The sequence below is a fragment of the Ranitomeya imitator genome, chromosome 3 (genome assembly GCF_032444005.1).
Source record: "Ranitomeya imitator isolate aRanImi1 chromosome 3, aRanImi1.pri, whole genome shotgun sequence".
NCBI classification, from domain to species: Eukaryota; Metazoa; Chordata; class Amphibia; order Anura; family Dendrobatidae; genus Ranitomeya; species Ranitomeya imitator.
In genome coordinates, this window is record NC_091284.1 from 721,206,266 (window position 1) to 721,494,623 (window position 288,358).

The following is a 288,358-nucleotide window of genomic DNA, read 5'->3' on the forward strand; positions in this document are numbered from 1 at the left end:
AGAGACAGATATCAGGGGGCTAGCAGCTAGCAACCAAAGACCACAGGCCATACCCCCAATTAGTGGACTAAATAGAGACAGATATCAGGGGCGGGTAGTTAGGAACCAGCGACCACAGGCCATACTACCAATTAGCGGACTAAATAGAGATAGATATCAGGGGGCGGGTAATTAGGAACCAGCAACCACAGGCCATACCACCAATTAGCGGACTAAGTAGAGACAGATATCAGGGGGCGGGTAGTTAGGAACCAGCGACCACAGGCCATACCACCAATTAGCGGACTAAATAGAGATAGATATCAGGGGGGCGGGTAGTTAGGAACCAGCGACCACAGGCCATACCACCAATTAGCGGACTAAATAGAGATAGATATCAGGGGGGCGGGTAATTAGGAACCAGCGACCACAGGCCATACCACCAATTAGCGGACTAAATAGAGATAGATATCAGGGGGGCGGGTAATTAGGAACCAGCAACCACAGGCCATACCACCAATTAGCGGACTAAGTAGAGACAGATATCAGGGGGCGGGCAGCTAGGAACCAGCGACCACAGGCCATACCACCAATTAGCGGACTAAGTAGAGACAGATATCAGGGGGCGGGCAGCTAGGAACCAGCGACCACAGGCCATACCCCCAATTAGCGGACTAAATAGAGACAGATATCAGAGGGCGAGCAGCTGGGAACCAGCGACCACAGGCTATACCCCCAATTAGCGGACTAAATAGAGACATCAGGGGGCAGGCAGCTAGGAACCAGCGACTACAGGACATACCACCAATTAGCGGACTAAATAGTGATAGATATCAGGGGGGCTGGCATCTAGGAACCAGTGACCACAGGCCATACCCCCAATTAGCGAACCAAATAAACAAATATCATGGGCAGGGAGCTAGGAAACAACGACCACAGGCCATACCCCCAATTAGTAGACGAAGTAGAGACAGATATCGGGGCAGGCAGCTAGGAACCAGTGACCACAGGTCATATGTTGTGAATTCTGTGGCTGAGTTCACTTCTGTGGTCACAAGTGGTATTGCAGTCTCTGGGCTTCCTCCCTCAGGTGTTTTGGTGAGCTCGTTGGCTGCCTTGCTATTTAGCTCCACCTGAGTCTGTCTTCCTTGCTCCTTGTCAATGTTCCAGTGTTGGATCTGAGCTACTGCATCTTTCCTTGGGCCTGCTGCTCTGCTAGATAAGTGCTTCTAGTTTGTTTTCTGTTTTTTCTGTCCAGCTTGCTATTAACTTTTGCTGGAAGCTCTGAGAAGCAAAGGGGTGCACCGCCGTGCTGTTAGTTCGGCACGGTGGGTCTTTTTGCCCCTTTGCGTGGTTTTCGTTTTAGGGTTTTTTGTAGACTGCATAGTTCTCTTTGCTATCCTCGCTCTGTCTAGAATATCGGGCCTCACTTTGCTGAATCTATTTCATTCCTACGTTTGTCTTTTCATCTTGCTAACAGTCATTATATGTGGGGGGCTGCCTATTCCTTTGGGGTATTTCTCTGAGGTAAGTCAGGCTTGTATTTCTATCTTCAGGCTAGTCAGCTCCTCAGGCAGTGCCGAGTTGCATAGGTAGTGATAGGCGCAATCCACTGCTGCTTATAGTTGTGTGAGGATAGATCAGGTACTGCAGTCTACAGAGATTCCACGTCTCAGAGCTCGTCCTATTGTTTTTGGTTATTGCCAGATCTCTGTATGTGCGCTGATTACTGCACGCTGTGTTGCCTGATTGCCAGCCATAACAGTCATACCCCCAATTAGCAGACTAAATAGAGACAGATATCAGGGGCGGACAGCTAGGAACTAGCGACCACAGGCCATACCCCCAATTAGCGGACTAAATAGAGACATCAGGGGCGGGCAGCTAGGAACCAGCGACTACAGGACATACCACCAATTAGCGGACTAAATAGTGATAGATATCAGGGGGGCTGGCAGCTAGGAACCAGTGACCACAGGCCATACCACCAATTAGCGGACCAAATAAACAGATATCAGGGGCAGGCAGCTAGGAACCAGCGACCACAGGCCATACCCCCAATTAGTATAGACGAAGTAGAGACGGATATTAGGGGGCAGGCAGCTAGGAACCAGTGACCACAGGTCATACCCCCAATTAGCGGACTAAATAGAGACAGATATCGGGGGGACAGCTAGGAACCAGCGACCACAGGCCATACCCCCAATTAGCGGACTAAATAGAGACATCAGGGGGCGGGCAGCTAGGAACCAGCGACTACAGGACATACCACCAATTAGCGGACTAAATAGTGATAGATATCAGGGGGGCTGGCAGCTAGGAACCAGTGACCACAGGCCATACCCCCAATTAGTATAGACGAAGTAGAGACGGATGTTAGGGGGCAGGCAGCTAGGAACCAGTGACACAGGCCATACCCCCAATTAACAGACTGAATAGAGACATATCAGAGGGTGAGCAGTTAGGAACAATGTTCTAAAGTTAATAGAAGTGCACTGGACATCTCATATTTATAGTGTATGAGTGAAGGAACAGTATAAGAATTTTTTCCCCCCAGAGTACCCTTTTAAGGCTGGCGTCACACTGGCGTTTAAAACGGCTGAGTGCAATGCGATAAAAAATCGCAGTGCACTCGGACCAATGTTAACATATGGGGCCGCTCCCAGCAGCCGACTTTTTGTCGGCCGTTTTCCTCCGTCTGAGACAATCGCAGCATGCTGCGATTGTCTCGGACAGAGGAAAACTCTCGGCTCACTCGCACCCATATAAGCCTATGGGTGCGAGTGAGACAGCGCACACCAATAGGATATCATCCGAGTGATGTGCGCTATAAGCGGACCCCAGCAATGGAGGAGATGGAGAAATTCATTTCTCCGCCTCCTCCGCAGCTGTGCTCTGATCTTCCCTGTGCGAGAGAATCGGAGCACAGACGCATGACACTCGGCTCCTGCTCTGCTGCGGGCAGGAGCCGAGTGTCATTAGCATATCGCATCCGATGATCTCGCATCGGATGCAATACGCTAATGTGACGCCGGCCTAAGAGGAAAACAATTTTGATGGGAGTGTTTCATTAACTCCTTAACACCACTGACGTACATTTTCATCATAGGTCACTAAGGACAGTAATGATTCAGGCTCAGGAGGTGAGCAGACGCCTGTCGGATGCTGGCTATGTTACATTGCTAGCATCAATCTCTCGCTGCAGCGCCCGTAACTAGTTCTGATCACCGCAGTTTAGCCATTTAAAGACTGACATCCGTTTTTAAATTATGTCACTGATGCTCCGAACCTTATCAGTTGTAATTTTATATAATAATTAAAGTTTCCTAAGAAAGCTAAAAAATAAAGTAAAAATGAAAAAGTTTTAAAAAAGATAGAAAAGTATAAATCACTCCTCTTTCAAAAAAAATTAAAAATGTATGTATATAATTAGGTAGCAACGTGTCTGAAAGAATCGTCAGATCCATGGCAATAAAAAATGGCAATAAAAATTATTTAAACTAGATGTTAACACTAAAAGGAAAAAGAAAGTGGAAACCCAAAGTTTCCCCCCAAAATGCAATAAAAAGCGATCAAAATTTCACATGTCAAAATTGTATAAACACTCAGCGCAGAGAACAATAAACAGCATTCACAAAGCTCCATGAACATAAAAATAAATAACTTGACAAGATAATGGCGGCAAACAAGATAATTTATTTTAAATTTCAGAATTCTTTTCACATTTAAATTAATTTTTAAAAAATCTTGACAAGTTTGAGACCTGAGAATCACATTGCCAGGTCATTTTTACCATGCTAAGAATACCGTTAAATGAAAAACCCCAAAAGAATGGCAGAATTGGGTTTTTTGTTTTGTTTTTTTTACAATGTCACTGCTCCTGGAATTTTTTGTACTGGTTTCCAGTACATTGCATAGTAAAATTAATATCATTCAAAACTGCCACTCCTGAAAAAAGTAAACAAACAAGTCTTCATGGGTATCATCTATGGAAAATAAGAAAGTTATGGCTGTTGGAACAAGGGGAAGAAAAATTACAGGAAGGAAAGGAGGCACCTGACCTGATCTTTTGGGTAGTCGTATCATTTTCTGCAGTTCTGCTGATGGTTATCGGTGGCCGCTTACTTACCGTTTCTTAAATGAAATTATATGGAAATTCATTCGGTGGCGTTAATTCAAATTTTGGAAATTGGTTTCATAATTATGATACTGAACCGATACTGATCAATGAAATCGTCAGAGCTAGATTAGATTCTTGGCTGTCGCTCATCCTGCCTTCATCGCGGATCTCAAATTCTAAACATTACGTAAAATGAAAAAGGGGAATTTTGCTTTCGATATTCTTACAGTTAATTTGTGCTTTTTTGTTTTTGTCCCACACCAGACTATTCAATTACCGATGCATTAAATCTTGGACCTGCGCTTATTTAGAGAACGTTCCTTCACGAGTTCTGACCAGCGGCCATTCAGTCAATAGATCGCACTAATAACCTTCCTTTACTGTGCATATATTATTTAGACTTAGAAAACTCCCCCTTGGTGGCAGCTTACGGGAAGCGAGGCTTTTATGGCACATTTTAACTCTAGTATCTCTGGTGAGAGTGTGGTTCGTAAGTGCAATGAGTGAGAGAACTGTTGGATAGTCATCGTGCATTTGTGAAACCTCTCCATGATTAGTACATGTGGGGCTACATGAGAATATTCCCAGCAATAGACGTGTGGGTATGGTAGCGGCACGAGTTGTGATGTCAGGATGGAAAAAGTGATGGATGACTCGCCTAGAAAATTGACATGGTCGCCACCTAGTAAACTGCACCATAATTATAGGTAAAGAGTGGTGTGGTGAAATGTGAATCCAAAATATATGTAACATCTTTCCTTAAAAGTCTTCTCCACAATCTGAAAATGTCATCCATGTCTTAAACAGACCCTTTTTATTTTTCATCACTATTGAGGGCACGATAGCCTGTCAACCTCAACCCAGCTAAGATCAGGAACGTAATGTAGATGCAGAGACACTGTTTCCAGTGATGTGTCACTGACTGGGCTGCTTGCTTTAGTTTTGATTGAATCACTGTTTTATCAGCAAGAGGTTATCATTAAGAGGACTAGTAAACCTGCTTCCAGGTAGTCCTCTATAATCATAAGCTCTGTATAACCACTCCCCTACCACTCATGGCAGCTTTCTGCCTATGCACAGTGTACACAGCTGCCAATCACTAATGTGGGCAGGGTTATACAGGGCTCAGCATTAGAGAACTGCTAGATCTGCAGCAGATAAAACTGTTATTTTATGAAAACAGCAGGAAGCAGCCCAGTAAGTGATACATCACTGGAATCGGGGTCTCTGACTCTACAGCTCTCAAATGGGGTAGCAAAAACCTGGTGCCAGATCCTCTTTTACAGGGGTGAAAAACAATATTGTTTGCCATCCCAGGAACTTGAGAAATAAAAACCAGGTTGCCAGAGATCTTCTGCCCCATGAAGAAAACTGCGTTTTTGATCTGTACCGCAATCTTTGCAACTACGAAGTGTAAATAAACAGCTTGATAAAAGCCACATGCGATAGTAATCAGTAACTTTTAAAGCTATATATATAAAGCTGGAGATGTAACCTTCATTATACATATGCCTGTGCTTTTTAGAGAGGTTCTCTTCTATCCCTAGAATATTATTTCAGAAGGCTGAGGGACCATCCAGATATTTTGTAAAAAATATATTTTACAAATGAGAATTGCCATTTCATTCTTGGAGTAAGTAAGATGCCATTTCTGTCAATATTCACTATTGTCCCGTTTTCTAATGTGGAGACAGTAGCCCTTACTGTGCTCGAAAGTCCCAAAAGGAGAATTTAAACATTGTAGCAATGCCAGATAGGCTAGGGTTAAATCTTAGCTCTGCAGGCTTTGGTTAGCGCACCTGGCTAGCTCTGCATATAAACGGGCTAGGTGTTCACCTAAGGCTTTCTGCTAGGGAAGCTGAGCAGACTGGAGGTGTTGTGGAGCTGACGAGAGAGACTGGCAGAATCCCTCTCTGAGAACAGTGCACAGGCCGTGTGCAGAGAACCACAAGTATCAGTGTTTGTTATGGAGAATAGCTGTTTTGTGTGACCAAGTTGGGGCTGGCTCAGCGGTGTAGGGAGTTATATTTATGATTTTGTTCTTTTTGTGCTGTGCAATTTGTCAAAAGCAATAAAAACTGCACGTGTAGGACAATGCTGTATTGCCTGTGTGAACGCTACCTAAAGTCTTCCAGGGAGAGTGAACCCCTACAACATTTATAGCATACCAACAGGATATGACATGGATGCTGAATGGTAGGGATGCTATTCACTCCACCAATAGGAACACCGGGAGCCTGTTTAGTTGTAAAACTGGTAAAGCAGGGCAGATCTGGTTCCAATGTACACAGCTTTATCCATTTTATCCATCCATCTATGAAAACAGCCAAACTAAGAACTTTTGTTCTTCTGATGGACATTTTAATTGTCTGATGTTCACCGACCAGACAAACATAGCTGTTACCTTTTTAAGCATACAAAATTTTACCCAGATTCTGACCAATTAAACCAGGGGTGGGGAACCTTTTTTCTGCCAAGGGCCATTTGGAATTTTATAATAGCGTTCAGGGGCCGTATAATATAAGATTGATTTCTTTTTACTGTATAATCAGGTTACGTAGTTCTGTCTGTGCATAAATATGAAATCACTATTATACTTTATTTCTATTTTTTATGTACAGGTTTATTTTTGCATACAATCGTTGCTCTTTCCACCACCTCTATCATTGCCTTCTCCACCAACCCCATCATTGTCCATTCCACCACCTCCATCATTGCCTTCTTCCCCACTACCCCATCATTGCCCTTTCCACCTCCATCATTGCCTTCTCCCCCACCACCCCATCATTGCCCTTTCCATCTCCATCATTGCCTTTACCCCCATCATTGCTCTTTCCATATCATCATTGCCTTCTCCCCCAGCACCCGTATCATTGCTCTTTCCATCACCTCCATCCTGACCTTCTCCCCTACCACTCCATCCTTGACTTCTCCCCCACCAACCCCATCATTGCCCTTTCCACCTCCATCATTGCCTTCTCCCCCACCACCCCATCATTGCCCTTTCCACCTCCATCATTGCCTTCTCCCCCACTACCCCTATCATTACTCTTTCCACCACCTCTATCCTTGCCTTCTCCCCTACCACTCCATCCTTGCCTTCTCCCCCACCTAAACCCTATTGAGCGTCTGTGGGGCATCCTCAAACAGAAAGTGCAGGAGCACATCCACCAGCTCCGTGATGTCGTCATGGAAAAGTGGAAGAGGATGCCAGTGGCAACCTGTGAAGCTCTAGTGACCTCCATGCTCAAGAGAGTTAAGGCAGTGCTTATAAATAATGGTGACCACACAAAATATTGACACTTTGAGCACAATTTGGCCATTTTCACTTAGGGGTGTACTCACTTTTGTTGCCAGCAGTTTAGACACTAAAGGCTGTGTGTTGAGTTACTGAGAGGGAGCACCAAATTTACACTGTTATACAAGCTGTACACTGACTACATTACATTTTATTAGCGTCAGACCTTCAGTGTCCCGTAAAAAGATGTAATAAAATATCTAAAAAAAATGTGAGGGGCGTACTAACTTTTATGATATACTGTATGCAATAATAAAGAACATTTAGACAAATGTAAATACTTCCATAGTTTCAGTAGCTTTAGTCAAAATTAAAGGAAATTATTATTATTATTATTTATTTATATAGCACCATTGATTCCATGGTGCTGTACATGAGAAGGGGTACATACAAGTTACAAATATCACATACAGTAAACAAACTAACAATGACGGACTCATACAGAGGGGCGAGGACCCTGCCCTTGCGGACTTACATTCTACAGGATTATGGGGAAGGAGACAGTAGGTTGAGGGTTGCAGGAGCTCCGGTGTTGGTGAGGCGGTAGCTCCGGTGTTGGTGAGGCGGTAGTTCCGGTGTTGTTGAGGCGGTAGCTCCGGTGTTGGTGAGGCGGTAGCTCCGGTGTTGGTGAGGCGGTAGCTCCGGTGTTGGTGAGGCGGTAGCTCCGGTGTTGGTGAGGCGGTAGCTCTGTCAACATGTTTTTTGCTATTTAATCTGAGCGCAGCATAAGGTAGGTGTAGAGACCCTAATTACAGGGATGTATCACTCATACGCCTGTGTGCTGTAATTTCAATACAATAATAAAATAAGTGTTTTATCAGCTGAAGATTATCACTAGAGGACTAGGACTCACGTGGACGACATACCAGCTAACCTGTATAACCCTGCCCCTACCATTCATTTCTAAGAATGAATGTACAGTGTACACAGAAAGCTGCTAATCAGTGGTGTGGGCGGGGTTATACAGAGCTCAGCATTCTGAGCACTGCTACAGTAGACAAAACAGGAATTCTATCCAAACTATAGCAAACAGCCCAGTAAGTGATATATCGCTGGAATCAGGGTCTCTGCTCCTACACCATGCTGCTTTCATATTACGTAGCAGACACCTGCTGACAGATTCCCTTTGCAACTGTACCTACGTGTAAAATAGAAGCAGAATTTTCTGTATTATTTTTCCATATGTTAAATAAAATAAGATGTGTAGACTTTTTCTTTATATCCAATATGTAATTTGAAAACAGCACAATACTGAATGCTAGTAAAATCCAATGAAAGCATGATAGTAGCGAGGTATTAGGATTGTTTTCTTAGGGACATGCAGATTAATATTGAATGGCTTCCTGCAAGCAGTAAAGGAAAATGGATGATACCGGGAGCAGGGAAAGATCTAAATGGAACATGCAAGCAGAAAGGACAGCAGGCAGAAGAGCTCCTCTCCCGAATGCATTGTCTCCGTGCATTTTCCATCTCATCCATAACTGCATCAAAATGCAGAGCTCAGCGGAATGGATCTGTGATTCATGCAAATTAGAAGGAATGGCAGCTTCAAGTAATATGCAAAGTTAGTTTTATTAGATGATTTGGCAGTAGGTCTCATTTGTCACCAGTTTCTGCCCATCCCCCCATCGTCTGCAAGAAAATAACTATAAACAAAATCCTATTCTGTTCCAGGGCACAGGGTCAAGGAATGATATTACTGCCCATCAGGTGTTCTGCCTGCCTGCGCGGCTGGAGGAGCGCTGTCATATACCCATAGTTATGCTGTAGATGAATAAAAATAACCGGAAGGAAGACAAGTAAAAAGAATTAATCCCAGAAAAAGGGACAACTAATGTCTTCTCTATGCAGCAAATGTATTAGTGTGGAATTGCAATTACTGTAACTTCCATCAGTCCAAGCTTCATTCAAGTTTGGCCCAACTGGACCAAGCAGAATTGTACTGGAGCAGATGAGCAAAGATGGACGCAGATGGCAGGCAGTGGTTGACTTTTTTATTCTGTAGAAAAGATTTTAATAATTTTGGAAAATGGTTCAATAGATTTGGGTAAAAATGGATTAAAAGCTAGGGCAGCACAGAGGCTCAGTGGTTAGCACTGTCATTGGGCAGCACGGAGCCTTGGTGGTTAGGACTGTCTTTGGGCAGCACAGAGGCTCAGTGTTTAGCTCTGTTATTGGACAGCATGGAGGCTCAGTAGTTAGCACTGTCTTTGGGCCGCACGGAGGCTCAGTGTTTAGCTCTGTCATTGGACAGCATGGAGGCTCAGTAGTTAACACTGTCTTTGGGCCGCACGGAGGCTCAGTAGTTAGCACTGTCTTTGGGCCGCACGGGGGCTCCGTGGTTAGCACTGTCATTGGGCAGCACAGAGGCTCAGTGTTTAGCTCTGTTATTGGACAGCATGGAGGCTCAGTAGTTAACACTGTCTTTGGGCCGCATGGAGGTTCAGTAGTTAGCACTGTCTTTGGGCCGCACGGAGGCTCAGTGGTTAGCACTGTCATTGGGCAGCACATAGGATCAGTTGTTAGCACTGTCATTGGCCAGCACGGATGCTCAGTAGTTAGCACTGTCATTGGGCAGCACGAAGGCTCAGTGGTTAGCACTGTCATTGGGCAGCATGGGGTCTCCGTGGTTCGCACTGTCATTGGGCAGCATGGAAGCTCAGTGGTTAGCACTGTCATTGGGCAGCACGGAGGCTCAGTGGTTAGCACTGTCATTGGGTGGCACGGATGCTCAGTGGTTAGCACTGTCATTGGGCAGCATGGAAGCTCAGTGGTTAGCACTGTCATTGGGCAGCACAGAGGCTCAGTGGTTAGCACTGTCATTGGCAGCATGGAGGCTCAGTGGTTAGCACAGTCATTGGGCAGTATGGAGGCTCAGTGGTTAGCACAGTCATTGGGCAGTATGGAGGCTCAGTGGTTAGCACAGTCATTGGGCAGTATGGAGGCTCAGTGGTTAGCACTGTCATTGGCAGCATGGAGGCTCAGTGGTTAGCACTGTCATTGGGCAGCACGGAGGCTCAGTGGTTAGCACAGTCATTGGGCAGTATGGAGGCTCAGTGGTTAGCACTGTCATTGGGCAGCACGGAGGCTCAGTGGTTAGCACTGTCATTGGCAGCATGGAGGCTCAGTGGTTAGCACTGTCATTGGGCAGCACGGAGGCTCCGTGGTTAGCACAGTCATTGGGCAGTATGGAGGCTCAGTGGTTAGCACTGTCATTGGGCAGCACGGAGGCTCAGTGGTTAGCACTGTCATTGGCAGCATGGAGGCTCAGTGGTTAGCACAGTCATTGGGCAGTATGGAGGCTCAGTGGTTAGCACAGTCATTGGGCAGTATGGAGGCTCAGTGGTTAGCACAGTCATTGGGCAGTGTAGAGTCTCAGTGGTTAGCACAGTCATTGGGCAGTATGGAGGCTCAGTGGTTAGCACTGTCATTGGCAGCATGGAGGCTCAGTGGTTAGCACTATCATTGGGCAGCACGGAGGCTCAGTGGTTAGCACAGTCATTGGGCAGTATGGAGGCTCAGTGGTTAGCACAGTCATTGGGCAGTATGGAGGCTCAGTGGTTAGCACTGCAGCCTTGCAGCGATGGGGTCCTGGGTTCAAATCCCACCAAGGACAACATCTGCAAGGAGTTCTTCCCGTATTTGTGTGGATTTCCTCCAGGTTCTCCAGTTTCTTCCCACACTCCAAAGACATACAGACAGGGAAACTAGATTGTGTGCCCCAATGGGGACAGTGCCGATACTGGAATTGTCATTTATTTTCCTTGTTGTGAAATCAGGCTGTTCGCAAAAAAGGACACATTCTTTATGGTGCAGTTTTCTTAAGAGGGATTGTCTCAAAGATGCAGACCCTCACCTATCTCCAGAACAAGGGTCTCATGATCCACTGTTCAGGCCGGCGTGCAGCCACCAGTGAGTAGAAAGACATGACTTTTCTTTCCATTTATTGTGATGGGAATTACGAATACAGACAATCAAATGCACTTGTGGTTCAATAAAACAAAATGAGTATTTATGGTGCTACCTTGTATCAAATGAAATCTTCCTGTGTTTGACTGTTTAAAGCTTCTATATGACCACACGCATTTTTGATCCTAAACCTGAAGAAGATCTTGCTACAGGATCGAAAACGTGTTGGTGCATATAGACTTTTACACCAATACTCGTTTTTATTTGATCTATAAATAAAGTGGTTTTAAAACAGCTGAGCGTAGAAAAGTTTGTACTATACAAGGCAGCTCCAATTTTTTTTTTCATTGAACCCCATATGCACGACGGACTCCTCTGGTGATCTGGCAAGGAGACATCATCCATCCCATTATTGCTATGCTCTAGATCACAAGGTGAGCATACAGGCATTTACATACCCGGCTATACTATATAGTAGCTACTATTCATGGGAGCACCCACGTTCCTCTGATTTTCACTCCAGTCACTATGAAATACTTTTGGCTCTCCTACAGTAATGAATGGAGAGAGCCGCCACATGGGCCACCACCTCTCTGCTCACCAGTGGTCATGTGCTGGCATGACAGAGGAATTTGGCTACCCCCTTTCTGGAAATAGGTGTGGGTCCCCACATATATCAAACATTTCAAGCATGTACGCCTCTCTTGAGATAATCCCTTTAATGACATCTCATGTGAAAATTGTTGAGGGTGGCTGGAAATTGCCAATGTAGAGAACCAAACTGTGGGAGTCTTATCACGATCGTTAGCGACCCTTTAACCCTTGCATTAAATGTGGCTATATATTTCCAAAGTGTAGTCACTGTAACTAATGGCTTCCACTTTGCTCTTGATTTTCCTGTCTCTGAGATCAGTGTTCCATCTCCTTCTGGTTCAAAATGGCCACCACCTCTAAGGCATGTATAGTTTGAACCCTGCTTCCGCTGCCTTCGCAATGGTGGGGGATGCTTGGTGTTCTCCTTTCCAGCTAATTAAACGAGAGCCCTTCTGTCATGTGTACTGTATATGCCCTAACATATGTTCACAGCTTTGTTCAAGATGTTTCCATGACTGTTTTATGCATCTGAATGGGGCTTACAGAAATCATGCGCATGCTGCAAAAACAAGTCCAGATCACTGGGCAAAAGAAACTTTTCCGAGACACCAAACCATAACAGGACAATGAAAAATCGACCACTGTTTTACTTTATCTAAAGTAAAGATTTTTTTTTCTTCTTATAGCTTTCTTGGGAGCATGTCCATTTTTAGGAAACCTCCAGCTATCAAGTTCCATATTTTTACTCTGGTTCCTCCAGCAGGACTACACTGACAACTAATGAATTATAAGAACAATTGTGTTTTTTTTCCATTCTGCAATTGGCTTATTTGCCATATGGCCTCAGTGAGGCAAGAAATATTGTCCAAATATATTTACCATATTGTTAATATTATCTCTGGATAACAGAAGGAGGTTGTAATTGTGCAGCAAAGTTTACAAAGGGAGTGTTCTCGTGTGATGTGGAAATGACAAAACTGTGCGGTCCGAAACACAAATTAATTTTAATTCTAAATGCATATCTATCTAATGCCATAATCAAATATATTTTTTAATATACAAAACCCGAGAAACAAAATGAGCAAATACCTTGCTTTAAGTACGGTAAGTAAAAAGTAATAGTCCATATGAATAACATAGGGTGCTTAGTAAACACTGTTTTTGATTTAAAAAAAAAAGTAAAAGTCATCACACCGCAACACGGTGTACCCAAATCGGGACAGTACAATACTATGGGCAGCACGGTGGCGCAGTGGTTAGCACAGCAGCCTTGCAGCGCTGGGGTCCTGGGTTCTAATCCCACCCAGGACAACATCTGCAAAGAGTTTGTATGTTCTCTCCGTGTTTGCGTGGGTTTCCTCCGGGCACTCCGGTTTCCTCCCACATTCCAAAGACATACTGATAGGAATTCTAGATTGTGAGCCCAATCGGGGACAGTGATGATAATGTGATGTAAAGCGCTGCGGAATATGTTAGCGCTATATAAAAATAAAGATTATTATTATTACTATCTCTAATATTAACACCTTACCATGTATCAAAAAGGACCTCAATGTGAATAAGGGCAGAGCAGGACCGGAGCCCGACTGTGGACACCCAGCCATGGGAAGCTATATAAATGCAATGCCCAGCTAAAATAAAGGGAGGTCACGCACTTGTTTGTACAGAGGAAAAGAACCTGAAGCAAAACCAAAAAAATTAGCCGGAGCCAGTGTGAACATGCTCCAATACATTGCACTCATACCAACTTATACTGCGGCTCATTTTTGGGGAGTAGCCTGGATGCAGCAAGAAGTCCTGTCCATGTAGGCACACGTGTGATGCGACCGGAGTCGCTGGGTAAATGGCACCATTTACCAAGCAACTCCGGTCGCATCACACGTGTGCCTACATGGACAGGACTTCTTGCTGCATCCAGGCTTCCCTACCAATATTGGAATTTATAGAGACAGGATTAACGTTTCTCCCTGCACCATATCTCTTATATTTGTTCTGATGAAGGTCCGGATGTGGACCGAAAACATTCGACTTGCCTTTATGGATGCACATCAATAAACCTTTTGCATATGATAATTATTCATCTAGAGTGCCAAGTTTTTTCTGATTTGGATTTGTTGGGCTGGAAACCCTACTTGAGCACCTACTCTATACACTACTACGAGTGCCGTGTTGTTCTATTATTATATTATTTCATTTTTTTTTTTGGGGGGGGGGGTTGCAAGTGTATAAGTTTCCCTGCTCTGCCCTTCTTCACATTGAGGTCATTTTTGACACATGGTAAGGTTTTAATATTAGAGATAGTATAGGGCCATCCCGATTTGGGTACACAATGTCACAGTGGGATGGCTTTTACGCTTTTTTTGATCAAAACCAGTGTTTTCTAAGTACCTTATGTTATTTATATGTACAAATACTTTTTATTTACTTACAGATGGCTTTTTGCTCCTTTTTTTTCTATCTTAGGTTTTGTCTGTATGTTGGCCAGTGTGAACGTGCTCCTACACGTTGCATGCATACCAACTTATACTCCGGTCATTTCTTTTTTTTTTTTGCTTCTTTTTCCTAATATACTTTTTTTAAACATTGTCTCTCCTTCCCTCACTACTCTGTCTACTACTCACTACTCACTACTTTATTTTTATTTTTTTATTTCTTCCATTTTGATGAATCTTCGTTTGAGAATTCCAGTGCATGTTGTGAAATGCAAACGAGAGGCCGGGGCTGTGGTCTCTGCCATAGCCTCTGCCTCCTCCTAGAAAACGAAGTGTGATCAGTGACCTCCTTTTCAAGGGCTAGGCTAGTCCGTGCTCTACTGAGCATACGCCAGTTGTCAATTCTGACATATGCTCAGTAGATTCTTGTCACTGTGCAATATGAGTAATAACAGTTTTCTCTCTCACCGACTCTGATTAGAAGTAATGGGTTGGCAAGAGAGTGCACTCTCAGTGTGCACTGTAAGGCTGCCGTCACACTAGCAGTATTTGGTCAGTATTTTATATCAGTATTTGTAAGCCAAAACCAGGAGTGGGTGATAAATGCAGAAGTGGTGACGTGTTTCTATTATACTTTTCCTCTAATTGTTCCACTCCTGGTTTTGGCTACAAATACTGAGGTAAAATACTGACCAAATACTGCTAGTGTGACGGCAGCCTAAGACAAATACCTGACTTGCAGTGACCAGTGCCGCCCCCACAGTGACGGTTATGTGACCGCATGTATGTCTATCGCATACTTTTGGCCTCACACCAGTCATTGTCGGCAGCGAAGAATCATCACAGAGTGCAATGCGCACAACACGCCCACCACTGCCGTCATCGGAGAATCATCACATAGTGCAATGCGCACAACACGCCCGCCGCTGCCGGCATTGGAGAATCATCACAGAGTGCAAGGGGCGCAACACACCTGCCACTGGCGGCACCGGAGAATCATCACAGAGTGCAAGGCACGCAACACGCACGCCTATGCCGTTATCGGAGAATCATCACAGAGTGCAAGGCACGCAACACGCATGCCTATGCCGGCATCGGAGAATCATCACAGAGTGCAAGGGGTGCAACACACCTGCCACTGGCGGCACCGGAGAATCATCACAGAGTGCAAGGCGCGCAACACGCCCGCCACTGCCGGCATTGGAGAATCATCACAGTATGCAAGGGGCGCAACACGCACGCCACTGCCAGCATCAGAGAATCATCACAGAGTGCAATGTGCACAACACGCCCGCCACTGCCGGCATCAGAGAATCATCACAGAGTGCAATGTGCACAACACGCCCGCCACTGCCGGCATCAGAGAATCATCACAGAGTGCAATGTGCACAACACACACGCCACTGCCAGCATCAGAGAATCATCACAGAGTGCAATGCGCACAACACGCCCGCCACTGCCGGCATCAGAGAATCATCACAGAGTGCAATGTGCACAACACACACGCCACTGCCAGCATCAGAGAATCATCACAGAGTGCAATGCGCACAACACACACGCCACTGCCGGCATCGGAGAATCATCACAGAGTGCAATGCGCACAACACACACGCCACTGCCGGCATCGGAGAATCATCACAGAGTGCAATGCGCACAACACGCCCGCCACTGCCGGCATCAGAGAATCATCACAGCATGCAAAGGGCGCAACATGCATGCCACTGCCAGCATCGGAGAATCATCACAGCATACAAGGTACGCAACATGCCCACCACTGCCAGAATTGGAGAATCACCAGAGTGCAATGCACGCAACACGCCTTCCACTACCGGCATCAAAGAAAGACTGCAGACTTTGGAGCCTGACAATCCCTTTGAGAGCACTTCATTTTTGAAGACCTGTGAGCGCAATCAGATCAGTTTGTGAGCAAAATATATGCTCTTCTGAGTAATACAGTAGAAATATGAAAAGATAAATGTGGGCACACATGGCTGGCATGGTTTATTGAAGGCCTTTCTTACCAGGGTAATAATCCAGCTCCGGCAGCAGATAATGTGGCACTATGTGGCCTAGATTGCTATTCTGTGTAGCGCCTGATGTCATCACCGGGACAGCCCTAACACAATCAGTGCTATCCGCTGCATCTAAGTAAATGCAGTTGCTGTTGGACATACATTTTGTGCCATTCATAATGGAAGCAATCTATTTTACCTTGTCCACGCTGTTTTACAAATGACTCCGGATCTTTAATTATATACATCAGTTTTATCTGTCTAAATTTCATCTCATTTTTTCCCAGTCAGACAGATTCCAGATTACATCTGTTTGTGCATTTCTTTTTCACATGCTACCAAGAGCCGTTTACAGGTTACAGCTACCAGCCCCTGAACAGAAAATATCTGACACGGTCTCAGTTTTTTTCCCTTTTTTTGACCCATTTTTCTCTACAGAGAAACCATTACTCCTATATATAAACCATAAAACATGCATCTCTCGGAGAGAAGCTGTAAAATAGGATCGTGCATCCTTATCACAAACCTCCAGTCCAAACACAAGGCGACCAAATACCGCACATTTAACGTGAACACTTAGTTTACTTAGTAAACATTACAAATAATTAATTCTCTCATTATCCATTTCTACCAAATCCCCATCAAATAGCCGGGAATGCGAATTCCACTGGGACACATAAATAATGAAATTAAAGATATATCTTACAGATAAAGCATTGACTAGTGGAACAAAATGAGTCCTGAGGCCTCTCATTAAAGAGTTAAATTGGGCCATTGGTCTTACTGTCACTGACCAGCACAAGATCTGTGTGTTCTACTGTTTTTGTATTGATTGTATGGCTATCGCTCTGTCCCTCGCCTGCACAGAATATTGGTCCCGCACCTGTAGGGATTGTATATGTCCTTTGTTCTGTGCTCATTTTCTAGGAGATTTGTATCAGCTACAACTTGTGCTACATGAGCTTCAGGAGACGGAGAGTTACCGGCTTTGTGCATTGGTTAAGCGGCTAACATAGTTCTGTCGCTCTTGTAAATTGGAAATGTTATCAGCCACCATTTAGTCCATAAAGTTAGAACCTTGTGCCAAGCATTGATATATTCCATTTATTGTTTGATTTTTCAATTAGGAATTTCATTTTATTGCAATTTTTTACAATTGGGGAACTAAACATATTTTAGATGTAAGAAAGAAAAATATGGATGTATGAACTCAATTAATAATTACATGTGGGGTTCCCTTTTTATTATGCAGCATGTGCTTATCATTTCTGATTATGCAACTCCAATATCGCCAACATGCAAATTACCTCTTCGGAGAAGAAGAGGACTGGAACTGTAGTATCACCTATTGGCGGTAGAAAGCCTAAAAATCAATATCAATCCTTTTAATGGCGTTGGCACATGACTTAGAATATCAAGCCAAACCAGAAACTCAGTTTGGAGACCCTTGTTTCAGGGTGTTTGCCGCTCATCAGAGCAAAGCAGAAGAACTGATTTGAATGAGAGGCTTTGACGAGAGATTTTAAAGGGTAAAGTTAATCCTTGTGAAGAGTATCAAGTCGGCATAGCGAGACTTATTAGCCATGCAATGCTTCCCTGGAAATTTGAATATGCAAATTGCTTCTTCTCAGAGGAAGAGTACTTTAACTGATGTGCCACCTATACAAAGTAGCAATCTTAAAAGTCAATATAGAACCTCTATTGAGTTTTGCCATATGACTTAGGTTAAGAAACCAAACCAGAAACTCCATTTCCCGATGTGTTTTGCAGGTTTTCCCTTCGTCAGTTCAAAGCCGGGGAACTGATTTGGCTGGGTGAGAGGCTCTAACAGGGGCTCCAAGGGGTAACATTTCTCCTTATAGTGTAGGGAGACTTAAAAGCTATGCAGTGCTTCCTTGGCACTCTCCACAAATATTTAAAGGGTAACCATTGTTTTAATTTCTATTTCATAAATCAATAATACATATAAAAATAAGAAACTTTGTAATATATCAGAGAAATCTACTTCTTTATCCTCCTGGTCAGATATTTTATTCTCAAAATTCTCAATTCGGAGGTAAAATCCGTATTCAGTGAAGACAGACTTTCCCATTACTGAGATAGAAGATGGCGACTGCTACTGATAAGATCCTATGTAGAGGGGACGTGAAGGAGCTCTGTCTCTCCTCCTCCTTTTATCCCTCATCTCTACATAGAATTCTATCTGTAGAAACTGTCATCACCTAACTCCATAATGGGGAAATACTGTCTTCACTGAATATGGATTTTAACTGTGAATTGAGAATTTTGAGAATAAAATATCAGACCAGAAGGAGAAAGAAGCAGATTTCTCTGATTGGATATATTACGTTTCTTATTTTCATGTGTATTTATTAATTTATGAAATAAGAATTAAAACGACAGTGTACAACTGGTGGGTGCGTATCCACTGCGCCACGGTCCGGGCTTTCCCTGGAGGGGCATGAATACACAACTACCTGGTGTTCACTAGATCCTCTGATGGTGAGGTTAGGCTTGGCCACAGGTAGTTGCCAGGTACCACTCTAGGACAGTACCCGAGACTGCAGCAGTTGACCAAAGAGCCAGAGGCTCGGGTACGCAGTACAGAGGTGTAAGGCAAAATCAGACAGTCCGGAGTTGGGGCAGGCAAAATAGGATCAGAAAACGTAACCGTGGTCAGGCTGAGCCGGTAAACAGGTCGGGTCATTAACAGAAAGCTGAATACAGCACATGTGCCTACACAGCAGGAAACACGTTGGGTGGAGTTGCCTAAAATAGGAGCTGCTGGCAAGAGATATGCTGGAGAACCAAATCTACAGGACACAGCAGAGTTAAATTTCTGCAGAGACCGGCCATGCCCCAGTAACAGTGGAGTACAGGAACAAACAAGTTCAGCGGCACGGCCTACCGCAAGGAGAAACCGCACGCTAAGTGGGGTGGCGCTGAGGATACATGCTAGCTGCTGCTGTGACAGATGGTTAATCTTTAAATACCCAGTGGAGCATTGCATGGCCTTTAAGTCTCCCTAGACTGACTTGCAATTGCAATTTGTTACCATCTTTTCAGTTAGCCATTAAAAGGTATCAACCACTGAGGACTCTCAATTCTAAATATTTTCTAGACTGACTTGGTGATTGTCACAGGAGAAACGTTAACATTTAGGCCTCCGATATTGCTAGTAATCATATCTAATAATATTGACACAATATAACATTAATTAAATCTTGTTCTAACCCAATGATGGCTGTACCTTTTCTAGTTTGAGAGCCATAATAGATAACAATTTAAAAACCATTATTAATGGGCTTTTCTATTGTTTTCCTTTTTTTTGGAGAAATTTACTTAGTGACCGGTCCGCCACTTGTTTTTTGGAAAGAAGTTAGGAGCACGTCTGTTTTGCACAATTTTTTTTTTTTTACTTTTTTTTTACTTTTTCCTTTCTCACACCTTATTTTTTATAAACCATCATAGGTCTTATCTGAGCAGGAGGAGCTGCTTGCAGCCCAACAAATCTACTAGAATTTGCAGCATGAAGTGGCTGCCTGTTAAATTTGTCACATGTAACTCCAACATGCACTGATTTAAGACTGGCATATGAAACGCCAGTAAGTAGATTATAAACCCCCTGGTAATAAAGGGGCTTTTATTCTCACGCATCTGATCATTCATTGATAAATCTCAGAAAACCTTTTAAAGAGGTTGTATCTGGAGACTAATATTACTTTATAAGGGGGTCTACCTTTGAGGACCCCACCTCGCTAAGCTAGAACAAAGATAGGATCTGTTAGACCCTCATTCTGCCAGACCCATAATATGGATGGCTATGTATTTCATTGAAATTATATATTGATTTATTATGATGATTGATTTTTTTTAGGTAATAAAAGATTCTGTTCACAATATTTCCATTCTCTAGTTGGATGGAAAGTCTGTATTTTTTTGTTATTTTGTTACAATTATTTGATTTCTAAAAGTTTCTCTAGGGGAGATCAAAATATTTCCTCCATGTACTATCTGTACAGAGATAAGGATGCTTGTGCTTTATGGCATCTAATTGAATGAGGGTCAAAAGAGAAATCATCCCTGTCCCCATTGGGGCTCACAATCTGAATTCCCTAATAGTTTGTCCTTGGAATTCGCTGAACCTATCAACAGTCTAATGCGTATGGCTGACTTCCCAACTCACCAATGACAGATGATATCTGGGGAAAGAAAGGTCAGACCTTTTGGATTTCCGATATGTAGTCTTTTTTTTCTCTGGGAGATAAGATGTGGTGGAGTCTTATCATGTACTGGTGCTTTCTACAATGGTTCTCCCATAGAGAACACAGGTATGCTCTTCCAAGCCAAATGTTGCTGTATATGGCGGGAGGCAGGGCCGTATTTGCCACTAGGCACTCGAGGGCACGTGCCTAGGGCGGCGACATTGCGGGGGGCGGCACCTGAGCAAGGTTTTTTTTGTTTTTGTTTTTTTTGTTTAGTCCCGGGTCACAAACGCCACCGACCACCCCGCCCAATTCGCCTCCCGCCCCCTCCGAGTCCCACCCACCCTCCTTGAAGATGATACTCACCTGCTCCAGCGATGCCTGGTCTCAGCATCTGTAGCGCGTCCTGAGTGAGCGGTCACGTGGTACCGCTCATTAAGGTCATGAATATGTGCATATTCATGACCTTAATGAGCGGTACCACATGACCGCTCACTCAGGAAGAAGGCGCTGCAGCGGGACAGAGCCAGAGGGATGTCGGCGCGGCCGTGCGGTGGGACAGCTGACAGGTGAGTATGAGGGACAGGGGGCGGGGGGATGAAGGAGGAAGGTAAGCCGCCCGCGGCGCACCATTCAAGATGGCCCGGGAGAAGGAGCGGAAGAAGAAGCGGGGGAGGAGGTGGAGAGATGAGCAATGCATGGGTGGGGAATTATGAGCCATCAGCCATGCATACAGGGGGGGTGTTATGATCTGGTGGCCTAGGAGCAGCATGAGACGTACTCTGGAGAAGGTGGTACCTGTACTGACCGCGGACCCTGAACTTAGCATCGCAACTAGAAGTAGCCGTGGGATGTACCTAACACTCCCTAGACACCTCGACACAGCCTAAGAACTAACTTCCCCTAAAAATAGAAATGGGAAAACTATCTTGCCTCAGAGAAAATCCCCAAAGGATAGACAGCCCCCCACAAATATTGACTGTGAGAGGAGAGGGAAATGACATACGCAGACTGAAATCAGGATTTAGAAAAGGAGGCCATACTAGCTAAAAAGAAATAATAGGACAGAGTACTATGCGGTCAGTATTAAAACACTAGAAAATATCCACCACAGAAAATACAAATCTCCACATCTGACTAAAGACATGGAGGGTATATCTGCATCTCCAGAGACACTGCTTGGCTGCACAAAATCCTTCACAGACAAAGCTGGACAAGACAAAACATGAAAATGCACTGAACAATAAGGTCCACAGCATGTGGACAGCAAAAACAAAGCCAGAACTTATCTTTGATGAAAAGAACAGCAAAACAGGAGAGACCAGGTATGGATGTGAATCCTCCAAAAACAATGGACAACTGGCACTGACTAAAGGATCAAGCAAGACTAAATAGCCCAGTCCAAATTGCAATAAGTGGACACACCTGATAAATGCTGTGATCCAAAGACAGCAGCACTACCACTCATAACCACCGGAGGGAGCCCAAGAGCAGAATTCACAACAGTACCCCCTCTTGAGGAGTGGTCACTGAACCCTCACCAGAGCCCCCAGGCCGATCAGGATGAGCCAAATGAAAGGCACGAACCAAATCGTCAGCATGAACATCGGAGGCAACAACCCAAGAATTATCCTCCTGGCCATAACCCTTCCACTTGACCAGATACTGAAGCTTCCGCCTCGAAAAACGAGAATCCAAAATCTTCTCAACCACATACTCCAACTCCCCATCAATCAACACCGGGGCCGGAGGATCAACAGAGGGAACAACGGGCACCACATACTTCCGCAACAAAGATCTATGGAAAACATTATGGATGGAAAAAGAGGCTGGAAGGGCCAAACGAAAAGACACTGGATTGATAATCTCAGAAATCCTATAAGGACCAATAAACTGAGGCTTGAACTTAGGGGAAGAAACCTTCATAGGAACATGACGGGAAGACAACAAGACCAAATCCCCAACCTGAAGCCGGGAACCAACACACCGACGACGGTTAGCAAAACGCTGAGCCTCCTCCTGAGACAACACCAAATTATCCACCACATGAGCCCAAATTTGCTGCAGCCTGTCAACCACAGAATCCACAACAGGACAATCAGAAGGCTCAACCTGCCCTGAAGAAAAACGAGGATGAAAACCAAAATTACAAAAAAAAGGCGAAACCAAGGTAGCAGAACTAGCCCGATTATTAAGGGCAAACTCGGCCAATGGCAAGAAAGCCACCCAATCATCCTGATCAGCAGACACAAAGCATCTCAAATCAGTTTCCAAGGTCTGATTAGTTCGCTCGGTTTGGCCATTTGTCTGAGGATGAAATGCGGAAGAAAAAGACAAATCAATGCCCATCCTAGCACAAAAGGCCCGCCAAAACCTAGAAACAAACTGGGAACCTCTATCGGACACAATATTCTCCGGAATGCCATGCAAACGAAACACATGCTGAAAAAACAACGGAACCAAATCAGAAGAGGAAGGCAATTTAGGCAAAGGTACCAAATGAACCATCTTAGAATACCAGTCACAAACCACCCAGATAACCGACATCCTCTGGGAAACCGGAAGATCTGAAATAAAATCCATAGAAATATGCGCCCAAGGTCTCTCAGGGACCAGCAAAGGCAGAAGTAACCCACTAGTGCGGGAACAGCAAGGCTTAGCCCGCGCACAAATCCCACAGGACTGCACAAAAGAATGCACATCCCGCGACAAAGAAGGCCACCAAAAGGACCTACCAACCAAATCTCTGGTACCAAAAATCCCAGGATGGTCAGCCAACACAGAACAATGAACCTCAGAAATCACTTTACTAGTCCATCTATCAGGAAGAAACAGTTTCCCCACTGGACAGCGGTCAGGTTTATTAGTCTGAAATTCCTGAAGAACCCGTCGTAAATCAGGGGAGATGGCAGAAAGAATCACCCCTTCCTTCAGAATGCCGACCGGCTCAAGAACCCCAGGGGAATCAGGAAAAAAAACTCCTAGAGAGGGCATCAGCCTTAACATTCTTAGAACCCGGAAGATACGAGACCACAAAATCAAAACGGGAGAAAAACAGGGACCATCGAGCCTGTCTAGGATTCAGTCGTTTGGCAGACTCGAGGTAAATCAGATTCTTATGATCGGTCAGGACCACAATACGGTGCTTGGCCCCCTCAAACCAATGTCGCCACTCCTCAAATGCCCACTTCATAGCCAACAATTCCCGATTGCCGACATCATAATTGCGTTCTGCAAGCGTAAACTTCAGAGAAAAGAAGGCACACGGTTTCATCAAGGAACCATCAGAATTCCTCTGAGACAAAACGGCCCCTGCCCCAATCTCAGACGCGTTAACCTTAACCTGAAATGGAAGAGAGACATCCGGCTGACGCAACACAGGGGCAGAAGTAAATCAGCGTCTAAGCTCCTGAAAGGCAGAAACAGCCGCGGAGGACCAATTCGTCACATCAGCGCCTTTCTTCGTCAAATCGGTCAGAGGTTTAACCACACTGGAGAAGTTGGCAATGAAACGATGATAAAAATTAGCAAAGCCCAAGAATTTCTGAAGGCTTTTCACAGATGTGGGCTGAATCCAATCATGAATGGCCTGAACCTTAACTGGATCCATTTCTATAGATGAGGGAGAAAAAATGAAGCCCCAAAAAAGAAACCTTCTGCACTCCAAAGAGGCACTTCGACCCCTTCACAAATAAAGCATTATTACGGAGGATCTGAAATACCATCCTGACCTGTTTCACATGAGACTCCCAATCATCGGAAAAAATGAAAATATCATCCAAATATACAACCATGAATTTATCAAGATAACTCCGAAAGATATCATGCATGAAGGACTGGAACACAGATGGGGCATTAGAGAGTCCGAATGGCATCACAAGGTATTCAAAATGGCCTTCGGGCGTATTAAATGCAGTTTTCCATTCGTCACCCTGCTTAATACGAATAAGATTATATGCCCCTCAAAGGTCAATCTTAGTAAACCAACTAGCCCCCTTAATCCTAGCAAACAAATCAGTAAGCAAGGGCAAAGGGTATTGAAATTTGACCGTGATCTTATTCAAGAGGCGATAATCAATACAGGGTCTCAAGGAGCCATCCTTCTTGGCAACAAAAAAAAACTGCTCCCAATGGTGAAGAAGATGGCCGAATATGCCCCTTCTCCAAAGACTCCTTAATATAGCTCCGCATGGCGGCATGTTCTGGCACAGACAGGTTGAAAAGTCGGCCCTTAGGGAACTTACAACCTGGAATCAAGTCAATAGCACAATCACAGTCCCTATGCGGTGGAAGGGAACTGGATTTGGGCTCATCGAATCCTGGAAATCTGACAAAAACTCAGGAATTTCAGAAGAGGGGGAAGAGGAAATTGACATCAAAGGAACGTGACCATGAACCCCCTGACAACCCCAACTAGTCACAGACATAGATTTCCAATCTAACACCGGATTATGTACCTGTAACCATGGAAAACCCAGCACAATATCATCATGCAAATTATGCAACACCAGAAAACGACAATCTTCCTGATGGGCTGGCGCCATGCGCATGGTCATCTGTGTCCAAAACTGAGGTTTATTTATAGCCAACGGTGTAGCATCAATCCCCCTTAAAGGAATAGGGTTCTGCAAAGGCTGCAAGGGGAAACCACAATGTCTGGCAAATTCTAAGTCCATTAAGTTCAGAGCGGCGCCAGAATCCACAAATGCCATGACAGAAAATGACGATAATGAGAAGATCAAGGTCACAGATAACAGAAATTTAGGTTGTACAGTACTGATGGTAACAGAACTAGCGATTCTCTTTGTACGCTTAGGGCAATCAGAAATAACATGAGCAGAATCGTCGCAGTAAAAACACAACCTATTCTGACGCCTGAATCTTTGTCGTTCAGCTCTAGACAAAATCCTATCACACTGCATAGGCTCAGGGCTCCGCTCGGAGGACAACGCCACAGTGTGCACAACTCTGCGCTCGCGCAAGCACCGATCAATCTGAATGGCCAGAGACATAGAATCACTCAGACCAGCAGGCGTGGGGAACCCCACCATAACATCTTTAACGGATTCAGAAAGATCCTTTCTAAAAATTGCCGCTAAGGCATCCTCATTCCATTTAGTCAACACAGACCATTTTCTAAATTTCTGGCAATTCGATTCTGCCGCTTCTTGACCCTGACACAGGGCCAACAAGGTCTTCTCTGCATGATCCACTGAATTAGGTTCATCATACAATAACCCTAGCACCTGAAAAAAGGTGTCTACATTAAGCAAAGCGGGATTCCCAGATTCCAGGGAAAATGCCCAATCCTGAGGATCACCACGCAACAGGGAAATAACAATTTTAACCTGCTGAATGGGATCACCAGAAGAACGGGGTTTCAGAGCAAAAAACAGTTTACAGTTATTTTTAAAGCTCAAAAATTTGGACCTGTCCCCAAAAAACAAATCAGGAGTTGGAATTCTAGGCTCTAAAACCGGAGTCTGAACGATATAATCGGAAATACCCTGTACTCTAGCAGCAAGTTGGTCCACACGTGAAACCAATTCCTGAACCTCCATGCCAGTGCCAAACTCCTGAGCCACCCAGAGGAAAAGAGGGAAGGAAAGACAAAACAGGCTACAGAAAAAAAAAATGGCTCAGCACTTTTCTTCCCTTCTTCTGAGATGCGTTTAACTCATTGTGGGCCAGTTGTACTGTTTTGATCTGGTGGCCTAGGAGCAGCATGAGACGTACTCTGGAGAAGGTGGTACCTCTACTGACCGCGGACCCTGAACTTAGCACCGCACTAGAAGTAGCCGTGGGATGTACCTAACACTCCCTAGACACCTCGACACAGCCAAAGAACTAACTTCCCCTAAAGATAGAAACGGGAAAACTATCTTGCCTCAGAGAAAATCCCCAAAGGATAGACAGCCCCCCACAAATATTGACTGTGAGAGGAGAGGGAAATGACATACGCAGACTGAAATCAGGATTTAGCAAAGGAGGCCATACTAGCTAAAAAGAAAGAATAGGACAGAGTACTAAGCGGTCAGTATTAAAACACTAGAAAATATCCACCACAGAAAATACAAATCTCCACATCTGACTAAAGACATGGAGGGTATATCTGCATCTCCAGAGACACAGCTTGGCTGCACAAAATCCTTCACAGACAAAGCTGGACAAGGCAAAACATGAAAATGCACTGAACAATAAGGTCCACAGCATGTGGACAGCAAAAACTAAGCCAGAACTTATCTTTGATGAAAAGAACAGCAAAACAGGAGAGACCAGGTATGAATGTGAATCCTCCAAAAACAATGGACAACTGGCACTGACTAAAGAATCAAGCAAGACTAAATAGCCCAGTCCAAATTGCAATAAGTGGACACACCTGATAAATGCTGCGATCCAAGGACAGCAGCACTACCACTCATAACCACCGGAGGGAGCCCAAGAGCAGAATTCACAACAGGGGGGAAATTATGAGCCATCAGCCATGCATACGGGGGGGGGGAATTATGAGCCATCAGCCATGCATACAGGGGGGGGAATTATGAGCTATCAGCCATGCATACGGGGGGAGAGAATTATGAGCCATCAGCCATGCATACAGGGGGGGGGAATTATGAGCCATCAGCCATGCATACGGGGGGGGGAAATTATGAGCCATCAGCCATGCATACGGGGGGGGGGGGGGAATTATGAGCCATCAGCCATGCATACAGGGGGAGGGGAATCATGAGCCATCAGCCATGCATACAGGGGGGGGAATTATGAGCCATCAGCCATGCATACAGGGGGGGGATTATGAGCCAACAGCCATGCATACAGGGGGGGAATTATGAGCTATCAGCCATGCATACGGGGGGGGGGAATTATGAGCCATCAGCCATGCATACAGGGAGGGGGGAATTATGAGCCATCAGCCATGCATACGGGGGGGGGGGAATTATGAGCCATCAGCCATGCATACAGGGGGGAGGGAATTATGAGCCATCAGCCATGCATACAGGGGGGAGGAATTATGAGCCATGCATACGGGGGAATATGAGCCATCAGCCATGCATACAGGGGGGGGAATTATGAGCCATCAGCCATGCATACGGGGGGGAATTATGAGCCATCAGCCATGCATACAGGGGGGGGGGAATTATGAGCCATCAGCCATGCATATGGGGGGGAGTTATGAGCCATCAGCCATGCATACAGGGGGGGAATTATGAGCCATGCATAAGGGGGAATATGAGCCATCAGCCATGCATACGGGGGGGGGAATTATGAGCCATGCATACGGGGGAATATGAGCCATCAGCCATGCATACAGGGGGGGAATTATGAGCCATGCATACGGGGGAATATGAGCCATACATACAGGGGGGGGAATTATGAGCCATGCATACAGGAGGAGGGGGGGATATGAGCCATGCATATGGGAAGGGAGGGAAATGAGCTATGCATACAAGATGGGACAGGGGCATTATACACTATTGAGCATCATGTGGGGTCATTATACAGTATGGAGCATCATGTGGGGCCATTATACAGTATGGAGCATCATGTGTGGCCTTTATAATGTATGGAGCATCATGTGTAGCCATTATACAGTATTGAGCATCATGTGAGGTCATTATACAGTATGGAGCATCATGTGTGGCCTTTATAAAGTATGGAGCACTATGTGTGGCCATTATACAATATGGAGCATTGTGGGGCCATTATAATAATAATAATAATAATAATTTTTATTTATATAGCGCCAACATATTCCGCAGCGCTTTACAAATTATAGAGGGGACTTGTACATACAATAGACATTACAGCATAACAGAAATACAGTTCAAAACAGATATCAAGAGGAGTGAGGGCCCTGCTCGTAAGCTTACAAACTATGAGGAAAAGGGGAGACACGAGAGGTGGATGGTAACAATTGCTATAGTTATTCGGACCAGCCATAGTGTAAGGCTTGGGTGTTCATGTAAAGCTGCATGAACCAGTTAATTAATTTTTTTTTTTTTTTTTTTAATATAGGCCACACAGGGATCGTTAGGTTAATGCATTGAGGCGGTAGGCCAGTCTGAACAAATGAGTTTTTAGGGCACGCTTAAAACTGTGGGGATTGGGGATTATACAGTATGGAGCATCATGTGTGACCATTATACAGTATTGAGCATCATGTGTGGCCCTTATACAGTATAGAGCATCATGTGTGGCCATTATACAGTATTGAGCATCATGTGGGGCCATTATACAGTATTGATCATCATGTGGGGTCATTATACAGTATGGAGCATCATGTGTGGCCAATGGCCATTATACAGTATTGAGCATCATGTGAGGTCATTATACAGTATGGAGCATCATGTGTGGCCATTATAAAGTATGGAGCATCATGTGTGGCCATTATACAGTATTGAGCATCATGTGTGGCCCTTATACAGTATTGAGCATCATGTGGGGCCATTATACAGTATTCATCATCATGTGGGGTCATTATACAGTATGGAGCATCATGTGTGGCCATTATACAGTATGGAGCATCATGTGTGGCCAATGGCCATTATACAGTATTGAGCATCATGTGTGGCCCTTATACATTATTGAGCATCATGTGTGGCCATTATACAGTATGGAGCATCATGTGTGGCCATTATACAGTATGGAGCACTGTGTGGCCATTATACAGTATGGAACAACATGTAGGGCCATTATACAGTATGTGGAGCACTGCGTAGCCATTATATAGTATGGAGCACTGCGTGGCCATATTTTTTTTTTTGTTTTAATTATTGTATATGAAACAGCGTGATCAGCAGTGCTAAATGGGTGTGGTTGGGACTTGGATATGGGTGTGATTAGTTGTGAAATGGGTGTGATGAGAGGCGTGGCCTAAAATTTGCCGTGGCGCACTATGTGCGCCGCAACCTTTAGACCTTTTTCCCTTCTTCAAAAGTTGGGAGGTATGGTACCGCATTTCCCAGATCACAGCAAGTACCGCAAATCCCATAGGGAATGAATGAAACCAAATGCAGTGTTGCCGTAAGTGATCCGTTACGTGGCAGATGCAGAAAAACTGCCCGATCTGTTGAAAAAGGCGACTTTCACAACAGCGATTCTTGCCAAAGTCTATGCGGATAGTGTCATACTCACCCATGGGGGAGGCGGCACTAAAAGTGCCTAGGGCAGCAGAGACTCTTAATACGGCCCTGGCGGGAGGGGGGTGTCAGGGAAGATAGCTTACAACTATATCATGTCTAATGTGTATAAGGGCCTAAACATCAGTATAGGCAAGGCTTATTCAGCTTTTTAGGTACTTTGCAATACAGTATTTATTTATTATGTGTTGCTTATATAGCACCATCATTTTTCACAGCACTTTACAGGCATCATCATCACTGTCCCCATTGTGGCTCACAATCTAAATTCCCTATCAGTATGTCTGTGGCGAATGGGAGGAAAACCGAGAGCCTGGAAGAAGGCCACACAAATACGAGGAGAACATACAAACTCCTTGCAGATGTTGTCCTTGGTGGGACTGGAACCCAGGTCCTCAGTGCTGCAAATCAACAGTGCAAACCACTGAGCCACCGTGCTACTCGCAGTTATCATGAAGTCTTCTGCCCTCTGCTGACCACGTACTGGCGCTTTCTACAATGATCATATCTGGAGTAATTCCATTTTTATTGAGATGGTTACTTCAATAAACCCCACCACGATATGACATTCTCTGATTATGCGTTCCCTATTGGTATATCACTGTGCTTTAGGTAATTTCATTCTGCCTCTCTCTGGAGTACGCTTGCCTTTATTCATTTATTATATAAAATGAATAATTCTTATTGCATGTAGGTGAAGATATGGCTGATAAACCTTTTCTTCTTTGGTTCATGAAACTAAAATGTTGCAAAAATGTATTAAAAGGTCATGTCTCCCACTCTCGTCTTGCCTTGGTCTGTCCTGTGTTTGCCTGCTGTGCGCTCTCAGCAGGGAGGATACAGGCAGGAGTTTACATCTCACACGTACCGTCGTAATTTCTATCAAATTTACATAAATCTGACGTTTGACATCTGAGGAATCGGTGTCCTATGGATACTATACACCAGGTATCCAAGATGGGTTAAATGAACGGAGACAAGGAAAGCCAAGGGTCTGGGTTTTTATGGAATGATGGGTGGGTTGGTGATGGGACCTGCCAATCCCTCTCTCCCCAGTGCAGGTTTTATTGCTGATCATTAGACAGCTGGCAATCTGAGGCATAAAAGGTCTGCTTTAAATGTAGTCTGGAAAAAAATGAAAATTGACAAGCTCCTCAGAGCAAAATAAAATGAATGTACAGGTGCAGGTTGCTGTGACTGTATTGCCCTAGCATACAAATAAATACTAAGGTATGTGTGAACACTGAATGTATGATGTAGAGGTTCTCCGTGCACTTATAAATTGGAGGTTGGGATCAAATTTAGCAAGCCCATGTTCGGTGACAAGATGATTTCTCGAATGTAGACTGTGTCATAGCCTGGAAATGGACATCCAGTGGGAGATCTGACCCACAAAACACTGCTGTAATTACATCTCTAAACCTCGGATAGAAACAAAATAAGCAAAACGCAATAGTGCATATAAATAACATTGGGTACTTAGTAAACACAGTTTTTGATTAAAAAAGGGCAAAACCAGCGAGAAGGTGAACCTAATAGAAACGAACCTAACCTCTAGTATTAAAACCGTAACGTGTCAAAAATGACCTCAGTGTGGATAAGGGCCGAGCAGAACTGGGGTCCGACTATGGATAGCCAGCAATGGAAAGCTATATAAACGTAATGCCCAGCTCAAAGAAAGGGAGAACACACACTTAGTTGTACTGAGTGCAAGATCCTAAAGCAAAACAGTAAGAAATGAACTGGAGTATAGGTTGGAATACATGCAAGGTGTAGGAGCACGTTCACACTGGCTGTTAAACATATAAAACGTAAGATAGAAACAAAATGAACATATACCCTGCTATAAGTAATTATAAAGCAATAGTGCATATAAATAATACAGGGTACTTGATAAAGACTGGTTTTGATTAAAAAAGCATAGAACGTCCCACCCGCGCCAAGGTGTACCCAGTTGGGATGGCCCTAACATCTAGTATTAAAACCTCACCATGTGTAGTTACAGCTTTGCATGGATAAGAAAACCTCCATATTTGTATTTAGCAAGAGCCCAGATGTGCAGATGTTCATGTGACGTGCTGAATTAACCTGCTCATTATTGCTGATGTTCTTTGGTTGGACTTTATAAATATATCGATTTATGCACTACCTGTCCATGAAATTCATCATTGCCAACCATGCCCCCCATATATGAACCAACACTCCTCAAAATGGCCGTAGAGAGCACAAATGTTGCACTGTTTTAAATAAAATCTGGCAGTAGAATCAATCCTCCTAGGCCGTCGATATGGGCATGTAGGTCATAGGAAGCTGAATGAAATGATACTCTAATATCTGCGATCTGATGTCTTATTCCAGAGATAGCCACATTTTTTTATATATATATAAATTAGCTGTTTCAGGCTATGGGCTGAACACTGATCTCCCTGAGAATCTGCCTCCAGAGATTATTATAAATGACAGGAGGTGGTACTAGTGTAAGACATGTAACTAATACAGAACAGCAGAACTGAACTTTGTCTCCATATAAACACATTAGCTGCAGCTCTCACAGCTCTGCTGTATTGTAACACTGACTGCCTGTGAGAGGGAAGCAGAGAGGAATCTGCAGAGGTGTCAGGTATAGTCACACACAGCTCTGCAGTGAGATCAGGAGAGCAGAAAGCGGCCATTACACATCACACTGGTAACTCACCCTTTGATGTAAAATAATCTCATGCAGATCTGTGTCCTGGAACAGCTCATTTACGTATAGGAAAATGTGGATTTCTCTGGAATAAGACATCAGATCACAGATATTAGGGTATCATTTTATTCAGCTTCCTATGACCTACATGATCATATAGATGGTTTAGGAGGGTTATTCCTACGGACAGGTTCCCATTAACAAATTGAGTATGTAATATTTTTGGGCACATCCACAAATTGAAAACTTTTGTTGAAAGCAAAAGGGAATAAAATGATGGTTAATTGTAACATGAAAATATGGCCCATTCCTACTCCAAAATACTATTGTTTGTAGTCATGCCAAATGCCAAACTTTTTGTCTCTCTTGCCTAGGTTCTGATACAGTCGGCACGGTAGAAATTCCCTGAGCATCAGGATGGTTTAGCTCGGGTATTTTACTTACTGACACATTAATACATATGAATGCATTAATGTGATTAATGAGAGATCTTCCTGCTCTCTTCTCACACTGCATTTAGTATGATCAGTAGTGAGAGCTGTGCGCACAGAAAGGACTATTCATAATAATAACATATTTATGTGCCGTCCAAAGAAACCGCTAGGAAAAGAATAGAGCGCTCTCCATACTTGGCTGCACTTTGTATTGTATTTCATAACATCTCCTTACACACTTGAAGCAGAGACGAACGCTCCATTCCCGTCCATTCATAATATTTATATTGCTAGAAAATTATTTTGATCACAAAATACTTTGGATTGGAAAAATGACTTGTCCTTTGTCACAGCCTAGATGACTTTACTAGGAAAGTGCCTGCCCGGGATTCCTTCTAATATTCCGTGCTGATTGACTTAGCATCTGTGCTTCTGTTCTCCACTCTCTTTTTTATTTTATATTGCTTTGTATACAGTTTAGTGTTTTTTATGTTTCATTCTAAAGATTACCTGAGCAGCAAAAAAATGTATTTCAGCTGGATCTACAGATCAACCCTAGCTGTGACAGATGCAGCATGAAAAAAGATTGTACTTTGCCGCTGTTACAGTGCTTTGCTCCAAATTATAAATGAGCAGCATGTTGGCTCAGTGGTTAGCACTGTAGCCTTGCAGTATGGAGTACTTGGTTTAAAAGAAGCACTCTGATCAAAATGTTTACACTCTTAATGTATTGCAGTCATCATATTATATAGCAGTGTGCACTTACAATTGCTCATTTTGCCTTTCTACCCAGCTAATTCTTCTCTATTCCATTAGGTCATCAAATGATTAAAACAGACTAGCTAAATCTTTCTAAATACTATGTAGAAACAGAAAGTCTCTTTTACCTGCATGAGTCAACATTAGAACTACAATTCTACATCACTGCAATTTTCCCTGGCAGGGGCAGAGGAGCAGAGCAGAAAAGCTGGGTCAGGAGTTGAAGAAGAGGTGGAGTTGGCCTGCCAGGAACATTGCAGTGGTGCAGAATTCTGGACATGTGCAGTAGGCCTCTGAAGCTGGGAAGTGTACACCCGGCTTCAAGGAAGCAATAATGCGGGTGAAGAAAGCCGCGTGCACATGCGAGTTTTGCAAGGAGCTGGTGATGACACGGTCTCTTGCAAATCATTTTTTCACGACCACAGGGGTGTGATAGCATGCTGTGATTGGCCACTAGTCTGGAGAAACAAACGCCCCATTGACTAGTCAACGTAATTATTACCATATGAAATGCAATGTTTGTAAAAGCCATTTTTTAAACATGGGTCTAGGTTGTACACACTATAGAGAGCTGGTTAGGCAGGGTATTTAGCAACAAACAGTCTAATGCTGGAGTGTTGGAGGACATGGGGGAACCTTCGGGTTCCCTTTAACTGGGTAGAAGAGCAAAATGAGCAATTGTACGTGCACAGTACTGTATAATATGATGACTGCAATATAAAGAGGATAAAAGCTTTGATGGGAGCTCTTGTTTAAATTGCACAGAATGACAACATCCGCAAGGAATTTGTGTGTTCTCCCGTGTTTGGGTGGGATTCCTCCAGTTTTCTCCCATACTCCAAAAACATACCTATAGGGAATTTAGATTGTAAGCGCCATTTGGGACAGTGATGATGTTTGTAAAGCGCTGAGGGAATTTGTGTCTCCATATAAGCAAATAAAATCAATAAAAATGTAGTCCTATTGTCGTAACCACTCTGTTCACGTTCCTAAAGTTCCAAATCTTCTCAACTTTTTGCAACTTGCACGTAGCTGTCACGGAAATTATAATTCAACATGACTAGATTATTATTATTATTATTGCCTTAAATGATGGTGCGATGCAGCAGTGGCGCAGTACAATGTGTAATGCTTAGCCATGGTAAGAAACTTGCAAGTCAGAATCATAAAATCGAATATTCGCTTGCAGTTGCCGATATCTCACTGCTTTACACAAGTAGAACCAAAGCTAATGTGTGCAAAACTGTAAAGCGCTGCGGAATATGTTAGCGCTATATAAAAAATAAAGATTAATAAAGATTATTATTATTAAAGCGGCTGCAGTCACAGCCGAGCATTGGTTCCAGAGGAAGCACAAACCCCTCTGTTATGTAAGAATACACCTACACTACATGAACAAAAGGATATTATGGGATACCACAATCAATATACAGTATACTGTGGACAGTGACATTTGCCCTGCACACTGCCCCTTACACTATGACTTGGTATATAACATGTGTTTCCTGTGTGGGTAGTCGTGCAGAAAGATCTAAATGTATCGCAACTACTGAAATATTTTCACCTGACCCAGGAGATAATCATATTTCTCTTGCACGGTCCCAGAAAGCGGTGATAATGTAACATTTTGCCTATTTATGTCCTCTGTAGAGAGCATCAGTGACAGCCGGTGCAGTTCTTTATAGTGACCCACGTTACAGGCGAATATCTGCGGCACATTACTGCTTTCCCATTAATTTTATTTGCGGCATAAACTTTATTTACCATTTGTTTGGAACCATGGACTAGATAAGCGGCTGAGAGAGTTTTTTCCTCTTCCTATGGTCGACTGCGATGTCTTATGTGCTACGTTTTATTTATATGGCTACTTGAGAAGATAAGTTTTACATTATTTGCAGTCAGTCTTTTTTGCTTTCTCGTGCTGGATACTTTTATTAAGATCTTATCATGTTTATTAGTAATTTGTCACTTTAATTGTGCTTTTAAGTAGTATTCTTATTATGGTTTTTGGCCGAATGGGTCCCTGAGATCTTAATATGTTTAGCTGTGCACAGCTTTACCTCTCGCTGGCATTTATATGACACCTTTGTGGCCATTGTGCGCGCGTTGAGGTTCTAGGAACCATTCCGAGTCTAGTTTTCCATTAGCTTGACTTGGTGACACAGAAATAGTAAGCACTGATGGCTGCACTTCCCCAAGGCTTGGATTTCTACTAATAAAGTTCCAACTCCAGAAAGAGATATTTTTACTTAATTGGACTGGGAAATCAAAGAGCTGCTATGTCATAAACGTAGTGATGGGTAGAAAGTGAAAAAGGACTAATAAACTTTTCACTTTGTACTTTACTCTGTATATTTATAAATAAAATCTATATGATGGAAGGATTGTAGAGACCAGAAGTATTTAAATGTCCATTTGAATGAAATAAATGCCTCTTACCTTTTATTTAAGAGTGATGGCTGGTATGAAGATGAAAATAAGAAAGATATGAGTTAGAAAAATTATGAAAAATTAATTACAATAGTAGAAAGTAGTTTGCCGAACAGCAGCGGTATCCAGAGATCAGTGAGCAAAATTCGGGAGAAGCCACTTTGGTCAAAACTCTAGGAGAAGACATTTAATTTGTTGCCTTTGTCTATTGGGCTTGGGCAGATGAAATTAGTATTGAACACATCACCAATTTTCTAAGTAAATATACAGTACAGACCAAAAGTTTGGACACACCTTCTCATTTAAAGATTTTTATGTATTTTCATGACTTTGAAAATTGTACATTCACACTGAAGGCATCAAAACTATGAATTAACACATGTGGAATTATATACTTAACAAAAAAGTGTGAAACAACTGAAATTATGTCTTATATTCTCGGTTCTTCAAAGTAGTCACCTTTTGCTTTGATGACTGCTCTGCACACTCTTGGCATTCTCTTACGAGCTTCAAGAGGTAGTCACCGGGAATGGTCTTCCAACAGTCTTGAAGGAGTTCCCAGAGATGCTTAGCACTTGTTGGCCCTTTTGCCTTCACTCTGCGGTCCAGCTCACCCAAAACCATCTCGATTGGGTTCAGGTCTGGTGAGTGTAAAGGCCAGGTCATCTGGCGTAGCACCCCATCAATCTCCTTCTTGTGCAAATAGCCCTTACACGGCCTGGAGGTGTGTTTGGGGTCATTGTCCTGTTGAAAAATAAATGATGGTCCAACTAAACGCAAACCGAATGGAATAGCATGCCGCTGCAAGATGCTGTGGTAGCCATACTGGTTCAGTATGCCTAAATCCCAAACAGTGTCACAAGCAAAGCACACCCCACACCATCACACCTCCTCCATGCTTCATGGTGGGAACCAGGCATGTAGAGTCCATCCGTTCACCTTTGCTGCGTCGCACAAAGACATGGTGGTTGGAACCAAAGATCTCAAATTTGGACTCATCAGACCAAAGCACAGATTTCCACTGGTCAAAGGTCCATTCCTTGTGTTCTTTAGCCTAAACAAGTCTCTTCTGCTTGTTGCCTGTCCTTAGCAGTGGTTTCCTAGTAGCCATTTTACTATGAAGGCCTGCTGCACAAAGTCTCCTCTTAAGGGCTTGTTTTCACTTGAGAGGAACACGTCCGTGTCTCGCAGGTGGAAATGAAGCTCTGGCGCCGGCACTGTGGAGCGTGCGGCCGCATAGCAACACATGCAGCCGCACGCTCCGCTCCGGAGTGCTGGCACCAGAGCTTCGTTTCCACATGCGAGACTTGGACGTCTTCCTCGCAAGTGAAAACAAGCCCTAACAGTTGTTGTAGAGATGTGTCTGCTGCTAGAACTCTGTGTGGCATTGACCTGGTCTCTAATCTGAGCTGCTGTTAACCTGGGATTTCTAAGGCTGGTGACCCGGATAAACTTATCCTCAGAAGCAGAGGTGACTCTTGGTCTTCCTTTCCTGGGGCGGTCCTCATGTGAGCCAGTTTCTTTGTAGCGCTTGATGGTTTTTGCCACTGCACTTGGGGACACTTTCATAGTTTTCCCAATTTTTCTGACTGACTGACCTTCATTTCTTAAAGTAGTGATGTCCACTCGTTTTTCTTTACTTAGCTGCTTTTTTCTTGCCATAATACTAATTCTAAGTCTATTCAGTAGGACTATCAGCTGTGTATCCACCAGACTTCTGCACGACACAACTGATGGTCCCAACCCCATTTATAAGGCAAGAAATCCCCCTTATTAAACCTGACAGGGCACACCTGTGAAGTGAAAACCCGGTGACTACCTCTTGAAGCTCATCAAGAGAATGCCAAGAGTGTGCAAAGCAGTCATCAAAGCAAAAGGTGACTACTTTGAAGAACCGAGAATATAAGACATAATTTCAGTTGTTTCACACTTTTTTGTTAAGTATATAATTCCACATGTATTAATTCACAGTTTTGATGCCTTCAGTGTGAATGTACAATTTTCATAGTCATGAAAATACAGAAAAATCTTTAAATGAGAAGGTGTGTCCAAACTTTTAGTCTGTACTGTATGTCTAAAGGTGCTATTGACAGGAAGTTCTCAACAATCGGTCCACTCCACCCAGGCACAAAAAATCAAGCCATAGATGCCTATAAATTAAGTTATGTGTAATAATGAGAAATGACACAGGGAAAAAATATTGAACACATAAAGAAAGTAGCAAAAATTAATGGAAAGTCATGACATCAGCTGAAATCTGTCAGTAATCAGTATCTATATATTTTTTTTTCTCTCTCCACCGCCGAGAAAATTGGATCCCACTCTGATACCACTATAATCTCACTCTGATCAAACAATGATTAGCATAATCGACCAGATTCTTTTGGATGGAGATAGAAAAGTCGTGTGACCCTAGCCTGAGTGTTCATTTCACTGGCAGAATACCCGAGCCTCCAGCAGTTTAACTGATCACCATATGTCCCTATATCATGTCCATATGTCAGCAGTGAAAGTCTGACCTGAAGTTGTAGTTGTCACCGCTCCCAGCAATAATGTGCATTTTAAAACTCCTTGTCCTATAAATATTCATAGAACATAGGACTCCTGGTAACATTTGATGTCAATTTTCCAGCCCCAATGTAGACACCAACAATATCTATGTGAATAATATACTGAAACCTCCGACTGTTGTGCTCATAATTAGGACACATAATGTAATTGTCTGGACCAAACTGAGATGTTTCTGCCCTTAACAGAGTCTGCTGGCAGCCATGTAATTATTAATACAGATATGGAAATCACTCACCCAGAATTCAATTTAAATATTTTACTTACCAGAAGATAAAATATTTAGCTCATCTCTTTGCAGCTATTTAACATTGCTGGGATACATAGTTGTGCTGCGTCTGCTGTTTCTAAACCCATCGTTTTGTAAATCTCGAGCTCCTAATGTAAAGCGTTTAATCACAATATATATAATAGCCGAAATAACTTGCATAGCTTCCAATCTTACGTCCATATTGTTGTGTGCCAGTATTTATTAAACAGGGATATATAAAGTCGGACAGTACACTATAAGAAGTGCGCGGACATACAAACAGAAACAAACTGAAGATTGCGGAGGAAAGCCAAGAACACAAGTAGTTATAATCTTCTGGTGCCGCTCGGACTTTATTTAATTTTTACGAACACCATGAGCATGGGAGGGACGAGCTCTTTTGGTTCTCAAGACAGGAGCTAAATAAAGCATCCTAACCATCCTCGGGCTCTAGAAAGATTCTTAAGGAAACTACAAATATTTTTAAAAGGTTTTAACTTAGTATAACAAAAGAAGAACAATATTCAATCTCACTGATTCCTCACAGCTCTTTTAACAACCCTTACCTGCTCCAATCTTTAATGGCTACACGTAAAGGGAATGTATCACCATAAAATGACATTTAGTTTTAAGTACCAGTGCTTTATTTTAGCTCTGGAGTGGTGCCACTAATCTAAGTTCCCCAACCCTAGTATTATACTCACCCGCTGCTGTTTTGGGCTCTTCCCTGCACCTCTACGGTTCTGGCCCGCCATCTTGTGACCACAATGTCTGGCTGACCGGGAGTCAGAGGTAACAATTACAATCTCTCAATATCAGTCTATGAGAGTTCTAGTTCTGGCCCCGTTCTGGCTCTCATAGACTTACATTGAGTTGTGACTCCAAACGTTGGAGCAATCCGGTAGATCACAACCTGCAGAAGATGACCCGAGCAACGCTGATAACAGATGAAGACAATGGCTGGTAACTATAATACTATCGCAGGAAACTACAATTAGTGGCACAATTCCATCAGTAAAATTTAAAAAAAATCCTGGAGAAGTGCTTTAAATCTAGTCTTTTGGTTGGCAATATTTTTGTTATATCATGGTCTTGTTATTCTAAAGCAAAAATAGTAATCTTGCACTTTTCACACGGATCCCCGAAGCTATTTTACACTTAAACTAGCATTTCAGGAAGAGTTTTCAGCAGTTTCCTTATCAGCAGAGGCAGGATTACAATGACAGCGTCTCTACACACAGATGACAACACAGGATCCACCATTTACAACAAGTGATGTCGCAGTTGACCTGCTCCCCCTCCCTTCACAAAGACTCTTGCACAGGCTCATTAGATGCTTCAATACAAAGATAGGATCTGTTACACACATGGTTGTGGAACCATTGTGCCATGGTCCAGAGAGAGCCTGGAGAGGCGTAACTAGGTGAACACCTGACTCTTCGCTGGAGCCATTGATGGTAGGGTTAGACTTGGCACCAGATAGACGTGGTACCTTAGGATGGACCCCGGAGCAATGGCAGCTAACCCCAAAGGGGCAGGGTGTGATGCCAATCACTTCTCACGGCCAAGCCGTAAGTCAGAGTGGTCAAGGGTCCAAGGTCAGAAGCCAGGAGAGTACGTCATAAACAGAAGGAAGAGACAAATGCATAGTCAGGTAACATTCCGAGGTCAGAGTACCGGGATGATAACGGATCAGACCTAAAGGAGTTAAACAGGTGGGTAGTCAGAACAAAGTCCAAGGTCAGGCAACAGATCAAACATATAGAACTCAAGGCACAAAGAGCACAGCACAAACCACAAGATGAATATATGTCTGCCAGTGTTCTGTGAAACTCAGCACAGTTAAGAAGCATGGCCATTAAGTGGAATAATGAACACAAGAGACAGCTGATGCCTCACAGTCTCAGATTGAATAGTCAAACTGTCAATCAACACACTGACAACTCAGCACGCCCCTGTACCAGATTGGATGGCCAAGCTGTCAGTAACTGCATCCCAGACACCCTGAGGGGAACCGTGACACAGGGAAGCAGGACCAGCCAGTAACTGGTTAAACAGGAGGCATATGGCTCGTAGGCCTATGAGGTATCAGGCAGGACAGGAACAGGTACACAGGATAGCCTCAGGTACAGGATCATGGATGCAGGTACACAGGTGCAGGTTCAGGAGGATCAGGAGCAAGACTAGGCATGGGCAGGATGGATACGATTATGGGCTCAGCAGGACGTACTGGAATAGGTGAAGATAGGGCGGACAGCATCAGGTAAGTGGGGGGACAAGATCAGAGAGCATGAGTATTGGGACCTAACAACTATCTAGCTGGATATACAGTTGTGCTCAAAAGTTTACATACCCCTGCAGAATTTTTGCTTTCTTGGCCTTTTTTCAGAGAATATGAATGATAACACCAAACTTTTTCTCCACTCATGGTTAGTGGTTGGGTGAAGCCATTTATTGTCAAACTACTGTGTTTTCTCTTTTTAAATCATAATGACAACCCAAAACATCCAAATGACCCTGATCAAAAGTTCACATACACTGGTGATTTTGGCCGGGGTATGTAAACTTTTGAGCACAACTGTACACTGATTGAGTACAGTTGCTAAGGAACCTCCCAATAGGTGAGGGTGCCTTATATACCAGACATCTTTCAGCAATTGGTTGGGGACATTTTAGCAGCATGCATTGGACCTTTACGAGTAAGGGAGCGCTCACTAAGCACACTTACAGGAGACGTGTGTGTCTTGCGCAGGTCCTGGAAACAGACAGATGCCGAGGGAGTGCAGACGGGTAAGTGAACATCCATATATCAGAGCATCCATATATTGATATTATCTCTTCTAGTTCAAACTGCACAGTTTTCCACGCATCTAAGCACTTTATTACCTGCCATAGTCGCTCTACTGCCCCTCTGAGAGTGTTGGACATTGAAAGAGTGCAGAGACTACCCAGAGGTAGAGATATTAAAGGGAACCTGTCACCCCCCAGGCGTTTGAAACTAAAAGAGCCAACTTGTGCAGCAGTAATGCTACATTCTGACAAGGTGGCTCTTTTAGTTATTGGTACTGTAAATGCAGAAATAATCCGTTTTGTAATTTGTCCGAAATACCTGTCTTCAGTCCTGGAGGCAGGTCTTCCCCCCCCCCCCCCCCCCCCGCTGCAGACGCCTTCTTGGCACTGGGCACCGCCTCCTCTGCGCTGTTTGTTTTGAAATCTTCCGGCGCATGCGCTCTTTTGTCTAGCTTGGGGCAGGCGCAGTGAGCGCTGCCCGTCTGTCCTCATATGCAGTCTCGCTGACTGCGCCTGTGCGGCCGCCCTGCTTGTGAATCCCAGCCCCTCAGTGTCTTATCATTTATTCACACTGCGGGGCTGGGATTCCTGGGCATGCGCACTGCGACCTGGGTGAGTGGCTTAGACACACAGCGAGACCGCATATGAGGACGGGCAGCGCTCACTGCGCCTGCCCCAGGCAAGACAAAAGAGCGCAGGCACCGGCAGATTTAAAAATAAACAGCGTTGAGGAGGCGGCACCCGGCGCCAAGAAGACTTGAGTGACGGCTGTGAGGCGTCTGCAGCAGGGGGGGAAAGACCTGCCTCCAGGACTGAAGACAGGTATTTCGGACAAATTACAAAACGGATTATTTCTCCATTTACAGCACCAATAACTAAAGGAGCCACCTTGTCAGAATGCAGCATTACTGCTGCACAAGGTGGCTCTTTTAGTTTCAAAACCCTTGGGGGGGTGACAGGTTCCCTTTAAGACTGTACAACAAGGTCAACCATCAGCACTCAGACAAAGGATGCACGCTCCAAAATCCAAGGATCCAATCGGACAAAAACGTATATAAAGAAGAAAAGGCAGCATCCATACCAGGTGATGATAATCCAAAAATAAGTCCTTTATTCCGCCATAGTGAAAAATACAACGTTTCGGCCTGGTTGGCCTTTGTCAAGTATACACACTGTCAAAAGTAGCCATCTTAAATAGTGTGGAACCCACATGAGCTCCAATCACCATCAAGGGGCGGTCTTTATTAAATATACATTTAATGTGCTTAAATCTCAAATAATATACATATATCTACCAAATCTATTTGGTAGATATATGTATATTATTTGAGATTTAAGCACATTAAATGTATATTTAATAAAGACCGCCCCTTGATGGTGATTGGAGCTCATGTGGGTTCCACACTATTTAAGATGGCTACTTTTGACAGTGTGTATACTTGACAAAGGCCAACCAGGCCGAAACGTTGTATTTTTCACTATGGCGGAATATAGGACTTATTTTTGGATTATCATCACCTGGTATGGATGCTGCCTTTTCTTCTTTATATAGGTTCCCTTTAAGAGACGTCGCTGACTAGAGAGGTTTTTTGGAAATTGGGTGCTTGTTTTCCTACAGGCTTAAATGCTTGAAGAGAAATAATGTATCATTATTGATCTGCTGTGCTACTGTTAATACTTTGTGAAACATTATTAGTAGTGTTATATGATTTATAGTTGGAATACTTTGGTTTTAAAATTCATATATTTTTAATTAGTCACATGTTTTGTTTAAGCAATTTTATTGGTTGTATTGTTGTATATTACTGCGCTATGACTCCCCTATCATTAGTTTTGAAAAAGAACTCAAAGACAGTGTTTGAAATGCGTAGCTCTCAGATCACCACAATATCCTTGCAATCATGCTTTTAATGTTTGTAGAATAAAGTTTTTTTCATTTAAGAAGCTGGATCTACTCTTTTCTTCTGGATATTTACACGTGTGGCCAGTGGCCACATGTTTCTGTGCTTCCATACGCATTACCCATCCAGGTGAGCTGGTTTGTTTCTTCTATGGAACAGGTGAAGACAGAGCGGACATGATCATGTAACCGGGGCAGACAAGATCAGAGAGCATGGGTGGGAGGACCTAACAACTAGTTAGCAAGATATATACTGTTTGATTACAGCTACTAAGGCACCTCATAATAAGGGAGGGTGCCTTATATATTTTAACTGTGGGCTTGTTGGGCCATTAAGAGTCACAGAGTGCGTGCCCTATGCACACTCCCAGGAGACCTGCGTGCTCTGCGCAGGTGCTGGGACCAGTCAGATGCCAAGGGGGCGCGGACAGAAAAGTGAACATGCTGGCATCCCCCTGGGTGCCTAAGTCAGTCTATTGCTAATAGTGTACATGTGGATTTTTTTTGAACCAACATGAAGTATGAGTCTAAAAATGCCCCAGTGACCAGTGTGAAAATTGTAATATTTCTATTTTTTATTTTGAATAAAGATTGTGATAAGGAAAAAAAATGACAATATTAAAAAAATATATATTTAACATAAAAATATGATTTATACAATAGGTAATTTTTTGTGACATATCTCTTTTAACATTCCAATACATATTAGAAAAAATAGACCATCTAATATTTATGGAGGCCTCTGAGCATCACCTGGTAAATGAGATAAAGATCTGACAGTTGGAATTCCAGCACTTGATCCTTTTGTTTTTACAGATAATGGGCCACTAACAGAGGTTTCTGGCAATGACTTGCTCTACTCTGCTCACTGAAAGCACCTTGAGGTTAGGTCAAACCGTCATGTACAGGTGCTTCTCACAAAATTAGAATATCATCGAAAAGTTAATTTATTTCAGTTCTTCAATACAAAAAGTGAAACTCATATGTTATATATATAAAGTCAATACAAACAGAGTGATCTATTTGAAGTGTTTATTTCTGTTAATGTTGATGATTATGGCCTACAGCCAATGAAAACCCAAAAGTCATTATCTCAATAAATTAGAATATTTTATAACACCAGTTTGAAAAATTATTTTAAAATCTGAAATCTTGGCCTACTGAAATGTATGTTCAGTAAATGCACTCAATACTTGGACGGGGCTACATTTGCATCAATTACTGCATCAATGCGGCGTGGCATGGATGCAATCAGCCTGTGGCACTGCTGAGGTGTTATGGAAGCCCAGGTTGCTTTTGATAGCAGCCTTCAGCTCGCCTGCATTTTTGGTTCTGGTGTTTTTCATCTTCCACTTGATAATACCCCATAGATTCTCTATAGGGTTAAGGTCAGGTGAGTTTGCTGGCCAATCAAGCACAGTGATACTATTGTTTTTAAACCATGTATTTGTAAATTTTGCAGTGTGGACAGGTGCCAAGTCCTGCTGGAGAATGAAAATTTCTTCTCTAAAAAGTTGTCAGTAGAGGGAAGCATGAAGTGCTCTAAAATTTCCTGGTAGACGGCTGCGCTGACTTTGATCTTGATAAAACACAGTGGACCTACACCAGCAGATGACATACAGTTAGGGCCAGAAATATTTGGACAGTGACACAAGTTTTGTTATTTTAGCTGTTTACAAAAACATGTTCAGAAATACAATTACATATATAATATGGGCTGAAAGTGCACACTCCCAGCTGCAATATGATAGTTTCCGCATCCAAATCGGAGAAAGGGTTTAGGAATCATAACTCTGTAATGCATAGCGTCCTCTTTTTCAAGGGACCAAAAGTAATTGGACAATGGACTCTAAGGGCTGCAATTAACTCTGAAGGCGTCTCCCTCGTTAACCTGTAATCAATGAAGTAGTTAAAAGGTCAGGGGTGGATTCCAGGTGTGTGATTTTTGCATTTGGAAGCTGTTGCTGTGAGCAGACAACATGCGGTCAAAGGAACTCTCAATTGAGGTGAAGCAGAACATCCTGAGGCTGAAAAAAAAGAAAAAATCCATCAGAGAGATAGCAGACATGCTTGGAGTAGCAAAATCAACAGTTGGGTACATTCTGAGAAAAAAGGAATTGACTGGTGAGCTTGGGAACTCAAAAAGGCCTTGGCGTCCACGGATGACAACAGTGGTGGATGATCGCCGCATACTTAATTTGGTGAAGAAGAACCCGTTCACAACATCAACTGAAGTCCAGAACACTCTCAGTGAAGTAGGTGTATCTGTCTCTAAGTCAACAGTAAAGAGAAGACTGCATGACAGTAAATACAAAGGGTTCACATCTAGATGCAAACCATTCATCAATACCAAAAATAGACAGGCCAGAGTTAAATGTGCAGAAAAACACCTCAAGAAGCCAGCTCAGTTCTGGAAAAGTATTCTATGGACAGATGAGACAAAGATCAACCTGTACCAGAATGATGGGAAGAAAAAAGTTTGGAGAAGAAAGGGAACGGCACATGATCCAAGGCACACCACATCCTCTATAAAACATGGTGGAGGCAACGTGATGGCATGGGCATGCATGGCTTTCAATGGCACTGGGTCACTTGTGTTTATTGATGACATAAGAGCAGACAAGAGTAGCTGGATGAATTCTGAAGTGTACCGGGATATACTTTCAGCCCAGATTCAGCCAAATGCTGCAAAGTTGATTGGACGGCGCTTCATAGTACAGATGGACAATGACCCCAAGCATACAGCCAAAGCTACCCAGGAGTTCATGAGTGCCAAAAAGTGGAACATTCTGCAATGGCCAAGTCAATCTCCAGATCTAAACCCAATTGAGCATGCATTTCACTTGCTCAAATCCAGACTTAAGATGGAAAGACCCACAAACAAGCAAGACCTGAAGGCTGCGGCTGTAAAGGCCTGGCAAAGCATTAAGAAGGAGGAAACCCAGCGTTTGGTGATGTCCATGGGTTCCAGACTTAAGGCAGTGATTGCCTCCAAAGGATTTGCAACAAAATATTGAAAATAAAAATATTTTGTTTGGGTTATGTTTATTTGTCCAATTACTTTTGACCTCCTAAAATGTGGAGTTTTTGTAAAGAAATGTGTACAATTCCTACATTTTCTATCAGATATTTTTGTTCAACCCTTCAAATTAAATGTTACAATCTGCACTTGAATTCTGTTGTAGAGGTTTCATTTCAAATCCAATGTGGTGGCATGCAGAGCCCAACTCGCGAAAATTGTGTTACTGTCCAAATATTTCTGGCCCTAACTGTAGCTCCCCAAACCATCACTGATTGTGGAAACTTCACACTAGACCTCAAGCAGCTTGGATTGTGGCCTCTCCACTCTTCCTCTGGGACCTTGATTTCCACATGAAATGCAAAATTTACTTTCATCTGAAAACAACACCTTGGACAATTGAGCAACAATCCAGTTCTTTTTCTCCTTGGCCCAGGTAAGGCGCTTCTGGCGATGTCTATTTGTCAAGAGTAGCTTGACACAAGGAATGCGACACTTCTAGCCCATGTCCTGGATACATCTGTGTGTGGTGGCTCTTGAAGCGATGACTCCAGCAGCAGTCCACGCCTTGTGAATCTCCACCAAAGTTTTGAATGGCCTTTTCTTAACAATCCTTTCAATACTGCAGTTATCCTGGTTGCTTGTGCACCTTTTTCTACCATACTTTTTCCTTCCACTCAACTTTCCATTAATATGCTTGGATACAGCACTCTGTGAACAGCCAGCTTCTTTAGCAATGACCTTTTGTGGCTTACCCTCCTAGTGGAGTGTGTCAAGGACTGCCTTCTGGATATGTCAAGTCAGCAGTCTTGCTCATGATTCTGGAGCCTACTGAAACAGACTAAGGGACCTTTTAAACGCTTAGGAAGCCTTTGCAGGTATTTTTTTTTTATTTATTCTAATTTATTGAGATAATTAGAGTTGAGCGACCTTGACCTTTTTAGAGTCGAGCTGGGTTTTGCGAAACCCGACTATGTCCAAAGTCGGGTCGAGTGAAATCGGCCGATTATGACGTAAAGTCGGGATCGACCGAAACACGAAACCCAATGCAAGTCAATGGGGCAGCATAGTCGGCAGTGAGTGGGGGCCAGGAAAACACCTAGAGTGGCCATTTTAATGTCAAAACCATCCATTCTTCTTAATGAAGCTTGTCAAGCGTAATTTACCTTATAATAATTGGAAGGCATTTGAAATTGGGGGTCATTTGGCTAAAGTTGTGGGGGGTAGGGCTGGTTCAAGTAATTAGTGGGCCCAGGAAATCTGGACCACGTCACGGCAGTGGAGCAGGGAGAGGTAAGTATTTCAACTTTGCAAGTGCTGTGAACCTGAGCAAGCAGGGGGGGCCCACTCGTTGGCATTGGCACTGGCACAGGGCCCCTCAAAGTACAGCGGTGTGTTTGCACGGCGGGGGCGCCTCCCACCGGCAGCAACACTTTTGCGTACTATGAGAGGCCCTGTGCCAGTGACGTCGCCAACTAGTATTCCTCCCCCCACCTGATGAAGGAACCTGCACTTTCATCTGCACCTTCCTCTTTGTCCCCGTGTAAGGTGGTATGGTATGCGGGAAGAGCAACCTGACTTTCAGCAGGGTCACAATGTTGTTGTGTAGCGTGCACGGGGAATGTTGCGTTATGGGTCAATGTACCAGCAGACTCATCTATCACTGGCTGGGCAATGGGCACGATGAAGTGGAAACACAGATATAGGCCCAAAGAAGAAAGTGGGCTAAATGCAGTTCAAAATTGGTAACACAGGAATAACCAGGGGGCATTGCAGTGGAGGACAACTGGAATGAGAGGCTGACACAGAGAGTAGGGCCAAATCAGTAAGTAGTCGAAATGCAGTTCAAAATTGGCAACCGTAGTAAACAGGCGGCACAGCTTTGTTCAGTGGAGGAGAACAGCAAGGAGTGGCAGACACCGATAGTAGGCCCCAACCCAACTAGTAGGCCAAATGCAGTCTAACATTAACAACTACTTAACGAGAGGCTGAAAATGGTATTTCAGGACAGGAAACCAGGAGAACAGCAAGGAGTGGCAGACACCGATAGTAGGCCCCAAACCAACTAGTACGCCAAATGCAGTTGTTCCATTTAACCACAATTTAATGAGAGCCTGAAGATAGAAGCTCAGGAAAGGCAACCTGGGGAACACCTTGGAGTGTAACACACCATCTCTCTCCACCCCATACCCATTTTGTAGGCCTAATGCTGTGTACTTTTCTACAACTACTAAACGAGAGTCGGAAGACCGAAGCAATGGCAAGGAAACCTGGGGAACACCTTGGAGTGTAACACACCATCTCTCTCCACCCCATACCCAATTTGTAGGCCTAATGCAGCCTACTTTCCGACACCTACTAAACGAGAGCATGAAGATCGAAGCTCAGGAAAGGCAACCTGGGGAACACCTTGGAGTGTAACACACCATCTCTCTCCACCCCATACCCATTTTTTAGGCCTAATGCAGTGTACTTTTCTACAACTACTAAACGAGAGTCGGAAGACCGAAGCAATGGCAAGGAAACCTGGGGAACACCTTGGAGTGTAACACACCATCTCTCTCCACCCCATTCCCCATTTTTTAGGCCTAATGCAGCCTACTTTCCGACACCTACTAAACGAGAGCATGAAGATCGAAGCTCAGGAAAGGCAACCTGGGGAACACCTTGGAGTGTAACACACCATCTCTCTCCACCCCATACCCATTTTGTAGGCCTAATGCTGTGTACTTTTCTACAACTACTAAACGAGAGTCGGAAGACCGAAGCAATGGCAAGGAAACCTGGGGAACACCTTGGAGTGTAACACACCATCTCTCTCCACCCCATACCCAATTTGTAGGCCTAATGCAGCCTACTTTCCGACACCTACTAAACGAGAGCATGAAGATCGAAGCTCAGGAAAGGCAACCTGGGGAACACCTTGGAGTGTAACACACCATCTCTCTCCACCCCATACCCATTTTGTAGGCCTAATGCTGTGTACTTTTCTACAACTACTAAACGAGAGTCGGAAGACCGAAGCAATGGCAAAGAAACCTGGGGAACACCTTGGAGTGTAACACACCATCTCTCTCCACCCCATACCCAATTTGTAGGCCTAATGCAGCCTACTTTCCGACACCTACTAAACGAGAGCATGAAGATCGAAGCTCAGGAAAGGCAACCTGGTGAAAACCTTGGAGTGTAACACAACCTGTCTCTACACCCCATACCAAATTTGTAGGCCTAATGCAGCGTAGTTTCCACCAACTACTAAACGAGAGCCGGAAGATCGAAGCTCATGAAAGGCAACCCGGGGAACACCTTGGAGTGTAACACAACCTCTCTCTACACCACGAAAGGGCTGATTCTTAGGAAGGAAGGCTGTTGTAAATAAGCATTGCGCGTCCGAGGGTGATTATATTCTTATTCGGTATCTACTCACCCTCGGACGCGCCATGCTTCTTGATTTGTAATTAATGTTTATTTGCAATGTGCTTTTGACTTACTCAATTATTTTTTTAATTATTGATTTTATTAAATTAATAGTTTAACATCTTATTGGAAATAATTTAAAGGAGACGCGACAGGACAACACTCGGTGGATGCCATATCTGTGTTAACAACTCCAAAAAACTTTCAGTTAACTTCTTGCAGGAGAAAGAAATTGTAGCTGTTGGACCTTTGTAGTACAGTTCCAGATATTTGTTGTGTGTTTGTTTTGATTGTTAAAATGTCTGCATTTGAGATCTCAACACGATCTTATTTTTTATAATCAAATTAATTTTTTAAATATTTTATTAGGTTGGTTCAAGGGGTACACGGGCCGCAGTAGACAGGTCAGTGGAGGCCTAGTGGAAGGAGGGACCGCAGATGCGCCACTGTTTCACCCATACACAATTAGTAGGCCTAATGCAGCGTAGTTTCCAACAGCTACTAAACGAGAGCCGGAAGATCGAAGCTCAGGAAAGGCAACCTGGGGAACACCTTGGAGTGTAACACAACCTCTCTCTACACCACGGAAGGGCTGATTCTTAGGAAGGAAGGCTGTTGTAAATAAGCATTGCGCGTCCGAGGGTGATTATATTCTTATTCGGTATCTACTCACCCTCGGACGCGCCATGCTTCTTGATTTGTAATTAATGTTTATTTGCAATGTGCTTTTGACTTACTCAATTATTTTTTTAATTATTGATTTTATTAAATTAATAGTTTAACATCTTATTGGAAATAATTTAAAGGAGACGCGACAGGACAACACTCGGTGGACGCCATATCTGTGTTAACAACTCCAAAAAACTTTCAGTTAACTTCTTGCAGGAGAAAGAAATTGTAGCTGTTGGACCTTTGTAGTACAGTTCCAGATATTTGTTGTGTGTTTGTTTTGATTGTTAAAATGTCTGCATTTGAGATCTCAACACGATCTTATTTTTTATAATCAAATTAATTTTTTTTATATTTAATGATGTTGGTTCAAGGGGTACACGGGCAGCAATAGACAGGTCAGTGGAGGCCTAGTGGAAGGAGTGACGGCAGACAGGCATCAAAGGCCTAACATTGGGCTGGCTGTAGGCAAGTTAAAATTGGTTCCAGGGGAACACGGCCATCAGTGGCCTGGTCAGTGTAGTTGTAGTTGAAAGAACGGGACGCAGACAGGCTTCGAAGGCCTAACATAATAACATAGGGCTGGCTGTAGGCAAGTTAAAATTGGTTCCAAGGGAACACGGCCATCAGTGGCCTGGTCAGTGTAGTTGTAGTTGAAAGAACGGGACGCAGACAGGCTTCGAAGGCCTAACATAACAAACTTGGGCTGGCTGTAGGCACTTTTAAATTTGTTCCAGGGGTACATGGGCAGCAGTGTATGGTCAGTGGAAGTCTAGTGGAAGGAGTGACCGCAGACAGGCTTCCAAGGCCTAACATAACAAACTTGGGCTGGCTGTAGGCACTTTTAAATTGGTTCCAGGGGTACACGGGCAGCAGTGGTCTGGTCAGTGGAAGTCTAGTGGAAGGAGTGACCGCAGACAGGCTTCCAAGGCCTAACATAACAAACTTGGGCTGGCTGTAGGCACTTTTAAATTGGTTCCAGGGGTACACGGGCAGCAGTGGTCTGGTCTGTGGAAGTCTAGTGGAAGGAGTGACCGCAGACAGGCTTCGAAGGCCTAACATAACAAACTTGGGCTGGCTGTAGGCACTTTTAAATTGGTTCCAGGGGTACACGGGCAGCAGTGGTCTGGTCAGTGGAAGTCTAGTGGAAGGAGTGACCGCAGACAGGCTTCCAAGGCCTAACATAACAAACTTGGGCTGGCTGTAGGCACTTTTAAATTGGTTCCAGGGGTACACGGGCAGCAGTGGTCTGGTCAGTGGAAGTCTAGTGGAAGGAGTGACCGCAGACAGGCTTCCAAGGCCTAACATAACAAACTTGGGCTGGCTGTAGGCACTTTTAAATTGGTTCCAGGGGTACACGGGCAGCAGTGGTCTGGTCTGTGGAAGTCTAGTGGAAGGAGTGACCGCAGACAGGCTTCGAAGGCCTAACATAACAAACTTGGGCTGGCTGTAGGCACTTTTAAATTGGTTGCAGGGGTACACGGGCAGCAGTGGTCTGGTCAGTGGAAGTCTAGTGGAAGGAGTGACCGCAGACAGGCTTCGAAGGCCTAACATAACAAAATTGGGCTGGCTGTAGGCACTTTAAATTGGTTCCAGGGGTACATGGGCAGCAGTGTATGGTCAGTGGAAGTCTAGTGGAAGGAGTGACGGCAGACAGTCTTCGAAGGCCTAACATAACAAAATTGGGCTGACTGTAGGCACTTTTAAATTGGTTCCAGGGTAACACGGCCAGCAGTGGCCTGGTCAGTGTAGTAGTTGTAGAAAGAAGGGACCGCAGACAGGCTTCGAAGGCCTAACATAACAAAAATGTCAAAACAATGGTATTGTCAGTGCCAGGCATTGAAGGATGTCAGCGCCTAGACTACACATTGGTGAAGCTGTGAGAGATAATTTTGCTAGTGGTAGAGCACTGTTTGAGCTGGGGGGGGGAACTGTCTTGTGGCCGGCGGTACAGGCACAGGGCCCCTCATATTACAACGGTGTGTTTGACGTTGGGTGCGCACCACCACCGCCAGAGACACTTTATTGTACTATGAGGGACCCAGTGGCAGTGCCGTCGACCAAAAGCGGCCACACCCACCTCTTCAGACAAACAGCACTCTCAAGGGTCCAAGCGCAAAGTGGCGATAGCACGGCCCCGTGTGGGGAGTTTGGCCATTTCGTGAGGTGGAAACATGTCGTATGCTGGACAATCAGGTGAAGAAAATTACGAGATTGGAAAAGTCATTCAGAATAGTCCACAGGCAAGACCTTTTCATAGGAAAGCTAGGTGTCAGCCGGGCAGGGTGGGGCAAAAGATTTTGAAATCCAGTTGTGGTTCATTTTAATGAAGGTTAGATCATCTACATTTTGGGTAGCCAGACGAGTCCTTTTTTCTGTTAGTATTGAACCTGCAGCACTGAATACTCTTTCTGATAGGACACTAGCTGCCGGGCAAGCAAGCTCCTGCAATGCATATTCTGCCAATTCTGGCCAGGTGTCTAATTTGGATGCCCAGTAATCAAATGGGAATGACGGTTGAGGGAGAACGTCGATAAGGGATGAAAAATAGTTTGTAACCATACTGGACAAATGTTGTCTCCTGTCACTTTGAATTGATGCTGCAGTACCTGTCCTGTCTGCGGTCATAGAAAAATCACTCCACAACCTGGTCAGAAAACCCCTCTGGCCAACGCCACTTCTGATTTCTGCCCCTCTAACACCTCTGGTCTGCTGGCCCCTGGAGCTCGTGTGAGAACGATCACGGGCGCTGTGTGCAGGGAATGCCAGAAGCAAACGGTCAACAAGAGTTGATTGTTTTGTTGCTAATATTAGTTCCAAGTTCTCATGTGGCATAATATTTTGCAATTTGCCTTTATAGCGAGGATCAAGGAGGCAGGCCAACCAGTAATCGTCATCGTTCATCATTTTTGTAATGCGTGTGTCCCTTTTGAGGATACGCAAGGCATAATCCGCCATGTGGGCCAAAGTTCCCGTTGTCAAATCTGCGGTTGTGCTTGGTTGAGGGGCAGTTGCAGGCAAATCTACGTCACTTGTGTCCCTCAAAAAACCAGAACCCGGCCTTGCCACGCCACCAATTTCCCGTGCCCCCGGGAAAGCTTCCTCATTAAAAATATACTCATCCCCATCATCCTCCTCATCCTCCACCTCCTCTTCGCCCGGTACCTCGTCATGTACACTGCCCTGACCAGACAATCGCTGACTGTCATCAAGGCTTTCCTCTTCCTCTGGTGCAGACGCCTGATCGTTTATGTGCGTCAAACTTTGCATCAGCAGACGCATTAGGGGGATGCTCATGCTTATTATGGCGTTGTCTGCACTAACCAGCCGTGTGCATTCCTCAAAACACTGAAGGACTTGACACATGTCTTGAATCTTCGACCACTGCACACCTGACAACTCCATGTCTGCCATCCTACTGCCTGCCCGTGTATGTGTATCCTCCCACAAAAACATAACAGTCCGCCTCTGTTCGCACAGTCTCTGAAGCATGTGCAGTGTTGAGTTCCACCTTGTTGCAACGTCTATGATTAGGCGATGCTGGGGAAGGTTCAAAGAACGCTGATAGGTCTGCATACGGCTGGAGTGTACAGGCGAACGGCGGATATGTGCGCAAAGTCCACGCACTTTGAGGAGCAGGTCGGATAACCCCGGATAACTTTTCAGGAAGCACTGCACCACCAGGTTTAAGGTGTGAGCCAGGCAAGGAATGTGTTTCAGTTGGGAAAGGGAGATGGCAGCCATGAAATTCCTTCCGTTATCACTCACTACCTTGCCTGCCTCAAGATCTACAGTGCCCAGCCACGACTGCGTTTCTTGCTGCAAGAACTCGGACTGAACTTCCGCGGTGTGTCTATTGTCGCCCAAACACTTCATAGCCAATACAGCCTGCTGACGTATGCCAGTAGCTGCCCCATAATGGGAGACCTGGTGTGCAACAGTGGCAGGTGCGGATGGAGTGTTTGTGCGACTGCGGTCTGTGGACGAGCTCTTGCTTCTGCAGGAGGACTAGGAGGAGGAGGAGGAGGAGGGGGTGCGAACGGCTACAGACAACTGTTTACTAGACCGTGGGCTAGGCAGAACTGTCCCAAACTTGCTGTCCCCTGTGGACCCTGAATCCACCACATTTACCCAGTGTGCCGTGATGGACACGTAACGTCCCTGGCCATGCCTACTGGTCCATGCATCTGTTGTCAGGTGCACCTTTGTGCTCACAGATTGCCTGAGTGCATGGACGATGCGCTCTTTAACATGCTGGTGGAGGGCTGGGATGGCTTTTCTGGAAAAAAAGTGTCGACTGGGTAGCTCGTAGCGTGGTACAGCGTAGTCCATCAGGTCTTTGAAAGCTTCGCTTTCAACTAACCGGTAGGGCATCATCTCTAACGAGATTAGTCTAGCTATGTGGGCGTTCAAACCCTGTGTACGCGGATGCGAGGCTAAGTATTTCCTTTTTCTAACCATAGTCTCATGTAGGGTGAGCTGGACTGGAGAGCTGGAGATCGTGGAACTAGCGGGGGTGCCGGTGGACATGGCAGACTGAGAGACGGTGGGAGATGGTATTGTTGCCGCCGGTGCCCTAGATGCAGTGTTTCCTACTACGAAACTGGTGATTCCCTGACCCTGACTGCTTTGGCCTGGCAAAGATACCTGCACAGATACAGCAGGTGGTGCGCTAAATGGTGGTCCTACACTGCCGGAAGGGATGTTGCGTTGATGACTAGCTTCATTGGCCGAGGGTGCAACAACCTTAAGGGACGTTTGGTAGTTAGTCCAAGCTTTCAAATGCATGGTGGTTAAATGTCTATGCATGCAACTAGTATTGAGACTTTTCAGATTCTGACCTCTGCTTAAGGAAGTAGAACATTTTTGACAGATGACTTTGCGCTGATCAATTGGATGTTGTTTAAAAAAATGCCAGACTGCACTCTTTCTAGCATCGGATACCTTTTCAGGCATTGCAGACTGAGCTTTAACCGGATGGCCACGCTGTCCTCCACCAGGTTTTGGCTTTGCCACGCGTTTTGGGCAAGATACGGGCCCGGCAGATGGAACCTGTGGCGATGTTGATGCCTGCTGCGGCCCCTCCTCCTCCTCTGCTTCAGAACTGCTGCCGCCTGCACCCTGTTCCCCCAATGGCTGCCAATCGGGGTCAAGAACTGGGTCATCTAATAACTCTTCTTGTACCTCCTGCGCAACTTCGTCTGTGTCACCGTGTCGTTCGGTGGTATAGCGTTCGTGATGGGGCAACATAGTCTCATCAGGGTCTGATTCTTGATCAGCACCCTGCGAGGGCAATGTTGTGGTCTGAGTCAAAGGACCAGCATAGTAGTCTGGCTGTGGCTGTGCGTCAGTGCACTCCATGTCAGATTCAATTTGTAATGGGCATGGACTGTTAACTGCTTCACTTTCTAAGCCAGGGACGGTATGTGTAAAGAGCTCCATGGAGTAACCCGTTGTGTCGCCTGCTGCATTCTTCTCTGTTGTTGTTTTTGCTGAAGAGGACAAGGAAGTGACTTGTCCCTGACCGTGAACATCCACTAACGACGCGCTGCTTTTACTTTTACCAGTTTCACGAGAGGAGGCAAAAGAGCTAGAGGCTGAGTCAGCAAGATAAGCCAAAACTTGCTCTTGCTGCTCCGGCTTTAAAAGCGGTTTTCCTAATCCCAGAAAAGGGAGCGTTCGAGGCCTTGTGTAGCCGGACGACGAACCTGGCTCCACAGCTCCAGACTTAGGTGCAATATTTTTTTCCCCACGACCACCTGATGCTCCACCACTACCACTACCCTCATTACCAGCTGACAATGAACGCCCCCGGCCACGACCTCTTCCACTAGACTTCCTCATTGTTTTAAAAACGTAACCAAACTAACGTTATTTGTTGCAGTCACACAACTTACACGGTGAGCTATAACTTCAGTATGATTTAGCTACCCCTTTACAGGTTGGTGAGACCACAGCGAAAATCAGGCCCAATGTTACACACTCTTTTTTTGGTGGCTGCAAATTAGAGAGATGCCCCACACGCAGGACTGTCACTGAAGCACAAATGTTAATATTAATGTCACACTATTATTTTTTTTTTATTTTTATTTTTTTCAGGAACACTTTAGAAACCCCCCAAAAAAAAAAAAATAGATTTTTGCAGGGAGAATTTAGAAAACAAATGTAACAAACTATATGCTTTCTATGGGCCACTGAGTGAGAGATGACGCACACAGGAATCAGGAGTGGCACACAAGCCCAGAGGCCAATATTTTTCTACCAATGATTGATGGAGTTATTTTCTCTGGTAGATTTTGGAACCCAAATCAAGGAAAAAAAATATAGGCTTTCTATGGACCACAATTGGAGAGAGAGAGAGAGAGAGAGAGAGAGAGATGGCACACCCAGGAGTCAAGACTGGCACACAAGCAGAAAGGCCAATATTAATCTCCCACTGTTTTTTTTGTTTGTTTTTTTTTTTTTTTTTTCAGGGAGACTTTAGAAAAAAAAATAATAAAAAAAATATGATTTTATCAGGAAGAATTTAGAAACCAAATAAAATAAAATGATTTTTTCAGGGAGAATTTATAAAAAAAATAAAAACAAAAATAGGCGTTCTATGGCCCACTGACTGAGAGATGACGCACACAGGAGTCAGGAGTGGCACACAAGCCCAGAGGCCAATATTTTTCTACCAATGATTGATGTAGTTATTTTCTCTGGTAGATTTTGGAACCCAAATCAAGGAAAAAAAATATAGGCTTTCTATGGACCACAATTGGAGAGAGAGAGAGAGAGAGATGGCACACCCAGGAGTCAAGGCTGGCACACAAGCAGAAAGGCCAATATTAATCTCCCACTGTTTTTTTTGTTTGTTTTCTTTTTTTTTTTTTCAGGGAGACTTTAGAAAAAAAAATAATAAAAAAAATATGATTTTATCAGGAAGAATTTAGAAACCAAATAAAATAAAATGATTTTTTCAGGGAGAATTTATAAAACAAATAAAAACAAAAATAGGCGTTCTATGGCCCACTGACTGAGAGATGACGCACACAGGAGTCAGGAGTGGCACACAAGCCCAGAGGCCAATATTTTTCTACCAATGATTGATGTAGTTATTTTCTCTGGTAGATTTTGGAACCCAAATCAAGGAAAAAAAATATAGGCTTTCTATGGACCACAATTGGAGAGAGAGAGAGAGAGAGATGGCACACCCAGGAGTCAAGACTGGCACACAAGCAGAAAGGCCAATATTAATCTCCCACTGTTTTTTTTGTTTGTTTTTTTTTTTTTTTTTTCAGGGAGACTTTAGAAAAAAAAATAATAAAAAAAATATGATTTTATCAGGAAGAATTTAGAAACCAAATAAAATAAAATGATTTTTTCAGGGAGAATTTATAAAACAAATAAAAACAAAAATAGGCGTTCTATGGCCCACTGACTGAGAGATGACGCACACAGGAGTCAGGAGTGGCACACAAGCCCAGAGGCCAATATTTTTCTACCAATGATTGATGTAGTTATTTTCTCTGGTAGATTTTAGAACCCAAATCAAGGAAAAAAAATATAGGCTTTCTATGGACCACAATTGGAGAGAGAGAGAGAGAGAGAGAGAGAGAGAGAGATGGCACACCCAGGAGTCAAGACTGGCACACAAGCAGAAAGGCCAATATTAATCTCCCACTGTTTTTTTTGGTTGTTTTTTTTTTTTTTTTTTCAGGGAGACTTTAGAAAAAAAAATAATAAAAAAAATATGATTTTATCAGGAAGAATTTAGAAACCAAATAAAATAAAATGATTTTTTCAGGGAGAATTTATAAAACAAATAAAAACAAAAATAGGCGTTCTATGGCCCACTGACTGAGAGATGACGCACACAGGAGTCAGGAGTGGCACACAAGCCCAGAGGCCAATATTTTTCTACCAATGATTGATGTAGTTATTTTCTCTGGTAGATTTTGGAACCCAAATCAAGGAAAAAAAATATAGGCTTTCTATGGACCACAATTGGAGAGAGAGAGAGAGAGAGAGAGATGGCACACCCAGGAGTCAAGACTGGCACACAAGCAGAAAGGCCAATATTAATCTCCCACTGTTTTTTTTGGTTGTTTTTTTTTTTTTTTTTCAGGGAGACTTTAGAAAAAAAAATAATAAAAAAAATATGATTTTATCAGGAAGAATTTAGAAACCAAATAAAATAAAATGATTTTTTCAGGGAGAATTTATAAAACAAATAAAACCAAAAATAGGCGTTCTATGGCCCACTGACTGAGAGATGACGCACCCAGGAGTCAAGACTGGCACACAAGCAGAAAGGCCAATATTAATCTCCCACTGTTTTTTTTTTTTTTTTTTTTTTTTCAGGGAGACTTTAGAAAAAAAAATAATAAAAAAAATATGATTTTATCAGGAAGAATTTAGAAACCAAATAAAATAAAATGATTTTTTCAGGGAGAATTTAGAAAACAAATAAAACCAAAAATAGGCGTTCTATGGCCCACTGACTGAGAGAGAGAGAGAGATGGAACGCTTAGTACTGGCACACAAGCCCAAAGGGCAATATTAATCTCCCTTTTTTTTTCCAGGGAGAATTTCTAAAACCCAAAAAAAAAAAAAATAGGCTTTCTATGGCCCACTATTTGTGAGAGAGATGGGACGCTCAGGACTGGCACAGATGGCACGCTCAGGACTGGCACAGAAGCCCAGAGGCCAATATTAATCTCCCTTTTTTTCTGGGAGAATTTATAAAACCAAAAAAATATTTAAATAGGCTTTCTATGGCCCACTATTTGTGAGAGAGATGGCACGCTCAGGACTGGCACAGATGGCACGCTCACAACTGGCACACAAGCCCAGAGGCCAATATTAATCTCCCTTTTTTCAGGGAAAATTTATAAAACCAAAAAAAAAATTAAATAGGCTTTCTATGGCCCACTATTTGTGAGAGAGATGGCACGCTCAGGACTGGCACAGATGGCACGCTCACAACTGGCACACAAGCCCAGAGGCCAATATTAATCTCCCTTTTTTCAGGGAAAATTTATAAAACAAAAAAAAAAATTAAATAGGCTTTCTATGGCCCACTATTTGTGAGAGAGATGGCACGCTCAGGACTGGCACAGATGGCACGCTCACAACTGGCACACAAGCCCAGAGGCCAATATTAATCTCCCTTTTTTTCAGGGAGAATTTATAAAACCAAAAAAAAAATTAAATAGGCTTTCTATGGCCCACTATTTGTGAGAGAGATGGCACGCTCAGGGCTGGCACAGATGGCACGCTCAGGACTGGCACACAAGCCCAGAGGCCAATATTAATCTCCCTTTTTTTCAGGGAGAATTTATAAAACCCAAAAAAAAATAAAATAGGCTTTCTATGGCCCACTATTTGTGAGAGAGATGGCACACTCAGGACTGGCACACAAGCCCAAAGGCCAATATTAATCTCCCACTGTATTTTTATCAGGGAGAATTTATACACCCCACAAAAAAAAATACAGAAAAATGAAAAGGCTTTCTATGGCCCACTATGTGAGAGAGATGGCACACACAGGGATGGCACTCTAGCAGAAATGCCAAATTGCCAATCTTAATCTCCCACCAAAAAAAAAAAAAAAAAAAAAACAGGGAATGTCCTACAATTACTATCTCCCTGCCTGCAGTAATCTCAGCCAGGTATGGCAGGCAGCTACTATCTCCCTGCCTGCAGTAATCTCAGCCAGGTATGGCAGGCAGCAATAAGGAGTGGACTGATGCACAAATGAAATAAAAAGTGTGGACAAACAAAAAAGATAGCTGTGCAGAAAGGAAGGAACAAGAGGATTTGTGCTTTGAAAAAAGCAGTTGGTTTGCACAGCGGCGTACACACAGCAATGCAGCTATCAGGGAGCCTTCTAGGGTAGCCCAATGAGCTACAGCGCTGAGGGGAAAAAAAAAAAAAAAAAACTTCCACTGTCCCTGCACACCGAGGGTGGTGTTGGACAGTGCAAATCGCTGCAGCACAAGCGGTTTTGTGGTTAATGGACCCTGCCTAACGCTATCCCTGCTTCTGACAAAGCGGCAGCAACCTCTCCCTAAGCTCAGATCAGCAGCAGTAAGATGGCGGTCGGCGGGAACGCCTCTTTATAGCCCCTGTGACGTCGCAGACAGCAAGCCAATCACTGCAATGCCCTTCTCTAAGATGGTGGGGACCAGGACCTATGTCATCACGCTGCCCACACTCTGCGTTTACCTTCATTGGCTGAGAAATGGCGCTTTTCGCGTCATTGAAACGCGACTTTGGCGCGAAAGTCGCGTACCGCATGGCCGACCCCGCACAGGGGTTGGATCGGGTTTCATGAAACCCCGACTTAGCCAAAAGTCGGCGACTTTTGAAAATGTTCGACCCGTTTCGCTCAACCCTAGAGATAATGACTTTTGGGGTTTCATTGACTGTAAGCCATAATCATCAACATTAACGGAAATAAACACTTGAAATAGATCACTATGTTTTGTAATGACTCTATATAATATATGAGTTTCGCTTTTTGTATTGAAGAACTGAAATAAATTAACTTTTTGATGATATTCTAATTTTGTGAGAAGCACCGTTATATGGTGTCAGGAGAGATAGCTGTTTGGTCAATTGTTATTCCATATAGATGGCCAACTTTAGACTTTTATACAGTGCCAAACTGATTGTCATTGTGAGGAGACATGGCATTGAAACTTGTAAGTTTAGAATGTGTATGTAATATTCTTAATGTTTCAGATTTAAAGTAATCTTTGCATAAAGTATTATGGTGCATCTGTGTTCTACATATTCCCATTTACACCTTTACTTTTCCACCAGTTCCATAAACAAACCCTTCTCTCTCAGCTCCGAACCCCAATGAAAAGTGTGGATACAAATTCTGAATTACCTGTCACTTCACCTCTGCAGACTCATGGATTCATGAGTAACATCATTGCTCATTTACTGCCATTTTGGTCAATGAAGAAAACATTTATTTCTTACCAATGACAAGTATGCTGTACGTATGTTGCTTTACTTTTCATATTATACCATCTTCCCAATAAAATAATTTCAGGAATGAAGTACAGTTCATCCATCTTCATCTCATTGTTCCTTCTGTGTATGAACGAGCCACAGAAGTGTTATTATTATTGATTTATAGAGCTATAAGATCTTCACAGACAGAGTAAGAATAAGAAGCAAGGCAATTAGAAAAATTGTGTAATGTTGAGCAGATTAGATACATAGGATGGAGAGGTCTGGGTGAACAAGTTTAGATTTTGGCAATTTATCTGTAAGCAGACTTACTGTGACTTCTCAATATTTGATGCATCTGCACATTGCATGCAATACATTTGTCCTCGTACATTTGGTGGATATTGAGATATGGAGAGGGTCCCGAAACTGTAGCTCCGGAGCCACATAATGCTCACGGGCATAAAATGTGTGGCTCGTGGCTGTCTGCCATCTAACTGCATTTGCACCTCATCTAGCAACCAGTTATGAAGAGGAGGTCTCCAGATGGGATTTTTATGAATAATCCTGGACAGAACAGAAGATCTGGATGTCCATATTCTTGTTGGGGGAAGGGAAATACAAGAAAAAATAGTTTGTTGGAGATAGGATAATACGTTTAGTTGGAGCAGATGTCATAAATACACAGTTGGGAGCATTCACCACTTTTTCCCCTTTGTCACAGATGACACCGGACAAATCCCACAGATCCCATTGCTTTCACCAGTTTGTCAGGGAATGCAACTCCACTGCCTCCAATCGTCAACACAATTACACAATTGTCTAAACAGTGATAGATGAGACGGTGACTGCTTCTGCCCCCAGATGCAGGGCTGCGGGGTACTCGGTCCGGGGTGGTCACGGTGGCTAGACCCGGTCCGTGACCCTGCTAAGGGGCGTCCAATAAAAGGGTGATAGTGCGTGGTAGAGAACGCGAGGAATAACGAGGACACAGGGTTGCAGTCTCTTTACCTTTTACTGAAGGCTTCAGGATCCACAATCCAGAGCACTGCTAACAGGGCTGGCTGAGACCGGCCCGTCCGAAGGCACATCCAGAGTTCCCTTTGCAGGTGGAAATCAGTGTCTACCTTCTAGCGCCTGTGTGTCCTTCCCTGCTGAGCACCACGGGATAGTCCTCACAACTGTCGTATCTGTTCTTTTTCTCTCCGTTCCCCAGTTTATCTGGCTAGGACGCACCCGTATGACAGGTAGGCCTGGAGTTATTCTGGGACCCTAGTGTCGCCCCTCTCCCACGATTGCCTCCGATGTCTGCTTAGGTGATTTTAGGGAGACAGCCAACCTGTAATCGACTGTCCTGCCGCTGTTTGAAGTAATTCGTAGAGTCTGTTACTTCCTCGGTGCTCCGGCCACCGGCTACGCGCCTCAGAAGGATGTTGCCACGGTCTTAGGGGCACGACTCCTTCTGGTTCTATCTCCTTCGTACTCTGATCCCGTTTCTCACTCCTCCACAATATACTTCCCTTCGTGTCCTTTCTTTGGATACCGCCCCAAGGTAGTGCAGGCGCGGCTCCGCAACGATCTGTCCTTTCTGCTAGGCCCCTGTCAGAAACCCACTTCTGACAGGTCCTCCCTGGAGCTCTCCCAGGCTACTTTCTGACTAACTTCCTATCCAACCCCCAGTTTTACCAGAGTGTGAGGAGTGGCCTAATACATAGTGCCTTTTGCTCCCCCTGGTGGCCGGAATGTGAAGTGTAATGTGTGACTGTGATACCTGGTCAGGTGAACTCCTTTAGTGCAGTCAGACATAACATCACTCCCCTTAGTGGCAGAACGACATTACTGCAACGACCAGACTCTGGGGCGGTGCACTGCCACTACTGTGCTGGCTTTTGGGGAGCTAACAGTGAGCATATGGTCTATATGTAGGAGTGGTGGAGCATACTCCTTTATACCCACAAATGGTTAAATGTATTTTATATTGATGCATGTTGTCAAAGGTAATACCCACTGGAGCTGTAGTGTAGCCTAGGTAGTAAGGTTAACTGTAGCGGCCTGCCCAGTTTGGGAGGGAGAACTGAGAGTTATTGCCAAGTTCAGGAAGGGACAGTTCAGTGTAGGACAATAGTGTGAAGTGACAGCAGCAGTCTCACGCAATAGGCCGCTAGGGACAATGTGGGCCTAATACTCGGGGCAGTGGATTGCCAAAAATATCCTTCATGTGATTCCACTTACCTGGAAACCCTTGAGATGGATGTTGGAGCCTGTGAAGCTACAGAGAAAGATGGACTCAAACACTGGGAGGCAAGAGGTGTTGCAATCCAGGTGCACTGCTAGTAGTGGAGAACTCCTAATGCTAGGGAATATTGCACTCTACCTATACCGAGAACCAGGGCTGAAGTTGTGGGAAAGACGACAACCCTTGGGGTTATCCTTTATGCCTGTTTGTAAAGACTGCCAGTTGTCAAGTAAAAGTTTGATTGTTTTTTCAAATCTCATGTCCCCTGGATTGATTGCTGCCAAGGTTCCAAAAGAGGAAAATCTGGAGCGCTTTGAGGCCTGTGGGCCAGAAGTAAGTGTGATGCACCCAAAACCCAGCAGCACACTGCAACAGGGACACATGTTGTCTGTAGAGTGCCAGAGTAAGTGGGAGCAACAGCTAGCCCACGACTTCCTCGCTTGGGCACTTTACATATACACCTCTGATTCTAATGCATATATGTATATACCCATCCATATGGTCACTGCCAACTCTGCAATAACAAAAGAACTTCTAGCTGCCACCACTACTCTTTTAGACAGACCGATTGGATACTCATTACATGTTACATATGCCTTCAAGGGTGTGATTTACAGGTCAAGAGGAACACATTTTATACACCGCTAAAAAAAAGGAACACTAAAATACCACATTCTAGATATCACTGAATGAAATATTCCAGTTTAAAATCTTTATTCATTACATAGTGGTATGCATTGAGAACAATAAGACATAAAAATAATGTAAATCAAAAGTAATATCCCATGGAGAACTGGATTTGGAATTATCAAAATCAAAGTGGAGAATCAAATTAAAGGCTAATTAATAAAATAATAAATCTTTATTTTTATATAGCGCTAACATATTCCGCAGCGCTTTACAGGTTGCACACATTATCATCACTGTCCCCGATGGGGCTCACAATCTAAATTCCCTATCAGTATGTCTTTGGAATGTGGGAGGAAACCGAGGTACCCGGAGGAAACCCACTCAAACACGGAGAGAACATACAAACTCTTTGCAGATATTGTCCTTGGTGGGGTTTGAACCCAGGACACCAGCGCTGCAAGGCTGCTGTGCTATCCACTGCGCCACCATGCTGCCCCTATTTAAACTTCAGTGGAAATGACTTAAGACAAGGAAATGAAGCTCAGTAGTGGGTGTGGCCTCCATGTGCCTATATGACCTCCCTACAACACCTGGGCATGCACCTGTTGAGGCGGTGGCATTGGTGGATGGAACAACACTTGATATCCCAGATGTTCTCGATTGGGTTCAGGTTTGGGGAACAGGCTTGCCAATCCATAGCATCAATACCCTCATCATGCAGGAACTGCTGACACACTTCAGCCACATGACGACTAGCATTGTCATGCATCAGAAGGAACACAGGGCCCACTGCACCTACATATCGTCTCACAATGGGTCTGAAGATCTCATCCCTGAACCTAATGGCAGTCAGGTTACCTCTGGATAGCACATGCAGGATTGTGCGGCCCTCCAATGAAATGCCTCCCTACACCATTACTGACCCACTGCCAAACCGGTCATTCTGGAGGATGCTGCAGGCAGCAGCACTTTCTCCACGGTGTCTCCAGATTCTGTCACATATGCTCAGTGTGAACCTGCTGTCATTCGTGCAGAGCACCAGTGTCGAATCTGCCAATCTTGGTGCTCTCTGGCAAATGCCCATTGCCCTGCAATGCATTGGGCTGTAAGCACAACACCCACTTGTGAATGTCTGGTCCTCATACCACCCTCATGCAGTCTGTTTCTGACAGTTTGAGCAGACACATGAATGTTAGTGGCCTGCTGAATTTCATTTTTCGGGGCTCTGGCACTGCTCCTACTGTTCCTCCTTGCACAAAGGAGGAGGTAGTGGTCTTGCTGCTTGCTTGTTGCCCTCATACGACCCCTCCTCGTCTCCTGGTGTACTGGCCTGTCTACTGGTAAATTATCTGCTCCATGCTCTGGACACTGTGCTGACAGACACAACTACCCTTCTTGCTACATCTTGCATTGATGTGCCATTCTGGATGAGTTGCACTACATGAGCAACTTCTGTGGATTGTAGACACCGCCTCATGCTACTGTACCTCTAGGGATGAAAGCAATGGCAAAATGCAAAAGTGACCAAAGCAACAGCCAAAAAGGATGAGAACAGAGAAATGGTCTGTGGTCACCCCCTGCAGAACCACTCATTTAAAGGAGTTGTCTTTCTAATTGCCTATAATTTCTACCTGTTGTTGGTTCCATTTGCACAACAGCAGGAGAAATTGATTCACAATCAGTGTTGCTTCTCAACTGGACAGGGTGATTTCACAGAAGTGTGATTGACTTGGAGTTACATAGTGTTGTTTAAGTTTTCCTGTTATTTTTTTGAGCAGTGTATATTTAATCCAGAAATGTAGACAGTGTTTATAAAAATAGGCAAGATGATACAAAATGGGAACAAACAATACAATATATACAATTACATAAAATAAAAAGGAATGACAATAGAGAATAACTAAACGGAAATGGCTCGGAGCTTAGGCTACTTTCACACTAGCGTCGGAATCTGCCCGTCGCAATGCATTGGGCTGAGATTCCGACGCTAGCGTTTGATGCGCCGCACAATGGGTGCAGCGGATGCATTTCTCCGGCACATCCGCTGCCCCATTGTGAGGTGCGGGGAGGTGGGGGCGGAGTTCCGGCCACGCATGCGTGGTCGGAAAAAGCGGTCCGTCGGCAGCAAAAAACGTTACATTTAACGTTTTTTGCTCCCGGCGGTCCGCCACAACATGGCACAACCGTCGCACGACGGTTGCTACGTGTGGCAATGCGTCGCAATGCGTCGCTAATGTTAATCTATGGGGCAAAAACGCATCCTGCAAACAACTTTGCAGGATGCGTTTTTTGCCACAAACGACGCATTGCGACGTATTGCAAAAAACGCCAGTGTGAAAGTAGCCTTAGCGGAGGGCAGTACTGCAGGAAAACAGACAGGACCTATAGCAAGCTGCACCTTGCACCAACTGACAATGATCCAAACCCAGATTCTGCTTTTTGTCAGCTCTTAGTTATGCTAACACATGTTCCCTTGATGACATCACTGGGGGCTGTTTGTGGGATATTCTCATCCCTTCAGGAATTTATGAGTTCTTCAACTTACAAGATATCTTTGCCTCTGAAGGTTCCAGGCATTACATATTGATGTCATATTTTCTATCATCATTTTACCTTTAGATATAGAGCAAATATGACCTAGTTCACATTGTGTGCAAACTGCTGTGGAATATGTTAGCACTATATAAAAATAAAGATTATTATTATTATTGTCTATCGTACCGATATTAAATTGGAGGCATTCTAGTGGCCCTATGGAGATGTGAGTGAATGCGTCAGGTCAGTCGCTTCACTAAGATGCTGAAGCTCATCCTGAGGAACACAGTTCTCCCCATTTGAGCAAAGGAGTCTCTGCTTCTTAAATATACAAATCATAGACTCCTTGTCTGCGTCCCAGAGAATCTACTGGTTAATAGCCTGTCCACAGCAGGAGGTCTTCTGCTTCAAAAGTTTTTATCGTTTTTTCTGTTCCTTGGTCTAATTAATCCCGCTTCAAAAGGAGGTTGGATCCTCTCACATTTTACATTTTACATGGGGAAGTGGAAAAATTACCTATAACTAGTTATAGGTAATTTTTCCACTTCCCCATGTAAAATGTAACTAGTTATAGGTAATTTTTCCACTTCCCCATGTAAAATGTGAGAGGGTTGGGGAGGGAACATATCTCCCTGGAGATGTATTATGGATTTTAATCTTCCTCTATGACCGTTGATGCAATTGTGTGGAGGGTGTGCTTGGATTTCGAAAACCAAGTGAGGACAAAGTGGGAGCCCTTTGATGTAATGCCTATATGGTAGGGGGCAAAAGGTCTCAGTGGTCTACCTGGTGATGGTGGATTCTAAGTGTCACTTTTGTGTGGGGGCAGACCTGGATGTGGCTTATGACCATTGCTCAGAGTTGAATATGGCCTCAAGGTAAGAAAGGTTGGGGACCAGTGAGATAACAGATCTAATGTTTAGTTGCTATTCGCTGTAGGTTCTCTGCACAAGAAATCCATATTCATATGTTCCTGATTCACTTCCCATCTTATGGGGGGTCTCCCAACTTTCCAATGACAGTTGATGTCATGAGAATGATAGATCAGGAATTTTAGCCCCCCCCCCTCCCCCCAACAGATGTGTCTAGTAGCAACATTCTCCTTGATTCCTGAATTCAGTTTTTATGTGTATGGCCAGCTGTATACAGCAAGTGACCAATTAGTTCTTGAAGTTGATGTGTTGGAAAAAGGAGAAATTAATTTGAGAAGGTCTCAAATTGTACTAGATGATTGATTAGGTCAGAACATCTACAAAATGGTAGGATGTTTGGGATGTTTCCAGAATGTAATGGTTAGTCTTTACGAAAGTAATCCTCAGATGGACAACCGGTGAACTGGTGACAGGGTCATGGGGAGGTGTAAGGGTATCTCTATAACTGTGGGCAACAAATAATATTTATGCATGTACCCCACCCTTTTTTAAACATTTAATGGGGATTTCTGGCTTAGGCTATAAGTCTGCAGTCTCTCTCTGTGACTGCAGACTTGTGAATTCTCCTGTGGAACTTACTGTGGCTTGCATACTTTGGCCACAATCCGATTAGATTTGTCCGGCCTCGCTCAGTATACTTGCATGGAGCGAGGTTGCGTCCATCTAGTTGCAATCACGCGCCTGGCATCAGAGAATCCTCACAGCGTGCAGTATGGGAGAGTGCGCAGTTCGGGCCCGCAGCGGCTTCCAGCGGTCAATATTCTGAAGTGCAACGTCTCTTGGCAAGCAAGGAGGTGTGAAGTTGGGGAGCAGCAGTACGTTTCTGAAAATAGAAAATGAGACAATCCCTTTAAGTAAATTTGTACCCTTAAACCTTAATTATTACTGTACCCGGCAACAGTGGAAATTCATTCTTCACCAGCTATGAACTGCCTGATGCATTTAATCAGGTATCTGTTATGCTATTACAGAAACATGAGCAGTGAATTTGTATTGGGTCTCCATGAGCAGATTTTGGTTTGCACAGGTATCCAGAATCATTTGCGTAAACCTCACGACTGCACACACAGGCAGGGGACAACTAGAGCAGTATACGCAGTGTACACTGGTCACATCTATACAGGGAAGAGAGACAGATGGGATAGAAGAGGATCATCCATCATCCTACATGTCCCTGGGGGTTAAGGCTGAGCACGAGCACAGTAAACTCTTCAGTCACTCACACACAGCAGCTAGCTGACAATCTTTAGGGCACAACACACTGCAATATCCACTGCGTAAATATTGATAGCGTTCTGATGAAAAATCAAATTTTTTCGATTTCTGTATTTAAATGCGTTTACTGTACACCAACTTTGTGTGTAATAACATTACTTTATATTTTGCTAGCTTATAGAGATGAACAAATAAATTTCAGTGGAACTGAATTGTTCTCGAATTTAAAAAAATACATTCCCCAAAATGCCGATTTTTTCGTTTGTCATCCTTCCGCACAGATTTAGCAAAATGGAAAAATGGTGGCAGCCGGCTGTCACTTTTCTGAAACTTAAAGGTCTGTCAAAAGGTTAAATAAAAAAATTAAAATATACTTATACTCACCTCATTACTTATCTATCTAGCCCCTCCACTCCTCACAGTCACCCATCCGGTCCTTGTCGCATCATCTGATCCCTGCCGCTTGCACTGAAATTCCCGGGACTTCCATCTCTGAGACCCAGGACAATTCCACAAATGAGCTTGCACAAGGTGACGGCGCACGTCATGACATTGTGATCTTTTCAGCGCTTATACCAAGCCCTCTCAATCGTAAGCAGCGAGATCAGAAGATGCGGCAAGAACCAGACAGGTGATAGTGAGGAGTAGAAGGGGAGTGAGTGGAAAGGTGAGACATTAAGTTCCGCAAGAATAACTTCTTTAATCGAATTTTCCTGAAAAATCTGCACTAACAAACGAATTTGGAAATTGCCTTACCCCCTAGCTCATTTCTACTAGTTGAGCCATTAATGTATGAAAATGTTGTAGATAATTTTGCTGCTCTTCGTTATGGTAAACACATCTGCATTTTGCACAATTGATATTAAATCATACCCCCTCGCACAATGTGAAAAGCCATTGAAAGCGGATTGCACATGCCTATACATTTGTGACATGCATGTGGATAAATAGGCCATAGTCAGCTAGTGGTTGGTTTTATGGTTCTGCAGGATATGTTTCACAAGGTCAGGATATTTTATGGCACCCTGAGTGTCCCCTGCTGAGTGAGTGTAGGTTTTCTGTTCCCTTCACCACAGGGAAAGTCTCTAATGTGTCTTCATTGTTCAGGCTGGCTGTGTGCTAGAAACTAAGGACCCTGGTTGAGACAGTGATGGTATTCAGAGATCAAGGAAAGGATAAAGGTCATACACTAGAGTGTACCTTCTGTCTACTGCCCAGGTTCATGAACTCTTACCCCTTGAACTGGGACACACAAGACCAATGCTGGTCTCCAGATACAATGAAGCATATGTTAACCATTTGTCCAGCGACCCGGTCTAGGCCTCATCACCCTGGTAACCAACCTAGAAGATACTTGGGTTACATGGCATCTTGACATTGGTGACCATGATACTCAACTGTGAGATCTTAGCGGTTTAAAGGAAGTCACCCTTGTGCTTTTTACCATCAATGGTTTTATAGTCTTTAACAGGGTAGGATTTTAGGTCAAGAATTTTTCATGACATTCTAGGTCCTTCTGGGCGCTGACAGCTATAGATGACCAGTAATTTGTTACAGGCTAAGAAACCGTAATGCAGGAAAGTTTATGATTAGAAACCAGTTGAAAAAGGTTTCATGCGCCATAAAACTTCATTAAAATCTATGGTGCATAAAGGTCTCTAAAACTGAGTGCTTAGCATTAGTGACATTCATCAGTCGCAACTCCGTATTTGCTTTATTAAAAAATGTTTTTAGCAAATTCTAAAGTTTCCAATATAAAAAGAATTTTAAGGTTGTTTCAAGTTGGCCATGTAAATGAGGGTCCACTGATTATTATTGTTCCCTAAGAGTTTTTTTTTTATTAAAATCAATATTCTCAACCACTAATTTTTATTATTTCAATGTTTTTTAAAAATAAAAAATGAATGAAAAATAGCATTTAGAAAATTTTAATTTTACTATTATTTTGTATCTATAGCTCCTACAGTGTGTGTTTCCACGGATACAGACTACAAAAAAACCTTACGTAGTCAGATATTACAGATACATTTTTACCCATCTGTCTGTTGCCAACTTCCTGCCATTTTACTAAATGTAACATATAATATATAAGAAGTTGGGTGCAAATGGGTATACAAGTTTTCTTTGCCTTCTGTTCCCATGAAGGAAGGTCTGCAATAGAGCTGTGGACACAAATAATAAGACATTTTTAATTAGCAATTTTTGTTGCTCCATTTTTTCATTTTATTTGTATCAGAGCTGTTACAACTTTGGACCCTTACATTAAAGGGATTTTCCACTACTAATAACATTTAGTCTGTAGTGTAAAGCATAGATCTTTAAATTTACGCTATCAGAACATGTATCTTTCTCATTTGAGCATCTTACCTGCAATTTCTGCCTCCCTCCCAAATTCGGTTCCCCAGAGTCCCTCTTAGCTGATTTCGACAAGTTGCATATTACTACATGTGCTACCCATTTTTTTATGAGGGTAAAATACTTTTAAGCTTGAGTACCAGCTAAAACATATTCTCTAATGTAAAATATTTCTCTTTCTAATGACTATTTAGAAAAATTTAGAGCACATCCATATTGTCTTCATACCATTCATCAGCTCAGTCAAGGATGGATTAGCTATGAAGATCGTGTCCTCTTTGAGTGATTAGGTAGTGTATGCAAGTGACGTGTGTTGGTTTCCTGTGATTTCATAATGGTGCATCTGGTATGTACCCGGCAGAGCATTAGTAACAGTCAATCAATAATACAAATATGACCACATTACTAGCAAGTAGCTTTACTCTGATGGGAATCAAAGTGATTTTCATCTCAACGCAAGATACATGTGTACAGTGGTGAGAAACCATGAACGGAATATCATTACACTACATTACACCGCTCATCCTTAATATCTCTATCTCTCTCTTGTCACAAAATAACTTTACTCGCTTCAGTGCTTGTAGTTCATGTACTGGAAAAAGTGGAAAGCAATTTTTACAAGATCCAAATTTTGATGGCTACTGCCTAAACAACTGGGTCAGAACATGTCCAAAAGCCCATGGTATGTAATGCTAGTACCTACTAAAAGTAGTCCAAGGAAGGACATCCAATGAACTTTCAACAGGGTTATCAGTGCCCATGTCTCTTTGATATGAGTGGGGAGTAAAGGCTGGTGCGTCTGGTTTGATTAATTATAGAACTACTGTCATGTCCCACAAATTAGGAATCAAACAATATTGCATTATCATTGTATTGTTGTTACACTGCTATGCAATTAAGTTTGTCTTGCCTCTTTCCTTGTAGTCCATCTCTGATATAAGTAACCCATCTCTTCTTCCCCAGTTAGTGTTCGTCAGTCATCTTTCTAGGTTCATCTCTGTACATCCCTTGTTCAGAATTGTTTTTACCTTATATTGCATAGCTCAAGTCTGCATAGACTTCAGTCTGCAGTGTGATTCCTATAAGTGTGTCCTAGAAGTGTGAAGATTAGGTAGAATTAAAATAAAATAGATGGATGTATACAGACTGTGCCCTGCTACCTGCCACCATCGCACTCTAACAAGCATCTCTATTCTTCCGACAGGTATGTTCATCCACCCAGCTCTCCTGCTCTCCTGCTGTCTGTCTATGAAGTGCACATAGTACATGACCCAGCTTTGTACATAGACTTGCCTCTGCACCTAGCATTCACATGGTATGTTCATCCACCCAGCTCTCCTGCTGTCTGTCTATGAAGTGGACATAGTACATCACCCAGCTTTGTACATAGACTTGCCTCTGCACCTAGCATTCACATGGTATGTTCATCCACCCAGCTCTCCATCTCTCCTGCTGTCTGTCTATGAAGTGCACATAGTACATCACCCAGCTTTGTACATAGACTTGCCTCTGCACCTAGCATTCACATGGTATGTTCATCCACCCAGCTCTCCTGCTCTCCTGCTGTCTGTCTATGAAGTGCACATAGTACATCACCCAGCTTTGTACATAGACTTGCCTCTGCACCTAGCATTCACATGGTATGTTCATCCACCCAGCTCTCCAGCTCTCCTGCTGTCTGTCTATGAAGTGCACATAGTACATCACCCAGCTTTGCACATAGACTTGCCTCTGCACCTAGCATTCACATGGTATGTTCATCCACCCAGCTCTCCTGCTGTCTGTCTATGAAGTGCACATAGTACATCACCCAGCTTTGCACATAGACTTGCCTCTGCACCTAGCATTCACATGGTATGTTCATCCACTCAGCTCTCCTGCTCTCCTGCTGTCTGTCTATGAAGTGCACATAGTACATCACCCAGCTTTGCACATAGACTTGCCTCTGCACCTAGCATTCACATGGTATGTTCATCCACTCAGCTCTCCTGCTCTCCTGCTGTCTGTCTATGAAGTGCACATAGTACATCACCCAGCTTTGTACATAGACTTGCCTCTGCACCTAGCATTCACATGGTATGTTCATCCACCCAGCTCTCCAGCTCTCCTGCTGTCTGTCTATGAAGTGCACATAGTACATCACCCAGCTTTGCACATAGACTTGCCTCTGCACCTAGCATTCACATGGTATGTTCATCCACCCAGCTCTCCTGCTGTCTGTCTATGAAGTGGACATAGTACATCACCCAGCTTTACACATAGACTTGCCTCTGCACCTAGCATTCACATAGTGTTTTCATCCACCCAGCTCTCCTGCTGTCTGTCTATGAAGTACACATAGTACATCACCCAGCTTTGCACATAGACTTGCCTCTGCACCTAGCATTCACATGGTATGTTCATCCACTCAGCTCTCCTGCTCTCCTGCTGTCTGTCTATGAAGTGCACATAGTACATCACCCAGCTTTGCACATAGACTTGGCTCTGCACCTAGCATTCACATGGTATGTTCATCCACCCAGCTCTCCTGCTCTCCTGTCTATGAAGTGCACATAGTATATCACCCAGCTTTGCACATAGACTTGCCTCTGCACCTAGCATTCACATGGTATGCCTTTCAGCTAACCCCAGCTCTACCCTAGTGTTATTTATGATGTTGTTTACTCAATGCTTGATTGTATGCATCTGGTCCACCCTTAATTCTCTGACCATGATGAGCAGAGACCACTCCTCTCTGCTTCACACGTGAATGCACTTAGTTGTACATATATTGCATAGCTCAAGTCTGCATAGACTTCAGTCTGCTGTGTGATTCCTATAAGTGTGTCCTAGAAGTGTGGGGATTATGTTAGAATTAAAATCAGAATTGAACCAGAAGGGAACTGAAGGGAACTGGCCAGTCACTGTTAGCAATGTTTCTGTTTGTTTTCACTTTCACCCCTATAATCCTTCACTTTCTGCTAACTCCCCTGATCCCTACTCCTAGTAAGGAACTGTTCATCTCTTCTTCAATCCTCCCCATCCACCTCACCTCCTCCTCAAAACTGTTCCTTAACATACAATCCTCTGTCTCCAAACACAGACAGCCCCCTCATGCCCTCTCCTGCTCCCACCTGCTAACACTTTCTCTGCTCCTCCTCACTGCTGGTGATATCTCTCCAAATCCTGGTCCTCCTCATCACATCCCCACAGTCAGTTCTACCTCCCATCCACGCTCTATCACAAATTTCCGTAACCTCTCTAACCTTATACCCATTCACCCAGCCCCCACTTCCCCAGTCCCACTAACCGGAGCTCTGTAGAACGCTCGCTCTGTCTACAACAAGCTTTCCTACATCCATGATCTTTTTGTTACTACCAAACTTTCCTTCCTCGCCATCACGGAAACCTGGCTCACCCCTTCTGACACAGCCTCTCCTGCTGCACTTTCGTATGGTGGCTTCCACCTTTTTCACACACCCCGCCCCAGCAGTAAACATGGCAGAGGAGTTGGTTTTCTCCTGTCAGATACCTGCTCCTTCACCCCAATCCCACTGCCACCCTCTGTTACCCTCCCTTCCTTTGAGGTGCACTCTGTGTGCATCTACTCCCCCTCCAACCTCCAACTGGCTGTCATCTACCGCCCCCCAGGCCCAGCCACCACCTTCTTTGACCACTTCACCACCTGGCTATTTAATTTCCTTTCCGCGGACATCCCTTCTATCATCATGGGCGACTTTATCATCCCCATTGATACTTCCTTCTCAGCTGTGCTAAACTTCTATCTCTCACTTCCTCCTTCGGCCTCACTCAATGGTCTTCTACAGCCACCCACAAAGATGGCCACACACTGGACCTCATCTTCACCCGCCTCTGCTCCTTATCTAACCTCTCTAACTCACCTCTTCCTCTCTCTGACCACAACCTTCTCACATTCTCTTCCCTTTCCACTCCATGTCTACAATCCCCACCCCACAAACTTTCACACCCTCGCAGAAATCTTAAACACCTTGACCTACACTCATTCTCTGAATCCCTCCTCTCTCTCACAGATATAAGTTCCTTACACAATGCGGATGAAGCTGCCACTCTATATAACCCCACAATAGCTGTAGCTTTGGAATCTGCTGCCCCACTTACACATACCAAAGCTCGCAAAATCAACAGACAGCCCTGGTACACCAGCCTGACCAAAGAACTGAGGCGAGCTTCCAGGGCTGCTGAGCGCAGATGGAAAAGATCCCATTCCAACGAGCACTTCATTGCATTCAAACAGTCCCTCACTACTTTCAAGACCACACTCGCCATAGCTAAACAAACCTACTTCTCATCTCTCATATCCTCCCTATCTCACAACCCTAAACAGTTATTCAACACCTTCAATTCTCTCCTCCGTCCCCCAGCACCTCCTCCCTCCCCACTCATCTCAGCTGAAGACTTTGCCTCATTTTTCAAGCAGAAGATTGATAACATCAGAGACAGTTTTGGTCAACAACCCCCAGAGCCCTTCCTCCCGACTTCCCAGCCCTCCACCTCCAAAACCAACTTCTCCACCATTACAGAAGATCGACTCTTCACTCTACTCTCAAGTTCACATCTCACCACCTGTGCACTTGACCCGTTCCCATCCCACTTCATCCCAAACCTCACCACAGTCTTCATCCCAACCCTAACCCATCTCTTCAACCTATCACTAACAACTGGTGTTTTCCACTCAAGCTTTAAACATGCCTCCGTCACACCTATCCTCAAAAAGCCCTCTCTTGACCCATCCTCTGTATCTAGCTATCACCCTATATCACTTCTTCCCTATGCCTCCAAGCTACTGGAACAACACGTCTACCTTGAACTGTCCTCCCATCTCCCTTCTTGCTCCCTCTTCGACAGCTTACAATCTGGCTTCCGGTCACACGACTCCACTGAAACTGCCCTAACTAAGGTCACCAATGACCTCTTAACCGCCAAGAGCAAGCGACACTACTCTGTCCTCCTCCTCCTGGACCTGTCGGCTGCCTTTGACACAGTGGACCATTCCCTATTATTACAGACCCTCTCATCCCTTGGCATCACAGACTTGGCCTTATCCTGGATCTCATCATACCTAACAGACCGGACATTCAGCGTCTCCCACTCACACACCACCTCCTCACCTCGCCCCCTATCTGTCGGAGTCCCACATGGTTCAGTCCTAGGGCTCCTGTTCTTCTCCATTTACACCTTTGGCCTGGGACAGCTCATAGAATCTCATGGTTTTAAGTATCATCTCTATGCTGATGACACACAGATCTACATCTCTGGACCAGATATCACCACCCTACTAACCAGAATCCCTCAATGTCTATCCACTATTTCATCCTTCTTCTCTGCTAGATTTCTGAAACTTAACATGGACAAAACAGAATTCATCATCTTTCCCCCATCTCACGTGACCCGCCAACGAACCTATCCATTACAGTAAATGGCTGCCCACTCTCCCCAGTCCCACAAGCTCGCTGCCTTGGGGTAATCCTTGACGCTAATCTCTCCTTCAAACCACATATCTAAGCCCTTTCCACTTCCTGCCAACTTCAACTCAAAAATATTTCACAAATCCGTTCATTCCTCAACCAAGAATCTGCAAAAACCCTAGTCCATGCCCTCATCATCTCTCGCCTTGACTACTGCAACCTCCTGCTCTGTGGCCTCCCCTCGAACACTCTCGCACCCCTCCAATCTATTCTAAACTCTGCTGCCCGACTAATCCACCTGTCCCCCCGCTATTCCCCAGCTTCTCCCCTCTGTCAATCCCTTCACTGGCTCCCTATTGCCCAGAGACTCCAGTACAAAACCCTAACCATGACATACAAATCTATCCACAACCTGTCTCCTCCATACATCTGTGACCTCGTCTCCCGGTACTTACCTAAACGCAACCTCCGATCCTCACAAGACCTCCTTCTCTACTCCCCTCTTATCTCCTCTTCCCACAATCGTATACAAGATTTCTCTCGCGTATCACCCCTACTCTGGAACCCTCTACCACAAGACATCAGACTCTCGCCTACCATCAAAACCTTCAAAAAGAGCCTGAAGACCCACCTATTCCGACAAGCCTATAACCTGCAGTAACCACCTATAACCTGCAGTAACCACCGATCGACCAAAGCGCTGCATGACCAGCTCTATCCTCGCCTACTGTATTCTCACCCATCCCTGGTAGATTGTGAGCCCTCGCGGGCAGGGTCCTCTCTCCTCCTGTACCAGTTATGACTTGTATTGTTTAAGATTATTGTACTTGTTTTTATTATGTATACCCCTCCTTACATGTAAAGCGCCATGCAATAAATGGCGCTATAACAATAAATAATAATAATAATAATAACCTTCTGCAACTGTTGCTATTGTGTAAAATGTAAAAATAATACTAGAGTTCAGCTGAAATTAAATTTCTTCTGCAATCCTCATGCATGCCTCTTCTGGTAGTAGTTCACTGTAATATCAGAGTTATATAAACAGAGGTTAATATATTATTTTTATTCTATACTTTAATCCCTTTCCACTAAATATAATTTGTTAATGATACAGTTTGCAAGTATTTCCAAAAAATGCTGTAAATAAATAGAACTGTGATCGCTGTTCCTGCTCTCACACCTGTGCCCAGGGCCGGCTCCAGGTTTTTGAGGGCCCTGGGCGAAAGAGTCTCAGTGGGCCCCCCCTTTAACACATACCACGATTCATGATCGCATATAAACACAGCCATGTATTATATAGCACAGCCCATGTAGCATATAACAGCCCATATAGTATATAGCACAGCCACATATTATATAACACAGTCCACGTAGTATATAGAACAGCCATGTAGTATATAGCACAGCCCACGTAGCGTATAACGCCCACGTAGCATATAACACACCCATGTAGTATATAGCACAGACATAGTATATAGCACAGTCCCCCTCCCCCCCTCAAGAATGGCCCCATAGTCCAGTACTCACTGTTAGTTAAAAAAAAAACACTCCTCACCTCTCAACGTTCCCGCGCCACGCTGCTCCCTCCCTGCTCTCATCTCGGTGGCTGCCACTGCACTGCCTGACACACAGAGAGTGCGCAATGACGTCATCGCGTACCCGCAGTGTCAGGCAGAGTGGGGAATGATGGGAGAGGGAGCATTAGGTGATGCTCTCTCCTCCATCATTTGCTTTGAACTTTACCGGCAGACTGGCACTGGCAGCTGCCTGCCCCTAACGCCGGCCCTAAATGGGCCCCCCTGTCTCGCAAGGGCCCCGGCACTTGCCCGGGTACGCCGGGTGCTGACGCCGGCCCTGCCTGTGCCCATGCAAACACCTGCAGGAGAGTAACAGTGAATGCTAACTGTCTTGCCATAACAGACAATATTTTCAGTAGAGATGAGCGAAGGAGGGATTATCATAGCCTTTATAAAAGCTGAGACTGGGAATGCAGCAGCCATTTTAGGGTGAATCAGGACTGTGAGAGGATGTCAGAGCTCATAGCTTAGCAATAGAAATAGGAGGGAAAGTCATTAACCATTACATAAATAATCCAGACTGTGTGTGTTGTTCAACTGCAGCACTGCAGAGGATCAGTGTAGTAGTCTGAAAAAAATACAGAGATAGATAGGATAGGTGCAAGCAGTAGTGCCAGTGTGAATGTTCAGTGATTTTATGTAGCTGGACTACCAGCTCGTCCTGCTATATTTGAACTACACATTTTTTCTTAATTCTTTATGCATTAGAAAGCAGCAAGCCAAAACAATTTTTTTTAAAAATCGGAACTCATTGTCAACCAGAGATTGTGTGCCTGTCACAAGTGAGCAACTGTACTGAGTTTTTTGCATTTCTTGTGGAATCCCTTTTGGTAAAGGGGAAATATTTGTATTTTAAAAACACACAAAAGAAATGTAACCTAAAACCAAACATATAACTAGGTCTGCTAACCCACAAAGTGGTTTGCATGTGACAAACATTTTTTTTGCACACCTGTTTTTCTTGTCAAATTACACCTGTTGCTGACTTTTTGGACATTTACCCACCTACCTCACATTCCTTGTTATGTCCTTTTTGGAAATGGTTGGATAATTGTTATAAAAAATTACAAAAAATCCAGACCTTTACATTTTCATGTCTGTTTTTGTACACGTTTTTACTAGTCCAATTTGACACACATGCATACCACACCAATAAAGTGGTGTGTTACCGCATTCATCTTTCTGGACAAGTACCAACCTACCTAACATTTCTTGTTATCTATTTTTGGGAAGTGGGAAATAATTATTTCATTAAAAAGTAATCGGCACATTTAACTGTGCATGTCTGCCAACCAAAATTACCCCAAGGGCGCAGTGTTGACCCATCCAAGATGTCACAAAAGACCCCACCACAACATCCAATGAACTGATGATCCCAAGACTTTTGGGAGAATACTCTGTGGACTGACAAGACAGAAATTGAACATTTTGGAAGGTGTATGTCCCATTACATCTGGCATCGAAGTAGCAGAGCATTTCAGAAAAGGAATATCATGCGAACAGCAAAATATGGATGTGTAGTGGGATGGTCTGGGGCTGTTTGCTGCTTCCTGACTAGGAAGACTTGCTGTGGTAAATGGAACCATGAGTTCTGCGTCCTAACAAAAAATCCTTGAGAATATCCTGCCATCTGTCTGTGACCTCAGGCTGAAGCACACTTGGGTTATGCAGCAGGACAATGATCAAAAAAACATCAGCAAGTCCACCTCTGAATGACTTAAGGAAAACAAAATTAAGACTTTGGAGTGGCCTAGTCAAAGTCATGACCTTATTCCGATTCAGATGCTGTGGTATGACCATAAAAAGGTGGTTCGTGATTAGAAACCCTGAATTCCAACAATTCTGCAAAGATGAGTTGGCCAAAATTCCTCCAGAGCGTTGTAAAAGGCTCATTTCCAGTTATCACAAATACTTGATGCAGTTGTTGCTGTTAAGGGTGTACCAACCAGTTATTAGGTTTAGGGAGCAATTGTTACACCGTTCTATCTGTATCTGTTTTTTTTTAACTTTTTTTTTTATAAAAAAAAATAAAGTTAAGTCACACAGTACATAAACCAAACATGACTATGCCAGGCTCCCGATTCCACACCTCCCAGAAGGGTACCACCCAGTGGCCCCCAAGGCACCAAAGGATCACCGAGGCACACATAAGCAGGACATCAGGACACAGACAGGACATCAGGGTACACAAGGTCATCAGGACGTAGGTAAAACATCAGTGTACACGAGGACATCAGGACGCAGGCAAGACATCAGGGTACACGAGGACGTCAGGACATCAGGGCATCTGGACACAGGGTAACTGGCAGACATCAGACAGGAGTCATTCGGTTTTGGACATCCGACACGACCTACAGGCACCACCACAGTCATCCAGCTCCAAGCTCCAGGCAGCGGAACTCAAGCGGGATGGTGCTGGAACCACAGGATTGCTGGGCCTGCCAGGAGCTAGCACTGCAAGGTAGGCAGAGCACAGAGTAGTAGATGCTCAGCAGAAACACCGGTTACAAGAGACTCAAAGTTACTGGGTGCGAGGCTCCAGACGCAAAGGGATTCCAGGAACATAACACAGCAGACACAGTTCAGACAGGGATGGGATCAAGGATTCAGGCCTGGATATACCGCCTCCAGAACAGACGCCAGAATCGGAAATAACAGGACTCAAGGCGAGGACTTTGGTACCACAACATAGACAGGAGAGGTGCAGGAACACAAACACAGATAGTAAAGTTCAGGAGCTTTGTGAGTAGCTCAGGACCCGCACATAGGGCAGGGGAACTTTATATAGGAGCTGCCCCTCAGCAATTGGCTGGGGACAGCATTTCAAGTACACACACTAACCCTGATAAAAGCAGGGGAGGTGTGGCCGCGCACGCCCTTAGCACAAACAGAAACCATTACAGCCCAATCAGTGCAGGAACTGAGGCTCAGGGTGCCTGGCAGCGACTGCTCGCTCAGACACATGTGGAAAGTCATGCACCAGCTGCAAATGACCTCACAACCCGAAGACAGCTTCCACAGCGGCAACCAGGGACTGCACATGTGGAAAGTAATGCAGCAGAGTAAATACCTAACCACCCATGTACGGCTACGCAGCAGGGCAGGGAACTGAGCAGGCTCCATACATGCAATAGCCAACAGTATCCCAGCTCAATTAGGGGGAAAAGAGCAAAGGGTTTAACCCCTTCATGACCCAGCCTATTTTGACCTTAATGACCTGGCCGTTTTTTGCAATTCTGACCAGTGTCCCTTTATGAGGTAATAACTCAGGAACGCTTCAACGGATCCTAGCGGTTCTGAGATTGTTTTTTCGTGACATATTGGGCTTCATGTTAGTGGTAAATTTAGGTCAATAAATTCTGCGTTTATTTGTGATAAAAACGGAAATTTGGCGAAAATTTTGAAAATTTCGCAATTTTCACATTTTGAATTTTTATTCTGTTAAACCAGAGAGTTATGTGACACAAAATAGTTAATAAATAACATTTCCCACATGTCTACTTTACACCAGCACAATTTTGGAAACAAAATTTTTTTTTGCTAGGAAGTTATAAGAGTTAAAATTTGACCAGCGATTTCTCATTTTTACAACGAAATTTACAAAACCATTTTTTTTAGGGACCACCTCACATTTGAAGTCAGTTTGAGGGGTCTATATGGCTGAAAATACCCAAAAGTGACACCATTCTAAAAAATGCACCCCTCAAGGTGCTCAAAACCACATTCAAGAAGTTTTTTAACCCTTCAGGTGCTTCACAGCAGCAGAAGCAACATGGAAGGAAAAAATGAACATTTAACTTTTTAGTCACAAAAATTATCTTTTAGCAACATTTTTTTTATTTTCCCAATGGTACAAGGAGAAACTGAACCACGAAGGTTGTTGTCCAATTTGTCCTGAGTACGCTGATACCTCATATGTGGGGGTAAACCACTGTTTGGGCGCACGGCAGGGCTTGGAAGGGAAGGAGCGCCATTTGACTTTTTGAATGAAAAATTGGCTCCACTCTTTAGCGGACACCATGTCACGTTTGGAGAGCCCCCGTGTGCCTAAAAATTGGAGCTCCCCCACACGTGACCCCATTTTGGAAACTAGACGCCCCAAGGAACTTATCTAGATGCATAGTGAGAACTTTGAACCCCCGGGGGCTTCACAAATTGATCCGTAAAAATGAAAAAGTACTTTTTTTTCACAAAAAAATTCTTTTAGCCTCAATTTTTTTCATTTTCACATGGGCAACAGGATAAAATGGATCCTAAAATTTGTTGGGCAATTTCTCATGAGTACACCGATACCTCACATGTGGGGGTAAACCACTGTTTGGGCACATGGTAAGGTTCGGAAGGGAAGGAGCGCCATTTGACTTTTTGAATGAAAAATTATCTCCATCGTTAGCGGACACCATGTCGTGTTTGGAGAGCCCCCGTGTGCCTAAACATTGGAGCTCCCCCACAAATGACCCCATTTTGGAAACTAGACCCCCCAAGGAACTTATCTAGATGCATATTGAGCACTTTAAACCCTCAGGTGCTTCACAAATTGATCTGTAAAAATGAAAAAGTACTTTTTTTTTCACAAAAAAATTATTTTCGCCTCAGTTTTTCATTTTCACATGGGCAATAGGATAAAATGAATCCTAAAATTTGTTGGGCAATTTCTCCCGAGTACGCCGATACCTCATATGTGGGGGTAAACCACTGTTTGGGCACACGGCAGGGCTCGGAAGGGAAGGCGCGCCATTTGACTTTTTGAATGGAAAATTAGCTCCAATTGTTAGCGGACACCATGTCGCGTTTGGAGAGCCCCTGTGTGCCTATGCATTGGAGCTCCCCCACAAGTGACCCCATTTTGGAAACTAGACCCCCCAAGGAACTTATCTAGATGCATATTGAGCACTTTAAACCCCCAGGTGCTTCACAGAAGTTTATAATGCAGAGCCATGAAAATAAAAAATAATTTTTCTTTCCTCAAAAATGATTTTTAGCCTGGAATTTCCTATTTTGCCAAGGGTAATAGGAGAAATTGGACCGCAAATGTTGTTGTCCAGTTTGTCCTGAGTACGCTGATACCCCATATGTGGGGGTAAACCACTGTTTGGGCGCACGGCAGGGCTCGGAAGGGAAGGCACGCCAATTGGCTTTTTAAATGGAAAATTAGCTCCAATCATTAGCGGACACCATGTCACGTTTGGAGAGCCCCTGTGTGCCTAAACATTGGAGATCCCCCACATATGACCCCATTTTGGAAACTAGACCCCCAAAGGAACTAATCTAGATGTGTGGTGAGGACTTTGAACTTCCAAGTGCTTCACAGAAGTTTATAACGCAGAGCCATGAAAATAAAATAAAAATTTTATTTTCTCTAAAATGATTTTTTAGCCTGCAATTTATTATTTTCCCAAGGGTAACAGGAGAAATTTGACCCCAAAAGTTGTTGTACAGTTTCTCCTGAGTACGCTGATACCCCATATGTGGGGGTAAACCACAGTTTGGGCACATGTCGGGGCTCAGAAGGGAAGTAGTGACTTTTGAAATGCAGACCTTGATGGAATGGTCTGCGGGCGTCACGTTGCGTTTGCAGAGCCCCTGGTGTGCCTAAACAGTAGAAACCCCCCACAAGTGACCCCATTTTGGAAACTAGACCCCGAAAGGAACTTATCTAGATGTGAGGTGAGCACTTTGAACCCCCAAGTGCTTCACAGAAGTTTATAACACAGAGCAGTGAAAATAATAAATACGTTTTCTTTCCTCAAAAATAATTTTTTAGCCCAGAATTTTTTATTTTCCCAAGGGTTACAGGAGAAATTGGACCCCAAAAGTTGTTGTCCAGTTTCTCCTGAGTACGCTGATACCCCATATGTGGGGGTAAACCACTGTTTGGGCACACGTCGGGGCTCAGAAGGGAAGTAGTGACTTTTGAAATGCAGACTTTGATGGAATGGTCTGCGGGCGTCACGTTGCGTTTGCAGAGCCCCTGGTGTGCCTAAACAGTAGAAACCCCCCACAAGTGACCCCATTTTGGAAACTAGACCCCCCCAAGGAACTTATCTAGATATGTGGTGAGCACTTTGAACCCCCAAGTGCTTCACAGACGTTTACAACGCAGAGCCGTGAAAATAAAAAATCATTTTTCTTTCCTCAAAAATGATGTTTTAGCAAGCAATTTTTTATTTTCTCAAGGGTAACAGGAGAAATTGGACCCCAGTAATTGTTGCCCAGTTTGTCCTGAGTACGCTGATACCCCATGTGTGGGGGTAAACCACTGTTTGGGCACATGTCGGGGCTCGGAAGTCAAGTAGTGACGTTTTGAAATGCAGACTTTGATGGAATGGTCTGCGGGCGTCACGTTGCGTTTGCAGAGCCCCTGGTGTGCCTAAACAGTAGAAACCCCCCACAAGTGACCCCATTTTGGAAACTAGACCCCCCAAGGAACTTATCTAGATATGTGGTGAGCACTTTGAACCCCCAAGTGCTTCACAGACGTTTACAACGCAGAGCCGTGAAAATAAAAAATCATTTTTCTTTCCTCAAAAATGATGTTTTAGCAAGCAATTTTTTATTTTCTCAAGGGTAACAGGAGAAATTGGACCCCAGTAATTGTTGCCCAGTTTGTCCTGAGTACGCTGATACCCCATGTGTGGGGGTAAACCACTGTTTGGGCACATGTCGGGGCTCGGAAGTCAAGTAGTGACGTTTTGAAATGCAGACTTTGATGGAATGGTCTGCGGGCGTCACGTTGCGTTTGCAGAGCCCCTGGTGTGCCTAAACAGTAGAAACCCTCCACAAGTGACCCCATTTTGGAAACTAGACCCCCAAGGAACTTATCTAGATATGTGGTGAGCACTTTGAACCCCCAAGTGCTTCACAGACGTTTACAACGCAGAGCCGTGAAAATAAAAAATCATTTCTCTTTCCTCAAAAATGATGTTTTAGCAAGCAATTTTTTATTTTCTCAAGGGTAACAGGAGAAATTGGACCCCAGTAATTGTTGCCCAGTTTGTGCTGAGTACACTGATACCCCATATGTGGGGGTAAACCACTGTTTGGGCACACGTCGGGGCTCGGAAGGGAAGGAGCACCATTTGACTTTTTGAATAAAAGATTGGCTGGAATCAATGGTGGCGCCATGTTGCGTTTGGAGACCCCCTGATGTGCCTAAACAGTGGAAACCCCTCAATTCTAACGCCAACACACCCCTAACCCTTATCCCAACTGTAGCCGTAACCCTAACCACAACCCTAACCCCAACACACCCCTAACCCTAACCACAACCCTAATTCCAACCCAACCCTAACCCTAAGGCTATGTACCCACGTTGCGGATTCGTGTGAGATTTTTCCGCACCATTTTTGAAAAATCCGCGGGTAAAAGGCACTGCGTTTTACCTGCGGATTTACTGCGGATTTCACCTGCGGATTCCTATTGAGGAATAGGTGTAAAACGCTGCGGAATCCGCACAAAGAATTGACATGCTGCGGAAAATACAACGCAGCGTTTTCGTGCGGTATTTTCCGCACCATGGGCACAGCGGATTTGGTTTTCCATAGGTTTACATGGTACTGTAAACCTGATGGAACACTGCTGCGGATCCGCAGCGGCCAATCCGCTGCGGATCCGCAGCCAAATCCGCACCGTGTGCACATAGCCTAATTCTAAAGGTATGTGCACACGCTGCGGAAAACGCTGCGGATCCGCAGCAGTTTCCCATGAGTTTACATTTCAATGTAAACCTATGGGAAACAAAAATCGCTGTACACATGCTGCGGAAAAACTGCACGGAAACGCAGCGGTTTACATTCCGCAGCATGTCACTTCTTTCTGCGGATTCCACAGCGGTTTTACAACTGCACCAATAGAAAATCGCAGTTGTAAAACCGCAGTGAAATGCGCAGAAAAACCGCGGTAAATCTGCCATAAATCCGCAGCGGTTTAGCACTGCGGATTTATCAAATCCGCTGCGGAAAAATCCGCAGAGGACCAGAATACGTGTGCACATATCGAAACCCTAACCCTACCCCTACCCCTAACCCTACCCCTAACCCTACCCCTAACCCTAACCCTACCCCTAACCCTACCCCTACCCCTACCCCTACCCCTAACCCTACCCCTAACCCTACCCCTACCCCTAACCCTACCCCTACCCCTAACCCTACCCCTAACCCTAACCCTAACCCTAGTTCTAACTCCAACCTTAGTGGAAAAAAAAAAAAATTCTTTATTTTATTATTGTCCCTATCTATGGGGGACAAATGGGGGGGGTCATTTACTGTTTTTTTATTTTGACCACTGTGATAGATTATATCACAGTGATCAAAATTCACATTGGAACGAATCTGCCGGCCGGCAGATTCGGCGGGCGCACTGCGCATGCGCCCGCCATTTTGGAACATTGCGGCGCTCGGGGAAGAAGACGGACGGACCCCGCCAGGATCGGTAAGTATAAGGGGGGGAGATCAGGGCACAGGGGGGGGAGATCAGGGCACGGGGGGGCGTCGGAGCACGGGGGGGGAGGGATCGGAGCATGGGGGAGAGTGATCGGTGTGCGGGCGGGTGGATCGGTGTGCAGGGGGGGTGGATCGGTGTGCAGGGGGGGTGGATCGGAGCACGGGGGGGATCGGAGTGCGGGGGGTTTGATTGGAGCACGGGGGGTGTGATTGGAGCACGGGGGAAGCGGACAGGAGGACGGGGGAGCGGAGCACAGGACGGAGGGGAGCGGGCCACAGATCGGGGGGCTGGGGGGGCGATCGGAGGGGTGGGGTGGGGGCACATTAGTATTTCCAGCCATGGCCGATGACATTGCAGCATCGGCCATGGCTGGATTGTAATATTTCACCATTTTTTTAGGTGAAATATTACAAATCGCTCTGATTGGCAGTTTCACTTTCAACAGCCAATCAGAGCGATCGTAGCCACGAGGGGGTGAAGCCACCCCCCCGGGGCTAAACTACCACTCCCCCTGTCCCTGCAGATCGGGTGAAATGGGAGTTAACCCTTTCACCCGATCTGCAGGGACGCGATCTTTCTGTGACACAGCATATGCGTCACAGGTCGGATTGGCACCGACTTTCATGACGCATACGCTGTGTCACAGGTCGGGAAGGGGTTAAGCAAAGACATGCATTGTGACACCGAAAACCAGATACAGACAGAACTGCGTGACACAAATCACTTTATCACACAGAGCCCTGTAGGATGGGATTTCTTTTTCTATTAATAATAAAGACCTTCATTTTAAAACAGCATTTTGTGTTTACTTGTGTTATCTTTGTCTAATATTTAAATTTGTTTGTGATCTAAAAAAGTAAATGTGACAAACATGCAAAAGGATAGGAAATCAGGAAATGGGCAAACACTTTCACACAACTATAAATAAAACGGCCTGTTGCATTTATTGTTTCCTTGAACAGGTATATAGCTGTCTATATTTCTTGTAACATCATTTATAAGAAGGGGCAATTGTTTAAAAAAGAAAAAGAAAAGTATATAGAATTAATCCAGCCATTTAACTGTGCATGTCTGTGCATGTCTAATGTTTCTGAACTTGTTTTGTTTTTTTGCACCTCTACGATAGGCACGAGCCGTCCAGGCAATAGAGTTGCCAAATTCGAACCTCAATTTGCCTTCTTATTAAAAACATGGCATATCATTTGTTTTTGCCACAGTAAAAAGACATTAGACGTTACTTCTGGATCGCCCCCTAACACAGGGCCACAAGTCACTCGGTACCGGTCCTTTCTGCTCGGTTATGCGGTTGTCACGGTGGCTGGACCCGGTCGTGACCCTGCTAAGGGGCGTCCAATAAAGGTGATGGTACAGTCTGTCAGGGGTTCGTGATGCCACCTGTGGTGTTCGGTCAGGGTGACCGACGCTGCTGTGGGGTCCGCTGGGGGTGATGGAATGGCAGCTGGATGGTATAACTTCCCACAGGTGAAGTATATCCCCAGGGCTTCCCAGTAAGGTGGATGGTGATGGTGTGAGGTGCAGGCAATAACGAGGACACAAGGTTGCAGTCTCTTTACCTTTTTGCTGAAGGCTTCAATATCCTCAGTCCAGAGCACGTTCAACTGGGCTATCAAAGACCGGCCGGTCCGATGGGCACATCCAGAGTTTCCCTCGCAGATGGAAATCGTTGCCTACCAATAGCGCCTGTGTGTTGTAGTCCTACCCTGCTGAGCGTTCGGAATAGTCCTCACAACTGCTGCTCTCGTTCGTTCTCAACAGCTTTCTTTCTCTCTCTCGTTCTTTGGTTCCAGATGTTGCTAGTTTCTAACGTCCCCCAGGTATATTTTGGCTAGGACGCCACCCGTATGACGGGAAGGCTTGGAGGTCTTCTGGGACCCTAGAGACGCCCCTCTCCCAATGTTGCCCCCTATGCCAACCTATGATTAACTGTCCAGCGGAATTTGAAGTAAGGCCTGAAGTCAGTTACTCCTACGGTGATCCGGCCACCGACTACGCGCCTCAGTAAGATGTTGCCTTCCTCTCTCGGCACGACTCTTACTGGCTCTCCTTTGTGCTGATCTCGTTTACACTGTTCCACAATATCCTTCCCTTCGTGTCTCTCTCTTAGGATACCGCCGCAAGGTGTGCAGGCGCGGTTCCGTTACGTTCTGTTCTGTTCGCTAGGCACCTGCCAGGTTCCCACGCCTGACAGGGACCCCCCTGTGTCTTCTCCCTGCAACACCCCCTGCCACGGGATGTTACCTGGTTCCAACCCAGTCAGCTTCTGACTAACTTCCTCCCCAGCCCCTAGTTTTACCAGTGTGAGGAGTGGCCCAATAAATAAAGCCTTTTTCTCCCCCTAGTGGCCGGAGTGTGAAGTGTAATGTGTTCTGGTGATATCTGGTCAGGAGAACTCCTTAGTGCCATCAGACGTACCGCTGCTCCCCTTAGTGGCAGAGCGCTATACTGCAACGACCAGGTCTCTGGGGCGCTGCACTCCCCCCCGGTTAAATCCAGTACTCCTGGACTGGGAATGAAGAACAACAAAATAATACAGTGCAAGACATACAAAAATTTTGAATGCTAAGAACAAATAATTAGAAAAGGTGCTTCCCTTTATGGGAGGTAAGGACGCTTGAACGTTGCAAACAATAACAAGATTAAATAGTTTTAAATAACATTTAGATTATAAATAACCTTTAGTACCCAGCCGGGTATTCTACTTAAGTGCAAATTTTGAACAAATAACTAACTCTTCCATTAAGGGCGTGTTCGCTGAACCCACTAAAAGCCTACTATAAAATGCTACATAACTCGTTTCTTTCCATTCTAACTTCCCCAATGCAGGACCGCCTAGCTCCTTGGCTGGGCCTACTGTCATTGTACCAACCATCTTTCTACATTTCTCAAGAGGACCCTCTCTCTAACCCCTACGGGTTCACTTCCAGGCTTTCCTGTCCTCAATCTTTACCAACATTATTAACTATCTAAATTCTCCAACATTATTAACGTTTCAACCTCTATGAAAGTAATCGTCAAACATTCCCTTTAAGAGGGACCCAAGTCTCTGGTGCAGACTCTCTTTCAGCAGCAAGTTCGCAATCAGTAAGTCCTTCTGCATCAGGTCTTCGCAAAGTCTTCTTCGACTTATAAAACCAGTAGGGAGCACCTTTAAGAAGGTGCAAACTATTTACAAGGCAGTTCTGAATCATTCACCGTCCATGATCCGACAGACTTTAAAACAATGATGAACGTTGGTTAACAGTAGAAAAGAAAACAATAGAAAACAATAGGGATCCCGGGTAAATGAAGGGATCCCTAGGAGTTAACCCTGGACGGGTTGAAGGTAGCAGCAGGAAACAACGAACTATGTACAAATCGGGTTTTCGAGGTTTATTCCTATAATAGGTTGCAAGGCATCCATCGGTCGAGGACTCTTCCCGGCCGCGGAAGTTCCGGTCCCGTTTTCTCGCCCGTTGCAGTGTCCTTGTCGTGGGTTCGTCTCTCAGGTGCGGCCAGGTCACCCGGTGTCTGGATCCGAATGTCAGCTTTGGTTGCAAGTTCAGTAGCGGCGATAATGCACACTGTGGTAAAAGGGGTGGAATTCATCAAATCCGGGTTAGTCGTAGTCAGGACAGCAGGTGGCGCCACTACCGGCTCGCATTGGTAAACAGTCCGGGTGCACCACCCTTACGCACTCCGATGGCAGGTGTAGGTCACCTGATCACCTTGATACAGCAGTTGATTATCCCATCTATCATGGCGTGGGGTCTTCACATTGTAGCTAGTAAAGAAGATTTCCGTCGGTAGCCCCGGTTCCTGTATATAGCCCCAACCTCGCTTCGGGTGAAAGGCTAACACAGTTCCCCGCTTTACCGGACATCCTTTATTGCGTCCTGTCTTTGGTTCTGGTACTTTCGGTGGGTCACATTGTTCTGTCTCTTGTCGGTCTTTCCAGTGTAAAATCAGGCATTGTTTATACTGTTCCCAGGTGAGCGCAGCGATGCTAAGGCCCTCCTGTCTGGTCCCGTCTGACCCTATTCTCGGGTTATCCCATTGGAAGATCACCCCCTCGGAGCTCACGCACAGTGGTGTCCCCATAGTTGTTGGAAGCGGAGGCACCAGTTTCTCCATGGTGCCGGGGGTTATAGCCACCAGTTCAGGGGTAGGGAGTTGGTCACTGTCAGGATGGGGAGTTGTCGCGGGAACCGGATCGGTCATGAGGGCAGGGGCGTTTTCCGTACCTCCGTCCGATATGGTTCCACCGATGCCGATCGGTTCCGTTGATAAGGCCACTGGAATCGGCTGCGGCTCGCACTGCGGTTCTCCCAACGCGGCTCTCGGTGGCGGCTCCGATCTCCATAGCTTCGCATCGGCTGGCTCCACGCTCGGGATAGGCTGACTCGGCTCCTCCGCCCGCGACCCCGGAAAGTCTGGGTCCTCCTCCGGTTGGCGGGGACAAGCCAGGATCACTTCTTCGCCGCTCGGGTACCCTTTGGTCGTCATCCCCTCTCCGGGATCTGCAATGGCACTCCCACGCTGCTCCTCCATTTCTTGGGGGTCGAGTTCCTCTTTGCCTTAGTTCCCTCCGTTGCAACTCAGGGGGTGGTTCTCCTCTGCTTCGGGGCAGATCGTCCTCCCGCAACAGTAATCGGAGGGGGCGGTCAGTACTTCTGGCGCCACTTTGATAGTCTCCTCCCATGGTACACCCTCCTTCTTCTCCTGCGCTCCTCGTGGCGAGGCAATGGCGGTGGTTTTGGCGGGAATTTTGCGCCAATAGTAATGCACAGTCCTTGCAATAAATCACAATTCCACACATCTCAATCACAGTTCTAAGGCACACATGACCCAATTCTTCAGGTTTAAGTACGATCCTGTTCGTGACGCCAAGTTGGATCGCCCCAGACACAGGGCCACAAGTCACTCGGTACCGGTCCTTTCTGCTCGGTTATGCGGTTGTCACGGTGGCTGGACCCGGTCGTGACCCTGCTAAGGCGCGTCCAATAAAGGTGATGGTACAGTCTGTCAGGGGTTCGTGACGCCACCTGTGGTGTTCGGACAGGGTGACCGACGCTGCTGTGGGGTCCGCTGGGGTGATGGAATGGCAGCTGGATGGTGTACCTTCCCACAGGTGAAGTATATCCCCAGGGCTTCCCAGTAAGGTGGATGGTGATGGTGTGAGGTGCAGGCAATAACGAGGACACAAGGTTGCAGTCTCTTTACCTTTTTACTGAAGGCTTCAATATCCTCAGTCCAGAGCACGTTCAACCGGGCTATCAGAGACCGGTCGGTCCGATGGGCACATCCAGAGTTTCCCTTGCAGATGGAAATCGTTGCCTACCAATAGCGCCTGTGTGTTGTAGTCCTACCCTGCTGAGCATTCGGAATAGTCCTCACAACTGCTGCTCTCGTTCGTTCGTTCTCTACAGCTTTCTTTCTCTCTCTCGTTCTTTGGTTCCAGATGTTGCTAGTTTCTAACGTCCCCCAGGTATATTTTGGCTAGGATGCCACCCGTATGACGGGAAGGCTTGGAGGTCTTCCGGGACCCTAGAGACGCCCCTCTCCCAATGTTGCCCCCTATGTCTTCGTAGGTGTAGAAGGTAGACAGCCAACCTATGATTAACTGTCCAGCGGAATTTGAAGTAAGGCCTGAAGTCAGTTACTCCTACGGTGATCCGGCCACCGACTACGCGCCTCAGTAAGATGTTGCCTTCCTCTCTCGGCACGACTCTTACTGGCTCTCCTTTGTGCTGATCTCATTTACGCTGTTCCACAATATCCTTCCCTTCATGTCTCTCTCTTAGGATACCGCCGCAAGGTGTGCAGGCGCGGTTCCGTTACGTTCTGTTCTGTTCGCTAGGCACCTGCCAGGTTCCCACGCCTGACAGGCACCCCCCTGTGTCTTCTCCCTGCAACACCCCCTGCCACGGGATGTTGCCTGGTTCCAACCCAGTCAGCTTCTGACTAACTTCCTCCCCAGCCCCTAGTTTTACCAGTGTGAGCAGTGGCCCAATAAATAAAGCCTTTTTCTCCCCCTAGTGGCCGGAGTGTGAAGTGTAATGTGTTCTGGTGATACCTGGTCAGGAGAACTCCTTAGTGCCATCAGACGTACCGCTGCTCCCCTTAGTGGCAGAGCGCTATACTGCAACGACCAGGTCTCTGGGGCGCTGCACTTGTGATAGTGATATCATCAGAATGAGTTGAGTTAGTGTCCTGCACAATCTTACTTGTCCACCGCTGTAACAGGTAATATTAAATATTGTGAAGTTTCTCTATCTGTTCTGGCCCTTAGAATCCTAAGCCACAACACTCCAGGAGGGTAAGAAAGATATGCACACAAGGGTAAAAGAAACTCAAGATATTTCTCACACTGAGGCAACTGTTATTCGAATCAGGGATGATAATGATAATGTGTGGTGGACAAAACCATGTCGCGTTCCTGTGCTGTTGGCGGGCACGTCAAAACGACGAATGCGAACACATCCGCATACAATGCAGGTCCCTGCATACCCAATGTTAAAAATAGGTACGCAGGACATACAGTGCCTACAAGTAGTATTCAACCCCCTGCAGATTTAGCAGGTTTAATAAGATGCAAATAAGTTAGAGCCTTCAAACTTCAAACAAGAGCAGGATTTATTAACAGATGCATAAATCTTACAAACCAAAAAGTTTTGTTGCTCAGTTAAATTTTTATACATTTTAAACATAAAAGTGTGGGTCAATTATTATTCAACCCCTAGGTTTAATATTTTGTGGAATAACCTTTGTTTGCAATTACAGCTAATATTCGTCTTTTATAAGACCTGATCAGGCCGGCACAGGTCTCTGGAGTTATCTTGGTCCACTCCTCCATGCAGATCTTCTCCAAGTTATCTAGGTTCTTTGGGTGTCTCATGTGGACTTTAATCTTGAGTAGGGTTGAGCGAAACGGATCGTTCATTTTCAGAAGTCGCCGACTTTTGGCAAAGTCGAGTTTCATGAAACCCGACCCGACCCCTGTGCGGGGTCGGCCATGCGGTACGCGACTTTCGGGCAGCGTGATGACATAGGTCCTGGTCCCCACCATCTTAGAGAAGGGCATTGCAGTGATTGGCTTGCTGTCTGCGGCGTCACAGGGGCTATAAAGGGGCGTTCCCGCCGACCGCCATCTTACTGCTGCTGATCTGAGCATAGGGAGAGGTTGCTGCCGCTTCTTCAGAAGCAGGGATAGTGTTAGGCAGGGTCCATTAACCACCAAACCGCTTGTGCTGTAGCGATTTCCACTGTCCAACACCACCTTTGTTTGCAGGGACAGTGGAAGCTACATTTTTTTTCCTCAGCGCTGTAGCTCATTGGGCTGCCCTAGAAGGCTCCCTGATAGCTGCATTGCTGTGTGTACACCGCTGTGCAAACCAACTGCTTTTTTCAAAGCACAAATCCTGTTGTTCCTTCCTTTCTGCACAGCTATCTTGTTTGTTTGTCCACACTTTTTATTTAATTTGTGCAGCAGTCCACTCCTTATTGCTGCCTGCTATACCTGGCTGAGATTACTGCACGGAGATAGTAATTGTAGGACAGTCCCTGTGTGTTTTTTTTTTTTAAATTCTCCCTAAAAAAAAAGCTGTGGGAGTTTAAGATTGGCATTTCTGCTCGAGTGCCATCCCTGTGTGTGCCATCTCACATAGTGGGCCATAGAAAGCCTAATTTTTTTTCTGTTTTTTTTGTGGGGTTTCTAAATTCTCCCTGAAAAAAAAAACAGTGGGAGATTAATATTGGCCTTTGGGCTTGTGTGCCAGTCCTGAGCGTGCCATCTCTCTCTCTCAGATAGTGGGCCATAGAAAGCCTATTTGTTTTGTTTTTTATTTGGTTTCTAAATTCTCTCTGAAAAAATCACTTTTTTTAATTTGTTTTCTAAATTCTTCCTTAAAAAAATCATTTTTGGGGGGGTTTCTAAATTCTCCCTGAAAAAATAAAAAAAAAACAGTGGGAGATTAATATTGGCCTTTCTGCTTGTGTGCCAGTCCTGACTCCTGGGTGTGCCATCTCTCTCTCTCAGATAGTGGGCCATAGAAAGCCTATTTGTTTTGTTTTTTATTTGGTTTCTAAATTCTCTCTGAAAAAATCACTTTTTTAAATTTGTTTTCTAAATTCTTCCTTAAAAAATCATTATTTTTTCTTGGGTTTCTAAACTCTCCCTGAAAAAATAAAAAAAAACAGTGGGAGATTAATATTGGCCTTTCTGCTTGTGTGCCAGTCCTGACTCCTGGGTGTGCCATCTCTCTCTCTCAGATAGTGGGCCATAGAAAGCCTATTTGTTTTGTTTTTTATTTGGTTTCTAAATTCTCTCTGAAAAAATCACTTTTTTAAATTTGTTTTCTAAATTCTTCCTTAAAAAATCATTATTTTTTCTTGGGTTTCTAAACTCTCCCTGAAAAAATAAAAAAAAACAGTGGGAGATTAATATTGGCCTTTCTGCTTGTGTGCCAGTCCTGACTCCTGGGTGTGCCATCTCTCTCTCTCAGATAGTGGGCCATAGAAAGCCTATTTGTTTTTTTTATTATTAGGTTTCTAAATTCTCTCTTAAAAAATCACTTTTTTTAATTTGTTTTCTAAATTCTTCCTTAAAAAATCATTTTTTTGGGGGGTTTCTAAATTCTCCCTGAAAAAAAAGAAAAAAAACAGTGGGAGATTAACCCCTTCAAGACCCAGCCTATTTTGACCTTAAAGACCTTGCCGTTTTTTGCAATTCTGACCAGTGTCCCTTTATGAGGTAATAACTCAGGAACGCTTCAACGGATCCTAGCGGTTCTGAGATTGTTTTTTCGTGACATATTGGGCTTCATGTTAGTGGTAAATTTAGGTCAATAAATTCTGCATTTATTTGTGATAAACACGGAAATTTGGCGAAAATTTTGAAAATTTCGCAATTTTCACATTTTGAATTTTTATTCTGTTAAACCAGAGAGATATGTGACACAAAATAGTTAATAAATAACATTTCCCACATGTTTACTTTACATCAGCACAATTTTGGAAACAAAATTTTTTTTTGTTAGGAAGTTATAAGGGTTAAAATTTGACCAGCGATTTGTCATTTTTACAACGAAATTTACAAAACCATTTTTTTTAGGGACCACCTCACATTTGAAGTCAGTTTGAGGGGTCTATATGGCTGAAAATACCCAAAAGTGACACCATTCTAAAAACTGCACCCCTCAAGGTACTCAAAACCACATTCAAGAAGTTTATTAACCCTTCAGGTGCTTCACAGCAGCAGAAGCAACATGGAAGGAAAAAATGAACATTTAACTTTTTAGTCACAAAAATTATCTTTTAGCAACAATTTTTTTATTTTCCCAATGGTAAAAGGAGAAACTGAACCACGAAAGTTGTTGTCCAATTTGTCCTGAGTACGCTGATACCTCATATGTGGGGGTAAACCACTGTTTGGGCGCACGGCAGGGCTTGGAAGGGAAGGAGCGCCATTTGACTTTTTGAATCAAAAATTGGCTCCACTCTTTAGCGGACACCATGTCACGTTTGGAGAGCCCCCGTGTGCCTAAAAATTGGAGCTCCCCCACAAATGACCCCATTTTGGAAACTAGACGCCCCAAGGAACTTATCTAGATGCATAGTGAGCACTTTGAACCCCCAGGTGCTTCACAAATTGATCCGTAAAAATGAAAAAGTACTTTTTTTTCACAAAAAAATTCTTTTAGCCTCAATTTTTTCATTTTCACATGGGCAACAGGATAAAATGGATCCTAAAATGTGTTGGGCAATTTCTCCTGAGTACACCAATACCTCACATGTGGGGGTAAACCACTGTTTGGGCACATGGTAAGGCTCGGAAGGGAAGGAGCGCCATTTGACTTTTTGAATGAAAAATTATTTCCATCGTTAGCGGACACCATGTCGCGTTTGGATAGCTCCTGTGTGCCTAAACATTGGCGCTCCCCCACAAGTGACCCCATTTTGGAAACTAGACCCCCCAAGGAACTTATTTAGATGCCTAGTGAGCACTTTAAACCCTCAGGTGCTTCACAAATTGATCTGTAAAAATGAAAAAGTACTTTTTTTTCACAAAAAAATTATTTTCGCCTCAATTTTTTCATTTTCACATGGGCAGTAGGATAAAATGGATCATAAAATTTGTTGGGCAATTTCTCCCGAGTACGCCGATACCTCATATGTGGGGGTAAACCACTGTTTGGGCACACGGCAGGGCTCGGAAGGGAAGGCGCGCCATTTGACTTTTTGAATGGAAAATTAGCTCCAATTGTTAGCGGACACCATGTCGCGTTTGGAGAGCCCCCTGTGTGCCTAAACATTGGAGCTCCCCCACATGTGACCCCATTTTGGAAACTAGACCCCCCAAGGAACTTATCTAGATGCATATTGAGCACTTTAAACCCCCAGGTGCTTCACAGAAGTTTATAACGCAGAGCCATGAAAATAAAAAATAATTTTTCTTTCCTCAAAAATGATTTTTTAGCCTGGAATTTCCTATTTTGCCAAGGATAATGGGAGAAATTGGACCCCAAATATTGTTGTCCAGTTTGTCCTGAGTACGCTGATACCCCATATGTGGGGGTAAACCACTGTTTGGGCGCACGGCAGGGCTCGGAAGGGATGGCACGCCATTTGGCTTTTTAAATGGAAAATTAGCTCCAATCATTAGCGGACACCATGTCACGTTTGGAGAGCCCCTGTGTGCTTAAACATTGGAGATCCCCCAGAAATGACACCATTTTGGAAACTAGACCCCCAAAGGAACTAATCTAGATGTGTGGTAAGGACTTTGAACCCCCAAGTGCTTCACAGAAGTTTATAACGCAGAGCCATGAAAATAAAAAAAAAAATTATTTTCTCAAAAATGATCTTTTAGCCTGCAATTTTTTATTTTCCCAAGGGTAACAGGAGAAATTTGACCCCAAAAGTTGTTGTCCAGTTTCTCCTGAGTACGCTGATACCCCATATGTGGGGGTAAATCACTGTTTGGGCACATGCCGGGGCTCGGAAGTGAAGTAGTGACGTTTTGAAATGCAGACTTTGATGGAATGCTCTGTGGGCGTCACGTTGCGTTTGCAGAGCCCCTGATGTGGCTTAACAGTAGAAACCCCCCACAAGTGACCCCATTTTGGAAACTAGACCCCCAAAGGAACTTATCTAGATGTGTGGTGAGCACTTTGAACCCCCAAGTGCTTCATAGAAGTTTATAATGCAGAGCCGTGAAAATAATAAATACGTTTTCTTTCCTCAAAAATAATTATTTAGCCCAGAATTTTTTAATTTTCCCAAGGGTAACAGGAGAAATTTGACCCCAAAAGTTGTTGTCCAGTTTCTCCTGAGTACGGTGATACCCCATATGTGGGGGTAAACTACTGTTTGGGCACATGCCGGGGCTTGGAATTGAAGTAGTGACGTTTTGAAATGCAGACTTTGATGGAATGCTCTGCGGGCGTCACGTTGCGTTTGCAGAGCCCCTGATGTGCCTAAACAGTAGAAACCCCCCACAAGTGACCCCATTTTGGAAACTAGACCCTGAAAGGAACTTATCTAGATGTGTGGTGAGCACTTTGAACCCCCAAGTGCTTCATAGAAGTTTATAATGCAGAGCCGTGAAAATAATAAATACGTTTTCTTTCCTCAAAAATAATTATTTAGCCCAGAATTTTTTATTTTCCCAAGGGTTACAGGAGAAATTGGACCCCAAAAGTTGTTGTCCAGTTTCTCCTGAGTACGCTGATACCCCATATGTGGGGGTAAACCACTGTTTGGGCACACGTCGGGGCTCAGAAGGGAAGTAGTGACTTTTGAAATGCAGACTTTGATGGAATGGTCTGCGGGTGTCACGTTGCGTTTGCAGAGCCCCTGGTGTGCCTAAACAGTAGAGACCCCCCACAAGTGACCCCATTTTAGAAACTAGACCCCCCAAGGAACTTATCTAGATATGTGGTGAGCACTTTGAACCCCCAAGTGCTTCACAGACGTTTACAACGCAGAGCCGTGAAAATAAAAAATCATTTTTCTTTCCTCAAAAATTATGTTTTAGCAAGCATTTTTTTAGATTCACAAGGGTAACAGGAGAAATTGGACCCCAGTAATTGTTGCGCAGTTTGTCCTGAGTATGCTGGTACCCCATATGTGGGGGTAAACCACTGTTTGGGCACACGTCAGGGCTCGGAATTGAGGGAGCACCATTTGACTTTTTGAATACGAGATTGGCTGGAATCAATGGTGGCGCCATGTTGCGTTTGGAGACCCCTGATGTGCCTAAACAGTGGTAACCCCTCAATTCTAACTCCAACACTAACCCCAACACACCCCTAACCCTAATCCCAACTGTAGCCATAATCCTAATCACAACCCTAACCCCAACACACCCCTAACCACAACACTAACCCCAACACACCCCTAACCCTAACCACAACCCTAATTCCAACCCTAACCCTAAGGCTATGTGCCCACGTTGCGGATTCGTGTGAGATATTTCCGCACCATTTTTGAAAAATCTGCGGGTAAAAGGCACTGTGTTTTACCTGCGGATTTTCCGCGGATTTCCAGTGTTTTTTGTGCGGATTTCACCTGCGGATTCCTATTGAGGAACAGGTGTAAAACGCTGCGGAATCCGCACAAAGAATTGACATGCTGCGGAAAATACAACGCAGCGTTCCCGCGCGGTATTTTCCGCACCATGGGCACAGCGGATTTGGTTTTTCATATGTTTACATGGTACTGTAAACCTGATGGAACACTGCTGCGGATCCGCAGCCAAATCCGCACCGTGTGCACATAGCCTAATTCTAAAGGTATGTGCACACGCTGCGGATCCGCAGCAGTTTCCCATGAGTGTACAGTTCAATGTAAACCTATGGGAAACAAAAATCGCTGTACACATGCTGCGGAAAAACTGCACGGAAACGCAGCGGTTTACATTCCGCAGCATGTCACTTCTTTGTGCGGATTCCGCAGCGGTTTTACAACTGCTCCAATAGAAAATCGCAATTGTAAAACCGCAGTGAAATGCGCAGAAAAAAACGCGGTAAATCCGCCATAAATCCGCAGCGGTTTAGCACTGCGGATTTATCAAATCCGCAGCGGAAAAATCCGCAGAGGACCAGAATACGTGTGCACATTCCTAACCCTAACCCTAGCCCTAACCCTACCCCTAACCCTAACCCTACCCCTAACCCTACCCCTAACCCTAACCCTACCCCTACCCCTAACCCTACCCCTAACCCTAACCCTAACCCTACCCCTACCCCTACCCCTAGCCCTAACCCTAACCCTAACCCTAACCCTACCCCTAACCCTAACCCTACCCCTAACCCTAACCCTATTCTAACATTAGTGGAAAAAAAAAATTTCTTTATTTTTTTATTGTCCCTACCTATGGGGGTGACAAAGGGGGGGGGTCATTTATTATTTTTTTTATTTTGATCACTGAGATAGATTATATCTCAGTGATCAAAATGCACTTTGGAACGAATCTGCCGGCCGGCAGATTCGGCGGGCGCACTGCGCATGCGCCCGCCATTTTGGAAGATGGCGGCGCCCGGGAGAAGACGGACGGGACCACGGCTGGATCGGTAAGTATGATAGGGTGGGGGGGGACCACGGGGGGGGGGGATCGGAGCACGGGGGGGGGGAATCGGAGCGCGGGAGGGGTGGAACGGAGCGCGGGGGGCGTGGAACGGAGCACGGGGGGGCTGGAATGGAGCACGGGGGGGGTGGAACGGAGCACGGGGGGGGGGGGTGGATCGGAGTGCAGGGGGGGTGATTGGAGCACGGGGGGGTGATTGGAGCACGAGAGGGAGCGGACACGAGCACGGGGGGGAGCGGAGCACTGGACGGAGGGGAGCCGGAGCAGTGTACCGGCCAGATCGGGGGGGTGGGGGGGCGATCGGAGGGGTGGGGTGGGGGCACACTAGTATTTCCAGCCATGGCCGATGATATTTCAGCATCGGCCATGGCTGGATTGTAATATTTCACCCGTTATAATGGGTGAAATATTACAAATCGCTCTGATTGGCAGTTTCACTTTCAACAGCCAATCAGAGCGATCGTAGCCACGAGGGGGTGAAGCCACCCCCCCTGGGCTAAACTACCACTCCCCCTGTCCCTGCAGATCGGGTGAAATGGGAGTTAACCCTTTCACCCGATCTGCAGGGACGCGATCTTTCCATGACGCCGCATAGGCGTCATGGGTCGGAATGGCACCGACTTTCATGACGCCTACGTGGCGTCAAAGGTCGGGAAGGGGTTAATATTGGCCTTTCTGCTTGTGTGCCAATCCTGACTCCTGGGTGTGCCATCTCTCTGTCTCAGATAGTGGGCCATAGAAAGCCTATTTGTTTGTTTTTTTTGGTTTCTAAATTCTCTCTGAAAAAAATCACTTTTTTTTAATTTGTTTTCTAAATTCTTCCTTAAAAAATCATTTTTTTTTTGGGGGGGGGTTCTAAATTCTCCCTGAAAAAATACAAAAAAACTGTGGGAGATTAATATTGGCCTTTCTGCTTGTGTGCCAGTCCTGACTCCTGGGTGTGCCATCTCTCTCTCTCAGATAGTGGGCCATAGAAAGCCTATTTGTTTTTTTTTATTTGGTTTCTAAATTCTCTCTGAAAAAATCACTTTTTTTTAATTTGTTTTCTAAATTCTTCCTTAAAAAATCATTTTTTGGGGGGTTTCTAAATTCTCCCTGAAAAAATAAAACACAGTGGGAGATTAATATTGGCCTTTCTGCTTGTGTGCCAGTCCTGACTCCTGGGTGTGCCATCTCTCTCTCTCAGATAGTGGGCCATAGAAAGCCTATTTGTTTTGTTTTTTATTTGGTTTCTAAATTCTCTCTGAAAAAATCACTTTTTTTTAATTTGTTTTCTAAATTCTTCCTTAAAAAATCATTTTTTTTGGGGGGGTTCTAAATTCTTCCTGAAAAAAATAAAAAAAAAACAGTGGGAGATTAATATTGGCCTTTCTGCTTGTGTGCCAGTCCTGACTCCTGGGTGTGCCATCTCTCTCTCTCAGATAGTGGGCCATAGAAAGCCTATTTGTTTGTTTTTTTTATTTGGTTTCTAAATTCTCTCTGAAAAAAATCACTTTTATTTATTTGTTTTCTAAATTCTTCCTTAAAAATCATTTTTTTGGGGGGGTTTCTAAATTCTCCCTGAAAAAATAAAAAAAACAGTGGGAGATTAATATTGGCCTTTCTGCTTGTGTGCCAGTCCTGACTCCTGGGTGTACCATCTCTCTCTCTCAGATAGTGGGCCATAGAAAGCCTATTTGTTTTTTTTTGTTTTTTTGGTTTCTAAATTCTCTCTGAAAAAATCACTTTTTTTAATTTGTTTTCTAAATTCTTCCTTAAAAAAATCATTTTTTGGGGGGTTTCTAAATTCTCCATGAAAAAATAAAAACAAACAGTGGGAGATTAATATTGACATTTGTGCTTGAGTGACAGTCCTGCGTGTGTGGCATCTCTCTCATTTGGTGCCACCAAAAACAGAGTGTGTAACATTGTGCCTGCTTTTCCTTGCGGTCTCACCCACCTGTAAAGGGGTATCTAAATCATACTGAAGTTATAGCTCACCGTGTAAGTTGTTTGACAGCAACAAATACCGTTAGTTTGGTTACGTTTTTAAAACAATGAGGAAGTCTGGTGGAAGAGGTCGTGGCCGGGGGCGTTCATTGTCAGCTGGTAATGAGGGTGGTGGTAGTGGTGGAGCATCAGATGGTCGTGGGAAAAAAAATATTGCATCTAAGTCTGGAGCTGTGGAGCCAGGTTCGTCATCTGGCTACACAAGGCCTCGAACGCTCCCTTTTCTGGGAGTAGGAAAACCGCTTTTAAAACCGGAGCAGCAAGAGCAAGTTTTGGCTTACCTTGCTGACTCAGCCTCTAGCTCTTTTGCCTCCTCTTTTGAAACTGGTAAATGTAAAAGCAGCACGTCGTTAGTGGATGTTCACGGTCAGGGACAAGTCGCTTCCTTGTCCTCTTCAGCAAAAACAACAACAGAGAAGGATGCAGCAGGCGACACAACGGGTTACTCCATGGAGCTCTTTACACATACCGTCCCTGGCTTAGAAAGTGAAGCAGTTAACAGGCCATGCCCATTACAAGTTGAATCTGACATGGAGTGCACTGATGCACAGCCACAGCCAGACTACTATGCTGGTACTTTGACTCAGACCACAACATTGCCCTCGCAGGGTACTGATCCAGAATGAGACCCTGATGAGACTATGTTGCCCCGTCACGAACGCTCTACCACCGACTTACACGGTGACACAGACGAAGTTGCGCACGAGCTAGAAGAGGAGGTTATAGATGACCCAGTTGTTGACCCCAATTGGCAGCCATTGGGGGAACAGGGTGCAGGCGGCAGTTGTTCTGAAGCGGAGGAGGAGGGGCCGCAGCAGGCATCAACATCGCAACAGGTTCCATCTGCCAGGCCCGTATCTGGCCCAAAACGCGTGGCAAAGTCAAAACCTGTTGGAGGACAGCGTGGCCATCCGGTTAAAGCTCAGTCTGCAATGCCTGAAAAGGTATCCGATGCTAGAAAGAGTGCAGTCTGGCATTTTTTTAAACAACATCCAATTGATCAGCGCAAAGTCATCTGTCAAAAATGTTCAACTACCTTAAGCAGAGGTCAGAATCTGAAAAGTCTCAATACAAGTTGCATGCATAGACATTTAACCACCATGCATTTGCAAGCCTGGACTAACTACCAAACGTCCCTTAAGGTTGTAGCACCCTCGGCCAATGAAGCTAGTCAGCAACGCAACATCCCTTCCGGCAGTGTAGCAGTGTAGGGCCACCATTTTCCGCACCACCTGCAGTATCTGTGCAGGTTTCTTTGCCAGGCCAAAGCAGTCAGGGTCAGGGAATCACCAGTTTCGTAGTAGGAAAACTGCATCTAGGGCACCGGCGGCAACAATACCATCTCCCACCGTCTCTCAGTCTGCCATGTCCACCGGCACCCCCGCTAGTTCCACGATCTCCAGCTCTCCAGTCCAGCTCACCCTACATGAGACTATGGTTAGAAAAAGGAAGTACTTAGCCTCGCATCCGCATACACAGGGTTTGAACGCCCACATAGCTAGACTAATCTCGTTAGAGATGATGCCCTACTGGTAAGTTGAAAGCGAAGCTTTCAAAGCCCTGATGGACTACGCTGTACCACGCTACGAGCTACCCAGTCGACACTTCTTTTCCAGAAAAGCCATCCCAGCCCTCCACCAGCATGTTAAAGAGCGCATCGTCCATGCACTCAGGCAATCTGTGAGCACAAAGGTGCACCTGACAACAGATGCATGGACCAGTAGGCATGGCCAGGGACGTTACGTGTCCATCACGGCACACTGGGTGAATGTTGTGGATGCAGGGTCCACAGGGGACAGCAATTTTGGGACAGTTCTGCCTAGCCCACGGTCTAAGAAACAGTTGGCTGTAGCCGTTCGCACCCCCTACTCCTCCTCCTCGTCCTCCTGCAGAAGCGAGAGCTCGTCCACAGACTGCAGTCGCACAACCACTCCATCCGCAGCTGCCACTGTTGCACACCAGGTCTCCCATTATGGGGCAGCTACTGGCAAGCGTCAGCAGGCTGTATTGGCTATGAAGTGTTTGGGCGACAACAGACACACCGCGGAAGTTCTGTCCGAGTTCTTGCAGAAAGAAACACAGTCGTGGCTGGGCACTGTAGATCTTGAGGCAGGCAAGGTAGTGAGTGATAACGGAAGGAATTTCATGGCTGCCATCTCCCTTTCCCAACTGAAACACATTCCTTGCCTGGCTCACACCTTAAACCTGGTGGTGCAGTGCTTCCTGAAAAGTTATCCGGGGTTATCCGACCTGCTCCTCAAAGTGCGCAGACTTTGGTCGCATATCCGCCGTTCGCCCGTACACTCCAGCCGTATGCAGACCTATCAGCGGTCTTTGAACCTTCCCCAGCATCGCCTAATCATAGACGTTGCAACAAGGTGGAACTCAACACTGCACATGCTTCAGAGACTGTGCGAACAGAGGCGGGCTGTTATGTTTTTGTGGGAGGATACACATACACGGGCAGGCAGTAGGATGGCAGACATGGAGTTGTCAGGTGTGCAGTGGTCGAAGATACAAGACATGTGTCAAGTCCTTCAGTGTTTTGAGGAATGCACACGGCTGGTTAGTGCAGACAACGCCATAATAAGCATGAGCATCCCCCTAATGCGTCTGCTGATGCAAAGTTTGACGCACATAAAGGATCAGGCGTCTGCAGCAGAGGAAGTGGAAAGCCTTGATGACAGTCAGCCATTGTCTGGCCAGGGCAGTGTACAGGACGAGGTAGCGGGCGAAGAGGAGGAGGAGGACGAGGATGATGATGGGGATGATTATATTTTTAATGAGGAAGCTTTTCCGGGGCCACTGGAAATTGGTGGCGTGGCAAGGCCGGGTTCTGGTTTTTTGAGGGACACAAGTGACGTAGATTTGCCTGAAACTGCCCCTCAACCAAGCACAAACGCAGATTTGACAACTGGAACTTTGGCCCACATGGCGGATTATGCCTTACGTATCCTCAAAAGGGACACACGCATTACTAAAATGATGAATGATGACGATTACTGGTTGGCCTGCCTCCTTGATCCTCGCTATAAAGGCAAATTGCAAAATATAATGCCACATGAGAACTTGGAACTAATATTAGCAACCAAACAATCAACTCTTGTTGACCGTTTGCTTCAGGCATTCCCAGCACACAGCGCCCGTGATCGTTCTCACACGAGCTCCAGGGGGCAGCAGACCAGAGGTGTTAGAGGGGCAGAAATCAGAAGTGGAGTTGGACAGAGGGGTTTTCTGACCAGGTTGTGGAGTGATTTTGCTATGACCGCAGACAGGACAGGTACTGCAGCATCAATTCAAAGTGACAGGAGACAACATTTGTCCAGTATGGTTACTAACTATTTTTCATCCCTTATCGACGTTCTCCCTCAACCGTCATTCCCATTTGATTACTGGGCATCCAAATTAGACACCTGGCCAGAATTGGCAGAATATGCATTGCAGGAGCTTGCTTGCCCGGCAGCTAGTGTCCTATCAGAAAGAGTATTCAGTGCTGCAGGTTCAATATTAACTGAAAAAAGGACTCGTCTGGCTACCCAAAATGTAGATGATCTAACCTTCATTAAAATGAACCACAACTGGATTTCGAAATCTTTTGCCCCACCTTGCCCGGCCGACACCTAGCTTTCCTATGAAAAGGTCTTGCCTGTGGACTATTCTGAATGACTTTTCCAATCTCGTAATTTGCAGCACCTGATTGTCCAGCATACGACATGTTTACACCTCCCTAAATGGCCAAACTCCCCACACGGGGCCGTGGTATCGCCACTTGGCGCCAGCACCCGTGAGAGTGCTGTTTGTCTGAAGAGGTGGGTGTGCCCGCTTTTGGTCGACGGCACTGCCACTGGGTCCCTCATAGTACAATAAAGTGTCTCTGGCGGTGGTGGTGCGCACCCAACGTCAGACACACTGTTGTAACATGAGGGGCCCTGGGCCTGTACCGCCGGCCACAAGAGAGTTCCCCCACCCCCAGCTCAAACATTGCTAAACCACTTGCACAATTATCTCTCACAGTTCCACCAATGTTTAGTCTATGCGCTGACATCCTTAAATTCCAGCCACTGACAATACCATTGTATTGACATGTATGATGGTACTTAACATAGTCCGGGGCAGTGTCCTATATTTGGCCAAGTAAATACTTTGCGCCAAATTACTAGGTCTGAAACTCCGCAGAGGAGCCCACCCCAGTACCGAATGTTTGCACCCTTTGGTGGTTTCGTTTTGTTGTCATGCGAGAGATTAACATCTATTTTTTGTTTGGGACTACTAACTGACAGACACTCATTACAATCGGCCTCCGCTGACAACACCAATGCTGCCCGTGTACCCCTGGAACCTATTTAAAAGTGCCTACAGCCCAATTTTTTTATGTTAGGCCTTCGAAGCCTGTCTGCGGTCCCTTCTTTCTACTACTCCTCCACTGACCAGACCACTGCTGCCCATGTACCCCTGGAACCTATTTTAAAGTGCCTACAGCCCAATTTTTTTTATGTTAGGCCTTCAAAGCCTGTCTGCGGTCCCTCCTTCCACTAGGCCTCCACTGACCTGTCTACTGCTGCCCGTGTACCCCTGGAACCTATTTAAAAGTGCCTACAGCCCAATTTTTTTATGTTAGGCCTTCGAAGCCTGTCTGCGGTCCCTTCTTTCTACTACTCCTCCACTGACCAGACCACTGCTGCCCGTGTACCTCTGGAACCTATTTTAAAGTGCCTACAGCCCATTTTTTTTTATGTTAGGCCTTCGAAGCCTGTCTGCGGTCCCTCCTTCCACTAGGCCTCCACTGACCTGTCTACTGCTGCCCGTGTACCCCTGGAACCAATTATAAAGTGCCTACAGCCCAATTTTATTATGTTAGGCCTTCGAAGCCTGTCTGCGGTCCGTTCTTTCTACTACTCCTCCACTGACCAGACCACTGCTGCCCGTGTACCCCTGGAACCTATTTAAAAGTGCCTACAGCCCAATTTTTTTATGTTAGGCCTTCGAAGCCTGTCTGCGGTCCCTTCTTTCTACTACTCCTCCACTGACCAGACCATTGCTGCCCGTGTACCCCTGGAACCAATTATAAAGTGCCTACAGCCCAATTTTTTTTATGTTAGGCCTTCAAAGCCTGTCTGCGGTCTCTTCATTCTACTACTCCTCCACTGACCAGACCACTGCTGCCCGTGTACCCCTGGAACCAATTATAAAGTGCCTAGAGCCCAATTTTTTTTATGTTAGGCCTTCGAAGCCTGTCTGCGGTCTCTTCATTCTACTACTCCTCCACTGACCAGACCAATGCTGCCCGTGTACCCCTGGAACCAATTATAAAGTGCCTACAGCCCAATTTTTTTATGTTAGGCCTTCGAAGCCTGTCTGCGGTCCCTTCTTTCTACTACTCCTCCACTGACCAGACCACTGCTGCCCGTGTACCCCTGGAACCTATTTTAAAGTGCCTACAGCCCAATTTTTTTTATGTTAGGCCTTCGAAGCCTGTCTGCGGTCCCTTCTTTCTACTAGTCCTCCACTGACCAGACCAATGCTGCCCGTGTACCCCTGGAACCAATTATAAAGTGCCTACAGCCCAATTTTATTATGTTAGGCCTTCGAAGCCTGTCTGCGGTCCCTCCTTCCACTAGGCCTCCACTGACCTGTCTACTGCTGCCCGTGTACCCCTGGAACCAATTATAAAGTGCCTACAGCCCAATTTTATTATGTTAGGCCTTCGAAGCCTGTCTGCGGTCCCTTCTTTCTACTACTCCTCCACTGACCAGACCAATGCTGCCCGTGTACCTCTGGAACCAATTATAAAGTGCCTACAGCCCAATTTTTTTTATGTTAGGCCTTCGAAGCCTGTCTGCGGTCCCTTCTTTCTACTACTCCTCCACTGACCAGACCAATGCTGCCCGTGTACCCCTGGAACCAATTATAAAGTGCCTACAGCCCAATTTTATAATGTTAGGCTTACTACGCCTGTCTGCGGTCCCTCCTTCCACTAGTCCTCCAGTGACCAGTCCACTGCCGCCCGTGTACCCCTGGAACCTATTTCAAAGTGCATACAGCCTACTTTTTTTCTTTAATTTATAATTATAAAGCCCAGATGGACTACGCTGTACCACGGTAAGAGCTACCCAGTCGTCACTTCTTTTGCGAGAAAAGCCATCCCAGCCCTCCACCATCATGTAAAAATCCGCATTGTCCATGCTCTCAGGCTATCTAATAGTAGAAAGGTGCACCTGACAACAGATGCATGGACCAGTAGGCATGTCCACGAAAGGTTACATGTCCATTACGGCGCACTGGGTTAATGTTGTGGATGCATGGTCCACAGGGGACAGCCTACTATGTCTGTCTGCAGTCCCAAATAGAAATTGTCCTCCACTTACCACACCAATTCTGCCTGTGTACCCCTGGAACATTTTATAAACTCCATTGACCAAAATTTTGGGTTTAAAGCCTACTACCAGTGTCTGCCGCTCCAAGGTGTTCTCCAGGTTGCCTTTTCTCAGCTTTGATCTTCAGGCTCTCGTTTAGTAGTTTTTTAAAATCTAACTGCAGTGGGGCTAGTACTTGGGTTGGGGCCTACTACCAGTGTCTGCCGCTCCAAGGTGTTCTCCGGGTTGCCTTTTCTGAGCTTTGATCTTCAGGCTCTCGTTTAGTAGTTTTTTTAAATCTAACTGCAGTGGGGCTAGTACTTGGGTTGGGGCCTACTACCAGTGTCTGCCGCTCCAAGGTGTTCTCCGGGTTGCCTTTTCTGAGCTTTGATCTTCAGGCTCTCGTTTAGTATTTTTTTGTAAATCTAACTGCAGTGGGGCTAGTACTTGGGTTAGGGCCTACTACCAGTGTCTGCCGCTCCAAGGTGTTCTCCAGGTTGCCTCTCCATTGCTTCAATCTTCTGGCTCTCGTTTAGTAGTTGTTGAAAACAACACTGCATGCGGCCTACAAGTTGGGTCAGGGGTGTAGAGACGGTGTGTTCCACTCCAAGGTGTTCCCCAGGTTGCCTCTCCATTGCTTCAATCTTGAGGCTCTTCTTAAGTAGTTGTTGAAAACAACACTGCATTCGGCCTACAAGTTGGGTCTGGGTTGTAGAGACGGTGTCTTCCGCTCCAAGGTGTTCTCCAGGTTGCCTTTCCTGAGCTTCTATCTTCAGGCTCTTGTTAAATAGTTGTTAAATGGAACAACTGCATTTGGCCTACTAGTTGGGTTGGGGCCTACTAACAGTGTCTGCCGCTCCTTGCTGTTCTCCTGGTTTCCTGTCCTGAAATTCCATTTTCAGGCTCTCATTAAGTAGTTGTTAATGTTAGACTGCATTTGGCCTACTAGTTGGGTTGGGGCCTACTATTGGTGTCTGCCGCTCCTTGCTGTTCTCCTCCACTGAACAAAGCTGTGCCGCCTGTTTACTACTGTTGCCAATTTCGAACTGCATTTAGACTAATTACTGATTTGGGCCTACTCTTTGTGTCAGCCTCTCATTACAGTTGTCCTCCACTGAACAAAGCAATGCCCCCTGGTTAGTCCTCTTACCAATTTTGAACTGCATTTAAACCACTTTATTCTTTGGGCCTATATCTGTGTTTCCTCCTCATCCTGCCCATTTCCCAGCCAGTGATAGATGAGTCTGCTGGTACATTGACCCATAACGCAACATTCCCCGTGCACGCTACACAGCAAGATTGTGACCCTGCTGAAAGTCAGGTTCCTCTTCCCGCATACCATACCACCTTACACGGGGACAAAGAGGAAGTTGCAGATGAAAGTGCAGGTTCCTTCATCAGGTGGGGGGAGGAATACTCGTTGGCGACGTCACTGGCACAGGGCCCCTCATAGTACGCAAAAGTGTCGCTGCCGGTGGGAGGCGCCCCCGCCGTGCAAACACACCGCCGTACTTTGAGGGGCCCTGTGCCAGTGCCAATGCCAACGAGTGGGCCCCCCCTGCTTGCTCAGGATCACAGCACTTGCAAAGTATAAATACTTACCTTACCTTAACTATTATTATAAGGGAAATTAAGATTGACAAGCTTCATTAAGAAGAATGCATGGTTTTGGCATTAAAATGGGCACTCTAGGTGTTTTCCTGGCCCCCACTCACTGCCAACTATGCTGCCCCATTGACTTGCATTGGGTTTCGTGTTTCGGTCGATCCCGACTTTACGTCATAATCGGCCGATTTCACTCGACCCGACTATTGAGATAGTCGGGTTTTGCGAAACCCGACTCGACTCTAAAAAAGTCAAGGTCGCTCAACCCTAATCTTGAGCTCCTTCCACAAGTTTTCAATTGGGTTAAGGTCAGGAGACTGACTAGGCCACTGCAACACCTTGATTTTTTGCCTCTTAAACCAGGCCTTGGGTTTCTTGTCTGTGTGCTTTGGGTCGTTGTCTTGTTGGAAGATGAAATGACGACCCATCTTAAGATCCTTGATGGAGGAGCGGAGGTTCTTGGCCAAAATCTCCAGGTAGGCCGTGCTATCCATCTTCCCATGGATGCGGACCAGATGGCCAGGCCCCTTGGCTGAGAAACAGCCCCACAGCATGATGCTGCCACCACCATGCTTGACTGTAGGGATGGTATTCTTGGGGTCGTATGCAGTGCCATCCAGTCTCCAAACGTCACGTGTGTGGTTGGCACCAAAGATCTCGATCTTGGTCTCATCACACCAGAGAACCTTGAACCAGTCAGTCTCAGAGTCCTCCAAGTGATCATGAGCAAACTGTAGACGAGTTTTGACATGACGCTTTGAAAGTAAAGGTACCTTACGGGCTCGTCTGGAACGGAGACCATTGCGGTGGAGTACGTTACTTATGGTATTGACTGAAACCAATGTCGCCACTGCCATGAGATCTTCCCGGAGCTCCTTCCTTGTTGTCTTTGGGTTAGCCTTGACTCTTCGGACAAGCCTTGCCTCGGCATGGGAGGAAACTTTCAAAGGCTGTCCAGGCCGTGGAAGGCTAACAGTACTTCCATAAGCCTTCCACTTCCGGATGATGCTCCCAACAGTTGAGACAGGTAGGCCCAACTCCTTGGAAAGGGTTTTGTACCCCCTTGCCAGCCTTGTGACCCTCCACGATCTTGTCTCTGATGGCCTTGGAATGCTCCTTTGTCTTTCCCATGTTGACCATGTATGAGTACTGTTCACAAGTTTGGGGAGGGTCTTAAATAGTCAGAAAAGGCTGGAAAAAGAGATAATTAATCCAAACATGTGAAGCTCATTGTTCTTTGTGCCTGAACTACTTCTTAATACTTTAGGGGAACCAAACAGAATTCTGGTGGGTTGAGGGGTTGAATAATAAATGACCCTCTGAAAAGACTTTTCACAATTTAAAAAAAAAAAAATAAACAAAGAAATAACATTCTTTTTTGCTGCAGTGCATTTCACACTTCCAGGCTGATCTACAGTCCAAATGTCACAATGCCAAGTTAATTCCAAATGTGTAAACCTGCTAAATCTGCAGGGGGTTGAATACTACTTGTAGGCACTGTATGTGGAAGTAGACGTAGCTTAAGGGAAGACGTGTGGAAGTAGGTGGAGATTAAGGGAGGAAGTACGCAGCCCTACGCACTCAACCCGAACCCAAGTGTGAAACCGACCTTAGTTCTTGAATTTTTGGATGATTTTTATTCCTCTTTTTGTGGCTTTGCTATTAAGTTCTATATGAAGGGTCCCTAAGTGTTAGAAAAGCCAAACAAGTGACCCCATTTTGGAAATTATAACCCTATGGAAAATGTATCTACAGATGCAGTGATGATTTTGACTCCATGGGTGTTTTCCAGAAACAAGCAGCAGTGGATGTTGCGGAGTGAAAATTGCAAACTGCCGTTGTAGTGACCAATACAATATGCCCAGCTTCTGGAGACACACAACCTGTAAATTAGGGGGTTCTCATCACTACAGAAATGCCAAACATGTGGGCGCTAAATGTGGTTTAGGCACACTGAGGCTCAGAAGGGAGAGGGGCATTTAGATTTGTGATCTTTGGGAGGCAGAATGAAAAAATCAACAGCATGTGAAGAATTAGTTTCATTTATTTTTTACTCTGTTCCTCGTGTGGTATAAGTGATTAGGTGAGTTTATTCTTCGGGTGGGTGCGATAATAGTGATACCAGATTTATACAGGGTTTTTATGTCTAGCAGCTGTCACATACTAAAAAAACTTTTTTATTACAAAAACTAGTTGCATGACAATAGTTGGACAGCTATAATTTTTTCCATTTTTCTGCTGACAGAGTCATGTGAGGTCTTGTTTTTTGCAGGACGAGCTGACGTTTTTATTGGTACCATTTTCGGACACATGATATTTGATCGCTTTCTATTCTGATTTTTGGAAGACAGAATGAATAAAAACCAGCAATTCAGGAATTACTTTTTGTTTTTTGTTTTTTATACTGTTCCGCATGTGGTAAAATTGATAAGGCAGCTTTATTCTGCAGGTCAATATGATTACAGTGATACCCAATTTACTGTACTTTTTGGGATTATAAAACGCACTTTTTTCCCCAAAATTTTTTGGGGAAAATGGGGGTGTGTCTTATAATGCAGATATACCTTACCGGCAGTGGTGCAGCAGCGACCCTGGGACCCCGCGTCACCACAGCCACAACCCCGGTAAGCAATTAGACGCATGGATTATAAGGCTGCCGTCACACTAGCAGTATTTGGTCAGTATTTTACATCAGTATTTGTAAGCCAAAACCAGGAGTGGAACAATTCGAGGAAAAGTATAATAGAAACATATGCACCACTTCTACATTTATCATCCACTCCTGGTTTTGGCTTACAAATACTGATGTAAAATACTGACCAAATACTGCTAGTGTGACGGCAGCCTAAGAAGCACCAGCATTTTATTAAAAAAAAGAGATTTTCCTATTTTTCTCCTCAAAATTTGAGGTGCGTCTTATAATCCAGTGCGTCTTATCATCCGCAAAATATTGGTATATAGTTTTTTTATGTTTTGTCGCTTTTACACAATAAAAAAAACTATTTTATAGAAACATTTATTATTTTTGCATTGCTTTATCGTGAGAGATATAACTTTTTTTATTTTTCCGCTGATGGAGCTGTTTGGCAGCATGTTTTTTGCGGGACAAGATGACATTTTCAGCGGTGCTATTTTAATTTACATTTGTCTTTTTGATCACGTTTTATTGCACTTTTTGTTCAGCGGTATGATGATAAAGCATTGTTGTTGCCATTTTTTTTACAGTGTTCACTGAAGGGGTTAACTAATGGGTCAGTTTTAGGCCGGTTTCACACGTCAGTGGCTACGGTACGTGAGGTGACAGTTTCCTCACGTACCGGAGCCACTGACACACATAGACACAGTTAAATCAATGCATCTGTGCAGATGTCATTGATTTTTTGCGGACCGTGTCTCCGTGGGAGCGCACGGATTACACGGATTACACGTCTTTATGAAGACGTTGCAATGCATCGTTCTGTGCAAAAAACGCATCCTGCAAAGTTGCCCGCAGGATGGGTTTTTTGCACATAGACTTGTATTACCGACGCATCGCGACATATGGACACATGTTCCATACGTTGTGCACTGGATGCGTCGGTAATTGGTGGACCATCGTCACAAAAAAACGTTCAATGCAACTTTTTTTGTGCAACGCGTCCGCCATTTTCTACCGCACGTGCGCGGCTGAAACTCTGCCCCCTCCTCCCCGGAACTCATAATGGGCAGCGGATGTGTCTGAAAACTGCATCCGCTGCCCACGTTGAGCACTATTTTGCACAACGTTCGTCGGTACGTCGGGCCGACGGAAGTGTGAAAGTAGCCTTATAGAGCAGGTAGTTACAGACGCCGCGATACCAAATGTGTAATTTTATTGTTTCTTTTTTTATTTACATAAATAAATGTATTTATTGGAAAAAAAAATATTTTTTTTGTTCTATTATTTGGGGATTTTTCAAAAAATATTTTTACACTTTTTAATATTTTTTTTTAAACTTTTTTACATTGTCCCAGAATGGGACATCACTGTATAGCATCAGATCGCTAATCTGATGCTTTGCAATGCTTCTGCACTGCAGAGCATCACATCATCATCTGACAGGCCGGGATGGAGGCGTCTCAGGTCCTGCTCCCTGCAGGCAGTGACACGCCACCTTCCCTGAAGGACCCCCTGGCATTCTTGTGGCCAGGGGTTTCCATGGAGACTATCAGGCAACATGATCGCATCGCGTTGTCCTGATGGAGGCACGCAGGGAACCTATTCCCTGCACAATGCTTCTCTATGTCGCTGTAACTACTGACAGTGGCATCAGAGGGGTTAAATGCCCTTGAACAGTGCTAGCACCGATTGTGGGTATTGCTACAGGGTGTTAGCGCTCACACAGAGCTGACGCTCACAATTGATCTCCGCGGCCCGCAGTGTGAGGCTGCGTGATCGGTGCGCCGTACCTATACTGTGGTTTGCGGGAACGCAGCTCCCACAGAGCAGTATATGTATGGCAGATGTCATGAAGGGGTTAAATGTTGATTTGTACATAGACATTTTCTATGTGAATGTCAAATAAAAATGTTTAGATTAATAACTGGATGTGACAATTTTTTGCACAGTATCTTCCTTTTTCCCATGTTTTCAGCCATATTTATTTCATCCAGAAAGGGGCACCTGCTCTGTTCTTTCACATGCAGAAGAACGTGGGCCACTCTCTCGACCTGGCATTCAGCTTCAGAAGTGTACTGCACCATAGACACGTTGAGCAGAAACTATAGACAGACAATATATGTCTTTCACAGTCCACTGGGTGAATGTTTGAGTGGTAATGATGCACCACCACCCCAACCAAGACAGGTGGTGAAGCCTCTATGGTTTGGCAGTAAGACACTTTCGCATTTTTTTATTGTCCCCTTATTAGCAATCAGTTATATGTATAGCACATGTATAAAAATACCTACCAGTCACCATCTTCTGCTCTGTCATGAAGTGACCACATTTGCAGTCTACCAGCTCACACAGTGTCTTCTGTATGGTCACTTTCTCAGACCTAGCCAGACAATTAAAGAAAATGCCTGAGTGTTGCTTTAAAAAAATATATATCTGCTTGAGGGAGGTGGTAGCCATTGCAAAGTTGCTGGCCATTTAAACCAGTCTTATGTGGCAAAGCATGACCTCAAGCCTGAGGGCTGCCTGATTTGCGACTTCACAACCTGCTGGAATTCAGTGCTGCATATGCTTAAGCATTTGTACAAACAGTGTACTAATTCTAAAATGCAGCAGTAACATGGATGACTTTGAAATGCACCGTTGGCAACTCATGAGGTACACATGTCGCCTACTGAAGCCCTTCAAAGAGGCTACTAAATGTGACAGTAGGGACAACTGTGGCATCAACTATGTCATCCTCCTCATATTTATATTGGAAAAACACAAGGATGCAACTGTAAAAGGAGAAAGAACAACAAGTTGCACATGTTCATCGCCCCATACTGGGTCTACATGGGACCCTCAAGGTCCTTGTCGCATTCAGCAGGATGTGGGGGAGGAGCAGCATCAGATGGATGTGGCAGGGGACATTGGGTTGCTCCTAGCACAGGCATGAGACAAAGAAATTAATGATAATGGTGAAGATGCTGCCTATGACAACCAACCATCACAGCAGGGTGCGGAAAACTGTTGTTAATATTGGCGAGCTTGGCAATTTGCATGCTCAGTTACTTGTAGAATGTCAGGTATTTCTAGCATTATGCATAGGGATGGCTATTGGCAAAGGCACAGAGTGCCGAGACAAGAGCAAAGCAAGGTCGCAGAGTGCGGAGCCAAGAGCAGAGCAGAGAGACACTGCAGGGAAAGAAACCACAGACAAGGAGAGAGAGATAGGACAAAGTTCAGACAAGGTAATGGAACAAGACAAGGTACCAGAACAAAGACACAGGGACCAGGATATTCTATCTCCTGGAGGGCGGACAGACCAAAACAAGGCAAAGCAAGGACACAGACACTAAGACCAGGATATACAGCCTCATGGAGGGCAGACCAAGAAGAACAAGGCAAAGCTAAGGAATAGAGCCTCCAGAAAAGGAGAATCACAGATTAAGGCCTGACAGCTCAGATGCAAAACACCAACTGAGTTAACACATTGCACATGCCCAGTCCATTGGGTGGAGCTGCTCTAAATACTGGAGGCCTCTTGTTAATTGGTCAGGAACAGATTAGACAGGTGCACCTGCTTCCTATAAGGACCAGAGAGTTCAGGTGCCGCCCCCCTATGCACACAGCCAGGAAGCATGCAGAGAGCAGAGGCACAGAATATGGAGCTGGCAAGAAACAGAAACCACAACATGACCTGGAGCAGTGGGTAAGATAGTGTGAGAGATGAGAGGCCATGCCGTGATGCCAGCAGAGTTGTTACAGCTATTTACCAACGATTACCATCAGTTTACTCATACAAAGGCATGCAAACAATTGGGCACGCCTAGTCAAAATTACTGTTATTGTGAACATTTAATCAAGTTGAAGATGACAAAACAAAAGGAAAAGCGGCCAATGAAAAGGTTTTGGCATCCTGCATAGTTAATACCTGGTAGCACCCTCTTTTTAAAAGTATCACAGCTTGTAAACACTTTTTGTTGCTAGACATGAGTCTTTCAGTTCTTGTTTGAGGGATTTTCATTCATTCTTCCTTGGAAAACTCTTCCAATTTTGTGAGATTCCAGGGTAGTCTTGTATGCACTGCTATTTTGAAGTTTAGCCACAGATTTTCAATGATGTTCATATCAAGGGACTGTGAGGGTCATTGTAATACATTCAGCGAACACCTTTGGAGGTAGTCTACTGTAGATTTTGACATGTGTTTAGGATCATTATTCTTTGTAGCAGCCACCCTCTTTTCATCTTCAGCTTTTTTACAGATGGTGTTAGGTTTGCATCAAGAATTTATTGAAATTTAATTCAATCCATTCTTCCCTCTACCCGTTAAATGTTCTCCATGCCGTTGTCTGCAGCACAACCCCAAGGCATGATTTATCCACCCCCATGCCTAATGGTTGGCGAGATGTTCTTTTCCTGAAATTCTGTGCTTTTTTCCTCCACACATAAAGTAGCTTTGATCATTGTGGCCAAAGCAGGGGCGGACACTGACAGCCTGGGGCCCCTGTGCAAGAAATGTCTTGGCCCCTTTTATGGCGACAAAACTACATATATTATATATAGTTGATTATGTACAGCCACACACACACATACATGTGTATTTATATGACCTAGTCTTCTTTAATATGTACAGTGCCTTGCAAAAGTATTTGGCTCCCTGGAACTTTTCACCCTTTTCCCGCATATCATGCTTAAAACATAAAGATATCAAATGTAAATTTTTGGTGAAGAATAAACAACAACTGGAGCACAATTGTGAAGCTGAATGAAATTTATTGGTTATTTTACATTTTTGTGGAAATTCAAAAACTGAAAAGAGGGGCATGCAATATTATTCGGCCTTATTAAGTTAATACTTTGTTGCGCCACCTTTTGCTGTGATTACAGCTGCAAGCCCCTTGGGGTATGTCTCTATCAGTTTTGTACATCGAGAGACAGAAATTCTTGCCCATTCTTCCTCGGCAAACAGCTCGAGCTCAGTGAGGTTTGATAGAGATCGTTTGTGAACAGCAGTTTTCAGCTCTTTCCACAGATTCTCGATTGGATTGAGGTCTGGACTTTGACTTGGCCATTCTAACACCTGGATACGTTTAATTGTGAACCACTCCATTGTAGATTTTGCTTTATGTTTGGGATCATTGTCTTGTTGGAAGACAAATCTCCGTCCCAGTCTCAGGTCTTTTGCAGACTCCAACAGGTTTTCTTCAAGAATGGGCCTATTTGGCTCCATCCATCTTCCCATCAATTTTAACCATCTTCCCTGTCCCTGCTTAAGAAAAGCAGGCCCAAACCATGATGCTTCCACCACCATGTTTGACAGTGGGGATGGTGTGTTCAGGGTGATGAGCTGTGTTGCCTTTACGCCAAACATATCGTTTGGCATTGTTGCCAAAAAGTTTAATTTTGGTTTCATCTGACCAGAGCACCTTCTTCCACATGTTTGGTGTGTCTCCCAGGTGGCTTGTTGCAAACTTTAAAAGACACTTTTTATGGATATCTTTGAGAAATGGCTTTCTTCTTGCCACTCTTTCATAAAGGCCAGATTTGTGCAGTGTACGACTGATTGTTGTCCTGTGGACAGACTGTCCCACCTCAGCTGTAGATCTCTGCAGTTCATCCAGAGTGATCATGGGCCTCTTGGCTGCATCTCTGATCAGTCTTCTCCTTGTTTGAGATGAAAGTTTAGAGGGACGGCCGGGTCTTGGTAGATATGCAGTGGTATGATGCTCCTACCATTTCAAAATGATTGCTTGCACAGTGCTCCTTCGGATGTTTAAAGTTTTGGAAATCATTTTGTATCAAAATTCGCCTTTAAACTTCTCCACAACAGTATCATGGACCTCCCTTTTGTGTTCCTTGGTCTTCATGATGCTCTCTGTGCTTTAAACAGAACCCTGAGACTATCACAGAGCAGGTCCATTTATACAGAGACTTGATTACACACAGGTGGATTATATTTATCATCATTAGGCATTTTGGACAACATTGGATCATTCAGAGATCCACAATGAACTTCTGGAGTGAGTTTGCTGCACTGAAAGTAAAGGGGCCGAATAATTTTGCACGCCCCACTTTTCAGTTTTTGAATTTCCACAAGAATTTAAAATAACCAATAAATTTGGCTCAACTTCACAATTGTGTTTCACTTGCTGTTGATTCGTCACCAAAAATTTACATTTGGTATCTTTATGTTTGAAGCATGATATGTTGGAAACGGCTGAAAAGTTCCAGGGGGCCGAATACTTTGGAAAGGCACTGTATATATATGCTGAGGTCATTTGGACATTATTAAAGCTGTGTTTGCGTTAAAGATCTTGAGAGGGGCTCAATACATTCCTAGGAGACCTCAGAGTGTTATACACATCTTATTCTGAACAATTGGAGTTTTTGCAGTCAGTATTCACAGTGGACCTATTTGCTGACAATCATTTTTGGGGAAAAAATTTAAGAAGCTGGCGAATTTGAATTCCAAATGATTTGCTCATCTCTACTATACAGACTTTTTGTAGGTGTACAGTATGGACGAAGCATTTATATGCGAAACGTTCGTCAGGTGTTGTGGACGCTCGGACTCTTGGTAGCTATTGAGTATGAGTAATTTAGAATGTGAACTCTACTCACTATTATGTGTTATTTGGCACGATATTAGCACAATATTAGGAACTTTACTGACATATGTTACACTTACCTTTTTCTTTTTACCCCTTACCTGGCAACGATTAAGCTGTTCTAATTTTAAATCAGTGTTATATTGTACATTACAAGATGTGTGAGTGGTATAACACTAGGTTTATGATTGATCACCAGGTCTCTCACCTATATCTTGTATGTACACTATTATAGGGTATACTGGGTATACTCATGTTTATTGTACTTGTCTATATTTGCCCCATTCCCATGTAAAGCGCCATGGAATAAATGTATAATAATAATACTGTGTTGTTATTATAGCCAGTTCTCAGTAATCTCATATTACCATATAATTACTTACACTTACCGTCTTTGCCTTTTTTTTATTAACTATAAACAACACGTGGTCCAGACTTTCCATCAAGTCGCCTAATGGTTTTTTTTTTCTCGTTTTTAACAAATATATTTATTATGGTATATATGTGTTTTTATGGGTTTTTAATAAAATGTGATTCTACTCTTCACTTTGGTCTATTTATAAAGTCAAATCTTTTTGGTGCCCAGGTGTACAATTATGGTTAAAATGTACTGGTATTTTTTTAAGGACTTCTATAAAATGGCACTAATTGAATTAGATGAAATTCTTTATATGTATGTGTAAGTCTACATGTATTTGTTTACATATACACTTGTATATATCCATGTGTTTGAATCTTTTTTTTGGCAATAAACCCTTTTACTCTAAAAATCGAAATAATGATTTAGAATCTTTTGCATTGAGGTAAATGGCTGTGGTGTTGAAGTGTTTAAGAGAAGGTGGAGTTTCAATATAATATTCCATCTACTCTTTATCATCTTATTAGCTTTTTGAGCTGTGGAATATTTTGTAAAAATACTGTTTAAAGATTGGATACTAATGCACTAAATGTGGCAAGGGAGTTAAAACTATATGAACAATGGAAAACTGGGAGTGAGAAGTACTCAGACAGCAAGCAAAATAGTTGGTTCATGAGATCAGCCAAGGTTAAAAATTGTTGAGGTGACTATCTTGGGAGCCATAGATCAATGAGATCTTGAAAGCCCAAATTTCTAGCACAAAGAATAGAGAACCTAGGCCAAATAAAATCATTTCAGGTAACAATAAAGTTGAACAATAGTTGTACAGCTCCATATATCCCAATATTTTTTCTTTAGCTGTTCAGTTCATTTTTTTTAAATTTTGTTTTTGGTGTGATAGATCTACATTATAAATTTTCGAAGAAGTTTTTTTTCTATTCTGTGATTTCAGTTTTGTATAGAATGACATCCCTATGGAATATGTATACTATGCCATATTTGTACAGGCTTCCTCCATTTGCTCTTTTTTCTGCCACACTCCTGATACTAATAGGGGATATCCAGCTAATTGTTAATTTAATATTACATCCAAATAAAACTAAAAAAGTTAATATATCTGGATATTGCAGTTACAGTATATACCTGTTATATGCCTATTGTTATTTACTACTACATACACACTTCTCAGCACGGGACGTGAGTGTGTCTGCAAGGGTTTATTTATCTCCTCTCACTCAATCCAGCACTCATCCTCTATTACACGCTATAAAGTAGGCATTAAATCACACCCCCAACACAGACTATATACCCCGATCATGTAACACGCTGTCATCACTCATCAAACACATGTGGTGATGAGTCACCAAAATATGTTACCGTGAAACATAAAAAGAGGTCACACTCTCTGAAAGTCTATGGATTTTTTAGCGCATACAAGGATCAAACTCATTAAAGATTTTAAGCTTTAATATAAAAATATACAGTGCTTACAATAAAAGATATAAAAATATAAAAAAATGACACCCACATATGCAAACCACTTATAAAATAAAAAGGGAGAAATAACAGAAAATAACTAAATGTTTCCATCTACAGTTATCTTCTGTTTCCTTGAGGGAAGGAGAAATGAATTATGGATCACAATCAGCAGTCACTGATTCCCACATATAAACAACTTTCCTATTGTGTCACCCATCTTTTAGATGTCTGGTTCTTGGCTCATAGTTCCAGAATGGCCTGGATAGAACTATTTAAAAATTGCTGGACAGCGGGCTTATTTAGGTGCCGCGGGCTTATTTAGGTGCCAGGGCCTCACATTTCAAATATCCTGTGTCTCAACCTACTTACAGTACATAGGAAATATTCAGCTTGGTTATAATCAACATCTACCCACACTTAGAAGCTTGCCTCACTAGACCAAGTTGTCACAATTGACATAGCTCAGTATTCTTCCAGGAGAACCCCTTTTTTCTAAATTCCTGCAATCTGTAAATCCAGTCTTTTTTGTCAACAAAATGTAGGTCTACTACTGGTATATATTCTCCTACAATTATATTTTCCTTCACATATACAGTGGGGCAAAAAAGTATTTAGTCAGTCAGCAATAGTGCAAGTTCCACCACTTAAAAAGATGAGAGGCATCTGTAATTTACATCATAGGTAGACCTCAACTATGGGAGACAAACTGAGAAAAAAAAATCCAGAAAATCACATTGTCTGTTTTTTTATAATTTTTTTTGCATATTATGGTGGAAAATAAGTATTTGGTCAGAAACAAACAATCAAGATTTCTGGCTCTCACAGACCTGTAACTTCTTCTTTAAGAGTCTCCTCTTTCCTCCACTCATTACCTGTAGTAATGGCACCTGTTTAAACTTGTTATCAGTATAAAAAGACACCTGTGCACACCCTCAAACAGTCTGACTCCAAACTCCACTATGGTGAAGACCAAAGAGCTGTCAAAGGACACCAGAAACAAAATTGTAGCCCTGCACCAGGCTGGGAAGACGGAATCTGCAATAGCCAACCAGCTTGGAGTGAAGAAATCAACAGTGGGAGCAATAATTAGAAAATGGAAGACATACAAGACCACTGATAATCTCCCTCGATCTGGGGTTCCACGCAAAATCCCACCCCGTGGGATCAGAATGATCACAAGAACGGTGAGCAAAAATCCCAGAACTACGCGGGGGGACCTAGTGAATGAACTGCAGAGAGCTGGGACCAATGTAACAAGGCCTACCATAAGTAACACACTACGCCACCATGGACTCAGATCCTGCAGTGCCTGACGTGTCCCACTGCTTAAGCCAGTACATGTCCGGGCCCGTCTGAAGTTTGCTAGAGAGCATTTGGATGATCCAGAGAAGTTTTGGGAGAATGTCCTATGGTCTGATGAAACCAAACTGGAACTGTTTGGTAGAAACACAACTTGTCGTGTTTGGAGGAAAAAGAATACTGAGTTGCATCCTTCAAACACCATACCTGCTGTAAAGCATGGTGGTGGAAACATCATGCTTTGGGGCTGTTTCTCTGCAAAGGGGCCAGAACGACTGATCCGGGTACATGAAAGAATGAATGGGGCCATGTATCGTGAGATTTTGAGTGCAAACCTCCTTCCATCAGCAAGGGCATTGAAGATGAAACGTGGCTGGGTCTTTTAACATGACAATGATCCAAAGCACACCGCCAGGGCAACGAAGGAGTGGCTTCGTAAGAAGCATTTCAAGGTCTAGCCAGTCTCCAGATCTCAACCCTATAGAAAACCTTTGGAGGGAGTTGAAAGTCCGTGTTGCCAAGCGAAAAGCCAAAAACATCACTGCTCTAGAGGAGATCTGCATGGAGGAATGGGCCAACATACCAACAACAGTGTGTGGCAACCTTGTGAAGACTTACAGAAAACGTTTGACCTCTGTCATTGCCAACAAAGGATATATTACAAAGTATTGAGATGAAATTTTGTTTCTGACCAAATACTTATTTTCCACCATAATATGCAAATAAATTGTTAAAAAAACAGACAATGTGATTTTCTGGATTTTTTTTTCTCAGTTTGTCTCCCATAGTTGAGGTCTACCTTTGATGTAAATTACAGACGCCTCTCATCTTTTTAAGTGGTGGAACTTGCACTATTGCTGACTGACTAAATACTTTTTTGCCCCACTGTACCTGTTATTATACCTATATATAAAATAGTTATCTGCGCCACCTTGTTATTCTTTTGATTCTGTCTCAGACCTTCTGTTCAATGCTGGAGAGAAAATTAAATCTCTGCTGAAATCACTCCACTACTTATGTAGAAGAGGATCCAATAGTGCGATGAAACTACTTGGAAGGTGTGCCCATCTGCATAGTATACATTGGATGGAAGTTCTGAAAGAAAATGAAAAAGGGTGCCATAAAACGTTTGTTTTTTTTTTTAATATATTATTATTATTAGTAGTAGTAGTAGTATCTTTTTTAACCCCTTCCCGACATGCGCCATGCTAGTACTATTCTGCAGGAAGTGCGTTCCCACAAACAGCAGTACTAGTACGGCGCACTGATTGCACGGCCTCAGGCTGAATGCCGCGACGATTGGGTGCGGGTGTCAGCTATATGTGCTAGCACCGATCGTGGCCATTGAACCCTTCTGATGCTTCTGTCAGTAGTGACAGCACCATAGAGAAGCGTCGCGCAGGTAGGGGGCTCCCTGCACGCTTCCATCAGAACATCGCGATGAGATCACGATGTCCTAATGGTCTCCATGGAGACCCCCAGCACCAAAATGACCACGGGGTCCTTCCGGGTCCTGCAGGGAGGTGGCTTGGAGCACCTGTTGAGAGCAGGCGCCGGCATGCCTCCTTCCCTGCTTGTCAGATCCTAACAATAAACAATAAAAGTACACATATTTGGTATCACTGTGTCCGTAACGACCCGCTCTATAAAACTATCCCACTAGTTAACCCCTTCATTGAACAGCATTAAAAAAATAAACAAAAATCGAAGCAAAAACAATGCTGTATCATCATACCGCCGAACAAAAGTGGAATAAAACGTGATAAAAAAGACAGATGTAAATAAAAATGGTACCTTTAAAACAACATCTCGTCCCGCAAAAAACAAGCCACAATTCAGCTCTTTCAGCAGAAAAATAAAAAAGTTATAGCTCTCAGAATAAAGCGGTGCAAAAATAATTATTTTTTTCTATAAAATAGTTTTTATTGTTTAAAAGCGCCAAAACAAAAAAAATATAATTGTGGTATTGCTGTATTGGTATTGTCCCGAAGAATAAAGCTGCCTTACCAATTTTACCACATGCGGAACTGTATAAAAAGCAAAAACAAAAATCAATTCCTGAATGGCTGGTTTTTGTTCATTCTGTCTCCCAAAAATTGGAATAGAAAGTGATCAAAAAATGTCATGTGCCCGAAAATAGTACCAATAAAAACGTCAGCTCGTCCCACAAAAACCAAGCCATAACATGACTCTGTCGGCCGAAATATTAAAAGATTCTAGCTCTCAAAATTTGGTGATGCAAATCCTAGTTTTCGCAATAAAAAGTGTATTTTGGTGTGTGACAGTAGTCGCACCACCCCAAAAATAAAGTTGCCCAATCACTTATACCACACGAGCAACGGCATAAAAAATAAATAAAATCAATTTTTCACATGCTGTTGATTTTTTTCATTCTGCCTCCTAAAGATCACAGTAAGGCTTGGCGCACATTTATCCTGTGCTGAGTGCTTACACCAGGGTTTCTGTGTAAATCTCAGAAATACGCGATTCAGACAGACCACCCAGCAGAAGATTCCCTATAATGGGGCAGATGGAGGCACTGTGGATGCCATCTGACATGTGATCCGGTGGTGTCCGTCTTTTTAGGATTGCATAAAAGTGCTGTTGGCCACAGTTTTGTGCATTTCTGAAAAGAAGGACACCGCTGAACAAAGGCCAGACGGAGTCCAGAGTAAATCTGCTGCCTCATTATAGCGAAGGGATCTCTCTGGGGTTTCATCTTTCAGGGCACTCAGAGATTTTTATGGAAACTCCAAAGTAAGTGCTCAGCGTGGAGCACCTAATAAATGTGATCCCTAACGTTATGTAAAATGTTCCCAATAAAAGCTACAACTAAATCCACAAAAAAAGCAAGTCCCCACTCAGATCCGTCATCTGTTAATGGAAATATGGGGGGCTTACATGTTACTGGTAACACAAAGGCTCTGGAAAAGCTGAATGGCTTCACGCTCAATAAAAGAAATTCAGCAAATTCTGCGCTCGCGGTTCCAAATCCAAATGCCCCCCTCCCTTCTGAGCCCCAGTGTGCCTAAACAACATTTAGCGCCCACATGTTTGGCATGTTTGGCATTTCTTTAGTGATGAGAGCCTGTCTAATTCACAGGTGCGTGTCTCCAGACGTACGAGCTGGGTATAATGTACTGGTCACTACAACGACAGTTTGCAATTTTCACTCAGCAACATCCACTGCTGCCTGTTCCTGGAAAACATCCATGGAGTCAAAATCATCATTACATCTGTGGATAAATTCCCAAAAGGGTTAAATTTCCAAAATGGGGTCACTTGAGGGGGGGTTTGCACTGTTTAGGCACATCAGTGTCTCTCCAAATGCAACATGGAATCCGCTAATTATCCCAGTAAATTTCACATTCAAAAAGTCAAATGGCGCTCCTTCCCTTCCGAGCCTAGCTGTGCACCCAGTAGTATTCCCCCACATATGGGGGTATCGGTGTACTCAGGAGAAAGTGCACAACAAATATTATGGAGCAATTGCTCCTGTTACCCTTATGAAAATGCAAAATATGGAGCTAAAAAAGATTTATTTTGGAAAAATTTGATTTTTTTTTATATTTTCATGGCTTAATGTTATAATTATAACCTTCTGTGAAGCACCTTGGGGTTCAATGTGCTCAATACACATATAGATAAGTTCCCTAAGGGGTCTAGTTCCCAAAATGGCATCACTTGTTGGGGGTTTCCACTGTTTAGGCACATCAGGGGCTCTTCAAACACGACATGGCGTCCGCTAATTATTCCAGCAAATTTTACATTCAAAAAGTGAAATGGTGCATCTTCCCTTTCAAGCCCTGCCATGTGCCTAAACAGCAGATTTCCCCCAAATATGGGTCATCGGCATGCTCAGGAGAAATTGTACAAAAAAATGTATGGTCCATTTTCTCCTGTTACCCTTGAAAAAGTAAAAAACATTAGGTCTAAAGGAAAATTTTTGCGAAAGAAAAGTAAATGTATTTTTTTTTCTTCCACATTCCAAAAATTTCTGTGAAGCACCTGAAGGGTTAATAAACTTCTTTAATGTGGTTTTGAGTACCTTGAGGGGTGCAGTTTTTAGACTGGTGTGATTTTTGGGTATAGGCCCCTCAAAGTCACTTCAAATGTGATATGGTCTCAAAAAAAAGGTTTTGCAAATTTTGTTGTAAAAATGAGAAACCTCTGGTCGACTTTTACCCCTTATAACTTCCTAATAAAAAAAATTATGTCTCCAAAATTGTGCTGATGTAAAGTAGACATGGGGGAAATGTTATTTATTGACTATTTTGCGCGACATGACTCTCCGCATACTCTAAGGGCATACAAATTAAAAATTTGAAAATTTGCTAAATTTTAAAAATGTTCACAAAATTTCCGTTTTTTAACAAATAGATGCAAGTCATATCAAAGAAATGTTACCACTATCATATAGTATCATAAAGCTGTATATATATATATATATATATATATATATATATACTAGCACAGTCTTTATTAAGGGTCACAGTCACAAGGAAAATGTCTGGGTCAGAGATCGCAGGAAGGACTTGTACAGCTCCAAATCAAATGTTCCTGCTGTGATATCGGATTCCTGATCTCAAATCTCTACACAGAGATCTCAGTATAACTGTTCCGATATAAGGAATATCACCAACAATAACATTTTCTGGAAGTTTTGAGAAACAGGAAATTTGTTGTAATATTTTTTGCTACAATAAATAATTGATATCTAATTTTGCGTTTTAGTATAACATTTTAACAAGTGTTAAACTGTAATTTCAGTGTAAATGATAAGATTAATATATTAGTAATTTTAAATCCTCTAATTACTAGATCATGTTTCCCTAGTCTTTCTGTTTTCCAGATCTCTCTGTAATTACTGCTTGTCACCAAAGTATCATAAAGTTTGCAAAGTGTTCTTTGCCTGTTCGTGACTAAGTACACATATGGGCTGCAAAGTTCTCCTGCTACTGCTGACTTTTGACAAATGTCAGTTTAATAATTGATCCAAGTAGGCAGATGCTGTCTAATGCTTCTGTGTCTTCCCATTTGCTTACTAGTTGTCTTTCTTTCTCTTAAACTGCACACAAACTTAGATGGCTGTCGGTCAAACAATGCGTCAACTGATCATTTCAGCCAACCCTTCTATACACAGAAGACTCGTTCAGCTGAGTTCTTCTGTGTTTTCTATGAGAAAACCACTGACTGACACGTTGGTCAGCAGCTTAGCTCATGGAGAACAATGTGAAATCGGACGTTTCACGATCTCCCCCAGCCAACAGTCGGTCAGCACCCTTATACACATTAGATTGTCGGTTTAACCCATCAATATCGGTAAGTTCAGCCGACTTAATTCTAATGTGTATGGGGGCCCATAGTCTTAGGAAACGGATGATCTAACCTACTCAAAATTGAAATTGCGACACCAAGAAGGAAAAGTCATGGATTACAAAAAATCACAGGATTGATAGACATGTTAATGATATGCAAATGATGAAACAATGGAAAACAAATTTTCAAAATGTCTTAATTTATTCCAGTCCGAGCATGATCACCACTCCGTCACATGGACATTTTTCATTGTCACATGGCAGCTCCAAAATGGCTACCTTGAACAGGCTTGGTGCAAGCTACTCCATTTCCCAGAGCCCAGGAATTGCTTTGGCCTTCATCCTTTATCCTCTGTACAGGGATCTGGACTTACACAGGGGTCCATGGGCAAGGGCCACAGAGTCAGCTTCTGTTTGGTGGTACAAGCTGGCAAGAAGGGCTTGCAAGCATGGTCAAAGACAAGTCAAGCCGAGATCAAAGAACAGGAATAATCAAAACAAACAGCATCAGAGCACATCAGTATTTACCATGATAGCAATACTATTGACTGGCAGTGGAGTCATAGCTTCAGGGGTTTTCAAAACCTAGATCAAAATTATCGCCATTGCTCCCTAATAAAGAAGCACCAAAAGTCCCAGGGGGAAAAACAAAAACACGAATCACAAAGAAGAAAGGCGTGCTGCTGCTCAGCTGTCAAAGCGGATGCAGAGGAGGCACAAATCAGAACTGATATTATACACATAAAGAGATCCTCACTCTTACACGGCTTGTCATGCTTATCAATGAGATTATTAATGGTTGTCTGGTTCTGCCGTGCTGAATGCACTTGAAAATCATTAAGATCCTCTGCTGGCAGATCCCTTTGCAATTGCCAACCAATGACGCACCAGATGTACTAGACTTCCACAACTTTTCCTTTGTGGTTTTGCAATTTCAATGTTGTGGAGTGTAGTGTCACTATGTCATATAAGTGGTTTTATAGGTTCTCCTTATACATATTCTGTTCTATGTTGATGTAGTGCAGGATAATAATAATGAAATTAAACTCCTTGATATCAAATTTATTAGTATAATGCATCCTGCCATTTATAGAAGTCTGTATTCTGCATATGGAACTGCTGATATGTTTTTGTGTAATTTAATATGGTTTTTATGGTTTCCAACAGCCGATCTTTTTTTCTCTGGGGTATAAACTGCTGGCAGATGAGACAAACAGTTACTCTCTCAAAGAGAACTGCTATGATGAGAGTCTTTTTGTGTATGGGTCTATTTGGAAAGACATTAGCTACCAAATGTGTATGGGGTGCTTACTCTGCTGTACCAATGGAGAATACAGCTATCAACAATGATAGAGAACACAGCTATCAACAATGATGGAGGAAACAGCTATCAACGACCATGGAGGAAACAGCTATCAACAACCATGGAGGAAACAGCTATCAACGACCATGGAGGAAACAGTTATCAATGATCATGGAGGAAACACTTATCATCGACCATGGAGGAAACAGCTATCAACGACCATGGAGGAAACAGTTATCAACGACCATGGAGGAAACAGCTATCAATGACCATGAAGGAAACAGTTATCATCGACCATGGAGGAAACAGCTATCAACGACCATGGAGGAAACAGCTATCAATGACCATGAAGGAAACAGTTATCATCGACCATGGAGGAAACAGTTATCAATGACCATGGAGGAAACACTTATCATCGACCATGGAGGAAACAGCGATCCACGACCATGGGGGAAACAGCTATCATCGACCATGGATGAAACAGCTATCAACAATCATGGCGGAAACAACTATCAACAACGATGGAGAACACAGCTATCAATGACGATGGAGAACACAGCTATCAACGACGATGGAGGAAATAGCTAGCAACAACTATGGAGGAAACAGCTAGCAACGAAGATGGAGGAAACAGCTAGCAACGACTATGGAGGAAACAGCTGTCAACAACGATGGAGAACACCGCTATCAACAACGATGGAGAACAACGCTATCTTTCCTTTCTTCCCCATACACATGAGCAAACATATATGTGGGATAAATAGCTGTTGTCTTATATCTATCATATGTGGTTTTCTTTATATATAAAAGAAGACCTGTTTTTAGTCCTTATGACAATGTTTAGACCGTGGAAGCTATTGGAGGTGCACAGATTGCAGTTGCACCAACAACCCTGAGAGTAATGAGGTTTAAGAGCTCATTCTTTCCTATGCAAAAAGATTTTTCACTATAGGAGATGTATGTTACGTTGGGATGGAGAACCTGTTACTGATTCTGCACTAGGGCCCAGGAGTTTCACGTTCCATTACCTGTCTTTTGTTCCATCACCTGGCTTGATCCATTTTATCTTTACTCTTTATTTCTGTTTTATTTTTCAATTTTCAGCACTGAGGCGTTGATGAAATATTGAAAGTTATTTATTTCCTAAGCCGTGAATCTTACTCTTTCCGTTTAACATATGTATGTTTATGGCGAAGAATAGATGTATAGGTGATATGAGTTCTGGGACACATTCCTAAAAGTGTGATTTGAGACAATTTCTGACATGTCATAGTCCAGGTATTAGGACCTCCACTAAATGTTATAACAAATAGGCTGAGTGTTGTGCCTTTTCAGCGGCAATTGGCTTTGCTCCACACGTACTGTAGATGCTACCAGAACAGTGTATGGTCTTATAGAAAGTTTTTATACAACCATACACCACTATTCCCGCATCTCTGAAGATCAGACAAGCAAAACCAATGGTAACCAGAGAAGGGCACTGTGCTCAAGTCAGCACCTTGCCCCTTTGTTTCAGCGTTTATTATAGTCTCTCACTAATTAAAACTTCTGACATATCATTATGATATGTGCATATGGCACTCTATATAAATACATAACATTAACCAACAATAAAAAAAGCAAGTACAATAAACATGGTTCACATATTTCACAATGGTAGATACCATGCAAAAAAGAAGTGAAGGAGATCAAGAGGGTAAAGTAAAATTAATATCTTTATTAATAACATAAATCTAAAAAAGGATAATTTAGAAGACAGGGTATGGGCCTCAAAAGATAGAGGGGGTAATCCTACAGCAAACTAGTTAAATTTGCATACATGCACAACCCCAAAAAGTGATAGTTAAACTAGTTCTGCAGCAAACTAGTTTTTGCCGGTTATCTACCATTGTGAAATATGTGGAACAAAGTATTGAAGTGACCATATGCCAAATATAGAATTAAGGACCATGAGAATAATTACAATAAACATGAGCAGCTTACTAAGCGATAGACTGGCATAGAAAAAACTGGGGCGTGCCTGTGAGTGCTTACAGTCTAAGGGGAAAGAGACATAAGACAATATGATATAGTTGTGTGCATTGAAAATGATCTACAAGGATAATGTGCAATCGTACAGTAAATGTAGAGTAATATCCGAGAATCCAGCAATCAATCTTCGGGCCAAGTTAACCATTGCTGTTGTCCTGTACAGTGTCCTGCTTGATCTCTCGCTCGTCTTGCTGGCGTTTGACTGCGGTATTTGGATTGCTATGTAAATGTTATGGAGATGAGAGATGGTAAGCATCAAATAATGACAGCTTCTCACAGGTTCAGAGAGTGTGAAGCTGTAAAGAATGTGCCAGTTACTCCGCTAACCTTTCTGTATACACAAGCCCGACTTTGGCCTTGCCAGAACTGTAAAACACTGTTACAATGTTTTCTACCAAGATACATTTCATGCAAGCCAGCAAATCGAGAGTATCAGTTTCTGTTCTGCAGATTGCCAGCTGTTTATGCGCCATGTGGGCACACAATCTACTGTATCTAGCTATGGAAATCTGACATAGGTATATAGCCATAAAGAGTATATGGTGATTTGTGGACCTTCCATATTAACCACTTCCCGACGTATGACGTACAGTTACTTCGTATTTCATGCCCCTGAATTTGATGCTGGCTAGCAAGCCAAAAATGCATCTTTCCCAGCAGATGATAGCTGAAGTATTCAGCCATCATCTGCCTTTAACAGCCACAGGTGGAACATTGCTCCACCCACACTATTAAGTAGTTCAATGCCATTGTCAATATCTGGCAGCGGCATTTAACACACGAGCAGGGGGACACGGCATTTCACGCAACCATCTGTGTGCCTGTGATGTAATCATGGGGCAATGATGGGTTGAAATGACAGCCCCTTAAGACCCCTGTGCTTGTCATGACGATTATCCTGTGAATGCCAGCATTTAGCTGCTGTCCATAGGAGACTGTGATTTTCACTATACATAGCTGTGCGACGCACAGCTGTGTATAGCAAGTGATCAGATGATCGTAGGTTCAAGTCCCCTAAGGGGACTAATAAATGAAAAGTGAAAAAAATGTTTCTAATATATATATATATATATATATATATATATATATATATATATATATATTTGAAATCACCCACCTTAATAAACAAAATACATGTTTGGTATTGCTGCTTTCATAAAAGTTAGATCTGACAAAATATAAAATAAATTACTCTGCATGGTAAACGGTGTACTGGGAGAAAATTGAAAAGCCAGAATTATTTTTTTTGGGATGCCGGAAAATTGCAATAAAATGCAATGAAAGATGATTAAAACATTGCATCTACCCCAAGATGGTATCAGTAAAAATGTCAGCTCAGATCACAAAACATAAGCCATCACAGAGCCCTATATCCCAAAAAATGAAAATGTTAGGGGTCTTGGGAAATGGCGACAAAAGCAATATACAGTATTTATATTTTTTTGAAAAGTTCACAAAAATATTTCACCACATAAATACTGTAAATAGAAACACTACATATTTAGTTCTGCACTGGATAATCATATTGCAGGGTCAGTTTTATCATATAGTGAACATGGTAAATAAAAAAAATCCCAAAAAGCAATTGAGGAATTCAACTTTATTTGCAATTTCAATGCATTTAAATTGTTTTCCTGCTTTCCAATGCACTACATAATAAAATGAATGGTGTCATTCAAAAGTACAACTGGTCCTGCAAGAAGCAAGCCCTCATACGGCTATGTGGATGGAAAAATAAAAAAGTTATCGCTCTTGGAAAAAGGGGAGGAAAAATGAAAAGCAGAAATTGGCTGTGGCGTGAAGGGGTTAAATAACATTTATGTCTCTGTAGTTGAGGTGCTGTTTAAGACTTTGACCAGTGGTAGTTTAAGAATGGAAAATACTCAGGATCTGAGCATGCACCTGACGGAGAGAAAATTACCAAGGCAGTTTGTGTATATTTCTTCTGCCGGTCCATCTGTCTCACTTCCAATGAAAGCCACTATTTCACTTGCTCAATCAGCAGTAAGGCCACACAGGGCCGGCTCCAGGTTTTCATGGGCCCTGGGCAAAAGAGTCTCAATGGGCCCCTTTAACACATACCACAATTCATAATGTACGGATACGGCAGAGAAATATAGGTCTAGTACAATGCCAAAGATTTCTCTTACTTCTTACATTACAAGAGTGATATCAATAGCTCAGAAACAGGACAGGATAGTCCTCCATACAGAATAATGAGCCACTTATGTTGCTCCATCCAGTGTTATAAGCACTACATAGTGCTCCATACAGAATAACGAGTCCCATATATTGCTCCATGCAGCATCCTGGGCACCACATAGTGTTCCATACAATGTAATGAGCCCCATATAATGCTCCATATAGAATAATGAACCCCATATAATGCTCCATAGAGAATAATGAGCCCCATATATTGCTCCATACAGTATAATAAGCTCCATATAATGTTCCATACAGAATAATGGACCCCATAAAATGCTCCACACAGAATAGGCCCCATATACTGTCCCATACATTATATGATGGGCACCATATAATGCTCCATACAGAAAAATGGACCCCATATAATGCTCCATAGAGAATCATGAGCCCCATATATTGCTCCATACAGTATAATGAGCCCCATATAATGCTCCATACAGAATATGATGAGCCCTATATTTTGTTCCATACAGAATCAACCCCATGTAATGCCCCATACAGAATAGGCCCCATATAATGCTCCATACAGTGTATGATGGAGCCAATATAGTGCTCCAGTATATGATGGGCTCCATATATTGCTTCAAGCAGAATGGGCCCCATATAATGCTCAATATATAATTGGCCCTATAAGATGCTCCATATGTAATTGGCTCCATAAGATGATTCATATATAATGGGCTCCATATACTGCTTCATGTGTAATTGGCCACATATACTGCTCCATATGTAATTGGCCCCATAAGATGCTCCATATGTAATTGGTCCCATAAGATGCTCCATATGTAATTAGCCCCATAAGATTCTCCATATGTAATTGGCCCTATAACATGCTCCATATTTAATTTGCCCCATGAGATTCTCCATAAGTAATTGGCCCCATATTCTGCTCCATATGTAATGGGCCCCATAAGATGCTCCATATGTAATTGGCGCCATATACTGTTCCATATGTAATTGGCCCCATAAGATGCTCCATATGTAATTAGCCCCATAAGATTCTCCATATGTAATTGGCCCTATAACATGCTCCATATTTAATTTGCCCCATGAGATTCTCCATAAGTAATTGGCCCCATATTCTGCTCCATATGTAATGGGCCCCATAAGATGCTCCATATGTAATTGGCCCCATATTCTGCTCCATATGTAATGGGCCCCATAAGATGCTCCATATGTAATTGGCGCCATATACTGTTCCATATGTAATTGGCCCCATAAGATGCTCCATATCTAATGGGCCCCATATAATGCTCCATATGTAATTGGCCCCATAAGATGCTCCAAACATTAAAAAATAATGAAATACCTCTCCACGCTGGCCGCTGCTCTGCTCTGGACTTCTCAGAATCGGCATCTTCTGGCTCTCTGCACTGACTGTTCAGGCAGAGGGCACACTGACATGACGTCATCGTGCCCTCTGACCTGAAATGTCACAGTCAGGAAACGCAGAAGACGCAGCAGTGATGGAACGGGAGAGGTACTAATCGCAATTGCCAGGGCCTGGAGCAGCCAAGGGAGCCCACTTGCGGGCATGGGCACAGGCGCCGGGCCCCCAGAGCGCGCCATTGTCCCTGACGGTGAGTGGGCCATCCCGCGTGTTTAGTACCCCAGCACTTGCCCTAGTGTGCTGGGTGCTGATGCCGGCCCTGAGGCCAGAAATAGCCAAGAGCTATGAAAAATCCACCAGCATTGGATTAGCCATAACTTCATTGTTGTTGCTATTGGAAATGTGATGGGAGTTTTTGGATCCCAATAGAGGTTCTGTGAATGTCCACCAACACTCCAGAAACATATTGATAGGACAATTGAAAATTTGGAGATGATAATGGAGACAGTTGTTTATTTTGTGAAACCCCTCTCACTGTTCAGTGTTAATTATCTCTGTGCAGCGCTACAGAATATGTATTACACCTACTGCCCCGCTCCCAGGTACTCACCTTCCTGCTCCATCGTCACGGTGCCTTGTTGGTCGGGGCTAGCAGTGTGTCTCTCCAGCGCTGTTGGGTCTGTGGCTGGCGGTGGCACTGCACTCCTCGCGCATGCGCTATAGGCCGCAGCCGCGCGCCTAACCATTGATTTGATCCACGGCGGTGCCCTGACCCGGAAGCATCGCCAGACCAATAAGCTGCTGTGTCAGGGTATAATATTATTATTTATTTATATAGCATCATTAATTCCATGGTGCTATACATTTATCAGGCTGCTCTCATTTAACGGAGGTGCTTGATTTTCGTGTATTCCTTTTACCCGTTGTTAGGCCCTGTGTTTTCTGCTGTTTAGTGATTTACCCTTCTCCTTGGTTGTGTTCCCTCAGCCCTGGTTTCTCTCTCTCTCCTGTTTCTGCTCCATCCTTGTATCTTCGTGGTTTCCTCTGCAGTTCCTGTCCTTCGCCTGTCCCGGTTCCACCTCTAGGTCCAGCAATTTCCTCGCCTGTCCCTTCCTGAGACACCCGTGAATTCCGTCTCTGCATCTAGTCCTCATCGTTCGCTGGCCTTCCCTGTCCCTGTCCTTTGGCATTCCCTCCTGCGGCTGTCTCGGTCCAGTCGGTATTTCTCTGCTTCTCTACGAGCTGTCTCTCTTGGTATCGGCTGACGTGGTATTTGAACCCCCGGGCCTACTCCTTACAATCCTTATATAGGGGTCATTTCCACCTGGGTCACTCACCCAGGGGGCTCGGTACCACGACCCAGAGGATCCACTCCTGGAAGCTTGCCTCGCGAGTCGTAACAATTTGTTTGTGTTACACATGTATCAGGAAACAAATAAAAAATGTAGCTCTAGAGACTTTTCTCTATCAAGTAGAACCTTTTCTACAAACTGATTTGTAATCATAATTCCTGGTTTAAATTGCCAAATAAAAGATTTTGGGGCAGTTTTAGGCTAGGTGCCCACATTGCAGAAATGCTGCGGAAATGTCCGCAGCATTTCTGCAACTCCCTGCCTGGGGTAAAATGCATGCGTTTTCCCATAAAACACAAGCGTTTTGCAAGCGTTTTTAGCTTGCAGAATGCTTGCGCTTTACAAGCGATTTGAAGCATTGCTTGGAAAAGTGATTGACAGGTTGGTCACACTTGTCAAGCATAGTGCTTGACCAAATTTTTACTATTGATGCTGCCTATGCAGCATCAATAGTAAAAGATGGAATGTTAAAAATAATAAAAAAAACATCGTTATTCACGCAATGCATCCCTGGTAACAGAAGCCGCTGCATGCACCGCTGAGAGCCGGGAGGACTCCGGGGGCCATCAGAAGGTAAGTATATCCCTATTTTTTATTTTAATTATTTTTTTTACAGGGATATTGTACCTAGGGCCTGAAGGAGAGTCCCCTCTCCTCCAGACCCGGGTACCATCCGCGCATGAAGCGCTCACTTTACGCATTGGTTAGTGTTGTGAATTCAGCTTTTGGGCTCCCTCCGGTGGTTGTAGAGGGTAATGCAGTTGTGCCTGGATTGCAGGAGTGGACATGTGTATCTACTAATTGCAGGACTGACTGGGGTATATAGCTTTGCAGGATCCTTTAGTCAGTGCCAGTTGTCCATTGTTCTTGAAGGATTCACTTCCCTGCTGGTCTCTCCAGTTCCCTGTGTTTTTCTACACGATAAGTCCTGGCTTTGTTTTTGCTGTCCACCTGCAGTGGACCTTACAGTTCTGTGCATTTTCATGTTTTGTCTTGTCCAGCTTGGTCTGTGAAGGATTGTTTGCAGCCTAGCTATTTCTCTGGAGATGCAGATATACCCCCCATGTCTTTAGTCAGATGTGGTGATCCGTATTTTCTGCGGTGGATATTTTCTAGTGTTTTTATACTGACCGCATAGTACTCTGTTCTATTCTTTCTTTTTAGCTAGTATGGTCTCCTATGCTAAAATCTGATTTCATATCTGCGTATGTTTTTCCCTCTCCTCTCACAGTCAATATTTGTGGGGGGCTATCTATCCTTTGGGGATTGTCTCTGAGGCAAGATAGGTTTCCTGTTTCTGACTTTAGGGGTAGTTAGATCTTAGGCTGTGCCGAGGGGTCTAGGGAGTGTTAGGTACCCCCCACGGCTACTTTTAGTTGTGCTGCTAGGTTCAGGGTTTGCGGTCAGTACAGGGACCACCTTCTCCAGAGTCCATCTCATGCTGCTCCAAAGCCACCAGATCATAACAGGTTAGCATAGCCACATGCGTAAAGTGAGCGTTTCAATGCAATCCTATGGCGGCAGAATCGCCGCGATTCTGCAGAAATAATGAACATGCTGTGGTTTTTACCGCTATGCAATTCCGCAGCCGAAAAATCCACAGCATGGGCACAGTAACTGCGGAATCCTGTAATGGTCATAAAATGAATGCGTTTTTAAGCGGTTTTTAAGTGTATCCACTGCGGCAAAACATGTGGCGGAAACACACAAAAAACACAACGTGGGCACACAGCCTTACTATTTTGACTGCTTCTCTTCTTTGGCAGATTTTGAAGCAAATTGTTATATCTAGTTATAGACTTTTTACTGTTTTAAAAAGCATTTTTGCACCTCAATCAAAAAAGGTTATTTGCCCTTATTTGACTGTGGAGGTTAGACCTGAAATGTCTTTATCTGGACATGGTCAACCTTTATCCTTACCTGCCCCTCTGACGCCATGGAGTGACTCAGAAATGCTCCAGGTACAGTCTGCATTTAATGTGGTCTTGCTTTTAATTTATTTAGGAGGCCTTTATGTCACAGGCTCACAGCGAATATAAAATCGTAGAGTAGGACTGCCCCAATATGAGAATGCTGTGAAGTGGCGGGGTAGCTCAAAGAATTGATCAATTGTTTGCTAAATGTCTCATTTTAAATACAGTTAGAAATCAATATGTGCATTTGCACTTTATGTATTGCGTTCTGACCATAGGCAGCGCTGGCTTCTCCCCTTTCTTCCTTATTTGACTGTGCAAGGAAGCACGGTGGTTCAGTGGTTAGCAAATCCCTCCAAGGACATCTGCAAGGAGTTTGTACGTCTCTGCATGGTTGCGTGGGTTTCCTCTGGTCTCATCCCACACTCCAAAGATATACTGATAGGAAATTTAGATTGTGAGCCCAATGCGGACAGTGAAAATAATGTATGTAAAGCGGTGGAGCTTAAAAAAAAAATAATTTTTGCAAATTTCATGAAGCTTTCTAGAGCCTCTGCAGAGCACTTCTAGCTTTGCATTTAATTGAGAATCCACTAATTTACAACCACAGACCACATCAAAGTTGAATGAAGAGCCAGTAAAAGCCAAACAGTGCAAATTTTTTAATGAAGCCCAATGACAAAAATGTTTTTTAGCCAAAAACTCAAGCATTTAAGTAAAATAAAATGTCTAAAAAGGTAGACCATCCATTTAAGGTGCCACAAGAGTTAGACAAATGTTTATAAAGATGTGCCAAACTTATTGTCAAATTTAGTAAACTGGTGCATTTTCATACTGTCTAGTCCAAGTTTATGTTGTCTGTATATTAGACAGGTATAGTAAATCTGACCCAATATTCTTACTGTTTATTGCGCTGCACAGTATAGTGGCTCAGTGGTTAGCACTGCAGTCTTGCAGCACTGGGGTCCTGGGTTCAACTCCCACCAAAGACAACATCTGCAGGGAGTTTGTATATTTTGCGTGGGTTTCCTCCTGGTTCTCCGGTTTCCTCCCACACTCCAAATACATACTTTGGGGACAGTTCCAATAGTGCCTGCGCTGCGGAATCTGATGGTGCTACAGTCATGGCCAAAAGTATTGACACCCTTGCAATTCTGTCAGATAATACTCATTTTCTTCCTGAAAATGATTGCAAACACAAATCCTTTGTTATTATTATCTTCATTTATTTTGTCTTAAATGAAAAAACACAAAAAGAATTGTCCTAAAGCCAAATTGGATATAATTCCACACCAAACATAAAAAAGGGGGTGGACAAAAGTATTGGCACTGTTCGAAAAATCATTTGATGCTTCTCTAATTTGTGTAATTAACAGCACCTGTAACTTACCTGTGGCACCTAACAGGTGTTGGCAATAACTAAATCACACTTGCAGCCAGTTGACATGGATTAAAGTTGACTCAACCTCTGTCCTGTGTCCTTGTGTGTACCACATTGAGCTTGGAGAAAAGAAAGAAGACCAAAGAACTGTCGGACTGAGAAACCAAATTGTGAGGAAGCATGAGCAATCTCAAGGCTACAAGTCCATCTCCAAAGACCTGAATGTTCCTGTGTCTACCGTGTGCAGTGTCATCAAGAAGTTTACAGCCCATGTCACTGTGGCTAACCTCCCTAGACGTGGATGGAAAAGAAAAATTGACTAGAGATTTCAACGCAAGATTGTGCGGATGTTGGATAAAGAACCTCGACTAACATCCAAACAAGTTCAAGCTGCCCTGCAGTCCGAGGGTACAACAGTGTAAACCCGTACGATCCGTCGGCATCTGAATGAAAAGGGACTGTATGGTAGGAGACCCAGGAAGACCCCACTTCTTACCCTGAGACATAAAAAAGCCAGGCTGGAGTTGCCAAAACTTACTTGAAAAAGCCTAAAACGTTTTGGAAGAATGTTCTCTGGTCAGATGAGACAAAAGTAGAGCTTTTTGGGCAAAGGCATCAACATAGAGTTTACAGGAGAAAAAAAGAGGCATTCAAAGAAAAGAACACAGTCCCTACAGTCAAACATGGCGGAGGTTCCCTGATGTTTTGGGGTTGCTTTGCTGCCTCTGGCACTGGACTGCTTGACCATGTGCATGGCATTATGAAGTCTGAAGACTACCAACAAATTTTGCAGCATAATGTCGGGCCCAGTGTGAGAAAGCTGGGTCTCCCTCAGAGGTCATGGGTCTTCCAGCAGGACAATGACCCAAAACACACTTCAAAAAGCACTGGAAAATGGTTTGAGAGAAAGTACTGGAGACTTCTAAGGTGGCCAGCAATGAGTCCATACCTGAATCCCATAGAACACCGGTGGAAAGATCTAAAAATGGCAGTTTGGAGAAGGCACCCTTCAAATATCAGGGACCTGGAGCAGTTTGCCAAAGAAGAATGGTCTAAAATGCCAGCAGAGCATTGTAAGAAACTTATTGATGGTTACCGGAAGCGGTTGGTCGCAGTTATTTTGGCTAAAGGTTGTGCAACCAAGTATTAGGCTGAGGGTGCCAATACTTTTGTCTGGCCCATTTTTGGAGTTTTGTGTGAAATGATCAATGTCTTGCTTTTTGCTTCATTTTCTTTTGTGTTTTTTCATTTAAGACAAATTAAATGAAGATAATAATACCAAATAATTTGTGTTTGCAATCATTTTCAGAAAGAAAATGAGTATTATCTGTCAGAATTGCAGGGGTGTCAATACTTTTGGCCATGACTGTATATAACAAAAGCATAATAACAGTTACATTGTAAATTACAAAAATGGAAAATATCCCTCAAAAATTATGAGAACTTACACTGACCAGAGAGGGGACATATACAATAAATGAAATCTATCAAAATTAATTTAAATAAGTTTATTGACAAATATTACATGGAGAGTAAACAACTATTACAATAAAAGAAATATGCAAAAAGATATCTGACCATGATAAAAAGCATGTATAACACGGACTGGACACAAGTGCATGACAAATAAAATCACAAAAGAGTCCACTGAGATGTATGGGAAAAAAATTGTAATACAGTATATAGATCACTAGTTTGAGTGCACCCAATTCACCTATATCATACATATGATTGCTATAACAGTACAATTACCCATCCCATGGTCATAACTTTTATTCAAGTATTCGAGAGTAAGATCGAAAAGAGCTTATATAAATGCAGTAATGTCCTGTGCCAGACATTTTATGGCCATGCTGAACCGCATGCATTAGTTTCGGTTCACATCTGCATTGGCGCCTTTGTTGCAGACCCTGCTGCATATACCTGACAATTCAGCAATGGTGCACGCTGTGGTTTTCACTGGCATTTCCCTTTAATCTTATGTTTGATTCATACAGTATGAACCTTCATAAATTATATCGGCAGTAGATGTGTCACTTGTGCAATAAAATGATAGTAAACAATCTGTAATTGCGCTATGACTTAGGAATAAGCCGAAGAGTGAGCGGTTCTGTCAGCTGCGGGATCCACGTGCAGCTGTGTGTGTGTGGTGTGGGATGAATTACAGGCAACTCTAGAGGCAGAACTGCAGTGAGGGGATTTAGGTGCATTACTCCAGCTATGTAGAGAATGCTACAGTAACTGCAGGTCAGGCACCCTATGCTGTCAGATGAGAAGCAGCCATCATTTCTAAAGCCTTCCATCATCTCTCCCAGCGGCCATCAATGAGGCTCCGTGACTATGTGCAAACAGCATAGCACCTACATACAGGCCATGAGGAATTCCCACGTGTTCACAAAGTTGTGCCAAGGAAGCTTTGGCACTTTCTGACCCAGAGGACAAGGAAATGCAAGAGGCCCTCAAAGTGACCTCACCTAATACTTGCTGAGCCTGCACTTACATACTAGTAATATACTCCTATCATTCACGCTACTTGAGAAATGAGATAATAAAACAAAGAAATTGCGGAGCAGCCTGGATTTTGCAGCAGGATTTTGAAAAGCGCAACTGTGAGAATATATTTTACTGAAGATAATATATAATACAATGGAGTTTTTTCAGTATAGCCTTGAAAAGTTGACCTTCAGACCTCAACTACTTGGTATGATGCTAGGAACCCCCCTCTGTGTGCCGGAGCAGAGAATCAGTGCAAACAGTGGCTCTTAAAATCCCTTTGCACAGGCCAAGCAATTCGATCTTATAGACATGACATTGTTCCCTTGTTTGCCGTATCATATATGCAGAACTAAAAATCACTGTTTTCTGAAGCACATTGTCACGTCTGTCAGAGGCAGAAGGCTCAATATGGCTACTATGGACAGACTGGACACAAGCCACATCATCTGGCAGATTTCAGAGGAACCTCCATCTTCATGCTGTAACCTCTGTACAGGGATATGGTCTCACAACGAGGTGTAGTGGATTGCTTCCACAGAAGAGCTGCAGGCCAGAGGAGCAAACCAGAGACAGGAATGGTCACAAAGCACGGTCAAAACCAAGAGGTCTAGTCAAGAACAGAATTGAGGATGGTCAAACTTCATGTCAAGGTCAGAAAACAGGAGGAATCAGGAAAACATCACAAACAAGGACTAGCACAAGCGTTCTGGGGGGCTTTCTGTGCACACCCTGCCCAGGACCCGCCTGTCCTAGCTATTGGTAAGCATCTGCCGGCCCTCCTTCATTACTACTACCCCCGTGTGGGGACTATGTATTCCTTTCCTTGGGGGGGCTAGTTATATATGTCATCTGGCAGATATACTTACCAGTGCCTTGTTACTTTTCTGCACATGCACATGCATTTTAGGAGCGGACTCTGTCAGGGCACGTATTGATTAGGCTAGTGGCGGGCCCTGTGGTCCCTGGTGTGTTATCTTTTGCACATGTGTTTTTATGTATGTTTTCCTTATATTAGTTTGTGTAATTATCTGTTATATTTTCAATAAACTTTGTTATACTTTGTATATATACCTAGTAGAACTCATATTTTCCTCCTGTTCCAGTACTAGCACAAGCCACGTAGCAAAACAAATTGATTGAGAGTGTCAGAGACCCAGGAGTTTAAATAGCAGGCTGCCGCACCCAAGGCTCTCAGAAGGGACTGCTCAAAACAAGACAATTAACCCATATTTCTCTGACCTAGTGGTACCAAAAGTCCCAAGAATAAAATAGTACTGAAGCTGTCACGCATCACCCGCAACAAAGTCACTGCCAATGCAGAAACAAAACAGAAAACGGCACAAATGCCACACACAAGTGACATTTTTTCAACATTTGTATTAACAATCATGTATCCAGTTTGCATGAGCCTGTAAAAAATAGCTATAAACTAACAATAAAGGTCATTTGACGATATAACTCAGCTGGCCCTCAATATGGGCTGATCTCTGCCTTCATAAACCCACATTATTTATTTATATATTTTACTTTCTTATATAGTGCCATTATTCTCAACATCATTTAAAAAACATCATCATCACTGTCCCCATCAGAGCTCACAATCTAAATGGGAACTGTATTGAACTTTCAACAAACTGTGCATAAATCCATAATACAAGCGAGTATAAGAAACTGTGTAATATTTTATCAAACATATCTGTTTCCTTCTCCACTTGTGAGTCATTTCTTCTCCTCTCTTCTACCTCCTGAACTCATCATTCATTACAAAATAGGCAGCTAAAATCCATTTTGCTGAATACAGTGTGGACTGCCAGCACAATCAGGTTTCAGATTACACTACATAGAGAAATCTATAGAGAGAAATCTATAGAGAGGGGAGGAGTCAGGAGCGGGAGGAGAGTCACTAACACAGGAAGAGAAACAGATGTGTACTGGAACTATTCATTTATCTCACTCTGAGGCTGTATTCACAGCTGCACAGCTCAATATTGTTGCATGATACAATATCCTACATAATTAGTGTGCTTTGATGGGAATAAAGCAGGAATCTGTCTTTCTATTTAGTCTATAACAGTGATACTCATCCATTCTTACCTCTAGAGCCACATTTAGCACTGATAGGGGGTTACAAGCCACATCCAGAGCCTTACCGTCCTGAACAGTGGCAATCAGGACCTGTGTCTCATATAGTAGTGACACCCAGAACCCCCATTATCAGTATAATGACAGCCAAAACTTTCCCACAGAAATAACACCAGAGGAGTATGCTTAAATCAAGGGGTTCCCAACTTACCCTCATTCGGTATTCTTGCATAATGCACTCCCTCCAAGTTGTTGCTTCCAGCTTTCCGCACCCCCTCTATCTGGCAGTATCATTCTATGCCCACCTTAGCGCTTAATTTACGGTACAGACCAAAAGTTTGGACACACCTTCTCATTTAAAGATTTTCCTTTATATTCATAACTATGAAAACTGTACATTCACACTGAAGGCATCAAAACTATGAATTAACACAAGTGGAATTATATACTTAACAAAAAAAGTGTGCAACAACTGAAATTATGTCTTATATTCTAGGTTCTTCAAAGTAGTGACCTTTTGCTTTGATGACTGCTTTGCACACTCTTGGCATTCTCTTGATGAGCTTCAAGAGGTAGTCACCGGGAATGGTCTTCCAACAATCTTGAAGGAGTTCCCAGAGATGCTTAGCACTTGTTGGCCCTTTTGTCTTCACTCTGCGGTCCAGCTCATCCCAAACCATCTCGATTGGGTTCAGGTCTGGTGACTGTGGAGGCCAGATCATCTGGCGTAGCACCCCATCACTCTCCTTCTTGTTCAAATAGCCCTTACACATTGTCCTGTTGAAAACTAAATGATGGTGGGGTCGCACGCTTTCAGCAAAGCATCGCATTAGCTAAGCATCAAGTTATAGCAGTTATTCCATGGCAAATAACTAAAATCCATCTCCTCTCCTCTCTTCACACAGGTATGCATTGAATATCCCCAGCTCTCCCTGGATCCTGAATGTATTTGTATTTTGCAATGATTTTCTGTGTGTCAGCAAGCACCCTGAATGGTATGCAGTGAATATCCCCAGCTCTCCCTGGATCCTGAATGTCTTTGTATTTTGCAATGATTCCCTGTTTGTCAGCAAGCACCCTGAATGGTATGCAGTGAATATCCCCAGCTCTCCCTGGATCCTGAATGTCTTTGTATTTTGCAATGATTTCCTGTGTGTCAACAAGCACCCTAAATGGTAATTTCATGTCATTTAACTCCTTTGCTAGAATTCATCATCAGTTACATGGTTTTCAGTACTCACTGTTGTAGCTCGGGGGGGGGGGGGGGGGGGTAGGGGGGGGTCTCTGTAGATGCTTATCACAGAACAGGTGTTAGTATGGAGATGTTATCAGGACTGCATCTTTGATCATCTATCCACACCAGGATGTGTTGAGCAGCTGTCCCTAATTTATAACTAACTAGCTCCCATAATCCCGCTGTCCTCTCCCTGCACTGGGGGCCTATAAATTTAGATTCATTCTTAGGGGTGCACGAATGTTTGGGGTCGCATGCATTCTGTAAAGCATCGCATTAGCTAAGCATCAAGTTATAGCAGTTATTTCATGGCAGTTAGTCAGGGCAGGAGTCAGGTAGCCCACACTCTGCTCTTCCTTCTATCCATGTGCTACATTCCTATCCTCCTATGTTCCCTTGAAATCCACATTCACAGCCCAATCCCCCCTCCATCACGACTCATATACATCAGCTCCTCTCTCCTTCCCTCTCCCATGTACAGCTCCCATGCACTTCTCACCTTCCTGAAAAACCTCAGTCCGTCTTGCCAAAACACACTGCAAAAAAACTTTGCAAAAAAACAATTCTAAAAACTTCTTGTTTTTTATCTTCCTACTCCTACTGATTTCGGGATACATCTCCACCAACCCTGGTCCACCATCCCACAACCTCAACTGCTACCCTACCTCACATCAAAGCCATTCTAACCTTATTAATATTACTTGCACTCCCTCATCTGGTTCTTTTAATTGTGCCCTTTGGAATCCATGGTCTGTATGTAACAAGCTTCCTTTCCTGCACAACTACTTTCTGAACATCTCTCTAAATCTATTGGCCCTCCCTGAAACCTGGATCCAAATTCTGACACGGTCTCCCCTGCTGCCATTTCCTATGGTGGCCTACAATTCTCCCATTCCCTGAAACCCACAAACAGACCTAGTGGTGGAGTCGGCATACTCATCTCCCCACAATGCACCTTCCAGGTCATCCCACCAACTCCATCACTCTCATTCCCTTCTTTTGAGGTCCACACCATCAGGCTCTTCCGTCCCCTCTCCCTCAGAGTAGCGGTCATATACTGGCCCCCAGACTCACCCACCCACTTCCTGGACCATTTCTCTGCCTGGCTGCCGCACTTCATGTCCTCAGAACTCCCAACCCTTATCCTGGGAGAGTTCAACATCCCCATAAACAGCCCCACTTCTAATTCTGCATCCCATCTTCTATCACTAACCACTTCGCTCGGCCTCTCACAGCTCTCAACCTCTGAGACACACAAGGATGGTAACACCCTTGACCTGGTCTTTGTCCGGCTGTGTTTAATCTCCTACCTAAATAACTTACCGCTTCCCCTCTCTGACCACAACATTCTCTCCTTCATGCTCACAAATCCTTGCTCACCCCAGCACCCTCCTACCTACCATTTAGTCAGAAATCTACAAACCATTAACCCTCATACACTTTCAGACTCCTTACACTCATCACTGTCCCCAATCTCCTCTTTTTCCTGTCCTGATCTGGCAGTACATCGCTACAATGACAATCTTAGAAGCACCCTAGACCAAGTAGCTCCCCTCACCCACAGAACCTCCAAACACAGAGTAAACACAGCCCTGGCTCACATCGCAAACCCGATTTCTCCAGCGATGCTCTAGGAGTGCTGAACGCTTATGGAGGAAAACTCGCACACCGGAAGACTTCATACGCTTCAAATTTATGTTAAAAACCTATAACTCTGGCCTTCACATCGCCAAACAGACATACTTCACCATTCTGATCTCCTCACTATCCAACAACCCCAAGAAACTTTTTGACACCTTTCAATCCCTCCTCAGGACAAAACCGCAAGCCCCTATCACAGACATTTGTGCTGATGACCTGGCCTCCCACTTTATAGAGAAAATAGACAATATCTGTCAGGAAATCCACTCCCAACAACTAAGTTCAGTGACTCCCATCCCTCCCTGCATCTCCCCTGGCTCACTCTCTGCATTTGATCCCATCACAGAAGAAGAAGTCTCCAGGCTCCTCTCTTCTTCTCGTCCGACTACATGCACTACCGACCCCATTCCCTCTCATCTTCTCCAGTCTTTATCTCTCATTCTCCTCAGGCATTTTCCCGTCCTCCTTCAAACACGCTATCATTACGCCGTTACTAAAGAAACCCACCCTCGACCCATCCTGAACAAATAACTACAGACCGGTCTCCAACCTTCCCTTCATCTCTAAACTCTAGTAGCGCCTAGTCTTACCCGTTACCTCTCCATTCACTCCCTCCTAGACCCTTCACAGTCCGGCTTCTGCCCCCTACACTCGACAGAAACTGCACTCATCAAAGTGACCAACAACCTTCTGACAGCAAAATGTAACGGTGACCACTCTCTACTCATTCTTCTCGATTTCTTTGCAGCTATCGACACTGTTGACCACCTTCTCTTACTCTCTAGGCTCCAGTCACTTGGCATTAAGGACACTGCTCTCTCCTGGTTCTCCTACTATCTTTCTGACCGCTCCTTCAGTGTTCTGTTCTCTGGCTCCACTTCATCTCCTCTTCCTCTCACTGTCGGGGTACCCCAGGGCTCAGTTTTTGGCCCCCTTCTCTTCTCCCTCTACACGGCCCCAATTGGACAGACCATCAGCAGATTTGGCTTTCAGTACCATCTTTATGCCGACGATACACAACTATACACGTCATCCGCTGGCCTTACTCCTGCTGTACTACAGAACACCACTGACTGTCTGTCCGCAGTCTCCGACATCATGTCCGCTCTCTATCTGAAACTCAACCTCTCCAAAACTGAACTTCTCATGCTCCCACCATCTACTAACCTCCCTAAACCTGACATTTCCCTCTCCGTGGGTGGCACCATAATAACACCCCGGCAGCAGGCATGCTGTCTGGGTGTTATGTTTGACTCCGATCTCTCCTTCACATCCCATATACAATCTCTTGCCCGCTCATGCATCTTACACCTAAAGAATATCTCTAGAATCTGCCCTTTTCTCACTATAGAAACAACAAAAACCCTCACTGTCACCCTGATCCACTCCTGCCTGGACTACTGCAATGCTCTATTAATTGGCCTCCCCCTCACTCGACTTTCCCCTCTCCAGTCCATCCTCAATGCAGCAGCCAGGGTTGTCTATCTAGCTAATCGTTACTCAAACACGTCCACTCTTCGCCAGTCATTACACTGGCTGCTCATTCATTACAGGATACAATTCAAAGTACTTGTTCTCACCCACAAAGCTCTTCACAGCGCAGCACCCCGTTACATCTCCTCCCTCATTTCTGTCTATTGGCCTAACTGACCTCTGCGCTCTGCAAATGATTTTTGACTAACCTCTGCACTAATCCGTACCTCCCACTCCCAACTCCAAGACTTCTCCCATGTGGCGCCAATCCTCTGGATGTTCTACCCCAAGAAATTAGGACCATCCACAATTTGCATTTGTTCAGAGCGGCCTATCATTTTCCCTAATCAGTTATTTTGTTTGTGTGCAGCCCATTCACTACTTCCATGTATCCCCCACTCCCTGAAGATGGCTGGACCATCATTGTAAATACATCATTGTAAATACACACCTGTACTTTGTATCTCCCCACCTCATTGTAGATTGTAAGCTCTCACGAGCAGGGTCGTCTTGTGTTGCTTTAATTATTGTATTGTTAACATTGTTACTTATGACTGTTGTGTTTAAAGCTGTTAAACTGTAAAGTGCTGTCGAATATGTTGGCGCTATACAAATAAAGATTATTATTATTAACTAAACGCAAACCGGATGGAAAAGCTTGCCGCTGCAAGATGCTGTGGTAGCCATGCTGGTTCAGTATGCTTTCAAATTTGAATAAATCCCCAACAGTGTCACCAGCAAAGCACCCCCACACCATTATCACTTTGGGAACCAGGCATGTAGAGTCCATTCGTTCACCTTTTCTGCATCACACAAAGACACGGTGGTTGGAACCAAAGATCTCAAATTTGGACTCATCAGACCAAAACACAGATTTCCACTGGTCTAATGTCCATTCCTTGTGTTCTTTAGCCCAAAAAAAGTCTCTTCTGCTTGTTGCCTGTCCTTAGCAGTGGTTTCCTAGCAGCTATTCTACCATGAAGGCCTGCTGCACAAAGTCCCCTCTTAACAGTTGTTGTAGAGATGTGTCTGCTGCTAGAACTCAGTGTGGCATTGACCTGGACTCTAATCTGAGCTGCTGTTAACCTGCGATTTCTGAGGCTGGTGACTCGGATAAACTTATCCTCAGAAGCAGAGGTGACTCTTTGTCTTCCTTTCCTGGGGCAGTCCTCATGTGAGCCAGTTTCTTTGTGGTGCTTGATGGTTTTTGCTAGGGTTGAGCGAAACGGGTCGAACATTTTCAAAAGTCGCCGACTTTTGGCTAAGTCGGGGTTTCATGAAACCCGATCCGACCCCTGTGCGGGGTCGGCCATGCGGTACGCGACTTTCGCGCCAAAGTCGCGTTTCAATGACGCGAAAAGCGCCATTTCTCAGCCAATGAAGGTAAACGCAGAGTGTGGGCAGCGTGATGACATAGGTCCTGGTCCCCACCATCTTAGAGAAGGGCATTGCAGTGATTGGCTTGCTGTCTGCGACGTCACAGGGGCTATAAAGAGGCGTTCCCGCCGACCGCCATCTTACTGCTGCTGATCTGAGCTTAGGGAGAGGTTGCTGCCGCTTTGTCAGAAGCAGGGATAGCGTTAGGCAGGGTCCATTAACCACAAAACCGCTTGTGCTGCAGCGATTTGCACTGTCCAACACCACCCTCGGTGTGCAGGGACAGTGGAAGTTTTTTTTTTTTTTTTTCCCCTCAGCGCTGTAGCTCATTGGGCTGCCCTAGAAGGCTCCCTGATAGCTGCATTGCTGTGTGTACGCCGCTGTGCAAACCAACTGCTTTTTTCAAAGCACAAATCCTCTTGTTCCTTCCTTTCTGCACAGCTATCTTTTTTGTTTGTCCACACTTTTTATTTCATTTGTGCATCAGTCCACTCCTTATTGCTGCCTGCCATACCTGGCTGAGATTACTGCAGGCAGGGAGATAGTAGCTGCCTGCCATACCTGGCTGAGATTACTGCAGGCAGGGAGATAGTAGCTGCCTGCCATACCTGGCTGAGATTACTGCAGGCAGGGAGATAGTAATTGTAGGACATTCCCTGTTTTTTTTTTTGTTTTTTTTTTGGTGGGAGATTAAGATTGGCAATTTGGCATTTCTGCTAGAGTGCCATCCCTGTGTGTGCCATCTCTCTCACATAGTGGGCCATAGAAAGCCTTTTCATTTTTCTGTATTTTTTTTTGTGGGGTGTATAAATTCTCCCTGATAAAAATACAGTGGGAGATTAATATTGGCCTTTGGGCTTGTGTGCCAGTCCTGAGTGTGCCATCTCTCTCACAAATAGTGGGCCATAGAAAGCCTATTTTATTTTTTTTGGGGTTTTATAAATTCTCCCTGAAAAAAAGGGAGATTAATATTGGCCTCTGGGCTTGTGTGCCAGTCCTGAGCGTGCCATCTGTGCCAGCCCTGAGCGTGCCATCTCTCTCACAAATAGTGGGCCATAGAAAGCCTATTTATTTTTTTTTTTTGTTTTATAAATTTTCCCTGAAAAAAGGGAGATTAATATTGGCCTCTGGGCTTGTGTGCCAGTTGTGAGCGTGCCATCTGTGCCAGTCCTGAGCGTGCCATCTCTCTCACAAATAGTGGGCCATAGAAAGCCTATTTATTTTTTTTTTTTGTTTTATAAATTTTCCCTGAAAAAAGGGAGATTAATATTGGCCTCTGGGCTTGTGTGCCAGTTGTGAGCGTGCCATCTGTGCCAGTCCTGAGCGTGCCATCTCTCTCACAAATAGTGGGCCATAGAAAGCCTATTTAAATTTTTTTTTGGTTTTATAAATTCTCCCAGAAAAAAAGGGAGATTAATATTGGCCTCTGGGCTTCTGTGCCAGTCCTGAGCGTGCCATCTGTGCCAGTCCTGAGCGTCCCATCTCTCTCACAAATAGTGGGCCATAGAAAGCCTATTTTATTTTTTTTGGGGGTTTTATAAATTCTCCCTGAAAAAAAGGGAGATTAATATTGGCCTCTGGGCTTGTGTGCCAGTCCTGAGCGTGCCATCTGTGCCAGCCCTGAGCGTGCCATCTCTCTCACAAATAGTGGGCCATAGAAAGCCTATTTATTTTTTTTTTTTGTTTTATAAATTTTCCCTGAAAAAAGGGAGATTAATATTGGCCTCTGGGCTTGTGTGCCAGTTGTGAGCGTGCCATCTGTGCCAGTCCTGAGCGTGCCATCTCTCTCACAAATAGTGGGCCATAGAAAGCCTATTTAAATTTTTTTTTGGTTTTATAAATTCTCCCAGAAAAAAAGGGAGATTAATATTGGCCTCTGGGCTTCTGTGCCAGTCCTGAGCGTGCCATCTGTGCCAGTCCTGAGCGTCCCATCTCTCTCACAAATAGTGGGCCATAGAAAGCCTATTTTATTTTTTTTGGGGGTTTTATAAATTCTCCCTGAAAAAAAGGGAGATTAATATTGGCCTCTGGGCTTGTGTGCCAGTCCTGAGCGTGCCATCTGTGCCAGCCCTGAGCGTGCCATCTCTCTCACAAATAGTGGGCCATAGAAAGCCTATTTATTTTTTTTTTTGTTTTATAAATTTTCCCTGAAAAAAGGGAGATTAATATTGGCCTCTGGGCTTGTGTGCCAGTTGTGAGCGTGCCATCTGTGCCAGTCCTGAGCGTGCCATCTCTCTCACAAATAGTGGGCCATAGAAAGCCTATTTAAATTTTTTTTTGGTTTTATAAATTCTACCAGAAAAAAAGGGAGATTAATATTGGCCTCTGGGCTTCTGTGCCAGTCCTGAGCGTGCCATCTGTGCCAGTCCTGAGCGTCCCATCTCTCTCACAAATAGTGGGCCATAGAAAGCCTATTTTTTTTTTTTTTTGGGTTTTAGAAATTCTCCCTGGAAAAAAAAAGGGAGATTAATATTGCCCTTTGGGCTTGTGTGCCAGTACTAAGCGTTCCATCTCTCTCTCTCTCTCTCTCAGTCAGTGGGCCATAGAACGCCTATTTTTGGTTTTATTTGTTTTCTAAATTCTCCCTGAAAAAATCATTTTATTTTATTTGGTTTCTAAATTCTTCCTGATAAAATCACATTTTTTTTATTATTTTTTTTTCTAAAGTCTCCCTGAAAAAAAAAAAAAAAAACAGTGGGAGATTAATATTGGCCTTTCTGCTTGTGTGCCAGTCTTGACTCCTGGGTGCGTCATCTCTCAGTCAGTGGGCCATAGAACGCCTATTTTTGGTTTTATTTGTTTTATAAATTCTCCCAGAAAAAATCATTTTATTTTATTTGGTTTCTAAATTCTTCCTGATAAAATCACATTTTTTTTATTATTTTTTTTTCTAAAGTCTCCCTGAAAAAAAAAAAAAAAAACAGTGGGAGATTAATATTGGCCTTTCTGCTTGTGTGCCAGTCTTGACTCCTGGGTGCGTCATCTCTCAGTCAGTGGGCCATAGAACGCCTATTTTTGGTTTTATTTGTTTTATAAATTCTCCCAGAAAAAATCATTTTATTTTATTTGGTTTCTAAATTCTTCCTGATAAAATCACATTTTTTTTATTATTTTTTTTTCTAAAGTCTCCCTGAAAAAAAAAAAAAAAAACAGTGGGAGATTAATATTGGCCTTTCTGCTTGTGTGCCAGTCTTGACTCCTGGGTGCGTCATCTCTCAGTCAGTGGGCTATAGAACGCCTATTTTTGGTTTTATTTGTTTTCTAAATTCTCCCTGAAAAAATCATTTTATTTTATTTGGTTTCTAAATTCTTCCTGATAAAATCATATTTTTTTTATTATTTTTTTTTCTAAAGTCTCCCTGAAAAAAAAAAAAAAAAAACAACCAAAAAAAACAGTGGGAGATTAATATTGGCCTTTCTGCTTGTGTGCCAGTCTTGACTCCTGGGTGTGCCATCTCTCTCTCTCTCTCTCTCTCTCTCTCTCTCTCTCTCTCTCCAATTGTGGTCCATAGAAAGCCTACATTTTTTTTCCTTGATTTGGGTTCCAAAATCTACCAGAGAAAATAACTCCATCAATCATTGGTAGAAAAATATTGGCCTCTGGGCTTGTGTGCCACTCCTGATTCCTGTGTGCGTCATCTCTCACTCAGTGGCCCATAGAAAGCATATAGTTTGTTACATTTGTTTTCTAAATTCTCCCTGCAAAAATCTTTTTTTTTTTTTTGGGGGGGTTTCTAAAGTGTTCCTGAAAAAAATAAAAATAAAAAAAAAATAATAGTGTGACATTAATATTAACATTTGTGCTTCAGTGACAGTCCTGCGTGTGGGGCATCTCTCTAATTTGCAGCCACCAAAAAAAGAGTGTGTAACATTGGGCCTGATTTTCGCTGTGGTCTCACCAACCTGTAAAGGGGTAGCTAAATCATACTGAAGTTATAGCTCACCGTGTAAGTTGTGTGACTGCAACAAATAACGTTAGTTTGGTTACATTTTTAAAACAATGAGGAAGTCTAGTGGAAGAGGTCGTGGCCGGGGGCGTTCATTGTCAGCTGGTAATGAGGGTAGTGGTAGTGGTGGAGCATCAGGTGGTCGTGGGGGAAAAAATATTGCACCTAAGTCTGGAGCTGTGGAGCCAGGTTCGTCGTCCGGCTACACAAGGCCTCGAACGCTCCCTTTTCTGGGATTAGGAAAACCGCTTTTAAAGCCGGAGCAGCAAGAGCAAGTTTTGGCTTATCTTGCTGACTCAGCCTCTAGCTCTTTTGCCTCATCTCGTGAAACTGGTAAAAGTAAAAGCAGCGCGTCGTTAGTGGATGTTCACGGTCAGGGACAAGTCACTTCCTTGTCCTCTTCAGCAAAAACAACAACAGAGAAGAATGCAGCAGGCGACACAACGGGTTACTCCATGGAGCTCTTTACACATACCGTCCCTGGCTTAGAAAGTGAAGCAGTTAACAGTCCATGCCCATTACAAATTGAATCTGACATGGAGTGCACTGACGCACAGCCACAGCCAGACTACTATGCTGGTCCTTTGACTCAGACCACAACATTGCCCTCGCAGGGTGCTGATCAAGAATCAGACCCTGATGAGACTATGTTGCCCCATCACGAACGCTATACCACCGAACGACACGGTGACACAGACGAAGTTGCGCAGGAGGTACAAGAAGAGTTATTAGATGACCCAGTTCTTGACCCCGATTGGCAGCCATTGGGGGAACAGGGTGCAGGCGGCAGCAGTTCTGAAGCAGAGGAGGAGGAGGGGCCGCAGCAGGCATCAACATCGCCACAGGTTCCATCTGCCGGGCCCGTATCTTGCCCAAAACGCGTGGCAAAGCCAAAACCTGGTGGAGGACAGCGTGGCCATCCGGTTAAAGCTCAGTCTGCAATGCCTGAAAAGGTATCCGATGCTAGAAAGAGTGCAGTCTGGCATTTTTTTAAACAACATCCAATTGATCAGCGCAAAGTCATCTGTCAAAAATGTTCTACTTCCTTAAGCAGAGGTCAGAATCTGAAAAGTCTCAATACTAGTTGCATGCATAGACATTTAACCACCATGCATTTGAAAGCTTGGACTAACTACCAAACGTCCCTTAAGGTTGTTGCACCCTCGGCCAATGAAGCTAGTCATCAACGCAACATCCCTTCCGGCAGTGTAGGACCACCATTTAGCGCACCACCTGCTGTATCTGTGCAGGTATCTTTGCCAGGCCAAAGCAGTCAGGGTCAGGGAATCACCAGTTTCGTAGTAGGAAACACTGCATCTAGGGCACCGGCGGCAACAATACCATCTCCCACCGTCTCTCAGTCTGCCATGTCCACCGGCACCCCCGCTAGTTCCACGATCTCCAGCTCTCCAGTCCAGCTCACCCTACATGAGACTATGGTTAGAAAAAGGAAATACTTAGCCTCGCATCCGCGTACACAGGGTTTGAACGCCCACATAGCTAGACTAATCTCGTTAGAGATGATGCCCTACCGGTTAGTTGAAAGCGAAGCTTTCAAAGACCTGATGGACTACGCTGTACCACGCTACGAGCTACCCAGTCGACACTTTTTTCCAGAAAAGCCATCCCAGCCCTCCACCAGCATGTTAAAGAGCGCATCGTCCATGCACTCAGGCAATCTGTGAGCACAAAGGTGCACCTGACAACAGATGCATGGACCAGTAGGCATGGCCAGGGACGTTACGTGTCCATCACGGCACACTGGGTAAATGTGGTGGATTCAGGGTCCACAGGGGACAGCAAGTTTGGGACAGTTCTGCCTAGCCCACGGTCTAGTAAACAGTTGTCTGTAGCCGTTCGCACCCCCTCCTCCTCCTCCTCCTCGTCCTCCTGCAGAAGCAAGAGCTCGTCCACAGACCGCAGTCGCACAAACACTCCATCCGCACCTGCCACTGTTGCACACCAGGTCTCCCATTATGGGGCAGCTACTGGCATACGTCAGCAGGCTGTATTGGCTATGAAGTGTTTGGGCGACAATAGACACACCGCGGAAGTTCTGTCCGAGTTCTTGCAGCAAGAAACGCAGTCGTGGCTGGGCACTGTAGATCTTGAGGCAGGCAAGGTAGTGAGTGATAACGGAAGGAATTTCATGGCTGCCATCTCCCTTTCCCAACTGAAACACATTCCTTGCCTGGCTCACACCTTAAACCTGGTGGTGCAGTGCTTCCTGAAAAGTTATCCGGGGTTATCCGACCTGCTCCTCAAAGTGCGTGGACTTTGCGCACATATCCGCCGTTCGCCTGTACACTCCAGCCGTATGCAGACCTATCAGCGTTCTTTGAACCTTCCCCAGCATCGCCTAATCATAGACGTTGCAACAAGGTGGAACTCAACACTGCACATGCTTCAGAGACTGTGCGAACAGAGGCGGGCTGTTATGTTTTTGTGGGAGGATACACATACACGGGCAGGCAGTAGGATGGCAGACATGGAGTTGTCAGGTGTGCAGTGGTCGAAGATTCAAGACATGTGTCAAGTCCTTCAGTGTTTTGAGGAATGCACACGGCTGGTTAGTGCAGACAACGCCATAATAAGCATGAGCATCCCCCTAATGCGTCTGCTGATGCAAAGTTTGACGCACATAAAGGATCAGGCGTCTGCACCAGAGGAAGAGGAAAGCCTTGATGACAGTCAGCGATTGTCTGGTCAGGGCAGTGTACATGACGAGGTACCGGGCGAAGAGGAGGTGGAGGATGAGGAGGATGATGGGGATGAGTATATTTTTAATGAGGAAGCTTTCCCGGGGGCACGGGAAATTGGTGGCGTGGCAAGGCCGGGTTCTGGTTTTTTGAGGGACACAAGTGACGTAGATTTGCCTGCAACTGCCCCTCAACCAAGCACAACCGCAGATTTGACAACGGGAACTTTGGCCCACATGGCGGATTATGCCTTGCGTATCCTCAAAAGGGACACACGCATTACAAAAATGATGAACGATGACGATTACTGGTTGGCCTGCCTCCTTGATCCTCGCTATAAAGGCAAATTGCAAAATATTATGCCACATGAGAACTTGGAACTAATATTAGCAACAAAACAATCAACTCTTGTTGACCGTTTGCTTCTGGCATTCCCTGCACACAGCGCCCGTGATCGTTCTCACACGAGCTCCAGGGGCCAGCAGACCAGAGGTGTTAGAGGGGCAGAAATCAGAAGTGGCGTTGGCCAGAGGGGTTTTCTGACCAGGTTGTGGAGTGATTTTGCTATGACCGCAGACAGGACAGGTACTGCAGCATCAATTCAAAGTGACAGGAGACAACATTTGTCCAGTATGGTTACAAACTATTTTTCATCCCTTATCGACGTTCTCCCTCAACCGTCATTCCCATTTGATTACTGGGCATCCAAATTAGACACCTGGCCAGAATTGGCAGAATATGCATTGCAGGAGCTTGCTTGCCCGGCAGCTAGTGTCCTATCAGAAAGAGTATTCAGTGCTGCAGGTTCAATACTAACAGAAAAAAGGACTCGTCTGGCTACCCAAAATGTAGATGATCTAACCTTCATTAAAATGAACCACAACTGGATTTCAAAATCTTTTGCCCCACCCTGCCCGGCTGACACCTAGCTTTCCTATGAAAAGGTCTTGCCTGTGGACTATTCTGAATGACTTTTCCAATCTCGTAATTTTCTTCACCTGATTGTCCAGCATACGACATGTTTCCACCTCACGAAATGGCCAAACTCCCCACACGGGGCCGTGCTATCGCCACTTTGCGCTTGGACCCTTGAGAGTGCTGTTTGTCTGAAGAGGTGGGTGTGGCCGCTTTTGGTCGACGGCACTGCCACTGGGTCCCTCATAGTACAATAAAGTGTCTCTGGCGGTGGTGGTGCGCACCCAACGTCAGACACACCGTTGTAATATGAGGGGCCCTGTGCCTGTAACGCCGGCCACAAGACAGTTCCCCCCCCAGCTCAAACAGTGCTCTACCACTAGCAAAATTATCTCTCACAGCTTCACCAATGTGTAGTCTAGGCGCTGACATCCTTCAATGCCTGGCACTGACAATACCATTGTTTTGACATTTTTGTTATGTTAGGCCTTCGAAGCCTGTCTGCGGTCCCTTCTTTCTACAACTACTACACTGACCAGGCCACTGCTGGCCGTGTTACCCTGGAACCAATTTAAAAGTGCCTACAGTCAGCCCAATTTTGTTATGTTAGGCCTTAGAAGACTGTCTGCCGTCACTCCTTCCACTAGACTTCCACTGACCATACACTGCTGCCCATGTACCCCTGGAACCAATTTAAAGTGCCTACAGCCAGCCCAAGTTTGTTATGTTAGGCCTTGGAAGCCTGTCTGCGGTCACTCCTTCCACTAGACTTCCACTGACCAGACCACTGCTGCCCGTGTACCCCTGGAACCAATTTAAAAGTGCCTACAGCCAGCCCAAGTTTGTTATGTTAGGCCTTGGAAGCCTGTCTGCGGTCACTCCTTCCACTAGGCCTCCACTGACCACACCACTGCTGTCCGTGTACCCCTGGAACCAATTTAAAATTGCCTACAGCCATGTGTTATTATTTTAGGCCTTCGATGCCTGTCTGCGGTCACTCCTTCCACTAGGCCTCCACTGACCACACCACTGCTGCCCGTGTACCCCTGGAACCAATTTAAAATTGCCTACAGCCAGCCCAATTTTTTCATTTTAGGCCTTCGATGCCTGTCTGCGGTCCATTCTTTCAACTACTACTACACTGACCAGGTCACTGCTGCCCGTGTACCCCTGGAACCAATTTAAAATTGCCTACAGCCATGTGTTATTATTTTAGGCCTTCGATGCCTGTCTGCGGTCACTCCTTCCACTAGGCCTCCACTGACCACACCACTGCTGTCCGTGTACCCCTGGAACCAATTTAAAATTGCCTACAGCCATGTGTTATTATTTTAGGCCTTCGATGCCTGTCTGCGGTCCATTCTTTCAACTACTACTACACTGACCAGGGCACTGCTGGCCGTGTTACCCTGGAACCAATTTAAAAGTGCCTACAGTCAGCCCAATTTTGTTATGTTAGGCCTTGGAAGCCTGTCTGCGGTCACTCCTTCCACTAGGCCTCCACTGACCACACCACTGCTGTCCGTGTACCCCTGGAACCAATTTAAAATTGCCTACAGCCATGTGTTATTATTTTAGGCCTTCGATGCCTGTCTGCGGTCCATTCTTTCAACTACTACTACACTGACCAGGGCACTGCTGGCCGTGTTACCCTGGAACCAATTTAAAAGTGCCTACAGTCAGCCCAATTTTGTTATGTTAGGCCTTCGAAGACTGTCTGCCGTCACTCCTTCCACTAGACTTCCACTGACCATACACTGCTGCCCATGTACCCCTGGAACCAATTTAAAGTGCCTACAGCCAGCCCAATTTTGTTATGTTAGGCCTTCGAAGCCTGTCTGCGGTCACTCCTTCCACTAGACTTCCACTGACCAGACCACTGCTGCCCGTGTACCCCTGGAACCAATTTAAAAGTGCCTACAGCCAGCCCAAGTTTGTTATGTTAGGCCTTGGAAGCCTGTCTGCGGTCACTCCTTCCACTAGACTTCCACTGACCAGACCACTGCTGCCCGTGTACCCCTGGAACCAATTTAAAAGTGCCTACAGCCAGCCCAAGTTTGTTATGTTAGGCCTTCGAAGCCTGTCTGCGGTCCATTCTTTCAACTACTACTACACTGACCAGGTCACTGCTGCCCGTGTACCCCTGGAACCAATTTAAAAGTGCCTACAGCCAGCCCAAGTTTGTTATGTTAGGCCTTGGAAGCCTGTCTGCGGTCACTCCTTCCACTAGACTTCCACTGACCAGACCACTGCTGCCCGTGTACCCCTGGAACCAATTTAAAAGTGCCTACAGCCAGCCCAAGTTTGTTATGTTAGGCCTTGGAAGCCTGTCTGCGGTCACTCCTTCCACTAGGCCTCCACTGACCACACCACTGCTGTCCGTGTACCCCTGGAACCAATTTAAAATTGCCTACAGCCATGTGTTATTATTTTAGGCCTTCGATGCCTGTCTGCGGTCACTCCTTCCACTAGGCCTCCACTGACCACACCACTGCTGCCCGTGTACCCCTGGAACCAATTTAAAATTGCCTACAGCCAGCCCAATTTTTTCATTTTAGGCCTTCGATGCCTGTCTGCGGTCCATTCTTTCAACTACTACTACACTGACCAGGTCACTGCTGCCCGTGTACCCCTGGAACCAATTTAAAATTGCCTACAGCCATGTGTTATTATTTTAGGCCTTCGATGCCTGTCTGCGGTCACTCCTTCCACTAGGCCTCCACTGACCACACCACTGCTGTCCGTGTACCCCTGGAACCAATTTAAAATTGCCTACAGCCATGTGTTATTATTTTAGGCCTTCGATGCCTGTCTGCGGTCCATTCTTTCAACTACTACTACACTGACCAGGGCACTGCTGGCCGTGTTACCCTGGAACCAATTTAAAAGTGCCTACAGTCAGCCCAATTTTGTTATGTTAGGCCTTGGAAGCCTGTCTGCGGTCACTCCTTCCACTAGGCCTCCACTGACCACACCACTGCTGTCCGTGTACCCCTGGAACCAATTTAAAATTGCCTACAGCCATGTGTTATTATTTTAGGCCTTCGATGCCTGTCTGCGGTCCATTCTTTCAACTACTACTACACTGACCAGGGCACTGCTGGCCGTGTTACCCTGGAACCAATTTAAAAGTGCCTACAGTCAGCCCAATTTTGTTATGTTAGGCCTTCGAAGACTGTCTGCCGTCACTCCTTCCACTAGACTTCCACTGACCATACACTGCTGCCCATGTACCCCTGGAACCAATTTAAAGTGCCTACAGCCAGCCCAATTTTGTTATGTTAGGCCTTCGAAGCCTGTCTGCGGTCACTCCTTCCACTAGACTTCCACTGACCAGACCACTGCTGCCCGTGTACCCCTGGAACCAATTTAAAAGTGCCTACAGCCAGCCCAAGTTTGTTATGTTAGGCCTTGGAAGCCTGTCTGCGGTCACTCCTTCCACTAGACTTCCACTGACCAGACCACTGCTGCCCGTGTACCCCTGGAACCAATTTAAAAGTGCCTACAGCCAGCCCAAGTTTGTTATGTTAGGCCTTCGAAGCCTGTCTGCGGTCCATTCTTTCAACTACTACTACACTGACCAGGTCACTGCTGCCCGTGTACCCCTGGAACCAATTTAAAAGTGCCTACAGCCAGCCCAAGTTTGTTATGTTAGGCCTTGGAAGCCTGTCTGCGGTCACTCCTTCCACTAGACTTCCACTGACCAGACCACTGCTGCCCGTGTACCCCTGGAACCAATTTAAAAGTGCCTACAGCCAGCCCAAGTTTGTTATGTTAGGCCTTGGAAGCCTGTCTGCGGTCACTCCTTCCACTAGGCCTCCACTGACCACACCACTGCTGTCCGTGTACCCCTGGAACCAATTTAAAATTGCCTACAGCCATGTGTTATTATTTTAGGCCTTCGATGCCTGTCTGCGGTCACTCCTTCCACTAGGCCTCCACTGACCACACCACTGCTGTCCGTGTACCCCTGGAACCAATTTAAAATTGCCTACAGCCATGTGTTTTTATTTTAGGCCTTCGATGCCTGTCTGCGGTCCATTCTTTCAACTACTACTACACTGACCAGGGCACTGCTGGCCGTGTACCCCTGGAACCAACATCAGAAAATATAAAAATAAGTATTTTGCTTATAAAAAAGAAAATACTGGTGAGATATCAAATGCAGACATTTTAACATTAAAAACAAACACACAACTAAAATCTGGTACAGTACTAAAAATGGCCACCAGCTACAATTACTTTCTCCTGCAAGTAGTTAACTGAAAGGTTTTTTAAATTGAAAACACACATATGGCATCCACCGAGTGTTGTCCTGTCGCGTCTTCTTTATATTATTGCCGAGAAGATGCAAAATAATGAAAATAATAAAATCATTAATTACCAAAATAATAGAGAAAGTCAACACCACATTGCAAATAAACATTCATTCCAAATAAAGAAGCAGGGCGCGTCCGAGGGTGAGTATATACCTAATAAGAATCTAATCACCCTCGGACGCGCAATGCTTATTTCCAACAGCCTTCCTTCCTAAGAATCAGCCCTTCCGTCGTGTAGAGAGACGTTGTGTTACACTCCAAGGTGTTCCCCAGGTTGCCTTTCCTGAGCTTCGATCTTCCGGCTCTCGTTTAGTAGTTCTTGGAAACTACACTGCATTAGGCCTTCAAATTGGGTATGGGGTGTAGAGAGAGGGTGTGTTACACTCCAAGGTGTTCCCCAGGTTGCCTTTCCTGAGCTTCGATATTCCGGCTCTCGTTTAGTAGTTGTCGGAAACTACGCTGCATTAGGCCTACAAATTGGGTATGGGGTGTAGAGAGAGGGTTTGTTACACTCCAAGGTGTTCCCCAGGTTGCCTTTCCTGAGCTTCGATCTTCCGGCTCTCGTTTAGTAGTTGTTGGAAACTACGCTGCATTAGGCCTTCAAATTGGGTATGGGGTGTAGCGAGAGGGTGTGTTACACTCCAAGGTGTTCCCCAGGTTGCCTTTCCTGAGCTTCGATCTTCCGGCTCTCGTTTAGTAGTTCTTGGAAACTACACTGCATTAGACCTTCAAATTGGGTATGGGGTGTAGAGAGAGGGTGTGTTACACTCCAAGGTGTTCCCCAGGTTGCCTTTCCTGAGCTTCGAAATTCCGGCTCTCGTTTAGTAGTTGTTGGAAACTACACTGCATTAGGCCTACAAATTTGGTATGGGGGAAACATTGGCGCATCTGCGGTCCCTCCTTCCTCTAGGCCTCCACTGACCTGTCTACTGCTGCCCGTGTTCCCCTGGAACCAATTTTAAATTGCCTACAGGCAGCCCAATTTATTATGTTAGGGCTTCGAAGCCTGTCTGCGGTCCCTCCTTCCACTAGGCCTCCACTGACCTGTCTACTGCTGCCCGTGTACCCCTTGAACCAACATCATAAAATAAAAAAAAAAGGATTTTGCTTATAAAAATGAAAATACTGGTGAGATATCAAATGCAGACATTTTGACATTAAAAACAAACAAACAGCTAAAATCTGGTACAGTACTAAAAATGGCCACCAGCTACAATTACTTTCTCCTGCAAGTAGTTAACTGAAAGGTTTTTTAAATTGAAAACACACATATGGCATCCACCGAGTGTTGTCCTGTCGCGTCTTCTTTATATTATTGCCGAGAAGATGCAAAATAATGAAAATAATAAAATCATTAATTACCAAAATAATAGAGAAAGTCAACACCACATTGCAAATAAACATTCATTCCAAATAAAGAAGCAGGGCGCGTCCGAGGGTGAGTATATACCTAATAAGAATCTAATCACCCTCGGACGCGCAATGCTTATTTCCAACAGCCTTCCTTCCTAAGAATCATCCCTTCCGTGGTGTAGAGAGACGTTGTGTTACACTCCAAGGTGTTCCCCAGGTTGCCTTTCCTGAGCTTCGATCTACCGGCTCTCGTTTAGTAGTTGTTGGATACTACGCTGCATTAGGCCTTCAAATTGGGTATGGGGTGTAGAGAGATGGTGTGTTCCACTCCAAGGTGTTCCCCAGGTTGCCTTTCCTGAGCTTCGATCTTCCGGCTCTCGTTTAGTAGTTCTTGGAAACTACACTGCATTAGGCCTTCAAATTGGGTATGGGGTGTAGAGAGAGGGTGTGTTACACTCCAAGGTGTTCCCCAGGTTGCCTTTCCTGAGCTTCGATATTCCGGCTCTCGTTTAGTAGTTATCGGAAACTACGCTGCATTAGGCCTACAAATTGGGTATGGGGTGTAGAGAGAGGGTGTGTTACACTCCAAGGTGTTCCCCAGGTTGCCTTTCCTGAGCTTCGATATTCCGGCTCTCGTTTAGTAGTTGTCGGAAACTACGCTGCATTAGGCCTACAAATTGGGTATGGGGTGTAGAGAGAGGGTTTGTTACACTCCAAGGTGTTCCCCAGGTTGCCTTTCCTGAGCTTCGATCTTCCGGCTCTCGTTTAGTAGTTGTTGGAAACTACGCTGCATTAGGCCTTCAAATTGGGTATGGGGTGTAGCGAGAGGGTGTGTTACACTCCAAGGTGTTCCCCAGGTTGCCTTTCCTGAGCTTCGATCTTCCGGCTCTCGTTTAGTAGTTCTTGGAAACTACACTGCATTAGACCTTCAAATTGGGTATGGGGTGTAGAGAGAGGGTGTGTTACACTCCAAGGTGTTCCCCAGGTTGCCTTTCCTGAGCTTCGAAATTCCGGCTCTCGTTTAGTAGTTGTTGGAAACTACACTGCATTAGGCCTTCAAATTGGGTATGGGGTGTAGAGAGAGGGTGTGTTACACTCCAAGGTGTTCCCCAGGTTGCCTTTCCTGAGCTTCGATATTCCGGCTCTCGTTTAGTAGTTATCGGAAACTACGCTGCATTAGGCCTACAAATTGGGTATGGGGTGTAGAGAGAGGGTGTGTTACACTCCAAGGTGTTCCCCAGGTTGCCTTTCCTGAGCTTCGATATTCCGGCTCTCGTTTAGTAGTTGTCGGAAACTACGCTGCATTAGGCCTACAAATTGGGTATGGGGTGTAGAGAGAGGGTTTGTTACACTCCAAGGTGTTCCCCAGGTTGCCTTTCCTGAGCTTCGATCTTCCGGCTCTCGTTTAGTAGTTGTTGGAAACTACGCTGCATTAGGCCTTCAAATTGGGTATGGGGTGTAGCGAGAGGGTGTGTTACACTCCAAGGTGTTCCCCAGGTTGCCTTTCCTGAGCTTCGATCTTCCGGCTCTCGTTTAGTAGTTCTTGGAAACTACACTGCATTAGACCTTCAAATTGGGTATGGGGTGTAGAGAGAGGGTGTGTTACACTCCAAGGTGTTCCCCAGGTTGCCTTTCCTGAGCTTCGAAATTCCGGCTCTCGTTTAGTAGTTGTTGGAAACTACACTGCATTAGGCCTACAAATTTGGTATGGGGGAAACATTGGCGCATCTGCGGTCCCTCCTTCCTCTAGGCCTCCACTGACCTGTCTACTGCTGCCCGTGTTCCCCTGGAACCAATTTTAAATTGCCTACAGGCAGCCCAATTTATTATGTTAGGGCTTCGAAGCCTGTCTGCGGTCCCTCCTTCCACTAGGCCTCCACTGACCTGTCTACTGCTGCCCGTGTACCCCTTGAACCAACATCATAAAATAAAAAAAAAAGGATTTTGCTTATAAAAAAGAAAATACTGGTGAGATATCAAATGCAGACATTTTGACATTAAAAACAAACAAACAGCTAAAATCTGGTACAGTACTAAAAATGGCCACCAGCTACAATTACTTTCTCCTGCAAGTAGTTAACTGAAAGGTTTTTTAAATTGAAAACACACATATGGCATCCACCGAGTGTTGTCCTGTCGCGTCTTCTTTATATTATTGCCGAGAAGATGCAAAATAATGAAAATAATAAAATCATTAATTACCAAAATAATAGAGAAAGTCAACACCACATTGCAAATAAACATTCATTCCAAATAAAGAAGCAGGGCGCGTCCGAGGGTGAGTATATACCTAATAAGAATCTAATCACCCTCGGACGCGCAATGCTTATTTCCAACAGCCTTCCTTCCTAAGAATCAGCCCTTCCGTCGTGTAGAGAGACGTTGTGTTACACTCCAAGGTGTTCCCCAGGTTGCCTTTCCTGAGCTTCGATCTTCCGGCTCTCGTTTAGTAGTTCTTGGAAACTACACTGCATTAGACCTTCAAATTGGGTATGGGGTGTAGAGAGAGGGTGTGTTACACTCTAAGGTGTTCCCCAGGTTTCCTTGCCATTGCTTCGGTCTTCCGACTCTCGTTTAGTAGTTGTAGAAAAGTACACTGCATTAGGCCATACAAAATGGGTATGGGGTGGAGAGAGATGGTGTGTTACACTCCAAGGTGTTCCCCAGGTTGCCTTTCCTGAGCTTCTATCTTCAGGCTCTCATTAAATTGTGGTTAAATGGAACAACTGCATTTGGCGTACTAGTTGGTTTGGGGCCTACTATCGGTGTCTGCCACTCCTTGCTGTTCTCCTCCACTGAACAAAGCTGTGCCGCCTGTTTACTACGGTTGCCAATTTTGAACTGCATTTCGACTACTTACTGATTTGGCCCTACTCTCTGTGTCAGCCTCTCATTCCAGTTGTCCTCCACTGCAATGCCCCCTGGTTATTCCTGTGTTACCAATTTTGAACTGCATTTAGCCCACTTTCTTCTTTGGGCCTATATCTGTGTTTCCACTTCATCGTGCCCATTGCCCAGCCAGTGATAGATGAGTCTGCTGGTACATTGACCCATAACGCAACATTCCCCGTGCACGCTACACAACAACATTGTGACCCTGCTGAAAGTCAGGTTGCTCTTCCCGCATACCATACCACCTTACACGGGGACAAAGAGGAAGGTGCAGATGAAAGTGCAGGTTCCTTCATCAGGTGGGGGGAGGAATACTAGTTGGCGACGTCACTGGCACAGGGCCTCTCATAGTACGCAAAAGTGTTGCTGCCGGTGGGAGGCGCCCCCGCCGTGCAAACACACCGCTGTACTTTGAGGGGCCCTGTGCCAGTGCCAATGCCAACGAGTGGGCCCCCCCTGCTTGCTCAGGTTCACAGCACTTGCAAAGTTGAAATACTTACCTCTCCCTGCTCCACTGCCGTGACGTGGTCCAGATTTCCTGGGCCCACTAATTACTTGAACCAGCCCTACCCCCCACAACTTTAGCCAAATGACCCCCAATTTCAAATGCCTTCCAATTATTATAAGGTAAATTACGCTTGACAAGCTTCATTAAGAAGAATGGATGGTTTTGACATTAAAATGGGCACTCTAGGTGTTTTCCTGGCCCCCACTCACTGCCGACTATGCTGCCCCATTGACTTGCATTGGGTTTCGTGTTTCGGTCGATCCCGACTTTACGTCATAATCGGCCGATTTCACTCGACCCGACTTTGGACATAGTCGGGTTTCGCAAAACCCGGCTCGACTCTAAAAAGGTCAAGGTCGCTCAACTCTAGTTTTTGCCACTGCACTTGGGGACACTTTCAAAGTTTGCCCAATTTTTTGGACTGACTGACCTTCAATTCTTAAAGTAATGATGGCCACTCGTTTTTCTTTACTTAGCTGCTTTTTTCTTGCCATAATAACAGTCTATTCAGTAGAACTATCAGCTTTGTATCCACCAGACTTCTGCACAACACAACTGATGGTCCCAACCCCATTTATAAGGCAAGAAATCCCACTTATTACACCTGACAGGGCACAACTGTGAATTGAAAACCATTCCCGGTGACTACCTCTTGAAGCTCATCAAGAGAATGCCAAGAGTGTTCAAAGCGGTCATCAAAGCAAAAGGTGGCTACTTTGAAGAACCTAGAATATAAGACATAATTTCAGTTGTTTCACACTTTTTTGTTAAGTATATAATTCCACATGTGTTAATTCATAGTTTTGATGCCTTCAGTGTGAATGTACAATTTTCATAGTCATGAAAATACAGAAAAATCTTTAAATGATAAGGTGTGTCCAAACTTTTGGTCCGTACTGTACATGAAGATCTGCTCTTCTATATGGGGCTACTCTCAAAAGTAACCATCTGGACTGTCCAAGTGGTGGGTGGCTGGTTAGCTAAAAATTCTGCCATGGTCATCACTTTGGTAGTAAGAAAAAAGACCATTTTTCAAATAATAGTCATATTAATAGAAAAAAGAGTCCTGTTTTCTCTATATCATTTAGAGCTTATGAACGGAGATGGTCGTATATAAAATTGGGGATCCACACTACATTAATCACTATAGAGATTAGCCTGCCTGATCAGTTAGAACTCTGACATTTATATATTATATGTTTTTCTCCAAACACTTCTAATTTTTTTCTTTTTTTAAATAAATCACATGATAATGTAAGTAATATATCCAGTTACTCTATATTCTATTAATAACTGCTCTTCGGTTTCTGTACATTCCCAGCATTTCGTTAATGTCTATGGCTATAGTGTGTTAACTGTGCCACACTTCTGTATCTTCGGCACTAATGTCTCTGAATAATTTATTCACCATTATGTGGAACACGTTTCTCTTCATGTGTTAAGCCAAGTTAAAATGATTGATTAATGCCATATATAAAATGGTCAGTGGTTTATCGTTTATATGCGGTCATTGTATAGGGAAGTTTATACTTTATTAGATTCAGTACAATGTGTTTTCTTTTCACCACTTTTCTCTAGATTTCTGGTGTTAGTGCTACTCCAACTACATAAAACCACAAACTCCCTTATTATTATGTGGAAAGCCCTTTCAATATTAGCTTCCTTGTAAAGAAATTAATTGGACTAATGCATAGTACATTTGTGGAACATTATTGCTCTTTGTACTAATAACCAAAGAAAGTATTTTTTTTAGACATTGAACTGTCGTGAATGAGACTGAGCTGCGATTCTAGGATAGCCATCCATATAAAATATAAACAGGTCCTATTGCTCACTGGTTGGACAAAAATTGATGAAAACCCCTCATAGGACCTAACCTACCATCATTCATCACTGCCATCAATGCTTGACTGGTGGGGTTCTCCTGTGGGTCCTGCACTAAACAAGAAAGTGGTGTACCCGTCACCACCCAGAATGGAGCTGTTGTCTTTATATGTTACCACTACTTTATTCACTGGCCATGGGGTGATGGTCATCCATGCTCTCCACCGCTCTAGTAGACCCATAAAGAATACATTGATCATGCATGCGCAATACTATTCCATTCAAACAGGACTTTGGGACCAATGTTTTCCAAATATGTTGGGGTTCCAGGAGTCAAACCCCAACAAACCATACATTTATCTCCTTTTCAGAGTTGAAATGTTGTCCAAGGCTGAACTCCTTTAATTTGGATATCTTCTTGATCATCATTTTATGTCAGGAACAGATGAGCGTATGTATGTAAAGCCATCTATTTTACATCCAGACAGACAATTACATGTACTGTATGTAATCCATATGTTCGATTTATACATCTGTATGAGCTCCTTATGCAATCCATTTTATACATCAATAATTTAAACAAATAAATAGATAAATAAAGTTTTCTATGGTAATAAATGCAATGCATCTGTAATAAAAACAGACGCCTTACAAATTGAATTTAGTAAGCATGTCACATAGAAAAAAGAATCAGAGTAATGCAAGCTGCAATATCTGACATGCAAAATTTCTGTCTATGTAATGTGAACTACTCCATTGACTTTCATTCATCAATGTGCTGTAGGTATGCTCTGTTTTGCACACTGGTCTTAATACGAGTCCTTATACGAGTCCTTCGAATAATAGGTTGAACTAGATAGACTTATTAATTTACTACAGCCCCAATGCCAATAAAGATGTTGTGTAAAATGTAAAGAAAACAAGAATACAATGATTTGGAAATCTCTTGTAACCATATTTCATTCCCAACAGAATATAAAGCAGAGATCAGAAGATGAACATTTTTCCATTTCATTTGAAATAAATAACTCATTTAGGAATTGATGGCAGCAACTCATCTCAAAAAAGTTGGACATGGTCAAGTCTACCAACTCTATCATTGTGTTTTATCACCTCTTCTTTTTATACCAGTCTGTAAAGGTCTCGGAAGTGAGGAGACCAAGTGTTGGAACTAAGGACCCATAGATCATGAACATCCAATATTGACCATCAGCCTTCTCTCTTGTGCACATAGATTTCTCTAGAATCTCTGAATATTTTTATGATATTAAATATCACAGATGTTAGGATATTCGAAGTCTTTTACATTTGGGAACATTTTTGGAAATTGTTCAACCATTTTTTAATGCAGTTCACAGATTGGTAACCTCTGACTATATTTGCTTCAGAGAGACTCTGCCTCTCTAATGTACTCCATTAATCCATATATACAGTCAAATGACTTAATTGAAAATTGACCATCCAGCTGTTTTTCATTATTACTGCTTTCTTTTCCAACCTTTTGTTAACCCTGTTCCAACTTGTTTGAGATGTTTTTTAATGAAGTGGAAAAAAATGTCTAACTTTCATCTTCTGATCTGTGTTCTATTTAAATATGGCTGTAAGAGATTTCCAAATCATTGCATTCTTATAATTTTTATATTTTACACAACATCCAAAACTTTTTGGAATTTGGGTTGTATATAAAGATGAATTTCCCCACCATTATTTTCTGCATCTCATAAACACTTGCACCAATCATTTTTAATGGTGTTTGCATTTTAGGACTTTCCAGATACGGTAAATTATAGAAAACTACTTGTAGGATAAAATGTGCAAAGCAGATTTTCACTAAAAAAGTAAGGACATTGGGCAGATATTATTATTATTATTATTTATTTATATAGCACCATTGATTCCATGGTGCTGTACATGAGAAGGGGTTACATACAAGTTACAAATATCACATACAGTGAACAAACTAACAATGACGGACTGATACAGAGTGGCGAGGACCCTGCCCTTGCGGGCTTACATTCTACAGGATTATGGGGAAGGAGACAGTAGGTTGAGGGTTGCAGGAGCTCCGGTGTTGGTGAGGCGGTAGCTCCGGTGTTGGTGAGGCGGTAGCTCCGGTGTTGGTGAGGCGGTAGCTTCGTTGGTGTTGAGGCAGCAGCGGTGTCAGTGCAGGCTGTAGGCTTTCCTGAAGAGATGAGTTTTCAGGTTCCGTCTGAAGGATCCGACTGTGGTTGATAGTCGGACGTGTTGGGGCAGAGAGTTCCAGAGGATGGGGGATATTCGGGAGAAGTCTTGGTGGCGATTGGATGAGGAGCGAATAAGTGTGGAGGAGAGAAGGAGGTCTTGGGAGGACCGGAGGTCACGTGAGGGAAGATATCGAGAGATTAGTTCAGAGATATATGGAGGAGACAGGTTGTGGATGGCTTTGTAGGTCAGTATTAGCAATTTGAACTGGATACGCTGAGGGAATGGGAGCCAGTGAAGAGATTTGCAGAGGGGGGAAGCGGAGGAGTAGCGAGGAGAGAGATGGATTAGTCGGGCAGCAGAGTTAAGGATGGACTGGAGAGGTGCAAGGGTGTTAGCAGGGAGGCCACAGAAAAGGATGTTGCAGTAGTCAAGGCGGGAAATGATGAGGGCGTGCACAAGCATTTTAGTAGATTGGGGGTTGAGGAAAGGATGGATCCTGGAGATATTTTTGAGCTGGAGGCGACAGGAGGTGGAAAGAGCTTGGACGTGTGGTTTGAAGGACAGGGCAGAGTCGAAGGTTACTCCGAGGCAGCGGACTTCGGGTACAGGGGAAAGCATGATGTCATTGACTACGATGGATAGGTCAAGTAAGGAAGATTTGTGGGATGGAGGAAAGATGATGAGTTCAGATTTGTCCACATTGAGTTTGAGGAAGCGAGAGGAGAAGAAGGAGGATATGGCTGATAGGCACTCTGGGATTCTGGACAGCAGAGCGGTGACGTCTGGGCCAGAGAGGTAGATCTGAGTGTCGTCAGCATAGAGGTGGTACTGGAATCCATGGGACTTTATGAGTTGTCCCAAGCCAAGTGTATAGATTGAGAAGAGTAGGGGTCCTAGAACAGAGCCTTGGGGGACTCCAACAGAGAGAGGGTGGGATGAGGAGGTAGTATGGGAGTGGGAAACGCTGAATGTGCGGTTGGAAAGGTACGAGGCGATCCAGGATAGGGCGAGGTCTTTGATGCCAAAGGAGGAGAGGATCTGTAGTAGGAGGCAGTGGTCAACTGTGTCGAAAGCAGAGGACAGGTCTAGAAGGAGGAGTACAGAGTATTGTCCAGTAGCTTTGGCGGTAAGTAGGTCATTAGTGATTTTGGTCAGGGCAGTCTCAGTTGAGTGATGGGGGCGGAAACCAGATTGTAGATTGTCGTACAACAAGTTAGATGAGAGGTGGGAGGAGAGTTCAGCATGGACGTGCTGCTCCAGGAGTTTGGAAGCAAATGGGAGCAGCGATATTGGGCGATAGCTGGACATAGCAGTTGGATCGAGGGTTGGCTTTTTAAGGATAGGCGTGATTGTGGCATGTTTGAACGCAGAGGGGAAGGTGCCAGAAGTTAGTGATAGGTTGAAGAGGTGGGTTAGGGATGGGATAAGTGTGGTGGTGAGGTTGGGGAGGAGGTGGGATGGGATGGGGTCGAGCGCACAGGTGGTGAGGTGGGATTTGGAGAGGAGACAATTAAGTCCCCCTTCAGTGATGTTCGATAGGGAGGTTATGGGGTTTGGGCATTGGTCTGGTATACAAAGGGGTTGTGGTGGTTGAACAATAAAGTCTCGCCTTGTCTGGTCGATCTTATTTTTAAAGTGTGTGGCAAAGTCCTCAGCAGAGATGAGGGAGGTTGGAGGGGGCAGTGGGGGGAGGAGGAGGGAGTTAAATGTTTTGAATAACTGTTTGGGGTTGTGGGATAGGGAAGATATGAGGGTTGTGAAGTAGGCCTGTTTAGCAGAAATGAGTGCAGATTTAAAAGCGAGTGTTGCTTGTTTGAATACAGTGAAGTCGTCTTGCGAGTGTGTTCTCTTCCAACGCCGCTCCGCAACCCTGGACTCTTGCCTTAGCTTTTTGGTGGTGTTATTATGCCAAGGTTGTCTATTGATACGTCGCGCTCTGCCATGGACGAGAGGGGCAACCGTGTCAATAGCTGATGCGAGAGTGGCATTGTAGAAAGCAGCAGCACTGTCTGTGTCGTGGAGTGAGGATATGGATGCCAGTGGTAGGATGGAGTCAGAGAGTGTGTGGGTGTCTAGGTGTGCAAGGTTTCTGCATGGGTGCGCATGTTGCTGGATATGGATGATTGGTGAGGAGGACAGGGATGAGAAGGTGAGCAGGTGGTGGTCGGATAGAGGGAGAGGGGAGGTGGTGAAGTTAGATAGAGAGCAGAGACGGGTGAATACCAGGTCTAGTGTATGCCCATCTGTGTGGGTGGCTGCGGAGGACCACTGAGTAAGTCCAAAGGATGAGGTAAGGGACAGAAGTTTGAAGGCTGTTGACTGAAGGGTATCAATGGGGATGTTGAAGTCACCCCTGATGATGGTGGGAGTGTCAGCAGAGAGAAAGTGAAGAAGCCAGGTGGAGAATTGGTCAATAAAGGCAGTGGCCGGGCCCGGAGGTCGGTATATGACGGCCACTTGGAGGTTGGAGGGAGAGTAGATGCGGACAGAATGGACTTCAAAAGAGGGGAGGATAAGGGAGGGAAGAGGTGGGATTGGGTTAGAGGTGCAGTTTGAAGAAAGGAGAAGACCCACTCCTCCACCATGTTTGTTGCCGGGTCGAGGGGTGTGGGTGAAGTGGAGGCCTCCGTAACACAGCGCAGCAGGGGAGGCGGTGTCAGAGGGTGTTAGCCATGTTTCTGTGAGGCCAAGGAAGGCAAGATTGCGGGATAGAAAAAGGTCGTGAATCACATGAAGCTTATTGCAGATTGAGCGGGCATTCCAGAGTGCTCCAGAGAGAGGGAGCAGGGGGGTGGGCGTCAGGGGCACGGGTTTTATGTTAGAAAGAGTGCGGAAGTTCATGTTGGATAGTGAGTGATAGGAGGGAGTAGTAATGGGAGGTATGAGATGTGGGGGTCCAGGGATGGGAGATATGTCTCCAGCAGTGAGGAGAAGGAGAGAGAGAGAGCAGGTGGGAGAAAGAGAGTGTCCGACTTGTTTTATGTGTTTGTTGGACAGATTTGAGGTTGAGGAGCAGGTCAGCAGAGGAGGACAGGTGGGGAGGTAAGAGGGAAGGGGAGATGATTATTAGGTTAGGGAGTGCTGGGATTTCTGATAGCGAAGGAGAGAGAGGACTAGTGGAGCAAACAATGTAGGGGCATAGGTACACATGGCAAAGAAGTAAGATGGGTTAATAGAAAGCTAGATTCAAGTAATAAGAAGTGCTTACTCGGAAGACGCACCCAGAAGAAACAGAACATAGAGTGGGGTCCTGACTCCTGCCGTGACTAACTGCCGTTGAAATAACTGCGGCGTCTGTATGCTTAGCTGCCGTGATACTTTGCTGCAGAGATTATTATTATTATTATTATTATACATTTTTATAGCGCCATTTATTCCATGGCGCTTTACATGTGAATACGGGGCAAATATAGACAAATACATTAAACATGAGCAGATAACAAGGCACACGAGTACATAAGGAGGGAGGACCCTGCCCGCGAGGGCTCACAGTCTGCAGGGGGTGGGTGAGGATACACTAGGAGAGGGAAGAGATGCGCGTGCCTGACCCCACACGCGTGCACCCCTTAAGATGCTACTAAATTTATAGGACTGACTAAAGGATCAGGTGAGAGGGATTGTGGGTCCTTATTTGGGATAAATTAGCAATTGGCCAACACCCCGGGGGAGGTTACAAGATCAAAGGCACTAGACCTGGCTGCAAACATTTGCTCTAACACCATGAACACAATAATGTCTCCTGTGACCCCAGCATGGATGGACAGCAGTAATACAATGCAACAAATGCATTTAGCATACAGTCAACAGGCACATTAAAGGGAAGGGTGCAGGATTAGGGGCGGCAGATAACAGCGAGTAGCAGAGATGTTCGTACCATTAAAGGGAAGGGTGCCGGATTAGGGGCGGCAGATAACAGCGAGTAGCAGAGATGTTCGTACCATTAAAGGGAAGGGTGCAGGATTAGGGGCGGCAGATAACAGCGAGTAGCAGAGATGTTCGTACCTGTATGAAGAGAGGAGATGGATGTTAATTCTTGGCCGTTGAAATAACTGCGGCGTCTGTATGCTTAGCTGCCGTGATGCTTTGCTGCAGAGATGCGCGTGCCTGACCCCACACGCGTGCACCTCTTAAGATGCTACTAAATTTATGATATGAATTATTTTGTGAAAGACGAAGATTGAATTCATGTCATGTGGAAATTATATATTTAATTTGACACATAGCCTATGGAATAAAACCAATGACAGCCAGAAACTACTACAATGAGAGCTATTTGAACAGAAGAAGAGGAAGAAGAAGCCATATTTTTTAGGTTGAACCATCATTCCTGAGTTGACACCTATCACTTTAGTGGTGAGGTCTTTATGGCCTACGTTCATCAGACATGGCTCTTGTTCTATTCCGATTGATCTGTGGTTTTATGGCTGTCAGTTCCAATCGCAATGTGAGGTATATACGAATGTTGGTCACCTAATCTTCATAATCACTGTATCGCTTATTGCCGCTTGCAGTTCATAAACCACCGAACCGTAGTCAGTTATCTAGGCCGGCCTTCCACACACATTTTATTTCCAACACCTTTGGTACCAGAGATGAGACCGCAAAAATCTATAATTAGGTAGCATAGAAAGTGACCATGTTCTTTCATGTTTGAATTGTGGAGGGTGAGAGAAAATGATTAGTTTTAAAAGCTGTAACCATCATATAGCAGACACATTACATGGCAATTCGTATTCATATTTAATTCCTATGAATTAACTACCACTCCACACCAAAGGTCTCCAGCTTTTTCAAGGGCTCACTTGGGTTTCACAACAGGGGAGGGAGAAGGGGAGCTCATGAGATGTGACGAAGAGTAGAATATATATACGGCCTCCGAGCCCTTGTGTAATAAATGCTTTGCATTTCCTTGCAGAAATTATTTATTAGTGGCCATTCAATCCGCAGCACAAGGATAATTTAAATACTGCGAATCCCTCTTGGACCAAGGGATAGGGGATTCTCAAAACGCGCAGGACCTGACGCCGCTCTAAAACTTACCATGACTGTCTTGGCTCAGTTGAAGACAGGTCATAAAGCTGTCAGAAAGGCTTTAAATCAAAGCTAGCCTATCACACCGGATATCAGTGGGACATCTTGCTTCCACGTGTTCTAAAATACTTTATTTTTTTTTTGCCTTCTATCTAAATCTCAAATATCAGCGTAAAAGATAGAGCTAAACATGATATTCTGGACTTTAGTTAGGTTTATAGCACTATTAGTTTCGCTAAATAACATTTCACTCTCTAAGAAAAGAATTCTGTTTTAAAAATAATAGTAAATTTTACGCTTTCTTTTCATAGTGCAGTTTTGATGCAATTTTTTGATGTATATGTTTTCTTTTTAATTTTTTATCTTATACCTTTCAGTTTCAGAACCCATCCCCTTCCCCCTGGCTTTAAAAAACAAACAAAAAAAAAACTAAAAGAAATGTTCATCAGAAATTTCACCAACGTGCTTTCCGTGAACCTGGCTAGGAAATATACATGTACTGATTTTCTTTTTATCGAATACAAACTTTGGCTGTGTAAGAAAACATGTTTTAAGAAAACTCCATTGTATATATAATCATGGCCGAAAGTGTTGGCACCCTTGAAATTGTTCTAGAAAACGAAGCATTTCTGCCAAGCATTATTGCAATTATACATCTTTTGTTATACACGTTTATTTCCTTTGTGTGTATTGAATAACACAAAAAAAAAACAGAGAAAAAAACGCAAATTAGACATAATTTCACACCAAACCCCCAAAATGGGCTGGACACAATTGTTGCACACCCCTTTGGAATAAATACCATATGTAAAGTCACAAAATCAAATTTTTGGACTGGAAATGGAGAGTGTATTCCCAGCGTGGGTACAGATAACTTAAAATTGATAAAACTTAAAAAAGGCATAAACAAAAATCTAATTATTTTAATGTTGAAAGAGACAAAATAAAAGAAGGAGGTTTAACCCCTTAGCGACCGCCGATACGCCTTTTAACGGCGGCCGCTAAGGGTACTTAAACCACAGCGCCGTTAATTAACGGCGCTGTGGAAAAAGTCCATAGCGCCCCCCAGAGGCCGATTTTCTCCGGGGTCTCGGCTGCCGGGGGTAGCCGAGACCCCAGAGAACATGATTCGGGGGGTTTTTAACCCACCCCGCATTTGCGATCGCCGGTAATTAACCGTTTACCGGCGATCGCAAAAAAAATAAAAAAAGCGATCTCTTTTTAATTTCTCTGTCCTCCGATGTGATCGCACATCGGAGGACAGAGAAAAGGGGTCCCAGGAGGCCCCCCAATACTCACCTAGCTCCCCCGATGCTCCTCGTGTCTCCCGGTGGGCGCCGCCATCTTCAAAATGGCGGGCGCATGCGCAGTGCGCCCGCCGGCCGGCACCGGGAGAATCTTTGGGGTCTCGGCTGCCGGGGGTAGCCGAGACCCCAAAGAGCACGATCGGGGTCGGTATTACCGACCCCTGTTTTGCGATCGCCGGTAATTAACTGTTTACCGGCGACCGCAAAAAAAAAAAAAAAAAAAAAGTAAAGTGTAATTCTCTGTCCTCTGATGTGATCGCACATCAGAGGACAGAGAAATAGGGGGATTCGGGAACCCTAGCATACTCACCTAGGTCCCTGTATCCTCTTGCTGCTCCTCCTGGCCGCCGGCAGCAGAACATGGCGGACGCATGCCCAGTGCGCCCGCCATCTGTCTCCATCTGCCGGCCGGTAGGAGAACAGCAGTTGGGGCTAAAATTAGGGGTAGGGTTAGGGGTAGGGTTAGGGGTAGGGTTAGGGTTAGGGGTAGGGTTAGGTTAGGGTTAGGTTAGGGTTAGGGGTAGGGTTAGGGGTAGGGTTAGGTTAGGGTTAGGGGTAGGGTTAGGTTAGGGTTAGGGGTAGGGTTAGGGTTAGGGGTAGGGTTAGGGTTAGGTTAGGGGTAGGGTTAGGGGTAGGGTTAGGTTAGGGGTAGGGTTAGGGGTAGGGTTAGGTTAGGGTTAGGGGTAGGGTTAGGGTTAGGGGTAGGGTTAGGGGTAGGGTTAGGGGTAGGGTTAGGGTTAGGTTAGGGTTAGGTTAGGGGTAGGGTTAGGGGTAGGGTTAGGGGTAGGGTTAGGTTAGGGGTAGGGTTAGGTTAGGGGTAGGGTTAGGGGTAGGGTTAGGTTAGGGTTAGGGGTAGGGTTAGGGGTAGGGTTAGGGGTAGGGTTAGGTTAGGGGTAGGGGTAGGGGTAGGGGTAGGGTTAGGGGTAGGGTTAGGTTAGGGGTAGGGCTAGGGTTGGGGCTAAATTTAGGGTTAGGGTTGGGGCTAAATTTAGGGTTAGGGTTGGGGCTAAACTTAGGGTTAGGCTTCTTTCACACTTACGTCGGTACGGGGCCGTCGCAATGCGTCGGCCCGACATACCGACGCACGTTGTGAAAATTGTGCACAACGTGGGCAGCAGCTGTAGTTTTTCAACACATCCGCTGCCCAATCTATGTCCTGGGGAGGAGGGGGCGGAGTTACGGCCACGCATGCGCGGTCAGAAATGGCGGATGCGACGTACAAAAAAACGTTTCATTGAACGTTTTTTTGTGCCGACGCTCCGCCAAAACACAACTGATCCAGTGCACGACGGACGCGATGTGTGGCCATCTGTCACGATCCGTCGGCAATACAAGTCTATGGGCAAAAAACGCATCCTGCGGGCACATTTGCAGGATCCGTTTCTTGTCCAAAACGACGGATTGCGACGGAATGCCAAACGACGCAAGTGTGAAAGTAGCCCTAGGGCTAGGGTTAGGGTTGGGGCTAAAGTTAGGGCTAGGGTTGGGGCTAAAGTTAGGGTTAGAGCTGGGATTAGGGTTAGGGTTTGGATTAGGGTTCGTATTAGTGTTAGGGTTGGCATTAGGGTTACGCTTGGGATTAGGGTTAGGTTTGGGATTAGGGTTAAGGTTAGGGTTGTGATTAGGGGTGAATTGGGATTAGGGTTAGGTTTGAGGTAAGGGTTGAGATTAGGATTAGGGGTGTGTTGGATTTAGGGTTTTGATTAGGGTTATGGTTAGGGTTGACATTAGGGTTGTTTTGGGGTAAGGGTTGTGATTATGGTTAGGGTTAGTGATTAGGATTATGGATGAGGTTGGGATTAGGGTTAGGGGTGTGTTGGGGTTAGGGTTGGAGCTAGAATTGGGGGGTTTCCACTGTTTAGGTACATCAGGGGGTCTCCAAACACGACAGCCAATTTTGCGCTCAAAAAGTCAAATGGTGCTCCCTCCCTTCTGAGCTCTGCCGTGCGCCCAAACAGTGGGTTACCCCCACATATGGGGCATCAGCGTACTCGGGATAAATTGGACAACAACTTCTGGGGTCCAATTTCTCTTGTTACCCTTGTGAAAATAAAAACTTGGGGGCTATAAAATCTTTTTTGTGAAAAAAAAAATATTTTTTATTTTCACGACTCTGCATTCTAAACTTCTGTGAAGCACTTGGGCATTCAAAGTTCTCACCACACATCTAGATAAGTTCCTTGGGGGGTCTAGTTTCCAAAATGGGGTCACTTGTGGGGGGTTACTACAGTTTAGGTACATCAGGGGCTCTGCAATCGCAACATAATGCCCACAGACCATTCTATCAAAGTCTGCATTCCAAAAAGGCGCTCCTTCCCTTCCGAGCTCTGCCGTGCGCCCAAACAGTGGTTTACCGCCACATATGGCGCATCAGCGTACGCGGGATAAATTGGACAACAACTATTGCAGTCCAATTTCTCCTGTTACCCTTGTGAAAATAAAAACTTGGGGGCTACAATATCTTTTTTGTGGAAAAAAAAATATTTTTTATTTTCACGACTCTGCATTCTAAACTTCTGTGAAGCACTTGGGCATTCAAAGTTCTCACCACACATCTAGATAAGTTCCTTGGGGGGTCTAGTTTCCAAAATGGGGTCACTTGTGGAGGGTTTCTACTGGTTAGGTACATCAGGGGCTCTGCAAACGCAACATAATACCCGCAGACCATTCTATCAAAGTCTGCATTCCAAAACGGCGCTCCTTCCTTCCGAGCTCTGCCGTGCGCCCAAACAGTGGTTTACCCCCACATATGGGGTACCAGCATACTCAGGACAAATTGGACAACAACTTTTGGGGTCCAGTTTCTCTTGTTACCCTTGTGATAATAAAAATTTGGTGGCTAAAAAATCTTTTTTGTGGAAAAAAGAAATATTTTTTATTTTCACGGCTCTGCATTATAAACTTCTGTGAAGCACTTGGGCATTCAAGGTTCTCACCACACATCTAGATAAGTTCCATGGGGGGTCTAGTTTCCAAAATGGGGTCACTTGTGGGGGATTTCTACTGTTTAGGCACATCAGGGGCTCTCCAAACGCGACATGGCGTCCGATCTCAATTCCAGCCAATTCTACATTGAAAAAGTAAAATGGCACTCTTTCTCTTCCAAGCTCTGCGGTGCGCCCAAACAGTGGTTTACCCCCACATATTGGGTATCGACGTACTCAGGAGAAATTGCACAACAACTTTTGTGGTCTAATTTCTCCTGTTACCATTGTGAAAATAAAAATTTGTGGGCAAAAAGATCATTTTTGTAGAAAAAATGCAATTTTTTTTTTCACGGCTCTACGTTATAAACTTCTGTGAAGCACATGGGGGTTCAAAGTGCTCGCCACACATCTAGATAAGTTCCTTAAGGGGTCTAGTTTCCAAAATGGTGTCACTTGTGGGGGGTTTCCACTGTTTAGGCACATCAGGGGCTCTCCAAACGCGACATGGCGTCCAATCTCAATTCCAGCCAATTCTACATTGAAAAAGTAAAACGGCACTCCTTCTCTTCCAAGCTCTGCGGTGCGCCCTAACAGTTCTTTACCCCCACATGTTGGGTATCAGCGTACTCAGGAGAAATTGCACAACAACTTTTGTGGTGTAATTTCTCCTGTTACCCTTGTGAAAATAAGAATTTGTGGGCAAAAAGATCATTTTTGTGTAAACAAAAGCGATTTTTTATTTTCACGGCTCTACGTTATAAACTTCTGTGAAGCACTTGGGGGTTCAAAGTGCTCACCACACATCTAGATAAGTTCCTTAAGGGGTCTAGTTTCCAAAATGGTGTCACTTGTGGGGAGTTTCCACTGTTTAGGTACATCAGGGGCTCTCTAAATGTGACATGGTGTCCGATCTCAATTCCAGCCAATTCTGCATTGAAAAAGTCAAACGGCGCTCCTTCACTTCTAAGTTCTGCGGTGCGCCCTAACAGTGGTTTACCCCCACATATGGGGTATTGGCGTATTCAGGAGAAATTGCATAACAAAATTTATGGTTACATTTCTGTTTTTACACTTGTGAAAATAAAAAAAATGGTTCTGAATTAAGATGTTTGCAAAAAAAAGTTAAATGTTCATTTTTTCCTTCCACATTGTTTCAGTTCCTGTGAAGCACGTAAAGGGTTAATAAACTTCTTGAATGTGGTTTTGAGAACCTTGAGGGGTGTAGTTTTTAGAATGGTGTCACACTTCATTATTTTCTATCATATAGACCCCTCAAAATGACTTCAAATGTGATGTGGTCCCTAAAAAAAATGGTGTTGTAAAAATGAGAAATTGCTGGTCAACTTTTAACCCTTATAACTCCCTAACAAAAAAAAATTTTGTTTCCAAAATTGTGCTGATGTAAAGTAGACATGTGGGAAATGTTATTTATTAACAATTTTTTATGACATATCTCTCTGATTTAAGGGCATAAAAATACAAAGTTTGAAAATTGCAAAATTTTAAAAATTTTCGCCATATTTCCGTTTTTTTCATAAATAATCGCAAGTAATATCGAAGAAATGTTACCACTAACATGAAGTACAATATGTCACGAAAAAACAATCTCAGAATCAGCGGGATCCGTTGAAGCGTTCCAGAGTTATAACCTCATAAAGTGACAGTGGTCAGAATTGCAAAAATTGGCCTGGTCATTAAGTACCAAATTGGCTCTGTCACTAAGGGGTTAAATTCAAATAGGAAATTGTAAAGCTTTATAGAAATTTTTCCATCTCTGTACTGCCAATTTGGAATTTATATACCATAAGGTGGATGGATGTGAAAAAAAGTTTTTAAAAAAATCATATGGCACTTATTTAAGACTGCTGGAAGCCAAATTATTGTGTCCACATAATGGCCCATAATAGTTATACATAGGGAAACATTAATGACTAGGAATAAACACCCTCAAAGATTTGCAGCATATCACCTACTTGGATTTCAGCAATAGGAACATCCCTCAGCTCAAAACTAAAAGAGCAGTACACTAGTGGACAGTAGAAATGTTCCCATCACCAACCATCCATTCTTCTTAATGAAGCTTGTCAAGCGTAATTTACCTTATAATAATTGGAAGGCATTTGAAATTGGGGGTCATTTGGCTAAAGTTGTGGGGGGTAGGGCTGGTTCAAGTAATTAGTGGGCCCAGGAAATCTGGACCACGTCACGGCAGTGGAGCAGGGAGAGGTAAGTATTTCAACTTTGCAAGTGCTGTGAACCTGAGCAAGCAGGGGGGGCCCACTCGTTGGCATTGGCACTGGCACAGGGCCCCTCAAAGTACAGCGGTGTGTTTGCACGGCGGGGGCGCCTCCCACCGGCAGCAACACTTTTGCGTACTATGAGAGGCCCTGTGCCAGTGACGTCGCCAACTAGTATTCCTCCCCCCACCTGATGAAGGAACCTGCACTTTCATCTGCACCTTCCTCTTTGTCCCCGTGTAAGGTGGTATGGTATGCGGGAAGAGCAACCTGACTTTCAGCAGGGTCACAATGTTGTTGTGTAGCGTGCACGGGGAATGTTGCGTTATGGGTCAATGTACCAGCAGACTCATCTATCACTGGCTGGGCAATGGGCACGATGAAGTGGAAACACAGATATAGGCCCAAAGAAGAAAGTGGGCTAAATGCAGTTCAAAATTGGTAACACAGGAATAACCAGGGGGCATTGCAGTGGAGGACAACTGGAATGAGAGGCTGACACAGAGAGTAGGGCCAAATCAGTAAGTAGTCGAAATGCAGTTCAAAATTGGCAACCGTAGTAAACAGGCGGCACAGCTTTGTTCAGTGGAGGAGAACAGCAAGGAGTGGCAGACACCGATAGTAGGCCCCAACCCAACTAGTAGGCCAAATGCAATCTAACATTAACAACTACTTAACGAGAGGCTGAAAATGGAATTTCAGGACAGGAAACCAGGAGAACAGCAAGGAGTGGCAGACACCGATAGTAGGCCCCAAACCAACTAGTACGCCAAATGCAGTTGTTCCATTTAACCACAATTTAATGAGAGCCTGAAGATAGAAGCTCAGGAAAGGCAACCTGGGGAACACCTTGGAGTGTAACACACCATCTCTCTCCACCCCATACCCATTTTGTAGGCCTAATGCTGTGTACTTTTCTACAACTACTAAACGAGAGTCGGAAGACCGAAGCAATGGCAAGGAAACCTGGGGAACACCTTGGAGTGTAACACACCATCTCTCTCCACCCCATACCCAATTTGTAGGCCTAATGCAGCCTACTTTCCGACACCTACTAAACGAGAGCATGAAGATCGAAGTTCAGGAAAGGCAACCTGGGGAACACCTTGGAGTGTAACACACCATCTCTCTCCACCCCATACCCATTTTTTAGGCCTAATGCAGTGTACTTTTCTACAACTACTAAACGAGAGTCGGAAGACCGAAGCAATGGCAAGGAAACCTGGGGAACACCTTGGAGTGTAACACACCATCTCTCTCCACCCCATTCCCCATTTTTTAGGCCTAATGCAGCCTACTTTCCGACACCTACTAAACGAGAGCATGAAGATCGAAGCTCAGGAAAGGCAACCTGGGGAACACCTTGGAGTGTAACACACCATCTCTCTCCACCCCATACCCATTTTGTAGGCCTAATGCTGTGTACTTTTCTACAACTACTAAACGAGAGTCGGAAGACCGAAGCAATGGCAAGGAAACCTGGGGAACACCTTGGAGTGTAACACACCATCTCTCTCCACCCCATACCCAATTTGTAGGCCTAATGCAGCCTACTTTCCGACACCTACTAAACGAGAGCATGAAGATCGAAGCTCAGGAAAGGCAACCTGGGGAACACCTTGGAGTGTAACACACCATCTCTCTCCACCCCATACCCAATTTGTAGGCCTAATGCAGCCTACTTTCCGACACCTACTAAACGAGAGCATGAAGATCGAAGCTCAGGAAAGGCAACCTGGGGAACACCTTGGAGTGTAACACACCATCTCTCTCCACCCCATACCCATTTTTTAGGCCTAATGCAGTGTACTTTTCTACAACTACTAAACGAGAGTCGGAAGACCGAAGCAATGGCAAGGAAACCTGGGGAACACCTTGGAGTGTAACACACCATCTCTCTCCACCCCATTCCCCATTTTTTAGGCCTAATGCAGCCTACTTTCCGACACCTACTAAACGAGAGCATGAAGATCGAAGCTCAGGAAAGGCAACCTGGGGAACACCTTGGAGTGTAACACACCATCTCTCTCCACCCCATACCCATTTTGTAGGCCTAATGCAGCGTACTTTTCTACAACTACTAAACGAGAGCATGAAGATCGAAGCTCAGGAAAGGCAACCTGGTGAAAACCTTGGAGTGTAACACAACCTGTCTCTACACCCCATACCAAATTTGTAGGCCTAATGCAGCGTAGTTTCCACCAACTACTAAACGAGAGCCGGAAGATCGAAGCTCATGAAAGGCAACCCGGGGAACACCTTGGAGTGTAACACAACCTCTCTCTACACCACGAAAGGGCTGATTCTTAGGAAGGAAGGCTGTTGTAAATAAGCATTGCGCGTCCGAGGGTGATTATATTCTTATTCGGTATCTACTCACCCTCGGACGCGCCATGCTTCTTGATTTGTAATTAATGTTTATTTGCAATGTGCTTTTGACTTACTCAATTATTTTTTTAATTATTGATTTTATTAAATTAATAGTTTAACATCTTATTGGAAATAATTTAAAGGAGACGCGACAGGACAACACTCGGTGGATGCCATATCTGTGTTAACAACTCCAAAAAACTTTCAGTTAACTTCTTGCAGGAGAAAGAAATTGTAGCTGTTGGACCTTTGTAGTACAGTTCCAGATATTTGTTGTGTGTTTGTTTTGATTGTTAAAATGTCTGCATTTGAGATCTCAACACGATCTTATTTTTTATAATCAAATTAATTTTTTAAATATTTTATTAGGTTGGTTCAAGGGGTACACGGGCCGCAGTAGACAGGTCAGTGGAGGCCTAGTGGAAGGAGGGACCGCAGATGCGCCACTGTTTCACCCATACACAATTAGTAGGCCTAATGCAGCGTAGTTTCCAACAGCTACTAAACGAGAGCCGGAAGATCGAAGCTCAGGAAAGGCAACCTGGGGAACACCTTGGAGTGTAACACAACCTCTCTCTACACCACGGAAGGGCTGATTCTTAGGAAGGAAGGCTGTTGTAAATAAGCATTGCGCGTCCGAGGGTGATTATATTCTTATTCGGTATCTACTCACCCTCGGACGCGCCATGCTTCTTGATTTGTAATTAATGTTTATTTGCAATGTGCTTTTGACTTACTCAATTATTTTTTTAATTATTGATTTTATTAAATTAATAGTTTAACATCTTATTGGAAATAATTTAAAGGAGACGCGACAGGACAACACTCGGTGGATGCCATATCTGTGTTAACAACTCCAAAAAACTTTCAGTTAACTTCTTGCAGGAGAAAGAAATTGTAGCTGTTGGACCTTTGTAGTACAGTTCCAGATATTTGTTGTGTGTTTGTTTTGATTGTTAAAATGTCTGCATTTGAGATCTCAACACGATCTTATTTTTTATAATCAAATTAATTTTTTTTATATTTAATGATGTTGGTTCAAGGGGTACACGGGCCGCAATAGACAGGTCAGTGGAGGCCTAGTGGAAGGAGTGACGGCAGACAGGCATCAAAGGCCTAACATTGGGCTGGCTGTAGGCAAGTTAAAATTGGTTCCAGGGGAACACGGCCATCAGTGGCCTGGTCAGTGTAGTTGTAGTTGAAAGAACGGGACGCAGACAGGCTTCGAAGGCCTAACATAATAACATAGGGCTGGCTGTAGGCAAGTTAAAATTGGTTCCAGGGGAACACGGCCATCAGTGGCCTGGTCAGTGTAGTTGTAGTTCAAAGAACGGGACGCAGACAGGCTTCGAAGGCCTAACATAACAAACTTGGGCTGGCTGTAGGCACTTTTAAATTTGTTCCAGGGGTACATGGGCAGCAGTGTATGGTCAGTGGAAGTCTAGTGGAAGGAGTGACCGCAGACAGGCTTCCAAGGCCTAACATAACAAACTTGGGCTGGCTGTAGGCACTTTTAAATTGGTTCCAGGGGTACACGGGCAGCAGTGGTCTGGTCAGTGGAAGTCTAGTGGAAGGAGTGACCGCAGACAGGCTTCCAAGGCCTAACATAACAAACTTGGGCTGGCTGTAGGCACTTTTAAATTGGTTCCAGGGGTACACGGGCAGCAGTGGTCTGGTCTGTGGAAGTCTAGTGGAAGGAGTGACCGCAGACAGGCTTCGAAGGCCTAACATAACAAACTTGGGCTGGCTGTAGGCACTTTTAAATTGGTTCCAGGGGTACACGGGCAGCAGTGGTCTGGTCAGTGGAAGTCTAGTGGAAGGAGTGACCGCAGACAGGCTTCCAAGGCCTAACATAACAAACTTGGGCTGGCTGTAGGCACTTTTAAATTGGTTCCAGGGGTACACGGGCAGCAGTGGTCTGGTCTGTGGAAGTCTAGTGGAAGGAGTGACCGCAGACAGGCTTCGAAGGCCTAACATAACAAACTTGGGCTGGCTGTAGGCACTTTTAAATTGGTTCCAGGGGTACACGGGCAGCAGTGGTCTGGTCAGTGGAAGTCTAGTGGAAGGAGTGACCGCAGACAGGCTTCCAAGGCCTAACATAACAAACTTGGGCTGGCTGTAGGCACTTTTAAATTGGTTCCAGGGGTACACGGGCAGCAGTGGTCTGGTCAGTGGAAGTCTAGTGGAAGGAGTGACCGCAGACAGGCTTCCAAGGCCTAACATAACAAACTTGGGCTGGCTGTAGGCACTTTTAAATTGGTTCCAGGGGTACACGGGCAGCAGTGGTCTGGTCAGTGGAAGTCTAGTGGAAGGAGTGACCGCAGACAGGCTTCCAAGGCCTAACATAACAAACTTGGGCTGGCTGTAGGCACTTTTAAATTGGTTCCAGGGGTACACGGGCAGCAGTGGTCTGGTCTGTGGAAGTCTAGTGGAAGGAGTGACCGCAGACAGGCTTCGAAGGCCTAACATAACAAACTTGGGCTGGCTGTAGGCACTTTTAAATTGGTTCCAGGGGTACACGGGCAGCAGTGGTCTGGTCAGTGGAAGTCTAGTGGAAGGAGTGACCGCAGACAGGCTTCCAAGGCCTAACATAACAAACTTGGGCTGGCTGTAGGCACTTTTAAATTGGTTCCAGGGGTACACGGGCAGCAGTGGTCTGGTCAGTGGAAGTCTAGTGGAAGGAGTGACCGCAGACAGGCTTCCAAGGCCTAACATAACAAACTTGGGCTGGCTGTAGGCACTTTTAAATTGGTTCCAGGGGTACACGGGCAGCAGTGGTCTGGTCTGTGGAAGTCTAGTGGAAGGAGTGACCGCAGACAGGCTTCGAAGGCCTAACATAACAAACTTGGGCTGGCTGTAGGCACTTTTAAATTGGTTCCAGGGGTACACGGGCAGCAGTGGTCTGGTCAGTGGAAGTCTAGTGGAAGGAGTGACCGCAGACAGGCTTCCAAGGCCTAACATAACAAACTTGGGCTGGCTGTAGGCACTTTTAAATTGGTTCCAGGGGTACACGGGCAGCAGTGGTCTGGTCTGTGGAAGTCTAGTGGAAGGAGTGACCGCAGACAGGCTTCGAAGGCCTAACATAACAAACTTGGGCTGGCTGTAGGCACTTTTAAATTGGTTCCAGGGGTACACGGGCAGCAGTGGTCTGGTCTGTGGAAGTCTAGTGGAAGGAGTGACCGCAGACAGGCTTCGAAGGCCTAACATAACAAACTTGGGCTGGCTGTAGGCACTTTTAAATTGGTTGCAGGGGTACACGGGCAGCAGTGGTCTGGTCAGTGGAAGTCTAGTGGAAGGAGTGACCGCAGACAGGCTTCGAAGGCCTAACATAACAAAATTGGGCTGGCTGTAGGCACTTTTAAATTGGTTCCAGGGGTACATGGGCAGCAGTGTATGGTCAGTGGAAGTCTAGTGGAAGGAGTGACGGCAGACAGTCTTCGAAGGCCTAACATAACAAAATTGGGCTGACTGTAGGCACTTTTAAATTGGTTCCAGGGTAACACGGCCAGCAGTGGCCTGGTCAGTGTAGTAGTTGTAGAAAGAAGGGACCGCAGACAGGCTTCGAAGGCCTAACATAACAAAAATGTCAAAACAATGGTATTGTCAGTGCCAGGCATTGAAGGATGTCAGCGCCTAGACTACACATTGGTGAAGCTGTGAGAGATAATTTTGCTAGTGGTAGAGCACTGTTTGAGCTGGGGGGGGAACTGTCTTGTGGCCGGCGGTACAGGCACAGGGCCCCTCATATTACAACGGTGTGTCTGACGTTGGGTGCGCACCACCACCGCCAGAGACACTTTATTGTACTATGAGGGACCCAGTGGCAGTGCCGTCGACCAAAAGCGGCCACACCCACCTCTTCAGACAAACAGCACTCTCAAGGGTCCAAGCGCAAAGTGGCGATAGCACGGCCCCGTGTGGGGACTTTGGCCATTTCGTGAGGTGGAAACATGTCGTATGCTGGACAATCAGGTGAAGAAAATTACGAGATTGGAAAAGTCATTCAGAATAGTCCACAGGCAAGACCTTTTCATAGGAAAGCTAGGTGTCAGCCGGGCAGGGTGGGGCAAAAGATTTTGAAATCCAGTTGTGGTTCATTTTAATGAAGGTTAGATCATCTACATTTTGGGTAGCCAGACGAGTCCTTTTTTCTGTTAGTATTGAACCTGCAGCACTGAATACTCTTTCTGATAGGACACTAGCTGCCGGGCAAGCAAGCTCCTGCAATGCATATTCTGCCAATTCTGGCCAGGTGTCTAATTTGGATGCCCAGTAATCAAATGGGAATGACGGTTGAGGGAGAACGTCGATAAGGGATGAAAAATAGTTTGTAACCATACTGGACAAATGTTGTCTCCTGTCACTTTGAATTGATGCTGCAGTACCTGTCCTGTCTGCGGTCATAGAAAAATCACTCCACAACCTGGTCAGAAAACCCCTCTGGCCAACGCCACTTCTGATTTCTGCCCCTCTAACACCTCTGGTCTGCTGGCCCCTGGAGCTCGTGTGAGAACGATCACGGGCGCTGTGTGCAGGGAATGCCAGAAGCAAACGGTCAACAAGAGTTGATTGTTTTGTTGCTAATATTAGTTCCAAGTTCTCATGTGGCATAATATTTTGCAATTTGCCTTTATAGCGAGGATCAAGGAGGCAGGCCAACCAGTAATCGTCATCGTTCATCATTTTTGTAATGCGTGTGTCCCTTTTGAGGATATGCAAGGCATAATCCGCCATGTGGGCCAAAGTTCCCGTTGTCAAATCTGCGGTTGTGCTTGGTTGAGGGGCAGTTGCAGGCAAATCTACGTCACTTGTGTCCCTCAAAAAACCAGAACCCGGCCTTGCCACGCCACCAATTTCCCGTGCCCCCGGGAAAGCTTCCTCATTAAAAATATACTCATCCCCATCATCCTCCTCATCCTCCACCTCCTCTTCGCCCGGTACCTCGTCATGTACACTGCCCTGACCAGACAATCGCTGACTGTCATCAAGGCTTTCCTCTTCCTCTGGTGCATACGCCTGATCCTTTATGTGCGTCAAACTTTGCATCAGCAGACGCATTAGGGGGATGCTCATGCTTATTATGGCGTTGTCTGCACTAACCAGCCGTGTGCATTCCTCAAAACACTGAAGGACTTGACACATGTCTTGAATCTTCGACCACTGCACACCTGACAACTCCATGTCTGCCATCCTACTGCCTGCCCGTGTATGTGTATCCTCCCACAAAAACATAACAGCCCGCCTCTGTTCGCACAGTCTCTGAAGCATGTGCAGTGTTGAGTTCCACCTTGTTGCAACGTCTATGATTAGGCGATGCTGGGGAAGGTTCAAAGAACGCTGATAGGTCTGCATACGGCTGGAGTGTACCGGCGAACGGCGGATATGTGCGCAAAGTCCACGCACTTTGAGGAGCAGGTCGGATAACCCCGGATAACTTTTCAGGAAGCACTGCACCACCAGGTTTAAGGTGTGAGCCAGGCAAGGAATGTGTTTCAGTTGGGAAAGGGAGATGGCAGCCATGAAATTCCTTCCGTTATCACTCACTACCTTGCCTGCCTCAAGATCTACAGTGCCCAGCCACGACTGCGTTTCTTGCTGCAAGAACTCGGACAGAACTTCCGCGGTGTGTCTATTGTCGCCCAAACACTTCATAGCCAATACAGCCTGCTGACGTTTGCCAGTAGCTGCCCCATATTGGGAGACCTGGTGTGCAACAGTGGCAGGTGCGGATGGAGTGTTTGTGCGACTGTGGTCTGTGGACGAGCTCTTGCTTCTGCAGGAGGACGAGGAGGAGGAGGAGGGGGTGCGAACGGCTACAGACAACTGTTTACTAGACCGTGGGCTAGGCAGAACTGTCCCAAACTTGCTGTCCCCTGTGGACCCTGAATCCACCACATTTACCCAGTGTGCCGTGATGGACACGTAACGTCCCTGGCCATGCCTACTGGTCCATGCATCTGTTGTCAGGTGCACCTTTGTGCTCACAGATTGCCTGAGTGCATGGACGATGCGCTCTTTAACATGCTGGTGGAGGGCTGGGATGGCTTTTCTGGAAAAAAAGTGTCGACTGGGTAGCTCGTAGCGTGGTACAGCGTAGTCCATCAGGTCTTTGAAAGCTTCGCTTTCAACTAACCGGTAGGGCATCATCTCTAACGAGATTAGTCTAGCTATGTGGGCGTTCAAACCCTGTGTACGCGGATGCGAGGCTAAGTATTTCCTTTTTCTAACCATAGTCTCATGTAGGGTGAGCTGGACTGGAGAGCTGGAGATCGTGGAACTAGCGGGGGTGCCGGTGGACATGGCAGACTGAGAGACGGTGGGAGATGGTATTGTTGCCGCCGGTGCCCTAGATGCAGTGTTTCCTACTACGAAACTGGTGATTCCCTGACCCTGACTGCTTTGGCCTGGCAAAGATACCTGCACAGATACAGCAGGTGGTGCGCTAAATGGTGGTCCTACACTGCCGGAAGGGATGTTGCGTTGATGACTAGCTTCATTGGCCGAGGGTGCAACAACCTTAAGGGACGTTTGGTAGTTAGTCCAAGCTTTCAAATGCATGGTGGTTAAATGTCTATGCATGCAACTAGTATTGAGACTTTTCAGATTCTGACCTCTGCTTAAGGAAGTAGAACATTTTTGACAGATGACTTTGCGCTGATCAATTGGATGTTGTTTAAAAAAATGCCAGACTGCACTCTTTCTAGCATCGGATACCTTTTCAGGCATTGCAGACTGAGCTTTAACCGGATGGCCACGCTGTCCTCCACCAGGTTTTGGCTTTGCCACGCGTTTTGGGCAAGATACGGGCCCGGCAGATGGAACCTGTGGCGATGTTGATGCCTGCTGCGGCCCCTCCTCCTCCTCTGCTTCAGAACTGCTGCCGCCTGCACCCTGTTCCCCCAATGGCTGCCAATCGGGGTCAAGAACTGGGTCATCTAATAACTCTTCTTGTACCTCCTGCGCAACTTTGTCTGTGTCACCGTGTCGTTCGGTGGTATAGCGTTCGTGATGGGGCAACATAGTCTCATCAGGGTCTGATTCTTGATCAGCACCCTGCGAGGGCAATGTTGTGGTCTGAGTCAAAGGACCAGCATAGTAGTCTGGCTGTGGCTGTGCGTCAGTGCACTCCATGTCAGATTCAACTTGTAATGGGCATGGACTGTTAACTGCTTCACTTTCTAAGCCAGGGACGGTATGTGTAAAGAGCTCCATGGAGTAACCCGTTGTGTCGCCTGCTGCATTCTTCTCTGTTGTTGTTTTTGCTGAAGAGGACAAGGAAGTGACTTGTCCCTGACCGTGAACATCCACTAACGACGCGCTGCTTTTACTTTTACCAGTTTCACGAGAGGAGGCAAAAGAGCTAGAGGCTGAGTCAGCAAGATAAGCCAAAACTTGCTCTTGCTGCTCCGGCTTTAAAAGCGGTTTTCCTAATCCCAGAAAAGGGAGCGTTCGAGGCCTTGTGTAGCCGGACGACGAACCTGGCTCCACAGCTCCAGACTTAGGTGCAATATTTTTTTCCCCACGACCACCTGATGCTCCACCACTACCACTACCCTCATTACCAGCTGACAATGAACGCCCCCGGCCACGACCTCTTCCACTAGACTTCCTCATTGTTTTAAAAACGTAACCAAACTAACGTTATTTGTTGCAGTCACACAACTTACACGGTGAGCTATAACTTCAGTATGATTTAGCTACCCCTTTACAGGTTGGTGAGACCACAGCGAAAATCAGGCCCAATGTTACACACTCTGTTTTTGGTGGCTGCAAAATAGAGAGATGCCCCACACGCAGGACTGTCACTGAAGCACAAATGTTAATATTAATGTCACACTATTATTTTTTTTTTTTTTCAGGAACACTTTAGAAACCCCAAAAAAAAAAAAAAATAGATTTTTGCAGGGAGAATTTAGAAAACAAATGTAACAAACTATATGCTTTCTATGGGCCACTGAGTGAGAGATGACGCACACAGGAATCAGGAGTGGCACACAAGCCCAGAGGCCAATATTTTTCTACCAATGATTGATGGAGTTATTTTCTCTGGTAGATTTTGGAACCCAAATCAAGGAAAAAAAATATAGGCTTTCTATGGACCACAATTGGAGAGAGAGAGAGAGAGAGAGAGAGAGATGGCACACCCAGGAGTCAAGACTGGCACACAAGCAGAAAGGCCAATATTAATCTCCCATTTTTTTTTGGGGTTTGTTTTTTTTTTTTTTTTTTTCAGGGAGACTTTAGAAAAAAAAATAATAAAAAAAATATGATTTTATCAGGAAGAATTTAGAAACCAAATAAAATAAAATTATTTTTTCAGGGAGAATTTATAAAACAAATAAAAACAAAAATAGGCGTTCTATGGCCCACTGACTGAGAGATGACGCACACAGGAGTCAGGAGTGGCACACAAGCCCAGAGGCCAATATTTTTCTACCAATGATTGATGTAGTTATTGTCTTTGGTAGATTTTGGAACCCAAATCAAGGAAAAAAAACATAGGCTTTCTATGGACCACAATTGGAGAGAGAGAGAGAGAGAGAGAGAGAGAGATGGCACACCCAGGAGTCAAGACTGGCACACAAGCAGAAAGGCCAATATTAATCTCCCACTGTTTTTTTTGTTTGTTTGTTTTTTTTTTTTTTCAGGGAGACTTTAGAAAAAAAAATAATAAAAAAAATATGATTTTATCAGGAAGAATTTAGAAACCAAATAAAATAAAATGATTTTTTCAGGGAGAATTTAGAAAACAAATAAAACCAAAAATAGGCGTTCTATGGCCCACTGACTGAGAGAGAGAGAGAGATGGCACGCTTAGTACTGGCACACAAGCCCAAAGGGCAATATTAATCTCCCTTTTTTTTTCAGGGAGAATTTCTAAAACCCAAAAAAAAAAAAAAATAGGCTTTCTATGGCCCACTATTTGTGAGAGAGATGGGACGCTCAGGACTGGCACAGATGGCACGCTCAGGACTGGCACAGAAGCCCAGAGGCCAATATTAATCTCCCTTTTTTTCTGGGAGAATTTATAAAACCAAAAAAATATTTAAATAGGCTTTCTATGGCCCACTATTTGTGAGAGAGATGGCACGCTCAGGACTGGCACAGATGGCACGCTCACAACTGGCACACAAGCCCAGAGGCCAATATTAATCTCCCTTTTTTTCAGGGAGAATTTATAAAACCAAAAAAAAAATTAAATAGGCTTTCTATGGCCCACTATTTGTGAGAGAGATGGCACGCTCAGGACTGGCACAGATGGCACGCTCACAACTGGCACACAAGCCCAGAGGCCAATATTAATCTCCCTTTTTTCAGGGAAAATTTATAAAACCAAAAAAAAAATTAAATAGGCTTTCTATGGCCCACTATTTGTGAGAGAGATGGCACGCTCAGGACTGGCACAGATGGCACGCTCACAACTGGCACACAAGCCCAGAGGCCAATATTAATCTCCCTTTTTTCAGGGAAAATTTATAAAACCAAAAAAAAAATTAAATAGGCTTTCTATGGCCCACTATTTGTGAGAGAGATGGCACGCTCAGGACTGGCACAGATGGCACGCTCACAACTGGCACACAACCCCAGAGGCCAATATTAATCTCCCTTTTTTTCAGGGAGAATTTATAAAACCAAAAAAAAAAATTAAATAGGCTTTCTATGGCCCACTATTTGTGAGCGAGATGGCACGCTCAGGGCTGGCACAGATGGCACGCTCACAACTGGCACACAAGCCCAGAGGCCAATATTAATCTCCCTTTTTTCAGGGAAAATTTATAAAACCAAAAAAAAAATTAAATAGGCTTTCTATGGCCCACTATTTGTGAGAGAGATGGCACGCTCAGGACTGGCACAGATGGCACGCTCACAACTGGCACACAAGCCCAGAGGCCAATATTAATCTCCCTTTTTTTCAGGGAGAATTTATAAAACCAAAAAAAAAATTAAATAGGCTTTCTATGGCCCACTATTTGTGAGAGAGATGGCACGCTCAGGGCTGGCACAGATGGCACGCTCAGGACTGGCACATAAGCCCAGAGGCCAATATTAATCTCCCTTTTTTTCAGGGAGAATTTATAAAACCCAAAAAAAAATAAAATAGGCTTTCTATGGCCCACTATTTGTGAGAGAGATGGCACACTCAGGACTGGCACACAAGCCCAAAGGCCAATATTAATCTCCCACTGTATTTTTATCAGGGAGAATTTATACACCCCACAAAAAAAAATACAGAAAAATGAAAAGGCTTTCTATGGCCCACTATGTGAGAGAGATGGCACACACAGGGATGGCACTCTAGCAGAAATGCCAAATTGCCAATCTTAATCTCCCACCAAAAAAAAAAAAAAACAGGGAATGTCCTACAATTACTATCTCCCTGCCTGCAGTAATCTCAGCCAGGTATGGCAGGCAGCTACTATCTCCCTGCCTGCAGTAATCTCAGCCAGGTATGGCAGGCAGCAATAAGGAGTGGACTGATGCACAAATGAAATAAAAAGTGTGGACAAACAAAAAAGATAGCTGTGCAGAAAGGAAGGAACAAGAGGATTTGTGCTTTGAAAAAAGCAGTTGGTTTGCACAGCGGCGTACACACAGCAATGCAGCTATCACGGAGCCTTCTAGGGCAGCCCAATGAGCTACAGCGCTGAGGGGAAAAAAAAAAAAAAAAACTTCCACTGTCCCTGCACACCGAGGGTGGTGTTGGACAGTGCAAATCGCTGCAGCACAAGCGGTTTTGTGGTTAATGGACCCTGCCTAACGCTATCCCTGCTTCTGACAAAGCGGCAGCAACCTCTCCCTAAGCTCAGATCAGCAGCAGTAACATGGCGGTCGGCGGGAACGCCTCTTTATAGCCCCTGTGACGTCGCAGACAGCAAGCCAATCACTGCAATGCCCTTCTCTAAGATGGTGGGGACCAGGACCTATGTCATCACGCTGCCCACACTCTGCGTTTACCTTCATTGGCTGAGAAATGGCGCTTTTCGCGTCATTGAAACGCGACTTTGGCGCGAAAGTCGCGTACCGCATGGCCGACCCCGCACAGGGGTCGGATCGGGTTTCATGAAACCCCGACTTAGCCAAAAGTCGGCGACTTTTGAAAATGTTCGACCCGTTTCGCTCAACCCTAGGTATTACCATTTGAAAACCAGGAAAGTTAGCAGAAAGCCATGTATTAATTACCCTCTTCTAGTCATCTGGGTGGAGTCTCCTCCACGAACAGATGCTGCAATTGATGTCACCAACACCAAGCTAATTGGTGGAGGTTCTAAATGAGGACTCCACTTCCCCCAGCAGGGCGTGAACACGTCTGTGGCCAGAACGATCCTGAGTAGGGTGCTGCCCAGGTAAATAGAAGAGAGTAAAAAAGTTAAAATTGATTTTGAGCAGAAATCTAATGCTAACAATGAACTGAGATATGAGAGCTACAGTTTAGATTAATGGTTATAGTTTGGGAAGCTTAGACAATGAGACAGATTCCATCTTGTAGACAGAAGCATATAATTTATATATTATATATATTGTACAAAAAAGCCTGCATATACTGCTTGCACATACAGTGGCTTGCGAAAGTATTCACCCCGCTTGGTATTTTCTGTGTTTTGCTAGCTCATAACCTGGAATTTTACAGTTTTTTGAGAGTTTGCATAAGTTCATCTAAACAATGTGCCTACAACGGTGAACATTTGTTTTACTTTTAATTGTCAAGCAAACAAGAAGTATGACAAAATAACTGAAAACTTCAATGTGCATAACTATTCACCCCCCTAAAGAGTATCCTTCTGCAGCAATTACACCTGCAAGCCGCTTTGGATAAGTTTCTATGAGCTTTCCACATCTTGCCACTGGAATTTTTTTTTACATTCCTCAAGGCAATACTGCTCCAACTCCTTCAAATTAGATGGTTTCCTCTGGCGAACAGCAATCTTCAAGTCTGACCACAAATTTTCAATTGGATTAAGTAGGGTTGAGCGAAACGGGTCGAAATTTTTCAAAAGTCGCCGACTTTTGGCAAGGTCGGGTTTCATGAAACCTGACCCGACCCCAGTGTGGGGTCGGCCATGAAGTCGGCGATCTTTTGAATCTAGAATCGGAATTCCGATACCGATTCCCGATATGTTTAAGATATCGGGAATTGGTATCGGAATTCAGATTTAAGTGTAAAATAAAGAATTAAAATAAAAAATATCGCAATACTTACCCTCTGACATGCCCTGGTACTAACCGGGAACCTTCCTTCCTTAGAATCAGCCTTCCAGGACCCTGCGATGACGTCGCGGTGACGTCTCGGCTTGTGATTGGCCGCGCGGCCGCCCATGTGACCGCTCGCGCGGCCAATCACAAGCCGCGACGTCACCCGCGACGTCACCGAAGGTCCTGGAAGGGCTGATTCTTAGGAAGGAAGGCTGCCGGAAAGAAGCAGGGCGCGTCCGAGGGTGAGTATATTCCTATTAGGTCCGCAGGGTCCTGGAAGGCTGATTCTAAGGAAGGAAGGTTCCCGGTTAGTACCAGGGCGCGTCAGAGGGTAAGTATTGCGATATTTTTTATTTTAATTCTTTATTTTACACTAAAATATGGATCGCAGGGCCTGAAGGAGAGTTTCCGCTCCTTCAGACCCTGGGAACCATGGAAATCCAATGCACTGCATTGGGTTTCGGGTTTCGTCCGACCCCGACCCCGACTTTTTTATAGGATCGGCCGATTTCACTCGACCCGACTTTTTCAAAAGTCGAGTTTCGTGAAACCCGACCCGATCCTATAAAAGTAAAGGTCGCTCGACCCTAGGATTAAGGTCGTTGACTAGGCCACTCAAAAACATTTACACCTTTCCCCTTAAACCACTCAAGTGTTGCTTTAGCAGTATGGTTTGGTCATTGTCTTGTTGGAAGGTGAACCTCTGTCCCAGTATCAAATCACTGACTGACTGAAGCAGGTTTTGCTCAAAAATATCCCTGTATTTTGAACTATTCATCTTCCCATCGACTGAAACCATTTTCCCTGTTCCTGTTGCCAAAAAACATGGTGTTCTTGGAGTGGTGAGCTGTGTTGGTTTGGCGCCAGACATAGCGTTTATCTAGGTGGCCAAAAGGTTACATTTTGGTCTCATCTGACTACAGCACCTTCCTCCATACATTTTGGGAGTCTCCCACATGTCTTGTGTGTAAGTGTTAGGTGTCAAGTTCCCACTGCTGCACAGGGGGAATCTCAAACCATGTCCTCTGTAGTCTCCCATTTTTCCCCTGCGGCAGAGGAGCCTGCTCAGCAAAGACGCCAGTCCCAGCATCTTGCTCAAGCTGATTCTGTGTGTCTGGTTACTACTGTCATTCCTGGTTCTGCTATTATAACCAACAGTGATCAGCGGTGAGCAGATGTTCCTGGGACTAAGTCCTGCTTTTTCTCTACTGAGCATGCCCATGGGACGACCTCCCATTGGAGGTCGGGGGTCACATGCTCAGGTCCTGAAGCGGCCCTGATTGGACCACTGGGAAGGTCTCGGAAGGACACCGCTATAAAAGGTTTGCATGGCCGCTTGGCCATGCGCTAGTATAAACTAAAATCGTGCGTGTGTATGTGTGTATGTTATCTGGTGAACGCTCCTAATCATCCTGCTCCCTAGCGTTGTTGTATGTGGTTGGGTGTTTGGAGCTGACTAGTGCCAGTTTGTGCCATCCAGCACAAGGCACGATCATTAGTGTTGAGCATTCCGATACCGCAAGTATCGGGTATCGGCCGATACTTGCGGTATCGGAATTCCGATACCGAGTTCCGATACTTTTGTGGTATCGGGTATCGGTATCGGATCCATAGTAATGTGTAAAATAAAGAATTAAAATAAAAAATATTGATATACTTACCTCTCCGGAGGCCCCTGGACATCACCGCTGGTAACCGGCAGCCTTCTTTGTTTAAAATGAGCGTGTTTAGGGACTCCCATGACGTCACGGCTTCTGATTGGTCGCGTGCCGCTCATGTGACCGCCACGCGACCAATCAGAAGCCGCGACGTCATTCTCAGGCCCTAAACTCCTCATTCTAGGAATTTAGGACCTGAGGAATGACGTCGCGGCTTCTGATTGGTCGCTTGGCGGTCACATGAGCGGCACGCGACCAATCAGAAGCCGCGACATCATTCCTCAGGTCCTAAACTCCTCATTCTAGGAATTTAGGACCTGAGGAATGACGTCGCGGCTTCTGATTGGTCGCGTGGCGGTCACATGAGCGGCACGCGACCAATCAGAAGCTGTGATGTCATTCTCAGGTCCTAAACGCGCTCATTTTAAACAAAGAAGGCTGCCGGTTACCAGCGGTGATGTCCAGGGGCCTCCGGAGAGGTAATTATGTCAATATTTTTTATTTTAATTCTTTATTTTACACATTAATATGGATCCCAGGGCCTGAAGGAGAGTTTCCTCTCCTTCAGACCCTGGGAACCATCAGGATACCTTCCGATACTTGGTGTCCCATTGACTTGTATTGGTATCGGGTATCGGTATCGGCGATATCCGATACTTTTCGGGTATCGGCCGATACTATCCGATACCGATACTTTCAAGCATCGGACGGTATCGCTCAACACTAACGATCATACAAGTGTCTATTCAGCAGCGTCCGCCAGTGCGGCGCAGTGCACTGCTAGTACACTTTCCGGTCCCTAGTTAGGGCAGTTAGTGGCATCCGCCAGAGCAGTGCTGTGTGCACTCAGTGCGTTAAATCTTTATTAGTTATTCCTTGCTTTGCCGAGCACTAGTGGGTCTAGAGGGACTCTAACCCCATGTCCTTGAGGCAGAGTCCTGTGACCGAACACTAGCATTCACTCAGCAGTATTGCGGCCCTGTGAAGCAACAGGGTTCGCCTCTTTACTTTCTGGGTGAAGTTAACCCGTGTGTGTTCACATTATACCGCCATATAGTCTGCCATTACCGAGCAGCTGGTGTCATCTCTGCACGGTGAACCCCGGGTTGCGAACGCATCATATATCTTCCTTTATATTATTTGGTGCATTCCATTAGCCCTAACAGTAAGTTTAGGCTTTTTTTCTGCCCACTCTTCTCTTAAGGCCATTTCTATGTAGTATACGACCTATTGTGGTCATATGAACAGTCTCTGCTTGGGAACAATGCAGCTCTTTCAGGGTCACCTTTGGTCTCTGTGATGCCTCTCTGTTTATTGCCCTCCTTGCCCCAGCTGAGAGTTTTGGTGGGCGGACCTCTCTTGGTAGGTCTACCATGTTCTTTCCATTTGATGATAATGGATTTGATGGTGCTCTGGGAGATCATCAGAGATTGATATTTTTTTTTACAACCCAACTCTGACTTGTACACTGTGTGCAGAATTTTTAGGCAAGTTGTATTTTGATCACATGATACTTTTTATACATGTTGTCCTACTCCAAGCTGTTCAGGCTTGAAAGCCAACTACCAATTAACCCCTTCCCGACCCATGACGCCATGTAGGCGTCATGAAAGTCTGTGCCAATCTGACCCATGATGCTTATGTGGCGTCATGGAAAGATCGCGTCCCTGCAGATCGGGTGAAAGGGTTAACTCCCATTTCACCTGATCTGCAGGGACAGGGGGAGTGGTAATTTAGCCCAGGGGGGTGGCTTCATCCCCCCGTGGCTACGATCGCTCTGATTGGCTGTTGAAAGTGAAACTGCCAATCAGAGCGATGGTGAAATATTACAATCCAGCCATGGCCGATGCTGCAATATCATCGGCCATGGCTGGAAACACTAATGTGCCCCCACCCCACCCCACCGATCGCCCCCCCAGCCCTCCGATCTGTCCGGTACACTGCTCCGGCTCCCCTCCGTCCTGTGCTCCACTCCCCCCGTGCTCTTGTCAGCTCCCCCATGCTCCAATCACCCTCCCCGTGCTCCAATCACCACCCCTGCACTCCGATCCACCCCCCGTGCTCCGTTCCACCCCCCCATGCTCCGTTCCACCCCCCCGTGCTCCGTTCCACCCCTCCTGCGCTCCGATCCACCCCCCCATGCTCCGATCCCCCCCCCGTGCTCCCCCCCAACCCATGATACTTACCGATCCTGCTGGGGTCCGTCCGTCTTCTCCCTGGGCGCCGCCATCTTCCAAAATGGCGGGCTCATGCGCAGTGCGCCCGCCGAATCTGCCGGCCGGAAGATTCGTTCCAAAGTGCATTTTGATCACTGAGATATAATCTATCTCAGTGATCAAAATAAAAAAATAATAAATGACCCCCCCCCCTTTATCACCCCCATAGGTAGGGACAATAAAAAAATAAAGAATTTTTTTTCCACTAATGTTAGAATAGGGTTAGGGTTAGGGCTAGGGTTAGGGTGAGGGCTAGGGTTAGGGGTAGGGTTAGGGGTAGGGTTAGGGGTAGGGTTAGGGGTAGGGTTAGGGTTAGGGCTAGGGTTAGGGGTAGGGGTAGGGTTAGGGCTAGGGTTAGGGGTAGGGTTAGGATTAGGGGTAGGGTTAGGGGTAGGGCTAGGGTTAGGGCTATGGTTAGGGCTAGGGTTAGGGCTAGGGTTTCGGTATGTGCACACGTATTCTGGTCCTCTGCGGATTTTTCCACTGCGGATTTGATAAATCCGCAGCGCTAAACCGCTGCGGATTTACCGTGTTTTTTCTGCGCATTTCACTGCGGTTTTACAACTGCGATTTTCTATTTGAGCAGTTGTAAAACCGCTGCGGAATCCGCAAAAAGAAGTGACATGCTGCGGAATGTAAACCGCTGTGGTTCCATGCAGTTTTTCCGCAGCATGTGTACAGCGATTTTTGTTTCCCATAGGTTTACATTGAACTGTAAACTCATGGGAAACTGCTGCGGATCCGCAGCGTTTTCCACAGCATGTGCACATACAGTACCTTTAGAATTAGGCTATGTGCACACGGTGCGGATTTGGCTGCGGATCCGCAGCGGATTGGCCGCTGCGGATTCGCAGCAGTGTTCCATCAGGTTTACAGTACCATGTAAACCTATGGATTCCTCAGCGTTTTACACCTGTTCCTCAATAGGAATCCGCAGGTGAAATCCGCACAAAAAACACTGGAAATCCGCGGAAAATCCGCAGGTAAAACGCAGTGCCTTTTACCCGCGGATTTTTCAAAAATGATGCTGAAAAATCTCACACGAATCCGCAACGTGGGCACATAGCCTTAGGGTTAGGGTTGGAATTAGGGTTGTGGTTAGGGGTGTGATTAGGGTTATGGCTACAGTTGGGATTAGGGTTAGGGGTGTGTTGGGGGTAGTGTTGGAGGTAGAATTGAGGGGTTTCCACTGTTTAGGCACATCAGGGGTCTCCAAAAGCAACATGGCGCCACCATTGATTCCAGCCAATCTCGTATTCAAAAAGTCAAATGGTGCTCCCTCAATTCCGAGCCCCGACGTGTGCCCAGACAGTGGTTTACCCCCACATATGGGGTACCAGCATACTCAGGATAAACTGCGCAACAATTACTGGGGTCCAATTTCTCCTGTTACCCTTGTGAAAATAAAAAAATGCTTGCTAAAACATCATTTTTGAGGAAAGAAAAATGATTTTTTATTTTCACGGCTCTGCGTTGTAAACGTCTGTGAAGCACTTGGGGGTTCAAAGTGCTCACCACATATCTAGATAAGTTCCTTGGGGGGTCTAGTTTCTAAAATGGGGTCACTTGTGGGGGGTTTCTACTGTTTAGGCACACCAGGGGCTCTGCAAACGCAACGTGACGCCCGCAGACCATTCCATCAAAGTCTGCATTTCAAAAGTCACTACTTCCCTTCTGAGCCCCGACGTGTGCCCAAACAGTGGTTTACCTCCACACATGGGGTATCAGCGTACTCAGGAGAAACTGGACAACAACTTTTGGGGTCCAATTTCTCCTGTAACCCTTGGGAAAATAAAAAATTCTGGGCTAAATAATTATTTTTGAGGAATGAAAAGGTATTTATTATTTTCATGGTTCTGCATTATAAACTTCTATGAAGCACTTGGGGGTTCAAAGTGCTCACCACACATCTAGATAAGTTCCTTTCGGGGTCTAGTTTCCAAAATGGGGTCACTTGTGGGGGGTTTCTACTGTTAAGCCACATCAGGGGCTCAGCAAACGCAACGTGACGCCCACAGAGCATTCTATCAAAGCCTGCATTTCAAAACGTCACTACTTCACTTCCGAGCCCCGGCATGTGCCCAAACAGTGGTTTACCCCCACATATGGGGTATCAGCGTACTCAGGAGAAACTGGACAACAACTTTTGGGGTCAAATTTCTCCTGTTACCCTTGGGAAAATAAAAAATTGCAGGCTAAAAGATCATTTTTGAGAAAATATATATTTTTTTTCATGGCTCTGCGTTATAAACTTCTGTGAAGCACTTGGGGGTTCAAAGTCCTCACCACACATCTAGATTAGTTCCTTTGGGGGTCTAGTTTCCAAAATGGGGTCATTTCTGGGGATCTCCAATGTTTAGGCACACAGGGGCTCTCCAAACGTGACATGGGGTCCGCTAATGATTGGAGCTAATTTTCTATTTAAAAAGCCAAATGGCGTGCCTTCCCTTCCGAGCCCTGCCGTGCGCCCAAACAGTGGTTTACCCCCACATATGGGGTATCAGCGTACTCAGGACAAACTGGACAACAACATTTGGGGTCCAATTTCTCCTATTACCTTTGGCAAAATAGGAAATTCCAGGCTAAAACATCATTTTTGAGGAAAGAAAAATTATTTTTTATTTTCATGGCTCTGCATTATAAACTTCTGTGAAGCACCTGGGGGTTTAAAGTGCTCAATATGCATCTATATAAGTTCCTTGGGGGGTCTAGTTTCCAAAATGGGGTCACTTGTGGGGGAGCTCCAATGTTTAGGCACACAGGGGCTCTCCAAACGCGACATGGTGTCCGCTAACAATTGGAGCTAATTTTCCATTCAAAAAGTCAAATGGCGCGCCTTCCCTTCCGAGCCCTGCCGAGTGCCCAAACAGTGGTTTACCCCCACATATGAGGTATCGGCGTACTCGGGAGAAATTGCCCAACAAATTTTATGATCCATTTTATCCTATTGCCCATGTGAAAATGAAAAAATTGAGGCGAAAAGAATTTTTTTGTGAAAAAAAAGTACTTTTTCATTTTTACAGATCAATTTGTGAAGCACCTGAGGGTTGAAAGTGCTCACTAGGCATCTAGATAAGTTCCTTGGGGGGTCTAGTTTCCAAAATGGGGTCATTTGTGTGGGAGCGCCAATGTTTAGGCACACAGGGTCTCTCCAAACGCGACATGGTGTCTGCTAACAATGGAGATAATTTTTCATTCTAAAAGTCAAATGGCGCTCCTTCCCTTCCGAGCCTTACCATGTGCCCAAACAGTGGTTTACCCCCACATATGAAGTATTGTTGTACTCAGGAGAAATTGCCCAACAAATTTTAGGATCCATTTTATCCTGTTGCCCATGTAAAAATGAAAAAATTGAGGCTAAAAGATTTTTTTTGTGAAAAAAAAGTACTTTTTCATTTTTACGGATCAATTTGTGAAGCACCTGGGGGTTCAAAGTGCTCACTATGCATCTAGATAAGTTCCTTGGGGCGTCTAGTTTCCAAAATGGGGTCACTTGTGGGGGAGTTCCAATGTTTAGGCACACGGGGGCTCTCCAAACGTGACATGGTGTCCGCTAAAGAGTGGAGCCAATTTTTCATTCAAAAAGTCAAATGGCGCTCCTTCCCTTCCAAGCCTTGCCGTGCGTCCAAATAGTGGTTTACCCCCACATATGAGGTATCAGCGTACTCAGGACAAATTGGACAACAACTTTCGTGGTTCAGTTTCTCCTTTTACCATTGGGAAAATAAAAAAATTGTTGCTAAAAGATAATTTTTGTGACTAAAAAGTTAAATGTTCATTTTTTCCTTCCATGTTGCTTCTGCTGCTGTGAAGCACCTGAAGGGTTAATAAACTTCTTGAATGTGGTTTTGAGTACCTTGAGGGGCGCAGTTTTTAGAATGGTGTCACTTTTGGGTATTTTCAGCCATATAGACCCCTCAAACTGACTTCAAATGTGAGGTGGTCCCTAAAAAAAATGGTTTTGTAAATTTCGTTGTAAAAATCAGAAATCGCTGGTCAAATTTTAACCCTTATAACTTCCTAGCAAAAAAAAATTTTGTTTCCAAAATTGTGCTGATGTAAAGTATACATGTGGGAAATGTTATTTATTAACTATTTTGTGTCACATAACTCTCTGGTTTAACAGAATAAAAATTCAAAATGTGAAAATTGCGAAATTTTCAAGATTTTCGCCAAATTTCCGTTTTTATCACAAATAAAAGCAGAATTTATTGACCTAAATTTACCACTAACATGAAGCCCAATATGTCACGAAAAAACATTCTCAGAACCGCTAGGATCCGTTGAAGCGTTCCTGAGTTATTACCTCATAAAGGGACACTGGTCAGAATTGCAAAAAACGGCAAGGTCTTTAAGGTCAAAATAGGCTGGGACATGAAGGGGTTAAGTAAATCAGGTGATGTGCATCTCTGTAGTGAGGAGGGGTTTTGTCTAATGACATCAAAACCCTATATAAGGTGTGCTTAATTATTAGGCAACTTCCTTTCCTTTGGCAAAATGGGTCAGAAGAGAGATTTGACGAGCTCTAAAAACTCCAAAATTGCGAGATGTCTTGCAAAGGGATGCAGCAGTCTTGAAATTGCCAAACTTTTGAAGCGTGATCACCGAACAATCAAGCGTTTCGTGGCAAATAGCCAACAGGGTTGCAAGAAGCGTGTTGGGCAAAAAAGGCGCAAAATAACTGCCCATGAATTGAGGAAAATCAAGCGTGAAGCTGCCAAGATAATAAAATAAATAATAATCTTTATTTTTATATAGCGCTAACATATTCCGCAGCGCTTTACAGTTTTCCACACGTTATCATCGCTGTCCCCGATGGGGCTCACAATCTAAATTCCCTATCAGTATATCTTTGGAAATGCCAAGATGCCATTTGCCACCGGTTTTGCCATATTTCAGAGCTGCAACGTTACTGGAGTAACAAAAAGCACAAGGTGTGCGATACTCAAGGACATGACCAAGGTAAGGAAGGCTGAAAAACGACCACCTTTGGACAAGAAACATAAGATACAACGTCAAAACTGGGCCAAGAAATATCTAAAGACTGACTTTTCAAAGGTTTTATGGACTGGTGAAATGAGAGTGACTCTTGATGGGCCAGATGGATGGGCCAGAGGCTGGATCAGTAAAGGGCAGAGAGCTCCACTCTGACTCAGACGCCAGCAAGGTGGAGGTGGGGTACTGGTATGGGCTGGTATCATTAAAGATGAACTGGTGGGACTTTTCGGGTTGAGGATGGAGTGAAGCTCAACTCCCAGACCTACTGCCAGTTTCTGGAAGACAACTTCTTCAAGCAGTGGTAAGAAAAACATGATTTTCATACAGGACAATGCTACTTCACATCCCTTTAACTACTCCACAGCATGGCTGGCCAGTAAAGGTCTCAAAGAAGAAAAAAAAAAATAATGACATGGCCCTCTTGATCACCTGATCTGAACCCCATAGAGAACCTGTGGTCCCTCATAAAATGTGAGATCTACAGGGAGGGAAAACAGTCCACCTCTCGGAACAGTGTCTGGGAGGCTGTGGTGGCTGCTGCACGCAATGTTGATCATAAACAGATCAAGCAACTGACAGAATCTATGGATGGAAGGCTGTTGAGTGTCATCATAAAGAAAGGTGGCTATATTGGTCACTAATTTTTTGTGGTTTTGTTTTTGCATGTCAGAAATGTTTATTTCTAAATTTTGTGCAGTTATATTGGCTTACCTTGTGAAAATAAACAAGTGAGATGGGAATATATTTGGTTTTTATTAAGTTGCCTAATAATTCTGCACAGTAATAGTTACCTGCACAAACAGATATCCTCCTAAGATAGCCAAATCTAAAAATAACCACTCCAACTTCCAAAAATATTAAGCTTTGATATTTATGAGTCTTTTGGGTTGATTGAGAACATAGTTGTTGATCAATAATCTACTATATAATTGTCTATGGGTCACTTCCGTCTTTCTGTCTGTCCTTCTGTCTGTCACGGATATTCATTGGTCGCGGTCTCTGTCTGTCATGGAATCCAAGTCGCTGATTGGTCGCAGCAAAACATCCACGACCAATCAGCAACGGGCACATTCCAGAAGAAAATGGCCGCTCCTTACTCCCCACAGTCACTGCCCGGCGCCCGCATACTCCCCTCCGGTCACCGCTCACACAGGGTTAATGCCGGCGGTAACGGACCGCATTATGCCGCGGGTAACGCACTCCGTTACCGCCGCTATTAACCCTGTGTGTCCCCAACTTTTTACTATTGATGCTGCCTATGCGGCATCAATAGTAAAAAAATGTAGTGTTAAAAATAATAAAAAAACAAAAAACCTGCTATACTCACCCTCTGTAGTCTGCCGAGCCGCTCGCGCATGCCGCCATCTTCCATTCCCAGCGATGCATTGCGAAATTACCCGAAAGACTTAGCGGTCCCGTGAGACCGCTAAGTCATCTGGGTAATTTCGCAATGCATCCTTGGAACGGAAAATGGCGGCAGCCACGCACCCATTGGGACAGCTTCACTTGATTGGATTGGAGGGTGAGTATAGAACTATTTTTTTTTTTAACACGGATATGGTGCCCACACTGCTATATGCTACGTGGGCTGTATTATATACCGCGTGGCTCTGTGCTGTATACTACCTGGCCAGTGTTACATACTATGTGGGCTGTATTATGTACTGCATGGGCTATGCTAGATATTACGTGGCCAGTGTTATATACTGTGTGGGCAGTGTTATATACTATGTGACTGGACAATATACTATGTGACTGGGCAATATACTACGTGGGTCTGTGCTGTATACTACGTGGCTCTGTGCTGTATACTACGTCGCTGGGCAATATACTACGTGACTGGGCAATATACTACGTGACTGGGCAATATACTACGTGACTGGGCAATATACTACGTGACTGGGCAATATACTACGTGTCTGTGCTGTAAACTACGTGGCTCTGTGCTGTATACTACATCGCTGTGCAATATACTACGTAGCTGGGCAATATACTACGTAGCTGGGCAATATACTACGTGACTGGCCAATATACTATGTGGCTGGGCAATATACTACGTGACTGGGCAATATACTACGTGACTGGGCAATATTCTACGTCGCTGTGCAATATACTACGTAGCTGGGTAATATACTACGTGACTGGCCAATATACTACGTAACTTGGCAATATACTATGTGGCTGGGCAATATACTACGTGGACATGCATATACTACGTGTCTGTGCTGTATACTACATGGCTGGGCAATTTTCTATGTGGCTGGCCAATATACTATGTGGCTAGGCAATATACTACGTGACTGGCCAATATATTACGTAACTGGGCAATATACTACGTGGCTGGGCAATATACTACGTGGCTGGGCAATATACTACGTGACTGGGCAATATACTTTGTGGCTGGGCAATATACTACATGACTGGGCAATATACTAAGTGACTGGGCAATATACTACGTGGCTGGCCAATATACTACGTGACTGGGCAATATACTACGTGGGCTGTGCAATATACTACGTGGACATGCATATTCTAAAATACCCGATGCGTTAGAATCGGGCCACCATCTAGTAAAAAATAATCCTCTAAAATACAACTTGCCTAATAATTCTGCACACAGTGTATTTCTCAACAACTTTGTCCCTGACTTGTTTGGAGATCTCCTTGGTCTTCATGGTGATGCTTGGTTAGTGTTGTCTCTTGCTTAATGGTGTTGCAGCCTCTCTGGCCTATTTAGAAAAGATGTGTATATACTGACAGATCATGTATCACTTAGATTCCACACAGGTGGACTTCCTTTAACTAAGCATGTGACTTATGGAAGTAATTGCTTGCGCCAGAAATTTTAGGGGACTCGTAGCAAAAGATGTGAATACAAATGCACATGCAGATTTTTAATTATTTGATCCCATAAATGTATTTTATGCCTACATTTTTCTCACCTCACTTCACAAACTTAGACTATTTAGTGATGATTCATCACACAAAAATCAGATTACAAAAATATATAAACACAGGTTGTAATGAAACAAAATAAGGTAAAAAGCCAAGGGGTTGAATACTTTCGCAAGCCACTCTATACAGTGCTCATCATAAATAGATATATCCCAACAGATTTGTCAAAAATGCTTTACTTTACTTTCAGAATCCACTTTCTATGGGATCCCATACTACTAAATTACTTCCATAAATGTGGGGCATTGATTGCAAACACGATTTGTTATTTTGCACACCAAAAAAAGTAATTTTCATAACAAAGTAATTCAAGACCATGCTGCAAAAAAGTACACCCCAATGAATGTCTTGGGAGCAAAACTAAAGTTTAGGCTATAAAATTCTAATTAATTAGAATTGAACTATATGTAAGTCTAATTATTCACTAAACAGGTGTATATCAGACAGTTGACTTTAAAATGGTGTTACTTAAAGAAAATCCTTCTCATTTTATGACGTCAGCAATGGTACCATATAGAAGAGAAATGTCACAAGACCCCAGAAAGAATATAATTTCTTTACACAAGAATGGTGAAGAAAGACTACAAGAAGATCAGCAAAGCTTTAGTTATCAGTCAGAATACTGTAGCAAAAATGATACAAAAATTTAACAATGATGGAACTGCAATCATCTCACAGACATCCAGGCTGACCACAGAAGTTAACACCTAAACAGGGGTGTCTTCTGATGAGAAGAATTATAAAACCAAAAACACATGGTCCACCTGCATAGCGAACAAGTCTGTAGAAACCTGTTCACACCACCAAAGAACTTGAAAACACAAAAGCGCACAGAGAGGTCAAAAAATACTCTGTTGTAAAAAAGTCACAGTAAATAAGCAAGTGCTAGTCAAAAAATGAAAAAATACAGGGTATTTAGTTAATACGTTTTTTTGCAAAAAAAGTATGTCAAGCTGCTCCACCAATCGCCAAGGTATACCCATAATAAAGCAGTCCTGTCTAATGTATATAATCCCTATCTGATGTATTTAAAAACCTGATCATCTGTATAGTACCTGTATGAACAGGGCTCAGAGAGAAAATATCCACGTAGAACATGCGAGATGGAACAGCTACAACGCAAATGACCCACAGAGGAGTGGTGAACTCCCCAGTCTTGTAGAAACAAGAGAAGCATTGTAGAAGATCGACATGTCAGCTCACTGTAGTTATCTAAGGAAGTAGAAAGCCAAACAAGTGTGAGTGTCTCCCATGTCACAATACAGTGTTCACTGCATGGCATGTATGGGTGTAATCTATGAGGGAAGCCTCTTCTGAAGCCTATGCATATAAAAGACTGCTTACAATTTGCCTGGCCCCATGCTGAAAAATATGAAGATTACTGTGACTCTATACTATGGAGTGATGACAAGAATATAATTTTTTTGGGAACTGATGGCTTCAAAACTGTATGGCAACGCAAAGGTGAGGAGTACAAAGAAAAATGTATGGTGCCTACAGTGAAATATGGTGGTGACAGTGTCCTTGTGTGGGGATGTATGAGTGCTTCAAATGTCAGCGAGCTACATTTCATTGATGACATAATGAATTCACAGATATACTGCTCTATATTCAAAGTGAAGATGCTCCCTTCACTTTGATCCTTTGGTAGAAGTGCACTTTTCCAACACGTCAATTATCCAGAACTCACATCTTAGGCCACTGTTGCATTTCTTTAAAAGAACAGAGTAAAAGTGACGTAGTGGCCAAAAGGAGGGGTGGTCATTAAAGATTTCCCCTGACCCACTTCCATTTATCACAGGACGCTGAAACTGCACATGTGTAATGATATAAGTCTCTATAGGTTATGTCACAATTTGTCACAATTTGCAACTAAAAATTGATAACGATCTTGATTTTACAGGTGCTGAAGTGGTGTGAGGTTTGATAATGGACCCAGTGGAATACAGAGCAGTCATCAAGATCCTTTTCTTGAAAGACGCACACCAAAGGAGACGTTTGATGAGATGAAAGAGGTTTATGGTGATGATTTCCCATCATATGATGTAGTCAAGAACTGGCATCGTCATTTCAAATGTGGTCGGACTTCGGTGCAAACAGCTCCAATTCCAGGGCGACCTCACTCTGCTATAGATGAACACACGATGCAGCAAGTGGAGGGCGCCATTTTGGAAAATTGATGCGTAACCATTCTCCACCTAGCCCAAAATGTCAAGATTAGTGTGAAGCCTGCGAAAAAAGTCATCCAAGACCATCTTCACATACATAAGGTATCTATTTGCTGGGTTTCTCGGCTGCTGACACCTTTCCAGAAGCAGGAACGAGTCGAATGCTGTCAGGCTCTATTGACGATGTGCCATGGAAACCAGGAGGACTTTTTCAACAGACTGATTACACAGGATGAAAACTGTGTCCATCACTATGATCCTGAGACTAAAGTCCAGTCGATGCAATGGAAGCACCATGACTCACTGCCTCCAAAGAAGGCATGTGCCCAAACCTCAGCAGGTAAGGTCATGCCCACAGTATTTTGGGTCCAGCACGAAGTAGTATTGATAGATTTCCTAGCAAAGGGTACCATGATCACTGGGGCATACTATGCTTCACTGCTGCGGAAATTGCAGGAGGCCATCAAAACCAAGAGACGTGGGATGCTCACCAAAGTTGTCAGCCTTTTGCAAGATAATGCACCAGTTCACAACTCCCATGTTGCCCAAATGGAAGCATGCTCCTGTGGCTTTGAAATTCTACTGCATTCTCTCTATTCACCCGACCTCGCACCGTCGGACTTCCACCTCTTTCCAACAATGAAGTTATTTTTGAAGGGTAAGCCTTCTCCAGATGAGACTCTGATTTCCAAAGTCACAACGTCTCTTTTAGAGCAACCTGTCGACTTCTACAAGCAAGGTGTTTACAGTTTCTTAAAGAGATGGAAGAAGTGTGTGTCCCTAGGTGGCAGCTACTGTATGTACGGAAGCACTAATAACTGTCCCAAGTTTCATTGCTCTCAGTCCACAGGATGTGGGTCAGGGGAAATCTTTAAATGAACACCCCTCGTATGTCTCCTGATCTGAACCCAATAGAACACCTACAGGTAATTCTGAAGAGATAAGTTGAACATCACTTTCCATCCATGCTTTAAAAGATTGTAAATAGATAGTTGTTGCAATATGTCTCCAAATTGTTCATTCCATGCTGTCCTAAAATATAATGGAGGTCATACAAAATACTGGATACGGTAGTTTTTTTTATGTTGGGTGTATTCACTTTTTCATCAACTAATTTGAGTACAACTGAAGATTTTGTAATGAAAGTTATATTATTAACTCTGCTTTCATGTTATGTGTTAAAAATATTCTATAAACTTCAGTCTTGTCCAATTTGTGGAAGATGTTCGATTAAATATTGATTAATATCCTACTTTTAAAAGGATATGTATTCATATATGGTGAGCAGTGTGTATTCGGCATCCCACTAATAGGTTCACCGTCACGTGGCAGCGGATTTCATACTCTCTGATCATAATGTTAATGAGGGTGTCCACTACTCGGACAACCTCTGCTCAGTACACTATATTCATTCACGTAAAATTAAAACAGCCTGTACTCACTTCTAGCACCAATCCAGTGACGTCAGTGACGGGTGTCCCGGGGCTCACATGCTGTTGTTATTTCACAGAGTTTTGCAGCCAATAAGCAACCACCAATGGACTGCTTCACTCTCACTTCCTTCAGATGTAACTGACATCCAGATAACGTCAGAGAGGAGTATTAGCTCTCATATCTTCTGGATGTCAGTTTCATCTGGAAGAAAGTGAGACTAAAGCGACACATTAGTGGCTGCTATTTGGCTGCAGGGCTCACATGACATAAAAATGTCCAAGGAGACTTGGCACCGAAATTGCTGGCACGACATTGTCACAGGAGGTTAGTACAAACCCTTTAATTAAGAACCTTATATTCAGTTTTGTAAATTTTTGCTTAGCCAAAATAGATCAATGTACAGTATAAGTTTTGGCTGTGCAGTCCGTCTTTTTTTCCACAATTATGTTTTATATACATTTTATATATGTCTGTGTATGTATACCAGCTGTCATAAGATTTTATAGCACTGCTCTAAAATTCAAAAATGAGCCATAAAAAGTGGTAAATTGTCTAGTGACTGCTAAATTCACATAAGAATTATGATAAAAGTGTACTGTAGTAATGAAATTTCCATAATTTGCTTAAAAATGACCAGAAAATAGATAAAACAAAATATCAATGTCATTTGTATATAGCCATTACTGTATTAGGACTGCAAATCTGTACTTAAATGCCGTGCTGAACCTTATGAATCTCAGGTGACCATTAGTGTTTTTCTATAACGACCACACCAATTTTCATCTTAGCTTTCTAGGACCGGGTTTGTAATGATGGCTGCACTAAAGTACATTTTTATTATGAGAAGGGAACTTTAAATCAGTATTTCAGTTTTTACATATTTTTACTGAAAATGGATGTCTGGGTGGAACAGTCATGATGCAGATACCATAATACTTCTGAAAAAAAAGACTAAGAAAACAGTCACTATTTGAGTGAAATAGTATAGAAAATGTAGTCTAAGAAATATTTGATCCCTCATATGTTCAGTCAGATGGTCACTTAAATCACAGTTTTGTGGACAAATAATTTTGGCTTGCCAGTCTACCACTGACATTCTAATTTAAGGGCACAAAATATCTGACTGTGGTTTAATTATTAAATTCATTTCTGACTATGTTGAACTGTCTTCAATTTTTTTTATAAATGATCTAGATAAATGAACTATAGCTAACACTAGAGAGAAATGATCTAGATAAGCTTAAACAATGGACAGTGACTAATAGAATAGTATTTAATAGAGAGAAAATTCTACATCTGGGCAAGAAAAACGAAAATTACATCTACAGAATGGGAGGAATAGAACTAAGCAACAGCACGAATTAAAAAGACTTGGGTATACTAATAGATCACAGACTGCACATGAGTTAACAGTGTGATGCAGCAGCAAAAAAGGCAAGCACAGTTCTAGGATGTAGTAAGAGAAGCATAGTGTCTAGATCACATGAAGTATTTACTCCTCTCTACTCCTTCTTGGTCAGGCCTCATCTGGAATACTGTGTCCAGTTCTGGGCACCACATTTTTAAAAAGACAATTAAAAACCGGAGCAAGTTCAGAGAAGAGCAACCAGGATGGTGAGTGGACTGCAAAGTATGTCCTACGAGGAACGGTTAAAGGACATGGGAATATTTCGCTTGCAAAAAAGAAGGCTAAGATGAGACTTATTAGCTGTCTGCAAATATTTGAAGCAATTGAATGAAACTGAAAGGTAGAAGATACAGATTAGATTTTAGAAAAAAACTTTTGGACAGTAAAAGTGGTCAATGAGTGGAACAGGCTGCCACAAGAGGTGGTGAGTTATCCTTCAATGGAAGTCTTCAAACAGAGGCTGGACAGACAAGATATAAAAAGAATTATCCTGATCAGTAAACGGTGTGGCAAAAAAAAAAGTAAAAACTCCAGAATTATATTTTTTTTGGTCGCTGCAACATTGCATAAAAATGCAAAAACGGATGATCAAAGGATCGTATCCACACCAAAATAGTATAAATAAACACGTCAGCTTGGCAAGTAAAAAATAAGCCCAAAGCCAGGCCCAGATCACGAAAAATGGAGACTCAAGTCTCGGAAAATGACACAATTTTTTTTTTTTTTTAATAAACTTTGGATTTTTTTCTCACCACTTAAAGGGAACCTGTCACCCCCCCAGGCGTTTGTAACTAAAAGAGCCACCTTGTGCAGCACTAATGCTGCATTCTGACAGGGTGGCTCTTTTAGTTCTTGTTCCTGCCACTGCTGAAATAATCATTTATGATTATGAAATTTGTCCCTCATACCTTGAAATCGTCTGGGGGACAGGTCTTTAAACCCTAAAACCGACGCACCACAGCCGTCAGTTGCTTCCTCATGTTTACAGGGCACCGCGTTATTGAATTGTCCCGATGCCTGCGCTGTGATCTTAGGCCTTGGGCATGTGCAGTTAGCGTTGCCCGTCCACTGACATCACTTGATGTCTTTCTTATTGCACCTGCGGGGCATGTTCATATAGACGGCTTAGGAGGGTTGATCCTACTGACAAGGTACCTTTAAAGATAAGTCAAAACAGCTGGGGATATGGGCCAGAGGAGAAATGAAGAATGGTTAAGGGTTCTGAGTGACTGAATTATTAATTTTTCTGCACTAGTGGAGATCTTGTTTGACAAAATAGTAAAGGACATTCCTATATCTTGCATACTGTAAGTAAGCTTTCTAATAAAGGCTCATTCAACAATTATTGGGTCATGTAAACATGACTAACAAGGGAAAACCCCAAAATTTAGATACAAAAGATAAAATATAACTTTTGATATATCTAATTAAAAGAACAAAGATCACAACAAACACTGTACACACATAACCGTGCTCTCTGAGTACACTCTAAGATAAATTCCCTGAGCTTTGTACCTGCCTATCAGCGGAGGTTGGCACCCTAAACACACATACGAGTGATGGCGCCCTCGCTCCTCGACGGCTGACCCTGAGTGTCCTAGATGCCCCTATACTGGTGAGTTATACAAACACAAGACCACCAGGTGCGAGGGACAAGGATACCAGGGTGCTTAACAAAAGGAAGATGTAGACAGACAAGCATAAGAGAGATGCACAAGGAAAAGGGAACTAATCAGCAACAAATAGAATGGAGTTTAGAGATAATATCTTGATCAATACCTCGCTAAGCTGTTCCCTGCTAAATCAAATCCTGCCTGCCAGCGGAGGACGGCACCCAACTTTACAGCGGATATGGCACCCCCGCTCCATGATGGCTGGCCCTGGGAGTCCCTAGGATAAATCTACTTGCATCCCTCAGGAAAGACAATTCTTGTAAAAGCAGTGTAGGAACAATCACAGACCATGACCAGTTAAATGGTAATATAAAATATCCATTGATACATGGTACATATCATGATAACAGCATCAACTCATCTTACCTCCTGATGATCCACACTTGGTGAAACAAGCTACCAACCATAAGTACCCCTTTATGCTGTTATCATGATCCTTGTCCCTCGCACCTGGTGGGCTTGTGTTTGTATGACTCACCAGCATAGGATCATCTAGGACACTCAGGGTCAGCCGTCGAGGAGCGAGGGCGCCATCACTCATATATATGTTTAGGGTGCCAACTTCCGCTGATAGGCAGGTACAGAACTTAGGGAATTTATCTTTGAGTGAACTCAGAGAGCATAGTTATATGTGTACAGTGTTTGTTGTTTTTTTGTTATTTTAATTAGATATATTAAAAGTTATACTTTATCTTTGGTATCTAAATTTTGGGGTTTTCCCTTGTTAGTCACTTTTTGATTTGTAACCCCCACAAGTCAACAGTTTAAAAAAAAATGTCATGTAAACATGCCAGCAATCACCTGACAAACAAGCTAAACTCTTGTTTTTCAGGTGATTGGATCATTAATGGTGGCATTGTAGTTAGAGTACATAACAGAATTATTCATTCTGTGCAGTTAGATTTCTGTTTGACCTGTTATTATTATTTATTATTATAGCACCATTTATTCCATAGTGCTTTACATATGAGGAGGGGTATACATAATAAAAAACAGGTACAGTAATCATGAACAATACAAGTTACGACTGGTACAGAAGGAGAGAGGATCCTGCCCGCGAGGGCTCACAATTTACAATCTAAACAGGCCAGAAAATGACCTCTGATCGGCCTATATATAGCTGATCTGTGGCCCTTCAATGTCTCGTCTAAATGGGAATTAGTGTCACGATTCATTATGAGATTCGTGGCAGCTGTGGTTCTGCAGTAATTTAAAGGTTGTTTTTTCCTTTAGGTTCATCAAGAGTTAATGTCAGTCTCTTGCTGGCAGCTGCTTTTAGTTTGGTCAGCTGATGTTGGTTGGTAACCACTCCCGCCATCCTTTAACCCCTTACCGGCATCGGACGTACTATACCGTCCGATGCCGGCTCCCCTGCTTTGATGCAGGGCTCCGCGGTGAGCCCGCACCAAAGCCGGGACATGTCAGCTGTTTTGAACAGCTGACATGTGCCCGTAATAGGCGCGGGCAGAATCGCGATCTGCCCGCACCTATTAACTAGTTAAATGCCGCTGTCAAACGCAGACAGCGGCATTTAACTACCGCTTCCGGCCGGGCGGCCGGAAATGACGTCATCGCCGACCCCCGTCACATGATCGGGGGTCGGCGATGCTTGTGAATGGTAACCATAGAGGTCCTAGAGACCTCTATGGTTACTGATTGCCCGTCGCTGTGAGCGCCACCCTGTGGTCGGCGCTCACAGCACACGTGCAATTCTGCTACATAGCAGCGATCAGCAGATCGCTGCTATGTAGCAGAGCCGATCGTGCTGTGCCTACTTATAGCCTCCCATGGAGGCTATTGAAGCATGGCAAAAGTTAAAAAAAAAAGTTTAAAAAAATGTGAAAAAAATAAAAAAAACATAAAAGTTTAAATCACCCCCCTTTCGCCCCAATCAAAATAAATCAATAAAAAAAATATCAAATCTACGCATATTTGGTATCGCCGCGCTCAGAATCGCCCGATCTATCAATTTAAAAAAAGTATTAACCTGATCGCTAAACAGCGTAGCGGGAAAAAAATTAGAAACGCCAGAATTACGTTTTTTTGGTCGCCGCGACATTGCATTAAAATGCAATAACGGGCGATCAAAAGAACGTATCTGCACCGAAATGCTATAATTAAAAACGTCATCTCGGCACGCAAAAAATAAGCCCTCAACCGACCCCAGATGATGAAAAATGGAGACGCTAGGAGTATCGGAAAATGGCGCAATTTTTTTTTTTTTTTTTTTTTTTTTTTTTAGCAAAGTTTGGAATTTTTTTTCACCACTTAGATAAAAAATAACCTAGTCATGTTTGGTGTCTATGAACTCGTAATGACCTGGAGAATCATAATAGCAGGTCATTTTTAGCATTTAGTGAACCTAGCAAAAAAGCCAAACAAAAAACCAATGTGGGATTGCACTTTTTTTGCAATTTCACCGCACTTGGAATTTTTTTCCCATTTTCTAGTACACGACATGCTAAAACCAATGATGTCGTTCAAAAGTACAACTCGTCCCGCAAAAAATAAGCCCTCACATGGCCAAATTGACGGAAAAATAAAAAAGTTATGGCTCTGGGAAGGAGGGGAGCGAAAAACGAACACGGAAAAACGAAAAATCCCCCGGTCATGAAGGGGTTAAATAGTCATATGACCCATCAGCTGATCATTGTAATAGAGTTATTCTATGCAGACCAGCCATGAGTGATGAGTTCTCTTGTGTCGGTGGCTTTGCTGCAGCTGTGGGAGTTCAGATACCGAGTGCTGTTTTTCCTGCTGCTGTGGAGCTTAGCAGCAGAGCCTGAAGCTGAGTACATTGTCCCTTTTTCTTTGTCTGTCCCATGTTTGTCTATTCCCTTGTGTTTTATCATCTGCAGTGATGAGGCTAGCGTTCTTGCCTCCAGTGCACTAGCTAGGGTACATTGAGGAGACAATCAGGGACTAGGCATGTCATGGCAGGGGGAAGGACCCGTATAGGTCATTAGGGAAGTTTAGGGACAGGCATATGTTGATGTCAGGAGATGTCCCATCCCTCATTCCCTACCTTCAGGGTCTTCCTCTCCCTGTTTCCATCCTGTCGTAATTATACGCTGTGTCATCCGCTGGACTTACCCTTGTCCAAGCATGACAATTAGACTTTCACACATCCACGTGAGTGTTACCATCTGAGAGAAATGGATTGATTTTTTTCCCCCAAAAGTTATCCTAGTTGCATCCATTGATTTGATCATCTGTTTTTTTTTTCACTGAAGCAGGTAGATTGTCATAACTTTTTTTATCAATTGATTCTTAGCAATGATTCAATTAAAAGCAAATTAAACTTGGATTTAACACTGAAGTACAAATTATGTCTTCAGTGCATCATCTTTTTTATACACATCTCCATAGACTTTGATAGCGGCGTCTAATACTCAAAATCGGATCCGAAATGAAATGCTCTAACTCACACAGATCTCATACCACATGATTTTAATAGATGTGTGAATATATCCATTCTACAATATGGGTCCGACCAAGTGCTCTCGGACAACACTGGACGTGTCACATGGATGTGAGAATGCAGCCTATCATGTACCAAAATCAGGAGTTACAGGAAGCCCCGCTGTTGCACCCAGCTGCTTAGTGTTATTAAGGCATCTCATAATTGCCTTGGTGACTGAGGTTTGAGATTTTTATATTAAGGTGAAAAATGTTGACTGGTAGAATAACATTAAAGTTTCATGAACAGACTAGAGATAGTATGAAATAATTATTTGCAGTGATACATGTGTTAAACTTCTGTTTTACCCTTTGGAGCATTGCGTGGCTTACAATCCTCCTTACCCTGGCATGTCAGGTATGTCACTATCCATAAGTCAAAGCATTGCCCTCTCATACAGCCAAATTAGATCTCACGCTTTGCACTAAGAAGGGACAACACCCTGAAACATGTCTGCAAATTGAGATTCTGGTTTGGCTTTTATCCTTGGTTTTATCGCAAGGCTCGATTAAAGGGTCGATATTGACCTGCATGCTTGCTACTTCGAATAGGTGGCACAACAGTTGAAGTCTTCTTCCTCTCTGAAGAGACAATTTGCCTATTTATTTCCCAGAGGAGCATTGACAGCCTATAAACATCGTTACAATGGCATGTCAGGAGAATAAGGATAACCGTTCCCGCTTAGTCCTCTTTAACGCAACAGTGAAGCCTTTGATTCTCCATATAATTAACGTCACTGCCAATTATATGAGTAAATATGATGAATACAAACAACACAACATAGTGAAATCTTAAGTTAAGTGAATTAAAAAGTCCAAAATGCAAACGTTATCCTTTTACATTTTAATTGTAGACATTTATACGGAAAGCCCCATATACTGTATATGATTGGCATTGGCAGGTAGTAAACAGTATTGTTGAAGTTCCCTTGAGATAAAATGCACAAAAACTTGACTTTATTTACAGTAGTAGAAAACACAAAAAAGCACAGTAAAACCAAAAACACTCTGTTGCAAAAAAATCACAGTGGACAGCAAGTGCTGGTAAAAAGATGGAAAAAACAGGGTATTTGGTTGACACGTTTTTTGCAAAAAATATATATTAAGCTGCTCTACCAAACTTCAAGGTATACTCATATCAGAGCAGTCCTAGATAATGTATATAATCCCTATCTGATGTATTTAAAACCTGGTCATATGTACAATACCTGTATGAGCAGGATTCAGAAAAGGAATGTCCATGTGGACACGCAGGACAGAACGGCTCCTGTGCGCACAGCTCAAACAAAGAGGGGTGGAGGCCTCCCCAGTCTTGTGGACACAAGAAAACAATTATGTAAAACCAGAACACATGAGCTGCGTGCACAGTGAACAAGCCCGTTGTTCACTGTGCGCGCAGCTCATGTGTTCTGGTCTTACATAAAGAGCTGGCGTCTGCAGCCGAGAAGGAGAGAAGCCTTGAAGACAGTCAGCCATTGTCTGCTAAGGGAACTCTCCTGGACGAGGTGGCAGACGAAGAGGAGGAAACTTTGCATCAGCAGACGCATTAGTGGGATGCTCATGCTTATGGTGGCGTCGTCTGCACTTACCAGCCATGTGCATTCCTCAAAACACTGAAGGACTTGACAGAGGTCTTGTAGCTTCGACTACTGCACACCAGACAACTCCATGTCTGCCATCCAAGTGCCTGCCCATGTATGTGTATCCTCCCACAAATTAATTACAACACGCCTCTGTTCGCACAGCCTCTGAACCATGTGCAGTGTGGAGTTCCACCTTGTTGCAACGTCGATTATTAGGTGGTGCTGGGGAAGATTCAGCGATTGCTGATGGTTCAGCATACGGCTGGAGTGTATGGGCGACCGGCGGATGTGCGAGCAAAGTCTTCGCACCTTCAGGAGCAGGGCTGGTAACTCCGGATAATTTTTGAGGAAGCACTGCACCACCAGGTTCAAGGTGTGAGCCAGGCAAGGTATGTGTTTAAGTTCTGAAAGGGCTATGGCAGCCATAAAATTCCTTCCGTTATCACTGACTACCTTGCCTGCCTCAAGATGTACACTGCCCAGCCATGACTGAGTTTGTTGATGCAAGTACTCTGCCAGTACTTCCGCGGTGTGTCTGTTGTAACCCAAACACTTCATTTGTAACACAGCCTGCTGACACTTACCACTAGCTGTTCAATAATGGGACACCTCGTGTGCAACACTGGCAGCTGTGGATGGAGTGGTCGTGCAACTGCGCTCTGTGGACGAGCTTTCACTTCTGGAGGAGGAGGAGGTGTGGCGAACGCCTACAGCCAACTGTTTCCTAGACCGTGGGCTAGGCAGAACTGTCCCACTGTGGCTGTCCCCGGTGGACCCTGCATCCACCACATTAACCCAGTGCACCGTGATGGACACGTAATGTCCCTGGCCATGCCTACTGGTCCATGCATCTGTTGTGAGGTGCGCCTTTCTACTGACTGATTGCCTCAGTGCATGGGCAATGCGGTCTTTGACATGCTGGTGGAGGGCTGGGATGGCTTTTCTCGCAAAGAAGTGCCAACTGGGTAGGTCATAGCATGGTACTGCGTAGGTCATCAGGTCTTTGAAAGCTTCGTTTTCAACCAACCGGTCGGGCATCATCTCTAACGAGATTAGTATAGCAATGTGGGCGTTCAAACCCTGTGGATGTGGATGAGAGGATGAGTACTTTCTTTTCCTAACGAGAGTCTCTTGTAGGGTGAGCTGGACTGGAGAGCTGCATATGGTGGAACTAGCAGTGGTGGTGGTGGACATGGCTTATTGAGAGAGGGTTGTGATGGTATTCTTGATGTTGGCCTACATACAGCGTTTCCTACCAATAATCTTGTGATTCCCTGACTGCTTTGGCCTTGCGACGATACCTCCACATTTGCTGCTCGCGGTGTCCTAACCGGTGGGCTTACAGTGAGGGAAGCAATGTAGCATTGCTGACTACCTTGATTCTGAGCATGTGCACCAACAGTATGGGACGTTTGGTAGTTAGTCCAGGCGTGCAAGTGCATGCTGGTTAAGTGTCTAAGCATGCACGTTGTATTTAAATTTTGAAGATTCTTCCCTCTGCTAAGGTCTTTGAAAGCTTAGCTTTCAACCAACCGGTCGGGCATCATCTCTAACGAGATTAGTATAGCAATGTGGGCGTTCAAACCCTGTGGATGCAGATGAGAGGATGAGTACTTTCTTTTCCTAACGAGAGTCTCTTGTAGGGTGAGCTGGACTGGAGAGCTGCATGTGGTGGAACTAGCAGTGGTGGTGGTGGACATGGCTGATTGAGAGAGGGTTGGTGATGGTATTCTTGATGTTGGCCTACATACAGCGTTTCCTACCAATAACCTTGTGATTCCCTGACTGCTTTGGCCTTGCGACGATACCTCCACATTTGCTGCTGGCGGTGTCCTAACCGGTGGGCTTACAGTGAGGGAAGCAATGTAGCATTGCTGACTACCTTGATTCTGAGCATGTGCACCAACAGTATGGGACGTTTGGTAGTTAGTCCAGGCGTGCAAGTGCATGCTGGTTAAATGTCTAAGCATGCACGTTGTATTTAAATTTTGAAGATTCTTCCCTCTGGTCTTTGAGCATTTCTTACAGATAACTTTTGACTGATCATTCGGATCTTGGTTAAAAAATTGCCACACTACACTCCTCCTACTATGGAATACCTTTTCAGGCATTGCACGCTGTGCTACTTTTACCGGATGGCCACGCTGTCCTAAAACTGTTTTTGTTTTTGACAAACGCTTTTGGCCTGATACGGGGCTGCCAGATGACAGCTGTTGCGATGTAGATGGCTGCTGCGGATCATCCTCCTCCGCTTCTGAGCTACTGGCAGCGGCACCCTCTTCCCCCAATGGCTGCCAATCTGGGTCAACAACTGGGTCATCTATCACCTCCTCTTCAATGTCATGTGCACCTTCCTCTGTGTCACCGTGTAAGGTGCTATAGCATTCGGGAATGGGCACCATAGTCTCAGCAGGGTCAGATTCTGTCTCAGTACACTGCAAGGGCAATGTAGTGATCTGAGTAAATGGAACAGCATAATAATCTAGCTGTGGCTGTGCATCAGTGCACTCCATGTCCGATTCTTGTAATGGGCAGTTAACAATTTCCCTTTCTAACCCAGGCATGGCATGTGTAAAGAGCTCCAGTAACCTGTAGTGTCGCCTGATGCATCCTTCACTTTTGGTTTGGGTGAAGGACACAAGGAAACGTCTTGTTCCTGACCGGGAGCATCCACTGACGACTTGCTGTTTTTATATTTGGAACTTTCTGAAGAGGAGACGAAAGAGCTAGAGGCTGAGTCAGCAAGGAAAGCCAAAACTTTTTCCTGCTGCTCCGGCTTTAAAAGTTGTTTTCCTACTCCCAGATAAGGGAGCCTTTGAGGCCTTGTGTAGCCAGACGATGACACTGGCTCAACACCTCCAGCGGTAGGTGCTATTGTGCTTTTGCCACTACCGCCAGATGCACCACCATCACCATCAGTACCAGCTGGCAACCACCGCCCACGGCTCTTCCACCAGACTTCCTCATTTTTTGGAAAATCTAACCAAAATAACAACCGTTATATGGTACTGTAAAACAAGGTAGAAGGTGTATATAAACTTGTTGAGAATTTAAATCTCCCTTTTTTTGGGAGACTGAACCGAAACTCAGGTCCTGTGCATAAAACAACACAATGTAAGTGGCAGAAAGTGGCTGGCTGATATACGACAAACTAACAGGACTGAAGTATATCCACTTTGTGAGAATTGGAATCTCCCTTTTTTTGGGAGACTGAACCAAAACTCAGGCCCAGTGCATATAACAACACAATGTAAGTGGCAGAAAGTGGCTGGCTGATATACGACAAACTAACAGGACTGAAGTATATCCACTTTGTGATAATTTGAATCTCACTTTTTTTTGGGAGACTGAACCAAAACTCAGGCCCTGTGCATAAAACAACACCAATGCAAGTGGCAGAAAGTGGTTGGCTGATATACGACAAACTAACAGGACTGAAGTATATCCACTTTGTGAGAATTTGAATCTCCCTTTTTTTGGGAGACTGAACCAAAACTCAGGCCCAGTGTATATAACAATGCAATCTAAGTGGCAGAAAGTGGCTGGCTGATATACGACAAACTAACAGGACTGAATTATATCCACTTTGTGACAATTATAATCTCCCTTTTTTTGGGGGAGACTAAACCAAAACTCAGGCCCAGTGTATATAACAACGCAATCTAAGTGGCAGAAAGTGGCTGGCTGACATACGACAAACTAACAGGACTAAAGTATATCCACTTTGTGAGAATTGGAATCTCCCTTTTTTTTGGGAGACTGAACCAAAACTCAGGCCCAGTGTCACGCAGTTTACAGCGTTAAAGGGGCAGGACGGCGTATTGGAACCCGCACCTGTCCGTGCCACTAAAAGGGACCCTGACTTTCCCTTATCTCGGGGGTACCTATGAAGGTTAGGAGGCCCGAGCCACCAGCGTAACCCTGTCTCCTGTGCAGGCCCTATAAGTGACCCCCCTCTTCCCCCCAAGAGAGGTAAAATGCACCAGAGTAAATAATATCACCAAAACAGAAAAGGAAAAGAAAAAAACAGACTTAGCTTAATGCTGCAAGGCGCAGCAAGAAGAAACACCAGAAGAAACGGACACTGCAGTAGAACAACAGCTCTCAGCTAGCTCCTACTCCTGGCTTAGTCAGCTGCAGAATGAACTAACACCGACAGTCAGATGATGAGCCAGGTGGCCTTTTAAAGGATGGAGGGAGTGGTCACCATAAACTTCAGCTGAGCCAGAAGCAATGCAATAACACAAGCGGCCACCAGAGGGGGAAAAACTGCATTAACCCCTGATGACCAAAAAGGAAAAAAGGTATTAAACTTAAGCAAACCAGATCTGCCACAAATCCAAAATTGGATCGTGACACCCAGTGTATAAAACAACACAAAGTAAGTGGCAGAAAGTGGCTGGAAGATATATGAAAAAATACAAGGACTGTAGTACAATTTCAATCTCCCTACAATGATCTCAGGAAAAGTATGGCAGCAATAAAATGGACTGCTGCACACAAAAGTGTGGACAAATAAACAAGATAACTATGCAACAGGATTTTTGCTTTAAAAAAAGCAGTTGGTTTGCACAGCGGCGTGCAAACAGCAATGCAGCTATCAGGGAGCCTTATAAGGCAGCCTAATAAGCTACAGAGATGATGCACAAATATATAGCCTCCACTGTCCCTGCAAAAAAATGGTGGTGTTGGACAGTGGAAATCGCTACAGCACAAGCAGTTTGGGGCTAATCTTCCCTCCCTAACTATATCCCTTCTTCTGATGAAGCTACGGCAACCTCTCCCTATGCTACGATCGGCAGAAGTAAGATGGCGGTCAGCGTGCACGCCCCTTTATAGCCCCTGTGACGCTGCTGAAAGCAAGCCAATCACTGTCATGCCCTTCTCTAAGATGGTGGAGACCGAGACCTATGTCATCACGCTGCCCACACTCTGCGTTCTACTTCATTGGCTGAAAAATGGCGCTGAAAGCGTCATACGAAACCCGACTTTTGCATGCAGATCGCCGACCTTATGGCCAATCCCACACTAGGATCGGGTCGGGTTTCATGAAACCCGACTTTGCCGAAAGTTAGCAATTTTTGAATTTGTCCGATCCATTTCGCTCAACCCTAATCCCATGTTCTCCTGGATACAAATATGTCTTCGAATTAATTGCTCCAATGTCTTCCTTCCATTTCATAAACACTCACTTCACATAATCAAGACTTCATGGGCTTGTTAACATTTCCTTTGTAATTCAATAGCAGTTTTAGTGTTCCCAAAGTAGATTTCAAGGCTGTATTAATTCCAGGAAACATGCCACTCAGAAGCCAACTCCGAGACTATCATTGTGTATACTTGACAAAAGATTGGCACCTCGACTGACACAATAATTACTCCAGCAATCCTCTAGAAGAGATACGGTGACTGTCACTTCTAATGAGCACCAAATTTATTGACATAGATATGTTGCGGATGATGGATTTGCTCTGAAATGTCATGTGTTAGACACAATATTTTAACCATTCACCTGACATATTGAAACAGCAAGTACTGAGGTTTTGAACTTCTCTGAAAGAGTGCTACTTCTGGGGAGTGAAAAAGTAGCAAGTTGTTTAATAATTGGCAGCTCTTCCGACATTTCTTTAATAGTACAGACTTACGTTTTCCATAAAATGTTTATTCTGAAATCTCTTTTCAGCTGTGTCATTCCTCCTGGAAATGTATGATTCCATAAAATTGGCTTTTACCAAGCTCCATGTCTAATGTCAAACCACTGCAGAACAAAAACTCCAGGAAAATGGTGCCAACCAGCTGCAAATATATTCATACATTTTCAGGGGTTATGTTATTGGTAAAACCCAATGCTGAATTGTAAGAAAATCTCCTACAGAATTATTATTTCATGGCATAGGCTAGGACTTTTAGCTATTATGACACCCTGGATGTTTTCACAAGTGATTGGCAGTGGTAAGAAGATGAAATAAGACCGGACAGGTGATTTTTTTTTACATCTCATGTTTATTATACTATGGGGTCTGGAGAGACCTTAGACCATAATAAGGGACATTCAATTCATGGAGAATAACGTCTTTGCAAATCGAATTTGCTGGGAACATCTGTGGTTGGACCATTAAACAATCAATGCATCAGTCTAAATTACCCACCACCTGCCACCATTTTCCTGTCATCAATCAAAGGAAAAAAGAAGATAGTGCTATGTGGGGAGTAATGAAGAAGACTGATGCATTCGTACATGGGCCCTCCCATAATGCACTTCAAGCCTCATTAGCATATACAGTGGGTACAGAAAGTATTCAGACCTCTTTAAATTTTTCACTCTGTTTCATTGCAGCCATTTGGTAAATTCAAAAAAGTTCATATTTTTCTCATTAATGTACACTCTGCACCCCATCTTGCCTGAAAAAAAACCATAAATGTAGAAATTTTTGCAAATTTAATAAAAAAGATAAGCTGAAATATCACATGATCATAAGTATTCAGACCCTTTGCTCAGACATTCATATTTAAGTCACATGCTGTCCATTAACTTGTGATCCTATTTGAGATGGTTCTACTCCTTCATAGGAGTCCAGCTGTGTTTAATTAAACAGATAGGACTTGATTTAGAAAGGCAAAACCTGTCTATATAAGAAATCACAGCTCACAGTGCATGTAAGACCAAATGAGAATCATGAGGTCAAAGGAACTAGCTAAGGAGCTCAGAGACAGAATTGTGGCAAGGCACAGATCTGGCCAAGGTTACAAGAGAATTTCTGCAGTACTCAAGGTTCTTAAGAGCACAGTGGCCTCCATAATTCTTAAATGGAAGAAGTATGGAACCACGAGAAGTCTTCCTAGACCTGGCCATCCAGCCAAACTGAGCAATCGTGGGAGAAGAGCATTGGTGAGAGAGGTAAAGAAGAACCCCAAGATCACTGTGGCTGAGCTCCAGAGATGCAGTAGGGAGATGGGAGAAAGTTCCAAAAAGTCAACTATCACTGCAGCCCTCCACCAGTCGGGGTTTTATGCCAGAGTGCTCCGGCGGAAGCCTCTCCTCAGTGCAAAGACATGTGAAAGCCTGCATAGAGTTTGCTAAAAAACACATGGACTATCAGACTATGAGAAATACCATATTTTTCGGATTATAAGACGCTCCGGATTATAAGACGCACCCCAAATTTTGAGGAGAAAAATAAGAAAAAAATATTTTTTAATAAATTGGTGGTGCTTCTTATAATCCTTGCATCTTATTGCTTACCGGGGGTGGTGGCTGCAGTGTAGCGGGGTCGCAGGGTCGCTGCTGGAGGAGGCAGGAGTAGGGTGATGCTCCATGCCGCAGGCAGGAATGAGTGGGGGCTCCGATGTGTGGCACGCTGCTGCGAGGATCTTGTGCTGCTGTGGGGTTCTTGTGCTGCTGCCCAGTGTCTCCGGGTGCCCGGCAGTTGCTGCGGGTGTCTCCGGTGCCCAGCGGTGCTGCGTGGGTGTCCGGCGCTGCCCGGGGCTCTGCCGACATTTTGCGACAGGCCAGAGCCCCGGCACTTCCAGGGTTCCACGTGTGCTGGTCTTCAGAAATATGGCCGCTGCTGGGGGCGGCGCATGCGCTGATGGTGATCTCGGGATCAAGATCTCGAGAGATGAAATTATTATGTATGCCCCTCCTCACATGAAAAGCACCATGGAATAAATGGCGCTATAATAATAAATAATAATAATGAGACGAAGATAGACTCTTTTGGTGATAACTCTAAGCGGTATGTGTGGAGAAAACCTGGCACTGCTCATCACCTGCTCAATCCCAACAGTCAAACATGGTGGTGGCAGCATCATGCTATAGGGGTGTTTTTCAGCTGCAGGGACAGGATGACAGGTTGCCATTGAAGGAAACGTGAATATGGCCAAGAGTGTTTTTGACCTCAGACTTGGCCAAAGGTTCACCTTCCAACAAGACAATGACCCTAAGCACACAGCTAAAATGACAAAGGAGTGGCTTCAGAACAACTATGTGACCATTCTTTACTGGCCCAGCCAGAGCCCTGACCTAAACCCAATTGAGCATCTCTGGAGAGACCTGAAAATGGCTGTCCATCAACGTTCACCATCCAACCTGACGGAACTGGAGAGGATCTGCAAGGAAGGATGGCAGAGGATCACCAAATCCAGGTGTGAAGAACTTGTTGCATTATTCCCAAGAAGACTCATGGCTGTACTAGCTCAAAAGGGGGCTTCTACTCAATACTGAGTAAAGGGTATGAATACTTATGACCATGTGATATTTCAATTTTTATTTTTTAATAAATTTGCAAAAATTTCTACATTTCTGTTTTTTTTCAGTCAAGATGGGGTGCACACTGTACATTAATGAGAAAAACATGAACTTTTTTGAATTTACCAAATGGCTGCAATGAAACAAAGAGTGAAAAATGTAAAGGGGTCTGTTAGGACTGGTGGAACGCACCAAGTATAAGGTGAAATAATATTGGTGCGTTCACAGTCCGGGGTCCACCGTGCAGGTGAAAACCTGCTGCTAGTAAATGGCAGCGCTATATGGCAGTGGAAGCGAACCCTGTAAAGCCACAGAACCGCAATACCGCACTAATGAGTGCAAGCAAGGAGTCAGCTAACTCAATCCCAAGAATCAGGGTTGAAGTCCGTTCAGACTACTTGCACACAACACCGCAACTGGGTGTATTAGGTAACTGATAGAAATAGTTAGAGCACCGAAGTGCGAACTGTGTCGAGCTAGCAGACTAAGCACCCGGACATGGGTTAGGAAGCGCACTACTGGCGAGTGGCGCCGCACTGGCGGTCACAGCAATAGACGCTGATTCTCCATTCAGATGGAGACGTTTATTCTCGGTGAGGTGGGTCAGGCGTAGGGCCTCGTGTGGGAGAGATGCCGTGGAGTGGCTACGGGGTACACATGGATATGGCCATTTTTGTGCGCTAAAGGCTCTCGTTTTTCGTATTTCTAGTGCAGTAGTGCAGTTCAAGTTTCGTGTTTTCGGGTTTGCGTGTTTTGGCGCTGCAGTGTGCTGCCCTTTTTACTTAACTATGTACGAGTTGGCGACTCTGGGTTCAGCACCTGTTCACACTCAGTCTGTGTTTGGATGTGCAGGTCAGGTTTTTGAGATGTATTCTTTAGCCTTCTGATCGTGCACTCCCCGCCTCCTAGCCACAGGTGTTTTAATTATAGTAGGTCCAATACCCCTCCACAGAAAGAGAGAATTTGAGTCCAAGAGGAGGTTTCACATGTGCCCATTCAGATGGAGACGTTTATTCTCGGTGAGGTGGGTCAGGCGTAGGGCCTCGTGTGGGAGAGATGCCGTGGAGTGGCTACGGGGTACACATGGATATGGCCATTTTTGTGCGCTAAAGGCTCTCGTTTTTCGTATTTCTAGTGCAGTAGTGCAGTTCAAGTTTCGTGTTTTCGGGTTTGCGTGTTTTGGCGCTGCAGTGTGCTGCCCTTTTTACTTAACATTGAGAGGATAGTCGGGCGCTAGATAGCAGCCATACACCTTACGCGAACAGTCATACAATAGGGTAAGGGTATTTAAAGAATGACTTGCACTCATCAACAAACACACGTATACAATTGTACACTAGTGCATGGCCGTGCGGTCATGCGAAGCTTATATAGCTGCAGCACGTTCAGGACCTTCCAGGAGGACCAATGGGAACCGCTGCAGCATCTGAGCATGTGACCCTCGATCTCCAACGGGAGATCTCACCTTGGGCATGCTCAGAAGGGAAATAGCAGGACTTAGTCCCAAAAGCGTCCGCTCGCTGCTGCCCAGCACTGGCTTTAATGGCAAAAGCTGGAAAAGCAACAGCAAGCCTAAGCACAGAGTGAGACTGAGCCAGATGCAAAGACCGACGTCTCTGCTGAGCAGGTTCCACTGTGGCAGGAGAAGAATGGGAGACCGCAGCAGAAACGGCCTGAGATTCCCCCTGTGCGGAAGTGGGAACTCGACCCCTGACAAGGTCTGAATACTTTCCGTACCCACTGTACATTCAGAATGGGATTTCTCAGCACTGGAGAAGCTCCTTTATTTTCAAGAGCAATATGCCCATGGCAGTTTCTCTTTAAACTGTTCTTCATAATCCAGGAAAGCTTTGTAATATATTCTCAAGTGAATAGGGACAATGAAAAATGCAATTTCCAGCTATGGAGAAGGTGTGATGTGCAGGAGATCTGCTGGTTGGATTAACAAAAATTTTTCAGAAATAAAAGGTACAGATTCAATATATTATTGATAGTATGAGTTAGATAATTATTCAATAAGCCAATGATATGGTGCAATATTCATGTTCTTGTTAAAGGGGTTGTACAGTATTTAGAAAACCTTTTCTCAATCAGCATTTTCACCACAAGTAAAATAATAGCACTTATACCCACCTACAATCCAGGAATAAATAACATCCAGAGGAAGTCAGAGCTGTGACTGCTCTTTCACTTCCTCTGGATGTCTGATTTATTTGAAGGAGGGGACAGTGAAGCGGACGCTGATTGGCTGCAGTAATTGCGCGACATAACAATGTCATGCAAGCCATGGGAGAACCAATGCTGACACTGCTGGCATGGCACCCAAACCAGAAGTGAGTATAATTGCTATTTTACTTTGGGGGAACATAGTTATTAAGAAAAGCTTGTCTTAGTAGTGGACAAATCATTTAAGTATAATGTTTAATGCTCCCGCCCCTCCACCAAAGGTAAGTTTAATTTAACAAACATATTGAAAATACAGCTTTGGACCAAACACCATGTTTCTGAAAGAAACTTTTGCTATTTACATGCCATCTATAGGCACACTTCATGGACTTGTTCTCCAGGAGTTTGAAGTCATGATACTTGTCAAGAGAATGGGAAAATATTGGGCCTGATTCATCAAGACCGGGGTTGTTCAGGCCAGTCTTGATGAGAAGGTCAGATGGAGTCATATGCTCTTGATTCATGAAAAGGTGTATGCCTCTTCCTGAATCAGAAGTAGATGAGTAGTGTACAACTCTGTTTCACCTTGCCACAAATCCTACTGCAGTCCATTCTTATCATGAAGTTGAAGAACAGTAATCTCCACGCCACCATCCCACCTCAGCTTCACCCACTTTGTTGGAGCTGAGCGAAAATGGCTTGCATGCCAAATGTCGCATAATTTTACTACAGCCTCCAGTTGCTCCCAAATTATGTGACTTTTCAAAGATTACTACACCAGTAAGAGTTTGATAAATTGGGTCCATTGGGTCTAAAATGTGACACTTTAGGGCAAATATATCACCTAATGCTTACAAAATGCTCTTTTTTCCTTGCTAAATAGGTGATCCTGAATTTTTGTATTTTGTTCTTATGGGACTAAGAACTTACAGGCAGGTAGGTACTAATTACCTGCCTGTTCTGCAGGGTGCCAACCTTTCCCAGCTCAGAGCAGTCATGGACTGCTTGTGCTGCAGATTCTCTTGTTTCCTGTGATGTCAAGTTGACAAGAGCAACGCCTTCTTTTCAACTCTGATCTGAAAATGGGGTATCAGTGCCAATGTCATGATGATTGACAGCCAGCTACCTGCTACCTAACTGCTGGGAGCTGGCTTCCAATCAGCATAACATCAGCAGTCGGTAAAGCAGACTGGGAAAAGGAAAACTGCTTTGTTGACATGAGGTCAAATGAAGCAGCAGAATTGCTGGCAGGAGCGGTCTACTCTGAGCTGGCAGAAATAGGTGCCGTTAATTAGCAACTACCTGCCTGTAACTTATAAGCTCAATAAGAAAGAAATACACAAGTCCCAGATAACCCCTTTAAATATTACGTCTCCAGACCAGAGACATTCACTGATCTTAGCGTGCAGTTCCTTGCACCATTATTTGGTGGTCTTTGTGCATACTCATACCTCATGTATGAGGCGAGATGCATGGAGTCAGCATGGTGGTACAGAGTCCCTGCGTCTCTATAATATATAGTACTCCATTTGAAATCTGTATGACTCATGTGATTAACATTCAAGAGCTCCATTTTTAGTGAGCTCAGCTGACCATCTAATCTATACGATTGTCTGTCCTGTTTTCCCAAACAGTTAGTGCTTGATGAAAAAAGGATTGGACAGATTGCTTATAAACTTGATTTTCCTGAGCTATTTAAGGTATGGGCACCTTGAAGTTCCATACAATTTAATATATTATGGCCCTGTGCAACTGGTAGGTTTTCTAGGGGTCTAATACGGTTAGGTGCTTAACTCCTGGAATACAACATCCTACATGTAAATCGGGACTATACTTGTGGACTGTCCTATAAGCCGAAGACAAGGAGACCATTATTCTCACCTCTCACTGTCTCTTGTTATCTCTGTATCCTGCCATCTAAGCTGGTTCTGTAAAACAAGCCAGGTACTGTATATGGAAGAAACATGAAAGGCAACCATGTGGAGGCAGACAAAGTGCGAGCCTACTGGGGAGGCATGACGATATTTAGTTACAGTACGGGTCATTAATAAAACATCTGTGAAATACAACAAGTCATATTTGTAGGCCACTCCAGAGTATATAGAAGGTCTTTAACATTTCACAGAATTGGGGCATTTCACCTGAGCGAGTGTCATGATGAACATCCAGTTCTGTGATTTATAACTCACATCCCGTACATATTTGGTGTGTACATTTGGATTGATGGACCTTCGCTTCCCATGCGTAGAAACCTGAACTTTAGGTGACATTTCCACCTAGACATGGTCAGTCGCTTCTCTGAGCCGTTCACAAGTAATCCCTTCACAAAGGCAAAGCACATGAGTAATTACACTGAACACTTGGCCTTCCACCAGAGCATATGCCTGACAGGATCCTCTCTGTTTCATGCCATGTTAAATATATCTGTATTTTTGTGAGAGGAGATTTACTTAACTCCTCCTCCGAAAACAAAGTAAACAGTAGAGGAAGTGCATGATGAATGTGAGCTCCACTGGCATATTGACTCATTCATGTCAAGTCCATTAACCTAAATCCTCTCCGATATTTTATTCTGTTAGACGTTTTACTTTACACAATCTCTTTATGCGATTTCCCAGAAATTAGCATTGATGCTTAAAATCAAAAAGTTGATGGAAATGATAATATAAACCATTTATAAAGTCCAATGCCATTTCAAAGCACCCTAAGGCGACGTGCAAAACTAGGACTAGCACGATGAAATGTGATTTCCATAGATCATGGCATGATATTAAAAAGCTCTGGGATGCAGCTGACACTTTCTGATGCTGGAGATAGTTATTAGTTTCCATCAGGGCAATCGCTGGGCTTGTGATGATGGTCATGTTGGGCAATAGGCACAGACAGTTGGTTGGTTCTTAACCAGATTTTCGTGAAATTCATCCGGGAATAGTGCATTAAGCGGAGAAAAGATAACTTAATGGTGCAGAAACCAAGGTATTTGACCTACCCAGATGTTTTTATTTTGCTCCTGTGGCCAATATAACATAGTACGGCTTTTAATCATCTTGTTAAAAGTAGGTTTTGCTCTTGCAGTTCTATGCTCTGTGGTTCGGCTCATATATATGAGTAGCTGCTGATCAAATAGTGTCTCAGGACTATTAATTTTAACCATTGAGGAGTTAAAGGGAGTCAGTATACATTTTCACATCAAGCTTAGGTACAACTAGTCCTGGGACTATGGTGATCCCAAGGACATCTACCAATTCTGGGAATCTCCTTCACAATGTTTTTTCCTGACTAGTGACCTTAACATTTACCTGCTTTGCAACTAACTGCAACACAGACCCCATAATGGCATTATACAAGGAAAAACTAAAGGAGCGTCCAAGGACTAGTGAAGTCCTGTAGCTGCATGCCTATTATTCAAGAAGGTATGGTTTACTGATAATAGGAAGACTCCTTCAGGGCATGTGCACACAACATCTTTTTCAGGTGGGTCTGCTCTTTATTTCACCTGAAAAAGTGCTAAGGAAATGCCAAAGTAATTGAACATAAGAAGTCACTCACTATTTTTTACATAGAAGTTTTTAAAAAAATGCAGACAGCAAAGCTGCCACAGAAAGCGACAACAAACGTGCTAAAAAACGCTTCAGGAAAAAGACCGCCAGCGTTTTCCTGAAGTGTTTTCTCGTTGAAAAACTACCCAGCATTATCGGCATCTGAAAGACATCCCTTGTAGGGTGTGAAGGATGACACCAGAGAGATCATGCAGAATCCCTCCACTGCTACAATATGTGATGAACCCACATCTCGCCACCACGCCTTTCATCACTATTACATCAGTGAGATCATGTGGTATGGTCTCTGCACTTGCACCAACGTGACGATCTGCACCCCCTGTGGATATGTAAGATCAGCTTGGCGCAGTTTTACACACACACACACACACACCCTGTCCACATGGGTCCAGGGAAGCACAGGGAGTGAGAGGATGTGTCTCACGCAGTTACTGATATGGCGCCAAACTCACTCACAACCCTGACAGGCCCTTCTCACTTGCACCAGTGAAACAGAGCGCTGCCAGCCCGGTAGGACAGCCGCAAGTTCCTTCTTAAATATAAACCCAGTCTGTTAACAGGATTATATCAGACCAGAAATCAGCCCCATGGGAACTTATACCAAGAAATGGACATGTGGATTCGTGGATCGAGATAAAAGAGCAGACCAAGGTTAAATTATTATTATTTATTATTATAGCGCCATTTATTCCATGGTGTGTTACATGTGAGGAGGGGTATACATAATAAAAACAGGTACAATAATCTTGAACAATACAAGTCATAACTGGTACAGGAGGAGTGAGGACCCTGCCCGCGAGGGCTCACAATCTACATGAAATGGGTATATTATATATTTAATCGCCTTAAGGGCACACTAGACAATACTCTATATACACGATGGGTACACATATACAATGGTTAGATATGCAAATACAGATGTAAATTAGATATTAGATCATGGGTGTGATGGGGCACAGGGGGCATGGGCTGCCAGCTGTTTCCTTGGTCCCTTCTCTGCACATTACTTGACAAGGCCCCCACTTCTGAAATGGACCGCATGCATAACAGAGAGAGGGACCACATGGCCATACATTAGGATTTATCCCTCCCTGCCCTGTGGGCTGAACTTAAATCCCCTCACCTTGCCTCTGTAGCTGCAAACTCCAACTATGAAAGATCATAACTCCTTTCTGGACGGTCCTAGGGTGGCGATCAGATCCAGCCGGGCCCCTGCTATGCATTAAGACCAAAAACAGTTTTGCTCTCTGGTTTCTACTGGCTGTTCTATGTATCTCCATACCCCTGGGTGCTAGAACAGGTTGAGATTAAGCCGAGCGCTCGCCATGTTCTGTGGATCCCGGAAATATACATGATATACGGCTAGGACATATAGTATCTCTACCTTATGGAATCATAGGTGACTCAACAACCAGTTTAGATCACATGATATCAACATGGCAGCAAGCCTTTTGTTCTGCTCTGAGCTGACACAAGGTGTGAGATCTGTCACTCATAACTAGAGTTGAGCGAATTTCTTCAGTTCCCCGCTTATTCGACAAGCTATAGCACTTGCCGAGTAAGCTGCAAAAGAAACCCGGATACATGGAGCGTGCCGGCTGATCGCCGCCGCAGCTGCATGTGTCGCGGCTGTGTCACAGCACATGCATGGAGAGCCTGTTTGTTGGGCTCTTCATGCATGTGCTGTGACAGTGACACAGCCGCGACACATGCAGCTACGGTGCTAATCAGCTGATCAGCCAGCACGCTCCATGTATCCGGGTTCCCACTGTAGCTTTTTCAGCAAGCGCTATAGCTTTCCGAATAAGTGGGGAACTGAAGAAATTCGCTCAACTCTACTCATAACCCTTTGAGTCTTGACCCCCTGCTGAGCTAGCTGCACACTGAAGATGGCATAAAAAAGATTGGCTTAAAATTATATCTCCAATATTCTTCACATAGAGGTTTTCTGAATGAGAGTATTGTTGGCCTATGAGTATCAGATTAGTGGGGGTCTGACTCTCTTTACACCCACTGATAAGCTGTTTGATAGTGTTGCTGCAGTCTTTTCCATATTTAGCTTGCCCTACTTATTTGTGGCACTAAAGGTTAATACAAAGTTGTCCTATTCACTTCATTGGAACAACACTGAAATACCCTAAAATCCCCTTCAGAGTAGGTACACACATTCAGTAACTGGCAGCGCTTTGGACGCAGCACATGTCCGCTGCGTTCAAAGTGCTGCTTGCTATTGAACGCAGGAGAATCCGCATGTGTTAATTGAATCATGTGGATTTACCACGTCCAATACATTGTACGGGTGAAATGTAGCTGGCGGAGACTCGCAAAATTGACATGCTGCTGTCCAGAAAAATGTGCCGCATGTCCGACTCAGCGGATGATCTGAGGGCATCTCTGGACACATAGTGGGCATGGGATTTCTTGAATTCCCATTCACTATGCTGTAACATCTGGACACTGTGGTTTGGACCCTGTGCAAGTATGCAACATCCAACCCGCAGCGTTTACTGATCGTGTGCACCTACCCTCACAGATAGAGTGATGTAAACATGGAATATGTTGTAACAAATGTTCTATTATCCTTCATAAATCCTTAAAAGTGAGTCATGTGTCAGTACTATGCATTGACCACATAAAGTACAGACCAAAAGTTTGGACACACCAACTCATTTAAAGATTTTTCTGTATTTTCATGACTATGAAAATTGTAAATTCACACTGAAGGCATCAAAACTATGAATTAACACATGTGGAATTATATACTTAACAAAAAAGTGTGAAATAACTGAAAATATGTCTTATATTCTAGGTTCTTCAAAGTAGCCACCTTTTGCTTTGATTACTTCTTTGCACACTCTTGGCATTCTCTTGACGAGCTTCAAGAGGTAGTCACCGGGAATGGTCTTCCAACAATCTTGAAGGAGTTCCCAGAGATGCTTAGCATTTGTTGGCCCTTTTGCCTTCACTCTGCAGTCCAGCACATCCCAAACCATCTCGATTGGGTTCAGGTCTGGTGACTGTGGAGGCCAGGTCATCTGGCGTAGCACCCCATCACTCTTCTTCTTGGTCAAATAGCCCTTACACAGGCTGGAGGTGTGTTTGGGGTCATTGTCCTATTGAAAAATAAATGATGGGCCAACTAAACGCAAACCGGATGGAATAGCATGCCGCTGAAAGATGCTGTGGTAGCCATGCTGGTTCAGTATGCCTTCAATTTTGAATAAATCCCCAACAGTGTCACCAGCAAAGCACCCCCACACCATCACACCTCCTCCTCCATGCTTCATGGTGGGAACCAGCCATGTAGAGTCCATTCGTTCACCTTTTCGGCGTCGCATAAAGACACGGTGGTTGAAACCAAAGATCTCAAATTTCAACTCGTCAGACCAAAGCACAGATTTCCACTGGTCTAATGTCTATTCCTTGTGTTCTTTAGCCCAATCAAGTCTCTTCTGCTTGGTGCCTGTCCTTAGCAGTGGTTTCCTAGCAGCTATTTTACCATGAAGGCCTGCTGCACAAAGTCTCCTCTTAACAGTTGTTGTAGAGATGTGTCTGCTGCTAGAACTCTGTGTGGCATTGACCTGGTCTCTATTCTGAGCTGCTGTTAACCTGTGATTTCTGAGGCTGGTGACTCGGTGACTCTTGGTCTTCCTTTCTTGGGGCGGTTGTCATGTGAGCCAGTTTTATTGTAGCCCTTGATGGTTTTTGCCTATTGCATTTGGGGACACTTTCTAAGTTTTCCCAATTTTTCGGACTGACTGACCTTCAATTCTTAAAGTAATGATGGCCACTCGTTTTTCTTTATTTAGCTGCTTTTTTCTTGCCATAATACAAATTCTAACAGTCTATTCAGTACGACTATCAGCTGTGTATCCACCAGACTTCTGCACAACACAACTGATTGTCCCAACCCCATTTATAAGGCAAGAAATCCCACATATTAAACCTGACAGGGCACACCTGTGAAGTGAAAACCATTCCCGGTAACTATCTCTTGAAGCTCATCAAGAGAATGCCAAGAGTGTGCAAAGCAGTCATCAAAGCAAAAGGTGGATACTTTGAAGAACCTAGAATATAAGATATATTTTCAGCTGTTTCACACTATTTTGTTAAGTATATAATTCCACATGTGTTAATTCATAGTTTTGATGCGTTCAGTGTGAATGTACAATTTTCATAGTCATGAAAATACAGAAAAATCTTTAAATGAGAAGGTGTGTCCAAACTTTTGGTCTGTACTGTACGTATTTATACATTTAAATGAGATCTTGTAATAATGTAGTTTCCGCCTTTGAACTGACTCTATATTCCAAATATCTTTTGTGGAGCTGAAAACTGGATCCCATATCCAAGATGTAGCCTAACAAGGAGTATTAATTAGTGATGAGCTAACACATTCGGTACTATTCGTTACTCAGCGAGTAATTTGCTATTCGCCTCGGTATATTTGAGTGACCCACCCAGCATGCTTGGCGCTTTATTTGCAGCCAATGAACATGCTGGGCTTACTTGCCAATCACAGTAATGCCGCTTGCCATCTTTGGTGTGCCATTACTATCATTGGCTGGCCTTACATATTCCCTTATTCATAGGGAATATATAATCCCTGCCGGCCCCGTCTTGCGCATATTACTGCCGGAAACAGTGTAGCGAGAGCTTGGTGTGAGCGTAAGGAAAGTGAAAGCAGAGTATAAGGAGAGTTTGTGATACCAAAAAGCTCTTTTAAGTGCTATGGAGAGTGAAGATTAGTTCTCTGTTAGGTGGAGATAGCGCCTGGGGAGATTTAACAGGAGGGAGAGGGAAAGGCAGACACCTGGGTCTTATCATTGCAATTACATGCTGCATATCTCTGCTAGTTTGCATTGTGTTGTATAGTGTAGGAACAGACTGTGGGACTAGGGAGATAGGCAGGGTTTCATCCAGTACCATAGCATACAAAACAGCTCTTTTTAGAGACAAATAATATTACTCAGTACCAGCATATACTAAACAAATTTTGGAGCTACATAATATTCCTGCATACCAGCATATACTAAACCAGTTTTTTTTAGAGCTAAATAATAATCCTCAGTACCAGCATATACTAAACATCTTTTTTAAAAGCTAATTGCTAAATAATATTCCTCGACTATTGCTGAAATAGCTAATATTTATCTAGCAGTTGTGCGACTGCCGCAAAACCTGCTGAGAAAAGCAAATGTCACTATTTACTAGTAATTTCCCTGAGTCCGCTATTGGCGTGTGTCATTAAGGCGATAGAAAAAAACTGAATGTTTGACTCTTTGTAGTCTGCCACACATAGCACAGTTCATGTCCAGATGCCTTTCCCAAAACCCTTGCGTTAAAGACATTTTGTCCACTATGAAATACTGGCAGTGCACCTTTCTTAACCCACGGTAGAAGGAGAAACTTCCCTCTCTCATGTCAGAGGCAGACGTGCCATTTTCAGCACATCCATGCCAGAAGGGCTTTGTGGAAGACTTGCTGAAAAGATTATCCTCAAACAATGCTGCTGACAGAGGTACTGGCTCTTTTCACACACAAGGACTATAAGGGAGGGCCACGCATGCCAGGTGCAACTTGAGGGGGATGTCCACCAACTGGGCCATTTTCATGAGAACGTCCAATCAGCAAGGGCTATCTGTGGGTGTAACTATGACAAGGAGGGAGATGTTGACCAAAATGGTGAAGGAGTACTTCAGTGACCATACCAGTGTCCTTCCTGATTATTTCGTGCCCTTTAACTATCGTTTGCCCAAGCTGCACACTTGGCCCGACCTCTCCTTGTACACCTTGGAGGTGCTGCCATGGCCTGCCGCAATTGTGTTGTCTGAGAGGATTTTTAGTTCGGCAAGTGAAATCATAATGGATAAGCACACATGCCTGTCAACGGAAAATGCAGACAGGCTGACTCTTCTAAAATTGAACAAGGGCTGGATTTCCTCCGACTTTGTAAGCACTATGGATGACTGTAAATGCTGCCCAAATCTTTTTTTTTATGGAAGTTTTCTTAACGTTCATGCCTTACCATCGAAACCCATTTTGTTCAGGGAATCATGTCCTACTCCTCCTGCTTCTGCAACAAGTACTTAGTGGTCATATTTGTATACCTCACGTGGGTAATATTTTTAAATTTTTGGAAACCTTTGAACATTGTACAATGGTGAAACTTGTACTCCCTATCTCCACCTATTGCAATAGCTGTAAAATGTATTGTGAGGTCCCCGTCACGGTCTCTTTCAGCGTGTATGATACAGACCCTTGGGTAATTTTTGGAAACCTTTGTACATTGTGCAGTGGTGAAACTTGTACTCCCTATCTCTACTTATTGTAATAACTGCAAAATGTATTGTGAGGTCCCCATCACGGTCTCTTTCAGCGTGTATAATACAGACCTCTTGGGTAATTTTTGGAAACCTTTGTACATTATGCAAGGGTAAAATTAATATGCTCCACACACTTCTTCAGGTTTCAGCCTTACACAGAATAATAATAGGAGTAAGGTAATGAAACATGCTCTATATATACTCTGCTAGTTTGAACATTTTAAGCAGCTCTAAGAGTCTGGGTTAGCCACTAGAGGATGCATTATAGCACACTAAGATTACAGATAGGAACTCAGGAACAGTAACAGTTAACTTAGAAGGGGCCAACTGTGGGTAAGACAGGAGGATTTCCTGATTTTGAGTCAGTCAGGCTAAAGAGCCGAGGCAGGTAAGCTGGGCCTGGGGGCTCCAACTAAGCAGTGCGCCACGTAACGTTAAGTGTGAAGTCCAGTCGTCCAGGGCAGCAGAAGTGAGAGCAGCAGGACAGCAGAAGTGAGAGCAGCAGGACAACAGAAGTGAGAGCAACAGATACAGCAGAAGTGATAGCTGAGGTGATGGCAGAATTGACTGCAGAACAAAAACACAGGTCGCTCCAAAATGTGGCAGCTTTCTACTTGGGCAGATGCCCTTATGTGTAGTGCGAAATGGGCAAGGGAACTTCTGAACATTGCGAAGCTGAACAGGGAGGACACTGCAGTACCGATCGAGACGGGACGAACTGGGTACAACCTAAAGGACATAGGGAAGAGCACAGGGAAAGCGAAGGATGTGAACTGTGCAGAACTCTGTGTTGATGCTGTAACTGATGTGGATGTGCTGCGATTGGAAACAAGTAATGTTCTATGTTTTATGTTGGAATTGGACTCTGTCTCTCTAAGTGAAGAAGTGTCCCTGTGTCTAAGGGAGGCCTCTGAAAACCAGGCAAGTGAGACAGTGGGACTGTATATATATATGTGATGCAGGTGGTCAGGGCACGCTAAAGAAGACATCTATTTGGGCCATGACTACAACCCTGGCCGCCGCTCACAATTCAGCTCTTATTCATATCCGTGGATTGTAAGTTACTGCAGTGTATAACAGCCATCTGGAGGCAAGAGCAAGACATGTTCCCTGTAACCACACTGACCACGAGGATCACGGACAAAGGACACCCCTAAATTCCTTAGCATTCTTCAAGATACCATATCAAAATGTTTTGTTTTGGGGGTTTTTGTGCACTTTTTTCTTAGCTGGACAATCTCATAATTTAGATCACAAATTCTCTCCCATTGGCCGCAGACTTGTCTCTCATCTCCCATCTCACATTCGGTGAAATTACCCTCTAAGGCTATGTTTCTACGATGAGTATTTGGTGAGATTTTGACGCTGCAGATTTCCTGCAGAATTTCATTCTTCAACTTGCCAGATTAAGATATGTTATTTGTGTTTCTTCGTTGCCTTTTGAGTGTTTTTTACATGATTTTATTGCATTTTTTTTAATTTCGGTCTTGCTTCTTTTTGGATATAATTTTTTAATTAAAATTACTTTGTTTTGTAAACTTCCTGTTTGCTGTGAGCTTTGATAATGCTTTATTGATAAAGTTATGTGTGCATGTGAATTACATCCATTTTTTTGCTGCTGAAATGTAATAAAAACCCATATGAATTTTTTATATGGGAATATTCGGCATCTCATTAAAATGTATGGGGAAATCCCACAAATAAAACACATATACCGTATATACTCGAGTATAAGCCGACCCGAGTGTAAGCCGACCCCCTAATTTTGCCACAAAAAAATAGGAAAACTTATTGACTCGAGTATAAGCCTAGGGTAGGAAATGCAGCAGCTACCGGTGAATTTCAAAAATAAAAATAGATGCTCCATACCATTCATTATTGCCCCATAAGATGCTCCATATAAAGCTGTGCCACATATAATACTCCATACTGTTCATTATTGCCCCATAGATGCTCCATATAAAGCTGTGCCCCACATACAGTTAGGACCATATATATTTGGACAGAGACAACATTTTTCTAATTTTGGTTATAGACATTACCACAATGAATTTTAAACAAAACAATTCAGATGCAGTTGAAGTTCAGACTTTCAGCTTTCATTTGAGGGTATCCACATTAAAATTGGATGAAGGGTTTAGGAGTTTCAGCTCCTTAACATGTGCCACCCTGTTTTTAAAGGGACCAAAAGTAATTGGACAATTGACTCCAAGGCTATTTCATGGACAGGTGTGGGCAATCCCTTCGTTATGTCATTCTCAATTAAGCAGATAAAAGGCCTGGAGTTGATTTGAGGTGTGGTGCTTGTATTTGGAAGGTTTTGCTGAGAAGTAAACATGTGGTCAAAGGAGCTTTCCATGCAGGTGAAAGAAGCCATCCTTAAGCTGCGAAAACAGAAAAAACCCATCCGAGAAATTGATACAACATTAGGAGTGGCAAAATCTACAGTTTGGTAAGAAAGAAAGCACTGGTGAACTCATCAATGCAAAAAGACCTGGGCGCCCACGGAAGACAACAGTGGTGGATGATCGCAGAATAATCTCCATGGTGAAGAGAAACCCCTTCACAACAGCCAACCAAGTGAAGAACACTCTCCAGGAGGTCGGCGTATCAATATCCAAATCTACCATAAAGAGAAGACTGCATGAAAGTAAATACAGAGGGTTCACTGCACGGTGCAAGCCACTCATAAGCATCAAGGATAAAAGGCTAGACTGGACTTTGCTAAAAAAAAATCTAAAAAAGCCAACACAGTTCTGGAAGAACATTCTTTGGACGGATGAAACCAAGATCAACCTCTACCAGAATGATGGAAAGAGAACAGTATGGCGAAGGCGTGGTACAGCTCATGATCCAAAGCACACCACTGTTATGTTTGCTAATGACAGGTGTTATGAAGGCAATCCAGAAACACAGTGTGCTTAGCGATCAGAGCGCACACAGTGATCTGACAAATACCCAAAAATACAAGAACGAGCTCTGAGACGTGGAAACTCTGTAGACTGCACACCTGATCCTATCCTAAACACAACTAAAAGCGGCTGTGGATTGCGCCTAACAACTACCTAGGCAACTCGGCACAGCCTAAGAAACTAGCTAGCCTGAAGATAGAAAAATAGGCCTGACTTGCCCCAGAGAAATTCCCCAAAGGAAAAGGCAGCCCCCCACATATAATGACTGTGCGTAAGATGAAAAGACAAAACGTAGGGATGAAATAGATTCAGCAAAGTGGGGCCCGATATTCTAGGACAGAGCGAGGACAGTAAAGCGAACTTTGCAGTCTACAAAAAACCCTAAAGCAAAACCACGCAAAGGGGGCAAAAAAAACCCCACCGTGCCGAACTAACGGCACGGCGGTACACCCTTTGCGTCTCAGAGCTTCCAGCAAAACAAAAGACAAGCTGGACAGAAAAAAAGCAACAAAAAGCAAAAGGCACTTAGCTATACAGAGCAGCAGGACACAGGAACAATCAGGAGAAGCTCAGATCCAACACTGAAACATTGACAAGGAGCAAGGATAGCAGCATCAGGCGGAGTTAAGTAATGAAGCAGTTAACGAGCTCACCAGAACACCTGAGGGAGGAAGCTCAGAAGCTGCAGTACCACTTGTGACCACAGGAGTGAATTCAGCCACAGAATTCACAACAGTACCCCCCCCCTTGAGGAGGGGTCACCGAACCCTCACCAGAGCCCCCAGGCCGACCAGGATGAGCCGCATGAAAGGCACGAACAAGATCAGAAGCATGAACATCAGAGGCAAAAACCCAGGAATTATCTTCCTGAGCATAACCCTTCCATTTAACCAGATACTGGAGTTTCCGTCTAGAAACACGAGAATCCAAAATCTTCTCCACAATATACTCCAATTCCCCCTCCACCAAAACCGGGGCAGGAGGCTCAACAGATGGAACCATAGGTGCCACGTATCTCCGCAACAACGACCTATGGAATACATTATGTATGGAAAAGGAGTCTGGGAGGGTCAAACGAAAAGACACAGGATTGAGAACCTCAGAAATCCTATATGGACCAATAAAACGAGGTTTAAATTTAGGAGAGGAAACCTTCATAGGAATATGACGAGAAGATAACCAAACCAGATCCCCAACACGAAGTCGGGGACCCACACGGCGTCTGCGATTAGCGAAAAGTTGAGCTTTCTCCTGGGACAAGATCAAATTGTCCACTACCTGAGTCCAGATCTGCTGCAACCTATCCACCACAGAATCCACACCAGGACAGTCCGAAGACTCAACCTGTCCTGAAGAGAAACGAGGATGGAACCCAGAATTGCAAAAAAATGGAGAAACCAAGGTAGCCGAGCTGGCCCGATTATTAAGGGCGAACTCAGCCAACGGCAAAAAGGACACCCAATCATCCTGGTCTGCAGAAACAAAACATCTCAGATATGTTTCCAAGGTCTGATTGGTTCGTTCGGTCTGGCCATTAGTCTGAGGATGGAAAGCCGAGGAAAAGGATAAGTCAATGCCCATCCTACCACAAAAGGCTCGCCACAACCTTGAAACAAACTGGGAACCTCTGTCAGAAACAATATTCTCAGGAATGCCATGCAACCGAACCACATGCTGAAAGAACAAAGGTACCAAATCAGAGGAGGAAGGCAATTTAGCCAAGGGCACCAGATGGACCATTTTAGAAAAGCGATCACAGACCACCCAAATGACTGACATCTTTTGAGAAACGGGAAGGTCAGAAATGAAATCCATCGAAATATGTGTCCAAGGCCTCTTTGGGACCGGCAAGGGCAAAAGCAACCCACTGGCACGAGAACAGCAGGGCTTAGCCCTAGCACAAATCCCACAGGACTGCACAAAAGTACGTACATCCCGTGACAGAGATGGCCACCAGAAGGATCTAGCCACTAACTCTCTGGTACCAAAGATTCCAGGATGACCAGCCAACACCGAACAATGAAGTTCAGAGATAAGTTTATTAGTCCACCTATCAGGGACGAACAGTTTCTCTGCTGGACAACGATCAGGTTTATTCGCCTGAAATTTTTGCAGCACCCGCCGCAAATCAGGGGAGATGGCAGACACAATGACTCCTTCCTTGAGGATACCCGCTGGCTCAGATAAACCCGGAGAGTCGGGCACAAAACTCCTAGACAGAGCATCCGCCTTCACATTTTTAGAGCCCGGAAGGTACGAAATCACAAAGTCGAAGCGGGCAAAAAATAACGACCAACGGGCCTGTCTAGGATTCAAGCGCTTGGCAGACTCGAGATAAGTCAAGTTCTTATGATCAGTCAATACCACCACGCGATGCTTAGCTCCTTCAAGCCAATGACGCCACTCCTCGAATGCCCACTTCATGGCCAGCAACTCTCGATTGCCCACATCATAATTACGCTCAGCGGGCGAAAACTTCCTGGAAAAGAAAGCACATGGTTTCATCACTGAGCAATCAGAACCTCTCTGTGACAAAACCGCCCCTGCTCCAATCTCAGAAGCATCAACCTCGACCTGGAACGGAAGAGAAACATCTGGCTGACACAACACAGGGGCAGAACAAAAACGACGCTTCAACTCCTGAAAAGCTTCCACAGCAGCAGAAGACCAATTAACCAAATCAGCACCCTTCTTGGTCAAATCGATCAATGGTTTGGCAATGCTAGAAAAATTACAGATGAAGCGACGATAAAAATTAGCAAAGCCCAGGAACTTTTGCAGACTTTTCAGAGATGTCGGCTGAATCCAATCCTGGATGGCTTGGACCTTAACTGGATCCATCTCGATAGTAGAAGGGGTAAAGATGAACCCTAAAAATGAAACTTTCTGCACACCGAAGAGACACTTTGATCCCTTCACAAACAAAGAGTTAGCACGCAGGACCTGAAAAACCATTCTGACCTGCTTCACATGAGACTCCCAATCATCTGAGAAGATCAAAATGTCATCCAAGTAAACAATCAGGAATTTATCCAGATACTCACGGAAGATGTCATGCATAAAAGACTGAAACACAGATGGAGCATTGGCAAGTCCGAACGGCATCACTAGATACTCAAAATGACCCTCGGGCGTATTGAATGCAGTTTTCCATTCATCTCCTTGCCTGATTCTCACCAGATTATACGCACCACGAAGATCTATCTTAGTGAACCAACTAGCCCCCTTAATCCGAGCAAACAAGTCAGATAACAATGGCAAGGGATACTGAAATTTAACAGTGATCTTATTAAGAAGGCGGTAATCAATACACGGTCTCAGCGAACCATCCTTCTTGGCTACAAAGAAGAACCCTGCTCCCAGTGGTGATGACGATGGGCGAATATGTCCCTTCTCCAGGGATTCCTTCACATAACTGCGCATAGCGGCGTGTTCGGGCACGGATAAATTAAATAATCGACCTTTAGGGAATTTACTACCAGGAATCAAATTGATAGCACAATCACAATCCCTATGCGGAGGTAGAGCATCGGACTTGGGCTCTTCAAATACATCCTGATAATCAGACAAGAACTCTGGGACCTCAGAAGGGGTGGATGACGAAATCGACAAAAATGGAACATCACCATGTACCCCCTGACAACCCCAGCTGGATACCGACATGGAATTCCAATCCAATACTGGATTATGGGTTTGTAGCCATGGCAACCCCAACACGACCACATCATGCAGATTATGCAACACCAGAAAGCGAATAACTTCCTGATGTGCAGGAGCCATGCACATGGTCAGCTGGGCCCAGTATTGAGGTTTATTCTTGGCCAAAGGTGTAGCATCAATTCCTCTCAATGGAATAGGACACCGCAAAGGCTCCAAGAAAAACCCACAACGTTTAGCATAATCCAAATCCATCAGATTCAGGGCAGCGCCCGAATCCACAAACGCCATGACAGAAAATGACGACAAAGAGCATATCAAGGTAATGGACAGAAGGAATTTGGACTGTACAGTACCAATGACGGCAGACCTAGCGGACCGCTTAGTGCGCTTAGGACAATCAGAAATAGCATGAGTGGAATCACCACAGTAGAAACACAGACCATTCAGACGTCTGTATTCCTGCCGTTCAACTCTAGTCATAGTCCTATCGCACTGCATAGGCTCAGGTTTAACCTCAGGCAGTACCGCCAAATGGTGCACAGATTTACGCTCGCGCAAGCGTCGACCGATCTGAATGGCCAAAGACAAAGACTCATTCAAACCAGCAGGCATAGGAAATCCCACCATGACATCCTTAAGAGCCTCAGAGAGACCCTTTCTGAACAAAGCTGCCAGCGCAGATTCATTCCACTGAGTGAGTACTGACCATTTCCTAAATTTCTGACAATATACTTCTATATCATCCTGACCCTGGCACAAAGCCAGCAAATTTTTCTCAGCCTGATCCACTGAATTAGGCTCATCGTACAGCAATCCGAGCGCCAGGAAAAACGCATCGACACTACTCAATGCAGGGTCTCCTGGCGCAAGAGAAAATGCCCAGTCTTGAGGGTCGCCGCGCAAAAAAGAAATAATAATCAAAACCTGTTGAATAGGATTACCAGAAGAATGAGGTTTCAAGGCCAGAAATAGCTTACAATTATTTTTGAAACTTAAAAACTTAGTTCTATCTCCAAAAAACAAATCAGGAATAGGAATTCTTGGTTCTAACATAGATTTCTGATCAATAGTATCTTGAATTTTTTGTACATTTATAACGAGATTATCTATTGAAGAGCACAGACCCTGAATATCCATGTCCACACCTGTGTCCAGAATCACCCAAATGTCTAGGGGAAAAAAAAAAATGAACACAGAGCAGAGAAAAAAAAAAAAATGATGTGAGAACTTTTTCATTCCCTCTATTGAGAATCATTAGTTTGGCTCCTTGTACTGTTATGTTTGCTAATGACAGGTGTTATGAAGGCAATCCAGAAACACAGTGTGCTTAGCGATCAGAGCGCACACAGTGATCTGACAAATACCCAAAAATACAAGAACGAGCTCTGAGACGTGGAAACTCTGTAGACTGCACACCTGATCCTATCCTAAACACAACTAAAAGCGGCTGTGGATTGCGCCTAACAACTACCTAGGCAACTCGGCACAGCCTAAGAAACTAGCTAGCCTGAAGATAGAAAAATAGGCCTGACTTGCCAAAGAGAAATTCCCCAAAGGAAAAGGCAGCCCCCCACATATAATGACTGTGAGTAAGATGAAAAGACAAAACGTAGGGATGAAATAGATTCAGCAAAGTGGGGCCCGATATTCTAGGACAGAGCGAGGACAGTAAAGCGAACTTTGCAGTCTACAAAAAACCCTAAAGCAAAACCACGCAAAGGGGGCAAAAAAAAAACCACCGTGCCGAACTAACGGCACGGCGGTACACCCTTTGCGTCTCAGAGCTTCCAGCAAAACAAAAGACAAGCTGGACAGAAAAAAAGCAACAAAAAGCAAAAGGCACTTAGCTATACAGAGCAGCAGGACACAGGAACAATCAGGAGAAGCTCAGATCCAACACTGAAACATTGACAAGGAGCAAGGATAGCAGCATCAGGCGGAGTTAAGTAATGAAGCAGTTAACGAGCTCACCAGAACACCTGAGGGAGGAAGCTCAGAAGCTGCAGTACCACTTGTGACCACAGGAGTGAATTCAGCCACAGAATTCACAACACACCACATCATCTGTAAAACACAGCGGAGGCAGTGTGATGGCTTGGGCATGCATGGCTGCCAGTGGCACTGGGTCACTAATGTTTATTGATGATGTGACACAGGACAGAAGCAGCTGAGTGAATTCTAAAGTATTCAGAGCCTTACTGTGTGCTCAGATCCAGCCAAATGCAGCCAAACTGATTGGTGCCCCATATATAATGCTCTGCAGCATTCATTATGGCCCCATAGATGCTCCATATAAAGCTGTGCCCCATATATAATACTCTGCACCGTTTATTATGGCCCCATAGATGCTCCATATAAAGCTGTGCCATATATAATGCTGCTGCTGCAATAAATTTTTTTTTCATATACTCACCTATCTTCGCTCGGGACACCGGCGCTTTAAATATTTACCTGCTCCTCGTGCAGCTCCGTCTCCAGCACTGACACTCAGCAGAGGGCGCGCACTGACTGCGTCACCGCTCCCTCTAACCTGAGCATCACAGCCAGAGGATGCTGGAGATGGAGACGCACCAGAACGAGGAGCAGGTAAATATCGCGCAGTGCTCCCCTCCCCGTATACTTACCTGCTCCTGGCGCGGTCCCTGCACATCCCTGCTTCTTCCACCGCTGCATCTTCTTCCTGAATTGAGCGGTCACAGTTACCGATCATTACAGTCATGAATATGCGGCTCCACCTCTATGGGAGGTGGAGCCACATATTCATGACTGTAATGAGCGGTACCATGTGACCGCCCAGCACAGGAAGAATCTGCTGCGCTGGAAGAAGCAGGGACTGCAGGGACCGCGCCGGGAGTAGGTAAGTATAACTAGACAGCCCCCGCTCCTCCTCCCCTGCCGACCCCCGGGTATGACTCGAGTATAAACCGAGAGGGGGACTTTCAGCCCCAAAAAATGTGCTGAAAATCTCGGCTTATACTCGAGTATATATGGTAATTCTCAAGATTTCAAAAATTCAACACACCTCAATTTTTGTAGTATTAAAAAAGTAAACAAGTCCAAGAACAGATCCCATGACGAATGCATATATAAATAAATGAATAATATACCACCCTAAATAATCCTCATAAAGTGCAAATATATAAACATACTGAATAAAGTGCAAAAGTGATATATAAAGAAGGTTATAAGTATCAATATATTAGTGGTCCGTAACTCCCCAGGACTCCAAGCCACAGTGGCGAAACGTACGTTGGAGCTGGAGTCCTGGGAAATCATGGACCACTAACATATTTGTACTTACACCCTTCTTTATATATAACTTATGCACTCTATTCAGTCTTTATCGTCTGATTATATATTTGCACTTTATGAGGATTATTTGGGGTGGTATATTATCCATTTATTCATATATGCATTCATCATGGGTTCTGTGCCTGCAATTAGGTACTCAATATATATTTTTGTATTATGATATTTGTCTATGATACTTGTTGTCAGTCTCTCCTTGCTTTTAATATTATTCAATAAAACTATTTTATTCTCCGGATTCTGAATATTCACTTTTGAGTAGGTTTTTATATTGTATCCTTAGTGAATATTACTTATTAACTTTTGGTGAGTTTTTCTCACTGTGTGGTTGATTTGACAAATAATGATGTAAAATACTGGCCAAAATACTCACTGTGTGAATGAGGCAAGGAAGCTGCTTGTAATCCTGCTGTAATATAAGTCCTTATCCCAATACTGAGTGCACACTTGCTTGTCTTCTCTGCTCCATGATATTCAGCAGAGCAGGAGCAACACCTGGGGTAATACTGTGGCCGGCAGATGTCCGGCCCTATGACACAGTGACATGTGATGGACCTCGACTCCCAAACAAAATTAATCACACAGACGCACACAAAATAAATACAATAAGCATTGTAATTAGGTGTCAAACGTGCTCAATTTTATTTACATTCACATGACACCAAAAATGGCACAACCCCCGACTCACAGAGAGTCACCCTCCAGCACTCAGGAGAGGAAAAAACCCCTGTGGTGGAAACCTCTAGGAAACCATGGCTGGAGGATCGCCCTTCCCTTGGGCTTAGAGTTAGTGCTGATATATAACAGATGTAACAAGTTTTAACATTTGTACATTTTACCAGATTTACAGAGAACGACATAACAAATATAGACTATAAATGTGATAAACCGGATGTGGGAGAGATCTGGCTGCGATATCCATCACCACATTGGTTGTTAGACCCAATTTAGTTGATCTGATTGCCCAGATGGATGAACCATTTCCTTCTTACAGATCCAGGTCCACCTCTCATAAATGTAGACTTTCGGATACAGGGATTGTTCATAATGGCTAACCCCTAATAGGGGAAATACACCCTCCCCCTTCTCCCATCCCAATTTATCACCCGTTAAAGTCATAGGTGCTTCCATGAACTCCCAAAGGAGAGCAGCTCTTTGTAGACGCTAACAGAAGCGGATCCTGTGCTGGGGACCCCCCTCGGTTACCTTCCCATGCCCTGAGGGTGTCTAAAGCAGACAAACCCTTTCCCTGCTAGATCCTCCAAATTTCACCAAGGTCAGCACATTGCGTGGGGTGGTCAAGCTCAGCGTCCTCAGGAGCATCAGTAATGGCGCTGATCATGGCAGTGCGGCCTTCTATTATGGAATCTTCTTTATCACACTTGTTTATGACCTCATAACAGTTGTTATTATTGGTTACTGCAGGGGCTATTACTGATTCAGGATCCAAGTATTAACCCTTTCATTATTGGTAATTCACTTCATTATAGAGGCAAATAAGTGCACTTGTTACCAAGCGGGCACCTATCATTATGGCTTCCCTTAGGCACCATAAGAAATAGATTAAACGTGCAAGTGTTTCAGGAGGATTTTTCACTTTTTAAATCCATAGATTGGATTTATAGCTAGCACTTTACACAGAACAAAATAAGGGGAAATGACTTGTAAAATAATATTACAGGGAATTACATTTCAAACATTTTCCTAATGTACAGTTCACATAATTACATAGGTTGAAAAAAGACCTAGGACCATCAAGTTCAACCTATCTTCAAAGTTATATATTTTATATTGTAAGATTATTTATAATTCACAATGTCATGTTTTGTTAAAAAAGCATCCAGACCTTTTAAATGTTGTTACGGTAACTGCCATTACTAGCTCCTGTGGTTGTCATTCCAGTCTGATTGCTCTTACTGTAAAGAACCCTTTCCTATTTAGCTTCCATAATTGTCTTTCCTCCACGTGTAACAAACAGGCTGAGATTGGCCCACAGGGTAACAGAAGAAACCTCCGGTGGGCCCCTATAGATCTGGGCCCCCAACCCTACTGTATGGGCAGTGCTTGGCATAATTCACTTGATTCACTCTGTACAGAAAAAAACAGCATCTCATCATTCATTAACCATGCTACCCAATTTATTAATATATAGAGATATAAGTAAATTTTTGAACGAAGGTAGTATAATATTTGCATGCAGGTGAAAAGTGGGCCCCCCCAAAGTCAATGTTCTTGGTGGGCCCTTGTCACCCCACTGTCACTGGTTGGAGTGCTGATCTTTATGGGGTGTAAAGAGTCCCACTGATCTGATAATACTGGCCTACTCTAAGTATCAATAATCTAAACCTCAAGGCACTGAGTCAGAAATTACTGCTGGCAGATTACTGCTATTTATTCCGTAAAATTGTGAATGCAGCTGTTAACTATTAGCAGCCTGTAATCGATGATGAGTATAAGATAAAGAAATATTAGATCATTTTCACTCATCCAATATTCTCATAGTGTTCTATCCATTATAAACAAGTACTCATTATAGTCGATGGGCACGCTCACATGTCCAGCTTTTTTATAGATAAATTGACGCCATCCGTGTGGCATCATAATGCTTTTCACTGTCAAATAGGTACAAGTTGGAAAATGTTTATCTTTTTCAGTCCTTTCAAACAAAAACCACACTTATGGTAAAAATGTACATCGTGACCAAAAAATGACAAAAATCATTGTAAAATCATTGACCAAAATGTATCCATAAAAGGACTCTTTCACACTTCCGTTTTTTACAATCAGTCACAATCCGTCAAAATGTTGAAAAGACGGATCCTGTGCAGATTGTAAAAAAACGGATGCAGTGGATCCGTTTTTTTGACGGATCCGTAGCGTTTTCCAAGCGTTCTGAAGCATCGCTTAGAAAACTGATTGACAGGTTGGTCACACTTGTCAAACATAATGTGTTATTATGTGCTATGCAGCATCAATAGTAAAAAGATAAAATGTTAAAAATTTAAAAAAAATACAAAATCTTTATGTTCTCACCTTCCGCCGTCCCTCACAGCCTTCCCGATGCTCGTGACGCTCGCGATGCTCCCGTTCCCAGTACTACCTTGCGAAATAACCTGATGACGTAGCCGTCCCGCGAGACCACTACGCCATCACAGGTCATTCTCGCAATGCATTACTGGGAACGGGAGCATCGGGAATGCTGTGGGGGATGCTGGAAGGTGAGAATATCAACATTTTTTATTATTTTATTATTTTTAACATTATATCTTTTTGCTATTGATGCTGCATTGGCAGCATCAACAGTAAAAAGTGAGGGAGAGCGAGCGAGAGAGAATTTCCCTGACTGTAAATTCTTCCACGCATGCTCAGTTTCAAAAGATTGAACCCGTCGCTGGATTCCTGCTTTTGGCACACAGCGACGGATCGTGCGTCCATAGGCTTCCATTAGAGCCAATGACGGATGGTGCAGGATCCGTCGCTGCGCAATTTTCCGACGTGCACAAAAAGTGTTCCTTTGTGCGTTGTCTCTGCCCGACAGATAGCGATTTTACGACGGATCCAGTGCACCACTTATGAAACATGGGGCCATCCATCACAATCCGTCGCTAATACAAGTCTAAGAGAAAAACCAAAAACCAGATGCGCCCTTTCTGGGGCGGCTGTGGACTGGTATTTGTAGCCGGGGGGGGGAGGGAGAGGGGGGAATATCCATGGCCCCTCTCTAGGCTATGAATATCAGCCTGAAGCTGTCTGCATAGCCTTTCTGGCTATAAAATATAGGGAGACCCCACATCATTTGTTTTTGGGGTCCCCCTATTTTAATAGCCAGTAAAGGCTACGCGGACAGCTGCAGGCGGCTATTCATAGCAGGCTACAAATATTGGCCCCCGGCCATCGGCTTTCCCCCTCCGCCGTTTTTTTTTATTTTTTAAATGAAACGCTCATTAAGGCCTCTTTCACACTTGCATCGGTATGAGTCCATCGCCGACGTTCTGCCCATTCTTAAGTCTGTGGAGGATGGGGCGGAGTTTCGGCTGCTCATGCGCAGTAGAAAATGGCAGACGCGATGGACAAAAAATGTTCACTTGCACGTTTTTTCGTGCCGACGGTCCACCAAAACACGATGATCCGTTGCACGACGGACGTGATGTGTGGCCATCCATCGCGATCCGTCGCTAATACAAGTCTATGGGTAAAAACGCATCCTGCAAGCACATTTGCAGGGTCCGTTTTTTCCCAAAATGACGGATTGCGACGGATTGCTAAAAACGCAAGTGTGAAAGTAGCCTTAGAAACATCGGCCTTTCTATTATATATCTATGGATATATCTTCTTTTCGACACGAAAGAACATTAAAGTGAACGTTTTTTTGTCTGTCGTGTCTGACATTTTCTACCTCGCATGCGTGGCCGAAACTCCGCTCCCTCCTCCCCGGACTTCAGAATGGGCAGCGGATGTTTCGAAAAACTGCATCCGCCGCCCACGTTGTGCACAAATTTCACAACGTGCGTCGGTACGTCGGCCCGACGCATAGCGACGGACCCGTACCGATGCAAGTGTGAAAGAGGTCTTAATGAGCGTTTAATTTAAAAAAAGGAAAACAACGGCGTGGGCTCTCACGCAATTTTCTGCGCCAGAGGTGGAAAGCCGACCGGCGGGGGCCAATATTTGTAGCCTGCTATGAATATCAGCCAGCAGCTGTCTGCGTAGCCTTTACTGGCTATTAAAATAGGGGGACCCCAAAATGTATGCATGTAGTATGTATGTAGTATGTAGTATGTATGTAGTATGTATGTATGTAGTATGCATGTATGTTGTATGTATGTAGTATGTGGTATGTATGTAGTATGTATGTAGCATGTATGTATGTATGTAGTATGTATGTAGTATGTATGTATGTAGTATGTATGTAGTATGTATGTATGTAGTATGTATGTAGTATGTATGTACGTAGTATGTATGTAGTATGTAGTATGTATGTAGTATGCATGTATGTAGTATGTATGTAGTATGTATGTATGTATGTAGTATCTATGTAGTATGTATGTTGTATGTATGTAGTATGTATGTAGTATGTATGTAGTATGTATGTAGTATGTATGTACATAGTATATATGTAGTATGTACAGTTAGGGCCAGAAATATTTGGACAGTGACACAAGTTTTGTTATTTTAGCTGTTTACAAAAACATGTTCAGAAATACAATTATGTATATAATATGGGCTGAAAGTGCACACTCCCAGCTGCAATATGATAGTTTCCGCATCCAAATCGGAGAAAGGGTTTAGGAATCATAGCTCTGTAATGCATAGCGTCCTCTTTTTCAAGGGACCAAAAGTAATTGGACAATGGACTCTAAGGGCTGCAATTAACTCTGAAGGCGTCTCCCTCGTTAACCTGTAATCAATGAAGTAGTTAAAAGGTCAGGGGTGGATTCCAGGTGTGTGGTTTTGCATTTGGAAGCTGTTGCTGTGAGCAGACAACATGCGGTCAAAGGAACTCTCAATTGAGGTGAAGCAGAACATCATGAGGCTGAAAAAAAAGAAAAAATCCATCAGAGAGATAGCAGACATGCTTGGAGTAGCAAAATCAACAGTTGGGTACATTCTGAGAAAAAAGGAATTGACTAGTGAGCTTGGGAACTCAAAAAGGCCTGGGCGTCCACGGATGACAACAGTGGTGGATGATCGCCGCATACTTAATTTGGTGAAGAAGAACCCGTTCACAACATCAACTGAAGTCCAGAACACTCTCAGTGAAGTAGGTGTATCTGTCTCTAAGTCAACAGTAAAGAGAAGACTCCATGACAGTAAATACAAAGGGTTCACATCTAGATGCAAACCATTCATCAATACCAAAAATAGACAGGCCAGAGTTAAATTTGCAGAAAAACACCTCAAGAAGCCAGCTCAGTTCTGGAAAAGTATTCTATGGACAGATGAGACAAAGATCAACCTGTACCAGAATGATGGGAAGAAAAAAGTTTGGAGAAGAAAGGGAACGGCACATGATCCAAGGCACACCACATCCTCTGTAAAACATGGTGGAGGCAACGTGATGGCATGGGCATGCATGGCTTTCAATGGCACTGGGTCACTTGTGTTTATTGATGACATAAGAGCAGACAAGAGTAGCCGGATGAATTCTGAAGTGTACCGGGATATACTTTCAGCCCAGATTCAGCCAAATGCTGCAAAGTTGATTGGACGGCGCTTCATAGTACAGATGGACAATGACTCCAAGCATACAGCCAAAGCTACCCAGGAGTTCATGAGTGCCAAAAAGTGGAACATTCTGCAATGGCCAAGTCAATCTCCAGATCTAAACCCAATAGAGCATGCATTTCACTTGCTGAAATCCAGACTTAAGACGGAAAGACCCACAAACAAGCAAGACCTGAAGGCTGCGGCTGTAAAGGCCTGGCAAAGCATTAAGAAGGAGGAAACCCAGCGTTTGGTGATGTCCATGGGTTCCAGACTTAAGGCAGTGATTGCCTCCAAAGGATTTGCAACAAAATATTGAAAATAAAAATATTTTGTTTGGGTTATGTTTATTTGTCCAATTACTTTTGACCTCCTAAAATGTGGAGTGTTTGTAAAGAAATGTGTACAATTCCTACATTTTCTATCAGATATTTTTGTTCAACCCTTCAAATTAAACGTTACAATCTGCACTTGAATTCTGTTGTAGAGGTTTCATTTCAAATCCAATGTGGTGGCATGCAGAGCCCAACTCGCAAAAATTGTGTCACTGTCCAAATATTTCTGGCCCTAACTGTATGTAGTATGCATGTAGTATGTATGTAGTATGCATGTATGTAGTATGTGTGTAGCATGCATGTAGTATGTATGTAGTATGTGTGTAGTATGTATGTAGTATGTATGTAGTATGTATGTAGTATGTGTGTAGCATGCATGTAGTATGTATGTAGTATGTGTGTAGTACGTATGTATGTAGTATGTATGTAGTATGTACAGTATGTAGTATGTAGTATGTATGTAGTATGTTGTATGTATGTATGAAGTATGTATGTAGTATGTATGTAGTATTTTTTTTTCTACATTCAACACATTAGCCGGATGATGGGACTACTACTGTCCCATCATTGGCTAATGTGTCAATCACTGTCACTGTAGCAGGACTTGTAGTCCCATCGGACGATGCCTACTCACACGCACAGACCCCCGGCAGCCCGCACAGAGCCCCGCCAGCCCGTACAGAGCCCCGGCAGGCCCGTACAGACCCCCGGCAGGCCCTCACAGACCCCCAGCAGGCCGCACAGACCTCCGGCAGGCCCGCACAGACCCCCAGCAGCCCGCACAGAGCCCCGGCAGGCCCGCACAGACCCCCGGCAGCCTGCACAGACCCCGGCAGGCCCGCACAGATGCCCGGCAACCCGCACAGACCCCTGGCTGCCCGCACAGAGCCCCGGCAGGCCCGCACAGACCCCCGGCAGCCCGCACAGACCCCCGGCAGCCTGCACAGAGCCCGGCAGGCCCACACAGACCCCCGGCAGCCTGCACAGACCCCCGGCAGGCCCGCACAGATGCCCGGCAACCCGCACAGACCCCTGGCTGCCCGCACAGAGCCCCGGCAGGCCCGCACAGACCCCCGGCAGCCCGCACAGACCCCCGGCAGCCTGCACAGAGCCCCGGCAGGCCCGCACAGACCCCCGGAAGCCCGCACAGACCCCCGGCAGGCCCACACAGACCTCCCACGGTCACGCACAGACCCCGCCCACACACACACACGCAGTCTCCGCCCACTCACCGCCCACACTCCATTATAATGCATCATTGCACTATGGGAACTTCCGATTCCGGTATCTGATATCGCAAAAGTATCGGAATTCGGTATTGGAATTCCGATACAGCGATACCCGATATTTGCAGTATCGGAATGCTCAACACTAGTCCTCAACATTTCTGACCTTGAGAGCCACATTCAGCTCTGAAAGAGGGTCGCGAGCCACATCCAGCTCCTGCTCGCCTCACAGTAGTGGCAACCAAAGCCCCCATTACGGGTATAATGATAACCAAACCTTTTCCATACAAATCCATAGGGGTGGAGCCGCCTATTTATTTCTCTAATCAGCGGTGCCGGTGACCGCTGACAGGAAGAGCTGCAGCACAGAAGACCGTGTGACAGGCGGGGAGCGCCAGGATCGCTGGGACTAGGTAAGTATGTCATACTTACCTGTCCCCGTTCCAGCCGCCAGGCACCGCTCCATCTTCCCGGCGTCTATCTCCGCTCTGACTGTGCAGGTCAGAGGGCGCGATGATGCATATAGTGTGCGCAGCGCCCTCTGCCTGATCAGTCAGAGCGGAGAGAGACGCCGGGACCGGACGCTAGAACGAGACGCCGGGAGCTGCAATCAAGAGAGGTGAGTATGGCTTTTTTTTTTTTATTGCAGCAGCAGCACAGATTTATGTGGAGCATCTATAGGGAAATATGAACGGTGCAGAGCACTGTATGGGGCAGTATGAACGATGCAGAGCACTATATGGGGCAGTATGAACGGTGCAGAGCACTATATGGGGCAGTATGAACGGTGCAGAGCACGATATGGGGCAATATGAACGGTGCAGAGCATATAGGGCACAGATATGGGGCAATATGAACGGTGCAGAGCATATAGGGCACAGATATGGGGCAATATGAACGGGGCAGAGCATATAGGGCACAGATATGGGGCAATATGAACGGTACAGAGCATATAGGGCACAGATATGGGGCAATATGAACGGTGCAGAGCACTATATGGGGCACAGATATGGGGCAATATGAACGGCGCAGAGCACTATATGGCACAGCTATGGGGAAATAATGAACAGTGCAGAGCACTATATGGCACAGCTATGGGGAAATAATGATCTATTTTTATTTTTGAAATTCACCGGTAAATGCTGCATTTCCACCCTAGGCTTATACTCGAGTCAATAAGTTTTCTCAGTTTTTTGTGGCAAAATTAGGGGGGTCGGCTTATACTCGGGTCGGCTTATACTCAAGTATATACGGTAAATTATCTCTAATCCCCCAAGACCAGTATATGTGCATCCAGATCTGCTCTTCTGTGCAAGGCTACTTACAAAGTTCACCATTTTGAGATGTTCTCTTCATACCAGTTTACTAAATCTGGAGCTAATGCACCAAGCTGGGAGACAGCCGCGAGCCACAGTTCATGGGACCGCGAGCCACATGTGGCTACCGAGCCACAGGTTGGGGACCCCTGCTCTAAGGCTATGTTTCTATGATGAGTATTTGGTGAGATTTTGACGCTGTAGATTTCCTGCAGAATTTCGTTCTTCAACTTGCCAGATTAGGTTATTTGTGTTTCTTCGTTGCCTTTTGAGTGGTTTTTTTGGAGGTTTTTATTGCATTTGTTTCAGTTTCGCTCTTGCTTCTTTTTGAATATAATTTTTTTATTAAAATTACTTTGTTTTGTAAACTTCCTGTTTGCTGTGAGCTTTGATAATGCTTTATTGATAATGTTATGTGTGCCTGTGAATTACTTCCATTTTTTTGCTGCTGAAATGGAATAAAAACCCATATGAATTTTTTATATGCGTATATTTAGCATCTCATTAAAGTGTATGGGGAATTCCCGCAAATAAAGCTCATGTAATTCGCAAGATATCAAAAATTCAACACATCTCAATTTTTGTAGTATTAAAAAAAGTAAACAAGACCAAGAACGGTAAAGGATCCAGCTTCCAGAATATAATTTTTTAATTTAATCCATTAAAAAAGTGAAAAAATATACAAACTTTGCAAAAGGTTGAAGTGAACACTTTCTATAAGAACCAACGCGTTTCACATGTTACAACGTTCTTAGTCCTGGTTCAAAATGCGTCAGTTTTTATGAAGGGTATTCAGAAAGTGAAATATCTGTTCCCCTGTACTTTACACACTCTCCCCTGCTCTAGGGCTGAATCTTTGGTGCCACCCATGGTATCAGTTATTGTCTGCACATCAACAGCGCTGCAGACAATTAGTGAGCTCAGCAGCTTATGATGTCAACTCAAGCAGAGTCACTGAGCTAAGTTACTGACTGCAGCGCTGTCATCGATGTAATGATGAAGTCAGTAAGGATTTACAGCACTTTTAAATGGCGATCGGTCGCGACCGTCATTTGGTGGATCCGTCGCCCCAATCCGCTTTTTCAATTGCGCGTGCTCCAAAAAGTAGATACTTTTCCCAGACAACCCCCAAGTAACGGATCCGTCGAAAAAACGTATCCGTTAGAACCGTTTTCTCAATAATCGTAACGGATCCGTCGATCCGTCACTATGTCGGAGCAGATTGACGCCAAACAACTGAAGTGTGAAAGAAGCCTAATCTGTAGTGCTTGCACAAGTGCTGTGACTCATTCTTGTGCTGATCTTTATGGAATGTGAAGAGTCCCACTGATCTGATAATACTGGCCTATTCTACCTAAGTATCAATAATCTAAACCTCAAGGCACTGAGTCAGAAATTACTGCTGGCAGATTACTGCTATTTATTCTGTAAAATTGTGAATGCAGCTGTTGGCTATTAACAGCCTGTAATCGATGATGAGTATAAGACAGAGTAAAGAAATATTAGATCATTTTCACTCATCCAATATTCTCTTAGTGTCTATAAATTATAAACAAGTACTCATTATAGTCTAAGGGCATGCTCACATGTCCAGCTTTTTTATATATAAATTGACACTATCCGTGTGGCATCGTAATGCTGTCCACTTTTCACTGTCAAATAGGTAGAAGTTTGAAATGTTGATCTTTTTCAATCCTTTCAACCAAAAACCACACTTATGGTGCAAATATGGACTGTGACCAAAAAAATGACATAAATCGGTGTCGGGATCACACTCAGTCGGAGCAGCCTTTGGAAGTGGAGAATCACCAGAAATAATACACAAGACACGTCTTGTATAGTGTATCACTGGGAAGTCTCTGAAGCACGCCTGCCTTCAAGGTGCTACCCCTTCTTTATATAGTTGTTTCAGTAGGTTTAGTGGTTATACAAGTTTTGCATGTTTAAACAAAGAGACAAAACAGGAAAGAAAGAAAAGAAAAGAAAAGAAAACAGTTTCGTGGGCGGCAGTTTCACAACAAACAGTACAAAGGCAATTCCACAGACAAGAAAAACAGGATTTCATACTATAGCTAAAATGTCCTTGAATGGACAGGTCAATATTTATCACAAATTCTTTTTTTTTATTTTTGTTCATTGAGGTAATCCTTTTTGTTCTGCTCTTCACAATCCCCCCTTTGACATATTCCATTCAAAACCTTGTCGATCATTTTAGTCATTCTTTTTGTGATATTACAAAAAAAAACTTTATATTCTCGCATCCATTACACAAAATTTATTTATGCATACCGAGATACCCTTGAGTACAACCTTGAATAATACATATATAATTACAATAACCATAACTGTATGTATTAGGCTTTGCATAATCCCGGTAACCCACCCACCGATCCCTCTGAACCAATTGGCCGGGTTAAGAAAAGAAAAGGTATCTGACCACCAGCTATCCTTATTTTGGTCATTGTCTTTGTCATACTGATCCCTGAGTCGTTGTACGTCTTTTACTGCTTTTTTGCAATGGCTTGCATGTATCCATGATGCCTTTCCTTCAAGCTTGACTGCTGTTGGAGTTGTTAACAGGACTTGGAAAGGTCCATCAAATCTCGGTTCCAGAGTCTTTCTGGTGTGTCTTTTCACGTAGACTTGATCACCAGGTTCCAACTTGTGGCCTCCTTCGAGATTTTCTGGATCTGGAAGGGAAGCAAAAACTTGCGAATGCACTTTAGTTAAACGTTTTTGTAATTCTTGTACATAAGCAGTTAAAGTCTCAGTATTCAACATCAGTTGTTGTGGAAAATAACAACCCAAATTTGCTGCTCTACCAAAAAGAATCTCATGTGACAGCTTAGCCTTCCCCCTTGGGGTGTTTCGGATGGAATACAGGGCAAGTGGTAGACACTCGGTCCAAGGCTTTCCTGTTTCTGCCATGGCCTTCTGGATTTTTAATTTTATTGTCCCATTTAATCTTTCCACTTTACCTGAACTCTGTGGATGATATGGAGTGTGAAACTGGTTTTCTACTCCCAACATTTTCATAACATTCTGGAATATTTCCCCAGTAAAATGGGTACCCCTATCTGACTCGATCACCTCAGGCATGCCGTAACGGGGTATCAGTTCATGTGCTATTTTAATGGCAGTAGTTTTTGCTGAGGCTTTACGAACTGGATAAGCCTCTGGCCACCCTGAGAACATGTCCACACACACAAGCACATATTCGTATCCATTGTACCTAGGAAGTTGGATGTAGTCGATCTGGAGTCTTTGAAAGGGATACAGTGGTCTTACATGATGCTTGGTTGGGGTTTTAATGGCCTGACCTGGATTGTGTGCCAGGCATATAGCGCATGCAGCACACATGTTCCGAGCAAAATTACCAAAGCCTGGAGCCAACCACCTTTCTTTTACCTTGAGCGTCATACCATTTGCCGACACATGCGTGGGTAGGTGGAGGTCACTTGCCACTGCGGGGTACCAGGCTCTGGGTAAACACAACAAAGTTCCTTTTTTCCATAATCCTTGCTGATCTTCTGCCCCTTTTTTCTGCCACTGCCCTCGTTCTTCGTCGTCTACCTGTTTCTGAGCTTCCTTCAATCTTTCCTCATCATCTTCAGAGCTATCTAGTGTGTGGGCATGATGTAAGGGTTTACGTGCTGCCTGTTTTGCTGCCTTATCGGCTTTATCGTTACCCCTGGCTTCCTCGGTGTCGAGTCTCACATGTGCAGCTACCTTTATCACCGCTATTTCTTTAGTTTCTTGTGCTGCCTCCAGAATCTGTCTAATGAGGGAGGCATGTTTAACAGGTTGGCCTGAAGCAGTCATATAACCTCTGGCTCTCCATATTACGCCAAAATCGAAAATAATGCCATGTGCATATCTAGAATCAGTGTATATGTTTGCTGTCTGATCTTTGGCTATTTTTAGAGCTTCAACTAATGCCGTAAGTTCTGCTTCTTGTGCAGACTGATTAGCAGGGAGAGGTTCTGCTTTCAGCACTTCATGCTGAGTTACTACCGCATAACCTGTATGAAATTGTCCATTCATATCTGCATATCTACTGCCATCTATGAAAAGTTCAAATGTAGCATTACAGAGTGGCTTGTCACGTACATTACATAAGCCCTGAGTCTCTTGTTCCATTAATTGTACACAATCATGCATTGACTTTGATGGGTCAAAGGAGTTGGAGAGTGCAGTTTCAAAAGTGCAGTTTCCTCAGGTATGGTACCCCCCTCAGACTCTAAAGGGAGCAAAGACACGAGATTAAGAGTCTGAATCCTGGCAAAGGAAATGTTGGGCAGCAGTAGTAGGGAACATTGGAGACGGAGGTGTCTGGCCATTGAAATATGTTTAGGTTGGACCTGGTTAAGAATGCCATGTACATCATGAGTGGTCTGAACTAGAAGTGGGTGATCAAGAACAATCTCAGAAGCTTTATCTAATAACAGTGAAATTGCGGCTACTACTCTTACACAAGAAGGTGCGGCTAGCTACAGGGTCCAGATGAGCTGATATGTATGCCACAGGTCTCTGTTTGTTTCCATGTTTTTGTGTGAGCACCCCTGTAGCATGTGAGGATATCTCAGCTGCCATCAATTGAAAAGGTTTAGTGTAGTCTGGGAGTCCCAAAGCCGGAGCTGACACCAGTGCTGTTTTCAAAGAGGAAAATGACTGTTTAGCCTCTTCACTGAGTGAATATGGTGTGTTGGCAATACAGTCATATAAAGGCTGCATGAGTTGACTTGCATGTATGATCCACTGTCTACAGTGTGAAACAATACCTAGGAAAGCACGCAGCTGTTTGTGATTCCTGGGTTCAAGCATGTTACGTATGGCTTCCGTACGTTGAGGTGTGAGGTGTCTGATGCCCTGTGATATGCAGTGACCTAAAAACACGACTGTTTGTTGACAAGCCTGGAGTTTCTGTCTATTTACTTTACAGCCTTCTTGCGCTAGGAAAATTAAGAAATTAACAGTTGAGGTAACTGCCGTCTGCTCATCAGGGCAACAAATAAGTAAGTCATCTACATACTGTAGAATGACTACTCCTGGTTCTGAGATGAAATTTTTTAGCACGGTCTGCATTGCTTCAGAGTACAAAGTTGGTGAGTGTACCATACCTTGTGGCAATCTTGTCCATGCTAATTGTTTACCCTTGAATGTAAAGGCAAACAAATGCCAACAGTTCTTATGTAGTGGCACAGAAAAAAATGCGTTTGATAAGTCAATTACCGTAAAATATGCAGCAGTGCTGGGAATTTGAGACAGTAAGGTATGAGGATTCGGTACCACAGGGGTGACCGGTGCCAAAACCTTATTGATTTCCCGTAAGTCGTGCACCATGCGATATTTCACCATAGTTTCTTTGGAGGACACTTTCTTTTTAACAGGATATAAGGGTGTATTGGCGGGTGACCTGATTTCTACCAAAACACCTTGTAACACATAATCCTGAATTTGTTGAGAAATCGCCTGTTCTTGCTGGGCGCTGATGGGGTATTGCCTAAGCTGAGGTAATATGGTTCCCGGGGCAGTTTCTAACAGTATAGGAGCTACTGATAAAAATCCTACATCAGTGTCTCCTTTTGCCCATAGGCTGTCAGGAACCCAAGACAAGTCAATTTTTGCTTGTTGAGTGTAAATTTCGGGAAAATCCTCCATTGCCTGTATTCTAACATATGGTTCCAGAGTTTCTGCATCTTCAGGGATGGTCTGCATAACTGTGCCATCTTCTCTAAAATGGATGTTTGCATGCATTTTACTTAAGACATCAGTACCCAACAAGCAGGTAGGTGCACCTTTAGCAAATAAAAATTTGGATACAAAAGTTTTAGGGCCAAAGCTCACATTTAAAGGTTTTGTAAAGGGCAACGCCTGAATTTTACCATCATACCCTTCTGCATATGTAACCTTTGAGGATATATTGTCAGGATATGGTAAAAAGTCCTGATTTAAAATGGAGGATGTTGCTCCCGTATCTATCAGAAAAGGTACATTTTTACCCTCAACTTCAACTTGTATTATTGGTCTTCTAGAAGGAAGAGAGACCTGCATAACTTTCAGTCATTCTGAGCTGTCTGTTTGATCAGGCACTGGGTTATTTATCCTATTTTTGGGTACAAAGGTTCCTGAATCTATATCTGCTTTTCTCTTCCTACATTCCCTTTGGAAATGTCCTGGCTTCTTACAGTAATGACAAGTAAACTTTTGATTAGCAGAGCCAGTATTAGCCTGTGCAATTCTTACTGGCTTAGAATTTTCTCTTAACCCTGCTGTTCTGTTCGGTCTGGGGAGACCTATTTTGAACTTTGGTATTTTTTGGGGTGTTCAAGATGCGGTTCTGAAACTTGTGGTTGATTGACTTAAATGAGGATGGGTCGGTCGGCCACGGGTTTCAGAGCCGCATCTTGAATATTTTAAAGAATATTGAAGTTCAAAGTCGGTCATTTTTGACCAACAGAACAGCAGGGTTAAGTCCATTTCTATCCCTACAGCTTTCTGTCTAGCCAGGTGTGGGTCTTCCAAGGTTCTCCAATCAGGGGTTGCGGCCTTAAGCTTTTCCTTCACTTTTGGAGACAATCCATCTATAAAGGTTTTTGTAACTAACCTCATCATTCCTGGAGCGGTTAGATCCATGCCTTCATCTCTGAAATTATTTTCTACACTTAGATAATATTCGTCTACTGATTGTCCAGATTTCTGAGCCACCACTCCCGTTGTTCCTCTCTGCCTCTGTCTCTCCCTCATGAAAACCATTAAGTGATCTACAAATTGTGTACCTGATTCTATCGTTTGTAAGGCACCATCTCCTGCTTGGGGCCTATGTACCTGTAGATTTGCTAATAGCTCCTGGAAGAGTCCAGGAGTCATTTTCATTCTACATAATTCTTCTCCATCTGCCCAAACTCCAGCGTGAGTCTGCATAATTTGCTGTATATATTGTGCAAATCTAACTGGACACTGGGTGGGATCTGGTGCGTTATGCAAGAGAGACATGCCTTCAGCGGGGGACCAAGGGAAATATTGTCGAGTTTGGTGATATCTAGTTCCCATTACTCCGTCAGCACCAGGTTCCCTAAAGGGTCTTGGTACTACCCTAACAGGGGCAAGTACAGCGCCATGTCTAGGTGTACCACAGGCTAGGCAATCATTTCTCCAGTCTGGATTTTGTTGTCCACAGTGCGGACATACCCATCCTCCTGGTCCGGCCATCCTCCTGGTCCGGCTAAACGTTGAGGTGGTGTTTGGAGAAAAGATGGGGCATGTGGGTTAAGGTATGGGGGTGGGGTATTTTTAGATTCCACATTTTGTTTTTCTCCACAGCCTGTGGGTCTAATACACCACTTTTTACTCTGTTGATTATATGTCCATCCCTCATTTTCTGCTACCCTAGAGATATCAATCAATGCTTGGATCTGATCTATCCATTTCTTGTCTCTGATTATGCCTTTTTTCCTTTCCTGAATTCCTTCCCATAGTTTTCTACTAAAAGCTTCTGCCCTAGTAACTCCAAACTTACTAAAAATCTTTTTCAGCCCCTTAGTGGCATCTTCACCACTTCTCTCCTTTATGATAGTATAGATATCTAATTCTTCTGGTTCCGACTTTGTTTGCTTATTCCCCATTTTCTTATCCTGAGCTTTCTTGCCCTAGGTGGCGTTTGGGTATGAGAATACCTCGTTACCTTCTTCCTAAGGAGCTAGGATGTCTTTTTCTTGCCCTAGGTGGCGTTTGGGTATGAGAATACCTCGTTACCTTCTTCCTAAGGAGCTATGATGTTTAAACTGTGTTGATGTAAGAAAATCCTGATTCCTACACCTATAGCAAACAACACAAATGCAACCAGACAGAAAAAGAAAAAGAACATACAACGTATCTTGTCCCAGGCTAATTTATCTGTCCTGGGCTCATACTATCATACACAACGTATTCTTGTCCCAGGCTAATTTATCTGTCCTGGGCTCATACTATCATACACTTATCCGTCACCAGGTTTTTGTCAAAGACAGGATCAGAGATTGAACATAGGCGCGGAGGTCTCCCCGAAAGGACGCAACCACGTTGCCCAGTGGGACAGTCACTTCTTCTGTTTCAACCCCCTGGGCGGCTTATAGGGCTATTCCCAACTTCCACACACCTTCTATTCACATTCACTCTCATTCAATGCCGTACTCCGTGAGGTGATCAATTCCTAAATAGTTCAAGAACCCGAGCTATAGGTATCCTCCTCTACTAGAACTACCCGCTAAAGAACACGACACAGAAAATCTTACGGACAGTGCAGGGCAGATATAAGAGATCTAACAGTGTCTCTTACCTGGCCAGGTTTTTGTTCATCTGCCGTCCATTATCCCAGATTCTCTTTTCGTTCGTATTCTGCCGGTGTTCTTGAAGGAATACACAGACCTCGGGTCCCTGTTCGGGCGCCAGGAAATGTCGGGATCACACTCAGTCGGAGCAGCCTTTGGAAGTGGAGAATCACCAGAAATAATACACAAGACACGTCTTGTATAGTGTATCACTGGGAAGTCTCTGAAGCACACCTGCCTTCAAGGTGCTACCCCTTCTTTATATAGTTGTTTCAGTAGGTTTAGTGGTTATACAAGTTTTGCATGTTTAAACAAAGAGACAAAACAGGAAAGAAAAGAAAAGAAAACAGTTTCGTGGGCGGCAGTTTCACAACAAACAGTACAAAGGCAATTCCACAGACAAGAAAAACAGGATTTCATACTATAGCTAAAATGTCCTTGAATGGACAGGTCAATATTTATCACAAATTCTTTTTTTTTATTTTTGTTCATTGAGGTAATCATTTTTGTTCTGCTCTTCACATCGGTTAAAAATCATTGACCAAAATGTATCCATATAAGGGGATAGATATGATTTCTCATTGCAGTTCTTGAAGAGAAGCACATCTTATGAGCCCAGTTTCCTACAGGAACCAGACACCTAAATAAACTCTTGAAGAAAAGCTACAATATCTGACGGCATCACAAAATGTGTCAACTGAAGGAAACTAAAGTTTAAAGACGCACTCCTCTTAATATATTGCAATCGTCATATTATACGGCACTGTGTACTTACAATTGCTCCTTTTTCCCTTCTGCCCTTCATTTTTCCCTTCTTCCCAGTTAGTCATTTTCTTTTCTATTTGGTCTATGACATCACGTGAGTAAAAACAGATTATCTGAATCCTTCTAAGCTCTATGTAGAAACAGGAAGCATCTCTTCCCTGCATGAGTAATCATTAGAACTACAATTCTACATCAGGGGATATAGAGCTAATGGAAAAGAGAAGAATTAACTGGGTAGAAAAGCAAAATGAGCAATTGTAAGTACACAGTGCTGTATAATATGATGATTGCAATATACTGTATTATGAGGTAAAAAACTTTCAATAAAGTTTCCTGAATAAAGGAGATTCCATTCTGTCAACATAGCATTTTTCGGTGCAATCAGGACACTATGTAGGTCTGTTACTGTTTTACAAATTGCATTTCTTGCATCAATGAAGTAACTCCGGATGGGTGCTTTATGTACCTGATTTAAATGCATGGAGTAATCCAATGATTATAAGATAACACTTGGCCTCTAAGCGCGAGGTTTGCTCCAGCTTTCCATTATACTTCAGCTCTGGTGTTGCCAAGTAGGTAATTTCCTCGCACACTGCACTCATTAAAATCCATCTTCTCTGCTTTCTATTATTAGTTATAAAGCCTTCACTGAAGTCCCCTGGTAATTGACTTAATTAGAAATGGCAGCTTCAAGGTGCCAATGATAAGGGCTTTCTAGATTGCAAGGTAACACAACCGATTGCATTAACCTGGCATTGCCCACTCAGCAAAGCAGGCAGTAAGAGCTCAGAGATGGAGCCATGCCAGCGACAATATGTCATAGAACAGGGACTTGGCTTTGAGTGACTGTGGACTGTTCACATATAAGGAAGTTTATGTACAGTGGGGCAAAAAAGTATTTAGTCAGTCAGCAATAGTGCAAGTTCCACCACTTAAAAAGATGAGAGGCGTCTGTAATTTACATCATAGGTAGACCTCAACTATGGGAGACAAACTGAGAAAAAAAAATCCAGAAAATCACATTGTCTGTTTTTTTTAACAATTTATTTGCATATTATGGTGGAAAATAAGTATTTGGTCAGAAACAAACAATCAAGATTTCTGGCTCTCACCGACCTGTAACTTCTTCTTTAAGAGTCTCCTCTTTCCTCCACTCATTACCTGTAGTAATGGCACCTGTTTAAACTTGTTATCAGTATAAAAAGACACCTGTGCACACCCTCAAACAGTCTGACTCCAAACTCCACTATGGTGAAGACCAAAGAGCTGTCAAAGGACACCAGAAACAAAATTGTAGCCCTGCACCAGGCTGGGAAGACTGAATCTGCAATAGCCAACCAGCTTGGAGTGAAGAAATCAACAGTGGGAGCAATAATTAGAAAATGGAAGACATACAAGACCACTGATAATCTCCCTCGATCTGGGGCTCCACGCAAAATCCCACCCCGTGGGGTCAGAATGATCACAAGAACGGTGAGCAAAAATCCCAGAACCACGCGGGGGGACCTAGTGAATGAACTGCAGAGAGCTGGGACCAATGTAACAAGGCCTACCATAAGTAACACACTACGCCACCATGGACTCAGATCCTGCAGTGCCAGACTTGTCCCACTGCTTAAGCCAGTACATGTCCGGGCCCGTCTGAAGTTTGCTAGAGAGCATTTGGATGATCCAGAGGAGTTTTGGGAGAATGTCCTATGGTCTGATGAAACCAAACTGGAACTGTTTGGTAGAAACACAACTTGTCGTGTTTGGAGGAAAAAGAATACTGAGTTGCATCCATCAAACACCATACCTACTGTAAAGCATGGTGGTAGAAACATCATGCTTTGGGGCTGTTTCTCTGCAAAGGGGCCAGGACGACTGATCCGGATGCATGAAAGAATGAATGGGGCCATGTATCGTGAGATTTTGAGTGCAAACCTCCTTCCATCAGCAAGGGCATTGAAGATGAAACATGGCTGGGTCTTTCAACATGACAATGATCCAAAGCACACCGCCAGGGCAACGAAGGAGTGGCTTCGTAAGAAGCATTTCAAGGTCCTGGAGTGGCCTAGCCAGTCTCCAGATCTCAACCCTATAGAAAACCTTTGGAGGGAGTTGAAAGTCCGTGTTGCCAAGCGAAAAGCCAAAAACATCACTGCTCTAGAGGAGATCTGCATGGAGGAATGGGCCAACATACCAACAACAGTGTGTGGCAACCTTGTGAAGACTTACAGAAAATGTTTGACCTCTGTCATTGCCAACAAAGGATATATTACAAAGTATTGAGATGAAATTTTGTTTCTGACCAAATACTTATTTTCCACCATAATATGCAAATAAATTGTTAAAAAAACAGAAAATGTGATTTTCTGGATTTTTTTTTCTCAGTTTGTCTCCGATAGTTGAGGTCTACCTATGATGTAAATTACAGACGCCTCTCATATTTTTAAGTGGTGGAACTTGCACTATTGCTGACTGACTAAATACTTTTTTGCCCCACTGTATATTCTCCATTTGGAAAGTTAGACCTTCTACTTTGCCAACAATGCATTTGCTTATTAAGAGAGCGAGAGATTCACGTAAATGGATTGACAATAGAGGTGGTTGGGGGTCCTCATCTAATTACCAGAGCATCTCCAGTTTTTTTAGGGCTCTGCACGTCCTTGCACAAATAATTTACTGGTTTGCAATGTATTATCTCGCTATACCTAAGTTGTGAGGAAATTGAACACTTTTTGCCATATTTCACCAAAGATCACAGATTCACAGCTGATCAATAGAGATCAGAGCAGCTGAATACCCTCTGATCATCACAGACCCTAAGCTGACCTGACATATTGGATTAAGGTAGCCTGAACCTGTTTTTCATTGGCATTGCAGGGAGAACAGATACATAAAATCATTTCAATATGCCTGATCTTTTTGTTCTGGGGGAAATGAGCAGCTGCCAGAGGCGTCTGGGCGCAGCTTACTCTTTTTTCCCTCATGCATACTTGTTAGAAATGAGAGTTCATGTGTATAGGGGGATTGGTATAAACCTGTCATCCAAATATTTGATATCAAATATGCATGGCAAGCATAAGAAAAGTAAACTGCACATATGGGAATGTAGATTTTTGAAAAGGAAAACTATTGACACCTTTATATCTTTTATCTGTTGCTGCATTTGAGAGTAATTAACATTTTCATTCATATGAAAATGAAGTAGTAAGTGCTTGGGGCATAACAGAGCATTAAACAAGCCTTTGCCTCCCCAGGTTGTTTCCCCACCCAGTACCAGCCTCTTTAGCTTGATTGATAGCTCACTGTTGGATTTCCTTGCTTCACACCTGATGTCACACAGACAGTGAGCTATCAATCATGCTAAAGAGGCTGGTACTGGGTGAGGAAACAACTTAAGAAGGCATGAAAAGGACTCTGTCCCAACCACAGCAGGTAATGCCTCATTTGCATATAAATTAAAAGGTTAATTACTTGGGAATGCAACAACAGATAGAAGATGTAAAAGTGTCAATGGTTTTACATTTCAAAGACCTACATTTCCATTTATGAGGTTTTGGAGAAGAGAGACTTGATCTTAATGACAGATTCCCTTTGAAGCATACAATTTTTGAAAACTTTTACACGAGTGTTATCTTTATATTCCTTTTGATTTACTGTTTCCTTAGTCTTTGTATGTCAGAATTTACTATAACAAATACAGTTGAAATTCTTTCAAACAATATGAGAATCACGTCCTTTGGTGATAACATATTAATCTTTGGCCTTATGTTGTTTTGCCTTTTATGCGCTGGCACAACTGGAAAATGTGGTTAAATGGTTGCAGCTCTGATCTTTTACAGTGCTTGTCCATCCGTGCAAACATTTCTGAAACGTGAGCACAGAATGTTCAGCTTGGTCATAAGTTATAAGATGGCAGGCTTGTAATATAAATGGGCGTGAAAAACACTTAGGACACTTCAAGGAAGAAAATCGTTTGGTGGGTGCGAGGCTCCATGAATGCCATTGGTTTTGCAAAAATATTAAACGTACAAACTATTATCTCATGCTGTGGAGATGATCATGATCAAAGGGCCTACACGCTTGTGTCTCTACATCAGGCAGCACCATGCATGTAATTCCCTTGTCTCTCCAGTCAAGAAGTTGGTGACTCCATCTTTGTGTCATTTCCAGCAATACACAGATGTACTGGGACAGATCCGACATCAGCGATTTTGTGAAAGACAAGCTAGTCAGGGTCTTCTAGCTCAGCAGTTTTTGTGAGTTCAGGCTGCAGAAAACAAATCTGAACTGACAATTACGAGTTGGGTTGAAGTGCACTTTCAGTGTTTTCCCCCCACAGCAGGACACTGTCACACACGCACAGAAGGACCCTTGGTTCATTGGGTCTGTCCTTACCTCAGCAGGGTAGAGATGGAGTGGGCTTATTACCCACGCAGGCTGTTCTTCTCTGCATGGAGTGCTCCATTGACAGAGATAAAGACAGGATCTGAAGCATGGAGAGACAGTAGCACAGATACATATTACTTTCCCATCTTGTTCTGATGGCATGCTGGTCAGGCACCTCTACCCCTGCAATTACTTTTGTTCCTCTAGTCATTATATCACAACAGGATACCAGGACTGTATGAAATAAGGCAAGCCCACCTTCATTACACTTCATTTTCTATATTTTTGCTTTCATAAAACACATAGCATACAAAATGCTGAAAATAATCCTATCAGCAGCTTTATCTTAAGAGGTAGTATGTCTAAAAGTACCGTTACACTAAACGACTTACCAACGATCACGACCAGCGATACGACCTGGCCGTGATGGTTGGTAAGTCGTTGTGTGGTCGCTGGGGAGCTGTCACACAGACAGCTCTCTCCAGCAACCAACGATCAGGGGAAAGACTTCGGCATCGTTGAAACTGTCTTCAACGATGCCGAAGTCCCCCTGCAGCACCCGGGTAACCAGGGTAAACATCGGGTTACTAAGTGCAGGGCCACGCTTAGTAACCCGATACCGATATTTACCCTGGTTACCATTGTAAAAGTTAAAAAAAAACACTACATACTCACATTCTGATGTCTGTCACATCCCCCGCCGTCAGCTTCCCACACAGACTGTGTCAGCGCCGGCCGTAAAGCAGAGCACAGCGGTGACGTCACCACTGTGCTCTGCTTTACGGCCGGCGCTGCTGACAGTCAGTGCAGGGAAGCTGACGGCGGGGGACGTGACAGACATCGGAATGTGAGTATGTACTGTTTTTTTTTAACTTTTACAATGGTAACCAGGGTAAATATCGGGTTACTAAGAGCGGCCCTGCGCTTAGTAACCCGATATTTACCCTGGTTACAAGTGAATAATAAACCTACAAAGAGGGCACCGGAGATAAAAGCTCCGCCATAATATATAAATAGAAACCCAAAAGAAAAATGGACACTAAGAGCTAAAATATAACAATTTTATTGAAGAACCATATAAATAAAATACAAAAATATGAATAGAAACCAAGTAATGGAATGCAAATGAAAAAAATGATAAAAGAGGCGACACTAGTACCACACACGGGACAAGTAATACATATATAGAGCAAAAAAATCAAAAAAATATTGGTCGGTTACACTGATGCCAAAAGATACAAAATACCATATATAGATCACTATGATTAGTATATTTTGCGTAGTGCAAATAATAATAAGATCATATAGGTGTTCTTATAAAAGTAACTGAGCATATGATAACCAGAGGGAGTAACTATATATAGGATGCTCTCAAACAAAGTGCAAAATGCAGGGAGATACACTGTATGCAGAAGAATATAGAGTAAAGTGCCTAGTGCAAAAGATTGTATACTAAATACTATCAATAAGGTGCATAATGTAAGCTAGACAAAGTATACTATATGGCATACGCTTGCCAGGACCAAAGGCATAAGTCAATCGTACAAAGAAAGTCTCATACAGTAAAGTAGATAATGCCTAGAGTCTGCCTGCATAATGTAAATAAGAGGGTACACCTACAGAGTACCAACCTGCAGCCGTGTGCGGAGAGGGGAGCCCCGACGCGCGTTTCGCATGTGCTGCTTCCTCGGGGGGCGCTAGTGTGAAGAGGAGTGGAGGTCTCTTTATATCCCCAGCATAAGCACCCACAGCGGTAATGGCGGCGCTTGCCCCAGCACTGCAATGGCCGGAAGCGGCGGAGTCGGCGTCCGACGTCACGCGCCTGCGCCCCGCACTGACGCGTCAGTGGGAGGGGCCAGACGCGCGATGCATACAGGACGCGTATCCACGGCAACCAGGACAAGCCGGCCGGGAGAAGCGCACACCGCTGGGGGCAGAGTCAAGAGGCAGGAGGCGGCCGAACAAAAAGCTGTAAGTCTGATAGAGGCTGAGGGAAGAAGGTGCACGTACTAGGTCGGTACGAGGAATAGAGAAAAGACAAGGGTAAATAAGTGCCCGTAACAAATGCCAGGACATAGCCTGCAAAAGGAATATCAGTAAAAAAGGAGCACAATTAAGGGTTGATACAACAATAAAAGAATGTCAGGACAAAGCTTGCAAGAGAGAGGCAAATAAAATGCCAGGAAATAAAGTGCACAGTTAAATGCAAATGCAGTCAAGTAGAATATACTACGCAGACTGTAGATAAAGTGCAAGGGCAAGAAAAAGGGTAAAGAAAAGGGCCATAAAAGTCATCCTGCTATACGGCAGAGATAGACCATAAAAATGACACTAAATGTGAGAAATAAGTGACAGTTGTGTATGTGAACGAAAATGAGGGAACAAGAACATTGATATGTAAAGAATAAAAAAATAATAATAAAGTGACATGAAACAACCTAAATCAATAAAGCACAATGAAATATGATTGGACACAGGAACACTGTGGTGACTGGTAGGGTTTATCCTCAGCTTCATAGTAGACAGAAGAAAAGTTAGTCAGCGCCTCCTGAGATCGTGGGGGATGAAAATAATACATAATGAAGACAATCTGTTAAAATAAAGAAAAAGACAGTAAATAACAGAAAAACAAACAACTGTTAAAACCACTAAACACTAGACTAAAAAAAGTTTTTCATAGATAATAAGACATAAGACTACAAAAAACTTATAAAAATGGGACAAAGCTAAGGACCTCATTCAGGCCCTTAGGGCGAATGCAATCAATGCGGACAATCCACTGTGCCTCTAGCTGGGCAAGGCGTTTTTTCATATCTCCTCCTCGGCCATCCGCCAGCACGCAATCAATGCCCCGTACCATCAGCAACTGACTATAGCAGCCATGTTTATCTTTAAAATGCCTAGGTATTGGCTTCAGAAATTCATCGGCCGATGAATTTAGTGCTGCTTTTATATCTCGGGTGTGTTCCCTAATTCTGACCCGTAGCTGGCGTGATGTGAGACCCACGTAGATGAGTCCACAGGGACATGTGGCGTAATACACCACATGGTCTGTGGAACAAGTGATGTGCTGGGTTATCTGAAATTCCTTGGATCCATCACTAGATAGGCAGGAAAAACAGCGTTCCAAATTCTTGCATGCTGTACAGTCACGACAGGGGAAAAAACCCCATCTAGGACCCTTAGAGCCAAAGGCACATTTAGATTCTTGGCCTTTGTAATAACTGTGAGTTAGCAAATCACGGAGGTTTTTGTTCCTCCGATACCTGATGGAAGGTTGGTTAGTGAGGCAGTTAGATAATGTTGTGTCATATTTAATGATGGGCCAATATTTGCTCAGCACCTCTCTTACCATATTAGATTTGCTTGAATAGGTGGCTATGAATCTCACCTGATTGGATATTTGGGATTCCTTTTTAGTCTTCAGGAGACTTGCTCTGTCGATCCGGGAGGCTCTCCCTTTGCATCGTCTGACTATCCTAGATGAGTAGCCTCGATCCAAGAACCGGTTAGAAATGTCTTCAGCTTCTTTTTGGTAAGATGTCTCCTGAGAGCAGATACGTTTAGCTCTAAGGAACTGTCCATAGGGGATACTGTTCTTGAGATGTCTCGGGTGAGCTGATGTGGAATGTAATAAACTGTTGACTGATGTCTCCTTCCGATGTAGGTCACTCTGTAGCAGATCATCTTCACCTCTATGGATACGCACGTCAAGGAAGTCGACACTGTCACGGCTGTAATGGCAGGTAAGTTTGATATTAGAGTCATTGGTGTTTAGTTCCTCAACAAACTTCAACAGATCCTTTTCAGTGCCCTGCCAAATTGCAAAGATATCATCTATATATCTTGTCCACATGAGTATATTAGATGATAATGGAGTGGAATCCGTGATGAAGACTCTTCTCTCCCACAGCCCCAGGAACAGACATGCATAGGACGGCGCAAAGGCCGCCCCCATGGCTGTCCCCTGGAGCTGTAGGTAGAGTGCCTCCTTAAAAATAAAAAAGTTATGAGTCAGTGCAAACTCAAGCAAAAATAATAAAAATCTGTTGAAGTGATCATCAATATCAGAGTTGCTTAAGAAGAAATTAACCGCTTCCATGCCGTCTGCATGCCTAATGGAAGTGTAGAGAGACTCTACATCTAATGTCACCAGCCACATATCAGGCTCCATGTTGATATTCAAGATCTTGGATAAAATGTCCCCCGTGTCTCTAAGATAGGATGGTAAGGTTTCAACCATGGGTTTGAGGTAAAAATCCAACATCTTACCAATATTCTCTGTGAGTCCCCCATTTCCGGAGACGATAGGTCGGCCACTAGGGCACGTCAAGTTTTTGTGAACTTTATGCAGCAGATATAGGCAAGGTGTTCGTGGTGCTCCAGGAATCAGACCATCCCTCAAATCCTTCGAGATTAATCCATCAGTAAATGCCTCTTCCAGTATGTCAGATAGTTCGGCCTGAAAAACAGAGGTAGGGTTGAAACTCAATTTCCTATATGTATCCTCATCACGTAGTTGCCGAAATGCCTCTTTTTCATACATCTCAGTGGGCCATAACACAACATTACCGCCTTTATCGGCAGGTTTGATTAATATTTGTTTCATAGAGCGTAGTTCAGTTAGTGCCTGTCGCTGACTCCGGGTCAAGTTGTCATGCTGTAATCCCACTGGAATCTTCTTGAAGTCTTCAGTAACCACTTTAACAAATGTCTCAATCTCGGGAAAGAGATTCAGAGGGGGAAAACGTTTTGGCTTGGGTAGTGTGAACTTACTTTTTGTCGCCACAGGATAAGATTCTTCACATAATTCATTGAGTATTGCAATAGTTTCCTGCTCCTCAGTTGTCCATTGTGTATTATCCAAATTTTTCTTTTGATGTAACTTGTGGAGTACAAGTTTCCTCGCGAATAAGTGGAGATCTTTCACGGCTGTGAAAAAATTAAATGATGAGGTAGGCGAAAAAGACAGACCAAGGCTCAAAACTTCCAACTGTGCATCTGAGAGGGCAATAGAGGAAAGATTGACTACCTGCATTTTAGATGATCCTGCCATGTTAGTGTGGGGGCGTTTGGAGGAGTTATACTTCCGATTATAATTTGTGCCCTTTCGTTTGTTCCTACCAGTGGATGAAAAGCGTTGTGCATCTGGGACATCAGTGCCACCCTCGACCGAAGACTGAGATGAAATAGATGAAGATCTGATGGAGGACCGTGGTTTGTACCATTTATACACCGAGTTAGTCTTGAAGTCCTGTACATCTCGCATGAACTTGCTAGTTTTGACTTCCCTAATTTCTTTTTCCCAAATCACAAATTGTCCATCTAAATCCTTTTTAAAGATATCAATTTCCGCTGGGCTTGCAGACTCAGGTGAGATTCATAGCCACCTATTCAAGCAAATCTAATATGGTAAGAGAGGTGCTGAGCAAATATTGGCCCATCATTAAATATGACACAACATTATCTAACTGCCTCACTAACCAACCTTCCATCACGTATCGGAGGAACAAAAACCTCCGTGATTTGCTAACTCACAGTTATTACAAAGGCCAAGAATCTAAATGTGCCTTTGGCTCTAAGGGCCCTAGATGGGGTTTTTTCCCCTGTCGTGACTGTACAGCATGCAAGAATTTGGAACGCTGTTTTTCCTGCCTATCTAGTGATGGATCCAAGGAATTTCGGATAACCCAGCACATTACTTGTTCCACAGACCATGTGGTGTATTACGCCACATGTCCCTGTGGACTCATCTACGTGGGTCTCACATCACGCCAGCTACGGGTCAGAATTAGGGAACACACCCGAGATATAAAAGCAGCACTAAATTCATCGGCCGATGAATTTCTGAAGCCAATACCTAGGCATTTTAAAGATAAACATGGCTGCAATAGTCAGTTGCTGATGGTACGGGGCATTGATTGCGTGCTGGCGGATGGCCGAGGAGGAGATATGAAAAAACGCCTTGCCCAGCTAGAGGCACAGTGGATTGTCCACATTGATTGCATTCGCCCTAAGGGCCTGAATGAGGTCCTTAGCTTTGTCCCATTTTTATAAGTTTTTTGTAGTCTTATGTCTTATTATCTATGAAAAACTTTTTTTAGTCTAGTGTTTAGTGGTTTTAACAGTTGTTTGTTTTTCTGTTATTTACTGTCTTTTTCTTTATTTTAACAGATTGTCTTCATTATGTATTATTTTCATCCCCCACGATCTCAGGAGGCGCTGACTAACTTTTCTTCTGTCTACTATGAAGCTGAGGATAAACCCTACCAGTCACCACAGTGTTCCTGTGTCCAATCATATTTCATTGTGCTTTATTGATTTAGGTTGTTTCATGTCACTTTATTATTATTTTTTTATTCTTTACATATCAATGTTCTTGTTCCCTCATTTTCGTTCACATACACAACTGTCACTTATTTCTCACATTTAGTGTCATTTTTATGGTCTATCTCTGCCGTATAGCAGGATGACTTTTATGGCCCTTTTCTTTACCCTTTTTCTTGCCCTTGCACTTTATCTACAGTCTGCGTAGTATATTCTACTTGACTGCATTTGCATTTAACTGTGCACTTTATTTCCTGGCATTTTATTTGCCTCTCTATTGCAAGCTTTGTCCTGGCATTCTTTTATTGTTGTATCAACACTTAATTGTGCTCCTTTTTTACTGATATTCCTTTTGCAGGCTATGTCCTGGCATTTGTTACGGGCACTTATTTACCCTTGTCTTTTCTCTATTCCTCGTACCGACCTAGTACGTGCACCTTCTTCCCTCAGCCTCTATCAGACTTACAGCTTTTTGTTCGGCCGCCTCCTGCCTCTTGACTCTGCCCCCAGCGGTGTGCGCTTCTCCCGGCCGGCTTGTCCTGGTTGCCGTGGATACGCGTCCTGTATGCGTCGCGCGTCTGGCCCCTTCCACTGACGCGTCAGTGCGGGGCGCAGGCGCGTGACGTCGGACGCCGACTCCGCCGCTTCCGGCCATTGCAGTGCTGGGGCAAGCGCCGCCATTACCGCTGTGGGTGCTTATGCTGGGGATATAAAGAGACCTCCACTCCTCTTCACACTAGCGCCCCCCGAGGAAGCAGCACATGCGAAACGCGCGTCGGGGCTCCCCTCTCCGCACACGGCTGCAGGTTGGTACTCTGTAGGTGTACCCTCTTATTTACGTTATGCAGGCAGACTCTAGGCTTTATCTACTTTACTGTATGAGACTTTCTTTGTACGATTGACTTATGCCTTTGGTCCTGGCAAGCGTATGCCATATAGTATACTTTGACTAGCTTACATTATGCACCTTATTGATAGTATTTAGTATACAATCTTTTGCACTAGGCACTTTACTCTATATTCTTCTGCATACAGTGTATCTCCCTGCATTTTGCACTTTGTTTGAGAGCATCCTATATATAGTTACTCCCTCTGGTTATCATATGCTCAGTTACTTTTATAAGAACACCTATATGATCTTATTATTATTTGCACTACGCAAAATATACTAATCATAGTGATCTATATATGGTATTTTGTATCTTTTGGCATCAGTGTAACCGACCAATATTTTTTTTGATTTTTTTGCTCTATATATGTATTACTTGTCCCGTGTGTGGTACTAGTGTCGCCTCTTTTATCATTTTTTTCATTTGCATTCCATTACTTGGTTTCTATTCATATTTTTGTATTTTATTTATATGGTTTTTCAATAAAATTGTTATATTTTAGCTCTTAGTGTCCATTTTTCTTTTGCGTTTCTCCTGGTTACAAGTGAACACATCACTGGATCAGCGATCCAGCAATGACAGCGGGTGATCAGGGACCAAATAAAGGTCCTGATCATTCCCCAACGACCAACGATCTCCCAGCAGGGGCCTGATCGATGGGCGTTGTCACACATAACGAGATCGTTAGCGGGATCGTTGCTACGTCACAAAAAGCGTGACGTTGCAACGATATCGTTAACGATATCGTTATGTGTGAAGGTACCTTAAGGCCCGGTGCCCACGATCCAGAGCTAGCAGCATTTTGGACGCAGCGCATGTTCGATGCATCCAAAGCGCTGCCGGCTATTGATTGCAGGTGAATCCGCATGTGTTCGCTGAACCGTGTGGATTTGCCGGATTGGTGAAATTTCTCTTGCGGAGACTCTCATCTACGGAGGAGAAATTGACATGCTGCAGTCAGGAGAGACGCACCGCATGTCTGTCTCCTCAAGTGATCATGGGGCCTTTCCAGATACAGAGTGGACATGGGATTTCTAGAAATCTCATCCACTATGCTGCAACATCTGGCCTCTGCAGGTTTGACACTGCAAAAATATGCAGCGTCAAACCCAAAGCAACTCTGGATCGTGGGCTCATACCCTAATTGGTGGAGGAAGGTTGAACTTGATGGACCTATGTCTTTTTTTAACCTATGTAAGTATGTAACATATTGGGGGCTTACAGATTGTCTAGAGAAGAAGTTTTCTTAGTCCGTTAACCTCCTATCATCTTACCCTTCAGCTGGTACCCCATGTAACAATACCTGGTGGCAGTGCCATAATATTACATTCATTTCATTATCATAGATCTGTATGGATTTCATTGTTTTACACAGGGATCTTTTTTTTTTTTTTTAGCTCATAACACTTACTCATTTATATTATACGATAGTTAGTGTCATGCTAAATGGGACCTGTCATCAGATTCATGCTGCTCGAACCACGTGCTCCGTGAATCAGTCAGTTCCTGTACGATTGCAGCCAGGTTTACTGTCAAACGTTGCCTGATTTCAAAGGAGACCTATAATGAAAGGCTGGCCAGAGACCATATGTCTCAGATGACTAGAGTGAGGCTTTTTCCCACCCCAATCCCTGTGCACATACATAGAAAGAGACCTGTTATTGAACTGACAGATTCCCTTTAATACAAGAATTGAAAGGGATTGTCTGGTCTTAAACTACAAGTCTGGAGTCGCTCCATTTGACTGCAGACTTGTGAATAATCACATTGTAGCTGGAATGGTCAAGAGGATTCACAGGTTCCCATTCAGATGAAGACGTTTATTCTCAGCGAGGAAAGGAAAGTCTAGGACCTGGTATTCGAGAGATGCCTTAATGTGGCTACCAGGTACACATGAATTGGCCAATTTATGCGCTAAACGATCTCATTTTTTCATATTTCTAGTGCAGTAATGCAGTTCAATTTTCATGTTTCATGTTTGCATGTTTTGGCGCCGCAGTGTGCTGCCTTATTTATTTGACTGTATACGAGTTGGTGACTCTAGGTTCAGCACCTGTTCACATTTAGTCTATGTTTGGATGTGACGGTCAGTTTTTTTAAATTTGTCACTCAGAAAAGGACCCAAACAGCGCTGGAGTTTATCGGATTGCTTCTTTAACCCCTTAACGACTGCCGATACGCCTTTTAACTGCAGTAGTTTAGGGTACTTAAACCACAGCGCCGTTAATTAACGGCGCTGTGTAAAAAGTGTTTAGCGCACCTCAGAGTCAGATTTTCTCCGGGGTCTTGGCTGCCCGGGGTAGCCGAGACCCCAGGGAACATGATTCGGGTCGGTTTTTACCGACCCCGATTTTTCGATTGCCGGTATTAACCGTTTTCAGAAGAGAGAGAAATAGGGTCCCTGATTCCCACCCCGGTACCTCCCGATGCTCCTAGGCCCTCCTGCTTCCTCCGGTGGGCGATGCCATCTTCATCCGGGAAAAAAATGGCGGGCGCATGCGGCAACAATAGAAAGATTTTTCCTATTGGTTTATTTTGGTCACTGTGATAAACCCTATCACAGTGATCAAAATAAAAAAATAGTAAATAACCCCCCTTTTATCACCCCCTTAGTTAGTGAAAAATAATAAAATAAAAAAATGTATTTATTTCCATTTTCCCATTAGAGTTAGAGTTGGGGCTAAAGTTAAGGTTAGGGTTGGGGCTAAAATTAGGGTTAGGGCTAGGGTTGGGGCTAAAATTAGGGTTAGGGTTGGGGATAAAATTACGGTTAGGGTTAGTATTAGGATAAGGCTTCTTTTACACTTACCGTGGTTTTGCGTCCTGTTTTTGCAGTCCCAATAGATTTCTATGGGGCCGCAAAATCGGGCCGCAATAATTCTATGGAGCGCCGTACACCATATGGCCGTGAGGGCCGTATTTATGGTTGTGAAAAAATATTGAGTCTGCTCGATATTTTTCACGGCTTAAAGACACGGCCCCCATTGTAATTCAATGGGGCCGCAAAAACAACGGAAGGTTGTTTTTGCGGTGCACCGTGCCTTCCGGTTTTGCGAAATGCCATTTTTTTCCAATATTTTTGTCATAATATTGCAATCCCCGAAAAATGGCGATCCGCAAGTTTTTGTGGTCCGTTATTGTGGTAGGCCATGAAAATTGCGCCAATACAGCCTGCATAAAAGGCCCTCAAAAATGAGCCGCAAAAAACCCTGTTAGGTTTGGAATTAGGGTTATGGTTAGGGATGGGATTGGGGTTAGGTTTGGGGTTAGGATTAGGGTTGGGATTAGGGTTAGGTTTCGGATTAGGGTTAGGTTTGGGATTATGGTTAGGTTTGGGATTAGGGTTATGGGTGTGTTGGGATTAGGGATAGGTTTGTGGTTAGGGTTATGATTGGGATTGGGGTTAGGGTGTGCTGGGGTTAGGGTTGTGATTAGGGATAGGGTTGGGAATAGGATTAAAGTTAGGGGTGTGTTGGGGTTAGGGTTGTGATTATGATTATGTTTAGGGTTAGGATTAGGGGTGAGATGGGGTTAGGTTGGAGTTAGAACTGAGCGTTTCCACTGTTCAGGGGATCTCCAAACACGACATGGCTCCACCATTGATTGCAGCCACTTTTGCGTTGAAAAAATCAAATGCTGCTCCCTCCCTTCTGAGCTCTGCCGTGCCCCTAAACAGTGGTTTACCCCCACATATGGGGCTTTAGCGTACTCAGGATAAATTGGAGAATTACTTTTTGGGTCCAGTTTCTCCTGATACCCTTGGGAAAATAAAAAAATTGGGGGGCTAAAAAATAATTTTTGTGGAAAAAAAAGATTTTTTATTTTCACGGCTCTATAAACTTCTGTGAAGCACTGGGGCATTCAAAGTGCTCACCACACATCCAGATAAGCTTCCTGGGGGTCTAGTTTCCAAAATGGGGTCACTTGTGAGTGGTTTCTACTGTAAAGGCACATCAAGGGCAATGCAAACATAACATGATGCCCGCAGACCATTCCATCAAAGTCTGCATTCCAAAACATCACTACTTCCCTTCCGAGCTCTGGCATGCGCCCAATCAGTTCCCCCCCCCCGCCCCCCCCACATATGGGGTATCAACATTCTCAGGACAAATTGCACAACAGCTTTCATGGTCCAATTTCTCCTGTTACCCTTGTGAAAGTAAAAAATTTGGGGTGAAAAGATCATTTTTGTTGAAAAAATATGATTTTTTATTTTCAAGGCTCTACCTTCTAAACTTCTGTGAAGCACTTGGGGGTTCATAGTGCTCACCAAACATCTAGATAAGTTCCTTGGGGGACTAGTTTCCGAAATGGGGTCACTTGTGGGGGATTTCTACTGTATAGGCACATCAGGGACTCTGCAAACGCAACATGAAGCCCGCAGACCATTCTATCAAGTCTGCATTCTAAAACAGCGCTCCTTCCCTTCCGAGCTCTGCCATGCACCCAAACAGTGGTCCCCCCACATATAAAGTATCAACGTACTCAGGACAAATTGCACAACAACTTTCATGGTCCAATTTCTCCTGTTACCCTTGTGAAAGTAAAAATTTGGAAGTGAAAAGATCATTTTTGTGGAAATAATATGATTTTTTATTTTCACGGCTCTACGTTAAAATCTTCTGTGAAGCACTTAGGGGTTTATAGTGCTCACCACACATCTAGATAAGTTCCTTGGGGGGTCTAGTTTCCAAAATGGGGTCACTTGTGGGGGGTTTCTACTGTTTAGTTACATCAGGGGCTCTGCAAACGCAACATGACGCCGCAGACCATTCCATCAAAGTGTGCTTTTTAAAACGTCACTACTTCCCTTCCAAGCCCTGCTGTGTGCCCAAACAGTGGTCCCCCCCACATATGGGGTATTGTCATACTCAGTGCAAACTGGACAACAACTTTTGTTGTCCAATTTCTCCTGTTACCCTTGTGAAAGTAAAAAATTGCAGGCTAAAAAATCATTTTTGAGAAAAAAAAGGATTTTTTATTTTCACGGCTCTACGTTATAAACTTCTGTGAAGCACTTGGGGGTTCAAAGTGCACACCACACATCTAGATAAATTCCTTAAGGGGTCTAGTTTCCAAAATGGTGTCACTTGTGGGGGAGTTTTCCACTGGTTAGGCACATCAGGGTCTCTCCAAACGCAACATGGCTTCCGATCTCAGTTCCAGCCAATTTTGCATTGAAAAAGTCAAATGGCGCTCCTTCACTTCCAATCTCTGCCGTGCGCCCAAACAGTCGTTTACCCCCACATATGGGGTATCGGCGTATTCAGGAGAATTTGCACTACAAATTTTATGGTTCATTTTCTCTTTTTACACTTGTGAAAATAAAAAAAAATTTGTCCTGAAGTGATATGTTTGTAAAAAAAAAATCTAAATGTTAATTTTTTCCTTCCACGTTGCTTCACTTTCTGTTAAGCACGTAAAGGGTTAATAAAATTTTTGAATGTGGTTTTGAGCACCTTGAGGGGTGCAGTTTTTAGAATGGTGTCACTTTTGGGTATTTTCTGTCATGAACACTCCACAAAATGACTTTAAATGTGAGATGGTCCCTAAAAAAATGATTTTGTTGTAAAAATGAGAAATCACTGGTCATCTTTTAACCCTTATAACTTCCTAACAAAAAAAAAAATTGTTTCCAAAATTGTGCTGATGTAAAGTAGACACGTGGGAAATAATATTTGTCAACTATTTTGTGTGACATATCTCTCTGATTTAAGGGCATAAAAATTCAAAGTTTGAAAATTGCTATGTTTTAAAAATTTTCACCATATTTCTGTTTTTTCATAAATAAACACAAGTAACATCGAAGAAATTTTTTAAAGTCTCAGAATCAGTGGGATCCGTTAAAGTGTTCCAGAGTTATAGCCTCATAAATTGAGAGTGGTCCGAATTGTAAAAATTGGCTTGGTCATTAAGTACCAAATTGGCTCTGTCACTAAGGGGTTAAAGGGGTTTCTCACTACCTAGACAACTCCTTTTTAAATAAATGCCCTTTTGTAAAATAAAAGCACCATTTATTGAAGTTCCGCATCAGTGTTGTTCTAGCTATGTTACTGCCAAGTCTCCAGTGACATTATTTTTGTTATGGGTGTGTCAGAGGCTGTAGACAGTCGCACTGCATCTAGCTGCAGAAGGTCTCTATATTTGGCTCTGCAGACTCCTTCTTAACCCTTCTTACTCTTTGATCTTTTGACTATTTGGCTCTGATTGACACACCTGGACTTAGGTGTTTATAGACTCCCAACCTGCTGCTGTTTGTAGTTGCCGGTGATATTTCCATTTACCCTTCTTGAGGCTTAAAGCTATAGCAGTTGGCTATCTTCCTCTTTGATGTTGCTGGAGGACGTCTGTGTTACGTCTCTGAGTCTACTGAAGATAAGTGTTCCCCTTGTTTGTCTATTCCAGCAGTCTTTAGTGATAATGAGGATTGACTAGTGCTAACCCGTCATTCCCCAAGTAGGGCTTATCGTCAGTGTCAGGCAGGGATTAGGTTTCCGCTCAGTGATAGGTGCAGAACCTATATAGGGACATTTAGGGCAGACATGGTGACTTTAGATCTGCCTAGGGGTTTCCACTCCCCCTTTCCCTAGTGTTGGGCTCCCTTCCCCTCATCCGTTCGTGTTGCACTTAGTCTTTCCTACACTGTGTGTGCCAATTTTGCCAAATTAGCTAATTAGCCACTTCCTATTGATGAACCTTGGATAAGCAGAAAAAGTGAGAGCAACGCAGCCCAATAGCAGCAGCTGATTGGCTGAGGACTTATGTGGCATAACAATGTCATCCAAGTCTCTGGAGAACGAATGTCGACAATTCTGGAACAGTGCAGGCGCGGAGGTGATTATATGTAATTTTTAACTTATTTTACATAGGAGACAGCTTAATTTAAAAAATGGCTTGTCCAGGTGTTGACCAACCCCTTTAACACCATACACTAATACAGTGATCTCTATTGCTAAATCTCTAATGTTTACTCACTATATTGGAACAGTTCTTTAAATTTCCATTCCTGATTTATGAGCAATCTGCCCATCCAGAATAAATCACATCATCCGGCATAATCAGAGATGATGTAATGCCTCTTTTTATGTTAACAACCCATCATTATTTGATTAATTTTAAACAATAAAATATAAGGGGACACACAAGGAGAAATCAAAGAACGCACCTTTCCAAACACACGGTATGATTTGTATTGTGAAAGGTAGCTCCAGATTGAAAGCCGTTCAGCTTCTCGTTGAGACATTACTTTGCAGCTGCATGACCTTTGTGTATCGGGGCCACGCTGCCACAGGGGACCCATCATTAACTGGATAAGAATGAGCCTTAGATTCCAAATGACACATAATTTGATGTTATCATGCCCATGTTAGGTGAGTAAATCACTGCAAGTAGGAATCGGCATTGCTCTGAAGGTAGGAGATCCTAGGAAGCTTGGTCTCTTCTTCACTGATATTTACAGTTTGTGGAGTTAGTACTTGGGTACAAATATATATTGTCAAGGTTAATGTGCAGCTGTTCAGACAGTGTAGGGGGTCTGCCAGTTTCCCTAATCCCTCCACAGTCTCACCAAACCTCTTGGCTCAGTGAAATCTACACGCCTGGAATTTCATCTCTGAAAAATGATATCAAAAGTGGTTTAAAATCCACTTAGCTGATGAAAATGAAGGAAGGGAAGGCCCATTTTGCTGTGACGGATTCAGGCCAAGAATGCTGCGGAGGCTGGCAGCAGCAGGAGACATATGGAGGAATGTGTAAAGTTTGAGAGGCTTAACCATAGGACTTTACAGTATGATTTAGACATGGTCTGATATTGCACACCCTAAAGATGGCAATATGACCTGTAAGTAGAGTGAAGGAGTAAAGACCTTCTACAATTATCATAGAGACTGTATAATCCCACCATAACATACCAGGTTGTACCAGTAATATTCATTACACAAATTATTAAATCTGTTGGGAAAAGATATTGGGTTCATAAGGATTCCCTTTGCCTACATAGTGTAACATTGAAGCTTCAGTTGGATTATATCACATATGATCTGCAGAAATTCTTGCTTACAATGCATATCATTATGGGAGAAGCTGCTGAGTTTGCAATAAACCTCTGCCCACTATCACATCAGTCTGCAGCATACATTTACATTATTCATATCTTATTTGGTTGCTCAGCCAAACTTCATTTACTGGAATAAGCCCCTTTAGACAAAGTACCCCTTAATGAGGATCTGTC